General features: G+C 38.5%; 4 protein-coding genes and 1 long non-coding RNA gene across 24 annotated transcripts; 4 read left to right on the forward strand and 1 right to left on the reverse strand.

Moving 5' to 3' along the window:
• Positions 1-5,526: 5,526 nt before the first annotated feature.
• On the reverse strand, positions 5,527-90,922 carry UBAC2 (UBA domain containing 2). Its single transcript, XM_061476308.1, has 9 exons — positions 90,732-90,922; positions 80,801-80,928; positions 76,567-76,686; positions 76,038-76,144; positions 35,683-35,806; positions 33,828-33,875; positions 23,651-23,896; positions 9,073-9,195; positions 5,527-5,938 (listed from the first exon to the last, which is right to left on the reverse strand). The coding sequence occupies exons 1-9, from the start codon at positions 90,760-90,762 to the stop codon at positions 5,831-5,833; spliced, it is 1,035 nt and encodes a 344-aa protein (XP_061332292.1). The 5' UTR covers positions 90,763-90,922; the 3' UTR covers positions 5,527-5,830.
• On the forward strand, positions 44,958-55,544 carry GPR183 (G protein-coupled receptor 183). Its single transcript, XM_061476240.1, has 2 exons — positions 44,958-45,086; positions 52,595-55,544. Exons 1-2 carry the CDS (start codon positions 45,046-45,048, stop codon positions 53,697-53,699), a joined length of 1,146 nt encoding a protein of 381 aa, XP_061332224.1. The 5' UTR covers positions 44,958-45,045; the 3' UTR covers positions 53,700-55,544.
• Positions 70,194-74,890, forward strand: GPR18 (G protein-coupled receptor 18). Its single transcript, XM_061476266.1, has 2 exons — positions 70,194-70,284; positions 73,607-74,890. The coding sequence occupies exon 2, from the start codon at positions 73,651-73,653 to the stop codon at positions 74,614-74,616; it is 966 nt and encodes a 321-aa protein (XP_061332250.1). The 5' UTR covers positions 70,194-70,284; positions 73,607-73,650; the 3' UTR covers positions 74,617-74,890.
• A 204-nt stretch (positions 90,923-91,126) lies between the features above and the next one.
• Positions 91,127-120,653, forward strand: LOC133281102 (uncharacterized). Its single transcript, XR_009747379.1, has 4 exons — positions 91,127-91,198; positions 96,603-96,697; positions 113,816-117,190; positions 120,234-120,653. It is a non-coding gene; the product is annotated as an uncharacterized LOC133281102 (long non-coding RNA).
• A 2,969-nt stretch (positions 120,654-123,622) lies between these two features.
• DOCK9 (dedicator of cytokinesis 9) lies at positions 123,623-237,804 on the forward strand. 20 transcript variants are annotated; one of them, XM_061476292.1, is made up of 55 exons: positions 123,626-123,857; positions 159,796-159,912; positions 163,480-163,569; positions 165,213-165,295; positions 166,423-166,492; positions 170,501-170,596; positions 171,386-171,520; positions 174,172-174,346; positions 175,632-175,699; positions 179,036-179,110; positions 179,207-179,347; positions 179,731-179,931; positions 180,069-180,191; positions 182,568-182,650; positions 183,103-183,225; positions 185,264-185,343; positions 185,425-185,612; positions 185,729-185,794; positions 186,723-186,815; positions 187,094-187,217; positions 187,593-187,714; positions 189,094-189,180; positions 189,818-189,907; positions 192,895-193,010; positions 193,144-193,213; positions 193,313-193,438; positions 193,543-193,614; positions 198,421-198,567; positions 199,248-199,331; positions 199,960-200,071; positions 203,025-203,203; positions 203,932-204,048; positions 204,857-204,977; positions 205,842-205,975; positions 209,019-209,133; positions 210,622-210,688; positions 212,777-212,824; positions 214,735-214,802; positions 218,632-218,747; positions 219,254-219,391; positions 219,683-219,865; positions 220,497-220,610; positions 220,751-220,966; positions 222,495-222,552; positions 223,343-223,449; positions 228,350-228,472; positions 228,879-228,992; positions 229,245-229,250; positions 229,643-229,678; positions 230,494-230,640; positions 232,821-233,031; positions 233,463-233,653; positions 234,582-234,682; positions 234,845-234,983; positions 236,577-237,804. In XM_061476292.1, the coding sequence occupies exons 1-55, from the start codon at positions 123,744-123,746 to the stop codon at positions 236,697-236,699; spliced, it is 6,243 nt and encodes a 2,080-aa protein (XP_061332276.1). In that variant the 5' UTR covers positions 123,626-123,743; the 3' UTR covers positions 236,700-237,804. The 20 variants fall into 20 exon arrangements, with proteins under 20 accessions (XP_061332257.1, XP_061332264.1, XP_061332268.1 ...); XM_061476273.1 differs by lacking the exons at positions 229,245-229,250; positions 229,643-229,678 and adding an exon at positions 206,626-206,799 and having other exon boundaries at positions 123,623-123,857; positions 214,666-214,802; XM_061476272.1 differs by lacking the exons at positions 123,626-123,857; positions 229,245-229,250; positions 229,643-229,678 and adding exons at positions 141,445-142,046; positions 206,626-206,799 and having other exon boundaries at positions 214,666-214,802; positions 219,683-219,869; positions 220,501-220,610.
• Positions 237,805-255,994: the final 18,190 nt, after the last annotated feature.

Raw genomic sequence — 255,994 nt, forward strand, 5'->3', positions numbered from 1 at the left:
GGAGGCGCATTTTGTCTGTAGTCACAGTAACCCTTTCTCTACACTTCATTCATCTGTCTGATGAGAGCTCCTTGCGCAATGCTGCTTCCTTTAACCAGCCGAGCAGCTACGGCCCAGCACCTCGTGCGTTTCCTGCTCCTTGCTTTGTCCCACAGGTGAACCCTCTGAGAACCATTGATCCCCATTTCACTACCGGCTCCACTTGGCTGCCCCTCCTGCTCCCTCTCTGGCACCCCACGCTTGTGAAGCCCTCCCAGCCGCTGCCACGGGTCGGGGGGGACACACTACCATTGGCCTGAATGCAGCCTCCTTGGAGCTGCTGTGCAGAGAAGAGAGGGACAAAGCTGGAAGAGGGAGTTGAAACCCTTCCTTGAGGTCAAAAATAAGCCTGGAAACCTAAATAAAGATACGCAGCTGGTGCTCCCCTCACGTCCACTGTGTTGCAGGAACATGGTGCATTTAGTAAGAAGGGTGGTTGTGAAATGCATGGCAAGCACACGCCAGCACACTGGGATGCAGGATAGCTCTCTGTCTAGAGCTATAGGTGCACAGAATGCAGATCTTTCTTGCTTCACCCTAGTCTGCAGACTATTGCCATGCTGTCTTCTGAGAAGGGAAAACCGAATTTTTATCTAAGGGCGGTGAGTACACTTTCTGTGCTCACAAGACACTACCATACCTATGTATATGGATTATACATATACACAGTGCAAACGGAGATTTTCCTTGCAAACTCATGCTGTGACCCCTGTAACTCAACCCTCCCCTGTGAGCCAAGCCCCTCTAACACAATGTATTACACACACGTATCAGTGGATTTCAGGTTTCTCCTGAACTGCTGCAAAAGGGCTCAGGCAACCAAATGGAGCAGAAAGGTGACAGAACCTCTGCAGAAAACCTGCCTGACAAGCTGCATCTTGATGGCAAATGAGCACCTCAAGCTCACCCAGCACTGTTTTTTCCCTTAGCAGTGGTTCCCAGCTTCTAGGAGGGCACTGGGGGACAACAGCTCCTGGTTGTAGTTACGCATTACCTGTCGGTAAACTCTCTGTGCTGTACAACACACCTCTTCACTCTGTGCTTTAAACTGTCCCCAGTTGAAGCTACTGCACGTTGTGGCATCCACCTCTGTAAGCCAGTTAAAGAACGTCATGTAAAAACGCACACATCTACTTAAAATAAAAGCTTCTGACCACCAAGTAACAAACCCTGGTGATTGTTTGGGCCAGGCGATGTGGGCAACTTTTCAGAGGTGCATGTGTGCCTTTATCAGAGCAAACGCTGAGAAGAGGACAAGCCTTGTGGTGAAAGCACAAGCTCTTGATGCACCTCCTTTACGTGGCACACTTGTGTCCCTGGGAAGGTGGTTTGCTCTTATGGTATGGGGATTTATAAATAACCTTCGTTGGGAAGAGCAGTGGGACCTATGAGGAGCTGCGTCCTTTCTGGAGCAGGTGTCTCTACCACTGGGACGGGGTGCCAGAAGGGGACTCAGGCAACAGAATGGAGTGCAGACCTGTCCTTTGCAGCCCATCCTCTGCTTTGCTCCTTTTCTTGAATCTCTCTGTTTTTGCTCAGTCCAGCTCCCTCAAACCCCTCAAGTCCTCTCCTTCGCTAAACTTAAGTGCAATTTATGGTCCCTACTTATCTCCAGTCAAAAGACCAAGTCCCGCTTTCAGTTCAGCCATGATCCGGGAATTTTTCACCTGTTTTTGAAGTATGTATATTCCTGCTTTCTCCAAAGCTGACATCCAGGTTTAGAGACAGTCCCCTACAAACATGCGTGATCCCACCTAACCTCTCGTTTCCTCTGAAACTCTCCTCTGGAAAAAAATCAAATGACAAACAGCTGAACCACCATTTGTTGAGATTCTCACCAGTGGCACCCATTCATCAGGCTGTACTGTTCCTCTGCTCCCATCATCCGCTTCTTGTCCTCTGTTTGGACTGAAAACTATTGGTAGCACATACCCTCTTTGAGTTCAACTAGGAACGGACTTCCTAAAGTCAAAGCACCCCTTTATAAATACACAGACGAGAAATGTAACCCTACTGAAAATTAAACCCAGTATGTTTTAAGTCAGCATATATATATATAATATGCATATATATAAATACATATAAGTGTTTGTGTGTTTATGTGACTCTCGTAATGAAATAGTGTCTATATTCATTTATATAAAACATTACTATGGCTACACTATTAAAGAATGGTAATCTCATTTAGGTTTTTCTCATGGAAGAACCCACACAAGACATTAATTACACTTATGTATCAAAATCTCCATTAGTTCAAATGAATACTGTGCATTTATTTATCCAGAAAGAGATGCAGTTCCCCTACAACAGAGTTGTAGTTCTGAGTGTTTTCAAATCTGAGTGCCTTTGCAACTGCATATAGACTCCAAATACAGACTGTATGAGATGGGTATCTTTTAACACAGACTTTTAATTTTCTTCAACAAACTTGTCTCTCCACTTAATTTCATAAAAGCATCTTCTCACTTACTCTCTGCATATATACATATGCATACACATATATGCATATACATATACATATACACAGACACACACACAAAAAGGAGAGCCTGTTGCTTTTTGCCCAGTACCTTGCAGTATGTTTTGCTTGCTTGTTCTGTTTCAGACAAAAACATCGAGACCATTTTCTCCATCACATGTTCACAAAGGCAACGACAAGCTCTAGACAGCACAGGCTGGTACCTGAACCAACCCCGTCAATCCCTGTGCTCACTAAGTAGAAGGCAACCTTTAACACTTGGTTCGAGAGAGGAAAATGGTTTCAGTAAATACAGAGGCAACTAAGCAAGAAGTTAAGGCTTGAGAACCTGGTGGCTTATCAGGCAGATTCCACAACTACAAACCTCACTGTGGGTGTACTGTGAAATACCACTCAACTGTCTAGGAAAGTCCCCAGTAAATTTCTCCGATGTCTCAGAAGACAACACTCCCAGTCTAGCAGAGAAATTTTAATAGTAGAAACTACTTCTATTTCAAAATACCAAATCCTGGCTTTACTAAAACCAGTGTGCATTTCCTAGGGACTGCAAATCCCCTCCATGAAAAGTATGCTGTATTCTCTGGATGCCTAAAAAAACCCGTGTCACACAAAATAGGAACTGTGCGATGAGATACTCAAAACGTATTGGACGAACCCTGTGTGGGATGTGAAGAACATGCTCTTTGTGTTCCCAGAAATGGTCCATGCAAGTTTCACCAGTGAGTGGAAACAGAGCTGTTTTTCAGCTCCAGTGTGTGATCCTTTCTTCTGTGGCTCTTGCATGAAACAGGAACTGTGTTCAACAGCATCCGAGACCCCTCCTTTCACCGCTTCTTTTTTTTCTTAATTGGAAATCACAACCCTGGGAGCATTCTGAGCACAAACTGCTGCCCCAGATGTCAAGGGGAGTTTTCAACTGACATCACCAAGACCTGAATTTTACCCCTTATGTTTGACCATGTTTTGTGAAATACCCAGCAAAATGGGGCTTTCCACACACACAACAGTGACATCTGAGTACCCCTTGTACAGGTAACAGCAAGAAAGGATTTAGACTTGGAGAATATCCACTTACATGTCCCAGATGCCACTCAATACATTTTAAAACTCCAAGGAATAAACACACTTTGTGCTTGTCCCTAGAGCAGGGCAATGTCTGAAAGGGCATAGGTCACATCTAATTTACCCTGGGCTAGCTGGACCTTTATTTCCTACAAGCAAAATTTGACTTCTACTAAAGTAATTCACTACTCTTTATTGCTACTTTGGATAAAATATTTGTGAAGGAAATAACCTTCAAAATTAAAACCTGTCTTTGTTTCAAAGCATTTAACTAGTCTGCATATACAAATTATTGTAGGGTTTTTTTAACTTACATTTGGCCTTTGCTCTGTAAGAGCAGGTTTTCACAGTTCTCTGGATACAGAAATGTCTGTAGCCTACACACATACAAAGCCACTCAGCTTCATGCAAACAAAACCTTTTGACTGAAAAGCAGATCCTGCCTAAATAAAGTAAGCATAGCAGCGAGCCAGATCCTGAAGGAAGTCGATCAAAACCCAGGAAAACACACAGTCATTCCAAAATCCCCTTATTTTACCCACTGGAAAATACTAAAAAATACATACAGCACACTGACCTTATTAAAAACTATGTCATGTGCCAAAAGCTGCACAAATTTTATGTCATTTCTGGATAAGGACTTGTATGCCTAAAGGGCTTTTTTTTCAGTTTTACCAGTCAATTAAAAGAGATAAAGAAAGGTACCTCTCTCTCTCTCTCCCTAAATCTTGTCCTGCAGTTTCCTGGTATATTTTCCAGGCCAAGTGAGACTGCAGATCTATACTTTAACACACTCATGTTCATTCTGATTTCCAAAACATCCTTCTCTCTTCTGTATTCTTTTACCTTCTCCCCTTTGTACCTGGTGTTGCCTTCTGTTATGCTTCTGATGACCTGCATCTTATTCTAAATGTCTGTATTAAATATGCCTGTGTGTATATAAATAAACACATATACACACAATATACAAACACAAGTACATACAGAAACATATTAAATGCTTGAGATACATGTGTATACTGGTTTCACAGAGTCACAGTTTGGAATCTTGTATTATTTCAGCTTGGTTTTATAGAGGTGCTCACCTCTCTCCACGCTGAAACTCCTGAGGTGCTAATATTGAGCATTTCTCAGAGTCAAGCCAAGCAAGCTTATTTATCACTCTAAAATTCTAAACCAATATTGTACTGTCTTGGCATATCATCCTGTTACCTTCTGTGTAAGCCTGAATCACCCTTAAGGTTAATATTCCAGTCTGTTATCAACATCAAGTTGCTTCAACAGTGAGGATTTGGCAAATGCAGGGTCATTCGCATCTTTGACAGTAGAAAACTAGAACTATAAATAGAAAAGTTAGCATTTTATCATTTCCCTTTAAGACAGCGTGTAGCCAGCTCAAAAAATGAAACCAGCCCATAGGGACACAGCATACATCCATCGTTACCGAGTCTGTCTGAATTAGACATGGAAGACATTCAAATCATTTCAGTTCTGATCTTATTGTACCATTCAATTAATCTTTATTGCTTCCTATGAGTATCTTCTTCCTGACCTGTATCTGAATAGGAATTCACTCAGTCTGTAAAAGTTTAAATTTACAGCAGTCACTTACCAGACTTGCAATATGCACATGAATTTTCTCTCATCCTACCTGTTTATTATGTGCTGAATGACAACTTTTATTTGAAAAGGAATTAAAGAAATAAAATATTACAAGCATTAATAAAACTTTCCAAAGAATGACATAATAGTCCCATAACCCTTTATGGAGTTGAAATTGTAATGACCTTCAAAGCTCTTATTACTGTAAAATAACATGTAAGCTAGACAAATTAGAAAATGGTAAATGAAGAAAATATTATTTTCCTTGATAGGTAAATCTAGTTGTTGTGGTTGTTGGAGCTTCTTTTCCTAGTCATTAAGCCTGATAACATGTCTAACAAGGATTTACACAAAAAAACCCACCTACTTTCTTTCAAAAATAAATTTAGGTGATATCCAGTAACAATTAGAAACTAACGTTACTTTGAAGAGCACAACCAGACTAGAAACCACCGAGTGATCTGAAGGCTTGGGAACAGTTCATGTCATTCATTAGCACTGCTTTGAATCACCAGTCACGCGGAGCCAGTTTCTCTTCTCCAACGTTTGTGCAGGGACGACCTTCGCGAGTCTGTCCAGCAGGTGGCTTTGATCCTCTTCCAGATGCGTACAAACCCTTCGAGGGAAGTTCCTTCACACGAAAAACCATCAGTGCTGCAGCAGAAAATTAGTGGCTACATTTAAGTCATTATTTGAAGCCCTCAGAGCTTCTAGAGCATCTCCCCTAGAAAATCCCATTTCCATAAGTCGTGCAACCTGGAAAAGAAGTAACATAAGACCACTTTAAAACCAGTTTTATTCACAATGCGTGTGCACTAGTCATGTTAACAGTATCAGAGATTGCTTTTCCATTGATAGGGCTGCTGAGCCTCCCCAGAGAATAAGCAAACACAGCTATGCACTGTCACAAAGATGCATCTGGGACAGCACACTTGAGAACACTGCCACAGAGATGACTGCTTTCTGATACTCCATTCAAAACCAACCATTTGCTGAAAATGCCACACCTGTATTTTCCTAGCTGGTCCATTTTTGAAAGAAGAGTAAAACAGAAAGTATGGCACCACACATCCCAACTACAATCTGACCTTGGGGCTTGCTGCTTTTGGCAAGAACAGGACTTCAAGAATCCAATAGTATGCAAAATATGGAGTTTTATAGCAGATGCGGAAACCTGTCCAGACATCCTTAGCTCTGCTTTCCTTCAAAATACCTACTTCTTCAGAGGCCATTAAAGAACACAAAACTATTCATTCTAGGTGGTTTCTAAAATAAACCTGAAAGCCCTAAAAGAGAGGCAGTAGAATACTTAAACAGGTTCAGTTAAATTCTTGGAAGGATTCTATGTATTCTCAAAACAAACTTAAGTCAATGACACTTGGTGGAAGGATTATCTGGAAAAGGGCACATTAAGACAGTGATTTTGGTAATCAGTAACCACGTGTCCATCCTTCTTTATAATATTGTGTACTTGACACCTCAGCTTTTTGCTCTGCGCTAACAGATATTCAAACTGCCACATGTAAAAAGCAATGTATGCATAACCAAATTTAATTTATGGTTAAACTCCAATCTAAAGTAAACTTAAAAGCGACAGTTCTCAATTAAGTATGACGGAAAGAATCTTCCCGGAGTGCAAGAGCAATGTGCGCTAGTATTGAAAATAATTTAAATACCTTTTAAAATAAAGGTGCCATTAAAAGCAACCTCCCCTTCCTGTAGTACACCCCCCCAGAACTGTCAGCATTTTTAATCTTCCCTGCTTTGGTGGTTTACTGAGAAATATGCTACTGCCAAGTATGCCTGGAGGTGGGGACCCTCCTTTTCTTAACCTCAATACACCATTACAAAACATTTGAAAACTGCTATCTTGGTTGTCAGAATATCAAATACCATACTGATCATTTTTCTGCCTTTCCCCTTTCTCCCCCTTACAACCCAATGTCAGTTTCTCACTTTCTGGCAGAGAGAGAAATTAATTGTTACTTTCAATACCTCTGCAACCAGTTTAACTTCAAACTGGATTTCATTACCTGTAACTAGTTTCTAAAGTCTCCTCTCTCTGATTTTTCATTTAAGATTGGGTTTTTTAATGAGAAAAAGGGCAGGCAGTGCAAGAAAAGCTAACCACAGAAATACATTTCAGGAGAAAGGGTTTTTTTTACAGCAGTTGCCATGAATTCTAACCTTAAGAAGCTGTGGATGGAGTTGCAATGGTCCCATTTACATAAACGTCCAGCCAGTATCAGGGAGAACAGACTGTGACAACAAAAAGCTCTTTTCATCTGAATGTATTTTAACCACAGGAACTGAATCGACTCAAGGAAACAGGTACTGGTAACGGTAATTTAAGGTGCTAAAAAACCCACAAGAAATGCAGAGATTTTTGTATGCACAAGCATTGCAAATACTTGCAAATTTTAATCTGAAGAGCAGAAGAAAACCTTGTATTTCTGCCACTGTAAGACACCTTGTGCAGTTATAAGGACAGTCCTGAGAAATCAAAGGTGCTTATATTACTTTTTTCTCTGCAGGGTAACTAGACAGCATTGCAAATGACAGCAATAAGGTGCGATTTACAACTTCAGTGCATGAGAAAACACAAGTGTATAGTGCTTTCACAAATCTGGGCACAAATGCTTTGGGTGAGAATCCAGCATAAATCACACTAATAACTATTCCATTAGCTCCAGCCCAACAATAAAAGTTCCCATAATCTGATTTGCAATAAAACAAATAAACAATCCAAGGAAGGAGGGAGATCTTTTGGTCCACCCCATACCTGGCACTAAGTAGGCTTTCAGCCCAGCCAAAACTAAGTTTCTGGGTTTTGTTTCAGGCATTCTTTAGTGTGGGGGTTTTATTTTCCTCTTTCCTTTTTTATTTCTGATATTTTTCTTTCCCCCATTTTGGATGTATGCCGACAGCTTTGCAGTTTTGAACATTTTGAACATAATCTAACATTGAATCGAAACTAGAAATCAGATCATAGCAAAGATTTCTGTTTGGGACAAGCTCATTTTAAAGTAACTACAAATGACAGCACGGTGCTACCAAGTGTTGACTTATCTCCTAAAAAAAAAGGGTTATGGGGAAAGAAAAATGTGCCCTTGAAAACTACTCTTGCTCAAGGGTAGCACAGACCTTAGACTATAAAATAGCCAATAGAGCTAACTGCAGATAGGCTACAACCTGGAGAACTTGAGTGCATGCAATAAATCCTGAATATGGAAATAAGACTAATCTTAAATTCTTTAATTTCTCAGTAAATCACCCTCTCTTTTGAGAATAAAACTGTAAAACTATCTACAGAAGTCTAGAAGTCTAAATCTATACAGTAAGTCTAAAAATCTATACTTGATAGAAAAGACAAACTTCTCTGTGGCATCAGTATGTAAAGTCAGTGAACCACATTTCTGAGGGAAACATCCAAATTTTAGACCAAGTGTGCACTGCAGTCCACAGCTAGCATAAAATTCCTATTTCCAAAAAATGGAACTTCAATATGAATGAATTGGAAACCTAAGCTGGAGACCTGAGTGAAGGAAGTGTCTACAAGACAAATAATGACATCTATTTGCCATTCCTCCTTCTTTGAAACATTTCTTTTTAATTAGATTTGAACAGCCAACACTAGTGAAACTGTCTTGTCTTTAAATACAAAACCCGAACAGTTAACACATAAAAGCAGAAACTCCCAAGCTGATCTGTAACTCTGATTTGGATAGTAATGGCAATTTCCTGCCTCTGTATTGTGACTGTTATCTGATACTCTAATTTGTGCTGCTATAGAGAACATTCAAGCAACTGTCTCAGTAGATAATAAAAAGTCAGTAGAGACAACTCCTAACCAGGTTTTCAATGACATTTTATAACAGAAAAGCGTTTACCTGCTCTTCAGAAACCTCAGTAGGTGGAGGCGTCTCTTGTTCAGACGGGCGATGATCTTGGTAATTTGCATTATGTCTATGTCGCAAAGGAGGAAACAGTCTATTCCAGTTAATCATCCCACCCTGAAACCAGACACTGGTGTCAGTCTTTCCAAAAAGAATTACAGGTATTTTAAAACAAAAAGACCATCCATCCCATACAATACAAAAGGCAAAGGTTTGAGTAAATACTTTATTTTAAACAACAAACACTGCTGCAGTCTTTTATGAAGTTAAAATTGGGACTGGTTACTGCTTTACTAGTTATTACAAGCAATCACTGTAAATTAACAGGAGGAGGAAAGGCTGTTTCACACCAACTGTTAAAGATTCGCTTTACTACAGCACTGGCTTTCTGAGGTTAAAGGACCACTTTCTTTTCTGATAGGGATCTGCCTGGCAAGACATGCAACAGCGGGTCCTGCAAGTGCTCTGCAAGACTGTTGATGGAGTTAACTGGAGGAAAAGAGTGCAAGAAACAAGTGGTGGGAAAAAGCAAAAATGGATTCTCAGTGCATCAGCAAAACCACATCAGGAAACTCAGAACAATCCCAACCTTGAGGATATCTTGTGATTTCCATGCGAGTGATTACTCCTGTGACACCAACACTACTGTTTCAGACACACAGGCCACTTCACCTAAGTTCTGTGTATTAAATACCATTGCAAAATCTGGCTGTATTCCAGTGCCAAAACATTTTGTAACTACACAGCAGTAATACAAATGCACAGGAGTAATGGCCGTACTGTGTAAATCACAGAACTGAAACTTTCTTTTAACAACCAAGCTTCAAGTCTTGTAATAATAAGATGTTTAGAATATAAAGTACAAATACTAAAGTACAAGCTTTATAACTGTCCCAAAATAATTAATCCTCATTTTATTAGCTTAAATAATTTTTTAATGGGACTTCGTATCACACTGAAACCACAGGGAAGAAGAACAAACCCCAAATCTCTCTTTTCTGTACAATTTGTTAACACACTTTTTGCAGTTTGGGTTGTCCCTTTTCCCCCTCCCTTGCTCCCCCTGTTACTATGGAGAAGATTCCCCCTCCCTTTCTGTATATATAGGACATGGACTTCCTTCCTTTAGTTGCTCTATTTTGGTTCTATAATGTTGTTTCTCAGAAGACCTTCCTCTTAAGAGAGTTTTATCTTTTCTTCTCTCAGCAAGGGCTCTTCCTGCCTTTACGTACCCCTGGAGCATTACATACTCTCTGTTCAATCACATCATCATCAGCTAAACCGGTTCCTAGACCACAAAAAAAAAAAAAAAAAATTTTTTTTTTTTTTTAAAAAGCAGCATTTATTTAGTGTTCCTGCCCTTTCCTTTGTTTTTTTTTTTCTTTCTCACTAGAGGAGACCCAACCAACCCAGATACCACAGGGGGCACTGCAACAGCACGCTTAAAAGTATATGGGGAGTCACGAGATTTGAAACTCTAGCTTCTGAAGTGTTCCAGCCTCCCATATACCAGAGCACGGTTTTCCCTGTGAAGATGTGGAATAGCTAGGAGTCATCACTGGTTTTAAAGACATAGTTTCCACTGTTAGTAATTCTGAATTTCAAAAATGTTTATGTCTCCATATGTCTATTTTGTGTACTGTATAAAACATCTGCTTAAAAGTCATGAGGTTTTAACCAAAGGATTCTGCATAAGCCTTGCGTTAACCAAACAGTGTAGTGTAGCAAAAAGGAGAATTGGTTTGTAGGTTAAACCTGGAGAGGGATCTTCTACTGACACCACTGCACTACTCTGTGGTCGTGGAAAATCACATGCTCTGTACTTCCCCATCTATAAATTCCCCTAACTCAGAATTATGTTGAGTTTTAATTCATTAACTTTGGCTTTCTGAAAGTCTACAAAGCTCAACAGCTCAGCAAGACCACTGCACTAACGCTGCTTTGCCTGGTTTTACCCTTCTGTAAAGACTTGAGAAGAAAATAATCCTTCCACGGGTCATTCACATTACACTGGTGAACTGAAAAATGCCAACAGGACTATAACATATTCCTTTGAAGCACATGAAGTCATACAGAATAATGTATACAGAATATAAAATCTACAATAAATGTATTAATTTAGCAGTATTCAATGTACCAGAAGATTGAAATAAATCTTCCCAGGTGTGCCCTCAGCTTCAATACTGAGCTGCCTATTCCAGTTTGATTTTGCATCCTGCCTGTCCTGTGCTGTTACCCAGCATTACAAAGAGACTTGTCTACTTCCTTAGCATGCATTTTAAATTAACATACACAGAATCCATTGCTTTCAATTAAAAAAATGCAAATTCTTTACAAAGGCAGCTATTTAGTTTTCAAGGTTTACAGCAGGTATCTTGAAAACTACAGCTGTGGACTGATGGATTCTGGAGTGTTCCATGTGAAGATTGCTAACCCCTTCCCAGAAATACCAGATTTGACAAATTAGATCAAAATAGCTGTGAAAAGCTCTTCTTCCATTGCCCTCAGAATATTTCAATTACCTTGGAGGCTGAGACAAACATAACCCATCAGTTCTTAACTATATTAACAAGGTAAGAATATCCAACACACAACAACAGTAAGTATTAAAGGCTGTGGTATGTGAACATTGATGTTTAGGATTAATCCCAACATCATGGCCCACTTATCTTAGTATCACTTTACAAACTGGACCAAAACCAGGCACACTAGGGTTCTTTATCTCAACTGCAAGAAGACTGTTTCCCCCCCCAGTTATCCTTGATTACATGATGGACATGCACAAAGTCAGGCTCAATAAAGCAGATTCAGAGAACTGCAGCAGGAACTATGGGACTGTGGCCAATCCCACAGAGTAAAGGTAAGGAAAACTAGGAAGTGCAGCTAATGCCTTAGATCCACAGAAGATGGAGATCAAGGCTATGGAATTCCAGTGTGGACTGTGTAAACACTTCCAGACAACTTTAAGTATCACAGCAGGAATACATGAAGATCTCTGACTTTTAAGATGACCCAAACCAAAAAGCTAAAAAAAAATGTTAGTGTTGCAAATTCCAGTTAAAAAATGTGCAGAGATTTCTAAACCAATACTCTGCCTTGTCTCACATAAATTATTTTGCACACCTCCCCTCCATAATTTTATGATGATTTCTGTACGAGTGTTTTCTGATCATGCCAATACACTCTCTGAGAAGTCAGTAAGATTTCACATGAAGATACCTATTCTGATTTATTTAATTGATGCCTCTAAACCATCTCAGAGTCCCTACTAAGAAATCAGCTACCAGTATTTATGCATTTCACAATATATTTGAATCCTGGCACTAGCACCCAACAGCAGAGATGCGCTCGCACCCATCTCCTTACTCTCCACAGAAGCCTGTCTCAGATAATGGAGCTCCCTGGAGTGGCATAAAACGAACTAATAATTAAGTGGTAAGGATGATCAAGGGCCCAGTATGAAGGCTCCTTTCTTGAGCAGTAGCTTCAGTAACAAGCGTCTGCCCGTCTAATCTATTCAGTGGAATCCAGGCAGCTCTTCCGTGATTCTGGTTTGTCAGTTTCTTATGAAAATAAGTTTAATACTAAATGGTCTGAGGGCTGGGACTTAACATGATTCAGAACCAGGTAAGAAGGATGCATCAAACCTCTTATATCCAGACCCAGTTTCCACATCTGGCAGACTGCGGCTATCTGGCACCCAGATTATTTCAGGTGACATTCTTCTTTATCCTGAATCTTAGATGCTGGGGGGCAGCAAGTGCAGGTGCTGCTCCAAGAGGAAAGGCAAGCTGAAAGCCAAGGTTGATGACGAGGCAATCAGAGGCAGTGGCCTCACTGAAATGTGCTGTGCCCCTGTGTCCCCACAGGGTCCAAGTGAGAAGAGCAAAGCAGGTCCACCTGACAGTTACAATAGCCAGCCAAAAGTCCAGATCATCAGGCAGGTGTAAGATCAAGCCTAGAAGTCATGAGCAGGGAAGGAGACACACTGATTGGCACACAAGTATCCACAAAGCTCATCAAAGAGCAAGGGTGTTGATCTGAACTTAAAAGCTTAAACCACAACAAGCCAAGAGGCTGAAGGTTGCATGGACTGGTCCCAGTGGACCAGTGGGATGCTATGAGGGACTTCTATCTCCATTGCCAGCTGTTTTCATGGTGATAATCCAAAACTCTGTTTTTGTAAGTCCTGACTGCTGTACTACTAGAGACAGATAAGCATTAAAAAATTCAGCCTACAGACTATCATTCTAAAAATACTTTACTTTGTACAAATTGGTGGGGGGGCCCTTATTTCTGTCTGCAACATAGTCTTCTACATGTCATCAGGAAAAACACTTGACAAAGACTGCTTCATTCATTATTTGACTAGAAAGGTGACGGGGACACCTAAGGAAGGCCTATAAGCCCTTCCCCCTCCCTAACTTCTAGGCTGCAATTTCTGAACTAAAGAAAAATTCAGTTTCTTTTGGTTTAGCAGTGCAAAGAATGGGTGAATCAGTTTACTGTAAATTCTTTGTTACTGCCTGGTGGGAGACAAACATACCAACAAAACCATTTTATTAGTCTCAGATAAATTGATACTAGAGGTGGATTACAACACTGGTGATGTTGGAACTTCTGTTACAGGAAAACAGAAAACTGGTCACAAGTTTAGGTGACCACAGAATGAGATTTAAGAATAGTCTGGATTAAGGGAATGGGAAAATAGCAGTTCTTCATCACATAAAATGTTGTAAGGAAATGCCATATTGATGACCTACCCTTGAATAGCTGCCAGGGCTTTACATACTGACGTTGGGCTTTGTGAGGTCACATCCTTGATGTCTTCCTTTTTTTTCAATAGTGTCTGGGACAATACATTTACAAGGAAAGGAGTATCCTCCTTTCCTACAGAGTAAGGGATATCCAGAGCTAGCAAATCTCTCTTGACTGTACAGCCTGCTAAAAGCCCAGTTTTGCCATTTCTTTTCACTCTTTTTACTCTCTTCCCTCTCCAGGCAGCTCTAACCTGTTTCCCATATACATACCTGCCACAGCATATTTTGCATTATTCTTAGCCAAAGTTTGGTAATTAAAAATGTTGTATTATGTACAATTAACCAATACTCATTTAAGTAGCTGCCACATCTGCACATATTTTTAACAGATTAATTTAAAAGGAAATGAAAGAAAATGCTTTGGAAAAGTCCTCTTGAAAGTGATGCGTGTGGTTAAGATATTCTGATAATCTTATATCATGTATATGGTTAATGCCAACTTGTCATCTGTTTGCACAAACAGGAAGCACCTCCTGATATCTGTCCTGTTCACCTTTCTTAACATAACAACCGCAGAGAAAGAAAAATGAAAAAGGAAATTGTTTTGCATTTCATCTTTTAAAGTAACATTTTTATAGTTTGCTGCTCTGCATAGGAGCCATTACTTGGCAGAGACATATACAATTTCTTTTTTTTTTATATAAAGCTTCATTTTAAAAGATGACACTTATTTGCTTTCCAGAATTAAATTTTTCTACAAATTACTGACTCCAAAATACATGTTAATGATATAAACAAAGAAAAAACATAGCCATGAATGACATGATACTTGCTTCTCTGAATGCTGTGTAAGAAAGATCAGTGGAAAAGGTGAAGTTTCCAGTAGGCTTATTCAAATGTCTAGCCTGCCTCTTTCTGTGAAGATAAAACCCTTCTGTTGGTTTCTATTTTTGGCTTTGCTTTTGACTTTAATAACTTTCTTTTTTTGAAAGGGAGTAGAAATGTAACAGTATTGGTGTTCTGAGCATCGTCCTTAATGATGGAAAGAATTTTTCACCAAGGAAAGCACTCCAGCAAGTTCTAATGATATTTCAATTTCCTCTGGAAACTTACCCTACAGACAAGTCTCTCTAGCCAAGAGGCTCTGCCTCCAACTATTAGTTGCTGCATCCTGAACTTCGATGCCTGCATTGTCCCATAGGAGCTCATATGTCACAAAAGTTCACATATCCACATGTGGTCTTTTCTGTAGCCTGATCAGTATTTCCTTTGAAATCTAGGAGGAACACCTTCATCTGGCTTCTGAAGCTGCTTGAGAGACAACAGATGGATTTCAGCAAAGCACAATGCCTTCACAGTAACAGAAGCCAGAAATGTTAATGGGCAGGCACATCTGTTCCTTGGAGGTGAAATGGGAATGGCTGTTTCTGCTACTGCGTTCAAGGGAGGTACAGAGAGATGTGAACACTTCCTCGCATACTCCTGCATGCCCAAGCTCTTGCCCTTGTCCACTCCTTGTCACACACAACAGAAAGGGGTGCCATCTGACTCAGACACATGACTGGCTGGCAGTAAGCGAAGAGCTGCACAGGTGCTCTCAAAAACTGGAAACTGCAAGAGTCAGACTCCTCTGCATTTAACCTGTTACAGTAAGCGTAAACATCTACTCTGTACCAAACTGTCCATCACAGTAACAGTCACTTTTGCATAATTCAGACAGAAAGTGATGGATCACTATGCCAAAAAGAAAAAAAGATATTTCATATCAAGCAGAAGTTGGAGGATGTCATTTCCGAGCACTGATGTTATTCGTTGGTCCAAGATTAGGGAAGTGTTGAGCAGGACTCTCAGACTTCATCTGCAATAATAAATGTGGATTTGAATCTTCTCTAGACAGCAGAGACAGGTCTTCAACCGCCTTTTCAAAGCACTTCCTTTTCCAAACTTCTCAGCTTCCCTTGCTTGTGTCAGCTGTTCTTCGCCCAAACTGGACTCTTGCTGGTGCTGTGACATCACAGGCATGGTCACAGCTACATCAGTTGAAAACATGTATCCATGACATCTTATTTGCAGCGGGGCTTGTCACTTCTTCACACAGAAATCTCAGGTATATATTGAAAAGTAAGTTCCCATTATTGCAAATTAATCTTTATAACTGCCTTGTGAGAGGTAAAACTGTTGATCATAATCCCCAGCTGGGTTTTAAAGGAATGACATGATCTGAAGTTGTTCTTATATCTGGCATTCAACACCTTCTGAGTGAGACAACTGGGGTGGAGAAGCATGCCAATGCTGAAGGCAGGTCCACTAGCATAAACACAGAGTCTGTACTCGAGGAAATAACGTTAGCACTGTTTCAGACATTTTACACAAAACAGAGACAGTTCTAATCCTTACTACATGGCTCTTTGGATGCTGACTGGTGACAGTGGACTGTTACTAAGGCATGAGGTTAGACAGACGATCCTCCACCTCTTGTGCACAGAACCTTTTAAAGAGTAATAAGGAATAAGTAGAGAAACAAAAAAGGGAGAAAGTAAGAAACAAAAATGAGAAATCAGAGTTCCAAAATCGTTTTGTTTTGACAAGCTAAGCTAACAAACCAAATTCTCCCCCATACCAGCAGAAACATATAGTTGAGTATATAAAGGGCTAGTCTGTGGTGAGGTAGAGGAAAAAACCAAATTAGCATTCCATTTTGGGATGTAAAGATTCAATTTCTGTCTTAGGTTATAAATACGAGGGGCTTCCATTTGGTGAGATCCCAAAGTCAACATACAAGGTATCATACTTGCAATGCTATCTGGCAAAACTTCTGTATCTATTCTGCCTCTAAAGGCAGTGCACTAATGAACAATCAGTGAAACTTGGCTGCAGTTGTTATGTGCTAATAGCATAGTTCCTGAATACTAAGATGGACCACTTCCTATCTGACCTTCTTGTGTACTACACGTTATGGAAGATGACACTAGGATGAAATGGCCCATCAAGAGTCTCTCAGAGCAGACTGCAAGGACAGCTGAAGCCCTGGAATCTAAAAACTGATCACTCCCCAAACTGGATGCCTTATTTGCCCACGCTCAAAGCTAGAAATTAAGGAACAGGTACAGCTAAAAGGAAACTTGCCTTCTGTAAACAGAAATAGATCAGAGAATTCAATACTCTGGAAATGCTTGGGGAGATTTGTACACCAGGAGCCTTTTTCTGGAGAACTGCCTCAAGTTAAATTGTCAAAGGAAAAGAATATAGAAAAATCATATAGGAGAACAAACATACTCTATTTCTCAAAAAATTACTTGCTTTGAAATAAAAACGGTATTTTGCTTTAGGAAGTTGTCCAACCACCGTTATCAACAACTGCTTCTCCAGGGAAATCAATTACAAATATTAAACTGAATTCAAAGGCTATAACTCAAAAGCTCAATCAGATGGAAAGAGAATTTCATAATCCCAGTCCAAGAAAAAGATGATAGTTCAATGTGTGAGCAGGGTGGTTCTGGGGAGTAGGAGTTAAAGAGACAGCCTTGTGATCGTGACAAGTGGATGTTAATGAGACACATTCAGCTTATTCTAGTGGTCTACTAGTGTCTGTCAGCTTGTGGAATTGCCAATTTCTGTGAAAAAGCCAGAAAAATAAAGTGGTTGTGTGAAGATGAAATTATCATAAACTGTTCATTACCTGGATCAGCAATCTGGAAACTCAACATTTTTAATTTCACACCTGGAATCCATGAAAAAGCTTATTCAGGAAAAGAAAAGAAAAATACCTAAATAGCAGTAGGTTATCAACTGCTGCAAATATATTATTGAAATGAAACAGCAAAAGAACAACGTTCACACATGCCAACATCAGCACTATCTGCAGGTCTTATACTCATCAACCTCTAAGAGTAAAGATCCTGTTTTTAATAAAAACAGGCTTGTTCTCCACACGAAGAAAACTTTATTAAACCATTACAGAGAATCATCCAGATTTTGAAAATGCCAGAAGAGTGCCAAAAAGCAAAGGATGAGTTAAAAGACTCACTGAGGTCTGAAAGAGAAGATAATATTTTCTCTACAAAAATGGAAGTTGTCTGTGATTTCAAAAAAGGCTTGGGGTGAATTCACACAAGTGCATCAGCATGCAGAGGAAAGGAAGAATGAAGGAATCCTGAGTCTAGATTTAGCCACAGTGATTATTGCTGCAGCATACATGTTTCATTCATGGGCTGAAATAAACCCATAAGTACTTACTAGTTAACAGAATTCTTTAAAAATATGATGCCAAATTTTGTACACACACATCTGAGTCTGAGCTCAAAGAAATTTTTAATTCTACCGGTACCCAACATATAGCTGTCTTTGAAGTCTATATAGCAAGGTTGCTAAAGGCAGTTTCTACTGAACTGTGTCACAAAATCCCAAAGTAGCCTTGGGTAACATAGACTACTTGCAATGCAAACCTATTCAGAGAAGATGACTTTGCGTAACTCTTGGCTGAAAAATCTCACCCATTTATTCAGGTACAGTCTGGCAGATCACTTCCTGATGATACATACACCTGTGGAACGACACAATCAAGCTGCTTCCATCAAATGTTCTGGCTGTGAGAGCAAGAGTTTATATGGACCCAGCAATGTATAGGGGTTGCAGAATGCCTTCACAGTTCAAAATCTGTGTTTGAAAGACTTGTTGTTTTAGTCAAACTTATGAAGTTATTCAAGACTTTGTCAAAGTGGTACCTCAGTGCCAGTGGGAGAACTAAAGAATATGCTCAGGTCTGGTTCTTACACTTAAGAGAGCAGAAATGGACTGTCTGAGAGTGTATTTTTTTCTACAACTGTGAATGACAATAACATTCCTGAGGAGGAATTCTTGAGACAGGAAAGTCTTCATGCTAGTAATGTATTTTCTTCCAAGGTCAGGAGTTTAACACTTATGTATAGCCAGAAGGTAAATCAGCAATCTAGCCTCACATTCCTTAGTTGACAAAATGTGAAACTTGCACATTTCTCAGGATATGAGACTCCCCATAATAATAAAGACACTCAGTGTGCCTACCCACAGACCATCTCTCCAGTGTCCCAGGAGAAAGGCATCTAATGAATGAACAATTAGAGGAAGTCACATTGTTACAGGAGAAGTCTGGTCTTTGCAAGCTGTAGAATCCCATATAGAGATGCAGTGTGATATGAATCAAAGGAGAGTCTGGACTCACTGAAAAGTAATGGCAGCTGGAACAGAAGAACAAAAAGACAGGAGGGAACAAACAAAGTGGAGGATAGGGCAGAAAAGAGGTAGTGAAATGAAGGTTTTCATATATGGCTGTAGGTTTAGCACACAGTCTGGACCAACCTGGTGAAGCCCGTTTCTAAGCCAAAAAACTTAAGAGAAATCAAGCAGCAGGCAATACAGTGTCATTAACATGCTCAACATGAATGAAGGAATAAATGCTCTGTGGATATAGAAAGCATTTTTTCAAGATGAAGGGACTGAGGTTCACACACCTGGGCACAAGGATGAGTGCTCAAAGTAGAAGTGGTATTTAGTTGTCAACAAAAGGCATTGGCCACCTTTTCTGCAACTTTCCACCACCTTCCCCATATCCATCTTTAGTGACAACAGTGTTGTCAGTAAAGGCACGGATTCCTCCCTCATCTATTTACACATTAATTATCCGCCAGCCTCCCTCCTAGTTTCTCAATGGGAAGTGAAAGTTGACTCCCTGCTACCACACTAGTACACAGATGCAGCAGTTGCTTCCCTTTTCCCATCAGGGCTTTCATTTGGGTTACAGAAAGATAAACTTCAGAAAAATGCTGGGAAATAGAAAAAGATCATGATATAGAAAAGTCAGAAGAGGAAGACCAAAATGTTCATGGATATTACGATATTCAAAGGATGAAATAGTGCGCAAAGGCCTCAACTACATCTTGTTTGAATCAGAGAAAGGTGAGAGGCATTCATCCCTAAAATCCTATCAGCTTCATGATGAATCAGCAAATGATTACTGGTGGTAAACATAACAGGAGAGAACTTCCCCCAAAGTGAAGAAAGATTTCGTTCAGGAGCAAACACAAAGTATGGGAAACAATGGAGATGAGGAGGAAGAGATGATGAAAATGTGGAGGGAAAATGGCATAGTGAGAAATGATAATGTGAAAGTGATATGTAGGGAAAAAAGAGATCAGATAATGGGAGGGAGGGAATAGGATGAATCATTTGAATTAGGAAAGAGGATAGGCAAGAGTGGGAAAGAAAAGAACTAAGAAACTGAATTTTTAAAAGCAGGAGCAAAATAACAAGCTGGTATTTTCTGACAGAACGAACACATATGGCACACTTTTTATTTATATAATATCTTCTGCTTCAAAAGGCGCATGGAGGAGATGCTCAGTAATTCTCCACCATAATTTGTCAGGATTATCCATGGAAGACAAAACAGAACAGAAAGTTTTGAATATGCACACTACCACCTGTTTAAGGGCTGTATCCACAACAACTAGAAACCAAGACAAAAATAAGTCACCATGTAACCACACTCCCCTGAGAAACTAGCAACATGAGATTTTTTTTTCAGTTTCTAACAACATACTCGGACACAGTAACACTGAAACACTGAAGGTTAAAAAGAGGTATTTCAAGTAATGAAGTTGGTGGTTTATGTTCAAATTCTACCACAAGCTCCTTGAAGAGAGGGCTGTGTGGAGACCTCATAGCAGCCTTCCAGTATCAGAAGGGAGGCTATAGGGATGCTGGAGAGGGACTTTTCATTAGGGACTGTAGTGACAGGACAAGGGGTAACAGGTTTGAACTTAAACAGGGGAAGTTCAGATTGGATATAAGGAGGAAGTTCTTTACTGTGCGGGTGGTGAGGCGCTGGAATGGGCTGTCCAGGGAGGTTGTGAATGCTCCATCCCTGGCAGTGCTCAAGGCCAGGTTGGACGAAGCCTTGAGTGACATGGTTTAGCGTGAGGTGTCCCTGCCCATGGCAGGGGTTTTGGAACTGGATGATCTTAAGGTCCTTTCCAACCCTAACGATTCTATGATTCTGTGATTCTATGACAACCCAAAACTCACACACACAGCTCAGTGCTTCAGGCCCCTTCAGACCAGACCAGAACATTTCAGCTACACAAAGACTGGGAAAGGTAAAGCTCAAAGAGTTGCCAGCAAAGATATTCTGGGGTAGTTGGGGTTTTTTCTGTCTTTTGGGTTTTCTTCTTGTAGGAAACATCCAAAGTGAATTGTGGTTTGGATAAAAAAGCTTAGTGAAGAGCAAGAAAAAAAAAAAAAAGAACCCCCCCCATAAAATCATTTACATTGCAGTATTTTACTGTACCGTAAAACCCTATGAGAAACACTTCCCTCTTTGTTTCTTTCTGTGCTTCCCCCACCCCTCCCCTTTAATTCTTTTCCTTTTCATTTTTTAAAATGTTTACTCATTTTGTGTTGGCTTGTGTAAGTTGTCAGGCTCACATTCTTCAGATTTTCTTGCACAGACTTGAAGTAAAAGCTTACTACATAAAGCATCTATTTAAGAAAGAGGCCTCCTTATGACCAGAACAGAGCGTTCCACACTGTACTTACAAAAGAGCACCGTTAAAACCATGTATGATATTCTTGTGTTCTCCTTCCTTAATGCTACCAAATACACACAGAAACTGCATTGTCTCTTTTCTCATATGAACTTGAGTAAGAGGAACAGGCAGAGCACCTTCTCAAGGGACAGCTAAACAAAACTGTTGCGCTATGGCATGCAGGGAAGTTCACTTCATTCACCAAACAAAATGGATAGCAGGAAAGAAAATGTTAATTTAGCTCACCTCTACAGCATAGTGGGAGTCCAGAAATCTGCTCACCATTCTCCCAGAATAAAATTCAAAGCCATATTTGCTGACTTTTATTATTTCCAGTTTCACAAAAAGAACTCCCTAACAAACTGATCTGCATTTTTATCAGCTTCACTACCACAGGTAAAACTACAATCTCAATTCCATCTGTAAGGTGATCTGTTCAACTCCACTGTCTTCAAATTACAACTTTTAAGACTGAAAAGTCTTAGAAACTTATTTGCTGAAGTACAGCAACCCAAAAAAACCAGGTTTTATTTTTTGTAAATATAATTTTGAGATGGAAATTGTCTGCTTTTCATTTTTACTGCTACATCTCAACACTTGTGAATTATGCTTTTTGTGATTTAGTTGATGGCCAGTAAATTATGTGAGCGAGTCACTAAAAAAAGGCCGGACAAAAGTCTTCGTGACACATCTTTTCTGAGGAGCCTCTCTGGAACATTCATACATTGATCCCATCGCCTTCTGAACACTGGTTTCAGAGATTAGCACTATCAGTTAACTACACGCTGCTCTCAACTTAAAGGCCAAACTTGAAAGTGTTTCAGCAACTTGTAAAGGGAAGCATCTTACTGATATTCACATAATGTTCATTTATTTTGCTTAAACCCCTCCACCTCTAAGAACTCTATTTGAAGTCAAACATGAAAAAGTATTTTCCACTTTCATTGCTCCTAGCCTAAGAAAAGGAAGAGAAAAAAATGTTACCAACTCTTCTTTTATCATTTACTTTTCTGAACTTATTTACCACTTTTTGCAATTAAAGGTATACTATAAAGATTGTCCTTCATAACTGGAAATGGCTTCTTCCTCCTAACTGAAGAAACCTGACTGCAGTCCTTCCAGCACCTTGTAGTCCAACAGAAAGGCTCAAGTACTGAGTAATTTCTAGTTCAATTCTTATGTTAAAACTCATTAACATTCTAATGGGAACAGAGAGAAGTAGATTATGATCTTTCCACCTGAGGAACAATTTCATCAGTCTGAAAAGTTAAGAAATCATGGAAAATGGAATTATGTTATCAGGGACTGGAAAGAAAGATCCATACTCAGTTGCTGGCTTTATGCCATCACACCTCTAATTCTGGCAACACTAACTGTTAACATAGCTATACCTACTTGCACTACAGTACCTCAAACACAACAAGAACCTGCGCACCAGGACAGAGCTGCATTTCAGGCAGAGAAAACTCAGTAAAGACCTCGAATTGCTATGCTGTAATTAAATTATGAGCAATATATGTTCACATAAAGCTATGCAAGGCCTACGTTGACTGCTAGGTTTGATAAAGTAGTAATACATACACTTAAGATACAGGAAAAAGTGACTTAAGACACCTTGTTTTACTGCAAAGTATGTGAATATCTGCATTTACTGGTTTGACTAAACCAGAGAAAATAAAAGGCTCTGCTATTCTATTCAATAAGGAAATAAACCAAGAGTATTAAAAGTGGCAAAGTCAAAATAAACAGAAAGTTGGTTGGCCTTTGTAGGAAAGTTAGAGAATTTAATTTCTGCACCTGCTTAAAAGAAACAAGCCTTGATCAAAGTACACCTGCAAAAAAAAGAGTTCTGTAGACAATTTTCAACCTCTCTGACAAGGTTACTAACAATACAAATACGCAGGAGAGCCAGGAGCATTTTGATTTCCTAACTTTCCTCAATGACTCTTACTAAAGACCCTGAAAGGCAATCACTTTACCCTTCAGCCTCTTTTTTGATGAAAGAATGCCAGAAGTACTGATATCCTTACAGGATTGTCTAACATTCTGCTTACATCTTGTGAAGCATTTTTAACATACACATATAAAACACTAAAATGACTATTAGCAGTACAACAGTGTATGACAGACTGATGGAGGAGAATAAAGAGATACATCCTTTTTAAGAAACAGGAACCACAAAAGATACATGAACCAAAAATGCATTTTTCCGATAACTTAGTACAATCCTTACAGAACATATATCAATACCTGCTGCTGCCTTTGCCTCCTCATTTGGGCAACTTGAGACATCATGATTTGACGATCCAGTAACTCCATTCTCTGCTGCCTCTGGATGTCAACTGTTGCTCCCATTCCCACACGAACTTCATTTGTTGGTTCCGCAGATGAGAAGATTGGTTCAAGAGTCCAAGAAAATATCTTTGCTACCCAGCTGGGCACACAAAGAATTCGATGAACTTTTAATATATTGCTATTGTAACAAATCCCAGAAACCTAAAATGAAAAATGAAACGTTAAAAAAAAAAGAACCAAAATCAAAACAACAACAACAACAAAAAAAAAAAAATCACAAAACCAAAAAGCTTAAATGCACCAAATTTACTTTGCATTTCGCTGCAGATAGCAGTTGGTCTTTCTGTTTCTAAAGCACTCATTATTGCGTTTACCCAGAGTTCTCAGACAAGAATCAGAGAAAGAATAGGGGATTTCTTTACCTCCAACTTCCCCACAACTACAGACTATTACTTTTAAAAATCTGCGTACTGCACTGCCAGTGACTCAGAAAGCTGCTTGGGGTTTTTTGTTTGTTTCAGAATTTGAGCCCAAACCAAGCAACCCTTTCTCAAAAAGGTCAAAATTCAAACAAAATTTTCATTTCTAGTAAAGGAACTTGTCAGGGTATGCCGCATGCTGACCTGAGAAGATTAAGGCTGCCCTTGAGGATGCTGAAGCATTGTAAACACTTCCTAAAAAGCTGACCTCTTTTTGGCTGCTGCCCTCAGCACCCAAGTCTCCCCTTCGAGTAAGAACAAAATCAAACCAGCAGATTTGAAGGTAAATCTAAGAGCATGCACAGACTTATTCCAAAAGGATCCCATCTACCTTCTAGGAGACAAAAAAATATTCAAACCCAGTTCATTAAAAAATGACATCAAAAAAGCCAGAGTTTGTTGCCTTCCTCTTATCCTATCCTATTTACCTCCTTCCTCATAGCAAGAAAAGATTGAGGGGGTTAAGGGCAGTTTAAAACTGTTCTCTCTCATTTTAGAATGGTAGCCTGTGTTTGGTCTTACACCTTTATGACTGACAGCAGTCATAATACGAAAGTAGAATAAAACTGAAATAAAGAAAGTAGTACATTGGCCTACATTGGCCTTTTAACAAAAATTTTCTGTACTCAAAGAAAGGTCCTGACTGGACTCCAGAATGACAGGACACTGGAACAGAAGCCGCTTTGTGACCTCAGAAATTCTTTCCTCAGCTCCAGTGAAACCGTTCCAGGTGACTGTAAGCCCATGACAAAAACTTGTGCACATCAACTGGAAAATAAGAATTAAATTGCCAAAGAGTAAGAGGAGGAAAATTCCTATCACTTCTGCCATTTACCTACTTCTGGTGTGTAGTACTTGAGGTATCTACCTAGCAAGAAGGTCCCTTGGAAGCTAACCAGTAGGTTCCAAGAGGGTTATGTATATAAGCTCTTCACTCATGAAAATGTAGCTTGTAGGGCTACCATATCAGGAATGTAACTTTTTTGGAAGCAAGCATTACTGAACCAGGTTGCAAATATTACGTATACATTTAATCTGATGATTTCTTAGATGCAAAATGCGCAAGCAGCACCAGAACTGACAAATTATCTTCCTTTCTCCCACCTCCTGTTGTTAGGCTGTGGAGTCAGATCTCCCCTTTGGTCCCACATTCCTGGTTGCATAGGTGTTAACCAGGCAGGGAAAACTGCCTGTTACAAAACCAAAATACCTGGTCCAACATCACACCAGCATTCTTCCACTTCTTACAAATGCCCCTCCCAGCTACTGAGCTCTGCTCATTCTTATCAACTACCATACACTGTTGAGGTCTACTGATTTCAAGGTACCTTAAATCTTGAACGGGTTCAAAAAGTCACAGAACAAAACAAAGCAAGTGGTGATAGGAAAATCTGCATCTCCCTGAATGTGTCTGAACACACTAACCACAAACAGAATCAGTCTCTTATCAACTCAAGATAGAAAATACAACAGATAGCAACAGCAAGTCTTTACTGTCAGTACTTCGGGACTTGTTTGCCTCAGAAGGGGAAGTGTACTGCATGCACTCACTAACAGCTGCATCAATAAAAGCATTCTCATATATTTTTAGGTAGAGACAGCTAGTCATAGCATCATAGAATCATGTAAGTTAGAAAAGACCCTTAAGATCATAAAGTCCAACTGTTAAAGTAATGCTGCCAAGTCCACCACTAAACCATGTTCCTAAGCCCCACATCTACACGTCTTTTAAATATCACCAGGGATGGTGACTCCACCACTTCCCTGGGCAGCCTGTTCCAGTACTTGACAACCCTTTTGGGGAAGAAATTTTTCCTAATTTCCAATCTTAATCTCCCCTGGCACAACTTGAAGCCATTGCCTCTTGTCCTATTTGGACAAGATGCCCACCTTGTTACAACCTCCTTTCAGGTAGCTGTAGAGAGCAAGTAATTCCAGAGTATTTTATCAGAAGAAAAGGGTTTATAAGGCTAAAAGTTCATGGACATTGCTAAAATGAAGAACAGTGCTTAGCACGGCATATGAGACACATAGCTCCCATCTGCCTTCCTAGCTTTACTGAGCTCACTGGAGTAGCATGCCTGCTCTATAGTCAATGTACCAGTTGCAGTAGGCTGTCTTCTCTCTCCTTTCTGCTCCTCAACAGCACACTTGTGTCTTGGCCCCTCCTTGTCTTGCCTGAGACAGAAATTCACTGCATAACCCAAGCCTGTGGACTTCCGTCCTCACAAAGCAGGAAGTTGAGAAGTCTGACAATATAAAGTTCACAGTAAAATCTAAAATAAAAAGCACCTGGTGACAGAACAAGACAAAACTGCGGCATTAGCAGAAGTGTATTTTCTACATCTTCTACTGCCAAGAAACTTACTTTGGATCAGTAATTGTTCAGAAAAATGGTGTGAGACAGCAATACTTCGTAAAGTATAAATGGATGGAAGGACAGACTCACTGGTGAAGAGCACCAAGTATACATGACAATCCACCTTCTTGTCTCCATATAGAACCATACAATAGTTAGGGTTGGAAAGGACCTTAAGATCATCTAGTATCAACCCCACACCGTTTAGGATTTCAGGGACACTCCTCTTCCTCTCTCTCCCTTGATTACCTACTCCAATTATAAAACTATTAGATGTAAGTATATGAAACCTTAAATGCTGCGCTCAGTTATAAGAGATTTTCAAGAAGTTTTATCTAGTGAGGAAGAGATACCTATTTGCATATTTTCAATAACTGAGAATGAAGACACTTGTAGTTAAAATGTACCTTGTGATTCAGTCTGGTTTAGTGCCATACACTCATCTTAATGTCAAGTATTTCCAAAGAACTTCCTCTTTAGTTGGTTCATATGCAGAACTTCCTATATAATTTTAAAAACACCCAAGCTTTGACAAAGTATAACATAACTTTTTACACCTTTTTTTCTTACAGACATGTAGTGAATTTCTAGTGTTTAAGAAAGTAAACAAACCTTGTTTATTCAATGAAGATACAATGATCTCATGATATCCCAATTTAGCAGTGTACATCAATCAGATTAAAGGGCTACTTCCCCATACAGATGAATCTCCAGAGCATTTTAGGCTCTGAAGAGTTACCACAGAAAGATGTTGTAGTTGATTACATTCTTAAAATGGAGAATTATTGGCTGGCAACACAAAATGCATTTAGTTATCATAACCTACAACCTCATCCACCATATTGTATGACGCACAATGCTAAGCAGAAAAAATGGAGCACACTGGAAACTGGCACAGGGCAGAAAAACTGCGCTTGCAATTTTTCAGTTTCTTATCTTACTAGTAGTAATCTTGGCTTACTACTGGTCCTTCACATGAAGTTTCCTAACCTCTTCCCTCCACTGTATGAAGCCAAAAACTCCATCCCCTTCCCTCATATCCCTCTGAAGTTGTACATGTTTTAGAAAAAGGAAGCAGCTGTATTTTCTCTTTTGCATTAGGTAAACCTAACACGGAAGCTCTCCAGTATTTTACATGACAAAGACATATGCTCCATTACTGAAGTATCTAAAATCACCGTACTTGATTAAAGCTAAAAAAGGAAATCAAATGGGAAAAACAGTAGACAGACTGGTGCAGACAATGATGTTGAAAATTATTTTGCCTAATGGTTAGAACTTGACTGCAAATACTTGTTTTGAGTAATTTAAGCATATTAATCACATGTATTCAAGACTCTGCTATTTTTCAGAGAGCAACAAATTGAAAGCAAAGAGCTTTTTATACCTATTTTATCTGCTTTATCCTTAGTATGTTCTGAATGCTATAAAACTAGAATCAAAACAAGGGGTTAAAGTTTGTGTCTAGATTCTGTATTTTACCTTGATTAGAGAAACACATTTCTCAAATCAAGAGAGAACGTGTGAAAACCACCCACCAAATAAAACCATTACATATGTTATTTTCAACTTGTACTTATAACCTGCAATATAACACAACAGACTGTAATGCTTGAGTTTCCTTTGTGGAAACAGTCACTAAGAGTATAAACAACCTTTTGTATTAGTTAGCTTGACAGAAAAATAAGATCATAACAATGATAAACGAATTATCTTATATTTCAAGTTGACTGGGCTCATAAATTTCCCAGATACCTTGGATTTTTTTTCCTTCAGGGTCCACCAATGCTATCTTCATTGGTCAGGTGCAATCCTTACCAGATCTCACGCATTCTTTGTGTGCAAGCTGCCATTTCAGCACATATCTTCTTAACTTGTACTTGTGACCTAAGGATAGGTTCCCTCAGGTCTCTGCTAGAGCTCTGTAGGTGACTGTCATTACATAGTTAACCAAACTTCTTTACATAAAAAGTAATGATTGGATTTATCTGCCCCAACATACACATCTATAATTTAAAAGCCTACTTGTGAGCTGGTTATTTAAAGTTGGTTTCAGAGTTAATAGCAAGAAACAGTTAAGATGCAACTCATCCTATGGCAGATTATCTCCAAAGTACAGACACAGCTGAATGATTCCCTCTCTAAACAATGGCAACAACGCAACCATGATGGTGTACATGTACAGGCTAGAAATACATCATAGAAGCTATCTACCTATTACTGAACCAGTTGTAACAGTTTACAAGGTAGACCAAATTTTGGGCACAGAACCTTTCCTCAGATCTGAGGGAGAAACTGAAAACTTAGGAGTGAAATACAAACTGAAAAGTAAAATCCATTTATCTATAGTATCTTGGAAGCCAAAGATAGAAAAGAGAAAGTATGTTATATGACACATTATTGCCCTCTCTCCTCCTTTCCCACTACTTTCTCCTTCTAGAATTGGAAATATCTGCATCTCCCTTGATCTGAAACAATTAAAACTTCCTTCCACCTTAATATTTCCTCTACGCCATATGGATCAACCACTTTCCTCCTCAGATGCTTTAGCTGATGCAGGAGTAAATGTCATCTTAGTTATAATGTGTTTACATGTAGCCATCTAGACATGAGCAAGGTGTCTAAACATCCACCACAGATGGGGTTAAGTCAATACAGTCAGTAGAATGTAGAGACAACTCATCTCAAAATTAAGTTACCTACAGTCACTCAACTGAATATTGACCATTGTCCACATGAAAATACATCAGTTTTGGGTGGGATACAGCCAAATTAACTAGGCTTAGTTAGCTTACATATGGATATCTGCACCTGCCCTAAGGTTAGGAGGCAGGCAGACAATGCTTCTTTCTCATTTCCTAATCTCTGTTATTCTGTTGCTTTTCCATTTCTTATTTCAAGGTATGCACTTTACAACCTATGTCCTGAGCTTCCTGCACTGCCAGCAGGACGAGGTAAGTGATCCTTCCACCTGTCTCAGCATTGATGAGATTGTACCCAGAGTACTTGATCCAGTTCTGCACTCCCTAGCACAGGAAGGACATGGACTTGCTGGAGCAAGTCCAATGCAGGGCCATGAAGATGACTATACAGAGCAGCCCAGCGTATCTTGAGAACAACACTCATGAGATGTTTAATGGGATTTCTTGATGGCGTCAAAGATGCTGGGTAATCAGCTGAAAATGACATTTCAGCTCGCTACACCACTGGTGCATACACTCAGCCTTAGTTAACAACTGGCAGATCCAACCCCAACCACGCACACTGAATTCAAACCCAAAGGTTCAAACACCAGTTGCAGTTAAAGATAAGACACCAGCAGGAAAACTTAAAATGATCTATGTTCTCCCATTTGTTTACATTTTCCTAAAAATTCTGTTTCTTACTACTGGAAATGATAAAAATGTGTTCCCCTTTGATTGTCCAGTGTTTTCACAAAACTAGACTTAAATAAATAGGCAATAAGAGGGCTTCAATGTACTTATAAAACTATTTTAAGTTTAAAAGAAATTGCTAGGCATACCCCATTTTGTGTCATTTTTTCAAGTCAGAAATGACTGTGAAGCAGTCTGTTACCAGGTATTTGCGTGAAAACAAGCTCAAGACAAAAAACAGCAATGACAGCTTTTTTAAAATGACAGCTTTTTTTTTTTTATTGAGTTAGATTTTAGTTTATGCAACAATAATAGTCATAACAGTAACACATCATTTCATTATTTCTTAATACCGTTTCACTTAAATGTCATACTTTTAAGTTTTGCCTTCACTATCACTTTTCATAATTCCAAATTGAAAAGAAGGAATGAGATTTCACTTACTGCAAGTAATTATCTTTATCTACCCTGAACTCCAATTTGAATATTGCTTGGCTATAAATTAACAGCATAGAAAGCAATTAATACATAGCCTTCATATATTTTTTAAAATTATTCAAACTGAGTAGTATTAGACTAACTTTATTCTGTGTCACCAAAGCACTACCACAAGACATTTAACTAGATGTAAGTAGACTTATCTGAATCACCATATATAATTACAGAACGACAAAGGATTCAAAGGATATCATGCTTTGACATCGACTAAAAATCTGCATATGACTAAATGTGGATGCCTGGAGGATGTCCAGACTAACTGGTGGATGAAGGACGCATGGCAGGACATGTTTGTGAACATAACTACATTAGTCAAATGGAAATACATTGTGTGACTTTCATGATGTATCTGCATCTCTAATATGAAGTTTCCTAATTTTATGACATAAGCCCCACCCCCCCAATCATTAAACCAGATCTGGACTGTAAGTAGAAAGTATTGTATATTCTTGGCAGAACACAATAAACTAAATTAGCTCCATAAATTACGGGAGTGACAACATTACAGGTTACTGATTACATTACACTTCTGAACTCCTTTACAGTCTACTTCTTAGAGTCTCTCTTTTTTGTAAATGAGCATCATGTATTTAAACAGCATGTTTTACACAACATACCAGCAACTGAAATTACCAGGCCCATATCGACATACCAAATAATTGAGAGGTACTCTGGTTTGATGTAGAGAGTAAATAAGTTGCCTTTAAGAGTGTATTCCTATGTTGATTCAAAATTAGAGATAATTTGAAAACAAGAAGCTCAAGGCGGTACAATCCTGAGCTTGTCTACACCCTGCCTGGAATACACAGGGAAGTCTAACAGTATTAGCAAAGATGAATAAGGAAATCAGCCTCAGCGCCACATCTTGTACCTGGAAAGTCAGATCCCAGATCCCATTTAGTCTAAGAGTGTTCATTACATGTTAAAATATGCATTGTGATTATTTAAATAAATCTAAACTCAGAACATGGTGAAGAGAAAGTGGAAACTGACAACAACCCAAACATCGTGCTGGCATCACCCGTTTTAATACTGACATAAGCAGAAGCGCAACAAAAGCTGAATTGCAGAACAGAATCATATACAGTCATATGAATGTCTAAGTGATATTCAGAGCTAAAAATATACACAGTGAAATGTCTAACAGGCAATGAACGAGCTGACTTGGTATTCATGCATTTACTCAGGCTTTTTGTACAAATACATGTGAATTACATTCCAAAAGATATAGTACGTTAGAAAATGTCAAGAGCAGTAAGAATTACAAAAATACATAGGCTATTGGCATGATTTAACTTTAATTTGACTATGTATTTCTGTAATTGTACATATATGTATATATACATATATATGGGAAAGAAATGTTTTACTGTAAGGGTGGTGAGACACTGGTACAGGTTGCCCAAAGAGGTGCTGAATACTCCACCCCTGGAAACATTCAGGGTCAGGCTGAACTGGGCTGGACTGAGCAACCTGGTATAGTTGGGGAAGTCCCAGGTCATGGCATGCGAGGGGCTAGGTGATCTTTAAAGGTCCTTTCCAACCCAAACTATTCTATGATCTGTACATTAACAAGTACCTACACTTGCAGTGTTACAAGGTGCCTTTGTAGTGTTTCATATCCCTCTTCAGATTATTTAATATACTGGGAAGCTTTACTCCTTTACCAAGTTTCCTCAAAGGATGACAAACTATCATTTCTAACAGAGCAGGAAAAGAGACTTCTCATTCACAAAAGTCTGACAGATATGCTGTGCAAAAAATGGCTGAAATTCATAACATGAACTTCTTTCCACACTGTAGCAGTTATTACAAAACTGCAAAGTGCAGCTCTTGCTGCAGAAAAGGAAACAAGACTGAAAAGACATCATTGTGCTTGTGACAAATTTGTCATGAATTAAGTCTCTGATGATGACTTAACTCGTGCTGACTGAAGCAATATGAAAACTTCAAATGATAGAGAAAGCTCTATTTAGTCCTATGGACTTATACCTATGGACTTTAGTCCTATGGACTATGCATAACATACTATCAATCTGCAATTAAAAAAATAGGTCATTTATGAGGAAGAATCCTAAGAAAGTTGCACTATACAGCTAAATAAAACCACACAGTAAAAGGGTATTAAGATAGGAATTGCATAATATATTATAAAAAAATATTTGAGCCATTCTTTAAAAGTCTGTATAACAAAATACACATACAGTTCATGCCACCAGGAAAGAGGGAGTTAAAACGCCTTTCCTTTTCTTTTCTTTTCTTTCCTCTCTAGTTAACACCTGTTCAAAAGGAAGGGCTATTAAAAGAGTCAGAAGAGTAACAGGAAGGGTACTGTGTTCAGAGGAAGTCACAGATCCTTAGGCAGGCACAGAGGCTTGAACTGATCTCCATGAGAGAGAAATTCTGGCTTGTTAGCTGCACTGTTTTCACTGGTATTTATGGTACGACCAAACTGCTGAGCAGACTTCACTATTTACTGCTCTGTCACTCCTGTTAGCTATACTGCAAAGCTCATAGAGTATTTTGGAACAGTCAATGTAAACGGTAAGACAGCAAACTACTGAGTTATAGCAGCAATATGTGACGCATCCACAGACATTTTCACTCTGAGCTCACTGCAGATTCAAATTAGTAGGTTCTAAATAGCAAGGGCACAATTTAAGTCCTTCTTCAGATTGCATCAACTTTTCTTTGGAAGCAGTGGCACTTTCAGTGTCTGAAAGTAGATAGTATTTTGGGCTAAGAAATCAGAGCCTGAGCTCCTAATTTCTAAGTTTGTAAAATTTTAAAAGAAGCCGTCGTATCTAACAATCTGGAAGATTCAGTACAATCTGTTTTAGCACTAAGTGGCTTCTGTACTAAGAACAGTGATGGGAAGGAAAAAGACCACACTAATTTTATCTGATTGGTGTGAAGAAAGTGATTTCACACCCTGACTGCTGTTATCACAGTGAGAAACAGCTATGCTACAGATCTGCTAGAAGAACAGCAAAACATGAAAAATCCTCACAGCACAGTTGTTAAAAGCTGCTTTTGGGACTAAAAGCTTGAGACCTTTTGAAAATAAAAAAAAAAAAACACCAAAACAATAAGGTAAGCATTTCTACCCTTTCCTCAATAGTCTCATTTATATTTGTGGGTCTCAAACTATAGCCATGGCAGCAAAACTAATTTTAGTGGGTCAGAGAGCAGTGGCACCCTGCAAATATTAACCAGCTCATTTATTTGTCTGTCAGTTTAACACCAGACAGACAGTGCTTTACACCTTCGGAAGCTAAACACAAAAACCTTCTACTTACCATCACACATAAAAAACATTACTCAGTAATTTCTATTCTTTATGAGCCTAAACATACTGCACTGATTGTACACATGGCAGAGTGTTTTAAGCAGCTCAGGGTTTTTAAAACAGTGAAACTTACCAGTCCACTTAAGGCTAAAATCCAGATGTAGGAACCAGAGGTTAAGAGCTAGAAGACAAGAGCAGTGATTCAGAATTTTGATTTTACAAAGAACTACTCTGTTGCATATTATACAGACTATGGACTTATCATGACAATGGGAGAAGTCAAAGACATTTATCTTGGTGAAAATTCAGTTTAACATTAAAAAAGGATGCATTCCAGAAGTAGCAGAAGTGGAAAAAATCACAGGGATCCAACAATTGTTCTCCTTCTCCAGAACAATACATTTTATTTTCATATAGTATACTAAGTATAACAGGATGTCAGTTATAGGCTGCACAGAAAAACAAGTCTGAAAGATAGACTGATGCAAAGGAAATGACTCAGCAGCAACAGGAGAAATGCTCCAAGCAGGGCAGACAGTGCAAGTGAAGCTCTCAGATGTACAGTTATGGAGAAACTAAGCATAAGCATTAAAATTAAAGAAATAAAGTTCTCACCCAGTGGCATATCTGTCAACATGAAATCACAGAAATAGGCTGGAGTGAATCCTGATGAGCCAACAGGGCAGCCCATTGTTTCTAGTAAAGTATGTGATTAATCACCCGAAGAAGGTTACTACTAACCAGAAAAATGGGCTGAAAACTAGACTGATACTGGTTACTAAAATAGTTCTGCATGATGCAAATTGGATCATGAGAACACCTGCCCTTTAGACTTCTGACTACAGAAAGAGTGACTTGAGATAAGGGCACAGTTTACAAATGATTTTTCCCTTAGCCTCTGTGTGACAGCAGCAACCGTTATATATGCAGCAGGGAAACGTGACTTGTGCTGGAGGTGGTGTGCGTATGAAAGCAAATGGCAAAGGAAATGATGGAGAAGAGCTGAGACAGTACCACGTCTTTCCCAAAGACTGGAATAATAGAGGTACTGATGTGTTTGGAAGAGATGAAAAAAGATTTATGAAAGATCAAGAAAATAAGGTGCTGGCATAGAAGTTGAAGGTATCCAAAGGCTGAACAGCAAGAGGGATGAATGAAATGTACATATGGAGCACAACTCAATATTCTGAAACTGACCATTCATTCTAAAATACTCTCTACCAGACTTCACATAACTATGGTGCTTTCTGTTGCTAGTACTACAGCTATTTATAAGGCCCTGGAATCTATAAAAATGAGTATACTTTCTTGTAAGTTTGCACATCTCCTGTTTCATAATTCAGTGTCTGACATGAGTGTCCATTCATTTCTAGGCTGCTGGAGGTTTTTTTTTGAACAACTACTGCCTTTCTGTATCAATATAGTACCTATATTTTCCATTCATATTTAACATAATACTACATGATATTGCTATGCTCTGTGTTACACTATTATAAATTATCTGTCGCATGGTAATGATTGACATACAAATAATAATTTATATAAAAGTGGAATTCAGTCAAAACCTTTATTATTTACTGACAGTTTTACTGTATTTTATAGCTTTGTTTGTCTCCTCAGATAAGAGGAAAATAAAATTAAGAATATAAGCAAATTAGAAAGGTGAAAGAGACATAAGCCTTAGCATCAGGTTCTGTTTTCATTTATTTTCATCCAGTTAATTTTGTTGACCCCAAGAAAAATAAACTGTAGGACTGCCTATTATGTTTTCCTGCACAAGACAATGAAGACAGAAGGCAATGGAAGAACTGCTCACCACTTCAGTATGTAGAAATGCAACACATGTTCTTCAATACTTCAGTTGATGGGACAGTCACTAGCTAAACATATGTAGAATCATACATGTAGAAGCATCAAAATTCAGAGAGTAACATACAGAAATACAAACTACTACATTGGTAAGAACAATATGCAAGTACATACCATACCTGTAAACCCAATATGTAGACCAGTGTCTTGTTTGTGATGGAAAAGTAGCCTAATACTTGTGTTACCTGCACTCTTGGAATGGAGGAATAAAATGGTACAAACAGTGCAAATACAGGACCCAAGCTGCAAAAAGAGACACAGATGTTTAATGAGAATGCTATCAGCAACAGTAGTGTACAACAATCAAAAGTAATTAATCCTAAGTGCATAATAATCAAAATGTAATACCACCTTGCAAAAGAAAGTTCTTCCTTAGGAACCAATGATTAGGTAACTTGCAACATTGAGAACAACAGATTTATTAGCAAATAAGAAGAACAGGTGACAAAAGCTATCTGATTTCCAAATATTTACAACTGGAGGCAGCAGAGAAGGCAACAAATTTAGTCTAGTAGCAGACTGTTTCTATAAATTACAGCACACAAAAAGAACATCAATGGTCTCCTGCATCAGACGAAACATCTTTAATTCAAACGTACAAATGGTAAGGATTATACCTTGCCCAAAAGGTTATGGAAATCACTTCAAGTATGACATTAAGCTCCTATTATTTACCCAGACTTAAGGTGTTAGAGGATTTCCAATAGACTGCAGTCTGTAAGATGGAAATTTCAACAGTTTGATTTAACTTTCCTTTGCCTATGGCCCTACAAATAACTTTCTTGAGGTCCTCACCATAATCACAGCACAAGATGCATATCAAGTTTTGAAACCATCACTGGAAGCAGTTACAGAGAATTTATGACTCAAGCACCTTTTAAAATGACCAGATAATTAGGTTGAAGTTGTGAACATGAACTAGTGCATTTCGTCCATCTACTCAGATAGAAAGCCTGTGTTCCTCAGGATAAAACACCCAGAAAATGAACCCATGTATTAAAGCTGACAAGAAAGGCCACAGCAGAACCAATGGCAAAGGCATGGACGTAAGAGATTCTAGAAGAAAAGATACTTCCTATGGTAGAGAATGCAAAGGAAAAAAGGTCACTTTGGGTAGACACAACCTGCTCCACTGGTGGAGCTGTGCTGGTGGTGACCTCCAGGCAGCAAGCTGCAGGCAGGGGAGGCTATCAGCAAAGTGCACGTCTCCCCCAGCCAAATCCTTGCTTGCAGTTCCGTGCTATCTTGCATCTGACAGGCATGGGATGCTGCACAGGGTGATTTTTTACTGCTCGCTAGCTTATCAAAACTTTCAAGAGCTGCAGTTTCCACAAGCCACAGTTTACATCAAAGGGATGTTATACTCAGTAGGTATTCTTCAAACTGCACAAACTAGACCCTAAGTAATTTGATGTGTTCACTCAAAAATACATTTCCCTTCTGGAGGAACTACTGATAGGAGTAATACTATGTGAAACAATGGTCTGAATATTAAGACTTACATTTCCTGAACAACAGCTAAATGCAACACCCACAGCTATGAAAAAACCCACCCTTTCAAATATTATTTTTACTCAATAAGCTATGGCTTAAGAGCATTTTGTTATCATTTTGTTACATATTTGAAGTTCAGCTTGCTGAAAAATGTCCTGTCTCAGAACTTAATATGGTTTAATTAAAGAAACATTTTTAGTACCATCTGTTTAACAACAGTCAGATGCACTTTAATGTATAGAAAATGCTAACTCAGGAACTACTAAAAAATATTCACTTTTGCACATAATCCTTCTTACATAAACAATGTAATGTTTGTATGTCAAACATTATATATCTGCATAAATACACACAACATTCTTAAAATTAATTTAAACTACTTAAGTTGTGGGAGTCAATCAGCCCAGCTGTAAGAGTGGAACAGACAATAATAATTCATCAGAAGTGCTTCCACTGTAGACAATATTCACTAAAGTAAATCAGGTTTTATAATTGAAGAGAGAAAAAAAACCCAAAGAAAAAAGATATTTTCCCTTCTTAGAAAAGTAATTTTAAATTATTTATTTCTATGCTTACCAAACAACCTGGAGGACTACCAGAATTGTGGCATGCTTTTCAGGTTTTAGTCCTCCTGTGACAAATAGTGACTCAGACACAAACATTTCACATGCAAGACTGCACTCAATCATAAGATGCGAAAGTACAGAAAGGAATTTCCCCTAATTGCAAGTGCATTTTAAAAGGAGATTAGAGAATTTTGAGAGTTTCCTTATATGCTAATATTCACCATTAACGCCAACAGAGACCACAGAAAGCAGCACCCCAGTCAGAAGAGTGATCTGTGCAATTCAAAATCCAGTGCCTGACATCACTCAGTACCTGACAGTTTAGAGGAGCTAGAGGAAGCCTAGTAATGGACCTTTTCTCTAAACCAGTAAGTTTCTAAGCACATCAGATATGCCTCTAAAGTTATCCCTTTTTGGTTTTTAGACAAGGCTCACATGTATTGTAATAGGTATTACCCAAATATCCATTCAGGAATCTTTTTAAAAACGTCAAACCTAGTGCCCTTCAAAATGCTTTGTGAAACTCATTGGTAGCAGGTGACTTCACTGTGTGAAAATTTATTCCAATTAATATTAAACTTTTGCCCTCAACTTTCATTATATAATTCTGTACTTCTACTTTGAAAATTTCAATTCATCTTTTCTGTTGCCTTCAGAATTTTCTATGCATTACTCATGCCTTGTCTTCAAACATCTATATGGAGATGCAGGTCTGTCACAGAAGTTATCTATGCAACAATATTAGAATATGACTGACATAGTAAGGGACAACAAAAGGATGGCTAAGAAAAATGTGGACCAACTGCCTGGTGGAAAAAGGGACCTAGTGACAGAAGACATGAAAAAAGCCAAAGTACTCAATGCTTTTTCCTACCTCAGTTTTCACTGGTTAGTTTTGCCCTCAGGCCTCCTGGGTCCCTGAGCTTCCTGTGGGACTGGACCAACATCTACTGTAAAAGAGACAGCTAGAAAGCTCTTGAGCCTATCTGGCCACAGAGAAGTCAACAGGGCAGGATGGGATGTACTTCAGGGCACTGAGGATGATGGCCAGCATTGCTACTGAAACATTGTGATGGTCAGGGCAGGTTCCTGATGACTGGAAAAATGCAACTGTCACACCCATCTTCAAGGAGGGCAAGAAGAGGATTCAGGTAGTCACAAGTCTCACCTCTGTTCCTGAGAAAGTTACAGAACAAATCTCCTGGAAGTCACTGCCAGCCACATGATGGACAAGGCGACTGGTAATATCCTGTATGGATTTAGCTAGGGTGACTCTGGCGCTGTGGGCAAGGAATGGGAAGGCAGCAAATGTTGTAACTTGTGGACTTTAGGATGGCATTTGACTCAGCCTCCTCTTGTGTCCTTGGAAGAAAAACCAGGGAGGTATGGACTGGATAAGCAGATCTGACGGAAACTGGCTGCACTGCCAGACTCAAAGGGCTCTGACCAGCAGTACAAAGTCCAAGCAGCAGCCAGTTACTAGCAGCTCCCTTCAGGGATCTACACTATGGCCAACACTATTTGTTGTCTTCATTAACGACCTGGATGATGGGACAGAGTACACCTGCAGCACATTGATGAATGGTATCAAATTGGAGGGAGCAAGACTACATTCCTTGATGAGCTCGTGAAATGGACTGACAGACACCTTACGGAGTTCAACAAGAGCAAATGCGGAGTCTTCCACCTCGGTTGGAACAACCCTGTGCAATAGTACAGGCTGGCTAGAAAACAAATTTGCAGACAAGGAGCTGGAGAATCCTTTGAATGTTAATCAGCAGTTCACCCTTGCAGGAAAGCTCAATTTTAAACAGGGCTGCATTACCAAAAGCATAGTTATCAGGCCAAAAGAAGTGACTACTCAGCACTTCTGAGCCTGAACCTCAACCACTGTCCACTTCTGGGCTCCTTGCTTCAAGAAAGACATTCAAGACTGAGTCCAGCTGGGGTAATGATGGTCCAGTACTGTACTAGGTTGCCTGGAGCTGGAACATCCATCCTCAGAGACACACAGCCCCACATGACACAAAGACATACTTTGAACCTAGTGTCAAACTAGATGACCGACAGAGGTCCTGTCAAACCTAAGCCACCCGATTAGTCTGTGAATAATCAAAGCCTTCTTCCTGAAGCTCATAATCACTGGTGGGATTTCTTTTCCTGTATTTCACTAGACAGGTACAGATATCCGTCCGTGTACTGTAAATAAAAGGACTGGTTCTTAACTCTTTTAGTTATGTTAATTAATTGTTTGGTAACATAGATTCAATGTCTACAAGTGCAAAACACTCTTTTTGAAGGACTACTTCAATTCTCTCTTTCCCTTAATTTTTTTCTTCGGTTGTTTTAATTTTTCCTTTCATTCCTTTTAATCTTCTTTCCTTCACTTTCTCTCCTTTTCCAGAGACCTTTGTCCTGGCCCTTTGCTCATTATACTATGAGAATATCAAGAACATCCTTTCAAGTGCCATGATTAACTCCTATAAAATTGAGATGCCTTGTGCAAAGAAAGGTAATAAACACAAATACTTGTTTTCTCTAAACTGAGTTCATGCCCACTTCATGTTTAGGAAGTTCATTTCAGTCATGTGGGTTAGAAAATAAAATGTTCAAACAAATCATAAAACTCTTAATCCTGAAAGATTAAATTCTAGAGTTTGAATACCCTCTATAGACACCATTTTCATCCCAAAGGTGTCCTGTAATAGCAGGCTCTACAACAGTGTTATTCTCATTTCGAAGAGCATGTTGATTTTCAACATTTGCAATGGAAAAGAAACACAGCAGACCAGATGGGAACATTCTACATCATGTGTAGTAATGATGTTGGTTTTGATAGGGAAAAAAAACCACAAATGTGAAGAAACAATAACCTTGAAAAAATAAACCAGAGATGTAGAAACTACTGGCAGAGAAGAAAGAATCAGGCTGAGTACTTCTCATGAGAGAAACACGCTACTTAAAGTTTAGAAGGGTAAATATTAAATGCAGATTAAAATAAAACATTTTAACATTAGTAAATATATGCAACAAATACACAAAAAATGGTTCTGAAATGTATGAACAAATGGGTAGAAAGCTAAATGTTACTTCTGCAAAAATACCTGCTGCTGTCATTCAAAGTTCTGCGGGACTAAACTTGCAGAAAGAGCCTGTTATTTGATTCAGGATGACTCACTACACTTACTAACTGCGGTGCTGCATTTTTTCTTCATTTAAGTTCCTCATAAAAACATTAATCTGACAAATTGACAACCACGTGGTTTTCTGGTGACCAAAAATATCAGTTATAAAAGCAGCTGCAGAAAATACACAGAACGTAAACTGTGTTTGTAATCTAAGTTACTGAGCTACTTCAGTGCTCTGCATTCCTGCAGGCTCATTGGACACTGCCGTGTTACACTGACAGTGCCAGCCTTCATTCTGAAAATGGTAAACATTCTCAATAACATTCCTTAAAATCAATTAAATCCCCACAGCATGATCACCCTTGATAGGTGGGATTCTCTGGTTGATGGAGCCCAGGACTAAAAGGAACCATCTACTGCACCCAGCCCTTTCACTACACATAAGCAGGACACCCCAGTACCCTGAAGCCTCTCAACAGCAGCAAAAGGATTAGGGTATGTTACCCATATTAATTTATCTAACTGCCAATATTTCACAAGAATGCAGGAAGAAAGTGGAAAAAACAAGACAGAACAAAGTTGTGCATCTTAGGGGAAAGAAAGTTTCCTCCTGTCCATGGATAACTCAGCGGAATTACTGTAACTTTGGGTTCATTAAAATATGAGACCAACCACCCACTTTACAATCACCTAATGAGTCAGACACCTACCTCTCCTAACAAAAAGCTTTAGTTTTTAATACCAAGGCTATCCAACAATATATCCTGTAAACTGCTCAGCTCCATTGTTTCAAGTTTCAAGTTCCTATCCCTTCCCATTGGTGAGCTAATCCAGACCTTTCCTATTCTGTTGCTAGAATCTTTCTTCCAGTTTCAGTTTTAATTCAATCATCAGTAATAAGATGCTAACATACATTAGCTTTTTCTAAAAAGATTAATTAATCCTATCTCCCCTCAAACTCTGTTGTGCAAAGCTGGCTTATGGTACTTGACCATTCCCATTCTACCAGCCTGCTGCAATATAAAATGTAAAATTTCTTCAGTCAGGAATTTACAACATACTGCCTTCAGGCAAACAAGTACTGCAGACCATCAAAGAATCATTTAGTTTATAGCACTATGAAGATGATTTTTCCTTTTTAATTTTAGGCCTCTGTCCTTTATTTAATATATGATTAGCATGCTGCCATTCATGTGAAGGCTGAAGTATGGAGATACAGATGAAACCAATGGAGTGGTATAGGAATGGCTAACCAAATCCTGGTCTACAAATGAGTACAGTATCAGAAGGACAACTATTTATCCTTAACTGCTAAGTTATTAACATTTAGTAGGTGTTACAGACCTAGTTATCCATGCTTACCCACTGACAGTTGCTGCTCTGTAGCAAATGCCTGCAGCAAGTGATTGATGGCGAGAGCTTACCAGGTAGTTTTTTGCTTTCATAACTGATCATATTAACCAAACCAGAGAGGAGCTTTCACCTTTCTAAGAGGCAGGAGCTTTCAGTGAATCCCATACTTTGCTAAATCTGGCATAGAAACTGGAGCTGGGCAGAAGACATATGAAGGCGCAAGGAAACATTGCAAGGACTGATGACAGAGTATTTTGTTGAGGACGTACAGTTTAACAGCTGTACTGAAATTTTAGTGTCCTAAATTAATCTGTGATTAAGTCCTTAATTTATTCTTCTTCATCCAGATTAATGTAATACATTTTATTTGGTCTCTGCAGAGTTACCATGACTGGCTGGTGAGTCATCATTTACTGTTCCTCTAACTCAAGCTGCTTGAGAAATCATGCTTGTCCACAAAAAAAAACATATAGGATTCAGCTACAGGTTAGTTCTTGACATCTGACCTGTCTTCCAGAAAACTAAAGCAGTTTGTTTTGGAAGAAAAGGCAGTTTTGCAGTTAAGAAAGAGCCTGGCTGGATTCATGTGCTGCTTGATCCATCTGTGTAATTCAGAAGTTATTTCTTCCGCTGGGTAAGTAGGTCTCTAGACATGAAACTACAAAGCTAAACCCAGAACTCAGCTAGAGTAGGGACTAAGTAAGCAGACAGAAAATACATCAACACGGCCATCATAACATACTGGTCAAAATATTAACTGCACTTCTCTGAAAGTAACAAATTAGTATATTCCTTGCCTGCCAAAAGCAAAAGAGTAAGCTTTTGTACACAAATGGTAAACCCAAACATACATCACACCTGTTGATACACACCATTTCTTGATTTAAATGTTCAAATCAATCAGATATTGGAGAAACAGCAGCTGTGTAAGAACAGAAAACAAATAGCCAGACGAATAAATAGTGAGTGAAACAATGCAGACTGTATCACTTAGCTTGAGCAATTAACATCACATCATGCTAGGCTGGATTGGTAGCTAATACATCAGTGTGACCCAAAGGGTATAGTCTAGTAATGTATCTTCATCAAAGGCAGGCAATATTTTATCAGATCAGAGCAGGAAACACATACTGGCATTATTTCATACGGGTAAGACTATTTTCAAATAAACACTTCCTTTAATATGAAGCTGTGGTACTAATGTCAGCCACCCTTGAGCGAAGACTACTACATGCTTGCATACCTCAAAATTTCCTATTTCTACTACATTTTTTTGCTGCTGGTCAGGGAACCACATTGCAGTACTGCTTCATGTGTGTATGAAGCAAGTTCCCTGTGCAATTAACCTTCAATCTGTCTTTAATTCTCATTACTTCATTTAAAGAGATTCTACTCTGTGATGAAGCTGAACAGTTAAAAACTAATTCCAAAACAAGACAGGAAAAAGTCCAGAATATGATCAGTAAGTTCACTCAAAGGCTTTCTGAATCTGCTGTTAAAAAATAAATGCCCCATAAAAACTGAGGAGCTGAAATCCCTTCAGATTCCTGCCATCTAGGAGACTCAAGCCATATCCGCCTTGGGAGCTCAGCACAAGAAAAATCAGTGTATAGGGCCAATCAAATGCTCCAAGTTGGCACAAGAGTAGCTCACAAGGCTCTACTTCGTTCTGTACAGCAAAATCATTTTCCATAAGACAAGGTACATGTAGTAAAGTTTAGCTTTGTCATTAGATCTGCATTTAGGCTTTCTAATGAGATGGACACATTAGTCAAGACTGTATCCCTGCACACCTCCAACACTACAATATCAGCAAAAACTTGTGCTGTGAACACAACCCTAATGTTTCCAAAGATGCATTACACCATCTGCATGAGTTGCACATGCCAAAAATAACACCATCATGCCTACTTGCTGGTTCTTTAAAATCAGGCCACTAAATGAGGTGACTTCAAAGATAAAGTCCTTTGCAGCTATGAACTATCAGTATGAGGTTTTGGGGAAAATCCCAGGTAACTCTCAACCACAGCCTCTAACAGCAAGTTACAGGATTTTCCCCTCTATCACTGATCTCCAAAACCCTCTTAACTGACACATAATTTAACTCTTAGATCAATGTCCTTTACTCAGAAACAAGGTTATTCCAAGTAACAACAGGTTACCTCACAGTTTGATATCCCATCCCTTCCTTATTCCCTAGCTTACCATTCTTATCAAGATCATTTTAGGGGAATGAGATTTGTGTTTAAAAAGCTTTTATTTTTAATGTATTTAGCTTTCATGTGTAGTATTATTATCCTTGTTCAAAAGGCATTAAACAGCTTACAAAGGCACAAAGCCTCATTAATCTCTGAAACCAACAGATTTCTTCAACTCCCTCATGTATTTGCAAAGGGCATCTCTGTATAGCCTCATCATTATGATACTAAGTGTTGGGAATGTACATGGGCTGTATGAGACATCTGCTTTTGCACAGCATCTCAGTATGCCTCAGTTTTGAGGTTTTCTTGTGCTGTGTCAGATCTAATCAGTAAGAAGCAGTTTTAAAGCGTGTAGTGATCATACAGCTCTTTGCCACAAACTAAATTTAAGTTATTTTAAAATGCAAACAGCATGTAAACAAAACTTTCACTTGGGGACTTTAGTCCATAAACCTATGGGTAAAGTCCCTTATATGAAAGTCAGTAACATGTAACTTCAGGGAGAAGGCCGGAGGGCTGTTTCCAATTACTCTCTTTGAACTGACTAATTTGTAAAAGGATTAAAAATAGATGCTTTCACATCCCATAAAACAGTAGGCAGCAAATCAACACCAGCATACAAACAAGGGTTTTTTTTTTAAGCACTTGAAAAAACCTACCCCTCCCACTGAAGAGATTCACGTAATCACTCTTGAAAACAATGTGCAAGGGCAAACTTTCGCAGTCAAGCCATCCTGTTAATGCCCTCAGCTGCTCAGAGGATCCAAGAAGCTACAGATATGTAAGTACAGAAAAAAATTAACTTTTACTTTCAATTATTTTTTTACTGAAGTATTTTAATGTAGTAGGAAGGGTAAATGATCTTTGGATGGGAGAGACAAAGCTTGTGGAAGAAAATCTGTAATATTTTATGTTCACATATTAACATGCTGCCAGTTAATTTTAATTTAAAGGATCCACTGACCCACAGCATCAACAAGTTATTTCAAGGCCTTTCTTATAATACAGCCTTTTGATGATCACAGGGAAACATTTGATACTGCACTGGCTTTTAGCAATAGAAATTTAAATTATGCAGAAATAACTACTGTACAAGTACTAAGGGAAGTGCTGCAGTTCTTAAGTCATTCACTGAACCTCACAAATGCTTTAATAGTAGGAGAGAGCCTTAAAACAAATCCATACTCTGACTGTTACTGCTTAGTTTCCTCTTTGTCTATGAAACAGCTTTTATTTTCAGCTCAAGAACTCCTCAGTCACTCTTCTCATGTCTAAACATTGCAACAAAATATTTTAAGAATTCAATGTTTTATGAGCCAATTCCTTTTACCTTCTGACATGCACTGATTTCAGAGTTTTTTAGAAGGAATTCTTTTTCTGAATCATAATCACCAAATATCTTTCTCCTTATTACTGATCCTCATGCCACAAACCTAAGGAAATATTACAAGTGATATGACATTTATACACCTTCCCAATTGAAAAGGAATAATTTTTCCTTTTCTACTGACAAAACAAGATAAACGGTTTAACAGACAACAACTCAACTATCACCTTAAAAAACAGAGATGGCATGCATGCCTTTGAGTACAGAACACATTTTAAGTATGGAATAACATTTTCATGGCTCCTCCTGAAGATACAAGGGAGCTAAATACCTACCTGGCAAAGAGCTCAAATCTCATCCCTTTCTATTTGACAGACCGAAAACTATGTATACATGTGATGAATAATAAATTTAAGATACAGTTCTGAAGTTATAATCCCACAAATTAAAGACTAGCTGTACATGTTCCATATCACCCAGAAAAAAAATAGAAAAAAAACAACCAAAAAACATGTAAGAGGTGTGCGCGTTTTCCAGTACTAAAATATAAATTATCTGACCCTTTCCTCCTTCTGCTTGCAGAAGTATAATTGGCAGTGGCTCAGGTTTTTATTTTGTTTATTTGCTGTATTTTAGGCTCCCTCCTTTCAACATTTAGTATACTTTGGCAAGTAAACTGAAGGGAGATTAATCATCTCAGTATCAGCACAGCTTTTCACATTAACATGCATCTTTGGCGGAGATGATTTATGTCAGATAGCACGCTTTTCATAAAATGCATCACAATTGGAAAAAGAGATCCAACAGATAAGAGCAAGATGTACATTTCAAATTACTTCAACTTCTTTAACCAGTTATGCAGCATTTCAGTTCAACTTCTTCCATTTCACTTGCTGTATTTTCTATTAGTCTTGAGTGCCAAATATAACCGTCATAGAACTTTGCAAAATCTGTAGCAATAGACAAAAGCAGGACCATAAAGATCCCACAGTGTTTGTATATGCATATTCTGTTAAGCACTTAAAGAATATTATAATTCTTCACAGCCATCATTAAGACAATTTCATTCATGAAATGCATACTTGGGATTGACACATGGCTTAACAAATTTGCCTTTAGTATTCCAACATATTTGTGTCTATACCAATAATCACAGAATCATAGAATGGTTTGGGTTGGAAGGGATTCAGACTCAGCAAACGGTTTGGTTTGGATTTGACCATTAAGATCATCTAGCTCCAAACCCCCTGCCACGGGCCGGGACACCTCCCACTAGATCAGGTTGCTCCAAGCCCCATTCAACCTGGCCTTGAACACTTGAAAGAAAGAGTAAAAGCACCTGAGCACCTGCCTGGAAACTATCTCACCAAAATCAGTTGTGGGTTGTGACCCAAGGATTCGGTCTTAAGGTCACCAGGCCTACTCATTGTCATTTAGGACAAAAAATTCAACAGCTTTTGAAAAAAAAAACCTAAATTAACATAATGCACTATGAGTGTTAAAGTATTAGAAAGAAACAGGAAGCTTTAGGACATGCCCGTCTCTTGCCTCAGCTTTTACTACACCACGTGTATTTCCCAAGCTGCCAATACATACACATAGATACAGTTACCTTAGGTGTATCTTTTTTTTATATTAACAAAGCATTCTACTATGCAAATTAACATGAACGCTTTTAAACATATATAACTTAATTGAGTCAAGCTTTTTTTCACAGAGAAAACAATCTACAATGAAGATGACTTGTATGGTAAATTAGAAATTCAAACAGTAAATATTATTGGTCAACAGAAAACAGTGAGGTTTAGAGATTAAGGAAAAAATTAAACCTACATAACCACAGCACTGCATATTTCCCATCTTCTGGAAAATGGCTTTAAAGTCTCTAAAACTTATACAGGGTACACCTATAGAGGACTATAAATCCTCAGGTCAGGCATTGTAGGGAAAGGGAAACCCCTTTCCTGACCATTCCTTTTAAATAATTTACATTCTATGCATATATAAACAGCATTATTCCCCAATACTGTTTGTTAAAGAAATATTGTCCATCTCAAAGGAACTAAACCATACTCTCTGTAGTCAGAAGAGATCTTTCTAATGACCTGATGTGCCTTTCCAAGAATTTAATTAGTATCCCTCCCAAAATAGGTACCGGACAGATGGACCAAGGATTCATCTCTAAAGAATGAAAATTATGAAGAGAGACAGACAAATCACACATTAGATTACAAAACACAGTTAAGGACTTCTACATGTTCCTTGTTCTGCTGAAAACAGATGGTGCTCCTTCAGCAAAAGCAGGAGATGAGAATAAGAAAACTCATTTATAACATACAGAGCAAGCTTTGTATCACTGCTTGCACATAATCCAAACCTGTGTAATCTAAAATGGCAACACTGCAATTGCTGGCTCATAGCCTAAGTCTATGCTTGTTAATAGTTTTATGTATGTAATGTTACAATACTATATATGAAGCTCATCATACATGAGCACCAATATGAAGCAGGATTTTGGATTATGTAGTACTTCCAGACTGGAGTTACCACAAACACCTTTTGCAGTGGGGACATTACTCTGAATTAGGCTCTTGTGTACTGCATTATAGAGGAAAACAAATGAATAATGCCAGTCAAACATTTTCACAGAAAACCAGTCTCCTAAATCAACTTATTTTCTTTCTTTGATGAGATTATGGAATTGGCTTAGAAAGACACCTGCACAGATTTCAGACATGCTAGATTCTGTAAGCAGCTTGACATGGTACTGTGATTTTTTCCCCTGAGTGGATATTTTTAGGTTGGAAAGGACTCAGATTCAGACCCCTGTTGCTGTGAAACACCCAGAAAGCACACAGGACAGATGAAAAGGTGCCTAAGTAACAAATCTCATGAGGTAATTGGCTGAAGAAAACTTTTTTTTCCATTGGTGGTCAGAAAGCAGATACAATGCTAAGACTTGAAAACAGCAAGTGAGAGAACAATACAGAACAAGCTTCACTGGTTGTAAGCCCATGCATAACATTAATTTTAAACTCTCTGAGGCACAGGTCTTCCCAGAGCAATGGCCATGACACTAGACTGGAGACATCCTAGGACACAGTAAACCTGAGAAGTACTCTGGGATCACAGTGAACTAACTTCAGAAGTTCCCAGGGCAATGCCATACAATTCTGTTTCGATAACCAATCAACTGACCAGAAAAAGCAGGTAGTGAGTAAGCTTCCAGGCACACTGATATGAAAAGGCATCTGGAACCCCATTTCGTGTGTGGGACTAAGGTGGGGTTAGAACAGACATCACAGCACTTGTGGTGAGACATTTGAGAAGTTCACCTTGAAATGCCAAACCCATGAGATTGTATAAAGGGGAAAGGCTCAACAAAACCAGCAATTGCAAATTAATTTTGAAGAAATTCAAATCAGACACCCACATTTTTTAACAGAGATGTTGACTGACCAAAACAGTACAAACGGCTAATAAAAACTCCCTTCAGTTCTCCAACTCAAGACCAAACAGCATTTCAGAAAATATGCTTTAAATGAAAAGTTAGTAGAATCCATACACAAATAAATAAAATAACAACATAACTTGGATTATCCAGGAGGTCACATTAAATGAGTAAGTGGCCTGTGTCCTATCATGTATTTGCAGATTCAGGAAACATGAAAACCTGAACACCCTTCTTTACAATACTGATATAAAGACAGGAATCTTAAATACCTCATGCCTTAAAATTTTGCCTCTATGCCAAAAACTGTGGCAATGTTTCCTAAATAATTAAATTGGTAAAGCAAATTAATTCCAAGTATATATTTCAAAACCTCATTAATAAACTCAGAAAGCCACTGGGGAGGGTTATTTAATCCAACAACCTAGAAAAACAAATATTTTGGTATGGATTCTAGAGTGCAGCTTCAGTGGTGCATCTGGATTCAGGACAGTAAATGTCCATGTTTTTGTAAGGTATTCAGGCACACAGCTCATTAAACCCAATGCCAGCTAGTCTGAGATTTGGAGCAATATGGAGGTAACATTCTCCATTTTTGTTCCAAGAATGCAAAACCCACAGAAAGGGGGCAAAATGGGCCTGCTGTTGCTTCTTCAGAAACATTCCGTGGAACATGTCATATGCTGTCTATATAATAAACTGATCACTGAGGATTGCTGCCAAGAAATAAATAGTAACCTGACACAAGGAATAGGATTAAAGAAAAATAATAATCTTGACATACTTAATAGTCTAGACCCCTTTCAGGAAGAAGTTATTTTCTCACCTAGGGCTGACTCCAACAGCAGGCAAAAGAGCCTGCCGACATCCCCTGTCAAGGAGCACAGCTTAGCTGACATGCATACTGCCCTGGAAGGCCTACGAGCTATGGTCCTCCAGCTTGCTTCTTATCTGTGGCCAATCTGTCGTGCCATGGAACTGCTCCCCATTTATATCCACGCTATCACTCTGGATAGACAAACTCGATTACACCTAAGACTCCTTCTCAATACAGCTATGGTTTTATGCAAGGGTGAATATCCTATTTTGAGCAACAAGTTCTAGGTTAATTTATTACGTTAAAGATCTGACTTCATAGTAACATGCATTCTACAACATTCTACTCTTGATGTAAAAAAAAATATATATTTCACTGAAATTACGTAATTTTCCCAGAATCAGAGTTAAACGAGTTTGTACAATAATAGATATTGTACATTTTACAAGCATTTATAGAAAGACCTATGAATGGCTGTGACAATTACGCACATTATCTATGGACCAAAACTATTAAAACTTTACAATGAAAATAAAATTATGCAGTTAATACGCTGTAGCTAGTTACTGCAATAGACCTGTCTGTCATAAATCTTAGATTATTTCTTCCTCACATATGTTTAAGTTTAATTTTACCTAAATTTTAAGGAAGAAACAAGTAGAAGATAGATGTCATGCTGGGAGTGTGAACAAGTAATCAGAAGCATTTAAATAAGAGAAACAAAACAAAATACCTCACTGACTTATCCAGGTGCCTATAGAAACCCATGCCATTTTCTGCAAAACAGCAGTCTGTTACACTTAAGTAAAACAAGAGCCATCCATACACTTCTATAAGGGAAAAGCAAAATCTGGAGAAAAGTACACCAGAACTATTCTCAGGGTAATAACTACTGTATTAACCAATTATCAAACACACTAACACCAAGAAACTGAGAATGATGCAGAAATAACTAATATAAAATTACAGATATTCTTAAATCTGCACTAGGGCTGGACTTGCTATTTACCAGCTTAATTCCATTATTCAAACCACAAAACTCCCACTCCAGACTTGACTTCCAACGCTGAATGGACTTTTTTTCACCTCTCAACACATGGTACATCCTTTATAGGTTTCTAAGAATCAGAACACCATACATCAGTCAGAAATCACCCGTCTTTCCTACTGCCTGTTCAACCACAGCAAACACAGGCTTAATATACTCTCTGGATGCTTCCTTAAACGTATGTAATATAACCCATTTATATTAATATAACTCATTTATGTATTTTAATACACAACATCCACTATCTGCAGTTTTACTGTTTACAGAGGACCTTATTCAGCCCTACTAACCTAGCCAGAAGTCTGATCAGGTTTATAATACTGCATGTGCTGGAGATATATAAATTGTGAACAACCTGAAATAAGCAGGACGACCTCCTCAAAACATGAGAGAAGATACTAGCCTTATAATGCTTTCAAATAAAAGGATAATTAATACTTTCTAAAATGCGTAGCTTAAACCCCTTAAAATGGAGAGGTATTTTCCAGAAAGACTATTTTAAGGTACAACAGGCAATATTGTTACAGTTGTTTGTGAATATCGTGTGTTGAAAGGCAGATCCTCAGAAATAACCTAGACATTTTAGTTAAAGGTACCAGACTTAAAACTCAGGTTACGACAGCTTTTATCTCCAGATAGTATTCTACATTAAAGCAGAAGCAATCTTGTTTTGACTGCTGTTTTGATACATAAATGGTGCCTAAAAGAGGCACCATTTTGCAGAACAGCTGCCTGAGAAGTAATGTTAGATGCCCCATACTTTCTGATATTTATACTTAGACTATGCAATTGTCAGGTAACAACACACCTAAGAAATATTTTGCACGGGAAGCACCATCCAGAGGATGGAGTCTTTCCCATTTCTGAAATTCTGCTGGATCATTTTTAAGTCCCCTAAACCACTGACCCTCTGCAGCTCTTCCACGCTATTTCTGACTGTGTAGGTTAAGCAATTTCTAAAATGTACTAAATTGACAATGTGTAAAATATTTCAGGGGGTTGTCTCTCTTTTGCAGAACCACCGAAGAGTGACTAAAACACTAGTCTTAAGAATTTATGTTACAATATTTGAATTAACTTCCAAAAGCCAATCCTTGAAACCAGTATAAAACAAGCTGAATAATTAAAATGCCAATACAATAACAATGCTGAAGAAATTCAGTTTCTCTAAACAAGTTAAACTGTGACAATGTGAATTGTTAGAAACAAAAGATCCCTAAAAACAAACTGAAATGTATTTAGAAGATTTTGTCTGCTTGTCTGACCCTTGGGAACTTCATATGACCCTTTATCACATGGTTTCTTCAGACACCTTTTTCTCCTGAGATTGCTTTTAACAGTCTCACCTTCCTGACCATCTATAAACTTCACTTTCCAAAAGCATTACATCCCTGGTTTATTATTTTGCCTCCTGTCTGATTTTTTTCAAGAGAGGAGGAATTGGGATCAAAACAGAAGAGCCATCTTTTTCGTTACTTGTTTTTGGAAGAAGGCTTGAAAAGTATTTCGTCATAATGAAGTTTCATTTCCGTTTTCTCCAATCTTGCTTTTGCAACAGAAGTTGGCCATTGTTACGCAGAATAAATTTATCTGCATTTATTACAAAATGATCCCTTTTCTCTTTTTTTTCTTTTTTTTTATGTTAGGTCTACTGAGCTTCCTGGAACAACAGTGGTTACAGAAATGGACACTTTCACAGTTTCTCAGACAAGCAATTCCACTTGTGATTTATATGAGCACAAAGATACTGCACGGATACTACTGTCTGTCTTCTACAGCTCCATCTTAATTCTTGGGGTGCTTGGAAATGCCATTGCCCTCACTGTCATTTTTAAAAACAGAAAGAAGATCAACTCTACAACCCTCTATTCAACAAACCTTGTCTTCTCTGATCTCCTGTTCTGCATTGCCTTGCCCACAAGGATAGCCTACTACGCCCTGGGATTTCACTGGCCATTTGGAGAAGCATTATGTCGAATAACTGCTCTCTTGTTCTACGTCAACACCTATGCAGGTGTAAACTTTATGACATGTTTGAGCATTGACAGGTTTTTTGCTGTTGTCCACCCCTTCCGATACAAGATCAGAAGGATTAAATATGCCAAGGGCATTTGTGTCTTTATCTGGTTTCTTGTATTTAGTCAAACTTTCCCATTACTGATACAACCCATGTCACAGGAAGAAAAAGGAAGGACTACGTGCATGGAATATCCAAACTTTGAAAAAATAGCACATCTACCATTTATACTTCTTGCTGCCTGTTTAGTAGGGTACCTTATTCCCCTGGGGATTATACTATTCTGTTACTCTCAGATTAGCTGCAAACTGTTTCAAACGGCCAAAGAAAATCCACTGACTGAAAAATCAGGGATAAACAAAAAAGCCATCAATACAATCATATTTGTAATTATAGTGTTCATCATCTGCTTTACCCCTTATCATGTTGCAATCATACAACACATGATTAAGAAGCTCCAAAAAGAACCCTCGTGCACTGAAAATAAAATTTTCCAGAAGTCACTCCATTATACCGTGTTTCTGATGAATTTTAACTGCTGCCTAGATCCTTTCATCTATTTCTTTGCATGCAAAGGATACAAGAGAACTGTACTGAAAATACTGAGACAGCAAGTAAGTGTATCAATTTCAAGTGCTGTCAGGTCACATCATGAAGAAAGCTCACGTGACATGGGAGAAACGCAAATGATGGTACTTGCAAAATCTTCCAATGGAAAGCTACCTGAAAAATAAAGTCTGTACTGCAGTGGCGCAAGCTTAAAAAAACAGGGTAAAACCCACTGTCAAAACTGTTAGTGCTCCCTCTACAGCAGCTTAAGTCAGATTCTGTTTCTCAGGATGTCAGGAAATCAAGGAGTGACACTGGACTGAGAAAGAATTGTCACAGGACAGCAGGGAAACTCAGCATTATCATTTCCTAGCTGTATCATTTTGACTGATCTCATTTTTTCCAGGAAATATGCACTCCTGTGAATGCTCAAATTCCATACCGCACACACGTATGTCTGGATGTTACTAACTCAAGCAAAGACTCAATTCACACTTTGGGTGTCTGAGAATGGTTTGAACACAAATAGCTTACAATTCAGACTGACTACAACCAGATCACCTGAAAATTGCAAGAGCTCTACCTGAGCTCCACTTACAGCAGTGGTTTTGTTATCCAAGTCACATAACCAAAGGAAACCAAACTTTGAGATAAAATGGACAATTTCTGTGTACGTTTGACTATCACAAATGCTTAATTTGGAGGTGACACTGATCTTCTAGTATCTGGAGCACTGTCTTACTGGACAATTCACACAGATAACATTGTCAGATGTAATACATGAAAAATTAATGAGCTGTTTGGTTTTCCCCAACACTGAATATCTCCCATATGTTAAATCACTCATCTTTGCAAGGTGTATTATCTCTTTATTCCTTTTCCTTAAGGAGAACATTTCTTTTAGTATGTATTATAAAAAGTCTCTACTCTGGTTGTATATAAGTTATTTATAATCACAAAAGGTAAGTTGAAGCAAGAGACTGTACTATGAAAACTGCTGTTTCAGTTAAAAGAGCAGCGATAAAGGGCTCTTCAGAACTTCTCAAGTCAGACATGGACACAAGACAAACGTTTCAGAAACAGAAATAAATGTTCAGTTGAAGCCAACGAAAAGTAAATGAATGTGTTAACTCTGATGATGTGAGATGGTCACCTCTCAATAAATGAGAATAGCAGGGACTAGCTGGGAAAGAACAAGCTTTCTCATCACTCCTTCATACAGCATATATGGGATCCCTCTGGGCACACTGAAATTGGGCCAAGAAAGACACCAAATGATTTAAACATACCCTGCTGAAATAGCCTCAATACAGGTTGAGTATCCAGGATGCAAGCCCTGGGTTCCTGCTGTCGTGCCCTTCCGTCACGTCTCCGTTTCCTTCCCTGCTTTATTGCTGGCCCTCTTGTCTTTTCTTTTGATTTCTATCTTTATTGAATACGCCTTCACCTGCCAACACAACTTGGTAATTGCACCATGAGGTTGTGATGGAAAGGGAAAATTAAAGAGTGCCTGGTAATTACTGCTAAAAGCTCTGCCAGATGTCAGAATAAATGTTATTTATTGCAGCTGTATCTCTCTGGCATTAAGGCTGTACTGGAAGTCAAACAAACACAGTTACATTTGTCATCTTTGTGACTCCTTCCTTCCTCACGTGTTGACCTCCGCCTACCTGCAAACACGGAAGGGTCATATCTGAACAGCAGTAAGGAAACATTCAATTAACAATTACTTTCTTATGGGAAAGAAAATGCAAAAGACCCTATATTTCATGCCACTTTGTCAAAATCGAGTTTCTAGTTAAAAAAAGACACTATGAAGCTACAGGTAAACAATTTTTAACAGGAGTTAATTCTGTATGCTGTATCAGTTCTGTTCTTGCCAGCTTTTTTAATAAACTATTTTTAAATATTATCTAAGAATTTGTTCCTACCAGACTAAGCAAATGATAACCTCATAAAGCCAAAGATAGATCCTTCATTAATACCTAGAAGCTGTAAAAATAAAAATACATGTATAATTAACATCACAACAGTACATGTTCATTTTATTTTACTAATGTCTGGGTTTTTTTTAAATTTTTGGTATGTGTTTCCTCTAACTGTGATTTCAAAACCTGAAAGGCAAGAAGACTTTTCTACATACATATTACAGCACCACATAATGAAGATATCTATTCTCTTCTAAGAGGAAACAAAGTGAAGATCTGTATTGAAAATCTTTCTCCCCATTTTCTCACATTAGCAATTCTGTTATTTTTAAACTTAGGCATTCCTTCTAAATCACTTCAACATTCTCAAACATCTAACTTTACTTCAAAACAAGGCTCTGCTCTAACAAGCTTTAGAGTGTTGGTCCAGTTAGGTATGAGAAAGGCTATTTTTTCCCCTCATTTTAGTATTTCTCAAATGCTGAATAAACCAATAAAATAAAAGCTTTAAAAGCTAAGATAAGCTCCTGACAGGTGTTCTAAAGCCACAGACAGACAGACAGTGACAATTTATAGCTGTAGCAGCTGATGCTACTGCTTCCCCTCACTAGTCAGCACAGTCTGACAGCTATCAATGAGGGGACTCTTTTATTGTGTGCTTATCTGAAACTGCCCAAAGTAGCAGTGGTGGTTTCAGCTGGCCTAGGACACTGCACTGAAATTGTTTAGATAGCACCTGCCCTGTTTCTTCTCACAGCTGTGCAGTGGGGCTGGTGGCCATCAGCAGAGAGATGGTAACAAGCCGCTCTGCTGGAGCAAGGAAGAGCAGTAATACTGAAAACTTAACAGCTGTTCTCAAACGTCCGGTTTACTTCCAGATGCCCTTTCCATTTATCCTGCTGGCACTCTCTGCCCAGTACTGTTTGTTGGAATAGTTTTACAATGGCAGTTACCTGTAACGGCACACACCAGGTCTCTCTCCTCCTCCATGCTGCACAGGCATGAATAAAGCGGGTATACACATACCTAGTATCTCTTTTCCTCTCCACCACTGAATATATATAATAGATGTGTCTGCCTTGAAAGACATGAGCATGCCATGCCATGCAACGTGTGCCTGAAGCAGTATTAGCTTTGCAGAAGAAAATGAGCTTTTGCTTTGGTAAAACCTTTTGATGCATTCTAGGAAATGCCCCCTTCTAAGTGAAAGGCTGGGAAATGCTCATACAGATCTGGAGCTCACTTCACACTTTTCACATACAAATAAAGCAGCTGACAAGTAGCAGCAGTTTCAAATGGCTTGATCATTATGAGGATCTGACTGGAGTTCTTTGGAGAAACTAGATCTCTTATTTGGAAGGTGAAATCCAGTCGGGATCTTAAAAAACTGTGCTCGTGATGAAACAATAGAGTATCTTCACTCCAAAGTTCAGAGTGTAGGGCTAGGGCAGATGTTAAGAAGACTTCAACTAGACTACATGTCCACTGCTGACATCTCTGGTAGGGAATGTGACAGAGCACATAGAAATAAAAATGATGACGGGGGCCAAATGGTCTATTTTGGCTGCCTCTGTCCAAATCCAGAAAAGAAAGTTGTATAGACAGCTGGTGTGGAACACATGACTAAGTGAAGGTACATCATGTGAAGGATCAAAACACATGCATTTGCAGCAAAAGAGCATTTACTGCTTTCACGTTTTCTTTTGATGCGAATGCAAACTAAGGACTACTACTGCAAGCGCTCAGATGGGTTCCCTCAGCCACCTTGGGCTTAAAGATATTGAAGCCTACCTGAAAGCGGTAACACGCTACCACAAATAACAGGATTCCTGAAGGCAGTTAATGACTTAAACCATCCTTCCATCCTCTTAAAAGGCAACTTCATTAGTATAAAGAAAAAAAAAAGGAGGGGTCTGTATTTTTAAAACAGATGTTGCATTAAAGACTAACGTTGTTCTGAAACTCAGAAGTTTTCAGGTAAGCAGGGAATGAATAGACTCCAAGATAAAAATCAGACAGCCTGCAACATAAGAAAAATAAATAGGGTGCAGCTGAACAGAAAGAGAAGCTTTGCCTTACATGACCAGTTTTGGAGAAACTGAAAAGCAGCAATGTACTCTGTCCCTTCTATGTCCATGTCTGTAGTACAGAGCAGGAGAAGAACTCAAGAAAAACTAAGGTTCATATCTTAGCAATATCCCACTGTGCTGGCACAACACAAAGTCAATGGACATAAAGAATCACTAGAAAAACATCAAATAAATCGGAGTGAATCATTTCCTAATACATTCTTGGCCAAGTTGCAAGCTAAGGCTATGGAACAAAACAACCTCAGGCAAGCTGCAATCCTTTTCTGAATTAAAACGGGAATTACTGCTTGTGTAGGATCCTGCCCCATGACTGCCAAAGTTTCATTACCTCACTCAGATGCATTAAATGAAGAAGAACGGGTTCTCAGTGGGCTCAAAAAATGAGCTCACAGGAATGTGATGAAGTTCAGCAAGCCAAATGCAAAGTCCTGCATCGAAGATTGAATAACCCCACACAACCGTGCAGCCTGGGAACCACCTGGTTAGAAAGCAGGTTGGCAAAAAAATCCAGGTTCCTGGTGAACAAAAGTTAGAGAGGAGTCAGTGTGACCTCACGTCCAAACATATACAGGACCATGTTCAAAAGAACGCTGAGGGAAGCAACCTTTCCTCTCCACTTGTGATATCATACCTGGAGTCCTGTACCCAGTGTTGGGCTTCCCAGTATAAGAAAGATACTGACACACTGGAACGAGTTCAGCAGAGGACCACCAAATATGATGACTGGATTACAGGAGGAGAGGCTGAGAGAGGTGAGATGGTTCAGCCTGTAGAGGGAAGACTGAGGAGTTGTTACTGCTGTCTTCAACTGCCTACTGGGGAGGCATACAGAAAAGATGGCAACACCCAGTAACAGGCACAAGTTGCAGCAAGGAACAATTAAACATCAGGAAGCATTTTTTCATCATGAGCTTAGTCAGACATCGGCAAGGTTGCACAGAAAGCCTACGAAATCTCTATCCTTAGAGATACTTAAAACTTGACTGGACACAGCCCTGATTGGATTGGCACTACCAGGGTTGGACAACACGATCTCCAGAGGCTCCTTTCAATCTGCATCCTTCTACAATTAACAAATTTGGTCAAAACTTGTTAGACAAGAAGCAACATGAAACTCATTGGCCTTGCAGAAAAGTTAGCAAATTATGTAACTTCAAAATCTTCTAGTGTATTGCTCTATTTAAGCCTTTATCAAAATGCTGTCATTAGCATCCTCCTAAAATACAGAAAGGTCAAGACATGGCCTGTATTTCTTTCCAAAAAGCTGAATTCATTTTTCCTCACTGCAAAAATATGAGTTTATCCTCTTCCTCTTTTCTTTTCCTCAGTTGTGACAGATGTTGTGCAAAGGGCTAAACTAAAAAAGCAAGTTTTGCACCTGTTCTGAAGGCAGCAACATTTGTGGTTATCCTAGCCCCTCCAGAAAAGCATACACTGTCTTATACCATGCAGCACCCGAGCTGTGTTCCTCCCTCTAATAAGCTAGGCTTAGCAATTTCATCCTTCCTGTGGCATGTACTTTTTGAGGGAAGTTGTGGTCAGTTAACAGAAGACACTCCGAGGCAGCCTACTTTAAATATAGCGATGCTGAAAACTGATTATTCTCAACTTACTAGCCTACAAAGCAGCCAGATAGTGTTTTACCAGCAGCTGCTGATATGAAGGGGCTAAGAACTTGCTGAAACCTTAACATCACAGCTTCTAAGTGTGGACAGTTACAGCAATTCTGTCTAGAAGTAATAATGTCAGATTATTGTTCCCCGTTGAACAGGAATAGATGAAGCACCCTTGCCAGCTGCTTAAGTCCTGTAGCCAAAGCACCACTTCCACTAAGGTGTAAATAAAACTCCGGGTTTTATTTCTGCAGTGGAAACAGTCCTTAATGATCCCACTGTGGACAATAGGGCTTATGCCTTTATGCCCAGCTCCCTTGCCTCACAGCCTGCTGTTCACCCTGCCAGTCTGTACAGAGACAGCTACGCACTGAAGAAACAGGAAACATTCCTGAATGACCTTTATAAATGTAAAAAAAGAAAGTGTGTTTGATGTCCAAGAGGTACAGAGATGCCCCAGTTCTAGAAATATGAGAGATCAGATGAAACACCAGCAGGCTGATTTTCTGACAAGTGATGTAGGAATCTGGAATGAATTCTGAGAAGAATCCTCAAAAGAGAAGAAGGAAAGCACAAGATGTTATAACAAGATGTTTCACCCACATGGACCTGAATCTTTCACACTTCTGGAAGAGCACACAGCTATCAAAACACTATCTTTATCAAAAGCTGAAAAAAACCTGGTGACCACTGGCTCAAAGAGCCACACTGTGAGGAAAGACAACACCAAATTAACCAAATAAGGATATTAATAATATCCCATTGTGGAAAATGATCATTAACTGAAGGCAAAACAAACAAAACTGGCTGCCTCATCAAGCCATTGATAAAACTCACAGTAACAAGTAAGGGCCAGAAAAGCTCTCCACAAAAAAACAGTTTATTGCTGAGTATCCCCCCCACACCACTTATTTTCTTAAGTGTACACACAAGCAAACACATTAACAAAATGAACAAAGTTTTAAAACACAGAAAGGTATTTTGTCTCACACCACAGAGAAAATCAGTTCACTTAAGAACTGCAAGAGCGTAAGTGTTTCTTCTCAACCGATGTTTCTTCTTGACTGGGTTTCTCACTAGGTTTTACTGGATGTACTTTACCAGTCCTAAAAGCTACGACCAGTTTGGAACACAATGACAAAAAGTAAAGAAGCAGATGTGGGATGACTGCATTGTTAGCTGAGATAGTCTTGAATGAAAGCTGCCTCTCAGATGGAGTGGTGCCATCACAACTAACCCATCTGCATCCTGACCAAACTCTTCGTATCGACAGAAAACTGGAAGAGGTGGCCTCATGTCTGACTGGCTCCGGAATAGAGGAAAACATTTTCAAAAATAGCTCTCGGAAATCATCTCAGGTTTCCTGCTCATGACACACCTGACTTAAGCACTCAAAATCCCATTCAGTAATATGCCAATACGTAAAGTTCCACCAAATGACTAACATCCCTAACCAAAGCAAGAGGGTGATGTGTCATTCTTCATGTCTGGATAATACACCATGGTACTCTCAGCTGTCACTGTTCAGATAAGTTGAACCTTGATGGACAAAAGAATCACCTAGCCCACACAGTCCAAAGCTACCGTATGTCTGGTACACAGACAAGGAAACTCAAGGTCTCTCTCCCTCCAAAGGTATCAGAGAAGGTTCCTGTCTCAGGTAATAGAAATCTGTGACTACAAAACTGGTAACACTTGAGGAGAAAAGGCTATAATCCTGTGGGTGCATGTCTTACCACCACTGTACACTCTCTCAAACTATGCCTACATGCAAGGTGAGCAGTGAGCAAAGCATCATGGATAGGCATACTGCCAAGCATCTCACTGAAGCTACTCCACAAGTCCAGAGGGACGTGGGGGCATACATCCCAGCCTGGATGAAGTGCCTTCTAAGCCTGGACAGGTATAGCCTGGAAACAATCAAACTCATGTTTCTATGAGGGTCAGCTAATCCTTTTACAGTCTTCAAGAATCTGAAGAGTAGAGAGCTGCCTAGCAGTTGTTAAGGATCTTGACACTTTATCTGGTAAGCTGCCATTTGTGAGACACTCTATAGAACCAAGCAAATGGGCAACTTCATTTAAGATGGGTGCTTACTTCAAGAGGCCCTTGAGACACACATAACCTCAGAAGTAGAACCTTATACTGAGAATGGTCCAATTTGTAATGGGGATTGGCTTTTACTCAGTATTGGAATAAATACATTTTCATTCCGCCAACTTCTTGCCTTCATACAGTTGATACATTTGATCAGTAGTCATCCAGGAACCTGATATGCTGTGAGCCTAAATTCAAAGAGTTGTGATTTCAGCTGGTTTTAAACACCATTAGTTTCATAGCCATTCCTACTTCATCCGAGAAATACTTTCTTCACAAAGTGAGCACGTCCTACATGAACTAACAGCTCCTAGAACTTCACCTATTTCATGTTTCTGCTGTTAAGAAAGGGCAAAGAGAGGCACAGCATAGCATCAATCACAGAGAACCATTTGCATGGAGAAGTTTGGCTATGTGATAACTGGGGAGAGGTGGGCACCCCAGGCAAATAACAGCTTCAGCTTTTCCTACCAACTTCTGACATCTGACCCTTCACTGTGGTATGAGCTTCCACATTCTGTCACAGAAACCCTGCTTCTCTCCACCCTCATGCTTCCATATATGTAGCACATCACCCAGTCCACGCTTAAGCAACTCAAGGGCACTCTTCATTATATGATGGGTTGCAGAGAGTCTTCACTCCCAGCTCCCCACTGATTAAAGCACTAAATGATGGTCTTTTATTAGGATCTGTATTTCACATAAAGCTTGGACAGAACAGAGCCAAAGGATGGCAATTTATGATGACCCAGGATGCAAAGTACCTAAGCTATTTTTGACTCATTTATTATGACCTATTTTCATGGTAGAAACAGTAAGTTGGAACTAACTACTAAAATGTGACTTGTATCTGCTGTTCAAGATTTTGAGTGCAATTCTGTAGAAGTCTAGTAATTGGCTATCCCTTGGTCCTCTTCTACAGTAAATATAATTCACTATTTTTTCACTAAGCCATTTTTAAAGTACTTCTGAATTTTCAGTAAATAATAATAAAAAGATTTCTAGTCATAACTTACCTCATTATAATTAGCATATTGTAATGGACACCACAGCATGTCTTCAAAGGCTAAAGACTAGTAAAAAGAGGTTTTAATGTTCATCTTATTCATACAGTTCGGTTTACTTCATAATACTTGAAAAATTAAAATGCTTCCCACAATCTTTTTTTCAAGACACCATTCTCCTTTTGATTCATGGCTGCAACTCTTCTTTTTCTGAAGAGAGCTCTGTAAGTATTCTGAGGCTCAAATCGCTCGGAGGAAATTGTTTAGCTTGTTCATGACAAAACAGAAACAAAATAGAAAGCTGTGGCAGAGAAGTGATTTCTTTGCAAAAATACTTCCCCATTAAGACCACCATATAACCCTTTTTCACAACTACAGGCCAAGGTGTCTGAAGCAAAGTGATGACTAAACAAAATGAGAGTATTCAGTAAGCATAAAATAAAAGCAAAAAGGAAATTTTAAAAGAACGTCAACCAAAGAAACTTGTTATTCTGAAAAGTCCTTCAACTCTGAAAAAGAGGCGTTCTAGTTTTCATTTTACTGAAGCAACCATGTTAAGTTTTTTTCTAACTACACACACTGCCTTCTGTCTCATGCATATTTGTTTTTTAAAGTTTCAATCAGTGCCTACTCAGAAAACCACTGAATTTACTGAATCAACTTCTGTCCATTACTTTTGTAAATCAAGAGGAATTTCTTTAAAGCATCAGTCACTGCAAGACCTCCTTTGTGAAGTTACTCCATTACCCTCCGTTTTGGCCTAGCAGAGCAATCGTACACTCTTTTATTTTGCAAAAAGACATAACAGAAAAAGTACCTCCTCACATTAGTAACATCTCCAACTGCTTCAAAAAATTACCCATCCATTTTTCTTCCTTTTTCCTCTACCCCAATCAAATAATTAACTACCCTACAAATATGAGGAGAAGGAAGAGAGGCAGAGCATCACTGGAATGGAGGCAGTTCATTCTGTGATAGGGAGGGACATTTTACCCATCATATGAAAGGATATCAGATCCTTACAATAAAAATGCTGTAGAATCCATGCTCATAGCAGAACTTCTACAGACAGGAGACAACTGATGCTTCTAGGATGTAATGACTAGTTACAGATTGTTTTTCTTCAGATCAAGTAACATGAGGCACTGCTGACAACAACCCAATTTGGAAACAATAGCCAAAACTCATTTGTACAGAATTGTTTGGTACAGACATCTACAATTAGATGCAGGATTTCCTTTTAAATTCCAAAGGGACTTCCACATCCCTGTCTTCCTTTACTATGGCTGAACACGAGGAACAAACAAGGTTTTCCTACTTCCTGAAGGAGGAAGAGAAGGGCAAAAAACACAAGCTGCCAATAAAGGCAGAAAGAAAACCTAATTTTCTTAGGGTTGATCATCCCCACGTAGACTGAAAATAACTCTCAAGGGTCAACTATTAAGCTAAAAAGGAGGTCCTCTATTCCCACATAGGAAAGAAGGCATTGCTTATTTTCATGAAATAATTCAATCATAAAACTTTTAGAACACAAACACCCACTTCTTCAGAAAAATGAAGTGCTGTGGTGAGAAAATTGTTGATACTGTGTCTTATTTTGATAGAGGCATACCAAACAAATAAAACAACAAAACTGGGAGGTAAGCAGCTTTTAAAACAGAGGGTTGCTTAGTTTTTTATTTTAGATTTTATCCTTGTATTATATCATAAAGCCAGAAGAATGGTAAATGTTGCCTGCAGTCCTTTTCCTCTTTCCCCCACTAGGTGTCTTCTAGTTCTTCACTTTCTCAGGATAAATTGAGACTATACACAGTAAGGAAGTCTTTGCTTACAACTCATTCTCAGAATTGTACTTATTTTTCAAAAAGAAACACAAGGAGAGACCCGTATGATATGCAACTCCTTGAGCAACAACAGAATTCTCAGTTCTACAACCTTATGAATGATCAAAGCTGCCATGCCATATGGCACCTCCCTTCCATAGGAGAGTCCAAGTGGTTTTCACTCTTCATAATCAGTTTTCATGCACAACTGGAAGTGCAGGTGTATAAAGGAATGATGCCATTATATCCATTTTCTGCTGTTCCAAAGATGTGTTGCTATGCTAGCTAAAGATCCGTAGATGGCAGCATTGATGCAGTAATTAAATCTTCAACACAGCAGAGGTCAAAACACATTTCACAAAACTGTTTCTTATCGGGAGCTAAGCCCAATTTTCAAATGTCAGAAATCTTAGCACCAGGCAGTAGAAGCATTGGGCCAGCAACTGTCAGGCAGTAAGCAGAAGCCATATCCAGGATCACTACTAAAAAATACTACATCAAGCACTCACCCAGTAACTATATAGGTTAACCCAGTTTAGGCCCCATCACCTTTAAATAAACTACACCATCTAAACAACAATGAACACTGTGAGCCACAGGTTGCTGGTATAGTTCTTCTGGTTACCTACATATGCTGTCAAATTAGAAAGAAGGCATACAGAGATGTCCAACATTCTGCCGCCTTCACTGCCCTTTTTTTCTCAACCTTGTTCAAAACAAGTTTTACACTCCCTCTCATTTCTGCTGTTTGAGTAAGTGCCATGGATTTGGTGGCCCATATCACCACACACCACAGAGCTCAGTTACAAGCAAATAAAAGCAATGTCCCAGATGTTCTAGGACAAAAATACAAAAATTAAACACAGTGACAGGCAGTACGCTTTGGAGGCAAAGGATGAAAGAGAATGTGAGAAAAGGATGGCAGAGAATACAAGATACGTAAGTCCCAGCTCAGTTTCACTGGCCCATCCTCTTTTAAAGCCATCTTTACCAACATGGTCCCTGCATAAGGAAGACTGCTGCTTGAATTATTGAACTTCAAATCTGCTCTGGCTGATTTTGCTAGGCTTCTTGATGTGATAAAGCTCAGGGTTTTCAGCTCATTTCCCTTAAAGTGCATGTGTCTGTGTGTAAAACACATTTTTCCTGTAGCTGAATAGTCAGTCAGAAAGTATACAGTCCTTTGAGAGGACTCAGCTCTGTACAGTCAGTTTCTCTAACATAATCTACCCATAGCCAGCCTTGCTGTCTTCTTTTGCCAGCTCACAGAACCATCTGGCCTTATCCCAGCATTCAGGTGCACTAAGCATACTCACACCCAAATTCTCCCCCCATTCCCTCCAAGGACAGTACTAAGCCTACACTCTAAGAAACCCTGCCCTGCAGAGTTCCTAATGAACCAGATTCACTGCTGTGTGGCTGGACCTGAGCTGCTTTGTCCCTGTTCGGATTATGCCAGCCCCTTTACCACCCTGAATGCTCCCTCTCACGTCAACTCAGCTCCAGTGCAGTACACCAAGCTTCACAACTTCAATACATTATGTGTTTGTTAATCTGTGCCAGAGACAGGTGGCACAGGCTGAATAACATTAGAAGACTGTCACTTCATAGTAGCAAGCCACCTGCCAGGGCTGGGCAGCACACACAGGAGCACAACACACACCAAAGTGCCCTTGAGTCTGAAGGACAGCACTTTCTCTAATTCAAATGCTTGCACAGCTCACTCTCATTTCAGGTACTTTTGATTACAGGCACACTAAAGCATATGTAGCAATCTTTAATTATTTCATTTCTGGTTACATATACTCAGGCTAGTAACTAAGCAGAAGTTGTTCAAACGCCTCAATTCCAGAGAAGTCAAAATGGTTTTCCCTACTTCTGCACTTGACTTCATCAAAAGAATCTGAGTACAAGCAGCTCCCAGTAAAGACATTTCTCTTGAAATATTAACTCTATTCCTGGGAGGCATACCAAGTTTCAGAACAGTACTCCTACACACTTGAGACTTTTAAGAACAGTTTAATAGTAAAAATATCATGTACCACATACTCTGTAAGGAAAGAGTATTTGAAAAAGCTCTCCTAGAGACTTCCAAACTGGAACAACTAACTCACTGCATAGCTCCTAACACTACATACAGATTTAAAAAAAAAAGAAAAGAAAAAAAAAAAAGAGTATTCAAACAGGTTTCAAACAACCATGAAATATTTGTCATGAGAAATCTGCAGGTTTGGGGAAAGTAAAGCTGCTTCCCAACACATCAGAACACAGACACAGCATTTTGAGAAGTCTACCAAAGGCAATGTGGGTTCATCAACAAACATGGAGCTGTGCTGGTATTTGCCATGAGCTAATATTAGACACATATATTCTGAGATTGCTGCTGCATAACAAAGCACTGCCTCTAGTCCACTATCCCACTCTCAGACACCTCAGAGATGCAACTTTCATCTCAACTGATTTTTGAAGTATTGCTTCTTTCAAAGGCTCATCCTGCTGAACAGATGAACTGCAGGCCAGATACACTGTATATTTTTAGGGTATTTAGTGACAGACAGTGGGTCTGGCTATACAAGAGGAGGAGGTGGAAAAAAAAAAAAAAGAGAAACATGGAATGTCAATTTCAGTACTGATTTTTCCTTTAAAAGAAAAAAATCAGGAACTCCTTCCTCAAACCATATTGAATTCTAACCAAATGAGAAAGCAAAATGTGACAGTGATTAGGACATGCCAGGCCTAGCTAACTAGGCTGTAATTCTCTAAAGCTGCACTGTTTCCCATTCCTTCAGGTCTGCTGCACATAGCATTCACACTCACTCCCAGGTTGAGGAGTGGGTAGAGGAGGGACAGCTATGCCATGACACAGCCTCTGAGTAACACACAAGTGGCAAAACTGGAAACAACTCCAGTACGTTTATGCATTCAGTGCCATGGCAACTTTTAACCAGTAGTCTATTCTTAAACCTTCATTATGGTACAACACAATATGGGAATAAAAAAATGAAGCACAATTTCATCAAGGTTGAGAACAGTAGTCCAAAACCACGTGTGAACTCACCCACAACAGCAAGCTGGTGAGTTAAACAAACTGACACATGGGAGAGTTGCTTCCTGTACCACTGGCGCACAGGACCGTGCAAAAAGCTTCAGCTCTTTCTTTTCAATAGGTTCAAAACATCGAAAGTTCAAAAAGAGAAAGAGAACACAAGCTCAAGCCTGCTTCTTACCAAACTGGAGCCAAGGGTGATCCTTCTCCCCCTCTGCGTGCAGAATTTCTCTGTATCGGCTGGACAAAGCTTATGTTAAATGGTAAAGGGACAGGCAAAAAAGACTTTTCTGCATGAAAGAAAGACCCAGCAGTAAGTTACTCCTGCAAACCAACAGCACAAAGACAATCCTTTCATGCAGTTGCAAGTGATCAAGCTCATGTATTCTAAGGCTTACTGCCAGTTAGTGAAGGCACTGCAACATACCACATGTGAACCCTGCCTTATCCTCAGACATGAAGTACATAGGCTTAGCTTTAACTACTGAAAAATGGCTTTAGCACAACATGACACGAATTACCTTTTTTACTCCAGAAACTTCAAAATAGCAACAAAAGACCCTGGAGGGAACTAAGCATTTATTTCAGTAAAAGCTGGAGCAGTGGAAGTACTCACCCATCTGAGAGAAACCAATGCAACACACTCATCTCTAGCTGATAAAACAGTACAGAAGCAGAAGAAACAAAAATAGAGTCAGGTGCTTCCTATACCAGAAACCGAAGCAAGAGGAGAATGTGGCACAGCAGTGCGGTCCACTGCCTCTCACAAACCACATGTACTGCAACTTTTCACTTGGGTGTTCACATCCAAATGTTTGTTACCCTGCAGCTGCAACCAGCCTGAGCTGCAGGAGGAGCACACACTGCTGGTGGTGCAAACATGTATTTTCAGAACACTGCTCCCAAACAGACCTGCTCCTCCACGCTCAGGGGGAGCCCTCCAGCCTGTCAGCAGCAGAGCAGTTTGGCAGCCTCCTCTCTGCCAGGCAGACTTGTGAAAAACCTGAGTGAAAGCAGAACACAGAATGACATGTACATGCTAGGGCAAACCAGCTGGATGAAGAACCTGCCAGTAAACTCAACAGAGCTGCTGCTATCCACCTGTGCAAACTGTTGAGCTGCAAGTGTGACTTGATTCCAGTTGCACTCCTGAGACACATCCTCCCTTCTAGGGTTAAGGCGTCAGCCACCCTCTTTGGACAAGATGAGACACAGATAAAATGTCACCCTTCCGATCCTCCCCCAGGAAGTCTGCAAGCCAAGAGGCAGTTCACAGCATGCAGCTTTTCTCAGCCTCAACATCTGCCTGGTTTCCATCCAAATCCAGCATTACTTTTGTACTCCCTCTTTAGCTAACGGGGACAGTGGCTATGTACGTGCTTGGATCGGTACGTTTATAACACAGTTCATGTTGGAAGCAACCTCAAGGCTTCTGTACATTATTTTTCTCAAAATACAGTACCCTTGCCTAGGAGGGATCAAAAACCTAGTTATTGTCTTCCAGGAGCCACACACCCTTTTTAAAACCCTTTAAAAATATGCATGTCACTGAATTTCCATATGCTTTCACTAAACTTCAAAACAGTATGAGTGACTCATCCTGCTGAAGCATGCTGCAGAGTTGTTTTGCTAATGATAAAGCCACTGAAGAGTTCTGAACACTGGTTGCTCCTTAATCCTAAAATATTACATCCTTTTCAATAGACTTATATTTCTATTGGATGGTCTGGGTAGGATTTGCAGCTCATTCTATTTAAGGGGTTTCTGAATGATTAAAAAAAGATTAAGTTTGGCATTAGTTTCCCTAAAAGAAAAGAACAAATACATAAAGACATTATTATTCTACACACTGAAAACCATACCGAGGTCCTTCCCTATGATTACGTGACCCATCACACTGACCTATGCAAATAACCACCACACTACCACAAACTCACTCAGCTGAGATGAATTACATAACTCCAGCAGAGAGGGTATTTTCCCCAAAAGCTATCTTTAGCAGTAAGTGAAGATCACCTACCTACCTTACTTTTACAGTAACAAACCTGATCCTGGCTACATCTGAACTGCAGGACTTTGTTGCTTCTGGCAACATGCGCACATCCTGGCAAATTCTTGACTGCATGCCAGGAGGAGAGTGAAACATTACTGTTCCCTTCCTCAGCACACATCTCTCTGTTTCATTTGGGAGGAAGAAAAGGAGGGCACAAAGTTGCCAAACTCTCTGTTACTGTGCTTCAATATCCCAAAGACTGCCAGTCAGAGACCTGGAGCTAGCAAGTGCTCTGCAGGGAATATGGAATGATCTCCTTGCCTGAATGGCTCTTTCAAATGTTGGATTTATTTTTGTTTTGAGTTTACAAAGAGAAAACGTAGGAAATCACTTTCCTTTACCTATTAGCCTTTGTGAATACTATCATCCCACCAAAGATGTCTGTTGCAGTGACACAGTTCAGAGATTTTTCTCCATTTTAAGAATGGCTAAAACCTTTCTTCATACTGCATTTTTCTGCAAAGCTCTTAAAATGGCATGCTATTATTTTATATAGCAAATAACACAGAGAAACATTGCTGTTGTATTAGTAAAATATGGTAAGTACAAGCATAAATGAAGCTGTGTATTCAAGTGAATCAAACTTCTCATTTCAAATGTAGCGAGTTACTGTCACTTTCAGGCTGACTACTATCCAAGGCAATATAAGTAAAATGGGGATTTCCACAAAACACAGACTATGCTCTACAGAAATTACATTTACATTGTGCTGATTAGAAACTTCTGCATAACTAAGATGTGCATTCTTGCGGATATGTTTGCATGTAAATATTAACCAAAAATATGCTTTCCTTACACCACAAACATTTAAAAATGTATTTTAAGAAGATGCATGGTACAACAGCCCAGTTTGGTCACACTGGAAATAATATAAAAGCTTGCCTGTTGAAAGGTACTAGAAATATCAGTTCACAGACATCACATGTATGTGAAATACTCTCTTTTAAGTATGACCAGTGGAAGAGCTTAGAACTGGCTAGACTACGTCATTGTTTCCTGCCTGTGAAGAGGATCTATTTTAGCTAAGTGAAGCTGAGCAGAGAAGAAGTCTAAACCTTCTACAGATTTGGGACTAGGAAAGGAGGATCTCTGAAGAAACTCTGTAGTGCACAAAAGGTCAGTAACAATCCCTTATCCTATGCTAACAAAGTGACTTGGTTGTTTACGTAAATTGCTAAGATGGACTTCTTTCTTCAGAAGCTGAACACGGGTATTAATTCTAGAACTTAGGAGAAGATATTTAATTCTTTAAGGCACTTTCAAAGTATCAGCATTCTATCAATAACATCTGAAGCAAAACCACTGCATTTGGAAAAGCATAGTACCATAAATACTGAACCTTAGGATTTTTAAAATAAATTTTAAAATATACAGCAACTAAAAGCATTGGTACAAGTATGTTATCTCTAAAGGAAAGATGCTTGTTTTCATTAAACTAAAACTAGGAGAAGATCTTGTTGCTTGGTCTCTCTATTCTTCACTGAAAGCCATGTTTTCCTCAAAGAAATGTGAACAAATAGGAGGGTCAGCCAAAGCAAAAAAAGGGGATTGGGAACAGAGATGCACACACAATACTTTAAATGGCATCACCACTGCCTAACTTGCAGTATAAATCTGGAGGAAAAGATTTAATTCTGGTTTTCTTCTGAAAGTCTTGGTTTTCATACACAGCACCTAGATGGGCTTCACAATCCACATTAGACATTCAGGACCTCAGCTACCACTAAAAAATTAAAACATATTGCTAAAACATACAGACAAACATCAGAATTTCATTCAGAATTAGCACAGACATCCAGAAAACAGTTACTCCAGGGGCTCTTCGGCAAGTGCTTTAATCAATATTGGTAAGTAAGTGTTTCCATTATGAAAAACAGCAAATAGGGCAAAACTGTCCACTGAGAGACACCCAAAGATCTACTTGGGCTGACCTGCAATATATCAGCCTGAACTCCACCCAGACAAGTACTGATAAAAAAGCAGGATATCTGCATCCACATATAAATGCAGACAGGTGACTACATGCTTTAAAAAAATCTCATTATTTCTTAGCTACATAAATGTCAAGCTTTAGATTTTTAAAAATTAAAACCTAGAAGAAATACCTAATTGTAACACTGAGAGGCATTTAAACCTGCATAGTTTGGAAGCAACATCTTCACCAACTAAACAAAAAAATCCCCTTTTTGTTACAGTAAGCCATTCTTCGATATATCTCAAAACTGGCATAAACTTGAAATAACCATCAAACAAGGAAAGGAACAACAGATTTTCCTGTTAGAAGTTTATGCCAGATTCAGCTTCCCCTCTTCCAGTCAACACTGGCCTGCTGGTTGTTCAGAAACAACTTCAGGAACTACAAGTCCAAAGGAGAGAAGAACAAAAACAAAACCAAAATTCATGCTGTTTATTAACATTCATCCATAAAAAGTGAATTCTTCTACCTAGCCTATACATGGCTACTCAATTCACCTGCTAAATCAGTCAGGATCTTGAGATAGGTAATCATGCACTTTGTTACACACAATCACTGGCAAGAGAGAACAACAAACAGAACAAAAGATAAAAAAACACTTTAAAATGGATGTGTGTGTGCATGTTAAGCAATATTTGGACAACTTTACGCAACACTAATGGAAGTGGGGCAGTATGCCAGGCAGTATCTCAGCTGTGCTATAAGCATGGGATACAAAATTTTCTTTCAAGCATATGCCATCTACCTTTCAATGTGGTCTGCTATTGCTCTTTAATTCTTTTACATTTACCGCTCTTCACACAATGAGGTATTTTATTCATGCAGATGCCCTCCAAATGTTTTCTTTGTCAGTATTCTATGCATACATTTTCCCATACAAAACAAATTCTGTTACATTTCCTAGAGACCTCATCTGATCAGAAAACACACCTTTTTGTTTTGTACAGCTAAAAAAAAAAAAACAACCTTTGAGATGAAAGTCAGAGTTAGGTACTTGTGTGCATTATTTTTTTTATATATGTGTAAACTGGGGGATTGTAAGAAAATCAGAAGTCCAAACATTGTATTGCAAGGCAAAAGCTAACCTGCAGAAAGATGTAATAGATCATACTGTAGTTAGCTACTCCATGGATAGTCTTTTCAAAAGCAGTTGATGATTGCCAATGTAAAACCAGCATGCTATATTAATAAACACTGGTTCAATCCCCTATATATTCCTATATCACTGAAAAAAGTACCTGATAACACTAAAGTGAAAGCATAAACAATAAGCTTTTTTTTTTTTTTAATGCACTGTCAAGTTTTAGAGATAGAACACACAGGAATTATGCACTCTTCTGCTCTTGAGAACAGTTTTGGTGCCTGATACATGTACAGAACTTACACGGCTGTCGGTCGCAAGTGGGAAGATAAGACAAACAACTAACTCTTTCCTCCTCTTCACGAAGCTGCCACAGGGCTGGGTAAAAGGCCAAACAAGAGGAATCCTTCCATGCAAGGTCATGAAACTGTGACCACAGGAAGAGCCAAGAAAGCAAGGGGGTGTAGGTTAACCAAGGCACCCATGCAAACATCAGGTAAGGTTTGCCATCCTCAAATGGCTCCAGAGTAACCCAGGGGATGATCTCTTTCAGCTCTCATCAACTGAGTCTGCATAATAATGACATTTCAGATGTCCAACTCCAACAATCACGAAGATGAGAGAAGCAACACAACTGTGCTTTGGAGCAGCTGGCTACCAGCCAGCAACTTATCCCTCCACAACAAATACTGTTCACACAGGGTGTGGTCAGAGCCTGCATCACTTCCCATCTTTTTACTTTTTTAAATAGGAAGTCTATCAATACATTAATCTTAGTCATATGTCAGGTGGTTGGTTCTGATGACCTGGGATTAAATACTCTATTAGAAGCTACGTAGCTATTAAGATAGCTTTTTAATGTCTTTAATGAGCAACAGCATGCACCTATTCTTTTGGGAGCTAAGTAGTTCCTACACAGATAAAATGCAAAGTCAGTACTTCACTTTGCATACCCAAATGTCAGTACATGTGATGCTCTCTTATTTCTTTCCATAACTAGTTTTAGTCTTTAATTTTTCAACAGGGACAACTTGAAGGAATACTTTCTTTAGAAAACAGCTCTCTTACCTCAATTACAGTTGTTTCAATTTAATCATTACTTAGAAGCACACTCAAAGTAGCTAATCAATTTTGACTTTTTGATTCCTTATATAACAAATATCTTAAGTAATTAAAATATTTCATTAAAACTTCCATATGAATACTATTTCTCTTCCTTCAGAGCACAATAATGTATTTGTAGTCAGAAAACACAACAAAGCTAGCACATTTTCACAGCTAAACAATACAATCTCATCACTAAACCCCATCCCACAACAATCTTCTTTGTTTTTAAAGAAAGCTTTTATTTGACTAACTCTTCATATTTTATCTATTTGTAGGGTATTTATGGAGGGCAACAACTATTCCTAAATTCAACTGAAATATGAAGCCTGGAAATCACCACCCTGAAGAATACAGGATTGCATCACTGGTCTTTTACAGTTTTGTATTCATAGTGGGATTGTTGGTGAATGCCACTGCACTATGGGTTTTCAGCTGCACTACCAAGAAGAGAACAACTATAACTATATATATGATGAATGTGGCATTACTTGACATAATTTTTACATTTTCCTTGCCTTTTCGGATAATCTACCATGGGAAAGAAATGTGGCCTTTTGGAGATACATTCTGTCGGATTATCAGCGCTTTCACTATATTTTATCCAGCCATTGCTCTGTGGTTACTCACTTTTATAAGTGTAGACAGATTTATGGCTATTGTCCAGCCCAAACATGTCAAAGAACTGAGAAACACAAAAAAAGCCATGCTAGCTTGCACTGGAATCTGGGTAATGACCCTCGCAACGACGTCCCCATTAGTGTTTTTACAGTCTGATCCAGACAAACACTTTAATTTCACCACTTGCATAAAATCGCTGGATATCATCCATTTAAAGGAAGTAAATACATTGAACTTTTCTCGCTTGATTTTTTTCTTTTTGATTCCCTTGTTTATCATGATAGGGTGTTACCTAGTCATTATCTACAATTTCATTCATGGCAAGACTTCCAAACTGAAGCCTAAGGCCAAAGAGAGATCCATAAGAATTATAGTAACTCTGATTGCTCAAGTACTCATCTGCTTTGTACCCTTCCACATTTGCTTTGCCTTCCTGATGTTGCAACATGAAAGTACAACTTACAACCCCTGGGCAGCCTTCACCACCTTCCTCATGAATCTCAGTACGTGCTTGGATGTTATATTGTACTATATTGTTTCTAAACAATTTCAGGCGAGAGTCATCAGTGTAATCCTCTATCGCAATTACCTTCGCAGTGTGCGCAGGAAAAGTTTTCGAACTGGAAGTGTAAGATCACTCAGTAATATGAACAGTGAAATGATATAAAGAGAGATAAAAAAAAAGTCAGGGGACTTTTATAATGTGAACAAGTGATTCTATTTCTGAATTGCAGCATTTTGACTACACTGAAGAATGTTCTATTGCCAGAAGTAACAGATATATTTGTTGCAACTTTTTATATTTGCTCAATTGCTTTTGTAAATCTGAAATTAGTTAAAACCTTGTATAAGTGTTAAACTTTCCAATGCTTTTGTCATCTCAAAAGACTGTGAATATTGCCAGACATAACTATAATAAAGCAGACAATGCTGAAGAATTATGATGCAACACATACTTATTTTTTATATTTGCACAACCAAATGCTCCTGAAACTACTGTATATGCCACTTCTAAAATTAGCTTCATTCTCTCTAGACCAGTGTTAGCATGACTCAAAGAGGAACAGCCTGTTCCTGAAGGGCTGCACCCCATGGAAGGGACCTACAGAGCTGACTACAACCCCCATTCCCCACCCCCTTGTGCTGCTGGCAGGGAGGAGAGAGAGAAATCATGAGTGAAGTTGAGGCCAGGAAGAAGGAAGGGCTGGCTGAAGATGTTTTAAGATTTGGTTTTATTTCTAATTACCCTACTCTGATTTGATTGATAATGAATTAAACTGATTTCACCAAGTCAAGCCTGTTTTTGCTCATGAGGGTAACTGGTGAGTGATCTCTCCCTGTCCTTATCCCAGTGCACAAGCCTTTTGTTACATTTTCTCTCCCCAGTCCAGCTGAGGAGGGCAGTGGTAAGAGTGACTTTGGGGGGCACCGGGCATCCAGCCAGTGTAAACCCACCATGAAGACATACTAAAAACATAGAAGGAAAAGCATCTAATATGGTGTTTAATATTAAAACTCTCACTCCAAGAGCTTTTATTATTACCTCAGAGTGTGCAACACATGGAAACTCAAGTCTGTATGAAGCTCTAAGATTCTACTATAACATGGACATCTAACTTCTATTAAGTGCAAAAATCTCAAATATAGGTCATGCAAAACTGAACCACTAAACACCTTAAAGCTTTAAAAACTTCAGATGCAAACACTAAATGGAATAACATGCTCTAGTACTCCATTTTTGGAATACATACAAACTACCAGTATGAAATGCATACAACTGCATATGTATGCAGTGCAAGCCCAGTCATGCTCCAATCATGCTGACAGTGGAAACGGGGATAAGAGAATGAAAAATTAATCATTATACAAATAAATTATAGATTAATTAACCACAGATCACAACTAGGAAACAAATGTTTGAACACATAATAGCTGCGCCAAGAAACTTCACACTGTCTTCAGAAGAGGATTAAATTTAATTTAAAGGGTTGCATGAAGAAAGTGTTTTGTTTTTTTTTCATTAAAAATTGTGCAAAATAATCCCTTGAAACTATATCTAAAATAATCAATACATTAGGAGCTACTTACAAACCAGAAGGCAAGCTGTTGATGCTGATGCCAAATATATACTGAGTGACTTCTACAAGAAGAAGATCAAACAAAGCAGAGAGCATCCAAGCACCCAGTAAAAAGGACTGGAAAGAAGAACAGTTTAATTATAATTAACTCAAAAGTTTAAAAACAATGTATCTCTAAATAAAAGAAAACCCAAGAAAACCACTACACTAGTTCATATACGACAAATAAAATATTTAGCACAACATAATTCCAGATCTATGTCTAGATACCCAAATGAAGACTTAAAATTTGTTATCAAAATTAAATTCCATGGGTCTGATAACTTTCAACTATAACAGCTGCAAACTTTGATTAGGATAATACTGGAAGATATACCAATATAAATTTATGGAAAACAAATAACCTTTAAAGCCCTTTAACATATATTTTTATGCAAAATGCTAGTAATAAACTGCAACATTAATCCAAGACTGCAAGATTCTAAACAGTGCAGAAAACAGTTTCTGTTAAAAAAAAAAATTAAATAACTGTAACTTACTGAAAATTTTCTGCTGCCATATCTTCTCTCAAATATTCTAAAGTTGTAAATGAGCAGACTGCTGCAGAATGTGTCTTTCAAATCAAGACATATAGTTCTCCCACATACAAGTCTCCAAATCTAAAAGGTTAAAGATCACGATGTTAAGTCTTTCTTCCTTCAAAGAAATTTTTACAGAATCTGTGCTCAGAGAGAATATAATACTGAAATCAGGTAAGAGAAATGCAGTGCATTTAAGGAGGGAAATAAAAAGAGTAGCATGTTATAGAATACAAGAAATCTGCTTAAAGTATTTTCAAGGAAGAGGTTTACCTGTTAAAAATAAATCTACAATTCAAATGAAGTCAAATACATTTATATGTCCATATTTTACATTTACAAATCCATATGGAAATCACAACCCTAGTAAACTGCAGAATTATATAAGAAAAAATATTTTTGAAGCGGCCTCCAGACATCAACTAGTCTAGTCTACTGCTATAAGCAGGTCTAATTAGATCAGCTTGCTTGGGGCCATGTCAAGCTGAGTCTTGAACACCTACTAGGATGGAGATTCCACAGCCTCTCCAGGCAATCTGTGCCAATGTTTGACCACCCCATGGTTTAAAAAACTAAAATCTAACATCTAGGCAGAATTTCCCATATTCCACTTTATGTCCACTACCTCTTGTACTGTCCCAGAGCACCTCCAAGCAGAGTCTGGCTCCAGCTTCTTTAGAGCTTACAATCAGCTACTTGTAGACAGCAAGAAGGTGTCTCCTCTTTGCCTTCTCTTCTTGAGGTTGAGCAGACCCACTTCTCTCAGCCTCCCCTTGTATGTCACATGCTCCAATCTTCTGACTCTCTTGGTGGACCTGCCCCAGTGTGTTCCTATCTTTCTTGTACTGAGGATCTCAGAACCAGACACTTGTGGGACCCCATCTAAAGCACTGTTTGTAGAGTATGCTACTGGCACACTTTTACTAACAGAGTCCAGGAGATGGTTGGCCTTCTTTCGTTGCAAGAGCACACCACTGACTTCTGCTATGCATCAAGATTCACAGGTCCTTCTCTGCAGAGCTTACCCAAGCACTTGTTCCCCCTAGCCTGCACTGTTGCAGCCTGAGGTTGTTCCATCACTGTAGCAGAGACTTTCCAGAACTTTAAGAAGTTCCCATCAGCTCATTTCTTGAGCTTGCCAAGGTCTCTCTGAATAGCAGCTCTGTCTTCCAACATACTGACTATTCCCATGTATTCTGGATCACACACAAACTTAAAGTGCACTTCATCCCATCATCCAGGTCACTAATGAAGACATTAAATAGCACTGGTCCCAGTACTGATCTCTGAGGGGCCCTCCCCTGATTAATACCTGCCAAATGGACTTTGCACTAATGACCATAACTCCATTGAGTCTAGCCACTCTTCCACTCATCTTCTTGTCCAATTATTCAATCTGGTTTTGACTATGTCCAAGGATGGAGATTCCATAACTTCTCTGGGAAAAGTGTTCCTCTGTTCCATCAGTCTTACACTACAGTAAGACTGTATGCCTGTTGCACCACTCCTATCTCATGAGCTAACACACCACATCGCTGTGACCCCAGTGAGATTGTAGCCCTGTAATGACACATCAGCTTTAATTCCTCATATCTGTTTCCTATGTAGTATGCATTAGCATACAGTCACACTGATTTCTCAGAAAATGTATGGGAGTGTTTCACACAATGCTGTCCCATAGGCACTTATTTATATGCATACACTTGAAGTAGATCCTTTTCAGTCCTGTTTTGCCAATTACAAGAGTGCTTCTGTTCACTGTACCCTTTGCTGGCTAACCCAATCCACTGCCTCCTCATTTGGCTGTGGGTTGTCATCTCTCTCCTGTCTTGTTCCTGTCTTAAAGTTCTCACCAGGCTGGCCTGCCTGTTAGCAGGGATGCCTTTGTCCCACTTGGTCAAGTGGATCCCATCACTTCCAAGTAGTCGTCAATCCTCAGAGAGGGTCCAATGGGCACAAAACCCCAAGCCCGGCTGCCAACATCAGCTGTGCAACCAATTCTGACCCACAAGATTTGTCCCTTTCACTTAGCTGGCTGCTCCCAGTCACCTTTGTGTCCTGCATGTGTTGAGAAATGGTTTCTAAAAAGATTTGCTCCATGACTTTCCTAGGGACCAAGGTAAGGCTGACTGGCTTGATGTTACCTGGATCCTCCTTTCTGCCCTTCCCAAAGATGGGTACGATGTTTGCCTTTCTCCAGCCATCAGGTACCTCTACCAATCACCATGGCCTTTCAAAGATGCTGGAGAAAGGTCTCACAATTAAATTTACAGCTCCTCTGGCACCCTCAGAGGTAATCCATCTGGTCCATTAACTTATGTATGTATAGTTGGGTTAAGAGATCCGTAACTCTAATCTCTAAGGCTTCTAAACCTCATTACTCTTTACTTTAGCCAGCTTAAAAAAATATATAGGTCTAATGTAATCGAGATCTTCATTTTACACAGAGCATCTTCACTGCTCTTCAGGGTCCCTTAATGGAGACAAAGATCTTTTCATTTTGGACAGCTCATATTTTGCCTTCCAAACCAAATGTACTCTTCTTCAACTGCAAGCTTTATTTCCAATGCTTTCTAACAGTTTTAACTAGTGTTAATATGCAACACCCAAACTGTCTGTTCAGCCCCTGAAAACAAGAATCCACTCAACTAAATTCATCCCTGTAAATGAATTTATTCTAAATAAATTTTCTTTGCAGTGTTTTCATTTAAATATTAGCATCAGACAGGAGTTAAATGATCTGCTGTCTCTGGTCTCAGAGGTACACAATTATATAATACACAGCCTACTCCAAAGGCTACGACAGCACATGAAACAACAATTTCAAGAAAGAAAACATCCAAACCCACAAATTCTCCAAAGCACCACAATAAAAGTACCACAGCTTCCACAGAAATTCACAAATTTTTATGCTTAAAACACAGTAAAGACAGTTTATTTGAATAAAGCACAGCCACTACTGGCTTTCAGCAGATCAAACAAATAGAGAAGACTTTTCTAACAAAAAGCTGCAAACCAAACAAATAAGCAAACAAACCCCAAACCCACTAGATTTCCATTTAAAACTTTGAATAGTTTCTCAGCTTTTCCTCCCGAAATAGTTGTCTGTAACATTTTTTAAAGGCAGATATTAATTTATGTATTCCTGCTGCACAGCATTACCAAGACACTTGGAAAATATCATCAGTGCTCTTGCAGAGTTGTAATACACGTTATTTTAACAAAGCTCTTGTTCTTGACAAGAAAAATTACAGACAGTGCAACAGCAAAGTGTATCGCTTTTAAGGCTTACAGGCTACAGTTGACATCCTCAAAGACATTAAGTTGACTACATACTTATTTTTTAATGTAACTGTAAAACATATGGAGTGAGATAATTAGAGGCATTTGTTGACCTCTCTGCTGAGCAGTAGACTGCCATTTCCAAAGCTGAAAAAAAAACCACAAAAAGCAACAAATCCCCACAAAACTTATCTAATCACTTCTAAGTGCATTACTTTGACAGTTACAATTTGAGGATTCTTAATCAAGCTAAGAACAAAACTATACAAAATGCACTACCTAGAAGATAAAGGATATCAGTTTGAAGTAGGAATGAGCAAAAAATGCCTAGCAAGATAATTAATTCAGCAGATAACTGAGCATAAGGAGCATGACAAACTCCCCCATAATTTGGAATCATCAAGTTAGAAGCAGCAGTTCTATTCAACAGGAAAATTTTAGTTTTCCATAGCTCACTACAACAGAAGTCACAGAGTGAAAGTTACAGCCAATGTTGTTAAAATAAATCTTATAGAATCAGACTACCTGATCACAATAGCCCTCTTCAGCCTCAAAATCAAAGCATAATGAGATCCTGACATTCATACCAAAATACTTTTATTATTACACAGCTGAAATCACCATTCACAGCAAGCTTCCAAATGCCAGTGGCTGGAAGGAGAAACAATACAAATCAATCATTTCCCAGACAGAAGAAAGAAGTGAAAAGCTATGTTGATTGTTTCGGATCACTTTTTCTCACTTCTTCTGAAAAGCAGCATACTTGGGTAAAATTACAGAGAGGTAAGAACAAGCTGTTCTACAACAGTGAACAAAGGGAAAGAACCAGAGGAGAAACAGAGTGAGGAAGGGGGAATCGCATAGAAGAGCACAGTTTGCAGTCTTTTTCCACACAAAATGAACTGACTCTTACCTGAAAATCCTCTTTTATAGCTTGTAGGTTATATGCAAAGAACTTCTGATAATGTTGGAAGAGCAGAGTCAATAGAATCGAGATGGCACTTGGGACTAGTAGCAGACTCTTCGACAAAGGTGCTTTATCTTAAAGACAAAAACCAAACAAACAAAAAAGCCATTTTAGAGAAATGTCTCTCACATTTAAAAAGTAAAATATTTAAACAATGATTGAAAAATATAATAGCAGTGGTATCACCTGGACTTCTCATCTCAACAGCTTCTCAAGGTCTCAAAAACTTATAGGAAAAACACACCCACAAAAGGAAGTCTTTAGTACTTATAATAATATTTAGTATATTAGTGGCAGTTGAATACTAATCATTTTGTTTTCAATATTCTCTCATGAAATTAATTGTTTGGCTATAATTAAACCTAAGCTCTCTGCCTATAGAGGTCATGCCCTCCTATGCAGCCCTCCTAAGGCCCAATCTTGTTTTGGGAAATGAAACAATCTCTTCTTTTCAAAAGCAAAATACACACACATCTAGTAAAAATAAATACCTTTGTTTCCTTTGCATCAGGGGTTAAGATTAGCTTTTTTTTCTAGAGGCGACGAAAAGCAGGAATCACCTGAACAAATTGACTTTCTCTTCACCACACTTGGATCCATCATTCAAGGAAACATATCTAAGTTAATTTACATGATATTCATCTTCCTTCCATTCATTCATTATCATTATTAACAAAGAAATTAATAAAATTAGGACACCTGTGAAATCAGAACTTCCTTTCCCCTAGTAAATGACTTTTAGAAAGGACACTCTGAAGAAAGCAGCAGAGAACAGAGATATCTGCAGCATGCATTTACTAAAAACTGCCAAGTGGAATACCCAGCAGGAGTGTAAACTGCTGGTGCAGTTGACACAACAAAAACAAACTCCTGCCCAACAGTTCAAGCCAATATAGAAACTCTGAAATATTATTTCTTCCATGATTTTTCTCCTTTTCATACACGCAACCTGAATGCATTTACTTCTTTCCCAAACATTCCAGTTACAGCATGGAATCTACTGATTTTCAGAAGGGTATTATGAAATCCATGGCTTTGTTGTCACTGTTCTTGGATAACAAAAGGAGCAATAAGTCTACTCTAAAAGTACTAATGGGAAGTAAGAAGCAGACCAGAGGAATTAAAAAACTGCATTTAAAAAGTGTAATATAGGGAACATTTAGTACCTATCCAGATATACTGACTACCACAAATGATTTCATCCCCATCTGCTGCACATTTGAAGAATTAACAGCTAGAATAGGAAGATGGTAATAGGCACGATAGCCAAGATTTTAGTAATGGCACAATCCCACTCAAAAATACAGTTCTTACTACATAATTTACACATATTCCTCATCCAACTACCAACCAATGACATCAAGAGCAGCTTTGATGGGCACTGTTAGCTGTTCTCAGCTCACACCACCCTGAAGTCTGCACTCTTCTGATGTTCTGATGATTATATGAAGAAAACATCCCTTCCTACATGAATCCTAACATAAACTTGTACTTAAAACTTTTCTTTCAGTCCACAACCATATGTTTGAGTTCATTATTTACAGACTCACTTACCTTACTACATTTAAGCAATGCCTTGAAGAACTATCCTTTTCCAGAAATTAGGCAGTCACCTGGATTGACATCGGTTGTTGTTACTCTGACAACCATAAGTTATACTTTTATGATTGGATTTTTTGTGAAAGACATATCAAGGAGGTAGAAAGCCTGGCTAATTTTTCTTTTAATGCAAGAAAACTATCCACCTTTCAATTTAATATCCTTCTCGGGATATTTGTTCACTAAAAAAAAAAAAAAAGAAAAGAGCTATAGTCTTTAGATATAAATTTTCTAAGTTATTCATTCCTCTTATTTAGGTGGATGCTTCAAAAAAGTTTGAAGCTATCAGAGTACTGTAGAACACTGGAGTTAAAAATAAGCTAGAGCTGCCTGAAAGTTATTGTGCACATGATGCATACATACGTTCACTGGAAACGTCAGGAAAGGCTCCCTAAGTTAATCTAACTCAGTTAAATTAACATTCCTTCATGTGAAAGGATCAGTTTTATAACGAGACTAAAACAGATATTTGAAAGCACAGACAAAATCAGAACATTAGTAGCAGTCACCACAGTAGATGCTTCTGAGCCAAAATTTTATCAAACTTGTTATTTTATTATCAAATACATTTCTGTTATTTCATGAGTTTAAATAGATTTGCTTCCAGAACACATCAATCCTATAATACTTTTCACATGAGGATCACATTACCACAAAAAATATGAAAAGCAAATCACTAGATTTCCATCTGTGACTATTTCTATACAGGTTTAATATTTAGATTTTATTATAATTTTCATATCATTATTTTTACATTACAGGTAATACTTGAAATACGTTATCTTGTCAAGTTCATTCCTAATTTGAATGCATTCAAAAATAACCAATCAACAGAACTTAATCTGTTTTCTCCAAAAGTGTGAACTCACATTTTTATTATGAACCTCCTTTTAGCTTTCAGCTTAGATGCTTTAAACGTTGTTATAGAGGTAAAGTACTTATTTTTAAGCATGTTATCAAGTGAAAAACCACAGAAGTAACTAACCCATTAATGTGACAGTCAACCCCAGAGAACATCATGTGAGTAACAGAAACTTCTACTCTCAAGTTTCTCCATGTGTCATCATGGTTGATGAGTTTATCCTTATCCAGTAAACTCAAAAAGATAAACTCTTCCAGAGAAATAAGGTACCTCCTGAAATGTTTCTTTCCAAGTGTTTCACTGTACAATGTAGTAGCTTGCTTTACCCCTCTACAGCATATAGATCCTAAGCAAGGGCTGCTGTGAGGTCACCAGTGAAGAAGCAACCCTCCCGCTGCTGTGGAATCCCTCGACCAATAAAACCAAAAATTACTAACAATCACAAATATTGCATAGTCGGACATTCTGACATCCAAGTCAAATTCCTTACTTGGAACATGAAGGTAATATCTAGAAAGAAAAATTCTAGTCCAATGGATTTGCAACTGTGTGCAGGATGGAAATGTATACTACAACCTACTGGGCTATCAGGGCCTGCTGGCAGCAGCAATATAAATGTGCACAAGGAGGGCCTCTATACCACATAAAGAAAACAGAATGAAAGGAGAAACACTCATTTTGACCCTGAAGACTTAAAATATATAAAATACTATCTTCATACCTTGGAATAAATTTGCAATGCACTCCTTAAGTGGCAACTCTTTCAAAGAACAGGCAGAAATAGCACTGGTGCTGCAACACACATACTTGAGCTTTCATCCTTAGATGAAAGATGAACAGAGAAATTTTGTAATAACCAGCTGAATGTGCCCATGCTGTGATGAACGCCAACAAACTAGCTTTCACTACAGATCTTTGCTCCCCCTGGTGCAACAGAGCTCTCCCCAAAACTGCCCTCATAAATTCACAGGCAAGTGTCCCAACCACTTTGTGCTACCACTGCACAATGTGAAGCTGGTCCTAAAATATGACAAGAATGAGAAAACCACCTTGAAGTCATAGAATCACAGAATGGTTTGGGTTGAAATGGACCTCAATGATCGTCTAGTTCCAAACCCCTTGCCACGGGCAGGAACACCTTCCACAAGACCAGGTTGCTCAAAGCCCCATCCAACCTGGCTCACATTCCACCCCTGAACTCATTACAAAGCCCATAAATTCAAGGGAAGATGGCTTTAAAGTGAAAGAGGGTAGATTTGGATTATCTATTAGGTAGAAGCTCTTACTGTGAAGGTGCCGAGACACTGTAACAAGTTGCACAAAGATGCTCTGGCTGCGTCACCCCTGGAAGTGTTCAAGGCCAGGTTGGACAGGGCTTTGAGCAACCTGGTCTAGTGAAAGGTGTCACTGCCCATGGTGTTGGAGCTAGATGATCTTTAAGGTCCCAGCTTAAGTAATTTTATGATTCTTCCACAACCTACTACTATTCTGGCTGACAGTACCACTTTCAAAGTGCAGAATGTTAAGGAAAGGATGCGTCCATCTGTCACAAATGGAGGGGGAGGTTTACAGTAAACTGCTCAGGCAGCTGCAGCTTCAGAATCCACCACTGCACTAAGGAGAAGAATATGAAAGTTGTGGTAGCAGCAACAGCTACAGTTTTTTAAATTATTTCCTGTTCCCTGCCTGCTCACCACTCACAGGTGAAGAAAGATAGCAGATGAACGTGTCAAAACAGGCAGTCAGACCAAGCTATTGTTTCAGAAGGGCTTTTCAGGCCACAACTTCACCCCCCTGGACAGTTATTCCAGGTCTGAGACTCAAGTGTTGACTTGGGAGAGGACCCTGTTGCCAAAGATAGCTGATGAGCAGTAGCTGAAAAGCTCAAATTAGTTCAGCACATTTTTTATGGGGATCTCTACTGAGCTTATACCACAGCTGCAGACAAAACATGCTGTGCAACAGCTTTTTTTAACGTTGTCATCTGCATACTTCCCAAAACCAGCTGCTATGAGGCACATACACCACTTTCAGACATTCAATAAACTGCTGGGGGCTACTGCTACAATGGCATGAAACATGCATGAACCATTTCTTTTAATGCTGATACACAAGATCTGTGAGTCTTTAAAGCCACAACTGACGCACACCTGAATGCACAGTACTTCCCAAATGCACAGTACTTCCCATATGCACTAATGGAATGTGTGTTTTAGGTGGTTGTTTCTCTCGCATGAAGCCATCGTGCAGATATTCACCTACTGCATTCCAAGATCTACCCAAGAACCTGCAGCAGGTTCACCGACAGTGACGTTTCAAAATGACATTTCAAAACAGACTCTTGCTTACTATTTCTGTTTGCTACAGATTAAATGGCAGCATGAAAACCTCCTCCTTGAAAATCTTGTTTGTCCTTCATTGTAATGGTTGATGAAACCAACTACGCAAATTGGAATTTAGTGACAAATTGGAAATTAGTGCTTCCAGTGTGTGCTTTTGGGAGATTGGAGCCATCTTACTAGACCTGAGGAGTAAAAGCTTGTCTGTATTATAACCACATGCTGAGTCCTGAACAGTAGCCAAGAACAAACGACAGCATGCCATGGAGGGAGGATGGTAAGAAATATGGACACACGTAATACTGCTTGAGGAATCTGGAAGACAGCAGAAGACTGTATACAGACCGGTAGGATGGAATTTAACCATATTATGTTTTTATAAAGTTTGCTCAAGTCAGTGTAATTGGAACTAGATGATCTTAAGGTCCTTTGCAACCCTAATTATTCTATGACATGACTGCACCTTTTGGGAAAAACATGCAATACAAGAGGACCCTGCAAAAGCAGTTAAATTCCTGCTTCCTGAAAATCTTATATGAAGTATTCTGCGTCAGGAAAGCAGCTCTTGCTCCTGGTCTAGGCACAGACTCAGGAAGGGGACTGCATTCAGACTGTCACTTCATAGCATACTCTAGTGGTTAACCATCATGATGCCAGCAAGTGAATACAGTAACAGTATCATCGCAGGAACGGATTTTTATCAAATGCTTATAAACTTACTGCAGAAGCTAAGAGGTGAATAATATTAGTATATATATCAAGAAAATTGATAAAGAAACCAACTATTATCATGCTTTAAATCTTTTTCTAAAAGGTGCTGGTAAGCAGTCAAAGCAGTTACCTATACATTTACTGTTTAGAAACCTGCTGGGTTTAGCCTAGGTCACAAACTATAGAAGAATGAGATGCTACAAAAATAAAAGGGAAGGGAAAAAAAAAAGGAAGAAAACTTTGTTTCTAAGAGGAACATTTAAAAAGAAATAGAAAGTGAAACAGGTTGAAGTTAACAAATACACCCACTTGGTTGAGCAGCCTTTTCTTCCTCCCAACCACAGAGCATATTACCACACTACTATTAGTATACACTGCCAGGAATATCAGGTATGGCTACACCACACCACCACACAGAGATCCCCAGCGCTCGCTTGAGATGAGCTAGCTCTGCAACAGCAGCAGAATAGCCACATTTTTGTGGTGTTCAATGCATGGCTAATTGAAGTGATGTGGCTATGCTGCTCCAGGACTCAAGCAAATACTCTGAACCAGGCTGCACTGTGGCATGCTATGTACAAGCTAATTTGTTCTGCCATACAGTACTGTTCTATTGTTATGCACAGAGGTCTGGTATATTCAATACAGACTTGGTTTCTCCTCCAGTCGTACCACAAAGCATAAGCTTACATCCTTTTGTTATTTTCCTGAGGCCCACACACAGCACAGTTCAGTCTTGTAGTTTATGCAAGCAGAGGAGCACAGCGTTCCCTTCTTGCCTTGGGGATCTGTAACAAATTGCCAGCACTGCACTACAAGGTTCACGCAAAGGTGAAAGCGTAAGTTGCATTAGCAGAAATGCTTGCACTCAAGTTCAAAGGACTCTACTCCATACTACTACAAGAAGTAGCTTGTGTGTAGTAGGCAAAATAGTAAAATATTTTCCAGATGTAGGAAGTGGCTTTAAAACGTAGACTCAAATTTTACTATAATAAGCTCTAACAGGCTTCCTAAGGTACTTGTGCAGTATTGCACGTAGCAGAAAAAAATACTAGGAGGGGATATTACAATGTCTGCAGAAAAGTTAGGTGTTGGTCTTACAGTTTTAAGTTGCTGGAAAGGCCTTGGTGTCTTATAACAAAAAGCCTTCTGCATATCATTGCTCCTTGGTGAACAAGCACCAAACACAGCTAAGCAGTATTACAGTAAATCAAACAGCCAGCCCAGCATCAGTCTTCATGCACTCACACTAGCCTCTGCAGAACCACTGAGGTGTTTCAGCAGCATTCTTCATCGGACTCAGGTTGCTGGCAGACTGCAACACAAGAAACCATTCTAGGCCCAACACCACAGCCGACCTCTCAAGCCCTTCCTTCCCTTAAGGCAGGTGCTGCCACATGCTTTCTGAACATGCTGCAATGCTGTTTTACAAGCCAACTCAACCAGGTCAGCGTTTTGCTAAGTCATTTGAGCATGCCTATGCTGTGCTTCCTACTACCCAGAGTAATCGGCCTTATTTTTGCTAGGGCGTTATCAGCTCCTCCAATACTCCAGATTACAGAAATAGTTTCCTTAACAAGGGCAAACTGTCTTTGTCCTTTTAAATGGTATTCTTCCTTGTTTCCCCAACTTCCATATCTCATAGTTGTAATATGTACCAGGTATGTATATTTCTATATCTCTGCATCCAAAACTGTGCGTGTCATGTCCTGAGTAGGTGTGTTATCAACTTCCAACACAGTCATCATCTGCTACACCTAATACTGCCTGCCTGGAATGCAGCACGTCACTCCTAGCAAAGGACCTACTTGTCTGAACCAGCTCATATTCACCCAAGGTTGGACTGTTGCTGGAGGGGGTTGGTTCTATCCACATCTCTTATAACATCACTTTTCAAGAACCTCTCTGCCTATGAACGTGATTTTAAACAGTACCGAACAGAAGAAGTAACACAAAGGATTTATACCAGGACTACCCAACTAGGATATGAAATACCAGAAAAACACTTTATTTAAGAACTCAACTGCAGCGCCCAAAGTCATGAAACATCTCCTTAAAAGGCACATGGACAAGGTCAAGGACTTTGCTACTCAGGTCCAGCTATTCCAGAATTGCTTACAAGCAAGTCTAATTTAAATAGAAGCAATCAAACTTACAAGGCCCAGGGGCAAAACTGAACATGGACACACATGTACCCAACCCTGATGCAACATCACGCACTGCTTCATTAACTGCCTAAACCACCAGATCCTGCACATCTGCACATCCCACAAACCTGCTGCTACTGCAACAGATGCTTCAGGTACAGAGGTAGAAACAAAAGTCTGAAGGCCATCTTACACTGCCAGAGTGTGCACTAAATGAGTGTATGTCACTGCCACCTAAAACTGTGCCTCTACTAGAGTCTGTCAGTGAACCTGAACCAGCCAAGTCTTATTGTGAAAAATCACTGTAGGTCAACAGGTAAGTACACTAAGAGTGATAGGACAAGGGGTAATGGTTTTAAACTGGAAAAGGGTAGATTTAGATTAGATATTGGGGAAAAAATTTTCACTGTAAAGGTGGTGAGACACTGGAACAGGCTGCCCAGAGCAGCTGTGGATGTCGCATCCCTGGAAGTGTTCAAGGCCAGGTTGGATGAGGCTTTGCACAACCTGGTCTAGTGGAAGGTGCTCCCACGGCAGGGGGGTTGAAACAAGATGATCTCTGAGGGTCCTTTCTAACCCAAACCATTCTGTGATTCTATGAGGAAAAAAAGTTAAAACATTTACTTTTTGCAGAATGGCATCTTGTCTAGTTTATTCTCCTAGCACAAATATGTTTCTTATGACTGCAATTTTCCACGCATCCTTCTGATGGACCTATTTTGGGAAAACATTTCAATACTGACTGTCACTTTCCACCCATTCAGCCAAACAAGGTTATTTTCCTTCTTTCTCATAGAATTATATCGACATATGCCACCAAAAAGCTGTTGTTCTATAGTACCTATTGTTGGGGTGAAAAATGAAAAAAAATCAGGAACTGTGACTCAAGTATAGTGCTAGCATCTGCAAAAATACTCCCCCTTCTTTAAATGCCTTACAGAGAACACAGTTACAACTAATACCCCTTCTGAAATGCCAGCTCTATTCATCCCTAGTCAGAGGTGCTTTCACACGCAGTCTGGACTTTTGCGTGAAGCATGCAGTTAAGCAAAGTTTTGACTTATCGTTTGTCCCAGCCTGCTCTGAGGACTGTAGAGCCAAAGTCCACAGTGCAGCTGGTTTGGTTCTTCATCGCCATTTCTAAATGTGGCAGATTTTTTGTCCTGCAAGCAGGCTCAGAAGCAACCCTCCAAGCTTGCCAGGTTTGTTCAGGTAGCACTGGGATATGAAATGATTTACATGTGGTGAATGTAAATCTAAAGTTCAACAGAGCTAGGAATGCATTTGTCCTTAAACCTGTCTGATCAATAAACTGGTTTAAACGATGATTTTCTTTTTTCTTAAAAAAAATGAGTTATAGCTCTCTGATATGTACCTAGGCAGGTAGAGCTGTATCTATATATGTAGATACATTTACCCACAAACACACAGCTCTTTTACCACTAAGAGCTATTTCTCCTGTCCAGTGCATACCTAGTCATGTAGATCTGTATCTGTGTAGACACATACACATACCCACACAAACATGGCAGGAAGCTGTCCTGGGACCACTACGTCCAGGCACAGCCCCTTGAATCACAGAATCATGGAATCAAATAGGTTGGAAAGAAACCTTTAAGATCATCGAGATCAACCTTTACTCCAGGACTGCCAAGTCCAGCACTAAACCATGTCACTGAGGGCCTCATCTACACGGTTTTTGAACTCTTCCAGGGACGGTGATTCCACCACTGCCCTGGGCAGCCTGCTACAATTCCTGACCACTCTCTCGGTGAAGAGATTTTTCCTAATATATAATGTAAACTTCCTCTGGTGCAGCTTGAAGCCGTTATCTCTTGTCCTATCACTTGTTACTTGGGAGAAGAGACCGACCCCCACTTCTTGCCACCAGCCGGGCGGACCACTGAGCGCTGCCCGTAAAGCGGAGCCCTCAGAGGTCTCCTCCTTCTGCAGTACCGCCGGGGGCGGCTCCTCCTAGTGGGACACGCGGTAAACCCCGAGTTTTAAAGTGAAACCGAGGGCAGGCGGCCTGTGACAGGAACGGGGAGAGGCTCTCCCGGGTGAGGCAGCAGCGGCAGCACCGCGCCCAGACTGGGCGCCCCCTCCCCGGCAACTCGACCCCGTCCCCGGCGGAGGGGGCCGGGCCACCCGCCGCGGGGGAGACGCCGACACACCCCTCACCGCCTCCCTCCCCCAGCTCCGTCCTCCCCGGTACTCACAGAGCCCGTTAGAGCCGGTGCTGGTGAACATGGCGGCAAGGCCAGGCCAGGCCCGGCCCAGCCAGGTTCAGCCGCGGCCGGTGCCGCTGGCGGAACCCCCAGAGGCCGGGCAGACCCCGAGGAACCACACCGGGACGGGGACGGAGGCCGCGAGGGGACAAACGCAGCAGTCAGGCGAGCGGACGGCGCCCCCTGCCGGGCCCGCCAGGAGGGGCTCCGCCATCCTCCCGTCGCCTCGTCCCCCCCCCCCCACCCCGCCCGCTCGGCGGGGCCGCTGTCACCTCACCTCAGCGCCGCAGGACGAAGCCTACAAGATCCCATGTAGAGCGTATATATTCCCTTAATTAAGTAAAGGTAAGGCTGGGGCAGCTCGTGTGTGCCAGTCCCTGAGGCGGAGGGAAGGGTGCTTCAAAGCTGAGGTGTAGCTGTGCAGGGATAAAGTATGCTTTACTTGTCATGTATCATAGGTAATTGCTTCTATCCCTATAAATACAGTTTAAATGTGAAATTTGTAGGTACCTAAGGGAAGGCTGACTCTTCATGCTGTGGAAAACTGCGGCACCCAAGGCTCACCCTAATTTTGGGAGTCCGTGAGGTAAGTGCCTGCTTAGGAGCTGCGAGTTCTCATTACAGCTAATGGGAATGTGGTCAATAACAGACAGTAGAGTCTGCAGAGTTTTACATATGATCGCAGAATCATAGAATCGTTTGGGTTGGGAGGGACCTTAAAGGTCATCCAGTAAAGTCATCCAGTTCCAACCCCCTGCCATGGGCAGGGACACATTCCACTAGATCAGGTTGCTCGGAGCCCTGTCCAACCTGGCCTTGGACACTGACAGGGTTGGGGCGGCCACAGCTTCTCTGGGCAACCTGTGCCAGTGCCTCACCACCCTCATGGTGAAGAATTCCTTCCTTATATATAATCTACATCTCCTCTCTTTCAGTTTAAAGCTATGCCCCCTTGTCCTGTCACTACATGCCCTTGTAAAAAGTCTCTCTCCAGATTTCTTGTAGGCCCCTTTTAGGCACTGGAAGGCTGCTCTAAGGTCACCCCTGAGCCTTTTTCAGCCCATCTTTCTCAGGTTGTTTTCATAGCAGAGGTGCTGCAGTCCTCTGACCATTTTCATGGCTGCCTCTGGACTCACGCCAACAGGTCCACATCCCCCTTGTGTTGGGAGTCCCAGAGCTGAATGCAGCACTGCTGGTGGGGTCTCACAAAAGCAGAGGGGGAGAATCACCTCTCTCAACCTGCTGGTCATGCTCATTTTGATGCAAACCAGCACAAGGTTGGCTTTCTGGGCGGTATCAAAAGGTCAAATGATCAAATGAAGGTGTCTATAATGAAACTAATTGCTCCCTAGGCTCCCCCTACTGTACTGAACTGATCACCACCGGCTATGATGGTACATTAGACACCTAGCTCTCTACCAGTGTGGTAGACACCTAACACAAAGTGAGGCAAATTCCCAGTTTCATACAGATGTGGTATAAGACTGAAATTATTCTGGCACCAAATTTTAATGATACTTTCAAGTCCATGTAGAAATCAGTTTACTGAAATAAGTCATGCTAGGCATTTAAAAGGTGATGATGGTTTGCTCCGCATCACAGATGTGAAGGTCAGGAAGAAGCAGGATGAGGTCTGTGTGCTGTGTTTGTGCACTTGATGGAACTGAGGGCCTCAAAGTCACATTTAGGTTACTGCAGGTACAAGATTGGGAGCAAATGTCACTCTGGAACTGGAAAATGTGACTTGTCAGCAGGGTAACAAGTTTTAAACAGACACTCAATAACAAAAAAATTTTAAGCAAGTCATAAATTTCCTAGATTCCGTAATGTTTTTTTAATATACCACAAAAAATAAAATGCCTTTTAATATTTACATTCAACTGCAACTATTACATAGCACTTGTAAATGTGAAGATCCTGAATCTTTGTAACCAAAATCTCTTAACACTTCCAAGGGGACATAAGAAGGCCATATGCTTGGGTCCACAAAGGCTTCAGCAAAGTTTAGGATGTCAGTATGTAATTTTAAAATGTCCAGCTCCCAGCACTGATTTCAGATTTGCGTCACTCACTTGCTTTCCCTGAACACGGCCCGCAGTGGGGCAGCTAGGAATGGGATTCACAGTCACCTCACAGACAGGAGATAGTCTAAACTTGCTAGAAGGGAGAACCAAAGAGATGGTGCATTGGAAATCCTCTCTCCCAAGCTGAGGTTTTTCATCAGCAAAGAATCTCAATTGGATTCACAGCACTAAACCCATCACGTACCATAGCTTGTGCCTTTGGCTATGAACAACTGGTTTACTCTTTGCTGTTAAAGCCCAGCTGAAAGAAGTGATTTGCTACAAAAATTCTTTCTTTCAAATGCAAATGGCTCTGGCTGCTGTTGTTACACATGCAGACTGTCTTGCCAGTATGCTGGATGTGCATAACTGTACATGTCACTGGCAACCCTCATTTATAAGGAAAGGGAAGGTAAATAATGAGGTGCAAAGCTTGTGTAAGCTTGTTCAGTGTGAAACCTCATTGGGAAAAGCTTGGGTGCCTCCTGAAGCCTTAGGATTAATTAATCACCATTTTGACTCACCTCCATTTAAAATAATTAAGCCTTTTTGTGGATCTGGCTTTCATATAGGTGAGGATAAAACCTGAAAATTTTTCAACATTGCCTGCATAATAGGCACAATAGGATTGCTGGTTTAATGCTGAAGATAAAGCTTGCTTTTATTTCTTTTCACAGTCACACAGAAAGGAGTAACAGAACAATCATTAATTTAGAGGTTTAGAGTCCTGATAACCAAGGCCTAGTGTTCTTGTTTTATAAGCTCAGTTTGGAAGATTTCCCTCAATTTATGTCCTACAAGGTAATCGCATTAGAGGGATTCTCCTCTGTACTGTTGAGCAGTGGAATTGGATTGAAGTCAGAACCTCTGAACATACTGGAGATTTATGCATGTATTCTGCTGAATAAGGAGGCATTCAGGCAGACATTTAAGATCTTTTTTGAAAATAGCCTTGTGGACTTGTTATCACTTGTTATTGGCAGATACAGCAAAACTGAATGAGTAGCAATAGTTGGCAAGATTCTCCAAACAACCTACCAAATTACTTGCAGATTTGTCAATACTGTTGGGACATGAGCTGGCTCTGAATTCATTTGCCAATATGTCACTTAAGTCTACAAATATCTTACAGATCCTATGAACCATCTAATGATATCCTTTGTTTAAAAAAAAAATTAAATCATTTTTTTCTGGGATGAGATCAGGTGAGATGCACTATGTGTTTCTGAGAAAACTACATGCCCCATGCTGCTAATCATGGTTTCCCTTACTGATTGAATGGTAGAGGAAAAGCAGATTTTGCCCTCAGATACAGTGACAAGCAGAGAGGTTTTTATATCCCAACACCATCAGCATCAACTGGTAGCCTGTCATAAGTATTACACAAATGATTTGCATTATTTAAATATAGAGTGTTTGTCCACCTTGGAGTTAAATAAAATTATCAGTCCTCATGCTTGCCTTGGAACATATCCCAGAATAGGAATGCTAGCACTTATCTACTAATCCACTCAGAACAAGCTTAGAAGGCTTTGACACTGCTCAAATGTCAGCTTAAATATCTGCATTTGTTTATTACATCTAGTTAATGGGGTCAGTTTGGTATGTTCAAAATAGAGTTATTTAAACTTCCTGCTCAAAGGAAAATCCCAGGAGACTGGAATTTATATTTCTCACTATTTTCTAACATGAGTAAGTTGCTTTCTTCTCTGAACTTGTGATGGTTTTGAACAACCTCTTAATTACTAATTAATCTCAAAATCAGGTGCTCCCCTGACATATTGAATGAAGGAGAGCAGCTGAGTAAACCAGGGTGGAAACATAACACATCGCTTGGGAATTTTCTGGTTTAACTCTGTGCAGGTTAATGATTCTGCAAGTTAATGGCAGGTGGTCTGTCTCTTTGACATCTGGGGTTTCCATAGGATTCATAATAGTACCTGCAGTTACTACAGTTACCTGAAATATTAGCAGATACCTGAAAAGAGGTTAATGTTAAGCTTAATGATTTCAGTTAACTTTTCCCTACAGTTTCGAACCCTTGTCTTCAGTTACTGTGAGGAAGAAAGCCATGCACCATACATGCTCTACAGAAGAGACCTCTGTGGCAGTGCGGCTTGCTGATAGCAGCTTGCAGGGGAGCAGGAGGAAGGGCAGAAGGCAGAGATTCACTGGGCTGAAATCAGACTGATTGGTTCTGTGCCTTTCCAAAATTAGACAGTTTCTCTCACTCCCCCAGAAGCGAATAAAGCTTCATACTGCAGCAGACCTGCTGTCCTCTTAAGCTGCAGTGGGCTCATTTATTACAGACTTGTTTAATTTTTTACTGCAGCTGGGACATACAGAACATTTTCTAGATTAATTCTTTCCATGTGGACCCGGTAGGCTTACAGTTAATGTAAGGAGCAATGGCATGGCTAAAGGAGGAAATTCCAGGCTTTTCTTAAGTTCTGAAGAGTGTGCAAAGGAAGGTAATCTAGTGGGGAAAATGGCAAGAGCACTGGGTTTTATCTGGATTTTTTTCAGTTGATTTTGCATCACACTATTATAAAAAATATGAAGAGTGCTCAAAAGTTTTCCATTTGTTACAGTTCTAGCCATTTCAATGAGATTTTTTTGCAGAACTTTAAATTCCATGATAAACCTGAGCTCCATGTCAATGTCTAGTAATAAAGATATGTGGGTAACTATTGGTTCAATAACTCAAGTCACCAGCTGGTGGCCACCAGCAGCCACCAGCTCACACTCTGCATCTCCATTTGTCTCCATTTTGTCCCAGCAAGTCACCAGAAACATGCTGCATCTGCCACCTTTTGGATTCATGCCATGCCCCTCAAATGTAGGGGAGAGGAGAACAGTGATGAGGTGCATCCAGCATAGATGTATGGAGGAAGCACAAGAAGAGAAGTGCTTGCCTGGACCTATGGGGCAAACTTGCTTTCTTCATGCTGTGTCTTAGTTGAAGATGCTCAGAGGGCTGGAGCACCTCTCCCATGAAGACAGGCTGAGTGAGTTGTGGTTGTTCAGCCTGGAGAAGGCTCCGGGGAGACCTTAGAGCAGCTTCCAGTACCTAAAAGGGATCTACAAGAAATCTGGAGAGGGACATTTTACAAGGGTAGGTAGTGACAGGACAAGGGGGAATGGATTCAAGTTGAAAGAAGGTAGATTTAGATTAGCTACTAGGAAGAAATTCTTTACTGTGAGGGTGGTGAGACACTGGAACAAGTTGCCCAGAGAAATGGTGGCTAGAATCGTTCAAGGTCAGGTTGGACAAGGCTTTGAGCAACCTGGTCTAGTGGAAGGTGTTTCCATGGCAGGGGGGTGGAACTAGATGATCTTTAAGATCCCTTACAATCCAAACCATTCTGTGATTCTATGATTTGTGGACTGAACATGCACACTGACAATTTTACACTGGAAGTCTTAACTATCACTTCTCTTTAAACAGTCAACCATGTAATCCTAAGCACTGACACCACATGCACCCACATTTTGGCATCTCTGTGCTCAGGGGCGGCACCAAACACATGATTAGCAGCTTTGTCTCTAAATACTTGTAAACACTCCCTTAAAGACGTCCTCCTTAAATTCTGTTTCACAAAAGCCAGGCTGTTTATTTCAATGAAGTTTGAGATCATGTGGAAAACAAGAGCATGCATGGTAACATAATCAGAAACTGGATCCTAATGCAAATGTATTAGGGAAACAAGTTTAAGATAGGCAAATTGATTCTTAATTGTTGATTTTTATCTCAGGTTTTACATTTAATGTTCTGTCTTTGTGTTCCATTTGACTTTAGGTGAAACCTCATTCTTGTGAATTAAAAGTACACTGGCTGAGCAGCTGTCATTGGATTTTAGAAACCTCATCTGAAGGGCATTAATTTACTACAAGGTAAATTGGAAAACATAAAAAAGCATTATTAAAATGATGAGATTTAAACATAGTGCTCAGAATACCCAATTAAGGAATCCATTAGGAGGGGAAAATATTATGGGTATCATTGCATAATGCAACATACTTTGCACATTTGTACTCTTCTATGCTTATTAGACATCAAGCACTAGCCATCTATTTCAGACTGAATTTATGTCGAAGAGTACCTTTGTGATCCAGAATATATGATGAATTACCCGTGATAACTTTCAGAGACAGCAGAAAACTTAAGTCTTTAAGAAGCAGAAAACAAGTTGCATTGTTCCATACAGGTTTGGCTGTAGTGAAATAGCCTGTTTGGAAAATCAGATTTTAGAAGATTTTTAGAGGGGTATTCAAGGGATTTTTTTTCTCCCTGATACCTATCCATATTTCTCAGATCTCCTTCTCCTCTTGCTTCACAGCCCTGTTGTATTCCTATCTGTGTATGTCCACACAGTGCAAAGGTTATTAAACACCCATATTTACACTCGGAGGCAAATCTGTGTTTTAAGGCACTACGTGGCCACCCACACCATGATGTTATCAGGCCTGTAGCATAACACTGCTTAGAGATTAAAAAAAAAATAAAAATAGATCTTTAATCAGTTCTTCTCCCCAAATGTCATTATCTTCTTTGTATTTGATTTAAATTTGAGCATGAAGGAATAGTCTCATCTTTTTTTTCCCCTCACTCTAATTACCCATACCAGAGGATGTTTGTGTTCATATAATTTTGGTGAAATACATGACCCTGCAGAGGAACCTGCAAAAAGTTAAAGTATGTTCACCCCAGAAACATACTTGAGTGATATTTGCAATAGAAGTATGTATGCCTCCAGGAAATAAGCATTCCCAGGGTTGCTGGTTTTCCTCCATAAATGTTAGTAACGGCAAAGTTAGGTGCCAAAAATATGTATCATACAAAAGTGTAACATTTTGCCCAGTTGTGACCTTTAAATTGCCATCAGAAAACTGCTTTTCATTATCAGAAAGAGGAACTATTGTAAAAAAAGAAAAATAAATCAGTGTATTAATAAATCACATTTAAATACAGCGGAGTTATCAGAAACACAAAAAGTACAGCTTATTGCAGTTATTCTTGATCCTGTGCTGCATTTTTCCAGTGTGGGCCATTTTCTGTCTACAAGCACCTGCTGGAAACATTTCTAAACCTGAGGATTAGACCTAGTCTAAAACAGAAATATGAAGCTAATTAAATGCAAAAGCCAGCATTCTTACTGTTCCTTTAGTTCCCTTCTCTGCATGAAGGAAGTATTTCTTGTTTTTCTTGCTGAGCACAGTTTAATATAGTTTACTATTGTTTTTAAATACTTTCAGTACTTTATATATTTTGGTTGGGAGCACTACGAAAATCTGTGTTCGTGGAGCTAGTTGCAACAGAAATTGCCACCTGAAATCTGTGGCAAAGAAATCTTCCTTGGCATGAAGATGATGTTCTGGACCTGCCCTCGGCTGCTATTTTGGCTTCCTTGCCTCACCCAGGAGGTGGGATGGTGCCATTTTCTGGTTAGCCAGAATAACAGCAAGGCTGGTTTTACACTGAGCTCTTGGGGAGACTTGCCTGGGGTATTACACCAGAGAAACAAGAGCCAATGTTTTGTTCCACTGTAATTATTGAAACAAACCCCAAAATGCCTGAATAAAGAAGCTTCTGGGGAGCTTTCCATGCTGCCTTCAGCCTGGACAGGTCAGCCTGGGCTCCATGCCCTCATGATCTCAGGTGCCTTGGTGGTTTCTCTCCAACAAATACGACTGCACCCAGGGGAAGTGAGACAGTAAGTGGGAATCCATTGGGAGAGGAGGAACTGGAAGGCCTTATTTGAAGGGGTGTGTAAACCACTACAATAATCTTTTCTATTGTCACACTCACATGCTGGAGCTCTTGCCACAGACTTTTCCGGGGCACGGGCAACCAGCTGCACCAGGCATCTGGAGTCCAGTGACCTCTTACCTGCTCATATAGTGATCTGGGCGTTGTGCTAAAGGTTGCATTAAGGCCATATTTTGCACTTAAGTCAAGAAATAATGATGGAATACTAAATCAGCTCATACTAAAACTCAAGTTTATTAGCTTGTCCCTAAGTTAGGAAGCTTTTTTAAGCAGGAGGAAAATAAGTGAAGTCAATAAACTCCTTCATACACGCAAGATATGCATTTGCTGCAACATTTGTTCCTTAAATACATGTGTGATTTCTGTGTACATATAGTTGTAAGTATATATTTACAACACATCATGTTACACATGTGTCAAAAAAGTATTAGTACAAATATCGGTTTAATTCATGAATACTGGACATTTGGACAGAGCAACCTGATCTAGTGGAAGGTGCCCCTGCCCGTGGTGAGGGGTTGGAACTAGATGAGCCTTAAGGTCCCTTCCGACAGAAGCTGTTCTATGATTTTATGTCACTACTGTTGATTAATTTTATATATGAATGTGTATTGAGAAGAAAGTATTTTCAGCAATTTTTCTAAGGGTTTGATTACAGATTTCAGTGTGGTTAGTGCTTCTACAACAGCATGGTTGGGGTCTCGTTAACAAATCATTTGGACATATTATCCAGTCGATATGAGTGAGAGCTTTGCATGTTTGCATATACAGGAGAAACAGCTTGCAAGCTGAATGCAGCGTCAGTGATCTTCCTGGCAACACATACATTTGGGGGCAAAAATTAGCCTTCAATGTCATACAAACCCCAGAAACTATTTTTATCTGCAGGTTGCTGTGTAAAGAAATAGACAGTATGTCCAGGAAAAGCACCAATCTGTGGCTTAGGTACCTGCATTTGATGCAACACTTAAGATGTGTCAGTACATTACACTGTAGAACAGGAAAGAAAAACACTCCCACTGAAATAGAGCGTGTTGGCCTCAGATGATTTATGGCCTGATTCAAAGCGCCCTGAATTCAACAGCGTGAGTCCTGCTGTTTTTTTCAGCAGGGTTTGGCTCAGATGGGTGCACTTTAAACTTCCAAACCACAGTCAGTACAGCAGTGAGCTAGGCCAGATGGAAAGTGTCCGTCACAGCCAGGATGATTCAGGGAGCAGATGGGCTCTGCAGCCCTCCTGCTTTGTTTTGAGAGGGGAGCGGGAGGACACATAGCTGATGTTGGGTGGGAGGCCGCTGCTGCTCTGAGTGGGTGGTGAAGGCATGAAAGAAGATATTAAGGCAAGGAGAAAAAGAGAGAGGAAGGGAGTGGTCAGAGGGGAAGGCTGGGTGGAATGTGTGGAATTAGCACGGGGTGGAGCAAGAGACTCTGGAAAAACAGAGGCACGCTTGGGGTTATGCAACTTGGCAGGTCTTAAACCTGACACTGACAGAGGAGGAATCCATAAAAAGCTCTGAGGAGATGTGGCAAGGGGATTGACAAGAAAGGTAACACCAATGGCATGGAGCCCAGGTGATCTGTGCATGGTAGAATGAGGACATAAAAGAAAGAAAAAATGAGAGATAATGAGATAAAGAAAAAGAGTAAAAGAAGAGTTGCTGAACTACCCTGAAGAATTCTGTTTGCCTTGTATGTTGTATCCATGGAGTTTCTTTTTCTATAAGTTCATGCAATGAAAGGATTTTCTGAGCTGCACTGTTTCAGGACTAGCATTTCCTGTATCTGGATGTGCTAGTTCACGTGTTCCACACAAGAAGTGCAAAAAGTGTCCTAACTCTATAAAATCCAAATGTTATAGAACCATCTGGGGGACAGTCGGCAGGGGGCAACACACAGCAAAACACTCCAAATGGTGTGCAGGTAAATAACTTCTTGGGAGGTGCTTGTCAATAAATAGTACTTGAGCAAAAAATATTGCACATAAGGAACCACGATGCACACAATTCGTAATCTGTGAGCTAAACTAAGGAGGTGCTGGGAGGCAGCTAAAGAGGTTGGGGTACTCTCCAGAGGAAAAAAAACACCACAGATGAAAAGGTAATTTTGTCTAATATTGGTGCTTTTGTCATGGAAAGTGCTCAATGGAAACCTGAACTGATCATCAGGTGGCTATTTCATAGCAGTCAGAAGTAATGACACATGCAAAAGAGCCCCATTAGCAGCTTCAGCGTACAAGGACGAGCCCTTGCCTGCTACCAACTGAAAATGGGAAGGGATCTAATTGTGCTGTGTTGGAACAAATCCCAGTAGAATTTAAACTTGATCATATAGACTTCGAACTAAAATTTGATGACTCACTAGTGTTTTGGCGATTACTACAAGCACTTTTCAGGAAGTCTCAAAGTTGTTTGCAAGTGAGAAGCTAACACCTTCTAAATCCAGGGAGTACACAACCTGGCTTCTCCCTTCCCTGAAAGAAGCTCAAGGAAGAAAACCAGTAAATGGATCATTTTATTCACTGACATTGCGTAACCACCTATGGTAAGAATTTAGGGTGAGGCCTGAGAAACACTTTATCGAGATGGAAAATTGTAAAAGGTGTGTGTCTTTCATCACATATTTCTTCAGTTTGTCTTGCTGATATAGTAGCAACCAAGATGATCTTCTCAGACATAGCCATAATTAACAAAGTATTGGCCTGGATTAACGATAAGAATGTTTCAGACCTTTAAGAACAGAACCAAGTTCCAAATGGGTAGTAGATTACTCACTGCTGAAAGAAGACCTTCAAGGATTTAATTAGCGTGTGGAAAAAAATCAGGTAACTTTCACAGTGGGCAGAGGGAAAGGTGGAGCTGCAGGATTCTCTCTTTTCCTGGGCTGTCACATCCCGCACGAAAGCTGAATTCATGAGAACCAACAGACAATGCTGTCAAAACCCAGGCGCTAATGCTGTCTTGGCTAGACCGCAGCAATTATGAGCCCTCTGTCAGCACCCTGTCTGGCTTTCCCACGCGTCCGAGGAATGAAGGAGATTTGAATACATTTACAAATAACAATTTAGTCAAGCCAGAAAAAAGAAGTATGTTTGAAAGGAACTCTAGATTTAAGCCTGTCTATTTGAGGCCATAATTAAACCACAGATGTTCCTGTCTCCTACAAAGCTTTATGAACCAATAACTGTACCCTCTTAAATCACAGTGTACAAATGAGCGTCTGGTCTTTTATTCACAGTATGATAAAAAAGGGGTAGTCTGTCTGACAAATCACTTATGTGCCTAGGAATATTTGCTGACATACATACTGCTTTCATAACCAAACTGTCTCCTGACCCAGCAAGGGATTATTTTGCCTCTTTCTTATCATGAGAGTGCTCAAAATTTGATGGAGTGATTTCACATATTCCCACTGCCCAAGCCTGAGGAAGCTGGCTCCTTCTATGGCTCTGCCACAATTTCTTTGCACAGGTATCTAGTTTTTCCATCAGCCATACTGCTTCATGGCAAGAGAGGAGCCTAAATTATGTGGACTCAAGAATGAAAACAGAGGTGCAGCCTCATATGCTCATACCACTTGGATGCACACAACTCTATGGGATCCACCCAAGGGTACTGAAGTAAGTTGGCAAATCTGATGCCCATTTACAAGAAGAGTTGGAAGGAGGATCCAGGCAACTCTAGGCTTGTCAGTCTGACCTCAGTGCTGGGGAAGGTTATGGGGCAGATCTTCTTGAGTGCCATCATAGTACATGTACAGAACAACCAGGTGATCAGTCACAGTCAGCATGGGTTTATGAAAGGCAGGTGCTGCTTGACTGACCTGGTCTTCTTCTATGACAGTGTGGCCTACTTAGTGGATGAGGGTAGGAAAGCTCTACAGAGTGATGTGGAGAGGCTGCATAAATGGGCAGAGGCCAATGGTATGAGCCTCCAGGCTCAGTGCTGGGTCCTGCACTTGAACCACAACAACCCCATGCAACCCTATAGGCTTGGGGAAGAGTGGCTGGAAAGCTGACCAGTGGAAAAGGACGTGGGGGTGCTGATTGGTGGAGCTGAACATGAGCCAGCTTGTGCCCAGGCAGCCAAGAAGGCCAACAGAATCCTGGCCTGTATCAGCAATAGTGTGGCAGCAGGACTGTGGAAATGATCATCACCTGTGCTTGGCACTGGTGAGGCTGCACCTCAAATCCTGTGTTCAGTTCTGGGCCCCTCACTACAAGAGAGACATTGAGGTGCTGGAGCGGGTCCAGAAAAGGGCAATAAAGCTGCTGAAGGGTCTGGAGCACAAGTCTGATGAGGAACAGCTGAGGGAACTGGGGTGTTTAGTCTGGAGAAAAGGAGGCTCAGCGGAGACCTTATCACCCTCTACGAATACCTGAAAGGAGGTTGTTGCAAGGTGGGGGTCAGTCTCTTCCCCAAGTATGAAGGAATAGGACAAGACAAAACAGTCTTAAGTTGTGCCAGAGGAGGTTTAGATTGGCTATGAGGAAAAATGTCTTCTTCAAAAGGGTTGTCAAGCATTGGAACAGGCTGCCCAGGGAAGTGATGGAGTCACCATCCCTGGAGGTACTGTGTTGATGTGGCACTTAGGGACACGCTTTAGTGGTGGACTTGACAGCACTGGGTTAACAGTTGAACTCAATGAGCTTAAAGGTCTTTTCCAAACTAAATGATTCTATGAGTCTATGCTGTGTGACAAAAGTGCCAGGGACCAAATACCTCATACGCCCTCTTCCTATGTCAAGTGACCTTTCCTTAAGGCTTGTCTACATGCAGGAAGTCTTGTGCAATAGGTGTGAGACACAATTAGAGTTTTATAACTACTTATTACCTGCCCTCTGCGTGGACTTTCCTATTTGCAAGAAAAGCTATCTCGAGGTGTAGCGTAACCCAGCTCAAAATAACTTGTGCACATAAAACACCAGAAAGAGACTCCATCACTTGGTACACAGCATCTTTTTAGCACTTGTTTTTTCAGGCTTTTCCTTTATGTAAACATGTTTGGTGGAATTTTTCATAACCTGTGCTCACCAACCAGCAATATTTATTTCTCTCAGATACTTGTGGTCAGTCCTAACTAGAATGTATGCTGGAGCAGTAGAAGAACAGTCTCAGACACATGATTTATAGTCTCACTAGATCACTCATAAACAGAGAAAGAGCTATACAGGGACTGAGAAAAAATGAATTCAAGAGTGACTGAATCAAGATCATGATGTCCATTTTAGGAAGGATTTTGAGGTCTTACATTAACCAAAGATTTGGTATTTGCCCAGATAAAAAAAAAAGGGGGGGGATCAATTCTGCTCGCTCTTTCAAAGGACACTTCCTTAGAGGAGAAACAGTGCAGAAACCACAGACAGCAGTTTTTTTAAGCCTCAAAACCAAGGTGCCAGGAAAAATGCCCTGTATGAAGGGGAATAGAAGCCTAACAGTGAAGTATGTTGGGCATTATGTTAACAAATCAGCTCCTAGTAGTGCTGTGGTATTAAGAAGAATTACAGAGTACTCACTCACCTACTTCATTACATTCACCAATACTATCCCCTTGAGAAGCATGGCCTTATATGAGAGAGATGCTAAGGTGCTGTACTGCTCAGCCCCACACACCCCTGACCAATGAATGTAGTGCTCAGAAGGGACTATTTCTACACACCAGGTCAACAGCTTGGATGACTATATGGGAATTTCTCCTTGTCTGTAAACCCCATGACAAGATTATGTGCTGACTTGACTTATTTCCTTTGTGTTTGACCATTGCTTGTTCAGACAAGTACTCAAAAATTATGCAAAAGGAAAGGTTTGATTCTTCTTTCACATTCCTGTGAAATGAGAGTAAAATGATGTATATACACACACGCATGTATATACACATATCTATTTTACTCATCATGTCTGATAGCCCCGGAGCATGGAATTATTTCTCTGGAGTACATGTACGAGCAAGCTGGTGGTGTGTTTCAGTAACTGCCTTTGCCAGTGTGCCTCAGCACTGGAGAGACTGCAAGATGAAAAGGTAACCTAGGTGTATTACAGCATCCGACAATTCTATTATGAGACTTACTATACTTAGTGGTCTTCTAACCCCAGAGACTGAAATCCAAGTATTTCCTAAGAATCCCTGTGTTGATTTCTCCAAAGGAAAAGCTTTGAGGCCTTGACACTGTAAAGAAAGATTTTTAAAACATGATGCAAGTTTGCCACTTAATTGTCTGTGGAGGCTGACTCCTGTGTTTTGGGAAATGCAATTTGCAGCATCATGTAGAGCCACCTCTGCCCTACTTCACCTATGCAACCACTTCTACCAAAAACCCAATTGTAAAGCATTACTGCTCTTACTTTGTAATAAGCTCTGCTCTCTGATCCAGACTAGCTATGCAATGGATAGAGCAATGGTCCTGTTGTGTTTTCTTGAACTTCTTGAGCAAGACTACTGGTGATCTTAAAGTCTGGGATGTAACTGAGAGTTACCCGGAAGGGCTGGGACTGCTACTGCTGAACCCAGGACACACAGATAGCCAATATGGTGCTTCTCTAGGGAGATCAGAAGGAGTCAGGGGCAGCAGGTCAGAAAGTGATTAACTTTGAGAAATGGATTGCACTTGTATACATTCAGAATAGTGGAAAGTGTACAAAAACTCTTTGCTTAGACTTTATGTTCACATCTGTAGGTATTCTGGGGAGTATCATCTAGTATTGTCTTGGTGTGCACAGCTGACATGCATCTTGTTTGCCCCTTCTTCAACAGAGGTAGAAAGGCAAGAACACTTAGAAACAGTGAAGCAATTCAGATTGAATAAACTGTCAAAAGGATGAGGTATTTTTAAACAAACCCAGCAACCCCAGGTGATAAAATACTGCATGGAATGGAGAGCAGAATTGATCAATGAAAAAGGAAATCAAACTATACAGCAGATCTAACAAAATTGGAGAAAGGTTTCTGCAATGTGTAAGCAAGATTGCTTTCAGCACAGCTGTACTCTCTTCACCTGTCAAAATGGATTTCAGAGTCAAAAGTCTCACAAGTTTCATGGTTATGATTTACAGGAAAAATTGATGCAGATCCTTAGATGGATTAAGTTAATCTAGCTCTATCCATTCATTCCCTTGAACCCAAATCAGTTTGTTGCAGCTAAGGATCTGGCTTCTTCCTCCTCCACAACTGAGCACAGATACAGCTTCCTCTTACCACTTTATATAAAAGAATCTTGTAAAACGTGTGAGCTTCTTTTTACTGTGTTGAAGTTCATTTTGTTTAAGCATGCAGTTCTTTTGCTTGAACACAAATAATATGTGCAGCTATAATTTTCTTTGTAACTAATTTGCCTTCATAGCTGTGGCTGATTAAATAGCTTTGCCTTACTTGGTTGGCAAAGAGGTAAGCACCTTTAAATATATTGTAATTGGGCTTTGATTTTTTTTTGTCTAGCCTTGTTAAAAGCGTAGTTAACACCTTTCTTGGAGCTGACTTCATGAACACACAAATGAAAAACTTCTCTCAGCTGTTTTATAGAGCACAGCTAATTAATGCAGTTAAGTACAACTGAGTTAAGTAGGAGAATCACAGCTTGTAAATAAAGATAAGAAAATTATAAGAGGTGTGACTGATACATGTGTAATTACCTGCTTGGGAGGCAGCCTGATCTGGAAGAACCAGAAGAGATTTGGGAGGCAGGAAATCCTGTGTTGCAGTCCTCATTCCACCCATGACTCCTGCTGCTGTAGGAGAGTTGTCCTGCCTCTCCTTCCCCAAGTGGCAGTCACTCAATGAAAGAGTGACGTACGGATTTATTAATAGAATAGGCAAAGCATCAGAAACACTTCAAGTGTGATTTTGGTACCTGTGAATATCACACAGAGCAGATATTGTCCCATATTAAAATTTTCTTGCACCGTCCTCCATATCCTGTTCAGAAGTGAGGAAATAGAGACTTACCACTTCTCAGTAGTTGCTTCTTGAAACAAATCTGATTTTTGGTACTTAAAGAGTTCTTTAGATTACACAGCAGATTGTTGGAAAGGAGTTATCACAGTAAGGTGCATGACCCTGAAGAGAGTGCTGCCAAAGGGCTGCCGATAGCACAGAATTAAGATTTTGTTTCTCCTTCAGCCAGGAATAAGAAATCAGTGTCAATCCTAAAAAAAAACCCAACAACCACAAAAAAGGGTCAGTTATTGACAATTAATAACCAATAAATCTGATGTTGTAACTCCACATTAATTCAGAATTGTACTCAAACGCAATGTTTAGAAAAGGATCTCAAGTCCTGTTTTGTAACAACTGACTCCTACAATAGGCAGAGGAAACAAAATCTGAAGATGGGGAAATCCGAGAGGAAGTAAACTGGGGGTTGAGTCAACACTGTAACCTTGCAGTCAGAGGGCAGATGTAAAATCCTGCAATGTGCACAGTCTGCTCCAGCGAGTGTTGCTGATCCAGATCCAGATTATTTAGACAGTGGAGATTCTAGTCATCTCAATATTCAAATCCCCCTTTGTGTGAGTCTCCTTACAAACACAGCTGGAACATCCATGTTTTCCCATGTGACACAGCGACTGCCAAATTGTAATTCAGGCTTGTTTATATGGTCTCAGTAAGATATAAGCTGTACATTTGAACTTATTTACCCACCTTGAGACTGCACAAATCACCTTTCTAACCTGTTCGAGTTTAGCATGGGTCTGGTGAGAGGATTCCTGCACAGCTTCCTTCCAGGTTGTTGCCATCAAGGCACAGGCTTTTAGGGCACGGAAAGAGGAGCAAACCCATTTCAGGATCCTCCTAGCATAGTCTGTAAATCCTTTCTCTTTTCAGTGTATTTAATTCAAGAAAGATTCTTACCTCCACTCAATTAATGTAATCAATTTAGGCCAAGTCACCTCCCATACATGCTAGACCATGGCATTGTGGCTTCTCTTGCCTCTATACCTCTGTAACATCCATTCACAAAGAAGCCTTGAATTTCCTGTTGGGGTGGATAGCTACATCTCAGAAACAAATCAGCTGACCTCTTTCATACTTTTCTGTTCTGAGTCATCATTGAGCTGGAAAAAAAACACTATTGTGAAGAAGAGAAACTAAGAATATGTCTGAGGAGGACAGTTGAGCTGCACCTTGGTCCACTAGTGCTGAAGATGTCAGGAAATGCAGAGGATAAGCAGGGATGGTTTTGACCTTCATCTGGAAGGAGAAGTCAGAGAGGTGCCAGTAAAATGTCAAGCTAATGAAAAGTATTTTTCGTTGTTTTGTTCCAAAATTTATTTTGCCTGGGTTCTTGGAAGATAATGACTATAACAATACTACAACTGCAGCAAAATGAAAACCAGCCAGGTCCTATCTTTGTTTCTGCCAAGGAGCTGAAGCGCTTAATGCCTTTGATGCTGTTCCATGAAACCAGGCAGATGAATCATGAAAGAGCAGTACAGAATGTGAAAATGCAAAAATGAATTGAATCATAAAGAAAGCTGTTCTCATCAGAAGGTAGGCAAAGTGGGTAAAACACTGGAGGTGGTTGACTGATCTCAGACTGACTGTTCTGAATAGTTGACTTGGATGAGGCAAGACTCTTTGGATCAAGAACATAACGACTGGAAAGCTGGAAGACTTGGCTTAAATGTTAACAAAACAACTAGACTCTGTGAAACAGAGGAAGTTACCTAGCCCAGCTGGAAAGTACAAGAGGAAGGACAATAGCCTTGCAGAAGTGCCAACACAGAGGTTTCAGAGCTCTCCAACAGAAAAGCCCAGAAGCAGAAAGACAAGCACGGCTCAAATTTTAAATCCTCTGGAAAAATAAAACAATATTAAGGAGCTGTACACATTGTAATAAACAACATGAGCCAATACAATGTCTGGCATTGGGATGGTGTAAAATCTGCACAGGATTACATCACTCTGCAGTAGCATGCCAGCAGTAGCAGGTTGCTCACAGCAGGCTCTGAAGGATGACAGCAGCCCCGCCAGCTCAGAAGAATGCTTTGTACAAGCATGGGCTGCACAGCACACCAGGGGAACGAATGAGTGAGCGAAGCAAGGAGGGAAAGAAGGAAGCATTGTTCAGAGAACAAATGGGATATTTGCCTCAGGTGTGCAAGCCAGCCTGATGCCAAAGGCCACTGGCACTTGGGAAAATCTCCAGCAGTAAAAGGCTGGCAAAGCGAAATTCTGCCAAGTTTAGCTGAGCATTAGTAACGGGTGCACTGTCTTCAGGAGAGTGATCTGGCAGAGACTGGGCAGGACTATGGGATGGTTGCAGGGAATCTGAAGTCCCTCACTGTGAAACAAAGACTGCAAACACTGAAAGGTTTTTGGCCAGAGGCTTAACAGTGTGTCTTTTGTTCTTTGCTGTTTGTTCTGTCTCTAGGTGAACTGGGAGCTGAGCTAGTTGAAGGGAAATGTTCAGTCACCTTAGTAAGACTCTGGCCATGGATTCCTGGAGAGAAGTATTTAACACAACCTCCTGCAGGTGGCTTTGCAAGCATCTGCAAAGCTGGGGGTGGGCAAGAGGGCTGGTATCCAGGGACTGAATCCAAAACCAGTACAAATACAGTATTACCTCTGGCAAGAGCAGAATGCATAGAAACCTGCCATGAGAAAGGTGCCTTTGTCAAGGTGTGTGAGGCTACAGAAACAGAATCCAGGCCCTCAGCATGTGACTGACTGGCCAGGGCTGGGATTGCTGCGGACTTTACAAGATCCCATGTAGTAGTAGCTACTACTTTCATAGTAGCTGGCCACTCGTGGGGACTGTCAGCAAGCAGCTTCTGCATGTAAATGGATAAACTGTACACAGGCCATACCTCCACTATGGTATTTGCATTGCACATCCAAGCTGTGCAGGTGCTGCACTGTGGCTACACTGGTTCTCCATTCTACTGCACTCAGCTGTCCAGACCTGGTCTTCATGCATGCTGTGTAGACAATCCACATGAGATACAAGGCCTTCATTACAATGCCTCTAGGCTTCAAAATCTTTATGAGAGACATGAGTGCAAAGCTCAGCTCACACCATGTTCTTGGTGGTGAAAAATAAGAGGTTTTCATCTAGTTCTGGAATTTTCACTTTCTAGTGAAAGTCAAGGCTTGTCCCTCGGGAAGTATAATACTGTGAGGGGCTGTGAAAACTTAACAGATGCCACTCCGCCCACATCATGTCACCTTTCACTAGTTCTGGACTTTCTGGGGGGGCCTAAAGTATGTTAGTGCAATGAATTTCAACAAAGGCTGCCTTTCTGGTAACTGTTGTCTTGGAGGAAAGAGAAGATCCAGGGTCTTATGACAGCATTTGAGCATGCAGTTTTTGCAATATTTCGCTCAATCCAGCATATCCCCATTTTCAGCTGTATTGAAGTTCCACTCCCTTCCACATCTTGACTTATTTTCTTACACTTTGCCTCACCCCAGAAAAATAGACTACAAGTATATTCTATAAGGGTTTTCAGTTGAGACAGAAGAAAAGCAATTCAAGGCTATTATAATATATTTTATTATATTAAATACATTATATTAAATAGTCAGAAATATTATCATTTGGTACTATTCCCAGAAGGAGAGAAGGGGAAGCTTTAAGAGGTTATCCACTGATAACCTGATGCCAAGCTGAGGCATTTTATGGCAGAGCCTCTAGGAGCACAGGCAGAACTCCATGTGCCCTTCCAGGTTTTGCCAAAAGCCTGAATTTGTAAAGCAGGTGGGAGGACTTTTGACACCTACATACCAGACATTAGTCCTTAGCAAAGACTCTCGTGTCAGAAGCCAGTGCTGCTTCGGGAACATCTCACAATCTTTACTTGGCTATGTTATTCAAGGACAAAACATTAGACAAACATTAGATAACCACCAGGAACAGAACATTTCTGTTAACGTTTCCTCTTAATGGAGAAAAAAGTAGCAGTAACATTTTGAGAAATGACACCCACACGAAGATGACAATCCCCTTTTCTTTGCCAGTGCCACAGATTCTTGCAGCTATGGGATCCTTTACTGTAGGGGATGCCAAATGATGATTCAGTCTGTTCCATGTACTGGTATTGTTCAGGGTGGGAGCGGAAGCCCCAGCTAACACTGTCAGTGAGTTCACATGCACCCCAAGAATGGAATATGTGTGGAGAGTTTTTGAGAAACCCACAGTTGTTGCAAGAAAAGTAAAATAACTTTTTCCTGACCAAATCTGGATACAGATGTGGTCAGCCTGGTTCTGTCCTCACGTTGCCTGAAACAAAATCATTTGTCCCATGAAGTGCTGTTTAAACTCATGCTATCCCAAGTACGACAGCAAACATTCTGAAACAGAGTTATTTTCATTTCTGTGACATGCCCTTGGACTCAGCTGCTGACAGAGTCAAGGACCTGACACCAGCCTGAAGGTGGGCTTTTTCTTTTCCCTTTTTACTATTTTAGTCACCTACAAGTATCTGAGCTGCAAGCCAAAGCAGATGCAATTATCTCAGCTGTCACTGGGAGGGAAGTGGCATTGAAAATAGATAGGATTCAGACCACAGAGCACTTTAAAGATCCAATTGCAACATGCTGATATACAAATAGTGACAAATAGGAAACCACTGCAGCCTTTCAAGCATCAATGCAAAGCTTTCAGAGGGACTACCACCATTGTCAGCTATTTCATTCATACCTCTGAGTAGCATCTTACATAGAGTGTGCTGCAAAAATTCCTCAAAGCTGCATGTTCAGCTTTAATGAGAAAAGGAAATGGTAGGCAGAAATAAAGTAATTGAACTGCCACAGTTATGGCAACCCTAAGAGCAGCTGAATCAATGTGAAAAGTATATTATGGGTGACTTACAAATGGAAGAACATTACTGAGAAGGGCAAGGTTAGAAAATCATCATCAAAACTAGATGTAAAGGTGTAAGCAAAGACTCAGTCACCCTGAAAGAAACTATCTTCACAGAGTTAAGCATATACTTAATTGGACTTCTAAAGCAGCTTACACTTAAACAGTTTTCCAGTATGAGTAGTAGTTGTTCTTATCAAAGCAGATGTTCTCTGACATTTTGTGTCAGCATCCTTTGTACGCAAAGCAATCTGTCTATGGAAACCAGGTTTTTTTTACAAATCGTAGGGCTTTTGATATGTAGAACAATTAAATAAAACATACATTTTGCTACCTTTGTATATTTATAGGTGACTGGTACCCACAGCACATAATCTATAGCTAAGAGAGTGCCTGAATGGCTAACTAATTTTATATTTGCAGATAGAGTATCATTAAGTGAAATTGATTCTGCTAGAATTCTAATACCCTGCACCTAGTGTTACCGAACTGTATAAAATCTGTTAAGAATCCACAGAATTCTATCAGTACAAATACTACCATAGATAATTTTCCTTCCTTTTTTTCCCCTCTCCTTTTGAAAAGTATATAAAATCCATACATCTGATCTAAGGACCTCCAAAGACTTCATGGCAATGATGTTTTGTACATGTGTATTTCTAAGGTAGAAGGTTTATTCCATTCTACATCTCTGAATTAAGAGTACAGTCAAATGCATTTGGAAGTGCCAAAGGAAATTACTACTTGAGAAATGTTCAGATGAAAATCTTGGCTGCAGCTTGAGAGAGAACCTCATACAAGACAGCTGGGGAGGAAAGTAAGGTATCTAAAAGGTGGATACCCATAACCTACCAGTTGCATTATACTTTAGTGCTGCTGGTCAGAAAGAGGCACCTCCAGAGAGCAATTCCTCTCACTCTAAGTTAACTGGCTGAAATAGATCAAATTAACTGCCCTCTGGAGATATGCGTTGCCTTCCTTTTAGTGGGCTTTAGGCAACTATTTAGGTGGTGAGATGCACCCAAACTTCAATTTTGGTGCTGTTTTGAAAACAGAAATGAGCCATTTGAAAACAGAAATGAGCTGTTTGAAAACAGAAATGAGCCATTTAAGCCATTTTCCAAGAGGAAAATATTCACAATGAGAATAATCAGCCATTGGAATAATTTCCCTAGGGAAGCTGTGGATTCCCCAGCATTGGACACTTTCAAGATTCAGCTGGACAGCACTGGGCCATCTAGTTTAGACTGTGCTTCTGCCAAGAAAAGTTGGACCAGATGACCCTTGAGATCCCTTCCAACCTGGTATTCTGCGATTCCATGATTTAGTCCTTCACCATGTTGGAGTTGCACTCAATGCCTTTGGAGGGACCCCTAAAGTTACCGGAAATTTGCAGCAGTACCTCTTTATGACTTAGTGGAAACCCTAACAACCTGACACCCCCTCTAATGTACATCTCCATGCTACTGCTGTAGCCAAAATGATCTCTGTGCTTGAGGAAAGGTGACAGGGGCTGGAAATTCTGGCTGGAAATGACACGCTGCAATGGGAGCGGATGGCAAAGGATAACTGGTGGGAATGGTGTTGCTATAGGGCAGCCCTGGAGCAGTGCTCAAGCCTGTTTTCAGGGAGCTAACCACTAGGTTTCCTTAGCTTCTTTGGCTGCCAGAACAAAACACTCTTTTGAGTGGAAAGGCACAGGCTCAGTTTTCTAGGACACCCGCTTATTCTGCTCCTTAAATCAGTTATTCACCCTTTTCAGTCTAAACCAGTATAGACTTGTGGGAAAGGGAACAGTTAATTTTTGAAGGAGAAAGGACACAGGGCAGTAGTTTTTCACAGGCCTGATTAAAACAAAATTATATTATTTTCTTTTGATGAATTTACTTTTTTAAGCTCATAGTTATAGGCACTATACCTATTTACCTTGGTTCACTGCAGCTTTATAACATCCCGTGTGATACACTTTAAAAAAATGGACTAAATTCAGATTTCAGGTTCATTTTAAGAGCAAGTAAAATGTTTGGATTGCAAAACCTGCCTTTCTGTAGGCTGAATGCATTTCCGTGCTAGCAGCTTCCAGGAAACTCTTGGGTTACAATTACAAGAAGTTAAAACTGCAGCAGCAGAATTGTTAACTGGAAGTCAGAATTTCCTTTCCACCATTCCTCTTCTGTTTGGCCCTAACAGGCCAGCTTAAATACTTTGTTTCTTTTATTTTTCTATTACATTATTTTGGTAATTTTGTGGCTTTTTTTTCCTTTCTGATCCTAACCTCTAATTCTTTGTTCTTAGGTCTGTTTTTTTTTACCTTATACTGGATTATCTACTTAGAGCAGCATTTTCTAACAACCCTTCCCAGTTATAGGACTCTCTCCTTTAAATTTATCACGGATGTGTCCAATTCTTAAAACAGGTTAAAGACATTTTTTTTTGTGTTCTTTTCCAGGCTTCCTAGTTACATGGTCAGTAATACAAAGAAGAATGTAAGCCGGGAAGTCTGTGATAAGAACAATAAAAACAGCATTTGCTCCAAGGAGCAAAACTGAAGCAGACTTCACAAACTACAGGAAGAGAAGGAAAGAAGGTAATGTGTGTATTCAGTTGGACACAGGGATTTTCCCTAAAACAATAATTAAGACAACAAGTAACTATGTATGGAGATAACTAAAGCGTAATAGAAAACCTGAAGAAAGAAATGGAAACGTGATTTAATAAGGCTCAGCAAGCAGTGCATCTGGGGATGATACTGCAAGACAGATGGTATCCTGAACAGATCTGTGCTCTGAAAACTCAGATGACCCCATTTCTTTAGATTACCATGCAAGGAGATGACCCTGAAAAAGTGAGAAAGTACAGGGCTGGAATGCTAGCTGAGTGAGCCCCAGGGACAGAAGACAGTTTGATCCTAGCTGTCTGTTATTTGAACACAGATCTAAAAGAAGATAAGGACAAAGATCCGCTTTTCACTGCCCAACATATTATAGATGTCTTTGCAAAACAAATGCAAAGCTTATTGAAAGCAGTAGCAATTACATGTAGTTGGATTTTACTCACTGTTATTTTAGGATTGAGCAACCATGCTGAGAAATGAAAACAAAAGTTACGTCAGAAGAAATGACACATAAGGCTTTATGTTTACTTACTTATTTTTATATGTATAAAATATAAAAATAACATGTATGTTTATATGGTTGGTTGTATAGGAAATGTGAGGTTTACAGACCATTTGTCACTGCTGCAGCCACTGGAATGGGCCAGCAAATTTGTGGCCCTGTGTCTCCTTACAGCTGCTTTTTATATTTGGAGTATAAACATTGTTGGCTTCTGAAGGATTTATCAGTTTAGAGGACAGCTGTGGAGTGTTTAGGAGAGGACCTAAGGACAACATAGCTTCAAAATAAGTATGTGTTTGGCCACTCCATCTTCTGACACGTTAGATACTTCTACAGAGAAAAGACTTCCAAGAAAGTAGACACCCTTCCAGGGATCTCCTGCAAGTACTTCCTCACTCAACACCACAGGCTTTGAAGGCTTCTTTCTGTGAATTTTTCTTGTCTAACAGAAAAAAGAAGATATGTGAATGGATGAATGGATGGAATATGTACGATTAAAAAAAACATTCAAAACATTACAGGAGACACACTTTTTCCATAAGGAAAAAAAGCCACATGGAAATTCCATGAAAAGTCACATCACTTAACAAGCTCCTGGAAGGCTCTCAGATGTTAGAGTTGCTACAGCTAATACCACACAGAACAGCATAGCTGCAGCTTGCAAATAGACAAAAACCTGATCGTTTTGTTGACAACTTATTTTGTTCACACATGCAGTTAAAATTAAATGTAAGCACTGTCTGGTAGTTTTTGGAAGACAGAAGAATAACATCTAAGCGATAGAAAACCTCTGTAGCAAGCAAGACCAGTTCTGAATGTAAATTTATTTTCCATTTGTGTATTTTTTTTTTTACACAACATAAATACGTACAAAACAGTACATAAGGAAAACCTAGGAAATCATGCTTAATATGACCTTTTCCCCCTTTGTCCTTACAGAGGAAGGCTGTCAAATGCTCATGAGCTTCCCATCCATCATGTTTCATAGGAGAACAGGAGACAGTAGGCATCTTAAGCTGGTCTGTATGGATTCACACAGAGGGATCTTCCTCCAACACTGTTGTGCTTAACAGCGAAGAAAATTCCAGCTGCCCTTTTAAGATATCTGAGTTTTATCTGAGGGCACACTGGTCATATCTGAAAGTTTTAAAATAAACGTCAAAGTCTGTTGTATAGTCCAGGATCAATTACGAAGTATTTATTACTTGGAAAGATGTCTGACTTTTGCCCTTTCATTCTGTAACAGTCACAATCATTTCAGCATTCCGTTTTACAATTTTCTTATTTACAGCACATTCACAAATTCACTCTTGCAGCTGTTCCTCATGTGATTATTTCTAGTAGTTGCATTGTGGTTACCCATACGAATAAGGCTTATTGTTGTGGTATACCATCAGAGGCTACAAATATGCAAAAATTATAAAGGGACAGGAAACTTTCAAACCCTTTAAATAATTTCTTCTGGGTTTGGCCAAGCATTCTTTTGGGGTTTGCCTGGACTTTTGTTTCATTTTGTTTAAAGATTGCCCTGCAGCTATTTCAAAAAGCTTAAAAACTGCTACCACCAATTTACTTTAAATCAGTTAATCACAGGAGAGAAGGCAGTTTCAAAATCTGCCAAACCCTCAGTCAATAGAAATTAGCAATTATGCAGTTATTTTTATTAGCTGCATATTGCATAAAGATGTGAGCATCTGTACTTATTATATTATACAGATTATTTCATGACAGTATATGACATTTATTTGTAGTAGTATAACTGCTATGATTATTTTGAGTGACAGATGAACTGGTAAGGAAGAAAGCATAGTAACCAAAGTTGAGTATTTTTGAATATATATTTATTCTGGAGAAACAAGCTCCTAAATACGTGACTGCAATGGATACCGGACAAGCATGCACTATAAAAAAAACCCCTATTCTGTTTTCCTTTTCTTGTCAACAGCACATAGCAACAACTGTTTCCTAGTACCAGCAAAGATCTCTGCTGCATCAGTTACTCTGCCATGGAGGTTAGAACTATGAGCTTTTGAACTCACATACAGTGTAAACAATCACCACTTGATTGCTTTGCTGAATACAGCTTGTATCCTATTACTTATTTCCCAGCTCATGTCTTGGAACTGATTCTAAATCTAAAACAAGGAACACTTATCCAAATTCTTTGTGTATGAAGAAGTTACCTACTCAGATGAAAAATGTGAGCTATGCCAAGTTAAGGGAATGAGCAGGCAAGTCAATAATGAGGGATTTGTAGTCATAAAGACTACTTTGCATTACAGTGTCTGCAGGAGACCTTGTCAGTACTTTTCATGTGCTAGGTTATGAGCCATTCTCTCCTTGCTGCTCTTAGTTTCAAGTGGCTGGAGAGTCACAAATACAACCACTGCAAGAAATGTATTACTGGCTTGTGTAGTAAGGGATAATAATAAATGTTGTACCTGAACACTGAAGAATTGAGGTACCAGAATAATTCTGTGTTTTTAATGGGAACATCTTTGACAACATCAAGAAAGACTGATTACAGATAAGAAATCCAGGAATCAGCATATGGTCTGGCTTAGCTGGAAATCTCTATCACTACTGAGCAGAAAAATCCTCTTCTAAAGGCTACAACAACCCTTAATGCTGATAATAAAAGAAAGATGTGTCCCATGGTGTGCACTTAAGCAGCTGCTGGTGGTCATGACATGGGGCATCTCTTAAGAGTACACAGCAGTTCATCGAAAACTGTGGAAATAAACAAACATTTTAAATTGTAGAAGTTAAACTCATAATCATTTAATAATCTGAGTAAATTGGTACAAAATCTTATGCATCCATTTTTCTTTTGTTAAATGTAGCCTTCATTACCTCAGTTTAACACAAACTGGCTAAATTGAGCTTAGACAAACCTAAATAACTGAAACCACAATCAGAGCAGCCACTCTGCATCAATTTACTATCATGTTTAAAAATCACACATTCCTTGTATTCCACTGAAAATAGAAGAAAGTGATGTGGCATTCTGCTCACATTACATGACTAATTTCCTAAAAGATGTTACTAATATTCAGTGTTAGTTATAAGAATTTAACCATGAGAAGGAATATTTTCCCAGAAGCCTGATTAATTGACTGATAAACTGAAAGAAGTGTCATAATTGTCTTATGAGTCAGTGGAAAAGGCAGGAAGTGAATTATTCTGCATCCTCCCAAATTTGCATAGGAATTTATTTAAAGGGAACTACAGTTACCCTAGTTGAAGTTTAGCCAGGGCATGAGAGGTAACACCCTTTCTGCTTTTAAGACAAAAAAAAAAACAACAATAAAACAACACAAGCTATATTTATGCCATGCCTCAGTGCAGAAAAAGATTTAGTTGCTTATATTAATCCTGCAATACCTCTGCTGAACATGAGAAGTATAAATGGAAGAATGAACTTTTACAATTGCAGCTGAATGGGTAGAAAGACCACAGAGCATTTACCTGGAACTTCCTCAAGTTTCTATTGGCAAAGTTGCAATGATTAAGCCTAAAACAGTTACACTGAAACTGATGACATCATGCCTCAGAGCAGGTAGTGCATGGAGTTTTATGAACAGTGACATGCTGGAAGTTACTGAGAAACTTCCACTAAATCCTGCTACCCTTCACCACATGATATACCCAGATTTCCAGGTAAGGAATAAAATAATTTCCATTTATGAGCCAGACACACATACACATGTATGCTCCTTCTTACTAATATAATCAAAAGAAACAAGATTGAAGTAATTTATGGTGTATCCACTCAGTGGAAATACACATTTTCGTTAAATAGAAAGTTTCAGGTATTTAAATTTAAAATGAATAAAAGACACCACCTGCTAAAAAGTTATGTCACCTTAAGAGTGCATACTATGGACTTCATGGTGTATATCAGCGTGGTATAATCAAACCAATCTGTAAATGTTTGCATATTCCTGTACATAAACTTTGGCATACTGTTATATTCCACTGAGAAAATAATAAATAAATAAAAAGAACTAAAAGCTGCTATTCAGAAATATCTGTGTGCACTGTTTGCATAATATTAGGAAGGACAGATTAGCTGTGTCCGCGAAAAAGTCAGTCTTGGCCAGATGCAGAAAAAACATTCCATTATTCTTTTCAGGCATTGGGAGAATTTTAAAAGGGATCTCAAATGAACCTACTTCAGCTCATCACTGAATGGGTTACTATGTTTGAAGATGCTAAACAAGCCATCCATTAGTTGGGTTTTTAAAATTATACAGAACTAGTAGCTCCTTTTAAATTAAAATGCTGATAGAATGTTATCAAAATGTAGCGTTTTATGCCTCTGACTTTCAGAGTGCAAAAAAAGGAATGTGCCTTATCTGGATTTTAAGATCCAGTTCCAAGTTATTTATTATCTGTAAAACCTCCATACTGCCTACGTATTTAATTTAATGCTTGAGCACGTCCCCGCCTCCTCTGTTCTTTTAGCACTTATTCCAACCACATCATTTGTTACGATTTGGTGGCCATTGCTCACCTGTTCTCCACTGAACAGATTTGCAGGCCAGAGAGGTTATGATGAGCACCAAGCTTGACCTCCATAACAACATCAGCCAAGAAATTTTATAATGTGAACTTTGCTTTGAGCCCCTAATTTGAGGGATGACTTGGAGCACAAGATTTAGAAAATATATTGAATCCTAATCTAGAATTTGGGAGGAAAGAATTTAGTGGCTCCTCAAGGATATTATACCAAACAACTCCTCCTGTGTCTAAAATAAAAGGATCTTGTGCTTATTTTAAATTAGTATCATTGTAGCTGCAAGTTAGTTGTTCTCACTGTCACCTCACCTGCAGATTAAAGAGACTTAATATTTGAAATTTTCTTCTCTTGCAAATCCTAGTACTTTATGATTAAGCTTTTGTATAAGCTAAAGAGTTGGGTTTTTTTTAGTATCATAGCAAGGCAGATTTTCTTGGCTTTTCCAGTTTATTATTTGTGTTAAAATACAATTCCACTATTTTTGTGATAGGTTGATAAATGCTATATATAACTTTATTACTCATTCTTAATATTCCTTTGCTTCCACATCCAAGATTTGTACCATAAGCATGAATCTTTGAGTTGTTCATAACCACACTATAATGCCTCTATAATTTCACTTGAAAATATTTGTACTTAGATGCCTTTTTACTAATCTGTATTCAAATAAACAATCCAGCAAGATCCATTCTACCTGCCCTGCAAAAAAAAAAAACAGGCTCTGCTTCAGTAGTAATATCTCCCTACAAATCTTTATAGATGCATCTATGATATTAATGATTATTTTACTGTGAGGGTGGTGAGGCACTAGAACAGGCTGCCCAGAGAAGTTGTGGCTGCCCCATCCCTGGCAGTGCTCCAGGCCAGTTTGGACAGGGCTTGGAGCAACCTGGCATAATGGAAGGCGTCCCTGCCCATGACAGGGGTTTGGGACTAGATGATGTTTAAGGTCCCTTTCAACCCAAACCATTTTATGAGTCTATGATTTTATGTTTTCTTTACATAAGTTAATAAAGATTATGAATAGGTTGGGGATACAATGAGGATTCGGTTTAATTTTGCTAAACAGGTCTCACTTCAATGATGATTTTCAAGATAGAATTACTTTTCAGATCTGCTGGGTAATTTTTTTTTTATTCAGATAAATGTATGTTGCAAGTTTCATATAAAAATATTTTTAAAGAGAATATTTGCACTAAACAGAATATGGCATAATGTCTTAAATGAAGATCAATATTATACATTTACCTTTGCCAGGTGAAATGCTAATCCAATTAAACAACATCAAATTCCAACAATTCCAGGAAAACCTGCTGATACTAGAAACTCAGTAAATATTGAATTCCTATATGTGATTTTCATTTACTTTCATGATTTTTCCAAAGGTTCTTGTCATGTTATTTTAGCTCAAATAACCTTTTGGTTTTCATTTCTCATGGCACCAAATCAGTTTCTTGCTTTCATTTCTGGAACAAACATACACAGGTTGATTATTACCATGCATGACTCAGAATTGCGTAAAATTCCAGGACATTACTTAGTTGGTCCTGAAAGTTTAAATGTCTTTTACCTTTACCTGTTGGTATTTAGCACCCTTACTAAGTAATGATTGAATAAAACATTTGCAATTATACCCATGCAGCATTACTACATTATAGAATCATAGAATCGTTAGGGTTGGAAAGGACCTTAAGATCATCTAGTTCCAACCCCCCTGCTGTGGGCAGGGACACCTTACGCTAAATCATATCACCCAAGACCTCATACAACCTGGTCTTGAACACTGCCAGGGATGGAGCATTCACAGCCTCCCTGGGCAACCCATTCCAGTGCCTCACCACCCTAACAGGAAAGGATTTCCTTCTTATATCCAATCTAAACTTTCCCTGCTTAAGTTTATCCAGGTTTCTATTAAATAAATGCTTCTATACATCATCACTGTTACTGAAAAATGTATATGGGAAACCATGCCACTGTCAAATTGTTTTCTTCCTTGATCCTGACATTTAAAAAGAAAATGTATTGCCCTTGTCCTTTAGGCAATGAGCCAAGACTTTTCATTCATGTATTTAGCTATTATTATTCATTCTCATTGTTTGACAAGTGCTAGCTTACCATTTCTGCTTATCAGCTTCCACATTTTTCCTTTCATTTTACACAATATTAATTGTTGCTTTCATGTTCTTTCTTTAACTGAATGCATTCAGCTGAAGAGAAGCTTTGATGATCTTAAGGTCCTTTCCAACCCTAACTATTCTATGATTCTATGATTGTGGTAACATCATCTTATGGGCATCCTATACAGTCTTCCTAAATAAACTACCATTTACCTATTTGGTGTATTTTTCTTACACATACAGAGTTTTTCTTACACATTCAGAGTTTTTTCCAGGCTTGGAAAACTGTCCCTTTTCCAGCAAAGCTGCATAATATATATGGGAAGTATTTATACATAGTAAATACAGTTAAATTGTCCCATTTTACATTCAAGCAACTATAAAATCAGTAGACTAGACAATTATTATTTTTTTTGGCCAGAATTGTCAGAACTCAAAGCACCTGAATGCTCCAAAAATAACATGCGATTTTATTTTAGAAAACGCTAATCTATTATTTATATAAAATGTAGGACGTGTTTACTTGTGGACGTTTGACTCTAGACATATCCTACAGATTAAGAGAAAAAAATAAAATATGACCCTAAGTACCTCATTCTACTTACTCCAGCTACATATTTACATTGCTGTTCATCCAGCTCTGCGTTAGACAATCTGCCTCACCAGTATCTAATTTTCTGATTTATTAGCCTAAACATTGATTCATAAACACACCAGGTCTTGGATTTGTGAAATCAGGAACTCTAGTTACTTTAATGAGCCTGACCAACCCCTGTCCCTGCACATTCTTTCCCAAAGAAAGGTATAAACTAATAGGAACACTCAAATTGTGACAGATGTCTAAAAGAGCCATAGCTCAACATTTAAGTAAATGAAGCTTTGATACGGGTCTGCAAAGTACCCGTTGAAAGATCCTTCATCAAAAAAACCTCCCTCCCCATAAGCAACACATTTGTGCATTTGGACTTCTTATCCTCTGTCATTCTATAAGAATTGCCTTAATTATTTCAAATGTTATTAGTTACACACTTATCTGTGAAGCATCCAAAAAAGCAGGCCTTTTCTCTGGCAGGCGTTTTTTGAGTACACCACCTCAGATACAATCACTTTGTGACCTTTTCTCCACCTGAAAACCACCCCCGCCTTGTCCACAGCACTCAGCTGCTCCCTCCACTAGTGGTAAACTATATTCAGTGTAGGAAAGTGGTTTTGGTTTATACGAAGAGATGCTTAAGAAGGTAAAGGCATACAAGCCCTAACGCTCTCAAATGTTCTTAAGCATTTAAAGGATTTAATCACAGAATCACCTGGGTTGGAAAAGACCTTTAAATCATCAAGTCCAGCCATTCCCCAAGCACTGCCAAGTCCAGCACTAAACCACATCACTGAGGGCCTCATCTACACGGCTTTGAACACTTCCAGGGACAGCGATTCCACCAGTTCCCTGGGCGGCCTGTTCCAATGCCTGAGCACCCTGTCTGTGAAGAATTTTTTCCTAATATCCAGTCTAAACCTCCCGTGGTACAGCTTGAGGCCCTTTCCTCTTGTCTTGTTACTTGAGAGAAGAGACCAGCCACTTCCTTGCTCAATCCTGATTTCAGGTATTTGTAGTGAGAGATAAGGCTCCCCAAAGTAGCCATAAAGTGACTAATGCCTACGCACCTTCGGAGACGGGGATTACAACTAACCAGTCTCTCAGAGGAGATTCACAGCAATTAAAAAAGCTACAGCCAGGTCCACTTTGATGCAACTCTACCTAAACCCAGAAGCCGTTTGTGAGAAGAAAACCGCACAACAGGAAACCCTCTAAACTGAAGCCTCATTAGGATGTACGAGCAGCGCTACGGACACCGAACACACCAACTTTCCACCTTTCTAACTTTCCTACTACACCACGGCACACACAGACGCATGTACGAGTGTGTACGTACAGGTGCAGGTGCAAACACAAGCAGAAGCCGCCGGCACGGAGCCCGGGCAGACGGCACGGCCACCGCCGCTATTCCCGGCCCTCAAAGACAACGGTGGCCACTCCGGCAGCGCTGTGCCACCGACGCTGTTGCTCGGAGCCACGCTCACCGCCACACGCTGGGGTCCGGGGACAAGCACAGCCCCTCACCCCGGGACCCGGCGCCACCACCACCCAGCCACGACTGCCGCCACAGCTACTACCTCTCACCACAACCCGCCCGGCGGGGGGGGGGGGCCTGCCCGGCAAAGGCGGCAACTTCCGGCTCCAACCGACCCCGCCCCTCACCTTGGCCTGCGGGTCCGCGCTAAGCCAATGAGGGAGGGGAGCAGCAGCCGGGCAGGTAACCGGGGGCCCAATCAGAAAGGCGCCGTGGGAACAGGTGGGGGCGGGGCTCCGGGGTGCCGCGCGCGCGGCCCCGCCCCGCTCCGCCCCGCCCCTTTCGGCCCTCTCGCTGCCGCGCCAATCGCCCTCCGCGGCGGCGGCGGCTGCGGTGTGAGGGAGGAGGGGGGCGGTGCGCGCCGGCTCCTCCGGGGGAGGGGCTGCCCGGCGGGAGCGGCACCGGCTGCGGCGCCCGCCGGCGGGGCTCGCGCCCTTCCCGCCTCCCGCCGCCGCGTGAGGGGCCGGCCGTGCCGGGAGAGCAGCGGGCGGCCATGGCCCTGGTGGCACCGGAGACTCGGAAGTTCACGCGGGCCCTGAGCAAGCCCGGAACGGCGGCCGAGTTGCGGCAGAGCGTCTCCGAGGTGGTGCGCGGCTCCGTCCTGCTGGTGAGTGCTGCGGCGGATCGTGAGCGGCCCGGGAGAGGCTCCGTCCGCTTCTGCGGCCTCTTGAGGAGGGCTGGTTCTGGAGGAGGAGGCGGGCCCTTTGATCCCGCCCGGGTTGGGAGGGGGGGGATCTCGGCGACGGCTGCGGGGCGGGTGCGGTGCGGTGCCGGTGCAGCCGCAGGCGGGGTGGGGACGCGCCCAGCGGCAGCGGCGCAGAGAGCGCCATGGGACGCAGCGCCCCGCGGGCACGGTCGGGCGCTCCCGTCCTCCCGCTGCAAACTTGTGTCGGGCGGGAGGCGGTGCGGGGCGGGGGGGCGAGCGGATCTCGCCGGGAAGCGCCCGGCCCCCTCCCCTCGTCCTTCGATCAGGCGAGGGGCCTGCGTGCCTCCCGGCTCCTCCACCTGTAGAGCGGGTGCAGCTCTCGCCCCAGTGCAACTGAAGTGCTTCTGTGCGTGTGAAAACAGCGGTGCAGAAGTGATGTTTCATCTTACTACTGTCCCCACGCTTTACAGCTAAACCACGGGTGTTTTTTTTTGCTGCGTCCTACAGTATGAAAGATGAGTGCTGGCAAGTGTAATAGGGATGTTTGAAGGCTATTTGTCACTGTGCTAGCACATGGCAGTTGATCTTGCCAGTTCACAATCAGGCTTATTAATTTAATTGAAACTGATGAGAGTACATTTGTCTGAAGGTGTTAGACAGTGAATTGAGGCAACTGAGACAGAGGTATGGGTTTTGGCCTGGCTGTGCCCAGGTGATGACATCTTAAACAGCCTCAGCAAGATTCTTCAGAACTTCTCTCTTGGGGCTCTTAATTCATGGTGTGCGATTGTATTCCATGTGGTTTTGTTATCTCCAAGGGGAATGTTTTAGTAAGCGTTTAAACCCTGTGTAAGTAAAGACTTTCTGCTGCTGGAGTTCCTGATGTTGGAAGCTGATCTGTAATTTGTTTTTCACTCTTGCTGTTGCTAAGTATGGGCTTCTCTAACTTTTTTAAACTGCTTGTCAGAAGACTTGTTTGTCTTGTGGTAGTGATGTGTGTGAGAGTAACAAATGCTGTAGCTGTAATTCAGGGCATTTCTGTGTGTATTTAGTCTTCTGTTATATACATTTTGTGTCCCACAGTTCTTTAATAAAACAGTGGCTCTAATGTTAAATTATTCTCTAACTGTGGGATATGGGATATGGAATATACAATAGAAGACTTAATACCCATAGTTCAGGGTCCACCTGAATACTGACAGTTTTCCACAAGACACTAGTGCATATATGTGTAGTGAACATCCAATATATGTTAGCAGTATTCCAGGGATCAAGTGTTTCCTAGGAATATATATATATTTCATATTGAGGGAGCATTAAGGATACATAAAGGATTTATGTATTTTCGTGACATAAATAAGTGTTTCTTTTGCAGTAATTGGCAATTCTGTCCTCTCCCCTTCCACCCGTTAGATGTTTTTCTTCTTAGTTCACTTATGACTAATGTCATTGAGATGAGTTGGAACACATCTGATTCTTGAATTCATGCAGGTTGACCAGAGACACGATAGGATGGTATTCACTAAAAAATCCAGGTATTTTTGCAGAATTTAAAGGAAGTGAAAGAAGTGATGGTGTAAAGTAGTGTACTGTAGTTTGGTTCTGGATAAGGTCTTCCATCACTACTTCAGAAAGCAAAAACTGTGACTTACCATACGTAGTGACTTCAGGTTCATGGCAGGGTTGTGATCCTTCTCTGTTAGCTTGATGCATGGAGTAAAATCCTCATCTCTCTTCCATGCAGACTTGTGCTGAAGTTCACCTTCCTGTTTCAGCCACATTTTGCCCCTGCTGTTACGTCTTTCCTCCGGTCATAAATGCTGTTCATTTTATCACTGCTCACATGCTGTTTATCATGAATGCAAAGGCAAGTGATCACAGGTTTACGTTTACCTTCTTACCATTTCTTCCTCCTTTGAATGTACTGTCAGTCTTTTTTTGAGCATTGTGATGTTTGGAATGAAGGTATCTTTTTAAAGGAAGAGTTTAGATAGGATGGTACTTGGCTGTAAAATACTTAAAAAAAACCCCCATATTTACTTCTATAAGCCTGACCTGTTAGCTGTTGGAGTGTCTGGACTGTAGTATCTGAAAAGCTCTCAGGCTGATCTAGTGGACATAGGATTTTTCCCAGTATTATAATAGTTGTGGAATACTCCAGCCAGATGTATGGCTTTAAAGAAAAGAAGACCCACTTTCTTTCCTGAGCTGCTTCTCAAAGCTCTGATAGAGCATCTCCCCAGGATGTTTTTATCTGGGTCATCAACAAACTGTCTTGCTTAAAACATTGTTCAGCACTGGTAACTAATGGGATCTGTCTGTCATTGCTTGCTCATGAACAGATGCTGAAGTTTTCCAATACTGAAAAAATACTGAAGCTGTTTTCCATTGGCTGGGCTTGAGGTGTAGAATTTTGGGGTAGGAAAGAATGAATTCAAACTAGCAGTTCTTGGTGGGTGATCTGTCCAGCTGCATACAACCAAATATCACTTCTGACTGTACATCTCTGCAGCACAATGTACTGGCTAGTGATGCAGATCATTCAGTCATTACTTGCAGTAGCTGATAAAAGTGAACTGCTAATACCTGTGAAGTGGTACAGATTCTCTAACTTATATTTGTGGCTACTGTTTAACAGCGCCATTTATTTTTTACCATCAACAGTGTATTGCTATACTTCAAAAAACCACCACCACCACCAAAAGTCATTCCCATTAAATGAGGTTTATTAGATCACATTTCTAACTTCAGCTTGTTTTTTCTGCTGTATAAATGTTCTTAGGATCATATGAAAGAGGACTGAAAGCAGCATGCCAGTAGGATGGCATGGTATATCTTACGTTTTTGGGTTGCTCTATATTGCATCTGAAAGTCAGGGGTTTTCAGCCAACTGACAGGCTAAATAGGTTGTCTGAGTAGTAAAAGAAACATTAAGCAGATGTGGTTAGTCAAGCTAGTTTTCATTACAGAATGAAGCAAGCTGTCTTGTGAGCATTTGACATCTCATATGTTCTTTCTGTTAGATTCAGTTTGCTGAACCAACATGTACAGTTTGGTTGGCTGAACTTGAAACTTATTTGGCAATCAGCTTTCTACTGTGGTAAGGCACATAATATATTACCTTGATTATTTGGGTTCAGGTTTTGCCATTTTCTGCTCGAAAGTATCATCTTTGCTGAATGTATAGCCTTGTGCATTGTTGATGTTGTTTTGACTTCAGACCAGCCACGTGAGTTAATGTGATGCCTCTGGCCACCCAAATACATTTCTGTCAGGGGAGGAAGGCTGTGGGGATGACAGTCCTGTTTCTTAAACCAGCAATCCTGCCCAGAGCTGCTTTCAGTGCAACTTTAGTATTACACATAATTGGAAGTGGTCCCTTTAAGTGGTGGTAAGTTACTCAGTGCATGTTGCATACAGATCAGTAGGACTTCAGGAGAGTATGTGTTGTCTTGGTGTGTTAATGATAAATTATCTCAGTGGCAAATCAATACGTTCTATATTAAATTAAGCTGACACTTAAGGATAATAAGCAGTTAAGAGAATATTTGGCATGCCAGATTTGGTTTGCTTCTGCCTAGCTGTCAACAAAACACCCTTATTAAATACACAGTTAATGAAGATGTTTATATGTACCAAATAATGCATTAAAAGTTGTTTCCCCTATGTTGAAATTAACACTGTACAGAAGAAACTTGAGATATAGAAAAACAGCATGAAATCTGAGCGATTCCTAGATTGTTCTGTGCAGTTCTCCTTGATTTGATGTATGAAATAGGTTCAGATATTTGAAGGCTGATCTCATCATAGAATCATAGAATAGTTAGGGTTGGAAAGGACCTTAAGATCATCTAGTTCCAACCCCCTTGCCATGGGCAGGGGCACCTCCCACTAAACCATGTCACCCAAGGCCTTGTCCAGCCTGGTCTTGAACACTGCCAGGGATGGAGCATTCACAACCTCCCTGGGCAACCTATTCCAGTGCCTCAACACCCTAACAGGAAAGAATTTCCTCCTTATATCCAATCTAAACTTCCCCTGTTTAAGTTTTAACCCGTTACCCCTTGTCCTGTCTCTACAGTCCCTAATGAAGAGTACCTCCCCAGCATCCCTATACCCCCCCTTCAGATACTGGAAGGCTGCTATGAGGTCTCCACGCAGCCTTCTCTTCTCCAGGCTGAACAGCCCCAGCTTTCTCAGCCTGTCTTCATACGGGAGGTGCTCCAGTCCCCTGATCATCCTCATGGCCCGTCTCTGGACTTGTTCCAACAGTTCCATGTCCTTTTTATGTTGAGGACACCAGAACTGCATGCAATACTCCAGGTGAGCTCTCACAAGAGCAGAGTAGAGGGGCAGGATCACCTCCTTCGACCTACTGGTCATGCTTCTTTTGATGCAGCCCAGGATTCGGTTGGCTTTCTGGGCTGCAAGCGCACACTGCCTGCTCATGTGCATTTTCTCATCAACCAACACCCCCAAGTCCTTCTCCGCAGGGCTGCTCTGAATCTCTTCTCTGCCCAACCTGTAGCTGTGCCTGGGATTGCTCCGACCCAGGTGTAGGACCTTGCACTTGGCATGGTTAAACCTCATGAGGTTGGCATCAGCCCACCTCACAAGTGTGTCAAGGTCCCTCTGGATGGCATTCCTTCCCTGCAGCGTATCAACTGAACCACACAGCTTGGTGTCATCGGCAAACTTGCTGAGGGCGCACTCAATCCCACTGTCCATGTCAGTGACAAAGATGTTGAACAAGACCGGTCCCAACACCGATCCCTGAGGGACGCCACTCATTACTGGTCTCCAGCCGGACATTGAGCCATTGACCACAACTGTTTGTGTGCTGCCATCCAGCCAGTTCTTTATCCACTGAGTGGTCCATCTATCAAATTGATGTCTCTCCAATTTAGAGACAAGGATGTTGTGTAGGACAGTGTTGAACACTTCACACAAGTCCAGGTAGATGACATCAACTGCTCTACCCCTGTCCATCAGTTCTGTAGCCCCCTCATAGAAGGCCACCAAATTGGTCAGACAGGATTTCCCCTTAGTGAAGCCATGCTGGCTGTCACCAAGCTCCTTGTTGATTTTCATGTGCCTTAGCATGCCTTCCAGAAGAATCTGCTCCGAGATTTGCCAGGCACAGAGGTGAGACTGACTGGTCTGTAATTCCCCGGGTCATCCATTTTCCCCTTCTTGAAAATGGGGGTTATATTTCCCTTTTTCCAGTCATTGGGAACTTCACCTGACTGCCATGATTTCTCAAATATGATGGCCAGCGGCTTTGCAACTTCATTCACCAGCTCCTTCAGGACCCGCGGATGGATTTCATCAGGTCCCATGGACTTGTGCACATTCAGATTTTTAAGATGGTCTCAAACCAGTTCCTCTCCTACAGTGGGCCCAAGGTCTTCATTCTCACAGTCCCTGCGTCTGCCCTCCAAGACTTGGGTGGTGTGGTCAGAGCCTTTGCCAGTGAAGACTGAGGCAAAGAAGTCATTCAGAACCTTATATCTTAATACATATCTTAATACATATCTTAATACATATCTTAATACATATCTTAATACATATCTTAATACATATCTTAATACATATCTTAATACATATCTTAATACATATCTTAATACATATCTTAATACATATCATATCTTGTGTTTTATGTGTTAACTTAAAGTACCTGATAGAGCTCTTGGCTTCAGAAAGTTGCAGAAATTCAGGTTTTCAGATGTGGAGGAAAATCAGTACATCGTAAAGACAGTGCTTGCATCTCCTAATGAGTCTTTGATCTCAAATTCACTTATCTTTTTTCTTTTTGGTTTTTTTTTTTTTTTTTGTTTGTTTTTTTTAAAGAATACTTGATTTTTACACAGTATCATCTTTCCAGTCCTGATCTCTGCTTTCTGTGAATCTCAACTCCATGAAAAAAGATCAATAGGTGCACTCTGTGCTATGTTTTTACAATGTTTTTAACGTAGTTTTTCCATGAGTACAGCTCATGGAAGGATCGTATAGTATTCATTTTGGGCTGGTATTTTCCTTTCTGGTTTGTGTATCCATTCATATGCCCTGTGTACAGAGAGCTTGTGTGCTTTTCTGCAAAGTGGCTTCTCTGTATACAATGAATGGAGTATTTGGAACCTCATTAACTATGAGATTTCTGTTGCAGTGTTTGTGTAGAAGGAGATAGTTGATGGCTTGCTTCAGGAAATTTAGGAATTCAAAAGTGGTATGTACTGCTGAAAGGATGAGGGGGGCTGGGATCTTTTATAGCTGATGGGTACAGAAAAACTGGAAACATGGATAAAGTTGAATTTTCTGTAAATGGAATGTGAAATTGTACGCATAAGGAATTTGGAAGAAGCAAATTGTGATGAATGGATGAGTGAAAGCAGGGATATGAGAACTGGCACTCAAGATTTGAAAGGAAGAATTGTTGCTGACGATGAACGTCATCCTAACACATCTCACCTTGGAGGAACTTGATGCGAATGGTAATGCTTACTCACTCTCTGAACTGTTGAACTTTAGTTGGGGGAAGAAAAAACCTGATACTCAACCCTGAAGAAGTTACTTAGCTTATGGTATGTGCCACTTACCTTTCCTAAAGGAAATAAAAATTGGCAGAGAAAAAGATCTTGTTGATAAAGGTGCTGGTTTTATTTTAGCAAAGTGCATATCAAAACCTTTTTGACTGGATACAAGATACTACTAAGAAAACTAGCTGTTATTTCTGGCAAGTCTGATACTGCTAAGAGGGCTTACTCTGGGTATGATAGACATTTCTGTGGTTCTGAAGATTTGGAGGCTGGACTATAGTACTACAGTTTCTTTTAATAAATACCGTTAAACTTATTTGAATTTTAAATATTCATAAGCTTCTGGTTCAGAAAAGGAATCTGGGGGGTAAAATGCAGAACAGCTGAATTTCTGTGTGAGCAAAATTACATTTAACCATTAAACAACATTAGATAATTTTTATTCGTGGTACCTTATTTATTATTCTCTGGAACTTTTTCTGTCCTGCTAGATAACAATAATTATGTTTAAAATAGAGAAATAAGTACTTTAAAAATAGTTGTTTCTAATACAGCAAATGTCAGGTGTAGGGTGAAGCTGGATTGTTTTTTCAGTGTATGGTGGCAGTAGCTCTCATGCAGCATGGAATAATACCGCAGTATACCTTCTCTTTCCTCTCTTCCCCTGCTCATGCCCTTTAATACTCAATCAGGTTGACATATTTGTATCTCAATGGAAGTAGAACTCCTTACATGTGAATTTAAACTTGAGAATTTCACAACTCCACGGTTGTTTTTTTCCCATATTGAAGATCTTGGGCAATAAACTAAAACTGTATATCCTACGTCAAGTCATTTGGGTATGCTTCATTGTGCTTCTATGAAAATGTTTCAAAAGGGTCTGCAATTACTTATTTTGAAAACTAGACCTCTAATGCCAACTAGTTTTACTGTTGCATAGGTGTAGATGTTCAAGTTACTTTTAAGTATATATGGTTATTGGACTGAGTGGTCACTTGCGAGTAGTGTGTGCCTAAGATTAGATAACCATCAGATATATTCATGTATATGCAAGCTCAACAATTTGTGAATTTGGCAGTTTAACCAGAGATTTGTATTTTTGAAGTAGTTGTAAGATTCTGCCAAATTTATGTGTGTTTCCTTTAAAAAGAGTGATGAAAAATTACTGACAAATCGTTGAAGCAAATAAGGGGAGTTCAGTTTTCCAGATAGCAACAAACTTGATTGTTTCCTCCTGAGAAATGTATTGCCTATATTGCTTTTATTTAAGAACTTCTGTAACTGTTAGAGGTGATTTGGTGCCAGTGGTCCTTTACGGATATAAAGAAAAGGTGTAGAATCTTCAGTGCTGTTGTCCAGGAAGCTCTTATTTAGACCTGAAATTTCTGATTGTGTTTGAAGACCTAACTAGTGCAGTGATCTTAAAAAATATTGTAGATTAAAAATGTACATAAAACTTACTTCCTTAGCTAGTGGCTATTTTTGGTTTTTGAGTGGTCTCAAGGACTTAATTTAGATACTGAAGGCAAAACTTCATTTGGAAGAGGGAAAAGACAAATTCATTCTCCCCCCTCACATCTTAGGTTGTCTGTGTCTGTGAAAAGCATTAATTATGCAAACCAGAAAAGGCATAAAGTTGCACAAGTAGGCCATGTATTACACAATGCCTCTCATGTAAATATTTTTGAAATAAATTTTATCTAAAAATGAGAAGATACTCTAATAATTATGACCATGTAACTTATTTTAGGCCTTCATTTAAAGGACAGATAGGTTTGTGCAGGCATGCTTACATTCTGTCTTAGTCCAGAGGCACTCATGTACTGGAGTATCTTAAATTTAATAATCTATGAAATAGTGGTAGGTAAAAAACCTACCTGGTTAATGTTATGGACAAGATTTCTTGTACCAAGCAAGGGCCAGAATTTAATCGGTTAGATGGACTCTGCTTTGGAAAACAGTTTACTAAGACATCTAAAGGTGCTCAGAAGGTTGAACAGAAGCTCTGAAGGGGGTTTTATAGAGAAAACTGTTCTGGAGCACAAACGTTTCATCAAAGAATTCCAGCATCCATAGCTGAGGTTGTCTTTTGCTACAATCCCATTGTGATCTGTTGATGTGCAGGGGTGGGGGATGTGATTCTTTGTTAGCGTAAGGATGAAGTACTGTGTCTCTTAGAACAGTTTGTCATATTCTCATCTGTGCCCAATGAATCAGATATAAGAGGAGGTACAGGGAATCCGGATATTGTCTTCTGCATTCTCCTGCTATGTCCAGAGATTGCTGCCTGGTTTGGAGACTCTGGCAGTTCAAGTGAGGGAAAAACAAGAAGAAATCAAAAGGCTTGGTTAAACCTTTGTCTGGATCTGGCACCTCGGACTGGTGAAACCACTCCATTCTGAGAAGTGCTTTATTTAAGGTAGTGGTGTTGCCTTGGGGCTGCTGGTAAATACCTGTGATGATGATGATGATTTAAAAAAAAAACCACCCCCCCCCGCCCCCCCCCCAAAAAAACCAAACCAAAACAAAACCAACCAAACAACAGCAGGAGAGCTCTCTCCAGGGGAAGTGGTGCAAAGGGGTGCCATGGTTCTTTTACATAGTCACAGGCTGGCTGAGGCTGGAAGGGGCTTCTAGAGGTCATCTGGTCCAACCTTTCTGTCAAGCAGGGCCACTTGTAACTGGTTGCCTTGGATCATGTCCAGGCAGGTTTTGACTGTCACCAAGGATGGAGACTCCACAGTCTCCTTGGGCAGCCTGTGCCAGTGCTCAGTTATGCTCACAGTGAAAAAGTGTTTCCTGATGTTCAGAGGGAACCTCCTGTGTTTCAGATTGTGCCCATTGCCTCTTGACCTGTCACTGGGCACTAGTGAGCAGAGCCTGGCTGTGTCTTCTTTAAACCCTTCCTTCAAGTATTTGTATACATTGACAAGAGCTCCCTGAGTCTTCTCCAGGCTGAACAGTCCCAGCTCTCTCAGCCTTTTCTCATAGGAGGGATGCTCCAGTCCCTTCAACTTTGTGGCCTATTGCTGGATCCTCTCCAGTACATCCATGGCTCTCTTGTGCTGGGAAGCCTAAAATCAGAGTCTTCTGTGTACTTGTTCTGTGAGGTGTTAGTTTGCTTTTTAAGAACAAAGTAATTTTAGCTCTGTGTGCTGAGGAAGCAAGCGGATCAGTCTGATTCAGACTGGAGTACTTGCTGGTGTCAGTGTAAATTAAGGTCTTATCTGAAAGTCTAGTTTTAAGCCTCTGGGCTCAGGTCAGGCTTTGGTTTGGGGCCCTCTCTGAATAAGAAGGCCTATTCCTATTAAATAAAACAGCTAGAATTTTGTTCTGCTCACCAGCTGAAGGAAGGGATGTCAGGTGGCATAAGAAGGAAATTGCAGCCCCTGGAATTGTTGTGCCAAAAAAGAACATGAAAGTTCTGGATCATTTTTCTATCTTGAGACAATGAGGAGGAAGAAGTAAGTCAGCTGAGGCTGAACATTTCCAAAGACTCTGTGATTCAGATTTTTCAGGCAAGGTTAGCTGTAAAGCAGACCTTGCTTTATTTGTCAGTGCTGTTAGTTCTGGAAGAAATGTCAACTTTGTAACTCTGAGCAAATCAAGGAAGCATGATTTAGGATGTCTTTGTCTTTCTCCTAACTGCTTCTGTAGTACTCTTGAAACATTTCTTTTGGGGATGACACTGAGAAAGAAATCTAAAGCAACAAAACCATTCACTTTTCAAAATGATACCTTGCTCTTCTAAACTTGTTTGAAATTCTCAGGGACAAATGAGTTTGTGCATAAACAATGTTTCAGTCCCTACAAGTTGAAATCGAGTAGTCCCTTTTTAAGTTTCTTCTGCGAAGAAACGTAGTTATTCATGCAGTGGGAATATCAAGTGACCTCACATAAAATTAACTAAGCAATCAAAATATGCTTTAAAACACAACTCTTCTGCAAACCCAAACAAAACAAGAAAAACAAAGTTCCCCCAATGATTACAAAAGAAAAAAAAAAAAAAAGGTTTAAATTTAGTCACAACAAAGTCAAAAAGGAGTAATGCTGATCCAGAGATGCTAGAATACAGGGAAGCCTGTAATTTAGATCCATCAGTGTAAATAAATAATCCTTAGCTGCTGCATTGTGTAATTCTGGGTGCTTTTTGGTACTCGGGTTTAACTATTGACTTAGAAAGAGGTGGCATCTTGACAGATACTGATCTAGGTCTGGAAATTTGAAGCATGGGCTAAACTGCTTTTGTACTTTCAGGTACTATGTGGATGGGAAGGAGTTTGAATTCAGAGATAAGATGTATTTATATTTTTACTACTATAAAACTAATTCCCCAACAAAGAGTGACTGTACATTATACTCAGAATGGATAATGATTGCATTATTTTAAGTAGGGAAAGTATTCTGGTTCCATCAGTGCAGATGGTAACAATTTTTGTGTTACCAAAAGTGAAATATAGTTGATTTCAGGAGCCTGTAATTCAATGTACCTGAGTTTGTAGCCATTTAATTTGGTTTCAGCTTACAAGTCCAGAGCCTCCACTGCCTTTAGATGTTTTGACATTAAGATATATGATCTTCCTACCTTAGTGGTTACCCAATGCACAGTGCTGGTCATATGCTGAAAGGAGTACTGAAACATACATGAATAGGAAAAATAGGAGTTCCACAGAAACTGCTGGGTGTTTCCAGTGGGAGAGGCAAAGGCTGGTAAGATAGCTGTTGGTCTTATTTTAACAGGTTTGTGAAGAAATCAAAGTCAAAAGGAGATGCTGGCTAGCATTGTGCATGTTAACATGGTTTTAAGGTGATGGAAAGGTAGTAACCTGTTCTCCATTTCGATTGCATCACCATTGCTATTTTATGCTCTTTGCTTTTTTATGTTGTATAATGGTCTTTATATCCTTTGGTTTTATAAGTACTGTTCTTCCCACGGGTGCTGGTACTGATGGAGAATCTGCTTGCACTTCTCTTCATGCCTTTCTAGGCTTGTTTATAGGCATGGTTGTAAGTGGCTACAGCCAGGCAACAAAATAGTACAGAACTGAAGCTTTGTGAAAATAAGATTGAAAGTCACCTCATCTAGCCCATTCATCTCTTGCCCTCGTACAGTGATAAGTGGTATTTCAGACCTCTTTCTGCCAGGCATATTTGCACCCACTTGTACTGGCACTAAGAGTTGTGCAATGGAAGTCATCTGATTTAGTAAGTGGTTTAGCTGAAAATCATATTAGTATGTTTGCCTTTAAGGAATGTTCAAGGAGGCTTCACTCTTACTATTTGCTAGTCCAAGAGGGATTTTAAATTCGTGTTGGACCTCAAACGTCAGTGAGTTTAAAAAGAACATTCAGGTTAATGAAAAGATGACACACGTCATAGTTATTTGAAGGATGCTATTCTAGTTTCCTTTCAGAAATTGTCTTGGGATTCTTGCTTGCCAGGCTTGTTATCACCTTGGAGTTGTTTGCCTGGTATTGTATGTGGCCTTAGATGTCTCAGTAGTGTTGCATATTAATTTCTTCCCAGCCACTGCATGCATCATGATCCAGTAAGTTTTTCCTCTCATGAAATATGAGATTTCTAACAGGGAAAAACCAAACAAAACCTTAAAAACCCTGCTGTATACAGTCTTGCTGGTAAAGTTCAGGGACAGTACTTCCAGCATAGTATTTTGGCTGCTAATAGTCTCCCGGAGAAGAAGTTGGAACTTGTTCCTGACTGAACTAGGAACAAAGGAAAGGAGAAGGACCTGAATCAGAATAACCTCTGTAGAGGTATTAAAAGTATGTATGAGCCCTGAATTTTATGCTGGCTTTCCCTGAACACAGTCAGGTTGCTCAAAACCTGGGTTTTAATATATGTATTTTTTTTAGTCTACTGTACTGTTGAGCATTATTTATTCTGGCATGGTTTCATCAGGGTTTCTGAAATTAATATTCTATAATTAGCGACTTCTTCTGTAGCTCTCTTAACCACAACAGAAATTTATTATTATTATTATTATCTTATCAGCTACTTGAAAGCCCAGAATGATCACTTCAACTTCAAAAAGCTGAAAGTTATGTGACCACTAGATGGAGTTCAGTGAGCGTATTTCAATACTAGAGATCAATGTTAGGGCTTGAAATGTAAAACATTTAAAAGGGCTAGCTGTTTTGTTTCTCATGCTTAACGATAAATGTTTATTTGTCCAAGTCAATCTGAACTGAACAACTCTATAAAGTTCTTTGGGTTATTTTTGGTGCTCAAGTTGTACTTCAGTTGAACTTAAGGCACATGCTTTACTGGCAGCACCCAGTGCTCACCTACGGTTGAGAATGTATTGTTACTCATGTAAGAATGGACTTGAAAAGACTGACCTTTCTGCAGCTATCAAGTAGGCAACCTAAAACTATTAGCTAAGATATTTAGCATTTTGTAACTAGCAGGGTTTTAAATTCATGTACATCTCTCCATCAACACATGCATAATACCATGTATGCAAGATGTGGAATAGCATGTCTTGAGTTGCATCATTTACACCTCCTCCTGATTTCTGTAAATGTATGACAGCATAGCAGACACAAACATTCCCTTGTTTGTCAATTTTAAGTCTTGCTCCAATTAGTGTGGGGTTTTCTTTTACTTTTGATATGGTCTTCAATATTAGGGGAATCTTACAAATGATCAATCACCTGTAGTTTTCAGCTTGGTGGTATTTCTGACTTAGTATTTCTAGTGTCACATTTTTGGTGACTTTTTTGTTTTTATCAGATGCAGATCTTTTCTTAGGGCATGGCTGAGTGTGAACGTTCTCAGTCAAAATTACATAGGAATCCGAGCATGCTGTTCTCAAGACGACCTCCTGGAGTAATCATACCAGCTTTCTCCTGAAGAACAGAATTTTCTTGGAGCTTTTCTCTGTCTCTGTGGTTAGTGTATGGCTACCCTGTGTAATGCCACAGAATCATGAAAACGTACAGGTTGAAAGGAGAATCTCTGGAAGTTGCTTGCAGCAATCCCCTTCTCAAAATAGATCTGCTTAGAGCAGGTTGCTCAGAGACTATGCCTGTTTGGTTTTAATGTCCACAGAGATGGAAAACACTTTAACCCCAGTAGCTGACAACCTTCATGGTTAGAAAAAAGAAATAAATCCTTTTATGCAAATGGAATACTCTGTGTCTGTTGCCTCTTTTCCTATGACTCCAAGAAGAGTCTGGCTCTATCCTCTGTTTCCCATGAGGTGGTTGCAAATAGCAGTAAGATCTCCTTTAGCTTTCCCTTAAGGCTGAGCTATCCAAGGTCTCTTAGATTTTTCTCATATCATATGCTGCCGCTCCTAAACCATCATGATGGCTCTCCATTAGACGCAGTGCAATATATCAATATCTGGTTTTGTACTGAAAAGCCTAGTCAGCATGTTCAACTTGGTGCACAACGGGATGTCATCCTTATCCACTCATTCAGACCACATCTGTCTAATTTGACTACAAAAATGCTAAGGAAGACTGTCAGAAGCTTATTTTATTAACATTATTCAATGTCTGTTGCTATCTCCTTGCATGCAGAACCAAGGATCTCATCGCAGAAGGCAGACAGGTTGGTCAGGCATAATTTGTCCTTGATGTCTACTTGGAACTAGCCTCTTATTCTTTATGTGTTGGGAAATGGCTTCCAGGAGGGTTTGCTTCATGATCTACATGGAGATTGGAGTGAATCTGATAAGCCTGTAGTTCCTTATATCCTCCTTCTTGCCATTCTGGAAAGTGGATATGAGGGTAACTCAGAATAATCCATATCCAGACACTCTGCATGAGTTTCAACAATTCAGGTGCTTAAAGGTTTTAAGACAGAGTAAAAGTCACTGTTGTGGCCACAAAGCAGCTTCTAGTCTAGTTCCTTCTTTCTGAAGAAATGTGGGTTCTTGAGGAGAATTACCTGACAAAGCTCTTCTATGAAGTTTGCATGAAGCAATGATTGCAGAAACAGTCATTGCAGTAGGAACCAGTATTTTCTTTTTCCTTTTCTGTAGGAAGTACTAAGTGTTGTATATACACTTCTTTTCCCTCTTGGGGGGCTATTGGATCTTCAGTTCTTTGCTGCAGAATAGCTTTGTCAGGCAGAAGTGAGTACCTTGGCCTTGGTACATTATCATCACATTGTTACAGCACTCCAAAGAGTACTAAGCAATGTTGGTTTTAATCCTTTGGGCTGAGGAGGGTTTAGGCTTGCATCTCCAGCTTTCTCTGCCAGTCTACAGGCAGCTGCCAGATGGAAGGTAGTGCTCCACCTACAAATACTGTCACGTTTTTGTGAAAAGCTGAATTCAGTCAGGATGTGTTAAGATCTGTAAGGAACCAGCTGTTCGCTCCTGTCAAGATGGCAGCAGTTTGGGCATGTTAAATATCGAAGAGAACTTTGTACATAAAAATGTAAGTACCTACTTTAAATGTTTTAAGAGATAAAGGGTATTTTTGTGGCTCATACGCTAGGACCTAGGTGCTTGAATCCTGCCTGAAGTATGCTCTCTTGCAGATATGGGCCTGTGTTTTATGAAATATTTTGCTTTAGTGAGGGCACGTCTGAAGAGAGAGCGCTGATGTTTTGTGGTAACACATTTGATTGCAAGGCCTCCCTAGTTTGATCTATATTCTTTCAACTGTTCAATTTCTGCTTAGGTTTATCTAAGTTCTCATTTTGTTAGTAAGAATTCTATAGCAGCCCCTGAAGATTTTGCATCAATCCAGATAACGATTCCCTAAAGACTTCTACCTTCATAAATGTTAACGAATGTCAAACAGAAGCTTGTAAGCATTCATTAGAACTGTCTGATTTCAAGCACATGTGTTTACTTTGTACTTTCTCATAATATTAATATAAGCATCTGGTCAAGTTCCTCCTCCCTGTGGATTCTTCCCACCCTTCATGTCCCCATATTTATCTCCCAAGCTCTATTTGGAATGCTTTTTATGTTATTATTGTTACCATTGTGTTGATCCAAGTGAGTTTCAGTTGCATTTTCTAAAATGGTACAAAAATTTGAGACTAAAGTGATTTAAGATATAGTTGGAATTAAATTTGCTCTTAATTGGGTTTGAATTAAATGCCTCCCATGGCTACTTCCAGTCTGACTTAGGCTACAATTCTGTCAAGATGTTTGTCTTTTCAAATGAGATCTTTTTGTCTACCTGTTCCTCAACATCCTACCTAGTGCTTTAAAAGTGAGGTCATTCTCTAGGCATTTGAAAGAACTGTCTAGTTAAGTGTCAGTTAACTGCATGATAACTAAAGAAGTGTCAGTTAACTGCATGATAATTTGTTGTAACTACCTTTTTACTCATACTCTCCTAAGACATAAGCTGCTTTTTTTTTCCCCCTTTTGTAGAAACATTTCCTATTATGAAGTTGCTGAAATTGCATGGAAAACTACCTAAACAGTGCTTTCTTTTAATGATCTATTTACTTTTGGTATTTTGTTTGAAACCTGAACTTGGGCAGGTTATGGGGGAATGAAGTGGGCTTCTGTGCTACAAACAGTTAATTTGAATGTATCTTTGGGAGGTGTCTTCCGTGGTAACTCCTATGACTGTTTTCCCCCATGTGTTTGCAAGGATGTCTTTATCCAACATTAGTGAATTGAGCAGAGCATTTCCTTCACTGACCTGCTGCTTGTTTTCAAAGAGGGTAGGAGAAGTAGAGAGATAGAAGGTAGAAAGACATTGCTGTTCAACGTTCATGGTGATGTAAGAAGTATCTTTGCCCTTCAGAGTAGAATTTATGCCACATTTTTCACCATTGCCTTGTTTATTCTGCCCCCCCCCCCCCAGTGCTATCTTGTTTATTCTGCCCCCCCCCCCCCCCCCCCCGTGCTATTTCTTATTAAGAGAACTGTCTTAACACAATTCTATTTCTTACAATATGTGAAATGCGCTAACTGCTGCCTTTGAGAATATGGCACTGGCAGGAACTACTTGGATCACTGTCAAATATTGCTTTTTTTTTTTTAATTTCATTTTTCAAATCAATGTGATGATGTGATGCATGTTGTTATGATGTATTTAGGGTAGAAACTTAATGAGAAGCATACTGAGATTTATTAATTAGCCAAATGTTAGAGAAACATACAAATCTTAAATATTTCTCCTGAATGTCTCATTGTAACATGCAAGTATTTTCTTGAGATAGTTAACTTGCATGGAGGCAAATGTGTAGCTCTCATTAATCTGTTTATTCCCTCCCTTCATGCTTCATGTAGCTTGTTTTAACTCCACTGTGACAATCTTGAGTTTGCAAGTTCACTCTTTCATCCAGTTTTACAATTTAGTAAGTAAATAAGTAAATACATCTCAGTGCTTTCAGTTTAGCAGAAATATAAAACTAACCAGCAGTCTCTGACAAAGTAATTGATACTGTTATGGTGTGGATCAGGACAGCTGCTTTTTTTGCAATTTTTTTGTCTTTAAAAGTAGTTTAAGAAACTTAATACTTCTTCTCAGTGTCAGTTAAAGGTATTTACAACAGATACCAGTATGTTATATGGAGAAGAATCCTGTAGTAATAACTTCAATCACTACAGGTGTGATTCACTATAAAGCCAAGAAATTTATGTATTATAAACTTCAGTCGGTATTTTTGTTCTAGATGTGGATGTTGATCTGAGGTAGATAGTCAGTTGTGTTCTTTTTTCCCCTTTTTAAATGACGATTATTCGCAGTCAAGGACAAGATAAAGTTGGTTTCTGGCAGGTGGGAATTGACTGATCACTTTGCATGTGAGGAAGAAAGGAAAAAGTAAAGACAGCCTTAAGGTCCCTTGTGGTTTGCCTGAACTGCTAATAGCATGCTGATAACACGCAGATTTGATTGAAGTGAGTTTATACAACACGCTGACTTTTTTTCTGTAGCTGCAGTGAGTTAAGAATTTTCCCCTCATATATTGAGCTTTTTGTCTTAAACACTAAAAAGCACATATAGGTCAAGCAAAGAAATGTTTGCCAGTACGAACTCTGTGCTAAGCATTCTGGGAGAGTGCTTTTCTTTCAGCAGATGAGAATTCTTTGTGGCTGGCAGCAGAAACTGCAGCAGTATCTTTGCAGTTTCCTTTCATCTTTCATTATGTTCTGAGGATCTCTGAAATATAGGAGCTCTTTCCCTGACCCCCTGGAATATCTTTTCATCTCTGTTGCGGAGAATAGCACATGCTGAACACCTCCTATCCTCTACTGCTGAGGTATCTTTTGCTTTTCATCATCTGCGGCTGGATTTTTGGCAGTGTTTGGCTTAAGCAAATAGGATTACATTTCAGTAGCTGATGGTTTCTAGTCAACGATCACACTAAATGTCGGACGTAATGAAGATTCTACAAAGAAATATTTCTGTGAAGCCCAGGAAGATTATCCGAGTCGAGCAAAGGAAGAAGGCATTCTACAAATGCAATCAGGGCTGCTAGAAATGCAAAATTCAACAGATTTGGAATGGGTTGCACTACAAGTGTGGTTCTGTTTAAAGGCATTCGTACAGTTTTTGAGAGAAACTGTGGTTATATTTGCAAACAGCAAGGGGAAAACAATGCCCTTGAATACACAGCGTTCAGCTTGCCAAATGAAGATTCAGGAATATTGATTCATTCATCCCTGGTAAATACAAACTTGCTTCATTAACAATTTTGTCTGCTAATTGAAAGCTGAGCTAAAACCAGGATGCTGTGTTTATTTAACATCTATGTACAGCCATGAATATGCCTTGTCCTGATTTTGTAGGATGTTAGTGCATGTATGTGACATGTAATACACGTGTGCATGCAGCTGTAATGTTAAAACTGAGGATTCATACTTGTGATACCATTTAGATTTGTACTGACAGGTCTGAAGAATTTGTGCTTCATGAACAGGATTGTTATGGAAGATAGCCTGCTGTTAGATTTTTCTAAACATGCTTTTGGAATGTATTTGGCACTTGAGTTGAAGAACAACAGATGATTCCGTTATTTGGAAAAACTGAGGAATGCATTGTTGGGAAAACAGTAACACAGGATTTAAGGTTTATTTTTTTCAGATGAATTTGATTACATTTTCCCCCCTTTTTTTCTCTGAAACTGTTCTATTTCTGTTTAACTTGCTGAAAGGGATGCAGGAGCATTCTAGAAGAAAAAAATGGTTAAAGGAAGTAATAACTGTTTTCCGAATCTGCTTTGCTCTTGAAGGCTTTTTTAGGTGTTGCCTGATGCAAAGAAAACAGGCTTTAAAGTGAGAGTGGTATCTTTGAACCCCCCAGGTTAATGACGCATTTGTGCGTCAGATGTATTGCATTTAGGGTTGAGGGGGTGGAATTGCAATACCTAATGTGCACTGCTTGCCTTAGAATTGGGCTAGCTAAGGATTTAAATACTTATTTAAAATCATTTGGGGTTACTTGTTAATTGCTTTGTCACTAGCTAGCTAGTTGGAATAAGAGGGGTGTGGTACACGGAAATAGCTGGACAGCTTTTGACAAGCCTGTAGTGCCTGCTGGCGTACCCACGCTGTGCAACTGCAGTTAGGGGAAGCCTTTAACAATTTCACTAAGCTTTCCTGGCTTTATGATGGTCAGGTCCTTTCTAGCTGAACTCAAATACAAGAAAAAAAGGTGTGTCTATGCATGTATATATATGTACACACACGTGTGTCTGTATATATATATATATGTGCGCACACACACATATATGTATATTTATGTACATGGATACACATACATAAGCTTCCAGGAAAAAAATCGAGAATAAGCTGAACTGTCTTCAGATGCTTAAAATAACTTACAGTATGTATATTACCCATCATGAAGTATTGATTTTTCTTAGTATGTTTGATATTAAAAATAAAATGGTTTCCTCTAGGTATTAGAAGCCTTTTTACGCTGTTAGCCATTTTTAAGTTAGCCTCATACAGATGGTTATTAGACATTTGTTAAACTCTGGACAACGAATACTTTCAATAACTTTGTACTCAATTGGAGTTAAGATTTAACACCTTTACTGGCCTGAAACCCTACATTTAGTTAGATGAGTGAATGAAGAAATACTTTTTTTAAATAGAATTTTTTTTTTTTTCTCTTTGTTTCATGTGGTATTGTTCCACCAATAATTCCTCTGTAATTTAGCCATTTTGGCTTGCAGACTGGCAAGATTTAAGCACAAAGCATGCTTAGTAAGCACTTTACAACTGAGGTTCCACATCTGTCACTTAGGACTTTTTTTTTTTTTTTTCCCCAGTTCCAAGATTTCTAGATGCTTTTAAAGAATGATACTGGGTTGTTTTGTTTTGTTTTTTTTTTTTTTTTTATTTATTTCCTGTCTGGCTTTGTCAGCTCGGTTTAACTAGAAGTAGTGGATCAAGATAAGTTTCTTCCTGGGGTAAATACCTGAAGGTTAGTGTGGGAGAGTGCATGGAGTTGAGGGGCCAGAATGTCTCCTGCTTGGGACTTCATTGAAAGGCTATACTTTTGATAACCAGAGCTGGCACTGGCTGTTGCTGTCTGAGGTTGGGGGAGCAGTTGCTACTGACTCACCCTGAAGAGTGGCAAGCAGGATTCTCTGAAAAGTGGGAAGAGTGGGAAAGATATTGCAGTCCTGGCAACAGTGGCAAGTGATTTTGTGAAACTCTGTGTACACAGAACTATTAAATTACATATTTTTTGTATTGTTTGCTTGAAAAGCTAATTTGGCCACCTATTCCTCCTCTGAAGGGATGGCTTTCAGGAGGAGAAATTACCTTGCTTCTCACTGAGAAGCCATGCAGGCAGGTGAAGACTTACAGGAATCCTCTGAAGAGAAACTGTAGGGTCAAGACCAAAAAGGAGTGGCAGTGTGTCACTTCCCTGTGTTTTCTTTTTCACCTATTTGTCCTCTCTGAAACCCATATTCGAGCTGCAACTTCTTACCTCTGCCTTTTTGGCTGTACCTGCTACGCAGTCTTTTTGGCTATTTTGGATCAGGTATCTCCTGGTACAGAACTGTTGTCAGAGCACCACTGAATTTCAGGGAGCCCTTTAACGCAGAGAATACATTCCGCTTGCAAAGCGGTTCTGAAAACCTGTGAAAACTTCCTGTGATCAGAAGGCTCTTGGGAAGTAACTCTCATGGGAGGAAAAGTCTCCTGAGGAGAAATAAGGAGACAGAAGTAGTTGATTTAGCATACAGTTTTCTTATTTAACCCTGTAATCCAGAGGTCAGGAGGTTATAGCTAAAGTCTGATTAAATATAATTAAAGATTTTGTATTAAGCAGGCCTGCTCTTTTGATTGCTTGAAGGAAAGACAGAATGAAGCCTGGGTGAGAATGTCTTTTTGTAATAACGCAGTTTATTTCTATCCATCTGATGTCATTCAAACTTGCAATGGAGATGCTGTATCTTATCTTTGGGAATGTTTCTAGCCTGTCACATAGACTTTATCTTGCTAGAACACAGGATCTTCTAGGGTCTTTAGGTCCACATAGATAAAAATAAATGTTCTAGTAAAATGTCATGAATTTAGTTTGAGCAGTATTAAATGTTGCTTCAATATTAATGAAAATATGTTTTCCCTAAATGTCCGCTAGGGCATATTTATTCTCTGCAAATACGACAAAACATTCTGTTTAATTTTGTAGTAAATTGAAGAATACAGTTTCAAAATACTAGCTTGTATGCTTAATCGACATTACTTGTTTTGTTTTTCCTATCTTATTAAATTCTCAAAGGGATATTATACATTATTTCTGCTGTGTTGTAGCGTCTTAGAGTTCTTGTGGCCTTTACTTTCACATTAAAATTCCATTGTTTTGGTAATCATTGTATAACCAATGGCTATCAACAGTGAAATGTTACTGAACGGTTTTGAGCCTAAAACAGCTGTTTCAGATGGTAGACAAGGATGGAAAATGAGCAAGGAAGAATGATGTGTAGATGTAAACCAGCATTCTTAAAGCTGTTGATAATAAGCCCCTTGAAGTATTTGAAGGAAAATGTGAGGTGAGTCTGCTAGCAATGCCAGTGGAGGAGCTAGAAAATTGGAAAGTGAGACAAGCTGGACTAAAGGACTCTGACTTTGTTGTTGTTTTTGTTATATTTGTCCAAAAATCGAAAACAACTTGCTTTTTTTCCCAGCTTGCAATGTTTTCTGCTCAGTTTGCTTCTTATGGCCTGTTCAACACTGCTATTTCTGTCATTGAACGTTAGAACCTTGTAGTTTGGTAAATCTAGTTAAGGTAGTTTTGTAGCTGTCATGTGTGCAAGATGTGGCCTAATAATTTTAAGTAGCCATTTGATTTACTGCCTGATGGGAAAAATAGTCTTAATTTGAGTAACTGTTACTTAATTTGTGCTTACACAGTTTCTGAGAAGATATGCAGGACATTTTGAAATAGTGGATGTCCAGCTTTTACTGGGATAGATTTATGTATTTGCTGGAAAAAGAACTACTAACTTTGTATTTTAGTAACTGCAGTTTCTTACTCCATGTCACCTGTGGATTTGACAGCCGTGTCATCATTAGGTGTTACTGAGGTGCTGTGTGACTGCTCTGTGCTGCTGGTGAGTCATTTGGTTTATTAATAAACTGTGAAACTGTGACATCTTTAAGATGGTGCATGCAGGAAGATTGACTAATGACAGCAGTGAGCTATGTCATTCTGGAAATAACTTCACAGGAGACAGACACTCAAGTTCCAAATATTTTGATTTCAGAATAATAAATTATGAGTATGATTGAAAAAAAAGACTTCTGTTGATGTGATGTGTTGAAAATAAACTTTTAAACATTCATTTATTTAAAGCCCCTATATTAAGGCCTGTTCTTGCTGTCTGAATTAACAAATTAATATCAACTTGTTTGTCTACTAAACTTTTCTACTTTAAATAAAGTAGGAATATATAAAAGAGAGAGTTCTAAGGAAGTAATTCTGCTGAGTAAGTGGAATTTATTTTGGCTTTTTTGTTTTTTTTTAACGGGCTTTAACAGCTTATGCAGCAATTCTCTAATGGGGTGCGGATAATTTGCATGGCTTAGTCTGTTATTTCACTCATAACTTGCTTCAGCTGGTAACTGTATTACAAGTGGCTTTTATTCATTAGCAGCTGGATCATTGGACCTCATTAAGCCTCTTAATAAAGAAGAAACAGACATGTATGAGAACAGCATCTAACTGTTGCATAGTTTTTCATGGGTCAGTGGAATGAGAGCAGTTCTTTTATCTCCTTTCATCTTACTGCTTTGGTTGAATAAAAAGCCGGTGTCCTACGTGCTGGCTTGTAGTTTTGGCTAAATTTCCTGATGGTTTCTTATAGACTTTTTTTTGTTTTGACCTTTCATTAGACTCCTTTGGGAAGAATGCGCAAATGTCCATCTCTGGTTTCCCTCTGCCCTCTCAGCAGGGGAAACAGCAGCACAAAATGACCAAACGTGTATTTCCTTTAGCTAATGTACTTCTTGGAAAGATTCATGGGAGAGGAATGTTAGACATAGGTTGGTAGGCACTCAGTGCACTGGCATGCAAATGGTGAGATAAACCACCGTATCTTCAGGGGAAAAAATATTTAAGACTGAGGATAAAATCTGAGGGTAGTTGGTCAAATCAACATGCATAAGTCATTGCTCATCCTTGACAACATAGGTTGGATCAGCACAGAAAGATATCTGACCCCAAAAGTACAGCATTAGGTTGCATACAGATAGAAAACATGTTCCCTTTGAATGCAGCAGCAGGGAATCTTGGGGAAGCTAGGTACCCAGCTTTGAAAGCAAACAGCACAACCTCAAGTAACCAAAAAAACCACTTCCAACAACCAAACAACCCCCTCCCCAAAAAACTTGAAAACCTTACATGATCTTGAGGAATGAGAAGACATCTGTGGTGGAGAAGCTGCATGGGTGGTGCTTTCAAGACTGAACACACAGAAAGGGGGTTAACTTCTCTTCCTGATTAACACTTACTTCCACCTGCTTTAGGAACAGCCCAAAATACTCATCTGAATCACCTACAGGTTCAGGTATCCTATCATGAAATAAAATGCAGTTAAAGTAAAGCTGGGACCCACCTTATAACTCTTGGAATGTTCTTGTTTCTTAGAACTCTATATTGTGAAGTTCAAGACAGGTTTGTGTTCTAGTTTAGAGGCAAACCAAGATGTGCTCTTATTTCAGTTTAAGGACAGAGGTGAATTAACAGTCTCCTCAAGGAGCAAATTGTGCCCTGAAAAAGTCTTCTAAGATTGGTGTTACTCAGTGGGAAGACTCCTGCCTCAGGCTTGCTTGGTGCAGAACTGCTTCAGTTTGAGATATCTTCAGATTTGGGGTTTTGACTTTTTTTTTGTGTTTGGGTTGATGCTTGTGCTGTCCTGTTAGTTTCTGATAATTGTGAGGTATTGTCCAGGCAGGAAAAAAGCCATCTTTACTGTAGTACTGTTCTCACAGTCTGTCAGTTTGCTTGTACGTGTCCTTTCTATAAGGAGATATGTCATAACAATAATTAAATCCCGGAGTAAAAGTGTGGGTTTAATCTTGAAGTCTTTAATCCTGACTAAATAACACTGATTTGGTGTTTTTTTTCCTTCTTCTTTCTTTTCCTGGGACAATAAGGAAGTCAGGTTTTCTCTGATAACAGAAAGATGTCTGCTAAGATGGTATGAAATGAATCAGTCACCAGCTAGTCAAGCAAGTGCAGCTTAATACTTCATAGATAACAGTATGCAAAAGTATGACATACAGTTAATCTGTATTTTGCTTAGCTCTGCTGTGATTTAAAACTTATTTTAGTTTGTATTTGTCACAGACTAAGAGTGTCCAGACTAAGGTACTCTATCTTATCTGACAGATAGCAGTGGCCTAGCTATTCCAGAGCCTGCTTAATTCTTGCTATACCATGGAAAGTCAGTGCTGCCATGAAAATGGGAGCTACCAGCTGGCTGAGCCTTTCTCTTGAACTTGTGAATATATTCTTTCAGGGCAAGCACATATCTGTTGGTCACTTATGAAACTCTGCAGTATTAGGATGTATACCTGCAATGCCGGATCTTCCTTCCATTGACATCTGAGATGTTTTATGCCTTTAATACAGCTGTAAGGCAGGCTGCCAAGTGTAGGAAGGCAGTGCTGTCACTAGAGTATCTTTTACTAATACAGAGGAGAGCAAGACGTATCGGCTTTTAATGGTGCTTGTCAGTCTGCTAAAATGGGCCCGAATTTTCGTATGAGGTACTCCCTTAAAACCCCAGCCCAAACCAAAACCCAACCAAAAACCCCACTCCACAAACCCCCAACAAAACAAAGCATCAAAACCCCTCCATTCACCCATCCTTCTAATTTTTGAAAGTTATTTGTTAAATGCATAAGTCGCCAGGGAATTTAAAGAGCCACAAAGGAGTAAAGGTGTACGGTTTTAGTAAATTGTGATGTCAAATCCTTCTGTTTTCATGTATACAGGACTTGCGAACCTACAGCAAGATTATTCCTTCTTCCCTTCCTACCCCCATTTGCTACAGGTTAAGCAACAGTTCTTTTGCTAGAGCAGCTAAGAGACAAGTTTGATGGTTGTAATTACAGCTGGTAGATTTAGTGAATGCTGATACTGGCCATTCAGTGGGGTTTAGTGATATTGGTGCAGATTGTAAGTGGGCCTTGGAGCAAAAGAAGTGCCATTAAACCAAACTGCTTAGTTTTTTTGCTTGTTCCTACAGCAAAGCTGGTTAGTTATCCTTTCTTCCATCAGAGTTCAGAGGAAATTCTCATATGCTGCCTGTTCTCTTGCTGTTGCTTACTCTTCATTTTGTGGTATTGTGCATTTGAAGCAAGCTTTTGGAGTGAAAAGTGATTTGAAGGAATAAGAGAGTGTATGTTGGGCACTTGTCTTTTGGGCAGCAAAGTTGCTGAATGAATCACTGAGGCATGCTTGGAATACTGAGACCTTTTCTACCTATGTAATTTTGTAATTACATAGGTAATTCCTTAAGGGTACATGGTGCAAGGAGAGACAACTATTTGGCTATTGAAAGTAATATGAAACGTACTGCTGCTAAAAGGACCATGGGACGTCCTTCAAGCCACCGTAAAAAGATGAAATGCATTGTTTCCATAATGACCCGAGTTATTTTGCAGACAGGTCCCTATTTAGTTAGTAATTTCCTGCAATTTTGGGATCCATGTTGGAAATGCAGTCAACTAACTTTTGTACAGGGACCTTCTTTTTGTATATGCATTGTTAACCTGTTGATCTTTATTCAGATAACTGCCTGATTTGATGCAGCAAATTATATCTTTTTTTCTTTAATTAAAGTTAAATGGTTTAAAACTCCAGGTCATGTAACAAGATGGTGAATTTTCGGCCTGTGTTAAGGCTGTGTTTTTTCTTCTTTCAATTTTTGAATGACAATGCATTATTGGCAAAAACTTTAAATATACCTCTATGTTAAAGTAACTTACCTCTTTTGTGTGGTGCCTGGGTAAGCAGTATCACATGTTTCTGTGTTGGTTTTAATTCACAAAAAGAAAAAAAAGTAGTTTTTTTGTGAATTAAATTATTGAGATAATCACTAAGTTCTCAGCAGAAAATAAATGTTGGAAATACACGTCAGTTTAGCAATTCGGGTCTATTTCACACAGGACGTAGCTCCAGAAGTACAGCTTCACACTTTTGTTGCTGTTAAATAAAAGCACCTGCTCTAAAGGTGTATGTGTGTTAACGAAATGCAAGCCACAAATTACATTAACCATTCAGTAGGAAGAAATAACTTCTATATCTTTAAACTGATGTTATAAAAACATAGGCATTTTTTTTGTGTCTCTCGTCATATTTTGAAGAATAGGGAGAATGATGGGGAAAGAAAATCACATTTCTTCTGAATTAAAGTAATCCAGATGCATTCAAGAGAAGTACCTGACCATCATAAACCAATGTTGCAGCTTAAAAGTCGAATTCTTTGTTAAATTAACCAGAGAAATGCTATTTAAAGTGTTTATTAGTGTGAGTGTTTGTAAGTGCCTAATAAGGTGGTGCATTTCTGGCTGCATTTAAGTATAATTGCAGCCCATCTCAATGAAAGAAATTCCTGTTTGGCAGCTGCATCCTCAAGTAATGATACAATTTAGTCTAAACTATTCTGAACTTCCGTTTTCTTCAAACAAAGGGGTCTGGTGCAAAATAAAAGTAAAGTGTAACTAAATGTTCTTGAACTATTGTCTACCTTGATTTACACAGGAAGATCTGGTTTTGTAAATTTGGCTAAACTCCTAGTTTCCTTGTTAACTCTTCATAAAACTTTATAGAGTATGGTTTTCTATATTGTCTGTATATTAAAGAAACTGCTTAAAAAGCAAATGCACTGAACTTGCTTTCCTAAAGACTGAAACTTAGTAAATCATTATTTTATTCTCTGATAGTTAATTTTGTTATTTCTTTCAGTCCACTCATAAGACATATGCTTGCATTGTGGATGGGGTAGGCAAACTCCATCAGATTCAATGTCACGATATTATGCAGAGCAGAGAGAAGGGGAAGAGAAAGGGGTATTAAAACCTTATGTTAGGTCTGAAAGGTAATAAACCTGTGCCTGAATTTATGCCTTTTTAAAAATACTAGCAACTAAAGAAGGGTATTTGTGCTTCTCCGCAACTTGATCTGCTTTCTGCAGATTAAGGTGACTTTCTGTTTTATTATAGAATAGATAAAAATTCATGTCAAGTTAAATTTAGGATGTCATATATATTGAAGTGAGATAATTAACTGTCCAGAGAAATGGAGCAGAGTGGAGAACTGAATGAAGGTGGGGGCTTAGTTTTTGCAGCTGTCTTGTTGCCCTAGTGGACAGGGAGTCTAAAATAGGGATGTGCTTCTTTGGGGAGTTGAATTTTCTGTCAGATGTATTTTTACTTGGTAAATGCAGCCACTGAGGTTTGTGTGCTTTGAGGTTGCAACTCATCAGTGTAAAAAAGAAACAAATGGAAAACCAAAATACCCCTCTCAAAGCCTGGAGGAAACTGCTTATCACAGTTCACTTTTTTTAGGGGGAATTTAGCATACAGCCATATGTTAAAACTACTGCATGGGGGAGCTAGGTTAGTCAAACCTTCAAAATTACCAAAATGTTAGCTAGATTGCTTGCAAAATTGCTTTGTGCTACACTGAAGAATTGTACAGAAATGATCCTGTTCTTGTGAGACCCCACCTGCAGTACTGCATTCAGCTCTGGCATCCCGACACAAGACGGACACGGGCCTGTTGGAGTGAGTCCAGAGGGGCTCACAAAGGTGCTCAGAGGGCTGGAGCACTTCTCCTGTGAAGACAGGCTGAGAGAGCTGAGCTTGTTCAGTGTGGAGAAGGATCAGGGGAGACCTCAGAGCAGCCTTTCAATACCTTAAGGGGGCCTACAGGGGATCTGGAAAGGGACCTTTTACAATGGCATGTAGTGACAGGACAAGGGAGAATGGCTTTAATCTCAAAGAGCAGAGATTTTGATGAGACATTAGGAAAACATTGTTCACTCTAAGGATGTTGAGACACTGGCACAGGTTGTCCAGAGAAGCTGTGGCTGCCATGGGGTTCAGAGCAACCTGGTCTAGTGGAAGATGTGTCCCTCTAGTTGCAGGGGGGTTGAAATTGGATGATCTTTTGAGGTCCCTTCCAACCCAAACCATTCCATGATTCTATAAAAAATTGCTGCCTCTTATTTTGCCAGTGTGTGTGTGCTGAACAGTGTCTGTAAATAATGCTATAGTACGAGAGTAGACTGGATTGTGGAAGCAAACTTGAAGCATGACTTGAGTTTATAAAGACAGGAGTGGAAGGTTCTAACCACCAAGCACTGTGTAGTTTTGAATCAAAATGTGTGAAGATTTTGTTGCGTTGCCTTCTCAGGGTTTGGGTTTTGGTTTTTTAAGAGGGTGATTAGTGATGGACAGTTACAATGCTATAGGGTTCTGAGGAGGGAGGAGTGAGCTGGTAACAGTGAGCATTAATAATGTGCAAGGCAGGAGTGAAGTAACTGGCTCTAGCAAGGAGAAAGGCTGAGGGAGACTGGTAGTTTACTTGAGAGTTAAGTGTTTAAAAGTTGAAGGTATAAGGGGGGGGGTATTTTTGAATTAGTACATTTGTACAGTATATAAGAATTTTACTGTGAAGATAATTTTTTGCTAAACTTTTAATATGAATTTAGCACTAAGATTAAAAAGAGCATCTCCACCCTACTCCCAAAAAAGAGCAACATACCTGTTTGGTGCATTGATCCTCAAGAATGTGCTTGGTTAGTGGCTGGTTGTTGATATTACCTGGATAAGTGATATTAATGGTAAAAAAGTAATGCTTAGGGTTTTATACTGCTAAAGAGGCCACATGTCAGTAAGTGGCTAATTTTTACAATAAAAATATTTTGAAATATTGAAGCCTTGATTTTCTAAATGCTGTGAAAGACTATTGACTGTTTTATATGGTCATTTCAGAAATGCATCTTCTCTTTTGCATTTGACTCATAACCTTAAGGCATTAAAATGGATCCACCTTTTTTTTTTTTTTTTTTTTCCGGAGGAATACAACATGCTTAGGGGCTGGCCTTTGTCTGTCATGCATTCCCAACCATGACAGATTTAGCAAGCTGCAGCTGAGAAGTTAGACTAGTTTGTACTTTCTGCTGCTAGGGAAAAGGCTATTGTTTTCACTGGAGCACTGGGATGTTCATTACTTTGATTCCAAAAAGCATACGGGTTTGCTGCTGCTTGTATTTTCAGTCAAAGAATGCAGGCAAGAACAAACAGAAATCCTAAGAAAGAGCGTGTTGTAGATTCTCTGCAGTGCAAAGATGCAGGTCCTTCTGAAGTGGAAGCGGAGAGTCCGGTGGTAGTGCTGGTAAGAACTGTTTAAACAAGGTGCCTCTTCTCTTTAGTAATTCCAGTTCTGTCTGCCAGTGGAAAACGGCTTTATTTGACACTAGTGAGAAGTTCCAGCGCTTGTGAAGAAGGCGTGTTTAAGATTTAGGTTTGATTCTTTGTGTGTTGTCTGCCTTTTTAATTAAGTTTTGCTGTTCTGTTTTACCAAATCCTTGGTTCTCTCTGGGAGTGACTTTGGAATTTGGTTTTCATACTAGCTGCTTTTCAGTGTCTGTTCTATGTAGCATAGTTGTACAGCTCTTTGAAGCTAGCATGAAAACTATTTGTGCTGTAAAATACATTCTAGCACCTCTATTTTTTTTAACTGCCAGCATATCTTTCAATTAAAATATATTTGAACTCTCCAAAGACTGTGTGTGTAACAGTTAAATTTGACTTAAATGTTCTAAGAACTGTCTAAATAATTCAGGTGTACTGTTAAAGGATCTATTTTTCAATGCCTTCAATGCACATTATTTAGGTATTTAAAGTAGCTTCCAGTGAGGGAAAAGGGAATTATTTCTGTATGTGGGGGAAGTAATCAAATAAGAACTTTTGGGGGGGTTGTTTTTGTTATTGCTACACACTTAGTTCTGTTGGAATTCTAATAGAACAGCGAGAGAACATAATAAGCAAGCTGTAATGAATGCACCAACTCTCTCAAGCTAGGACAATAAACTCTTTTCAAATAACAGAGGAGGATTGTTAAACTAATAACTTTTATATCAGTAGAAGGAAGTACTTTGATAGTTCTTACTAGAACTCCAATTTTACTTAGTAATATCTCATACTTAATTGCTTCATTAGAAGGATGACTGTCTCCTCTTTATTCCTCTGTCTGTGGTTTAAGCTAGTGGGAGCTGGGATCCTCAAATTATGCTTCCCCCCTTTTATTACAGCTTCATCTTATGCATTTAAGAATCAAATTAAACCATTTTGTCTATCTATATTGAGTAATACACATCTGTAACTTTATGGGAATTGTTACTGATTATAACTGAAAGTTTACATTTGCGTTAGTAAAACAGATTTTCTTTTCCTTTACTCTGTTTTCTTTAGTTCTGTTCTATTCAGAGCAGTTGTTAGTAAAATGTGGTTTTGTTCTTTTTTTTTTTTTTTTTCATGGGTGTGTTCTGATTTCTGGTCCAGATTTTCATCAGTACAATATGAGCTAATCTTATGTGTGCTTTCCTGCCTTTGGAATGTTTAACTTTATTTAGAACTGTTTCTATTCCCCCATGAATACTCGGAGAGGATATTAGTGTTTCTGCAGATACTTGGAGTACTGTGGTTGATCAGCAAGCAATGTACTTAAAAACAAACCCAGCTGTAAAACATTACTGTGTTTAACTATAACCATTTATAAAGTACATCCTTATAATTTTCCAGGTGCTACTTCATTTCATGTTCACAGATTAATATACCCCCAGTATCTGCCCTCCCTTTTTTTCATTTTCAGATGAAGAGGGTGTGTGAAAAGGTCAATATTTGAAGGGAAGAACATTTAGGTTCTACATAGGTCACATAAAAAAAAAGTCTTCAGTGTCATTTCAGTTGCTATTTTGGTCTTAATCTGTTACATATATAGACAAGTGTATATATGGCATATAATTATAGACTGTATAATATCCCTTATTGCTTCTGCTTTTGTCTGGTTTATTGAGAAAAAATAGATGAAGGACACTTTCCGTCAAGTGTACTGCCAGGTGCAAAGGAAAAAGTAGGGTGCTATGTTCCGTTTAACACTGACATTTGGGTCCATTTTGATTTCATTCGGTGGTGACGTTGCAGTAGATTTGTAATGCCGCAGTGAAACTAGATACTTTCTCGTTGGTATAGGGTGTGCTGAGGTAATAAGACTGATAGTGTTGCTAGTTGGTGTAACAAGTGTAAACAGCAGAACTTCTTGAAACCTTATAATTGTATTGGATAGCAATCCTCAAAAACTTACTCTAGTAATACTTTTCATCAGCTGTTGCCCAAAACATTTGTTTGCGGGTGGATGTATCCCTTTCGTAAGGGTGTGATTTCCCTAGCACTCAAGACTTCTGAGTTTTCTTTATGGAGATGAGAAAGAATCAGCTGTCAGGACTTGAAGGAAGCAACAGGTTTTTGTGATATTCATTTAGTTCTTTTAAATGTAGTTCACAGTCTACTTAGAGTGTTGAGGGAACTGAGTATTTGTAACTGTAAGCACCCCATGTGATATTAGAACAATGTCGTTTCATGGAGCACTGTGCCTGAGTTAACTTTTCCTGGAGAGGTGATTAGGTTCACAAGAGGAGTCATCTGCTGTTTTCAGTGCCAGTTTGTATTACGTGTGCTCTCTTGTCTTCCTGCGATTTGAATTAGATGTGTCATAACTTTGCTTTTGAGGTTAACAAGAAAGGAGAGCCCATGGAAAAAGCATTTAGATTTTCTACATGATGCCTCAAAACCTTACTTGGGATGAAATGCTGTTGTGCTAGCTGTTGTAGAAGTTACCAAATCAGTATGCATGGTGTCTAGTTGCGTTTTGATGGTCAGAAGCAGTACCTGCTTAGCAAATCAGATGTTTCTGGGAAGCTGGAACTTCTGGAGGCCATCTCTCTGCTTGGACACACACTGGCAGTGTAAAATGTAAGACAGCTGAGCTGCTCCTCTCTCCAGCAGCACATTGCTCAAGTCTGATTCTAGTACTAGAAGCTTTTGTGCTGGTAAGAGGACTTTATAGGACACAGCATGCTACTTTGGTAAAACAAATCACAGAGGAGGCTTGAAATTAAATAAGTGCGACTGCATCCATATTAACAACCTGAGGTAGGTACTAGCAATACAGGTCTTATCAAAATGTTTACGCTTTGAAGAGTGTTCTTGTGTTTAAATGGACCTTCACCATCAACAAAATACTTCTTATAAAGAAAAGCATAATGCTTTGTAATTTAGACTGCATTCACTGGGTTTTGGAAACCTCCATTCTCTTCTGTCACAGCCCCTGAAGGCCTGGGTGAACAATAGAACAACAGTTTTCAGGCTTTCAGGTTAAACTGGAGGGGAAAAAAAAGTTAATTACTGTTTTCTAAAAAAAACCAATGAAACAGTGTGCAAAAAAGCCTGTGTAACTGTCTGCTCCTGGTACGGGTTTGCTCTGTGTCTGTTGCCCCAATAGGGACTTCTGACCTATTTCTGTAAGCATGAGAACAGGTGACTTAATGCATTTCATTCTTTCACATTCTAGTGACTTTAAAGTTTTGGGGTTGTCAGTGAAAGCATATTGTTGCTAAATGTATGCATAATGGTAGGGTTTTTTACATAAGCCTATAGCAGCTTATTTGCTCCCACTGCCCCACAGTTTGCATCACAAAGTTAACCATACCTAAGAAAGGGAATAATGAGTATTGTAATATTGAAGAACAAACTATAGGATAGGTATAATATTTTGAATGGATTTTTAAGTTGATTAAAAAAAATAACCCAACCTGGGCAGTTTATTTTGAGTTTATTGTGATTGTCAGATAATAAGATAAAAGGAGTTGTTACCCATGTTTAGATTAAATAGTCATATTATTTGTCTAAAGTGGGTTGTCTCATGCCAGTGTTGAGAAATGGGTAATACCATATATTCATCAATTTATATTCTCTCTTGCCTGCTAGTGCTTGTAGCTCCATTCTTCTCTTTATGGGCACTTGTTAATTTGCAGGTGCACGCACCTTTTCATAAGGTAAATGATGTTCTGTAACACAAGGCTAACAATACCCACTGTGCTTAACCTGACCATCCTTTGTTTTGTGAGTAGGTAACAGGAAGATAACGTTTATCTTAATTTAAACATACAAGAAAAAATTGACTGTATTATCTTTTTCTGTAATATATAATGTAGACAGTCATTAAACTCCTGACTGAAAATTCCTTTTATCTGATGGCTTTTGACACTGCTTGTCCAAATATATAAACTCTGTTCTGGCAGATTAAAATGGTTAGCGTGTGGGTGTCATGATTGCTGTTTTGAAATGCTTCTTACTTCCGCAAGTTTCCATATCTGTAACACACCAGCAAAACCGAAGTGATGCAGCAGGTACTTTAATGTTTTATCTTCCTATAAATAAGGCACTGGCCAGCTCGAGTGCTAGACCCCATGAAGCCCTATGCTCTTAGCTTTTTCTTAGATACGGAAATAAAAATGTTGTTCTTTGCACGTTAATAGGAAAACTTGAGCCTTGTTTTAAAGACAGACTTTTAGTGCCTCTACACTTGATTTTGCAGTTTTGACTGGGCTGAGTTTTATCTGTATCAGCTAGTCCATAAATCATATTCAATAACACCGTGCCTACCCAGCGTCTTCTCTTTTATATTGCATTAAATAATAGACCGGAAAAATCTTTTTTTTTCTGAAGAAGAGCTTGAGAGAAATTTGCTTCCTTGTGCTCTTGTGGGTTTGGCCAACTGCCAGTATCAGTGTGCTGTTTATTGTTTTCTTTTTTCATATCTGATTCGAACTGATAAAACATCCTGTTCCCTTTGAATCTGACATAATGACTTAAGAAAGAAATGACTAACGCTTTGGAGAAACCTGAGGAGACAAATTCTTCATGAATTTTTACAGAAATTGTATTTCTGCAAATCAGATACTTTACTGATTAAATAGGAAATGGTGTCGTTTTCTGGTACCACTAGCTACCTCTGTGTTCTGTTGACCTAGAGGAAAGGTGTATGTAAAGGACTTCAGTCCCAGAGAGCTTTCGATTCTTTAAAAGCTTCAAACAAAGGAGGATTCTGTTTTAATCTGTGTTTGCAGCATGTAAGCAAAATGTAAGCAAAGCACATTTCTGTTAAGATTCTTTTACTAATTTTATGTTTGCGACTTTAGGATAGAGTTACAGTTTTGTGACTCTAGGGTAGAGTGAACTAAATGGTCCACCCACTTCAGCTACAGATGACTGCATGAATATAAACTTAAGCCTTTTTTGATGGACATTGGTGTAAGTTTTTGGCTTTGTGATAAGGAATGTTCATGAACAAGAGTAGATGTAGCAGCAGCTGTGGTTCAGCTGCTAAGTTCTCAAAATGTGCTGGCGTACAATATACAGTGACCTGAAGAGCCATTCTCCATCTCCTCTGAGGAGAAAGATGACAAGCTCAGCATAAGCATTTTTCACTGTAGCTCCTAGCTCTATTGGTCTGTGCTGAGCCTGTCCAGTGTGATTGTAAATAGTATGCATTTTTGTTGACAAAGCTACATTTCAGTCATCATTTTTTTGTAGATTTGTTTTCAAGATTTTGCTCTTTTGGCCTTTTCAGCTGTTATGCTCTGTTATGTTCTTGCATCTTTCTTAACAGTAAAATTGGTGTGTAATAGATATGAAGGAATCTCAAGTAACTTTTTAATAGCCTGTGAACGAAGCTTGAGAACTTTGGTAATTTTCTCTAACTAAAGCTTTCTCATTCCTTGAAAAAACAGGTATGTTTGATTGACTTCTGGATTAAGAAAATGTTTCCTGTAATGTTTCTCATTAACACTATTAATATACTAATGATTGATAGCAGTTACTGCTAGATATAAAGGTATTTCTTCTGTGTAGTACAGCTGGAACATGAAAGGTTATTAACGTAAATTGTGCAAAGATACATATAAATCAGATATTCTCTGATTACCTGTAATGATGGCCTAATTTGGCCTTGATGCTGCTATTATGTTTAATCTATCTCTCTTGGAAATCAGCATCACTGATCTTAAGAAAATATCAATTGAAAAGTCTCTTGTAATTGCCATGTGTGAAAACAGGAGAAGGTAATTTCATGTCTGATTCTGTGATGCTCAATTTTAGCTGCAGGAAGTACAAGCTAGATCATAACTTCAGTTCTGCATTAGTTTGCGCTCTCGAGGCAATGCTGTCTGATTGAGAGCTCTCTCTAGATGTGCTTTGCCAGCTGATGACTTCACAGAATGCTTGGCAGGGTGAAGGTTTTTCTCTGCCTGATTGTATACAGCCAGCTGTAATGCCTTGACAGTAGTATAGGCGTTAATGTTGAATCAGTGCATAATAACTGAAGAAAACTACTTGAACAATTAAGAGGAAGCAGATGGCCTGTGGGAATTTTTATCAAACAGAGAGGAGGAATGTCAATTAGCCTATTAAAACAAAGCTCAGTCTTAGCTTTGAGCTAAGATTGTTTCAGTCACTGCTTTAATCCCAGATCAGAGCTTTCCGGGCAGTATCAAGCAAAGGTAACCACCAGTGTAAGAGACTACTCATTTCTTTCTATTTTTTTTTTTTTTTTGGCAGTGAGAATACATATGTGATTATTCTGATATGCTCTGACTTAGTATGTTTTGTAAAGCAGTCGTGTCTCTTCCTTCTGAACCAACTAGCATGCTTGTCTCTGTAATTATCAGTTGAACTTATCCAAATGCCTTAGTGTGACATAAAGGCTACATTTTGAGTACTGTATTCTGTCAAGTTTTTAAGAGCAATTTCTGAAAATGAGTCAACAATTGGAACTTTTCCTCAATATATGAGACTTTTTTTTTTATTTTTCCCCTAGGCAAAACCAAAGCTCATAGAACCAATAGACTATGAAAATGTCATCGTGCAGAGGAAAACACAGATTTTGAATGATGCTTTACGTGAGATGCTACTGTTCCCTTATGATGACTTTCAGGTAATTCAATCCCCTCCCCTCTCCCCCCAGCACCCCCCCCCCCCCCTTTTTTGTGTGTGTGTGGTTTTTTTTTGTTTGTTTTTGTTGTAAAAGATTTTTAGCAGTAGTAATCATAAGATGATAACTTCCCATTTCTTTGTTTCTCAACTGTCTTTAACTACAAACCACCACCCCCCTACTCTTTGCCATGAGTCCCTTTACACTGCTCAGTTTATTCTGCTGGGTTACATAAAAAGAAATAGGACAATTTCTTCATTTGTCCAGATTATGAGGTCTGTCTCTGCAACTCAGCAATCTTACTTTATTTTGAAGTAGGTGATCAGTCATTTTTAGACATTCCCACCACTTCCTGACCTAGGAAATAGTGCTGTTTGCTCAAACAAAAAAAAAAAGAATCTGCTTTTTGTCATGCATTAATTTCTAAATTGATTTTCTCCCCATTATTAACAGTGAAGGGTATGAACCTTTTCAAATCAAAGCTGTTACTCTCAGCCACATGTTATCAGCCAAAATTGGGTTTTGGCAAAATACCCATTGTGTAACAGGGTTTTGACTTGATAAAGCCTGACTTAAGCAAAATTTGTTATCATCTTGATGTATTTCTGTAAAATATACGTGTTTATCTAAATAAAGAGTTTATTTAAGTACAGGTGGTTTGACTCTTGTCGTAGATCCAGTTAGAATAATGACCAAACATCTTACAGACTGGAGTTGCTGTAAATAGTGAGGAAAGTCTCTCGCACACATGCCCATACCTGCAGTCAAAGTATCTATCTATATTTGAAAAGTATGCAGATGTCTGAACTGCCTATAAATTACCTACTTCTGTGTCATAGTTGAATACCTTAGAATTATTCTTTAGAAACCTACCTGAAAACTGATTATTTAGCCAAATAGTTGAAGCTAAATTTATGTTTATAATGGGAAAAGTTGGTGATAGTTGGTGTATTTCTACAGAAGGACATATAAAGTCCCATAAAAGGCATATGTTGAGTTTTTCATTAATTCTGTTTGTTCTATTAAAGTATTTACCTGAGTGCACCTGGACTCTGTTTTTAATATAGACTGTGTGGTTCATTTTCACTTATTCTTACAGGAGGAACTACTATTAGCCTTCCCACTCTGAGCTAGAATTTTTGGTTTTGCAAGCTGCAGGTATTTAGAGAGTAGTTTAGGCTTCATGTGTTCTCAGCCACATGTGAAAGCTTGAAGGACTGCAAGTAAGACTTCTTATGAAAGGAAGTTGTACTGCCTGTGAACATTATGTAATTATATTAGTGTTCAAATACTAGATCACTCATGATGATACCCTACACAAGGTGTTGGCTTGTGACTGAAGAGCTATCCCACCCAGATCCCCTTCTACAGTGTCACTCTTCTGTATCACAGATCAAGAGGTATCAAGGATACTTCTGCCAAGTATACTTCTCACCTAATTGACTAGTTCACTTGGGGTCGTTTTGGTGAATAGCTCCGAGTTATCAATGGGGAAGAAACAATGGAGAAGAAGCAAACCTATCAAGAATATCCTCAGGCATTTTGTTTGAGCAGTCTGGGGGATGCCTCTTCTGCAACTCTTAAGCTTATGCCTATATGAACGAAGCTAGTCCATAGTTATCAGTCTGCTCCTTTAAAGGGAATGACTGAATTATGTTTATAAACTGTAATGCCTTTTGTCACCCTTTGTTTGGATTCCATGGTCAGATTTACATAGCAGCTGTCTTTAAAGTGCGTATTACATCAGAGGATTTCCTTCAGGTAGCCATAATTTTGGAATAGTCAGATTTCCTGTTTCTTTATCCCTTTTCACTATAAGACCTGAACGCACTTTCTGGTTTTCCATCTTGGAGTCAGCTGGCATTGGCTCTACTGGACACAGGGGAAGCTTCTAGCAGCTCCTCTCAGAAACCATCGCTTTAGTTCCTTTCCCTACCAAAAACTTGCCACGTAAACCCAATACAATCTTGATAGAACTAAAGGTTGGTTTCGTTGATTCATGTTTGCAGCACTGAGTTCTGTATAAACTGTGACCTGGAAAAAGGCCCACAATAGCCACACATGTATACATTTCTTTTAAATGCTTAAGTACACATTGTGCTAAGACATCCCACTACAAAATATGTGGTTGTCTCTAGGCAGTTCTTTAGTGTCACCTACAAGCATGTTTGCCTTAACGAGAACCCTGCCCATCTTGCTATTACTTTGTCCTAAAGCATGAGGAAGGGGGAGTAACATGACTCAGAAAATCGCATGCCAGATTTTAACATTGGTGAAATACGTTATTTTTTAACATCAGAAGCAGAGCCATTTGCTAAAACTATCAAGAATATGAAAACACCTTCTAACATGAGATAAGTAAAATGGGAAATCTAATTTCAAACAAGTTACGCATTCCCAGATCCTAAGTAATGCTAGGTCTCACTAGCAACCACAGCCTTGTGACAGAAAGACTGGAAATCTTAAACTGCATCCATTACAGTCTGCACTGGTTGTGGACAGATTCACTTTCCTTATTCCATCAGGTTTTGATTAGCAACTACTCCTTGGCTGTGAGATGTGGTGAAATGTCCTTTCTGCTGTGACTTTCTTTGAAGTTTCAGCACTTAGAGATACAATCCTAAATACCTGGTATTTGCTCAGGAAGTAGTATAAATAAAAGAGTCTGCAAACTGTGTGCCTTAGTAGTGCATGTGAATCCTGGCTAGTGTTTAAAGCAGTCTTTCATAGATTGACAGCACAGTAATTTAAAGTTTGGGGGGTTTTGTATTTAATCTTCTTTGAGAGCATGAGACAGTTTGTAGTTCCCGATGCTTCCATAAATCACATGGTAGCTCAAACCCAGAGAGTTGAAACAGTTCAACCAGTGTAGTTGTGAAGAAAGTTTGTAGAGAAGACAGTCCTTCCTGATTTTTCTCTTGGCGTATGATGTACAAATTTAAAGGAGTCTAAGGCTTAATTCAACACTGGTCTGAGAAGCAGAATTTCATGGTCACAGAGAGATTTCCTGCTCTGTGGTAGCCTTTTGATGCCTCTCTGAACTCTGGCATAAGATAGGAATAAGTTCTGACTTGATGGGCTGAAGTGTATGCTTCAGTTGTCTAGGCCTTCTTCATAAATCATCAGTTTAATAGTGCAAGTCCTGTATTTTTCTTGCTGGCTGAGATCTGCAGTTGAATTATTCTTATTATGGTGTGGGTTTATTACTTTTCTTGAGTAATAGCTTTTGTATGTAGTAATAACACTACCTTAATGCATGTCTTCAAAATATTTGAGTTATGTTGTCAGGGTGGAATTATTTTACCAGTATTTTCTTGCCCATGTTAATAAAATAGAGGAAAACACTTTTCTATGGCATCTCTTTCTTACTGATTCCTATCTTGCCCTTGTTGTGAAAGAACATGTTGCTGGCCTTTGAATGAAAGCAAATCCTCATTAGTTCTGAAACAGTGTATTCACAGGATGTTTTCTCCTGAGCTTCTGTCTCAGTTATAGTGATATAACTGATGTTATAATGTCTCATATTTCCTTTAATTTCAAGTTTTGTTAATTGTTTTTGTTATTTTTCAGACAGCATTATTGAAGCGGCAGAGTCGATACGTTCGTTCAACAGTTCCTGAAAACGCAGAGAAGGAAGCTCAAAGCTTATTTGTAACTGAGGTAATACTGGAATAGCACTTGGCTCTGTGTAATAACAATATTACACCTGAATTGTTTTTCTTCTACTTCACTTACCATTTAAGACACAGGGAAAAAAACCCTGAAAAATAATTAAATATTTATTACTATTTACTTGTCAGTGACTTAAAGGGAAAATTCCCTGGAAAACCTAGTGTTTTTTCTATTGGTGGCTGGAAAAGAAGTATTACAGGATAGCTTTGAAGAATTTTGTTTGTGTTAAGAGTTTTGTTTGTTTGGTTTGTTTGTTGGCTTTTACAGATTCTTCTCCCCCACCTTCTTTATGCTTTTGGCTTTTCCAGATGAACATGTGTGATTTCCATACATAATACTAGGAGCAACAGTGAATCTGGAATGAATCATTGTGACTTGTTTTTCCTGATAAAGTGTTTCACCCCAGTTATTAGTTTGTTTGTAATAATCTTGCACGGTTTGCTGGAACAGAGGTATTCTTAACTGTAACACTTGTAGAGGCCAAAATTCATTTTGGCTGCTCAATCTGTATGATATATGTAGAAGAAACATCTTCAAATCTGAAGTTTCTCACAACTACTTTCTTATGTTGGCACTCTCTTGGTTCTGACTATGATGTGTTTAAAATTTTTGTCTTTTTTATATTACCTACTGGTTTTCTACTGACGTGCTTTAAGCTGGTATCTTAAGATCTAAACCAAGTAAATGTCTTGTCATTCCAAGAAGACTGAAGGAGCTCCAAATAGCTGAATATACCTCAAACCTCAGAGTGATTTATCCGCAATGATACATATCCTTAATACCTGACCTAAACAATTCTAAGATAAATATGAAGAAGGTAAACAAGGAGGGAGGAGTGTTGTTGGTAATTCATACAGTTTAATGAGTTTCTGTAGAAACAATAGCTTGGCAAATACTGATTTTTGTATTTTGAAATATAAAGAAAATATTTTGAATTAGTAGATATTATGTTTGTGTACAAGTAAGTCTATTCATGTAACATATAAACTTTTGTACTATATGGTTTCTGGCAGCAGGCGTTGTCAGTTTTATCTTACTTCAGTCAAAGCCAAGATAAATTAGTACTTTTATGTTGTAGCAATACGGGTGAAGTAAAATGGTATTTCCTGTGATCTGGACCAGAGAGTAATGACATAATTGCTTTTCAACAGCTGCAACCGTGCAGTGTGAATTTAAATATTAATTTAATTGCACTAGAGGTATCAATATAAGGGAAAGATCTTTTTAGTTTCTCTGTACCAGTACACATGGAATGGAGTATTTTATTTTGATAAGGTATCTCTGTATGTCATTGCTGAGTTTCTAAAGGCTCAGTCATGTTTTCAGCTTCAGCGAAATGCTACTTCAACTTTTCAGAAAAATGAAGATGGTTAATCCAGATGAGTGTATTCACCATTTTCTGGTTTTATAGTATACACATCTAGCAGATGTTAACATCCTACTGAAATATAACATTTGTTGCAAAAAGCTGTATTGCACTAGACTATTGCAAAAGAAGGGAAGTATACAGAACTTTCAGAGATCGACATTTAACCATTGTAGTTCATAAAAAGCCATATCTCAAGAGGGGTTTTGTGCGTGTAGGGAATGCTCTTCCAAATAATATTGGTATTTGGTTTTCATTAAAACAGTGCATTAAAACCTACAATTCGGACTGGCATGTTGTTAACTATAGATACGAAGATTACTCAGGAGAGTTTCGACAGCTACCAAAGTAAGTACGTTATTTAGTGGTATAATAAAGATTCTGCATTTGTGAAGAAACTTTAACTGTGTTTAATATAAATGTATTTATAACAGAAATGTGTGAATACATGTAATATGTATCTTAAAGTATGTTATATCGGTGTTTAGTAGTCTGTAGAGATGATGAAGATTTTTTGGATAGAATTAATATTAATGAACTTTAAAGTGTAAAATCTTGTTAAACCATTTTCTGGAAAGATACTGTAATAATAAATACTGCCTTATTAATAGAGAGGTCAAACCAAGAAATTGTATGGTTGACAATGTGAAATGTAAACATGAAAACTAAAACAAGCTAATGTTTAGATGAAGCTAAAATGGCGATATCCTGTTTTTGTAGCTTCAAAGGCAGCTTTTGGAACTCCTTCTAGGAGGTTAGGGAATAGAACCTAACTGAGATGGTTAGAGCAAGTGTATGAACTAGTGCAGATTTTCACAGGATGATTCAAAGCAAAGCCTAATTTACATCTTTTACAGACTTTCTAAGCCATCTGCTAGAGAAATCTTTTCCAACATTTTAAAAATTTCATAGTGAGATTATAGAGATTGGACCCTTAACTTGAAATATCTGGGAGCAGATGAATACTCTGAATCCCACAACTCTGGAATATCTGTATCTTCCCTACCTATTCCCCTGCATCTGTCAGTTAAGAAATAGCTTTCTTTCCCTATGAAAAGTGCTGATATACTCACAGGTTTTGTAAAAATCAGTACAAGGTTTTTATTACCAGAACAGAAATCATGATAGTCAGTAGAAATTTAAGTAAACACTTTGTTCTAAAAAGAGCCAATGGTTCCCGGTATGAATTGTTGCTCCTAAGATGCTAGGAGTGCAGTAAATGAGAAGGTAATAGGTTCTCTTGAGATACACAGAAGGACAGTGAGAAGCAGAACAATAGAAAGACTCTGGGCAAATGTGCAAATTAGGAAAATTGCTGGCAAAGAAAGGCATTTCATGAAAAATACATGCTTTTACTCAGTTATTTGTGTGCTTTTTCCCCTTCAATTAAGATAAGAAGTTCTTTTTTTTTTAATAGCTGTAAGGTATTTAACATCACAAAATTTCTAGTATTTTAGAAGCTTTTTCTTTCCTAGTAAAGGGACAAAATCGGAGAAGCTTCCAGTTCATTTATATGAAGTGGATGAAGAAGCAGATAAAGATGAGGTGAGATAACAGTAATTCCTTACTTTCTCTTGCTTTCAGTAAAGAATGTTGGGTAAGGAGAGGTTACAAATTGGGATAAGTTTTGATATCAGTAAGTGAAAACAGAGATTAGCTTGAACAGCAAATACGGTTATTTTACTTCTCTCCTTTCTCCTTGTATTCTTGAGATCTGTCATGTGAGTAGAACAAGTTTTGGCAGATGGTGAAATTGAAGTTTTAGTACTTGATAAAAAATAGCTTTCATAAAATCTGTCATGTTTTACACTGCTTTTGTGTAGATGGGCATATAGATAGAAATGTTTCATGCAGTTTAATCACGAAGATGACTAAAATTGTAGGTCAGTCTGTTCCAGCATGACAGTACACACACTTAAGCATATGTGACAATAGGATACAGTCACAAATTAGCTTGTCACAAATTTGAGTATAGGATAAAAGATCCATCATGGAAACAAAAGGTATAGTAATTGAATAAAACTCTAAGGTATTTTCTTTTTTGTCATTGGCTTAGGGAAACCAGAAATCATAGCCTCAAGCAATTTTCAAGTATGTTTCCAGTGTCAAAGACCTTTTTCAGTAACTGCTTCTGTTATTTTTGTGATTTAATTAATTTTTACCACACCCTGTTTCAAAACGGAGTGTTTGAATGCCAGTGTTTTCTTTTCTTACAAGTACTTGAACTCTTGCATCACAGAAAAGAATTAAAACAAAAAAACAACTTTTTTTTTTGTGTGGTTTTCACCTTTTGACAAGTTACTTTGCTTCTGAGGCACTGCTGCATATGAAATAGAAGTTTGTTACAAGTTTTCCTGGATTAAATGTGGAAAAGTAGTTTAGGGAGTGCATCTGAGTAGGTAGATTCCTGAACAGATAATCTTAGGATACTGTTTCTTCAGCACTATTATTAAACTGCACTGTGATATTCAAACAAATAATTTGACGCATCTGTATCCACATCTTCCTATTTGTAAGATGGGAATAATTCTGATTTCTATTACGCTGAAATTAAAAAGACTTGTCATTACTTAGTGTGACAACAATGTTTTAGAAAGCAGTTAAGCATCAGAAAAGAAGGTGATACGATAGACTAGGATTGGTCTAGGAAAAAGACTTATGGGTAGAGTTAGTTAAACACTGAAAAACTGTAGCTTGCCTATTACCAGGTGCTGTGTGTTTTACTAGGAAGTATAAATGGAGAGGACTTCCTGTTTCCTTCTACCCAGTTTCCTGTTAGAGCAGGCAGGACTGTGATATCTTTCAGAGATACAGTCACTGAAGAAGAGGTTTGCTGCTCTTTGAGGAACTTAAAATATAAGACAAAAGCATGTTAGGAAAAAATGGGAGCTTATTGGGAATAGGGAGCATACATACCACATAAATCCTTTCCTCAAGGGAAGCATTAATGCAAGAGGTCTTTCTTTCAAACATCAACATTTTTGTATGCCAAAAAGCATACATGCAAATCTTACACTAAAAGTTGTTTGGTCTTCATTTTGTTTAGCTTTTATTTCTGGTGGGTTTTTTTGTTTCTTTGGCTTTGTTTGTTGTTTTTGTTTTTTTTTTTGGTAAGAAAGCTGGTTTGTTAAGAGAATGATAGAAAACAAAAAGCTACAAGTGATTAAAAATTGAAGGAAAACCGGATAAAGATTAGTTTAATCTTGCATTGTTAAAAAAGGAGAGAATTACCTTTCCAAACCTAATTGGGGCTATCAGACCATCAGGTTGATGTTTGTAAATGGAATTTTTAACTCAGCCTGGTGTATGGTATCAAGATATGGAATTGTTTTTGTTGAAACAGTCGCTGTTGAAGTAAATTTTGGAGCTGAGTTTGTGGGAAAGATCATTAAAAAAAGTGAAACACAGTGTGCAGCAGTAAAAATAAAAGTGAGGAAATTAACTTAGCAGTTGGAAACAGGAAATATGTTTTCAATGTAAAATTTGTATGTTAACAACTGGGTTCTGGGTTCCTTTGTATTAACAGATGGTCAGCTGGAAATGTTCAGTAGTTTTTTGGCTCTGTAGGCAGGAATTCTGCCTGAGAGAAAGAAACGGTGTAACTAGAGACACTCAAATGGCAATCAGATTTTTTGTTAGAAAACCACATGCAGCTCAACATAGTTGGGAAACAGTTCACTTCCAAGACGTAGGGTTGGGAAAAAGAGCCTTAATAGAGCTAAATCTTAATATTTGTTAACACAGGTAACGAAGGAATTCTTGTCAGGTGATCCTATGTATGGTTTGTGAAACTACAGAAAAGCATTGGTTGTTTCGTGCCAAGTTTTGATGATAACTCATCATCTACTCATCATCTTCCACTCATAAAGGTGGTTCTAAGCCATCCTTTCCTTGGGGATAACTCCCACCAGCAGAGTTGGAGAATCATAGTTGGAAATCCAGTGTGTTAAGTTGCTGTCTGTGTATACTGTATAGGGAAAAATGTTGTCTAGTTAACAGAGCAGGGATGGGGGCTAATGACTTGAAAATGTGAAGCAAGTAGACTGTATTGTTTGGACAGCAAGACTCACTGGGGCATGTGAAAATTTAGTATTTCTGCTCTTGTGCTTCTGGGGCATTATGTCAGATTCTCTGATAGTTGGTGACCATGTCATCCTTACTGGGCCTAACTTCCACAGTATCAAGCTGACTAGAATTTTGTAGGGAACAGATTGTTGCAGCTTTGGCCTTCTGTTTGCAGTTTTTGGAAGTTCACATGTGCATATGAATATGCAAGCTAGACAGACTAAATAGGCTGTAGGTAAACTAAGTAGTAACTTTTTACAGAATGTTCCTTGAATTAGTTCCAGAAACTTATTCATATTATTGAAAAATTTGGTTTTAATGTTCAGTTGTTGAACTAATGACTCTGTCCCCCACCATGTAATCATTTTTTGTTGTATGATCTCTTAATAGCTGAGAAAAGGAGTTATAAAAAGTAGTTGAGGCACTTGAAGAAGTTTTTTGGTTTTGTCTTCGACTGGATACCCAGCTAATTTTGAATGTTTGGATAATAATTCATCAGGAATATTTCTACTCTAGATGGTTGAAAATCTTCCCACATGTTTAATTCATTAAGGGTGTTTTTTGTGTCAAAATGGGTTACATCAACTGAAAACAATGGTAAAGGCAGTTTGGTACTATTCTAAAACATTACTTGAACTGAGGACTTAATGCTTATTCTTTGGCACTTACAAGTTTGACATTTTGTTTAGTTTTGATAGTAGAGTACTGCTTTTTGGTAGTTGTTAACATCCTATGGGTATTGATACAGATACTGAGTTCCACCAGCTTGGCATATGGAAGTGGTATGCCGGCAGTGCCAGTGGGTGTGATGCATGATGCATGCATTGGATCTGCTGTTTGTGAACTTGCCATTACTACCAAGTTTGGTCTTGCTCTCTATAGAAAGCTTTGATTCTGATCTATAAAATGGCAGCTACAATTGAAGAATTCAGGACTTAGTTCTCTGTAACTTCCTAAGTAATGTTGAAATAATGCATATAAAGCAAAACGGTTTGAGAAATCTCGATTGAAATTTTGGATAAGCGTAAGTTTACATTGTTCTTTTTGGTAATAGAAATTGGTAAAAAGTCTTGTACTGGAAGGTTAGAATATATGAAAAAATTAAAGAGTAAATGTAATAAATATTTTGAGTTTTTCCACTTTCTGCTGTTTCAGTGGGATTTATCTTGACTAGTATTCAGCTGTCTAGAAAGTGGATCATTCTGCTAGCCATAGAGAAAGTCTATATAAGTGGCCGGGTTACCTATTAAAGCTTAGATGAAGTCAGTCTCATCCCTGATTTTAAAATAAAATAATCAGAATTGCAAAGCTATAGAATTTCAGCAGGGATAATAGTACATTATTGTCACTAAATTATGAGCATAGCTATTCCGTCTTTTAAAAATGACTTCTGAAAATTTTGGTAAATACAGCAGTTTCACAGTGTGATGCGAAACTACTCTTCTACCTTCCCCCCCCATCTTCCCCCCCATCTTTTTTTATCTGCAGGATGCAGCGTCTCTTGGGTCTCAGAAGGGTGGAATAACAAAACAAGGATGGCTGTACAAAGGCAACATGAATAGTGCAATCAGTGTGACAATGAGAGTAAGTTTAAGCATGTCTTACGTGTGATAAAAACTGAACATTAATATTTACCATACCACTGTGCCTTTGAGAAGTGAATTTTATGTGGATTACTTCTATAAAAAATAATAGTGTGGGATGAGAGAGGGAAGCTTGTATGTAATTTATATTTGTGAGATCTTAGTTTTCTTTTACTCAAATTAAAAAAAGAAAATGTAGCTGGTGGGAGAAGTCCAGTGTTTTAAAGATTATTTTTTTTTTTTAACCTGGACCCTGTTTTGTTATTAATCAAAATAACTTGCCCAGGGAAGTTGTGAATGCCATGTCCCTAGCGGTGTTCAAGGCCAGGTTGGACAGAGCCTTGGGTGACATGGTTTAGTGGGAGGTGTCCCTGCCCATGGCAGGGGGGTTGGAACTTGATGATCTTAAGGTCCTTTCCAACCCTAACTATTCCATGATTCTATGAAAAGGGACTATGTAATATGAGGTTTTATTTGTATTGCTTCTTTACTTAGAAACAAACAAGTTATTTTCATGGTTATCTCAACAAATATCTAATATTGTAGAGTTAGTTTTCAGTGGGTCAAAAATTCATTCACTACAATGTTGCTGCAGGTTTTTAATTTAGTTTTTTCATTTGTTATAACTAATGATTTCTGATTTATTTTCTGAGGATACCGAATAGACTATGTGTAAATAAAAGCTTTTTCTTAAAACGTATTATGTAAATAGCACTTAAAGTTTTTGTAATGTGAAGCTGATTAATACCAGTGTTGTAATTGTTTTTCTTTCCTCCTTTCTTTTCACAAGTCATTTAAAAGAAGATTTTTCCACTTAATCCAACTTGGTGATGGATCCTATAACCTCAATTTCTACAAAGATGAAAAAATATCAAAAGAACCTAAAGGATCAATATTTCTAGACTCATGCATGGGGGTGGTTCAGGTAATTATAATTTTTCTGCCTGTTCTCTGGTTAATTCTGGTTTTGATAGAGAAGGATTTTTTCAAAAAGACAGGTAACTTGTGTCAGACAAGTATCTACTCAGCAGAGGAACAATTAAGACACTGCATTTTGCAGAAACAGTGAATGAGTCTTTAAATGGCAGGAGGCTGAGTTTTAAAAATCTTTCTGAAAAGGAGAGAAATTACTGATTGATTTCAAGTATTTATCAAAAATATCAAACGAAGTATTAAGGCGAACACACGCAAATCCCCAGTCTTAAATCAGGACAGTTAACAACAGCATAAAATTAAAGTTTGTTTCTGTTACATTTTGTGCTTACATGAGCTGTAAAATGTTTTGCATAGCTTCTTGTGTGGGATTTTTGTTGTGGGAATTGTATCAAATTCAGTCACCCTTCCAGATGCTTTCATTTGACCTTTATAACGCTGCTTTTATGTGCTTTTCTTTATTTTAAAAAGTTGAAGGCTTTGGTGAAATGTTTGTCAGTAGCAAGTGCCAAAGAAAAGATTATTTTTCTTTCCTTGTGATTCTGTTGTGTATTTACAGTACAGCATGTAACTCTTCTGTGAGGCATAGCATACCTGGAAAAAACTCCTGGGCTTTAGGGGTTTGTTAACATGGGTACTTTAATGAAAATGTATTTCTTGTGTAATAGTGGGGGTTTCTTTTTAGTATTAAGTTGTTTGAAGATTTATGCAGAGAGATACAACAGCCTTACAGAGGTTTATTTTTTTCCAAATATTGCAATAATGTTTTCAGATACACATTTAATAGATACTTTGCATGGAAGGTCTTTAACTGTAATAAATTCAGTCATATTGCAAGTTCTACATGCAGATTTACACAGATTGTTTCGCCCTAGGTGTACAATTCTGGCTAAGTTTGGTTTGTCTTTTTAGAACAAACCAACAAAAAGTGTTGTAGACTTCGTCTTGCACTTAATATGTCTCTTTCCTTTTGTTCGTCAGCTTCCTTTGCTTTAGTGCCCTTCTCTTTGCTAATATGTACTGTCCATCTTCCGGCCCCTTTTGTTTCCCACTTAGGTAGTGGCTTGTTTCTGGTTCTCAGCCTGTGGCTCTGTTACAGACCATTGTGGGCAGACACTACAACATTAGTTTACATCATCAGAAAACACTGAGATTTTCAGAAGTTACAAATCAAAGAGAGGCACTGCAAGAGAACTGGACGAGAACAAGCCCAGACACCAGTATACACAGGGCAGGCCACCCAGCTGGAAAGCAGCTGGCAGAAAAAGATCTGCAGATCATGGTGGACTCCAAGTTGACCATGAGCCAGTGATGTGCTTGCTGTAAAGAAGGCTAATGATGTCCCAGGCTCCATAAGGCGGTGGTGTCAGCAGGTTGAGGGAGGGGATCCTTCTCCTCTGAACAGCTGTAAAGCACTGGTTGAGGCCACACTGGAGTCCTGTGTCCAGTTCTGGGCACCTCAGTAAGAGGGAGACATGGGCATGCTAGAGAAAGTCCAGCAAAGGGCTATGAGGATGATGGAGGATGGAGCATCATTCCTATGAGGAGGGGCTGGTTTGGCTTTTTTGGGTTGTTTTGTTTTAATACTGAAGCATATTGAGACTTTTCTGCATCACAGAGAAGTGCAGTCACATAATAATATGCAGTGTCTGCATCACATATACAGTCATATATAGTGGCATAATTGCTCTAATTCAGTGATTTGTACAAACTGACAAGTGTGAGTGATATCTACCACCTGTGTCAAGGTTTTATATTGTTGAAAGCTAAAGGTTACTGTTCTTGAGAGTTTTCATTTACTGCCTTAGATCTGGAGTCCATACATTTATTTGTATCCTTCTTACGAAACCCATCTTTGGTAGAAAGCTGACTGTTTTGCCAACGGTAGTTTGTCTGTTAATTGAAAAATCTGAGCTACAGTGAAACTAAAACGTAATTTGGCATTTAACTTAAAACAAACAAAAAAATCCCCTGACCATCAAGTCTGTCTTGTTGTTTATTTTAATGTTTATTTAATGAATTACCATTTTTAAGAATTAAAATTATGATAATATAGAATTTTCATTTAAGGTTTGTGAATTCATTCCCAGACACTTGAGTCAAGCTAGGTAGCATTTAAAGCCTTGATTTAAATTGTGCAAAAAGGATGACAGTAATGGTTGAGGAACATAGGAGGACTTATTCACAACTTCATGCATATTTTAAAGACTGATAGTATCAGGGCATTCAGGGTTGAAGTTGGTTACAATTAACCTTTGGCAGAAAATCCCAGCAAGGAAATGATTCTTACTCAAATGTTAATAGTTTAATGCTTTTCTTAATCAGTAGTTTTTAGCTTCATTTCTCTATGAGTACATGAAGATTTGATATTTGGAAATTAGATATTTTTGTTTTTAAGAATTATTAAAGGCAGAATTAGGATGGGAAACTGAAAAATGTGCTGTTACCTTTCATACTTCCACTTGTTGCAGAGATACAAATAACTTCAAAAGGTGAAATGTCGGAGAGAAAAAAGTGTAATTATAATACACTTTTCAAAATATCAAACTGTATATTTTTGTTAAGAGATCTGCAATACATGTAGCTTTCTTTGAGAATAGACAGTATATAAAGATATTATAAAGATATTTTATTTTCCTACAGAACAATAAAGTCAGACGTTTCGCATTTGAGCTCAAGATGCAAGACAAGAGTAGTTACCTTTTAGCAGCAGATAGTGAACTTGAAATGGAAGAATGGATAAACACTCTGAACAAAATCCTCCAACTTAACTTTGAGGCTGCAATGCAAGAAAAAAGAAATGGAGAGTCTCATGAAGGTAAGCAGGGTTTCTGGCAGTGCTCATAGTTATGTGACAGCATTTACGTGCATGCATTTGAAAAGAAAGGCTTCATAGCAGCTAAATGTTTTTGTTTTCTTTGATCATAAAAATTATAGGCCTTTTCGCTGTCTGTTTGAACTAATTAGAGTTTTGACCTTTTGCCATTAAAATAACACTGTTCTATATTGATTCCCATTGAATTAAGTCCAGAAGATAACGAGACTGATCAGAAGTCTAGAAAATTGAACTCACAATGAAAAATCAGGACTGAGTTTAAGGAAAAGAGAAAATTTATAAGGCACTTGCTTTGAAACATGTAACATGCTGCTCAAAACGGAATAATCTGTTATGTGGTCACTGTAGGTAGAAGAATAAGAAATTGTGGTTGCAATAAGGGGCTTTAAACTTAGATGTAACTCCCTTGACCACAATCTTTTCCCCAAAGTACTGAAATAGATTGTTTGAGTGTTGAGTCTTTTCTGTTGGAGCACTTTAAGAATGGGTACAGCAGCTATCTGTAAGGAATGTGATGTTGGTATAGGTTGGTGGCAAAAGGGTAGTCCAGTATTCCTCTTGTACATTTTTCCTCTTGACAGTGGATGGGGAGGGCAGCTGGTACAAAACCAAGTGTATCCAGAAGAACCTGAGAGATGTTATAGAAGGTTGTTCTGCTTATAAATAGCACAGTGTACCAAAAGGAGTCATTAGAGTTTAAAATGTGATACCACAGTCTTAGGCTAAGATTGCTGGAATTCAACAAGATGTTTGAAACAAAAGCAGATTGGAAAAAGAGAAGCCTGTAGCTCTGTGAAAGACATTTTAGTCAGCGGTCCCCAACTGACCTTAGAACCGTAAGATGCTTATAGCTACCTGAATAGTTGCTTTGTAAGTCCAGTAAATCCAGGAGGGTAGAGCTGGGGACCTAAGGAATAGAGGGAACTTGTTTTGAAATCACGTTACAATGCATAGTGGAAAGAGTAATGTAAATTTGTGCATTGAGTATTCCCTTCCCCCAGAAAGATATCAAAATTAATATTAAAGCTGTTTTTTAGGTAAGATTCAAAATAGCTGCTACTTTACCAATTTATGTAACTGGTTACATCCTCCAAGAAGTCACTGTGTCAGAGTTAAGTGATGGAGTTGTCTACAACCCGTTTATGTTAAGCATTGTCAATTTTTGAGGGGGTAGGGGTTAAAAAAAAAAAAATCAGAAATACTTTTTGCTACAGAGTCTTGTGAGTAGTTTGGGGGGTTTATTTTTTTTAATGTGTTTTTATTTCAGATGATGAACAAAGCAAACTGGAAAGCTCATCAAGTAGTTTTGATAACTACTATCCTGAAATTGCCAAGGTAATATATACTGTAAATATCAACTCAGGATATAAAGTACTGAACATAAGTTAAGATATATGAACTTTCAATAAAGGTAAGGTATTGGCTTCTAGCTACCAGTCAGTTTGTGGCGCTTTGAAAGCTTAGAAGCTTTTTTGTGTATAGATGTGGTTATTGAGCTCCTTCATTTTCTGCTTTTAGAGGCAAACTAGCTACTGTCTTAAAGTTGCTTATATAAATCTTGACATGATGTTTAAAAGCAGCATGGTTTATATTTTATTAGTTTATTGTATTTTGCATCTTTTATATTGTTTTATTGCATGCAGGTAAGTGCTAAAGTATTTCTATAGAAATGTAGTTAATACTAAAGTCAGGTTTTATTGTCAAAGTCCAGCAGAGTTTAATAGCATCTTAATAGAGATGATTCTATCTATTACAATAGCTGACATATCAAAAGATCCAGTCAGAATAGATAGTCAGACTTTTAGCACCCAAATTGGTTGGCTGACTTAATTCTTTCTGTGACTGTTTTGTAATCAATTTAGCACATGTACACAAAAGCTATTATGTGATAATGTAACTTCCAGAATTTGGAAATTAATTGGGATTGTGGTGCATGCAATCAAGTTTTCCTTGTAAGTATGCTGTTTGATGCTTAAAGCTCTTCCACGAGGCTATGAAAATTTATTTCAGAAACAAATGTAAAATTGGATGCTCTTATTGTATGGAATATTTTTCTTTCTTTATAGCCAGAGTTTTGCAATGCTTAGGTTCCATATGACTTCCAGAGGGGAATTTTATTTAGGGCTGCAGCACCTGCATATGGTTTTAGTACTACAACTGCTGCTTCCTGTTTCTGTAACCTTCTGGTCAAGAGGTTGTGGGTCATCTCTTCAAGCTGGGTATTTTTCTAGCATGTTATTTTTCTCAGCTCTTTAAGCACTGGCTTTTTTAATTCCATGGTTAGAACCCATTTAAATTTCTGTTTCCTTCAAAATAACTTTTTTTGTTTTCCCATTCTATTTCATCATTACTAAATACTACCTTTCAAAATAATGTGTTTTTGTAGCCTTTTTTCCTTGTGAAGTACAGGGGAAAAATCTGCCCATTTACATTAGTACACTGTGCCTTTACTTGATTACTTTATATAAATGCTGTTTATGAGGATTTTTTCATCCTCTGTTCTTTCTTGCACTGGCTTTTCAGCTGTAGTTTGGGTTTGGTTCTTTTTTCCCCAGTGGAAGACTTGCAAGTCACTGAGCCTTCTTTTAGAAGAGTTTATAGCTGCTGTATTATTTTTCTTGGTTCTAGAAGGAGATTTTCACAATAGCTGATCTCATATCCGTATGAGGAGAGAGAAATTCCTTCAGGGGTGATTGTAGAGCACCTGACAATAGGGGAAAAAACAGTCTTCCTAGGAAAGGTTTAACCCTTGTTGAGTACATCTCCAGGCCTTCATTTTTCTATCAACCACTGTTAGTTTATAACATAAACTAAATAAGATGGTATTGTGCTCTTCAGTGCACAGATGTGCACACATATATATATCTGTCTGTCCTGCCTGCTTCATGTTTCTTATATCTGTAACTTACTATAACTTAAGTACCAAGAATGACTGCAGGAGTTTTGATGGTCTGTTGGTTGTTTGGGTATTTTGTCAATCTTCAGAGAAAAACAAACTAGACCTCTATCTTGTATAACTATGTGACTGTCATGATAAGCATGCTCACGTACCTCCTTAACCATTATGAGTCCAAGTATTCCTTGAGGTAGGAAAACATGCCTGTTTTTCAGATGAGGAAATGGAATTATAGTCACTGCTGTGCTATAGACAGGGTTGATGACTGCATACATTTTAAGTTCTTGACTTCTGACCGACTGCCCGTGCATATTCTTGTCGTCTCTTTAGCTCATAAACCACTATCTAAAACTATTCAAGATGCTTTAGCTGAAACAGTTTCTGCATTGTTCTTATGACAAGTTCATCTTCCTCTTCCGTTCTTGCCAACGACCATTCCCTTTCTAAAACATGCATGCAACCTTCTTGCCATCTTTAAACTTCTTCACAATTTAGTCCTGTATTTCTCAATCATACTGGCTGTTGAACAAGCAAAGTCTTGTCAATACTCTTACTGGTATCGAGTATCTGGGTCATGTCTTTCACAACAACTCATGGTCTTTTCTCCTGTATTAAAGATAACAAAGTAAAATAAATGAAATCCATTAAGGCATCTGTACTCAAAATCACACCTCAGAAGTTTCTCTTTGTAATACATCCTTTAAGTCAAATAAAATACATTTTTTTTCTTTTAATAATACTATTAACCTAAAATAGAATTTGGAGCTCTTAAGAGTTGATTTTGGTTTGGTTTGTTTTTTTTCTTTTTTTCTTGAGTTATGGGAGTTTCTTTAGCCTCCAGATGTAGAGAGTAGATCACTACCCGCCGATGGTCAATGATGAGAATTTTGGGTTGGTAACTTCTTTTAACGCATACAGGCTGATCCAAAAATAGACAGCTGTCTGTAATGTAATACTTTGTATCCCTGTTTAGCCAGCTACTGCTTTGGGAATGGCAACTCTCCTACCTGGGTAATTTTGGTGCATCTATTATGTCTATTTGTCATGTTCTGTGACTTTAAAAATCATAGAATACTGTTTAAATTCTACTTTTTTCTTTCCAAAAGTAATATGTGTGTAACATCAGTTTTCACATCCTGTTTTGTTCCATTTTACTTTTGGTGTACTATTAATAGGTAGGTGTCAACAGATCACAGGCAGGATCAGTGTACATTCTACTCTGCTAAGTAACTTTTAGGTGTGAGGGGTTTAACTTTTGGAAGTTTCAGGGGTTTCCATCTACCTGCAGAAAAATGCTTCGTTGGCAGTAGAGTTCAAGAAAAGAAAAAGGAAAAAAAAAAAAGAGCTATGATGGTGTTCCTTAATTTAGGTGTCCTGTTGTTTCCTGAGCAATCTCATGGTCTCAGGATAGCTCTGAGCATCAGCCTACATTCATACTTCTTTTAAAGTAATGTTATGAAAGTTACTATTTAAGGAGGCAAAGTGCTATATGAGCTATACTGGAGTGTACCTCCCATAAGCTTGGAAGGTTACATGTCGCTGATGTAAGTTTTTGTATTTCTAGGCTTGGAAATGCTTTTAGAGGAGGGGAGTCTTCTTTCACATTTTACTTGGACCTGATACAGCAATTTAAATTGAGCTGAGTTAGGGAGAGAAGAATGCATGAATCAGAAACATGTAGAGCTTTGAACATCGCAGAAAAAGGAATGAAATTGCAAGTTGCTTTAAAATAGTGTGATACTAAGGGTTGGTTTTTTTTTTCTAATTTTGAACAGAGTACCAGAGAAGCAGAAATCAAGTTGAAAAGTGAAAGCAGGGTAAAACTTTTTGCCTTGGATCCAGATGCGCAGGTTAGAGTTTTTACAAAGAAGCATGTTATTTTATTTTATGTTGATCCTTTTGAGATAAAAAACCCTGACCTAAATTTTTCTTTTCTTTTTTTAAAGAAACTTGATTTTTCTGGTATAGAACCAGAAGTGAAGCCATTTGAAGAAAAATTTGGAAAAAAAATTCTTGTGAAGTGTAATGACTTATCTTTTAATTTGCAAAGCTGTGTTGCAGAAAATGAAGAAGGACCAACAACAAATGTAAATAATTCACCTAATTATTTTTTGTTAACATGATAATGAATGTCTTAATATTGTGTTGGCAATATTCTTAATGGCAGGAATTCCTTGCTGTGATTGAGAAACTTACACTGTGGGCTTTTTTCTGCTCCTTTATAATAAGAATAAGAACCTAAATCCAATGAGAAGTAACTTGGCTACTAATCTTTACATTGTGTTGTAGAAGGTGGAACTTTTCTTTTACTATCTTTTTACATGCTGACAGTAGAGTGATGGACATCTATACTCATCTTCCTTTCATGCACTTGTTATTCATACAAATGTTACTCATCTTCCCTTCATATACTTTTTACAGTAATGTCGGATGCCAGCAATGACACTTGATTCTTCTTTTTAATGTGTAGGTAGAACCTTTCTTTGTCACATTATCATTATTTGATATTAAAAACAACCGGAAGATTTCAGCAGATTTCCATGTTGATTTGAACCATGCCTCAGTAAGGCACATGATACCCAATGCATCTCAACAGATGATGAATGGCAGTGGTGATAGCATACATGGAATTCAAGACATTCATGAAACTGTATTACAATATCCAAAGCAGGTAAGAATGAGTAACCTAAAAAATTAGCAGGATTTTGGATCCAAGTAGAGAGTTTTCCTACATACTTTGGATGGCTTTCTGTTATGTGATGTAAAATGTGTGTGCGTTTTCTTTTTATTTTTCTCTCTTATTTCTAGGGAATATTCTCAGTCACATGTCCTCATACTGACATTTTCCTTGTGGCTAGAATAGAAAAAGTATTACAAGGAAGTATTACACATTGTGCTGAACCATATATGAAAAGTTCAGATTCTTCAAAGGTATGTTACTTTCTGTGATGTATAAAAAGTGCTGAGGTGGGACAGGTTGATTTCACATCACTAAATATCAACCAAAAGCTTAGTTCTTTTTTAGGAAATTCAGATAACTGGATGATTTGACTTGGTAAGTTGTATTATTACTAGTAACTTATCAATTGAAACATTATAGATAAAGTCTAACATATTATTGTGAAATATTTCTCTAGCTTTTTATAATTGTGATGCAATCGCAATTTTTGTAATGGGTTTAAACAAACTGATTTGACAAAAGAGTATTGGAATTCAAAGTATTGGATGTTAATGTGAAAGTTGAGGTGAAAATTGTTGAACAATGAAACATTCAATATATGTCAGAAATTAACTGTATGTTTCTTAGTTAATTTGTCTTATTTACTGTATTATTGTTGCTGACTTCCTTTGTCTTACTTTTTGGTGACCACAGTTTACCATGTTTTCTGCCCTCTTGTGGGTTGTTTTTCCTTCAGAACTATTGAGATCATTAAGCCTCTATTTTTACGTTTAAGATGCTTGCAGATTTGATGTAACTCCAGATCACTTTTGGAAATAAGCCACTGAAACATCCAAAGTTTGCAGGAGTCCAGGATGACATAACATTTTAATGTTTTCTGAAACATATCTAGAAAAAGCTTTGTCACTTGCTGCTTCTTGTTTGTAGCTGAAGAAAGTTTTAATTGTGTTGATTTACAGTTGTACTTAAATAGTTTGACCAGGATAGCAGGAGAAAAGATTTTTGTAAGCAGTGTAACCTACTATAACATTCTTCCTGTTTACAGCTAGTGAAAGGGAAGAAGGAATGGTCAACTTGCAGTCTCTGCAGAGGAGCAGTGTTCTTTCCTACTGATTTAACGCTGGCTAAGATACACATAAAAGAACTGTATTTTTCTCTTGGTCTTAATATAGATCAGACTAGTGATTTGCTTTTCCAGGAATGCTTGAGATTTTTTTTCAGTTATTGTTGGAAAACAGCAGCTTGGTATTTTAGGGGTCTGTTTTCGAAGTATATGCTGACTGTTACTCAGTTAAAACAATCTTGAACTGAGTAACTGATTTTGGTGGTCTTAGGTCTGAGGTACATGGGAAGGTTAAGTAAGCCCAACTGTTCCCAAAGTTGACTCTGAGTGTTAGACTTCTGTCACTCTACACTACAGGAGTAACCAACAGGAACATCCATGGCTATATTAACTTATGCTGTGCATTTCTGGTATTCATTTGCTTATAATTTTATACAGTTGAACACTTAGTTTGATTTTTTTTTTTTTCCTGCTCTTGTTCTTGGGGATTACAATGTATTAAATTGAAACAACACCGTGGTGCAGCTCTTTAGGCCTCCCCGTACAATGAGCAAGTTCCAGTTCCCTAGAGAATTACAACTATGAACAATAAAAAAAAAATAAAAATGGAAGCAGCAAATTCTATAGCCACAAGATCATTTGTTCTCCCCTTAAACATTGATTATGGTGAATTAGTGATCATTACTTGCCAAGGTTCTATGCTTCTGAGTGACATTTCCCCCTTTTTACAGAGAGTTGGCTCAAACAACACACTAATAAACACAGCTCTTCATAATCTCAACAGTATAGATCAGGGATAATATTCAGGCAGGTTTACTCCATGGGGCTTTTTTGCCTCTGGCAAATAATTTTGCTCTGTGTAGGCATATAAGAAAAGCTGATTTCTGGAAAAGAGAAGGCCATTGCTCTGTCAGGAGGTTCTGCTTTAGATCAAGTGATTTCAGCTCTTGTGTTGAACATCTCACAGTAGTGGGTTTCTAGCTATGTTACACATGTTGGTTCTGTGTAATGGAATTGTTTGTTTGCTTGGAAGTTAGCAAAACGAAAAAATTAAAGTTTTAGTGAAAACAGTGTTGCAACATCCATACATGGAATTGTCCCTGTGATATTCATACAACTCGTCTGCGTGTACATATGATACACGTATTGCAAAGTGTTTTACTCTGCAGGAATGTGTTCTGGTACATAGAGTGGGTGGTGAATAGGGAAGCAAGGGAGAAGGGGGCATTTTTATCTGGAGTCACAATTTATGTTTGAATTTTGCTCTTTTGTGTGGGATTTGTATATAATATTTTTTTCTTGCTTAATTAAATATGTATCATCAGGAGTGTTAGATGGGTTTGTGTTTTCAGCCATGAAATGCTGTGAAATCGGCAGGTCCTGCTTAACCTGACATGAATTGTTAAGAGGTATTTTCGTTTCTTTAGCTCACGTACTTAGGTTTAATCTTCTAAAGAAGATTTTTCCAGTTCATATCAGCGTCAACATGTGGGGTTTTCCATCTGTACTAATGGTACAAAAAAGGTAGCTTTTAAAATGTGGCTATTTCTTATGTTCCTTTCAGGTTGCACAGAAAGTTTTGAAGAACGCTAAGCAGGCATGCCAGAGATTAGGTCAATATAGGATGCCTTTTGCCTGGGCAGCTAGGTAAGGACAGATCTTGCCAAGCTGTATTTTTTCCTGACTTTTCTTTAACATTATTTTCTGCTTCTCACTTTTTGTAAAACTTCACGTGCTGTTTAAATTATTTCTTGTTTTACTTTCAATTAACCAAAGATTTCTGACAATCAAATTTATACTTCAGCTCGGTAATAGGGGAAAAAAGTTATAAACATTAATTGTATTCTTATTCAAACAATTGAATATTGCCAACTGTTTTCTATTGTCAGTATTTTTCATTTTACTATGAATGAAATGGTTCACACTTGATTTGTTATACCAAGCTATTTATATGTTAAAACTCACCTTACAATGACAAGAGTACTAAATGCCTAATATGAAGGATGATGCAGAATGTTCTAATTTGTAGTAAAGAAATTTTCTCAAGTTAATTTCAACACTTTCATAAACTCAGCTGAAAGGAACATTTTCACTTTCAGGACACTGTTTAAAGATGTCTCAGGAACCCTTGACAAAAATGCAAGATTTTCTCCTCTCTTCAGACAAGACAGTAATAAACTTTCAAATGAAGACATGCTGAAATTGTTAGCAGATTTCAGGAAGTAAGTCAAATTTCCCCACTTTAAAAACCAGAACCCTAACAACTCACCTTTTTTGTTACGGTCTTGAACTGGAGCATCTGGTGTTTCGATGGATGTATTTGTATGTTTTTCACTTCAAATATAGAAGTAGTATAAATACTACCAAGACCTCCATTCAAGTTCTGAATCTTTTTTTTGCAGTGTTTGGTGGCTATAAGCAGGACTGAAGTATTATGCCATGTATAACATGTAATAAGCATCATATCCTGAAGTAGCCCTATGTTAGGAGTTATGCTTGCACAATACACTCTTCTGGTTCTCAAAGGAAAACAAGTGTGAACATCATATGTTCACTGACCTTGGACAGAAAATGCTAGCTCTCAGGGAAAGGGATTAAGCCAGTATCCAGTCCACCTTCCTTGGGAGTGCATGTGGCTCGGGGTGCTTAAATAACATTGGTTATTCATTCTTACAAAGTATTCCTAAACACTGCAGCAGTTTGTGTGCAAGGCTTAAGAATCTCCTACTGACAGGTGATCCTATTAACAAATAGTTTTAGTACCCTTTCTTATTAAATAGGATATTGTTGTGGTTTAATGCAGTCAGTAACCCATGCAGCCCACTCGCTCACTCCCCCGCTTTCTCCCCCCCCAGCCCTGCTCCCGGAGGGATGGGGAGGAGCAGCGGGGTGGTCGGGTACAAGTCCATGGCCACGTCCATCATGCCCTGCTGGCGGAGTAACTAAAACCATCAGTGTTATCAGTGCTGTTCCCAAGCCGAAAGTCAAAAACACAGTGCTGCCCCGGCTACTAAGAAGGAGAAAAAATGGCTGCTACTGCTGAACCCAGGACAGTAATAAAATTATGGAGCAGTCTTTGCTGCTTTGCAAAGATATTTCCAATTCTGTTCTAGTACAGTTAGCTGGAGTTTTATTAATATGAATAATTACTAATCGCAAAAAGCCTGGGCTATAGTTTATTTTATTCATGCTTACCAAATCTGACAGGAGATGAGGTTTGTAGCAGGCATTTTAATTCCATTTTAGCAAGCTGGTTAAAGTTTCATTGGAGTTTACATAGCATTGAAATTGCTGTGTACTGATACTCCTTGCCATAAACAGTATTATTGAAATTGAAACTAGTCTAGTAAATTAGCTTGCAACATCACTTTACTTTGTGAATTAAGGAAATGCTTTTGGTTATTTCAGCATCCTGCTTGTGGAATCATGTAGAGTATGTCACAGGAATTTTATTAATAGATTGTAATGTCTAAGGCTTAGCTATTGAAATGAGAATCTAAAGTCCAACTAGAAAAAGTTGTTTGCTTCACAGCATGAGATTGCATTTTGGGAAAATACTGCATCCACTTCCTCTGTAATAATTTAAAAAAATTATGCTCCTGACTATCATTACTAATAAAATGTTCTGCATGCGTGTTTTAAAATGGAAAATACTCCTACTTCAAATTATACTTCTGAATTAGCTTCATGATAACATCTAACAAATGTCATTGAAGGGTAGTTAATAGTAAATTTTTTTCAGGGTGAGTTACTACTTTAGAAAAAGGACGAGGTAGGAAAAAAAATTACTGAGTAGAAGACACATTTTGTTAACTTTCTGCTTTCTCTCCCCTTCTGCTCGTCTCCTAAGTTTACCCCATTACCATACAAGCTTATCACTGGCCATTGAGATTTTAAAAAGCTTTATTTATATGTCCCCTCTTTGCTGCAAATTATAATGAGTTATTACGTGCTAACGTACTTATCTTTAACAAAGTTTTCCATTTTGATTTAAAGAAAAACATGATGCTTTTTCTTAACCTTTTCCACACTTGTTAATAAAGCCTTCCCCATTTTTTTTTTTCTCATAATTTAAAGAAGAAAAGCTGTGAATCTAAGCAAAAAGTCAGACCAGATCAGTCATCCACCCCCAAACTACCTTTCCTCTCATATTCCTATTTCAGGATATTACTTTTGCTTCTGTTTCCTATTTCTCTTTCCTCTGGCATCTGATAGTTTTGCATTTGGCCTGACTGTGAGATTTTTTTTCCCTTCCTATAGACCTGAAAAGATGGCCAAACTTCCTGTTATTTTAGGAAACCTGGATGTTACTATTGATAATGTGTCACCAGATTTTCCAAGTGAGTATTAGTAAACACTGTTAAATAAGACATTCAGGCTTTTTCTCTTCAGTTTTTTATTGGGTTTTTATGTATTTTCAGATTATGTTAACTCATCATACATTCCCATGAAACAGTTTGAAAGCAGTACCAAGACACTAATAACTTTTGAAATAGAGGAATTTGTTCCTTGTATACCTAAACATACTCAGCCTTTCACCATCTACAACAATCATCTTTATGTTTATCCAAAGTACTTGAAATATGACAGTCAAAAGTCCTTTGCAAAGGTGAGTAGAGGAAAACTGTATGTTCATGTTTCTCAGGCTTAGTTAAGATTGTTTATATTTCTGTGATGATCCACACAATTAACTGTTTGGGGTTTTGTTTTTTAATAATGCTTTAGGCTAGAAATATTGCAGTATGCATTGAGTTCAAGGATTCTGATGAAGAGGATTCTTTGCCTTTAAAGGTCAGTCTTTTGATTTTTGTGACTGATAAAATAGTGAACAGTTAACTAAGTAACGCAGTAGTATTGGATTAATTTATCTAGTTTGGGATGGCACCGTTCTGTCCTCCTTTTGCATTTGGCATATGAGTAACTTCTAGATAACTTGCTTAGTTTTGATATGACAGATTTCTGAAGAACTCTTAGAGCATTTAATTTCCTGGTATCAACGAAAATTCCAAAAATAAACATGTTGCAAACAAGGGTGGCTTATGCCTACTCCACAGGAGGAATTCTTTAAAATTACTATTTTAAAGCTTCAGATCAACTGCACAGTCGAGCTCTGTGTTTGTTCATGAGCTACCACAGTGTAGAAGAGGTGTCTGGAAGAAGAGAAATAGAAAAATACATAGGAAATCTGAGGTGAAATCATAGCGTCAGCATTACTGCACAGCAGGTAGTCCACAGATCATGTGAGCCCCTGTCTGTGCAAAGGAGCCAAGTTAAATATTTTTCCAGTATTTGAAGAGGGCCTAAAAGGATGCCATGGAGGGACTCTTCATCAGGAATTGTAGCAATAGGACAAGGGGTGATGGGTTAAAACTTAAACAGGGGAGTTCAGGTTGGACATAAGGAAGAAGTTCTTTACTCTAAGGGTGGTGAGACACTGGAATGGGTTGCCCAAGGAAGTTGTGAATGCTCCATCTCTGGCGATGTTCAAGTCCAGGTTCGACAGAACCTTGGGTGACATGCTTTAGTGTGAGGTGTCCCTGCCCATGACAGGGGGGGTCGAAATAGATGATCTTAAGGTCCTTTCCAACCCTAACGATTCTATGATTCTATAAACAGAAGGTTAATATTTCAAATTCTAGGTGAAGTAGATTCTAAGCTAAGAGTGGAAAATGTTCACAGGGTTTTTTTTTGTTCTTTCTTTCTTTTTTTTGGCTATTAGTGTATCTATGGTAGGCCAGGTGGACCAGTATTTACTAGAAGTGCATTTGCTGCTGTTCTGCATCACCATCAAAATCCAGAGTTTTATGATGAGGTAAGCTACCTTTCTAAGGTAATATTCACTGATTTAGGTATTATGTAAGTTTCAAAAATACAGTAAAAAATTTGAAGATTGCAAAGTTCTTGATCATGATTTCAGTTAAATCAGCTTCCCTTTTCACTGAAGTATGTTTGTAAGTTTTGTGTATATAATTCTTGATTTTGCTTCAAATAACACATACTCTGGAATTGCTTTTTAAGTGTGAAATCAGTAAAGCATGTCAGTGCTCTTGCTAAAGAGTTCTACAAAGGTTGTGATTCTTTGACTTTCAGATTAAAATAGAATTGCCCACTCAGTTACATGAAAAGCACCATTTGTTGTTCACCTTTTACCATGTCAGCTGTGATAATTCAAGCAAAGGGAGTACAAAGAAGAAAGATATTGTTGAAATACAAGGTGGGTACACTAATGATTTACTTTCAGTAATTACTGGGGAGATTTTGAGGTATTCTTATACAGTAACCCGTGATTTTTGTGATCCAAATGATGCTTTCTAATTACATTATAGTGACTGATTTCATGAATTATTTATTTTAATTCAGATGTTTCAAATGTTGTTTTAAAATGGTTATCAAATATATGGTTTTTTTTCAAGCATGGTGACAATTTATTTGCCTTTGTAATGATTTCTAATTGTTTGAGTTCAAATCATCTGACCTTTACAGTAATGTTTTCTGGCTTATGAATTACATATCAGAAGTAAGACTTTTATAAGGGTTTATGTCCAGATTCATAACACACTTAAAACTACTTGCCTTTCATGTTCTGTAGTTGGGTATTCTTGGCTCCCTCTAATAAAGGATGGAAGAGTGGTGACCAATGAGCAAAACATCCCAGTGTCGGCAAATCTTCCATCAGGCTATCTTAGTTATCAAGAAGTGGGGGTTGGAAAGGTATGTTATATAAAATTAATATTAAAAAAAAAAAAGCTGTGGAGAGAAGGTTTGAATGTAATTCCCCAGTCTTATAAGATTTAAGTAATTTTCTAGTAGAGTTTTTTTTCTTTTATAGTTGAACTGGAGTTCTTTGCAAAACTGACATCTGATTTAAAGGAAACAAGCAAACACAAGCAGAAATGGGAGACAAAACTTATGATTAAATTCTGACTTTGACAAGAATTTGAATCAACCTATCTGAATATAGTTTTTCATTTAGATTTTTTAAGTACTTACTTCTGTTATTATTTAACTGATGTGCTTGGGAAATGTTTAATTTTTTCTAGTAATAATTAACTAGAAGTAACAGTAATTTTAGAGTATATTAAACTATTTTTCAGTTTATGAAGATTTGCAAATAATCTGAAGTCCTGTACTAAATTTTTTTTAGCATTTCATGCTGTCTCCTTTCAGTAAGTCCTTTATTCCTGAAAAAGTCTTATTCTCACATCTTGATTTTTGTGATCCTTATATTTCACGAGTGAAATTTATGGTTGTACTTTTCAAAGCAGAAAGCTTGCAAAGTTGTAGCAATAAAAATGATACCAAGGAGGATACAAAATGTAAAATGTGATAGGCAATTTGACTAAGAGAATGAAATGCAGAGATGAAATTGACTCATTTTGGAGGAAGAGGCCTAAAACCAGCAGCAAGAGGTGCTGCTCTCCTCCTGTTCTACCACCATTTCTTTTTTGAACTCTGATGTAAGCTTTCCAACCATCGTCTCCTTCACATCTCATCTTTTCACATTGTAGGTGTATTCTTTATGCCTCTGCTGTTTGTCTCTGCTCATGCCCATGGGTAGAAGGTTAGGACCAATATGACTAGTTTTAGATCTAGCAGTAAAATCTCTCCCTAACTGGTCAGGATAGACAGCTGAGTGTTCCCATTCTTAGTTCTTTGGATATGGGATGGGAAGGAAGCACTGGCTGCTACCTGTTGGTAACCTCTGTTAAGGTTTAAACTCCATCAGTACGTCAGTATCTGTGGAAATTTTTTTTTTTTTTTCAGAAAACTAGTAGATACTTCTCTCTAGTCAGATGTTTCTTTGCAGTTGTAGGTGAAACACGAAATCTGTGACTTATAGAAAAGCAGTTTTGTTAGCCAGTGAGGAAGCCTCTGTGGGACTTACAAAAAAAACATTTTAAGCTTCATAAGTACTTTTGATAATATTGCCTGCATAATTTTCCTTTTTTTATGACTTTATTCATTGCACACATTTCTTCAACCTGTTTAAGAAAAATATAAAAATTGTTGTTTGTGATACTATAAACAAATTGTTTTGCTCTAGTATACTGCTACATTATTTTACTTTTCCTCTGCATATGTGTGTGCAGCATTCTGGTCCTGAAATTAAATGGGTAGATGGAGGCAAACAACTGTTGAAAATATCCACGCATCTGGTGTCAACTGTATATACACAGGTGGGTTATGAAACAAATTAAATTAGAGAAGGTTTTAGGAATAATGTATGTGTGTTATATGTATATAGACTATCTGAGAAGTTTCTTAAAGTCAGTATATTGATCTCTTACTTCTTTGTCTCTTGGATACCCTGCATGGTATCTCTTACATCAGCTGTGAAAAGCAACAGATCTTACATGGAAGCTATTAAAAATGTGAGCCTTTTGTCTACCATTGTCATCCATTCCAGTCTGAATTTCACTGTCAGATGAGAGGTCGTAGTTGTCTGAAGGCTATCTACCGATATGTCTACAAAGCAATGAGTCCTGTTATAGCTACTTATAAAATATATATTATAATTGGTTGGGATAATGAATGTTAAGTATGCTACTTTCCGCTTGTCAGTTGGTTTGGAACAAATATAGGTGGTGCTTTGTATTCAGAAATCACGGGAGATTTCTTATGTGCATTAAAAAAATAAACATTACATGTAGACTAACAGTCTTTGGAATAGTGAACTTCAGTTATTTTTGAAAATTGAATCTGTGGACACCTATATGAATTTCTACATATAAGTATTTTTAATGTGTTCTGCTTTGGCTTATGGATAGCAATGTTGGATATCATTTAATTTGTTGTTCTTTTTGTCTTTGACAGGACCAACACTTGCATAATTTTTTTCAGTACTGTCAGAAAACTGAGTCTGGAGCTCGTGCACTAGGAACTGATCTTGTAAAATATCTTAAGGTATAAAATGGCAATTACTAACAGATAATTTATTTATTTATACTTTTGCAAAGCCTTAGAGCTTCAGACATTTTCTTGATCTCATTAATGGAATAATCAGTACAAGAAAGAACAAAAAGATACTTCCTAGCTTAGATAAATTTACAATTGCAGTGTAAGAGGAAACCACGAGGAAATAATGAGACAGCATTGGTCAGCCTTAGGAGTGGTAATTTTGAAACGCTGATGGCTTAGTTTGTCAAAATAACCAAATTGAGCTGCATAGGGGAATAGCAAGGAATGATGACTCCTGATTTTCAAAAATGTTTCTTAGGAGGTCATAATTGTCATGTCTACAGTTTTCGTTCAGGATTAGATCAATAGAGTGCATGGTTTCCATAGCAATTTTGTCTTAACCAAGTAGGCTGTATTTTTCATGTGAAGCTGAAAATTCAGTCACCTTAAAATCTATGTAAGGTATCACAAGTAACTGTTTTTCTTGGGCACAACAGAATTTATAGTTGTAATTGAATACCATCAGCTAATAAAACTGGACTGTGTACTCAGGACATTTAAGTAAGAACTTGGCTATTAAATGTGGCACACTTCTAAACTGGACTTGCTTTGGGACCCAGGTTATGTCAGAACCATGGCTCTGAGTCTTCTTCCTTGCACCGAGATTTCTGTGATCAACTTTGATACAAAGCAGGGCACATTACATTAGCAGCAGAATAATGAATAAGTCTATTTGGAAATAGGGTGTTGGTTTTTTTTATTATTACCATTTTTTACTGACAGACCTGTTTCTCCATCTTCTATTTGTCCTTATCATTCTGAAATTTTGCAATCCTAAAACATGCTGGCAAAGCATATGACAATCATGCACCCCCTTAGAAGGGGTTCTGGCTATTGTAGCCTTACATCAAAAGGGTAAAACAAAGAACAAATAATTTTGTAGCTAAACTTCATCATCCCCCATGGTTATTTAGAATGTGTCAGTAGAGATGCCTCTCACTTGGGTTTCTGCTACTGACATTCTTGTTTTGAGATGTCATTTCTCTGCGTTTCTCACTTGAACTGTTTCAAGTTCCATGATGATTTTTTTTTAGATCTGGAGCTATCTGATTTCCACTGCTTTCTGCTGCAGTAATTGTACCAGACAGTCCCCACTTAGATGACACTATCACTAAGCCTGGTAGTGTTTGGCTTTAGAAGTCAGCACTGTGCAGCACTGAGGTCCTGCTGAAGCGAGAAACAGCTTATGTGCAGAATACCTCCCTGATACCACACTTGCAAATACTGGCATCGTTATACTTTTCAAAATGGTCTTTCTGTGTATGTGAGAACCTCTTTACCTGTTGCTTCCTACTGTTTGTACTAGATTAACACATCATATTGTCTTTATTGCCTTGCTTCATGGTAACAGAAAACAAATGCTTTCTTCTATGTCAACTACAACTTATGGCTATTTTCAGTTGCATTTGGCTGAATTCCTGTCTAGCTTGGTCTCACAGGGGCCCAAATACTTTTTACTACTCCTGTGTTGAGAGGTTGCCTTCTGTGTGTCAGCTTGTACCTACCTGTGCCAGATTTGGCAGCCTGAGAGCTAAATGCTCCTTAAAGAGCATGTTTTAGCTCACTGAAGACAGTTTGCTGCAGGAAATGTTTATGATACAATAACGCATTTAAATACTTAGGATTTAATTTTCTTCACAAAGTCAGTGCGCTACTGGTAGAGTAACTTGGTTGCTGAACTTCTCTTCTTTCTGCTCTTGCTCTCCCTAACAGGATTTTGTGAAAGCACCATCTGACACTTCTAATTAAAGGTTTTCTGAGACTCACCTGATTATGCTCTCCTTCGTGTTTCATGAGTCCAAACATCACTTAGCATCTCATAAGTTGAGGAATCTGCTTGTAGTTACTTCCATTGCTGCCTGAGAGATCAAAGGGCACAGCTACTTCTGGCAGTCTGAGTGTAATTGAATACTCAAAGGCATCAGAAGTTGGGTCACAGGTCCACTTCAGAGTCCTACTTCAAACAGCACCTTTACCAAAAAAATGTTTGCATCCTGGGAAGAAGTGTGAGCTGAAGTTCCACTTGCATGTTTACCCAATGCTCTGATATTCCAGGCTTATAGCAAAGATGCTGTAGCTTATGACTGATGTTTCCAAGAAGAATCACAGATCATGTAGGAAGGAAGACTATTTAGAGTTCTGAATAATGTAAATAATGTGCATACAGGCAAACACTTAAGCACAAGACAGCTACCTAAAACTAAATGGAAGTGTTTGAAATTTGTTGTCTATATGCATGTTCAGCAAATAGACACTTTTTTTGTCCAAATTCCTCTAGCTTCAGGGGATTTTATGGCATAAAACAATGTAGGATGAGGTGCCTTACACTGCCTTTTATGTCAAGGTGGTTATGTCTGTAAAATCTTTTGCATGTGGTGGAATGCAAAGGCATTTCATGAAGAAGCCAAGTGGTTAGTAATACACTGTCTCCAATTTCCATCAGTAGGTAGGTAGGGATTTTAGTTCATTCTGGTTTTTAACATATTAGTTTGTTGTTTTGCAGTAACTACTGTAACTGGTATTGCACTTATCAAATGTAATCAACCTGTATGTTTTTGTGGAACTTCTGTTTGCTAAATGTCTGCATTGGTGGAGAAAATAGCAAACTGTACCAGAGTGTCAGCGTCTAGTTGCTGTGGTGTACACATTACTTAGAATGCATTTCAATGGAAAAGTACAAATAACTACTTCTAAAATGCTTTGAACAAAACTTAATTTTTATCCCTAAGTTACCCAAATGTAGAAAATATTTACCATATATTTATGTCGGAAACTATTCTCAGTTGTTTCCTGTGCAGGATTTCTTCAGGAAGCAGCGCGAGCAGTGTGTAAGTCTTTTTGGAAAAAGACTTGCCCTAAATTTTATCATTGCAGAACTTGTGATTTAAATGCCATTGTTTTAAGGGAATAACAGTATTACTGCTTTCTTTTAGAGCCTTCATGCTATGGAAGGCCATGTGATGATAGCTTTCCTGCCAACTGTTCTAAACCAGTTGTTTCGAGTTCTCACTAGAGCAACTCAAGAGGAAGTTGCAGTCAATGTGACAAGGTAAATAATTTTAAGTGCTTTGTAGAGTTTAAGTGGTGGCTGGGTTATCACACAAATCTATAACTGAGTAGCATTTTTGCTACTGCTATCATAGCCTTTTTGTAGGCTTATTTGGTTTCTGACTTCTGTTTAGGGTCATTATCCATATTGTTGCTCAGTGTCATGAAGAAGGCTTGGATAGCTACTTGAGATCTTATGTCAAGGTAGGTAAAAGTAATTGAAATGTTTCCTTTTTCTGTTTCTCTAAAAAGAGCAAATTTGGTTGCATCTGTTTAATTTCAATTCTGGTTTTCCTCCCTAAGTATGGTTATAAAGCTGAACCCTATGTTGCTTCTGAATATAAGACAGTACATGAAGAACTGACAAAGTCCATGACAACAATTTTAAAGCCATCTGCTGACTTTCTTACAAGCAACAAGCTACTTAAGGTATATATTGAACCATACTTTTTATTTTATATACTTACATGATCATAACTGAAGAATAACTGCATTGAAATAGTAGTTGAATGAATGTTTTCTTTTCTCTGCAGTATTCATGGTTTTTCTTTGAAGTTCTGATAAAATCAATGGCTCAGCATTTGATAGAAAACTCTAAAGTGAAGGTATGTCAACTTTAGCAAAAAGTCGTTATTCTAAACAAAATTTGCATAGTCTCTGCTTTCTCTAATTGCATATTAGAAGAAAAAGTTCTTTATACACATGGATATGATTTATATATAATAACTTGATTTGTAAGAAAGTGGAGGAAAGATCAAAGCAGCAGGAGAAATCAATTGAAATAGTAGATAGGAAAACTAGAGGGGTAGATTCAACATTACTGTAAAAGGTTAGAAACCCCTTAAAATCCATACAGCAGAGCTGTCTGTGTAAATCTGCAGATTCTAGTGAGATCTCTTAATAGTTATGGTACAGTGAGGCTGGAAGCAATAGATAACACTGGACTTTGATGTAAGCATTACACAGAAATATGTGGCTTTTTCCTGAGCAGCACAATAGCTTTGATATAAAATGACTCTGAGAACAGTGAATTGCACACTCTGTAGAAATGGGAGGAATTCTAATTAATTAATTTTAAACAATCAGAATTCAATAAAGAAAAAAATGTGTTACACACAACTATTCTTCCCGTTCCTCTGGAGTGCAGGAGAAGCTCAGTTAGTTTGTCAGGCTCCCCATATAGTACCAAAATCAGTTGTGTATTTTAAGCCAAACCTCCCCCCCCACCTCAGTCTGCCCAGCTGTGTTCTATTCTGACTTTGTTTTCTGTGAGTAGCTAAAATAAGCAAAGAATGTCTGACTCCATCCTGTTATTTTGCATTTGAAGAGGGGAGCTCGTGAAGGGCAGGTGTGAGGGGAGTTTGTGAGGGGTGCTTGTGGGTGGAGGTCATGATGGGAGCTTGTGAGGGGTAGGTGTGAGGGGTGCTCATGAGGGTCTGGTGTGAAAAGAGCAGGTGCCAGGGGCAGGTGTGAGGGGAGAGGAGGGATGGGCATGAGGATTGAGGGGGGCCATGGGCCATGAGGGTGGCCATGAGGGGAGATCTTAAGGGGAGATGAGGGGTGTGGCTGTGAGGGGTAGGGGAAGCAGCTATACAGAGTAGGCCACTATGGGAGGTAGATGAAGGATGGCTGTGAGTGGAGATCATGAGGGGAGATGAGGTGTGACAATGAGCGACTCTGAGTGGAGGACATGAAGGACAGCCATGAGAGATCAGTTTGCCCTTAGCGATACAGGTTATTGGTGGACTTGGCAGTCCTGGTTTAACGGTTGGACTTGATGATCTTGGAGGTCTTTTCCAACCTAGTTAATTCAATGTTTCTCATTCTGTGATTCAAACTTTTGCTTGTAGTGTCATGAGATTCTAGTTGTTGTGTTGACGTTTCATATAAGGAAAAGGATTTGTCTCCATTTAAATGCAGAGTCACAGAATGGTCTGGGTGGGGAGGGATCTTAAAGCTCATTTAGTTCCAACCCCCTGCCATGGGCAGGGACACATTCCACTAGACCAGGTTGCTCAAAGCCCCGTCCAGCCTGGCCTTGGACACTGCCAGGGATGGGACAGCCACAGTTTCTCTGGGCAACCTGTGCCAGTGCCTCACCACCCTCACAGTAAAGAACTTCTACCTAGTATCTAATCTAAACCCGTCTTTCAGTCTAAAGCGGTTCATACCATCTGTTCAAATAATTCAGGAGTTTTAAACTTAAATGTCTGTTATCGATCTGATGTTCCTTGAGCAAAGAGTTTGCACTTCTGGTCACTCTGTGAACAGAGTGTTTCTTATTTCACACCATTATTTTGGTCTTCTTTTAATCAGTTATTATTGAAAAACACTGAAAGGATTTCTGTTGGTTCTAGTACTTACCAGACATTTCTGGCAGTACTTTTTATTTTGCAGTATTCAGTTCTCTGAGAAGGATACAGTTTTTCTAATTACAGAATGTGGTGCTTCTGGGCAAGGTTCACATTGTGTATGTGGAACTTTTGTAGCTTGAGGAAGTTTTCTATTGGATTTGGTAGGTGATGCTCTGAAAACAACAGCATGCTGGTTTTGCTTGGCTAAAGAAAGTTTATATAATTTTTCTGATTTTAACAAACTTACAGAAGTCCTCACAAATTAGGAAACAGTGTATTGGTTTAAAAAAAAAAACTTCAAAGAAACCGCTAACTTGCTGTCATGCAAACCCATTTCCTTAATTTAATTATTACTTCCTTACAATAGGAATTGTATTTTTAAATTGAGATCAGAAGATGGATTAAAAAAGCACAGTAGAATATGATATTTTCAAAGCATGAATCTGTAAGCAAACAAAAAACTAATGCAGTTTACTTTTCAGAATAACTCCACCAGTGTTCATGTTTTCAGTATCCTTGCCAATGTAATCTACATCTCTTGTTTAGTATGGCATACTACCATTGGGGAACATTCACATTATTACTAGCTCTTAATATATATTTTTTTCCATTTTTTTATAGTTATTTCTTTCCTCTACAAGTGCTCTGCTGACTCATTTGCTCAGAGCTACTGTGTCTTTACTGACCCATGTAATTCTAATAATAAATTAATATTTGGAAAGCCCCAGCAAGGAACAAGACTTTCATTTTAGGGAAAAGGAAGTTGGTAAGGGAATGATGTGTCAGTTACAGGTGCCTGAGACTGATTTTATTACCTGATGTTACAGAATTACGGTGTGAATTGGGGTAGGCATACCCATGATTATTACTCAGTAAGACCTCTGTCTCTTTATGTGTAGGTGACCTAAGTAACTATAAGGGAAGGCACTGATTATTTTCTTTTTTCAGTGGTAAGAACCAGTAGCTGAATTCCAATGGCCTCAGGTTTGCTGTACTTGAAAGACTAAGCAATTCATTTTGTGATTTACTGTATGCTATAAATTACATGCTATGGTCTTTTGTGGTCTTCTGAGATAGATTCCTAAGGGCTGTTGTAAGTATGCCTGGGTTTTTCGTTAAAATGCACCAAAAGATGTAGGCAGGAGACAAATCAGTGTATGTTTATATTTCTGAAGATTAGTCTAGGAATTATGACCTTATTTAAGTGGCATTGTGCATCCATTTGTAGCAGCAAATTTTGTCTATTATTTGGGGTTACATGATCATATAAACTTTGCAAGATATGGTAATTTTAAGTAATCTTTCCGCCATACAAAATTTTTTAGGTAGATTAAAAATTTATATAATTTCATTTAAATAGCATAGTTGTAAACACACATTTTGTAGAAAGTACCAATTGGGAGCTTCAGGTTAATATTTTTTGCATCTTCAAAAGCAACTCCCAAATACGAGAAATTCTTTTAACAGGCACCTTTAGATTCTAGTACTTTGCTGCATATCACCTTGAATTGCTGGTTTTTGTCATTCTTCCCTGCAATAACATGAAGTAAGTATCAGAGCTTACAAACTACTGGAGTGATTTTTGTTGTTGCCTCCACATTTCATGTTAAAAAAGACATCTCCAGTTTTAGAACTAACCTCGTTGTCATCTTACTTGAGACATGAAAGAAATATGAGCAGGGCTTACCTCTTGTTTGCATGTATCCTTGTTCCTAAGCATAGCTTCTTGGTCTACAAGCCTTTTTAATATCAAATAAAGTGTTTTGCTAGCTTTTTTCTGTCTTACTGGGTGAAGTAGTAAATGGAACATGCATTCAAGCATTTCCTACATAGGATATGTAATTAGAAGACAATTTTCTGGGTGCAGCAAAATTATTTCTATAGCAAGAATTTTGTAATATTTAAAAAGTATTTAATTACTGTCCAACAAAGACTTAAGTTACAAGAATATGACAGGACACTGACTGGCATACCCACCAAGAGATTGTTATGTCACTAATGACATACTAATGACATGTGTTGATATTTATACAGGGATCTTTTTCAGTCTTAATATCTATTTTTTGAAAAATAGAGCTAGCAATTTTGGAGCACAGTTCAAACACAAAGAGAGCAAATCATGTAATCATAGATTTATGCAAGGTCTTGACAATGACTTGTTCTGCCTAGGAATACTGCATTCAGTGCTGTTAAAAAAATTATTAAGTAACAAAGTATTCAGAGAACTTGGATGTTCTGATTTTCAGTTTTCAGAAAGAAAAGACATAGTGACTGTACAGTTGAAACAGTTCTTGTCAGTATCAAGTTGTTGAGCTTCACATCACCTGTCATTTTGTCGTTCAGACAAAAACCAGAATCTTTATTAAAGATTGTAAGTTATAGATAAATGTAAGAGGCTCTTAAGTGCCAAAAAGCTGAAGATAATATAGATGGTGAGTGGAAAGGAAAAATTGTGAATCTTCTAAGCCAATTGGTGAACTATGAAAAAGCAAGGGAAAACAGTTCTAATTGTGGCAAATTAAAACCATAGAAAGTAAGATTCTGAACCTTGGGTTTTGGGGTGGTTGATTTTTTTTTTTTTTTTTTTTTTTTGTTAAGACAGATCATAGAGTCTGATAATGCAGTTACTATATGTGATCTAGATGGTATCTGCTTTGGAAAGGAAAATAGGTTATATGGAAGGATTCCCTTTTATTCATAGCTTCTGTCATTAAGTTTACTGCAGTCTAGAAAAATAATGCATTACACTTAGCTTTTATACATATGTTTTTGTATAGTATCCAAAGGCTGCTTTGCTTGAATTTTGGTTACAGATGTCAGTGCCTGTAGTAATATTGTCTTTTAACCCAATGCTCTTTTTCCCCCTTCAGTCTATAAAGTTTAGGAAAATCTTGTATTTAAAGGAAATGTTACTTTAAATGACAAATGAGAAAAATTGAAAACTTTCTTTGTCTCCCCTTTCCCTGTCAGGGTATCTGTGTCTAATCTAAATGAAATTTTCTCATCTATTTTAGTGTTATAAACCATATTAAATAATGTATCTGAATTTGTTTCTAGCTGTTGCGAAACCAGAGATTTTCAGCTTCCTTCCACCATGCAGTTGAAACAGTTGTTAATATGCTGATGCCACACATCACTCAGAAGTACAGAGACAATCCAGAGGCTTCAAAGAATGCAAACCATAGCCTTGCTACCTTTATAAAAGTAGGTACAAAAGCAACTTAGTCCCTCTGGTTACTTTTTTCAATCATACAGCTTCTTCATGGATTTTAAAGAATCTTAAACCCAACTCATATAAAACTGAATACACATAATTCTTTCTAAATATAATTCTATGTCCAAGTTAAAATGCACTAAATTATAATTTGCATCTTCTATAATCAAGAAGACCATTGTTCAGAAGTTTGATAGTTTTAAAAATGAGCTTATATTTTATCAGAAAGTGTATTTTGGGGTATTTTTCTTTAGAATTATCATCTAGGTTATCTTCTGGAGTAGTGGTTTATTTGCATATATTTTATATAGACAGACTTGCAGTGTCTTTCCTTTTTAAGCCAATAAGATCCAGTAGGAAGAAAAAAGGATGGGAAATATTTTCTTTTAAGAAGCTACTAGTGGTATGTCATTTTTGTTTCTGTCAAGATAGAGGCATTTTCATGAAAATGCTTTTCATTTGCAATTTTACATTCTGCTGTCTTCAGGGAAAATTTTGTATTTGTATATGTATAAATTTATTTAGCTTCCTTGTTTTATTGTTTATTATATTCAAACTGAAATACCAATAACGTGTTTAGAAGATAAACTTACTGAATACAAAAATATAATTACTGAGCACTGCAACAGTACTAAATCGATTGTATCTTGGTTTTGCTTGGTTTTCTCAGAGGTGTTTTACTTTTATGGATAGAGGCTTTGTTTTCAAGCAGATCAATAACTACATCAGCTGCTTTGCCCCAGGAGATCCAAAGGTACTTAGTGTTTTTAAACAAACTATTTTTAGGACTTGCCTCTTGATGCATGCAGATAGAGTACTGCATTAAGTCTTCAGACTTCTTCCCAGTTACGTTAGAAATCCCTGTACTGTGCCTAGACTGTGGGGTTTTTCCATCAAATCACTTTTCATATTTTGGTTTCCATCTTCAGGCGCAACTTTACCATCCTAGACTGTGTGTACTGTGAAAGGGGGGAGGGTGTGCAATGCTAAGCAGAAATTTTACACATGAATGTGAGAAAGCCTAAAGTTGGAAGAGTTGATATCTGCTAAATTTCTGTACATTTACTGTAGTGGTGAAAGCATGTACCAGGTATTCAAAGACTTTCTTCTGTGGGTTCAAACTTTCCTTTTAGCATCCTAGTAAATTTAAATAACTTCAGACAATGGGAATAGTAAATAGAATTATATTGAGTTATATTGAGTTGTCAAGTATGAACTGTGCTGGAATTATTTTATACTGACATGTCGAACTTTGAGAGTTCTGTATCCCTCATACTGCAAGGCTGAAGGAAATCACCCTTTTGTGTTAAAAAGCTGGTTTTAGTGTGTTATTCCAATCACTGCATAAGATATTTGATTTATACCTTAAATTCTTTTTGCAGACTCTTTTCGAATTCAAATTTGAATTTCTCCGTGTAGTCTGTAATCATGAGCACTATATACCTTTGAATCTACCAATGCCATTTGGAAAAGGCAGAGTTCAGAGATACCAAGGTAAATTCTTCTGTAGTAGTATATAGTACATATCTTAATTGTCACCTTTTTATTATTATACATGTAGATATTGTAACTTCAGGTCTGTGAGATGTTGGAAAGCTTGAAATTGTTAAATTGAAACCTAAAGTTGTAATCATTTCATTTAAACTAAAAGGAATAGTTTAGGTAGCAATCTAGCCAAAGAATCTAGTCATTGAAAGATGCGTTGAACTACATCCTTGACTCCGCCTCCCTTTTCTGCTATGATTGTTTGATTTTTTTCATGAGTTAGCTTTTAATTCACTAGCTGCAGAAGCCTGCAACACTCCCATAGGTGTCCAGTTTGAGGTTTGGTGTGGTTTTTACTACTTCTTTCATATACCTGTTCCAATGAAAAGGGACTTCAGGAGGTCTGTAGTGCAACCTCCTGCTCAGGTCACATCAGGCCTTCCCTTCCCCAGCTAGAACAAGCTCAGTTCCCTCAGTTTCTCCTGACAGGACGTGTGCTCCAACCCTGTAACTACCTTGGTGGTCCTTTGCTGAGCTCCTTTAACAGAAGTTAGTCAATCATGGTTTACCCTGGGCAAATCTATCCTGGCTGTTCATGGTCACACTCTTCCTCTTGTTGAAAAACGGCTTCCAAGAAGACTTGCTCCAAGGACCAAAGTGAAGCCTGTAGTTCCCTGAATTCTTCTTGCCCTTTTTTGAAGATATGTGCAATGTCTACCTTCAGTCATCACAGGGTCCCAATTATGGGACCCTAACCCTGATCTCTGTGGCCTGACAAAGGTGAAAGTGAGTGGTCTTCCAATGTTATCAGATAGCACTCTCAGTATCTCATCTGGTGCTGTGGATTTGCATGACTGGAGGTCTTGCAAGAGATCTTTTTTTTTTATTCTTTTTTTCCCCACTGGAGCTCAGTCAGGAATGCCCTCTTTAGCCCAGCTGGGCTCCTGGTACCTCTAGCTTTGTGCCAAAACAAATAATATATTAACTATTGCATTTGTGGCTCTGCAGACCTTAATTTCTTCCAGGCATTGAACTATAGCAGACATCAGTGAGCAGAGATGAGGAAAGAGCTTTTAGAGGTGCAAGTAAACGTGCCTAACATTTCTAGTGTTGTAGATTGTTATTTTTTTCTAAATATTTATTCAGTAGACTGCTGGCTTAGTGAAGTTGGGTATAACTAATTAATGCTTTCACCATGGTGGTAGAACAAGATTTGGGACTAAGAGCTGGACAGCTGCATAGAACTTGTTTCTGTCTGTCTTTTTCAGCCTTTGGGAGTGTCTTTAATAATTGTGGCATTAAGTGTCTTTGATTCACTGCATGAATATTTCTGTAGAAAAGGAACTATGAGTTGAAAAGAGCAAAACTAGAGAAAATAATGTTTCTGATTACACAGTAAAGAACAGTTTAAAATGCTCCTCCCTGGTGAACTAGGAGTTCAGCCAGAAAAGGAAACCTTTATCAGGAGTGTTTCTGGCTCGTTTTGCTGTCTCAAGCAAAAGAGATTTTGGATCAAGTGGTTGGCTCTTAAGTGCATCCTGTAGAATGTCTGTACTGTCTTATCTATTTTTCTTTCTGATTTAATGGATTCCCTTGCTGCAAGAGTTCTTTGAAAAATGGAAGTGCTTTGAGATTAGCATCTGTTTTTTGAGTACTGTATTAGACAATGACAGCGAATGAGAAACTCTTGAATACCTCTTCAGCCTAAATCTGAAACTCATATGCATTCTAATAAATAAGGCCTTCAAGCTGAAGTTGCTCTTAAGCTGTCATATATCCAGTACATAAATGAGCTGTATTATGTTATTACACAAAACCAGACTTCTAAAGGGGAGCAGTTTGACTTTGTTGTGTCAAATATGCTGGGGTTTTGTGTGTGTCTACATAATATTTAAATACTGTATGGGCCTTAGTAAAGATTTACGGTTAATTACAGTCAGAACCACTTTATAAAATAAAATTATATTGCAGTGGTTTAAACACAAATGTTAAAATATTCTTTAATTACAACTTTATTGCAATTAATGCTGAATATATAAATATTCGTGAGCCTGCGGGGAGCTGAGGGGGAGGGCAGGGGGAGGGCAAGAAAGGGGGGGGAAGTGAGCGAACGAATTACCTGACTGGGTTTAAACCACGACACTGCAAAATACAGTATTGTTTAATTGTGGCAAAGTTGCCGACTATATTATAATGCAGATCAAATTTGCATAGATTCATGTAAGTTATCTTGTTTAAATATTAATGTGTACTTTTGTGTTCTGATATATTGAGAAGAAATGGCTTAATCTGGACACCTGTGTTGCAAACGCAGTTGCTTCGTTCACACTTCTATATACTGCAAGGTTTTGGGGGCAGTTTTCTTAAAGAATATCAATTAACAAAGATCACAGCTTTATAGTCTATATTCACAACAGATACATGTGTAAGATAACCAAGAAGGAACCTAAAACTGCAGTACAGAATCTAAAACTTCTTAATCCATGTTTCACTTGCAGTCCTTCAAATTTACTAACCTGTGACTGAACCACAGACTGAAATTTAAATTTTATTTCCGTCATACAACTAAATTCCTGAAAGATGGCCAGTGCAAAACCTTTATTCACTGAGTGTGTTTTCAGTGCCTGAATATAGATATAAAATTTGAATTTGGAGCTATTAAGATGCTGATCCAGGAAAATTTCAAAGGAACACTTTTGAGTATTGGGCAGTGTTTAAAATAATTTTAATACTTTTTAATACTTATAATTTTCTCCAACATCTTCTGATTGACTATACATACATCATCATTGTCTGTTTAGTAAATGCATCATTACAGTGAATTGGGCTAGGCATATATGAATAACTGTGATTAGATATTATAGTCAGTAATGTTGGAAACATTTTACTTCAGCCTTAAGTTAACTGATAAATTGATTTAAATAATACCATTCCTTACATTGAACTTATACTTTACTTCCAGACCTTCACCTGGACTATTCATTAACTGATGAGTTCTGTAAAAATCACTTCTTAGTGGGACTGCTTCTAAGGGAGGTGGGCAATGCATTACAAGAGTTCAGAGACGTGCGGCAGATTGCTATTAGTGTGCTCAAGAATTTGATGATAAAACATTCTTTTGATGATAGATATGCCTCCAGGGTAAGTGGATTGCTGTGCTATTTCTGTGCAGACTGTGATGAAAATAAATATGAAAATTGTATCAAAATCAATTTGCAAATCACATATTTTTACCAAAAGAAAGCACAAAGCACCTGTGAACATAATTACATGTATTTATTACATTTTAGCACAATGTAATCTTAACTGCTGTTCTTAAAGTGATCAGAGTTTTACAAATTTTTTTAGATCTTTTGTTTTCATTAAACACTAGGTCTTGATGAAAGGACAGCTGCCAAATATTATCTATTATTCATAAAATGAGTATAAGAAACCTAGAAGTCATGGTAGTAAATGTTGAGTAATTATTTATTTTTTTTTTTCTTGACCTTTTTTAACATGAGTTGTACTGTGGAGAAGCCATAAAATTTCAATGGAAGATATCATTAATTTATCAAGCTAACTTAATATTAATTTACTTGGTTAGCCTTAACTAAAATCACATTAATTTTTGGCTAAAATCACATTAATTTAGAGGGTTTTTTTCTGCATTATGTTGAAACGTAATTTACTGACCTTTTGTATATTAGACTGAAATACAGTGATGATCACTGCTTTTGCTATTTGTGAACATATTGAATGTGGGATCTGGTTTGGCGAATATTTATTAAATACTCTTTTTTTTTGTAATTTGGGATTGAATAGCTTTAAAAAAATCATGAGTAAAAAATAAATCTGTAACTGTTAATGAACTGTTAAACTCTGTTTAGAGCCACCAAGCGAGAATAGCCACTATGTATTTGCCGCTCTTTGGGCTGCTCATAGAAAATGTTCAGCGGATCAATGTTAAAGATGTGTGTCCGTTTCCTGTTAACCCTTCCAGCAATGTAAGTGACCATTTCTGTTTGATAGCTTGAATTATTTTCATTCTAACTTATGGGCAATGTGTGTATGAAGCACTGCATACTTTTGTCAAACAGAGTTTCATAAGCTTCAGAATTCTGTGAGGTTTTTTTCCCTGCTTTTTCTGAGCTTAAAAGCTTAGTTAACCTTTATGGTTTTGGTTGCAGTTTCTCTTGTCCAGCTAAGTTATGCCTAACATGATAATCAGCTAGTTTGGTTCTACATACAGGTTCCAGTGTCCTTATTGATTTCTGCTTAAACCTCTGAAGATTTCTGGAGAGCGCTAGGGCACATAGATTGCCACAGCATCATTCTGATGCCACATGGTTATACTGCTATGTAACATTGTGCTTTTTTGGCATCTCTGGTGCATGTGCCGCTGTTTCAGTACAAACTGTAGACCTCACAGGACTGGATCCACTGCATCTTTTTGAGTGCTAAGAAGAGCAGACAAAGAAGCTGAAGAAACAGTGTATTTAAAATAAAAAATATCAGTTGTTTCTGCAATTTAACGGCCTTCCATTTGTATCCGTTACCCATTTTTGATACAATTTCTGTGAGAGGAGTTTTCATTAAATTGTCTGGTTTTTACTCAAAAATTACTCATCCCTTGAGTCTGCCTACCAGTTTGTGTCAACAGTTACCTCTATTCTTGTAGATCTTTGTGTATTTAATAGAAATCCAAGTTTAAGAAAGAAATGTGTTTCAAATGCTGCTCTAGAAAATTAAGCATGTCACTAAGTCCATAATGTTGGAAAACAGTAATCACATTTTCCTCTCTTTTCCAAACAGAGTGCAAAGGACGAAGCCCTTAATTTGCCAACTGCAAGTCAGCTAGTAACACCGCAAAAATCAGGGAACACATTGGATAACAACCTTCCTAAGGATCTATTTGGTGTTATCTCTGGCATTGGTAAGCACTTAAAAATAAAATAATTTAAACAAGGAACTAGTTTCCTCTTTCACTTGTTACCAGAAATAATTGTTCTCCAATTTTGATTGCTTTCACGTATATACTTGAATATTACTGATGCTTTCATCAGCAGAATCCTAATGCAATCAGCTGTTCAATGTGGGTCAGAATTGTTGGTCTGCGCACGAAATCTTTCATTTGAGAATTTTTTGATTTTGCTTTTGTATTTGAAACTAAAGCTATTTCCTGGAAAATGCTGCTTTTTCCCCTTTCAAAGGTGATATTTCCTGTCTTGCTGCAGAGAAATGGGAGACAAGACTAGCCTTAAGTAATCTGTGGCAGAAGTGTCATAAATCCACATTTTTATACATGATGTTAGAGACTACCTCTAAGTGGAGTGCTGCTGCTGCACATGTGTGGGCATCCTCCTGTCTCTTGTTTTAGTGTGTTTTACTATTTCTGCTGTTTGCTGTGATTACTTGTGTCACTTACTAGTCAGAAAAAAAAAAATACTAAAAATGGGGAAGGGATTTTTTTTTTAAATACACATGCTTTGTCATGTAAGTGTGTATTGCTACATCTGGCTTTTACGTCTATGTGTATGTATTTGTACAGAAGTCTGTGTGTATATATGCAGTTGGGTTTTTTGTCAGAGATAGGCACTAAATTAAGTGGATTAAGTGTATACATACATACTTTGCTGAAACTGTAGAATAAGTTTGTCTTCCTTACAAGTAAATGGAATTAATTATTTGCCTTCTTAAAAAATATATACATATATGGTGGCTTTAGAAGTCCAACTAAAAAATGGTGTTACTTTTTTCAGTATATGTATTGTTTCAGATTTTTATATTGTTTTTGTAGCTTCCCCATACACTGCATCAATGCCAAATGTTAATAGTGTGAGAAGTGCCGACTCAAGAGGCTCTCTTATAAGTACAGACTCAGGAAACAGTCTCCCAGACAGACAAAGCGACAAGAGCAATTCTCTTGACAAGGTAAAAAAACAACAGACCAAAACAAAAAAAAAACAAAGTGCATTCCTGAAACTTTATCTTAATTCTCATTGGAGTTAATTTCCCTAATCTCCATTGGGAATGAGCTTTCTAGAGTAACTGTAGAGCAGTATTTTACATAAGTTATTCTTTTGCAAAATTATTATAGTATGAACTCTTTTTGCATTGCATTTAAGCTGTTTTGCAGAAAATACAAGATTTTCAATGTAGAGACATATTGAGCAGTTGGGGGTTTTGTCAGAGAAAGGCACTAGATTGAGTGTATTGAGTTGCACTGGGGAGAGTTGAATTCCAGTTAGGATAGCTGGTTTGGTTTCGTGGAGACCTTTACTCCATCCTGTTCTATACACACTATGTGTAACTTTTTTAAGATGTTGAAAAAAGAGTTGCTGTGCTTTCTCTGGGTAATTTATTTTGTGTTAGTTTAACTTTTCTAAATCATTTCAAAGCTGTTCACATTTCAAAGCTGTTACAAATTAGGAGCTCTGGCTGCAGTAGCTATGAGGTATTCAGTCATGTCTTTCTAGAGCTTGATGTTGATACTGATCACATTTAATTTTCTTAGATCTTGTTGTGCAAGTCACAACATGTTAACTTTTTCCCCTTGACTCTGACATGCCTTCGTGTGGCAGAGAGAGAAGCTTCTCAGAAGGCACTCTGCTCATGCTATGCGCCCTAATGGAGAAGAAGAAGAAAATTCTCACCCTGCAAAGAAAAACCGTGTTACTATGGATTTTTCACTTCTGACAATTCCAGCTTTGCCAGAGAACATTTTGCATGCTGCTTTCTCTCTTCAGTTACAAGAAGTATTTGGTTTTTGTGCTTGGCATAGTTAAGCTGCTTAGTGAAGTGTGTGATCAGTAGTTTTGCCACTTCTTTGCAACAGTTGAATCTCAAGCCAAATATGTACAATGTAACCATGTCAAATACCTTTAAATGACAAACCTGGAATGGTTCTTTCACATGATTTAATTTCAGCACAAAAATTCAATCAGCTTAAGTAGCAGCAGAATTTGAGTCTTAGGGTCTTTAGTATAAATAGAACTAGAAAATCTTCTTTGACATTGACAGAATAAATAAAGCAATATTTTATACATACACTGTTGCTAAATGGCAATGCTGTCATCTATTCCTTAGTTGTCATGTTGTTAATAACTAATGTGTAGTGTTTTTACCAAATAAAAGGGTTTTCAAAGGCATCATCATCCTTTGAAAATTCTACTCTGGTCTGCTGATTTTGGCAGTACAGGATTTATGTTTTGCATGCTGTTAATATTTTCCTTTTCCTTAATACTTAATCCTGGCTTCTTATTTGTTGCTTCTCAAACTTTCTGGTAGATCGGTTGCTGAGTGCACGTTATCTTTGAGTTTTTGCTCATTGCTTGATATCACACTGAAAAGCCATGTTTTTGTTATAATTTTTTGTCAGAATAACCTGTAAACTATACTTGTAGAATCAAAATTGGCTAGAAGTATATCCGTTTCTATTTTAATATGTGCATATTTTATAGGTTTTTGACATAATTTTAAACTAAGCTTGAGGGTAGCTATAGTCCTGGTTTTATCCATGTATATGCTCAACTATTTTGGAGAGTGTATTAGCTAGCACTCTGGACAGTATCTGAAAGTCTAGGAAACGCAAATTCTGGTTCTACTCTGCCACCCTTTCATTGCCTGCTCTATTTCAGTATCCATAAAGCTGTATAGTAGCACCTCTTTGTTCACCAGAGATATGTCAAAGGTAACAGTTTGCGAGGTCATTAGAATCTGCAATAATCAGGCTTATATAGATGTCTGTCTCCCAAATTACGGTAAGTTCTTGCTAGGTTCTTGAGGTACTGGCACTTCTCATTTTGTTTGTGAAACCAAGTGCTTTTCTCCCTGGAGACTACTTTTTAATTCTGATATGAAGGATTTCTTCTAAAACTTCTATGTGTCCTTAAAATGGTCATGGAGCCAATATGATCCAGCATTCTTGCAGAAACCAAAGTTGCATTGACTTGGCGGAAGACTTGCAAAAAACGTCTGGTTCATTTTCCATTTCCTTAAGTAGCCTCATACTGGAAGTGAGAATCAGGCACTAAAAAGAGCATAATTTATGCTTTAAGCAAACTTTTATATAGTATATCTGTGAAAGCCTCAGACTGAGGATTTTGTAACACCTGACTGTGTGGAAATTACTCTTTTGCAGATAAAGAGGAGTCTCTGCCTGAAGTTCAAGGATTTGGGGTTTTTTTTTGCTTGTTTGTGTGTTTATTTTGTTGTTTTTTTTTTTCGTGGCACACATTTTTGAAAGATCAGTTATGAGTTGTTGTTTTTCTTTTTGAACAGACTTCAGTATTGAGCATTGCTGATTAACTTCCCACACATGTAGGACTTGTATAAGCGAATCAGGGAGAAGGATTTAAAAAAAAAAAACCCAAACAACAAAACAACAACTTAATTTAGTTATTAGTTATTTTGAGGCAAGGGCAAGTTACTTATCTGTAGTTAATCTTCCAGAATGCAGATTCTTACCATTCATGTGTATTTTCCTTTTGGTTCTTACGTCTTTAGATGGAAAGAATTTTGTAGAGGCAGGTCTGTCTCCAGTTCAGCATAAAGTCTCTTCAAAAGCCAAGGAGCATATGTGTATCATCTAACAGTAGCATTTATTTTTAAAGTATTTCATCTAAGCAGAAGAGGCATGCCTGATCTCTACAATGTGGTATCTATGTATAATTAACTTGATTATTAATCATCATTAGGTGACTTTTCCTCTTACTCCTCCCTCGGGGGGGTGGGGGGTGGGGTGGGGAAGAATCATACAAAGGAGGAAATAAAAATAAACAGAGGTAAAGAGGCCTGATTTGGTATACTTCATGTGTGTAATGTGTGTTTTAGTGACCTGTCTCTACATGAAACATTTTTGTCTCCATTCTGAGATCCTTTTTCTGTTGCAGGAATTAATAAAGCAATTTAAAATGTTATAGTTTTTTATCAGTTTAAAAACTCTTCAACCAAAATATATCTCTTTTCTTGTCAGAATCATCAGAGCAGCACTTTAGGAAGTTCTGTAGTTCGATATGACAAACTTGACCAAGCAGAGATCAAAAGTCTGCTTATGTGTTTCCTTCATATTTTGAGAAGTATGTCAGAAGGTATGTAATTCCACCTATTTTTTTCAAAATTTTGAAATCACGTATTGGATTTATGCCTGTGATTTTAATACTTTTTCAAAATCAGCAGAATTTGGGGGGTTTAGGTGCCATGTTGTTCTGCGTTTTACAAATGTGTGATTGATCAAATTAAACTTGAATGAAACCTTGTAAGCATTAAATACGTATTATTTCTTCAAAGTGTGAGGCTAACTAAAGGACTTGTTAAGAAACTGAGTATTTGTGTTTGACTGTACAGTCTGGTCTGGAAAATGGAGGTGAACAATAGTTCATTGGTCACTAGAATAGTCTTGGACTAGTCCATTCCTTCCATTCTTTCCGTTCCCTGTATGACAGGAAACCAAATTACTTGATCTCTGTGTGTATTTCCGTTTCTGGAATGGGGATATTAATGCTTCTTCATTCTCCTGGGATATTTGTGAGATGATCCATACTATCCTGAAGAAGGTTTACTATGATCATAGAACTCAATCATCATTATCCATGATCAATATCTTAAAAAGAGGGCAGATCTCTTTTGGTGAAAGCATTGAACTTTTCAGTTTGTGCTAAACATATCAGAAGTAGTTAATTTGTTTCTGTGCCTATTTTGATAATAATTTCTAAATATCAAGTTTATGTGGTACTTTAATTTATTACCCCAATTTATCAAGAATGAGAATTGAAAGGTTCATTTAATATCCAGTCACACCATTACATTTTCATGTAATTACATCAATATTACTTTATGTATTTTAATTGCAAAGAATAATGAAATAAAAAATATAATTTTCACTATTTTACACTTTGGAATATATAAAAATTGGTAAGAATTTCTAGGAAATCCAAGTTAAAATTTACATAAGCACAGTGGAGGTTTTTTGGTCTCAATACTCCTGGAAAAGAACAAGTGTCAAATCAACTTTGCCACACATCTTTGTAATAATTTTGAATTTGTTAGCCAATTTTGAACATTTTTGGTGAAAGAGGCTAGGTTTTGGCTGTGTAAATACAAACTTTGTAAGAAATAGTCGCTCTTGAAATCTGTGCAAGTAAAGAAAGTCTGAAACCTGCACTGAAAATGCATCCGTAGTAAAACATTGTAAATGAAAAAGAAGAAATAATAAATTCTAATTTTAAAAGATGTTGAGACCTATCTATAAAGCAAGTTATAGGACTAACACTGTATTCTGTAGTTTTACAGGTTTAGAACATTGGAATCTCTACTGACTACACAATTATTACTAACTGAAATATGAAATTGTATGGGAATATTATGGATTAATTGAAAGCTTTTTTTAGAAACTCATTTGAAGAATTGATATGTTCATTCGTATAATGAGCTTCAAGAAAAATTTTAAATTAATAATTACCTGTGCCCCACAAGCCATTTTTAGATTATCTGAATCCTCATTATCTGAAAACTAAGAACTTAAGATTTTTGTGTGCTTGCTGCCTTTGTCTTGTTTGTAATATTTTTCATTTTCCTAGATGCATTGTTTACATATTGGAACAAGGCTACAAAATCTGAACTGATGGACTTTTTCACGATTACAGAGTAAGAGTTTTGTTGAGCTTGTCATAAAATCACACATTTCATTATATTGTTAAAAACATGAGTTGGGATATAAATGTGTATTATATACATTTTTATTTATTTGTTTGAAAAAATCATGCCATCTTGGTCTGTTTAGCAGTCCTCAACTTGAGATGCACAATTGCATGTCTGTCCGATTGCATGATAGTTTCTGGAATTAGGCTAAACAGAAGTGATCTTGGGAAGTTCCTAAACAGTGAGTAGTGCTCAGAATATTGCTATGCTCGTAGAATAGAAGAGGAACCAACTGTCTTCTTCCCTGTTTGCATCAAAAAGCATCTGGTAACGTGAACTGGATGAAATTATATGGTTGCCTATCAAAATTAGTTGAATTGTGTAACTTCAGAACCAAAGGGATGTGGACCGTCCTCTTAGCATTCCCCTTGTGTCCTCTGCCATTCTGTAAAAAAGATATGGGATGAGTCCAATATTTGTTATCAATGGCAGCACTCCATCCCTTGCACATTTAACTTGTTTCTTCATGGAAATCGACTAGTACATAAGTAAAAAGTGATGAAGGCACTGCTTGCTTAAAGTTGTGCACTACAGAAGCCCTTAATGCTTACTTTGCTTGTTTATAGAATCATAGAATAGTTAGGGTTGGAAAGGACCTTAAGATCATCTAGTTCCAACCTGCCTGCCATGGGCAGGGCCACCACACACTAAATCATGTCCCCCAGGGCTCTGTCCAACCTAGCCTCAAACACCACCAGGGATGGTGTATTCACAACTTCCTTGGGCAACCTATTCAAGTGCCTGACCACCCTCATCACAGTAAAGCACCTCTTCCTTATATCTAATCTAAACTTCCCCTGTTTAAGTTTGAACCCTTTACCCCTTGTTCTGCCACTACAGTCCCTAATGAAGAGTACCTCCCCAGCACCCCTATAGGGCCCCTTCAGATACTGGAAGGCTGCTATGAGGTCTCCGCGCAGCCTTCTCTTCTCCAGGCTGAACAGCCCCAACTTTCTCAGTGCCTTCATATGGGAGGTGCTCCAGCTGCCTGATCATTCTTGTGGCCCTCCTCTGGACTTGTTCCAACAGTTCCATGTCCTTTTTATGTTGAGGACACCAGAACTGTACACAGTACTCCAAGTGAGGTCTCACGAGAACAGAGCAGAGGGGCACACTTCTTTTGATGCAGCCCAGGATACGGTTGGCTTTCTGGGCTGTGAGCACGCACTGCCAGCTCGCATTCAGTTTCTCAACAACCAACACCCCCAAAGGCCTTCTCTGCAGGGCTGCTCTGACTTTCTTCTCTGCCCAACCTGTAGCTGGGCCTGGGATTGTCCTGATCCAGGTGTAGGACCTTGCATTTGGCTTGGTTAAACTTCATCAGGTTGTCATTGGGCCACCTCACAAGCATGTCAGGGTCTCTCTGGTTTCAGTCGTTTCCTTTGTTTCTATAGTAGAAGCTCAATCAATGTGATATCAGTTGTTAATTGTGTTATGGACTGTTCTACTCAAGGTCTATTTTAGGAATATATTGTAGATAGTATTTTAACTCATCCTTTGAGTACATCTGGCATGATACTGATTGTACCAGAGATAGAACTGAACACGTAAATGAGCCTACATAGTACACTTTCTAAAGCCTGAGCTGTAAAGTGTACAGCATCAGTGAGGAACAGTATTTTGCCATTAGATACTTACTTAAGGGCCAGATAGGATTGGTTTGTGATCAAATCAGTAATCTCAAATTACTAATTATCAAAGAAGACTTACATCACAAAAGCAATATATGGAATAAAAACTAAGATTTCTATATCGTTACTGCAGTGGATGATCTCACATTTCCTTAAACAACAGCAGGAACAAGACTCATAAAAGCCTAGAGTACTTTCTGGAAGTATTTTGTCAATTCAGTTAACCTGATTTCAAAAGAGCTATATTTAGTTTTTCTTGGCTTGGGGACTGGAAGGGAATTTTAAAGGTGGGAGAAATAAAGAAGTTTTATGATGTAAGAGTTTAAAGGTAAATAATAGTTGAATAATTCCAATGTGCATAAATGTTAAGGAAATGCTTCTCTGACTTGTGTGTTCTCTGCAGAGTATGCTTACACCAGTTCCAGTACATGGGAAAACGATACATAGCCAGGTACTGTGTGGAATTTAAATTTCACTGTCTTGTTCACTAAGAATAGTAGTGTGTACTGTATGCCTTGAATCTCTTATTACAAATACATTGCATGAGTAGAACAGTTATTGTGAAATGATACCTAACAGTTTGAAGTGACTGGTTACTATATAACAAATCTGTATCCTGTCTGAAAGGCTGGTACGTGTTTAAGAATGGTGTGTGTTGTGTATATTATCAATTACTTGAAAATCCACCCATTAAATACTATCTTTTACAGCACTTTTTTCCTTGCAATAGGAAGAAATTTTATTATTTGTTTTGTTTATTCACTTGGCCATAAAATAATGTCCATTGAAACGTTTTAGAAACTTTATATATAGTGTTTTTACTGAAAGGTGACTGGTGAACATTCCAATGCTGCTGGTTTTCATTTTGAAGTTCAAAGTACCATTAGATAAGTGTATATTCCCAAGGCTGTTCAGGAGAAAATCTATGGGAGTCGGAAACATGCACTAAATTATTTGAGTATCATTGCTTTAATGTGGTTTTTAATGCAAAGTAGTTTTTTTAAAGAGTAAGATACAGCAACTTGCTTAGGCCTTACACTGTGGCTGATATAATAATACTGTTATAATTAAACTTGTGAGGTTGAAATACTGGCTCTCTTGAACTCAGTGAGAAAGTCGCTGACTTCAGGTAGTAAAGCATTCTAACTAAAATGTTCACTGTTTTGTTAGTAATTTAAATTTAATAGCATTAAATAATATATACATATTAATATAAATATAATAAAGTAATGTAATAATTAATACCGCTTTGTACAAACAACAGACTTGACTATCTCCTTCAAGATTTTTCAGGAAAAAAAATTTCTTCTCTGTTTACATACCCCAAAGGAAAAATTAAAGGCCAAAATAAATCTGACTTTCTTAAGGTTTTGATTGTAGCCTTTGCGTTTAAATGTACTTCAAACTCTGGACTTACAGGAGTCTATAACTTTCAGACTTTTTGTAAAAATTCTTCAAACTAGTTTGTAGAGCAGACTACAACAGTTTCTTTTTTAGTTACCGATCACCTAGTTTGTGTACTTCACATTACACTGAATAAAAAGCTATAGAAATCATCTGGTGTTCTGCAGAGATTTTCTGCATTTTCCTGGTAAATGTAGCTTTCTGGTCTTTCACATTGTCATTACTGTGAAGTGTATCACAATCAATGCATGTATTTTTAAAATACTCTAATGAGAGAGAATGAAAGGGAACAGGGAATTCTGTAATTCAAGCACTGGTTTTCATTTTTCATCAGCTCTGGTGGTGGTACTCAATAGGAAGTTAGCCTGTACTGATTGCTAACACAGATCACTTTTCTGTTTTCTTCACTGGGTTGCTGCAAGTTTAACAAAGTATATGGCTCTTCTCCCTTCCTGCTTGGGTAAGATGTACATAATACCTCAGTTAATTCCTGCACTCCTGTTGCATGTCTGCTTTCTAATTTTACCACTGTGTGTCCTAACTTTTTTCTCGAATTTTTACAATCAAAATAGAGGATTTGGTTCTGAGTCCTGAATATTTTCAGAATATTTATGTCCTCAAATACTTATGTTTTCAAAAGCTCTGAAGTAAATTTAGTATTTCAAGAGCAACTGCTTGTCTGCTTTTGCTTTCATGCTTTGAAGTTTCCAGAAAGAGTTTGCTGTGATGCTTTTTTAAGCTACCTATTTTTGTTTTATAAATAAAACACTAAATAGGTTGCATTATAGTTCTTTCTCTAAAATTGCTTATGCTTAACTAACACTTCCTGTCTTGCTGCAGTTTGACATGTCTAACTTTTGCTTCTATCCCATTTCACCCATCTTGCAGGAACCAGGAGGGGTTGGGATCCATAGTTCATGATCGAAAATCTCAGACATTGCCTGTTTCCCGTAACAGAACAGGGATGATGCATGCCAGATTACAGCAGCTGAGCAGCCTGGATAACTCTCTCACTTTTAACCACAGTAAGTCTCATGACATGGTAACATTCATCATCCCTAACCAGTACCACAACACCAGAGACAGGTCCCAGAGCGACACCAGTGCACTTTGATGACTTTTATTGTTCTAGGTCAAAGGAATAACTGGATGGTCTCTTCCTTGCCGTGTGATAGAGCATTCAGTGCTGACTGATGCCATAACATGGAGCATGGTTAACTAAAGCATATTTTAAAATTGTATTTTTTTGTTGTTGTTGGTTTGGTTTTTGTTGTTTTTTTTTTTTAATTACATGCACCTCAACTTTGTGCTGCGCATACTTAGAAAATTCACTTATCTTTTTTTATTTGCTTTAGTAAGCTTTACTTTTACCTCCTATTTGGTCTTAAAAATGATCGGTGTAAAATCATATTCACTCTGACCGTATCTCCATGTTTTGACATCCTCTAAGGAGAAATAAGTTTCTTAGAATTTCTGCAGAGTTTGTGAAGCCCATGATTTGGTTTGTCTGGAAGTGAAAAAGCGTCCAATAATGAAGTGATTTTTCTGTTTTCAGTGTGAGAAAGATATCAAGTATTCTTGGGATTTCTGTAGACAATGGTAAGATTTAATCAGGTTGAAGTCAGCTTGTATAAGACTGCTGTATTGAAAACTAAATCTGCTTCTGGCCTATCTTTTTAAACATGCTGCTCTTAAATTGCAAAATATACTGTATGCCAATTATTCTGAAGCACCATTTTTCAATTTTGAGCTTCAAAACCCAATGAAACTGGTTGACTAATCCAGTAAAACACGACACTGATACCGAAAAGAATTATGTGCAGTAAAGCCATTATTTAACTGTATGTTCACTGTGTCCATCCTTTTATTTCCCAAAGCATATCTAACTATCCATTAAAATCTTTTAGCTCATTATCTGTAATAAAAAGCAACTATTAGCCTAATGGCACCAGACTCACCACATAGTGCAGTGAAAAACCAAAAAAAAAAAAAAAAAATCCCACCAAACCTCTTTGTTTATAAGTGCATTCTCATGCTGTTAAATAGAAGAAATGCAACTCTTTGAATTTAAGAATGTCAGAAAACTTTATAACTGTGCAAATTACAGCACAGTAATCTGTCTGCTACTGCTGCATCATGATAATTTCTAGATGTTTTTTGATAGCAAACGAAACAGCTTTTACGCTATATGACAACATTTTCAGTAAGTTAAAATACTTTGTAGATGAAGACTGAATGTAAAAAAACAAATCTCTGGGAAATAAATAACACTGCTATTCCTAGGCCCTCTGCGAAGAGATTTCATACTTTCAGAACTTCACAAAGTTTACTGACTTTTAGAAACAGTGAGCTGAAAGATTTTAATAAATGCATGCTTCTGTAAAAATAAACTTTCTATTCTTTCCCACCTGAAGGAAACGAATAAAGGAAGGTGTCTCATTCAGATAACTTTGCATAAAGTGATAATAGGGTGGTTGTTTTTAATGTTGGGAATTTAATAAGTATCAGAATATTACAGCTTGTATTGACCAAGGTTTTACAAAGTGAAATTATGTTTCTGTAAAAACCATGTCAAATGTGAAATTGAATTTTATATCTTTGGTCTTGTTGTCTAATTTTTAGTTTTGTTTAGTTGTCAGTCTGCCTGTATCTTGGATCCAGAGTTGTTTTCAGAGCTTGAATAAAACTTGTAGGCATCGTCACTGGGATACATACAGGAAGGATGTAACTGGTGGAAACAGTTGCTTTACGTACTTTTAAAATCATGATTCTTTGTAATAATGTAACTTGTAAATGTAAGGTTTCTCCCTTTCTAAACATTTGAACAAGGAATAGAATTGAAGTCATAGTGTAAGTGATATTTCATGTCTGAGGAATTTTTTGTGCCTAAGTATGAAAATAATAGGCCCTTTGTTCAAATTTCTAAAGCATCTCAATACAAACTACAAGAATGTGGATTTATGTGTATTGCTTGGGTGGGAGGAGAGGAGGATGCTCAGTTGAATAGTGACATGCAAATGTAGTAAAATACAAGAGATATACCCTGATCTGTAATAGCTGTATATGATCATTGTCAAGCTTTAGTCAGTCATTAGATATTATCTCATTTTCAGTGTTCCTAAATAGTTCTAAATTCAGTTACTCTGTGGTAGTGTGACTATGTGGGGGCACAATCATGTGTGTGTCCAGGCAGATGTCCATATTATATGGGGTAATTTTCGTTCCATAGCTTTCTTTTAAGTTAGATGTGAAAAATAGATTCCAATATGTTAGTTACACATGAAGAATACAAAATCATTTTCTCTAGAATAGTAGTGAATTGAACAAGAATAGTTTTTTATTATGTGCTTGGGAAAAGCACTCCTAAATCAGTCTTTTAACTCAATGGAAATGAGTGTTCCTTTACGCTTACATCCTGCGCAAAACTTCTAGCTCCAGTAATAATGCAGAGTAATCCATATTACCTCTTTGTTTGTTTGTTTTAAATTATTTATGTGAAGAAAAAAAAAATTGAACTCTGTGGAATTCTGTCCATTGACTACAGTTTTTACTTGTTCTTTAAAGGAGGTGTGAAGTTTTATTATAAATACCATGTCCTCTGTACTCAACACATTTCTAAAAATACTTGTCATCTTTTGGTATCTTTAATGTTATTGAAACCATGAGCTAACTTAAGGATTTCAGGCTACCCAAAGGTGATTTTTATGAAGAAGGATTTTTCTTTTAATTTCTTTAAGGAAAAGAACACTTTGAGTAAAAGAGAATATTTTTCAAACAGCTGCTGTTTGCTTTCAAATGCCAGTTGTTCCTCTTTGTCACTAGAGAGGTGAAGATGTAGCTGGATTGAAACCACAAATAAAGTAAATGGGAGGAGGAAGAGGTGGACGCAGAGAGAACACACACACACGCGCACACACACACAAAAAAACAAGGAACAATAAGTATATAGAAAGAATGTATAAATCCAAAGAAACTGGTGGTTATGGGTATGCGTGCATAGTTCAGCCAGGGAAGCAAGGAAGTGCAGAAGAAAGTGGCCAGGTGTCATTATGAAAGAATATATAGTTTCTTCTGTTCTTTTCTTGGTCTGTACAAGACCAAGGTCATGCTTGTCATTGATTTAGTAATGCCAGGTTGACTGTAAAACTAAAATACATACACAATCAAGACCAAATTTTTATGAAGCAGCTAGGGCACATTTGTCAGTCTGGTTCTTAAATATTAATGTTAGGGAATATAAATGGCATATCCTGCTTCAGTACAGCTTATAATACGTTTTTAAAATTATTTAAATACAGTATGGAGCTAGAAGCAATACAATGTTTTTACTAAATATGGAGTTATTGCATGCTATTCTACAGAGCACAAATAATTATTTGGGTCTTCAGCTGCATATGCGTACATGATTATATTCCTTCAATTCTTAGTGTTTTGTATTTTTACAATGGTGGGCTTATGACTGACTTTGAGATTCTTATAACATTGCTAAATTACCAACACACATTTTTAGCTGTAACTCCATTCTACTGCAATTCTTATTTTAAGATTATTATGTGTGTGTATAACCTGTACCTTTATATCTATATACACATATATGTGAACATCAGACATTTACTGTTTAAACTGCTATTTAATGCTTCTATTGTTGAAATTAGTACTTAATATATTTTATGATCTTTTGCAAATTATATTAGAATAATTATATGCACTTATGAATTCTTTTTCTATATTGAGTACTAACTTCTCTCAGGCTTTTTACGTCTTAATTTTTCCCTAGTTTGGCAAGTCTTTTGGAAATAAGAAACATCTAAATTAGTATATTCAGCACTTACACTTCATTTGGAATTTCTGTAGGCTATGGCCATTCAGATGCAGATGTTCTTCACCAGTCTTTACTTGAAGCAAATATTGCCACTGAAGTTTGCCTTACAATTCTGGATACTCTGTCATTATTCACAATGGCTTTTAAGGTTTGTTCTTCTCTTACTGTTAATATCTCCCATAATTATCTTTTAGGAAAAAACTCAAATATTTTTAAAATTATAATTATATTTTATAGTCTAGTAATACAGCATTGTATTTTTAGCACTTCTAGCATTGTGCTTCATTATTGTGTCATGTAAAAGCTGTTACCCTTTTGCAGCAAATGTTTTGGCTTCAGTTACTCATTGCACACAGGCTTCTTACTGATCAGCAGTAATCTCTGTAGAACTTTGACCTCCTGCAAGCATTTGTATCTTCATACACAGAGCTTGAAACTGTACTGAGTTCCGGTCTGCAAGTCAACATTATCAGAATGTTTTTTAAAGGAGGACTGCCTCCTTCAGTTTTTTAATCTTGGTCATACTGTGCAGATTGTTTATTGTTGTTGTTACCACTTCTATTAAATACTTTCTTCTTTTGGATGATCTGTATGTTCTTAGAATAGTATAAATGTATCGCTGTACAAAACTACATTCTCTCTTTCAATTTAAAGAATCAACTACTGACTGATCATGGGCATAATCCACTGATGAAGAAAGTATTTGATGTATACCTCTGCTTCCTTCAAAAGAATCAGTCTGAAACAGCACTGAAAAATGTCTTCATTGCATTAAGGGCACTTATTTTTAAGGTAGGAAGTTTAAAAATAGTTAATCTTCAAATATTTATCCATTTCTTTAGTCAACAATACTTTATGCAAAAAATTAAGAACTAAAATACCAAATTAGTATTGGTTATTGAGGACTGATCTGATCCCAGCAGTGTCCTTTGAATTGCTGTAAAAGTCGTATTGTCTTGCAAACTACTATGTCTATTTTTTCCACAGTTTGGGAATATTAATATATTTGTATTTTTTCTTGATATCCTTATAAAGAACTGAAGCTAGTTTTAATAAATAATTTCTTTTCTACTTTTTCCTCAGTTTCCTTCTACATTTTATGAAGGTAGAGCTGATATGTGTTCTGCACTGTGCTATGAAATTCTGAAATACTGTAATTCCAAACTGAGTTCGATTCGAACTGAAGCATCACAGCTACTGTACTTCTTAATGAGAAATAATTTTGATTACACAGGGAAGAAGTCTTTTGTTAGGACACATCTGCAAGTTAGTATACTTCTTTTATTTTTCTCTTTTGTTTTTAAATATTATATTTGTGGATGTGCAGATGCAAAGCCCTGTCCAATTTTGTGTTCAAGACTGATACTATTCTAAGAGTAAAAAGATGGCAATAAAAGCATGTTCAGTACAAGGAAATACAAACAATTTCATGGCCCTATGTTTCATAGGAAATAATTTTTATTTGTCCGTAGCAGATGTTCTGTTTTGTAGGTGTTAATTGTTAACTGGCATACCCTGTTGCATCTGAAAAAGGAAAAGAATGCAGTCACAATCAAGTTAAAGTCTAAAATAAATCAAATACATAGAAAATTGTGTCTTCTGGCAAAGCTGGAAACAATAGTTTTCTAGTTTTATGACCTCTGGCTAATTCACTTGGCAGTCAGTCTTTAGAGCAGAGAATGCATGTGCATTAAATTTACACAAGCCTGTTTTTTCTTGCCTACGTTATTGTACAAGTAACTTTGAAAAAAAAAAAAAAAAACAAACGAAACAAATATAATTGACCTGAAGGGAGTCATCTTTCAGTTAAAATTCCAGTTCGTTTGCATTTACTTCATAGGTGCATCACAAGGTATTTTGTTAAATATGCACTAACAAGATACTTGTTTATGTCAAGGTCGTTATTTCAGTAAGCCAGTTGATTGCGGATGTTGTTGGAATTGGAGGAACTAGATTTCAGCAGTCCCTTTCCATCATCAACAATTGTGCCAATAATGACAGAATTATAAAGGTCTGGTTTTATTCTTCTTTCCATACTGTAAAAGGATGCTTGAAAACTCCATCATAGCATCTTTTGCAATTATGTTTCAACTTTTTATTATTCAAATAATAGAAAAAGATAGTAATTAACCTGACTTCTCTGTGTTTTAGCACACTACATTCCCCTCTGACGTTAAGGATTTAACAAAACGTATTCGTACAGTACTGATGGCTACAGCTCAGATGAAGGAGCATGAGAATGATCCAGAAATGCTTGTAGACCTCCAGTACAGTTTGGCAAAGTCTTATGCTAGTACACCTGAACTAAGGAAGACATGGTTAGACAGCATGGCAAGGATCCATGTTAAAAATGGAGATCTGTCAGAGGTAAGAGAAAAAGTCACACTAGTTTTAGCTTTGTAAAAGCTTCAGCTTATCTTTCTTGAAATTGAATGTACTGTATGTAGTTGTTAGTGTGTAATATAATAACCACTTTTAATAATTTTTTAATTGTTAGTAGATTAGTTTGAATGGCTGATAAGTTTATGTCACACTGTTTAGTAATATAAAGTATATGTTTAACAACTGTAGCTGACACAGTGCTAAACCAGGAACGCTCAATGCAAATCATGGAAGACACAGACCTTCTACTTAGAAATATCTTTGTTATCAGTTGCTGAAACACTTAGAGCCACTCCTTGAATTTCTCTCCAGTTGCCTTTCAGAATCAGCTTGATTCTGTCCCAGCTTATTAAAAAACTCCTTGTGCTCTTAAAATTGAGAAATCACAATTTTTTTTTGTTTGGAAAAAAGTTATCTGATTTCACTGTGCTGTTAAAATATTTCTTTCTAGCAAAAACAAGAGTTGGGAGTGGGGATTTTTATGTCTTGATGTAAATATTTTGTCAGCATACAGAATGCATTTTGTCTCTTTCTGAAACTTTGCTCCATCTGAAAGTAGATCAAGTTACAAGACATCACTGAATTTCGTAAACATGTCTGTTAAACTTAGAATCATGTAACTGAGTAAATATCTTCAAGAAATAGTAGCTGCTATCTTACTCATGTCTTAGTACTAGAATTCTTTTCTAGTATTTTTTATCCAAAATACTCTGTTACTAGCTTGTATTTTGAAGGAAGCAACTTCCATTCTCTCAGAAGAAAAGCTCTTGTAGTCCTTTTCCTTTTCAGGTCTGGTTTGTTGCTTGTTTGCTTTTGGTTGTTTTTTTTTCTTTTAAATTTGACTCTCTGACTGCAACTAGATGAGGACCACTGGAAATCACCAAGCCCAACCCCATAGAAAGTATGAATTAGAGAGAATTTCTAACATGCACTTACCTTTTCCCTTCACCTCCATTTTCTGAAATTCTGCAACCTCCATATGTAAACTGTTCAACTGAGAATTACAGTTAGAATTAACACTTTGCTGTAAGCCTAAAACTTTTTAGTAAAGGAAGAATCTTGAATCTTTATTTTTTGTCCTTTCTGTGGAGAAAAATGATCAATATCAATTTCATGAAGCATCTCAAATACTTGAAAACTGTGCTGTCCCTCTTCTCTTTCTTCTGTTTTCTGGACTACGGCAACCAAATTCCTTCAAATTCCATTCACTGGTGAAACTTCTCCTTTTTTTTCTCTTGCTGCTTTCAAATGGTAATTCATGATCCATGGTCATTCAGGTTGTGTAGTGCTGTCCATGCTACACAATGCTCTGGTAAAGAGTGAGTGCTCTTGCACAGGTACTGTTTTGCATAAATGAGGTGGAGAATTCTTAAACCAGTCATAGGACATCTCCTGCAAAGCAGCAAAAAGGAAAACCAAAGAAATTATCTCAGCCTGTGGCTCTTACATACCTTAGGTTTAGTACTTCCATTATAATTGTAACTTACAAGATTGTTACATATTTCTGTTTTAGGCAGCAATGTGCTATGTCCACGTAGCAGCACTGGTTGCAGAATACCTCACACGAAAAGGTATGATTTTGAAATCTTCCTATAATGTTTATATTTTTTTCAATATAGTTTAGGATAAGCAATAGTTTCCCTGAGAAAGTTGTAGGCATTTCATTGCTGTGAAGGAAAAAATTCTGACCTAACCAGATAGTATACTCATGTATTTAAGAGTATACTTGCATATCTAAGAGGCAACATTTCAGATAAAGGGGAAGTAAAATTTTTAGGAAAGGAAAAAAACCCGCTAATTTTACACCAGAGCTTTGAACAGCTGAAGTCAGACCCTTGCCAAAGCAAACTCACCAGTGAATATTCTTGTTCCACAAATAATCTCTCACTGCATTTAGGAAAATCTGTCATTTCCAGAGAAGTCAAAATAAATTCATAGAAATTTTTAAATGCTGAGTCAGTGATAATAGTGTCATATAAAAGTTACTTCTTCTCAGTAATATAGAGAGTCAGGCTTCTACCTTTGGTATTTCCAGGAGAAAGAAAAATGCATTTGAGGTAATCATTCAATAAAACCTTTGGTGGTCAGACTCACATCTGAGCAGAAAGGATCTTTTTAGGAATGAGCTAGGAAACAAACATGTGCTTCTATAGTATTTAAATGTTACAAAAATACTGAAAATAAGTGTGAAATAAATATGTGCTTTTGTCGTATTTACTGGTTGCTCTTGAGGCTTTAATTAATACGTGTAATGTTAAGTATTTTTAAATATGTCTTCTGCTTTATCCAGCATCACAAAATGGCCTAACATTATCCTGGTGGAGAAAAAATAACTTACCTGTTTTGCTTTTTCTATGACAGGGATGTTTAGGCAAGGTTGTACTGCTTTCAGAGTAATCACGCCTAATATTGATGAAGAGGCTTCAATGATGGAGGATGTTGGAATGCAAGATGTTCACTTCAATGAAGTAAGTAAGCGTAAGAGTGCTAGAAGTGATGCACATTGACGTTTTTTCCAAGTTTTGTGTTTCAATCTGGAGGCTGGCTAATGTGATGGATATTACAATTATTTTCTTAGCTGTTCTTCTAATCCTAAAACTGAAATAAAATACTTCTGTGAGTTGTCTTGGCTTTAGAGAATTTATTATATATATTTATATTAAATAAAGCAGTAGCGCATCTGTCAACACCACTACTGGAGTAAAAGTAAGCAAAATCTTCAAACTTAAACAGGGGATATTTAGGCTAGATATAAGGAAGAAATTCTTTACTGTGACAGTGGTGAGGTACTGGAACAGGTTGCCCAAGGAAGTTGTGGCTGCCCCATCCCTGGCAGTGTTCCAGGCCAGGTTGGACAGGGCCTTGAGCAACCTTGTCTAGTGTGAGGTGTCCCTGCCTATGGCACGGGGGTTGGAACTAAATGATCTTTAAGGTCCTTTCCAACCCAAACCATTTGTGATTCTGTAATTTCAAAAATAAGATTATAAGCTAGTTGACAGGATGGACACTAATGTGGCTTATTAGCATATTAGCAAGATGGGGTTTTTTGTTTGTTTGGGTGTTTTGTTTTTTTTGGGAGTTGGTTTGTTTTGGTTTTTTTTTTCCCCTAAACTGACTTTGATTTAGAATGTTACTACACCAGCAGTCATGAAAATGTGTTTAGTGGTTTCTTATTGCTTTCTGGTTTCCTTAAGCAAATCCGCCATAACAATGGAAATAGTTTAACCGACACCAGACTTACATCAGTGTTGATTTTTTTCTGGCTTAAGTTTCTCTCCTTGTGTCTTCAGTGATCCATCTGTGCTCTACAGTAAATTTTACTATTAAGAAGCCTATGTAAAAAGAAAATGAATAATCTTTTTCCTGAAGAGCTATATCTGCACTATATATTAGGATAGGTGGTAGAGGGAGGGACAGACTGCCTGTTTATATATACATATATGTACAATATATATATATTTTGTTTTAGTTTGTATACGGCGAAGGTGTATGACTATTATTTGACTCTGCAAATTGTGGCTATGCTAACAGATTTAGGAGGAACAGATGAAAAACTTAGGGATTTCAGCCTGGGTTTAGGCCTAGTGTACCTGTGTTTTACTCCTAAGTTATGGTTGTGCTTTGCTCTGTAGTTTTGAGGCAAAATTTGTTGACTTGCCTTTTTCTGGGAAGGCAGGAATTGAAATTAACTTGAAATGATGAAATTCTGTGGTTTTGCTTTCCAGGGACACTCAATACCAGATTGCTTTGTTTGTTTGTTTTAATTTATGTGCTGTAGTCTTTAAACCACTGATTTTCCTGATCCAGCATGAAATTTATCATGTTACTCAAAATGAAATGTAAGCTGCTGGAAGTGAGCCAAGAGTTGGGTTACTAGTGACTACTGCTGATGGAAACTTTAGTTAGAAATGCTTGTCAGTATCTACCTGACAAGCCATTTGACAGATGTAAATTCTTTTTATTTTTTAAATTGAAAAATTTTAAAAAATATTCTTTTTCTCATTAGTCAGTGCCTGCAAAAAGAATATACTGCTGTCGTGGTTTAAACCCAGTCAGGTAACTCGTTCGCTCACTTCCAGTGAGTGGTGCCGAGCTGACAACAATCGAGGTCCGTGTCCGTCTCCCCCCCCCCCGCACCGGGGCTCTCCCCTTCCCCGCTCCCGGAGGAACGGGGAGGAGGATCGAGAGAGTGCAACTCCTACGGGTTGAGACAAGAACAGTCCAGCAACAAATCACCACCGCTACTATCAGTTAAAACAATGATAAGGGAAAATAACAAGGGAAGAGAATACGATACCACCGGCCAAGAAACGAGTTCCACCCGGAAGCCCCTGTCCTTCCGGGTAACTCCCAGTTACCCCCCACCCCGGGCATGATGTGCTGTGGTATGGAATACCTCCCCGGCTAGCCCGGGTCAGGCGCCCCGTCTCTGCTTCCTCACAGCTTCCCCTCCTCCCTGGCAGAGCATGAGCCTCACAGAGTCCTTGGTCAGGGTAAACATCACTTAGCAACAACCGACAACATCGGCTTCACCAACACTGTTCTCAAACTAGAAGTCAAAACACAGCACTGCACCAGTTAACACAAAGGAAAAAACATGACTGCTACTGCTGAACCCAGGACAACTGCTTTTTCTGGGACATTGAACGCCACACAAATTTATTTCCATTTCTCAGTATTTCTATGGAATGGAATTAAGCCAAGGGTGAAATTACAAGTCTGTGGAGCCTGCAAAAGCATCAAACCTTGCCAAATTTAGTTTTTCTCTGCATGCAACCCTTTTTAAACTTAACCATGTAGTACTCTGACTCACTGAGTATTGAAAAAAGTTACTGTTTCTCAGATAACTTCCTACAGTTTGCCCCAAGAAGAGTAATAATAGGGAAGAACTGTGTGGTTTTTAGTAGACTAAAAATCATGGATAAATTTGGGTGAGTAGTATTTTACAAAAGTACTTCAGAGCAAGGAAGTCTAGTTGTTTCATGAGTAGAAACATATTCATATATGGATTGTTTCCTCAGTGTGTTCTTATGTGAGCAAAACTGTACTAGTCTAAAAAAAGAGAAAATCTTTTTTTTTTTTTTTAAAAGTTACTGCGTGCATTTCAGTTAAAGTTGTTTGCCCAGACGGTCTTTTGAGCAACACAACTCAAAAAAAACCAACAAACTTCTGAGTGTTAGAAATAGGAAGGTAAAAGGCTGGAATATGGTATCCTTTTCGTGCTAGACTTTGCTGTAAGCATTCCATCAGTGAGAGATCTGGGCTACGGCTAACAGGCCTGTGGCAGGTGCCAGTTTCCATGCAAATGAAGGTTGGAAACAATTCAGATTTTTTGGTTTTTTTTCCCCAAATAAGTTATGCCAGAATACAGCTACATCACAGATACTGAGTCAATTTCTACCTCCCTGTTTTGGGTTTCTTTTTCTTTTTTTTTTTTTGGCCTCTTATTTAGCTATGACTTTCCATGGGAGGATTTTCTCTAACTTGCAGATTGGTAAATGAAAGCACTTCAAAGGTCACATGATATTGTAAGTGATCAACATCCAGTGTAATTCAATATATCAAAGCATTTTATGAAAAGCAGAAATAGGTACTTACCCAAACACATAAGATGCCTGAAGTATGGTGGTTACAAATGAAACTCTGATTGGGTATATGGGGAAAAAACCCTTTTCCTGTGAGAACAGATAAACACTGAGAAAAGCGACCAAGAAGTGTTGTGTCCTTTTCCTCCCTCCTATCATCTCTTCACACATCTTTTGCTTTTTATGTATTTTTCCTGTATGCAAGCAAAATTCTGCTGCTTTGCTGTATTTGGATTCCCTCTGGTGTCTGAGTTAAGACTCTTGACATAAAACAGTGTTTGTGGATAGTCTTGAGGGCCAGCAGTGACACTGGTCTTTCTGTTGTCACCACCTAATCATTGAGGGTGGTGATACTGTGGAGTCTATACAGCCCAATAATGACTGGGGGAAAGGAAGAGATGTTTTGGGAACCATTGCAGCACATGGATAAGGGTAGCATTTTTCAGTCTATTTTTGCAGTCAGTATTAAAGTAGACTTTTCTTAGTGATCTCTTCATGCTATCTCAGTCCCCTACCAAAGGGAGGAGGGCAATAGAATAGCACTGGATCCCTTCTAAGGATAAAATGTTATTTCCAACTTCTGGCTTCACCACTACAATGCAAGAATGGAACCAGAAGGTCTCAAGGAGTAGAAATGTCATGTCTTCTGACACTCCTCAGACTTGGATTCTCTTGGAGGTTCTTGGAGCTCCAGACATGATTGAAGAGGACAGATTTATGATAGGGTTTGTGGAAGCAAATGAGCTTCTTCACAGAAATTCTTTTGCACTCAAACCATGACCAAGTATATGATAGCTTTCTCACAGGAGCTATAAGCTTTCCATGGTATCTGTAAAATTGTTTGTTGTAAATGAGTTAATGGACTTAGCCAAGTAATTTCAGATTTATGAAAACCAGAGCAAGCTATTGTTATCTTAGTTTTGTTGTGCTGACTGAAGCAGAAGAAATCAAATGCATGGAAAATAAAGAATTATGACAAACTGAAGGGACTTTATAGTTACAATGTAACTGCTCTAATGCAGAATTCATGCTTCCATTCTAACATACCGAAAATCATAGTTCTTATTTAACCTTAAATGACTGTTTTTTGGAAATAAGGATATTAGACTCAAACCTGACAAATCCAAGGTGGTTTCTTGCTTGTGATTCTGTTTTGAGCCTTTCAGGACTTTTCAGCTTCTCTCGCTTTATAGTTTAATTCTGGACCAAGTGTTCCAGATTCCACAGTTACATCTTAGTAGCTACTCTGAATACAGATTTGGTATTGTATCCTTTTGTTTTATCGTTAATGTCATTTGATAGTTTCCTTCAGAACTGTTAGTCAAGCATTCGTATAGCTATCTTTTTAAAATAATGTTCTTTGTGCAAAACCCAAAAAAAACCAAAAAACCAAAAAACAAACCACAACCCAAGGAAACAAACTTTGAGGGAAAAAAAAAAACCAAAACCCAAAAAAAAACCAACCAAAAAAAACCAAACAAACAAACAAAAAAAAAAACAAAAACAAAACAACCAACCTGTTACAAAGTAAGACAGGGGTCTCAAGTTAAGACCCAGGGTCCTCACACAGGTGTCATTTGTAGACCTAAGAGGTCAGAAGTATCTACACAAAAAATGCTGTTTGTGGTAAATATAAAGAATATGAATGCAAACTCAGTCCATTCTGTTTTGTTTTGAGGCAAGATCTCCCTTTTCATTAGAAAGAACGTTAGCTATAATTATTTGCTGTGCTTTCCGTGAGTACTCAGTACTTTTTCTTTTTCAAATGTGTATCCAAATCTAGGATGTGCTGATGGAATTGTTGGAGCAGTGTGCTGATGGACTCTGGAAGGCAGAACGCTACGAACTCATTGCTGACATATATAAACTTATAATTCCTATTTATGAAAAACGGAGAGATTTTGAGGTAGTAAATTCATCATAAGTAAATTCAAGTGAGGAAAAAAAAGTCCTGATTTTTCTCATCTTACCTGCATGACGCATTGGACATCACAGAACGAAAATATTTAAATTGTAAATGAAATATGAACATGTTGAAATTTTTGTTTTAATTTAAAATAATTTAATATTTTTCCTTAAATAATTAAAAATCAATAGTGTATTATTCCACACAAGTTCTATGTTATTGTATATATTATTATATATTAATTTATATTATTCTATACAGTAGGTTTGTATGCAAAACTTATTACTAGTGTTCAATGAAATAATGGGTTTAGTTATTATTAACTACAAGGACGTAAGTTATTGTTGTTTTAAGATAGGAAAGTTCTAGTTTATTCCTTTACCCCATGACTGTTTCTTATTTTTAGAGGCTTGCTCATTTATATGACACTCTTCATCGAGCATACAGTAAAGTAACGGAAGTTATGCATACAGGCAGGAGACTGCTGGGAACTTATTTCAGGGTAGCATTCTTTGGACAGGTGAGTTTTGTTTAAGTTTCATTTGTAAAATAAATTCTTACTGGGTAGAGCAGACAATGTTTACTATTTCATCATCTGTATTGACACCATGACATAAAAAGTACAAGAAATGTGTTCTGTAAGAAATAATTAAACACCATCTTTAATTCATTTTAAAACATGCATCAATACCAGTACAGTTTCTTTCTTATTTTTCTCAGTAAAGTTTTTGCCTTTTTTTCCTTTTTTTTTTCTTTGATTTACTACCTTAAGGCAGCGGTAAGTTTTCTATAATGTCAGTTCTTAGCAATGTATTGACTTAATGTCTGTAGTGCTACAGTGTGGTTTGCAAGGCTGCTTCTTAGATTGGTATGCGTTAATGGCCATTGCGATTCAAAAAACAACATCAAGTTCCATTAGAGAACAAATCACTCTTTTTCTATGCATCAGTATTGCATGCTTCGAACAAAAGTTCTGGCTCTGTATTGAACAGCTTCACATCCTCTTAATATGTGTCTAGAATGCATATGTATGGTACCACGCAGTATCAAGTATTACACTTTCTACATGCATAGCCCAGTTGCTTATTGTTCAGCTGAGCATGGAGAATTGTAAAATGCTCTAAGCAGTATAACTTTACATGTATTCTGTTGTTTTTTATAACTTTATAGCAATACCAGTTTACAGACAGTGAAACAGATGTTGAGGTAATTACAGTAACTGCTTAAAAAGCAAGCAATGCAGTAAAAACTACTGCATTTCACTTTAGTTTGATGTGGGTATTTTTGTCAATCTAGCCTGTGTTTATACATGATATGTTGTGCTTTTCTATTTTGTCTGTTCTGTTTATGACAAAAATATTTGTTTTCTGGTTTCAAACATGAACTCTGACATGGCTTGTTGTTTTAAACCAATGACCTGTTTCACTTCCCATGTACTCTATTTTGCTTTTAGTTACGGTTTTAAAACAAATGCTTTATGTAATAAAAATAAAGAAGTATATGCCAATCTAGTACAACATAAAATTAAGATAATTACAATTAAATTTCATTTTATATAATTTTTAATTACTACATAAAGAAAATTTTTGGAGTATTTTTATGTTAGCTATTGCCAAAATACTCACTTGTGAATCAGATAGTCCTGTTAGACAACAAGATTTCTGTTTTGGCAAGTGAAACAGTGCTGAAAATTCACTTTTGAATAAAAGTGAAGAAAATTTATCTCGAAGGCTTGGCACACCATAAAATTACAACAAAAATTTAAAATTTTAACTGTGTTTCCATTATCTTTCACTCATTCTGTAGTAGACAAGTACATTTTTCTGTTTGTTGTTTTGTCTGGGGTTTTATCCTCTTAGGAAACCTTTCTTTTACTTAGATTTTAATTTCTCTTTATTTATGTTTGCTTGAATTCTGATGTTAAATGTTTATATTTGCTTTGAACCACACACATTATGTTCATCTGAATCATTGTGCTATGTGTTTTTTTCCCAAGATTTTGATTACTTTGTTTTTTACAGGGATTCTTTGAGGATGAAGATGGAAAGGAATATATCTACAAAGAGCCCAAACTCACGCCTCTTTCAGAAATTTCCCAAAGACTTCAAAAACTCTACTCTGACAAATTTGGATCTGAAAATGTCAAAATGATTCAGGATTCTGGCAAAGTATGATCTTTATTCACTCCAAAAATTCTAATACATTACTTCACTAATCCACTTGAAATACTGTGGGTTCACTGTCTGTTATTTGACACATAAATATATGTGTTTAAAAACTCTACTGGTTGAAGGACATGAGAGAACTATTATCTCATAATATGTTTACTTTTAAGAACAAACAAAAAGCTTCAAAACCATAGTGTTACCTCTCAAAATAATAATTGCATCTTGGAACAAATTTGGATTATGATCATATTCTGTGTTACCTTTATTTCTTGCCAGTTCTTTCAGTCATTCTTTGGAAGTTTTTTCCCTTTTTTGCCCCTCAATAGCAGTGTCCAAACTTTCTTCTGAAGTCAGAAACAGGCACCTTTTCTGAGGAAAGTAGCAAAAGTAAATAACATTTTAATTCTGTATCAGTTGTTCTTATCCTTTGCTGTCTGTGAGCCTGTTCAATTTTATAAATGCTTAAGCTGTAGAAAAAATATGCTCACACAGAGTCATCTGGTTAAATCTATATTTGTCATAGGAAATGCTTTCCCTTGTAATTGAAGGCTCCAAAACTGGTGAACTGAAGAGGGCTACAGTGTCCTGTATGCTGAGAAGAGCAAATACTGCACAAGATGCATTCATGTATTCCTTTTGTTCCCTTCGCCAGGCAATTTTTATCTTTTAGTTGGCTTCAGACTTTATGGTGATCTTTTCTTATAATTTCCTGTCTTCTGTTCCTCGATTCCACCAGTAAGATCACGAAGTTCTGAGCTTCTTGACCTGAAAGTGCAGCAATGGTGGGCTTTTCAGTACTGGAACTTTAAAAGAAGAGGAGGATGTAGGCAAGGGCTAGATTTCATGCTGTGGATGGCGAGGGATTTATATTGCAGTACCAGTTTTTCACAGGTCTTTCAGTTTACTGATTTTTTTACAGTTAATTATAATGCATTTGTCAAAATCACCACTTAAGTTCCAATCTAATCAACTTAAAAAAAAAAAACCTGATTAAAAAATAATTAAGCAGCATGTTTCAATATAAAAAGGATAACAGCAGGGAGACCTTAGCTGTGTTCCCACTTTACTCCAGGGCTTACCTGATGACTTCATGTGTGTATTATTCTTCACTATGAGGTGGTGAGGCACTGGAGCAGGTTGCCCAGAGAAGTTGTGGCTGTCCCATCCCTGGCAGCGTTCAAGGCTAGGCTGGATGGGGCTTCAAGCAACCTGGTCTAGTGGATGGTGTCCCTGCCCATGGCAGGGGCATTGGATGATCCCTATGATCACTTCCAACCCAAACCATTCCATCAGCCTATTTGTACTGTTTTTCCCACTTAGTTTATACAAGTGAAATAGCTCAGAGACCGGCAGAGATAATGTGAATGTTTGACATGGGACTAAAATGGTAGGCAACAACTTTCAGAAAGATGCACAGGTTTAGGGTGCCTTCTTTATCCCATGGTTGGGGGAATTCACAAAATAAAAAAAAATCCTTAGTCCATTTAGGCACCGTGTTTGGTGAAAACTTAGGAGGCCTTATCTGTTGGTACTGGAGACAGTTGCTCCTTTTACCAAATAAAAGATCTAGTTCATGAGGCCCTCACCCATCCAGTCCTAGAAGCAAAATGAACTGAATAGTGAAGCCTTCAATTTGCTCTGCTCTCACCACTGTATTCTCTGGGACCTTGACAGGGTGTCAGAATTGAGACAGGCAGGTTGGGAGCAGTGCCTTCTGGAGGTGGTATCTGAACTATATATGATGTAGGGTTTTATTTTTAATTATTAATGTTTTTTTATCACTAGCAATTTTACATCTCCAGTCTACAATTGTATCAGCTTTGTGGAAGACAAGATATTTATTTATGAGTTTTCTCTACCTGTGCCTTCCAGTATTAATCATGGGTATAAGTTGGTAATACGTTTTTGTTTGCGGTTCTGCATACAGCAGTTATCAATGAGTATTTAAATAAAATAACTAAAAAAACCCCACAGTATATTGTAAAACTTCATTTTATGTTCCTTCCTTCTGAATAGTTAGAAACTGAGAGCAGATAAGCCCTGTGAGAGCATTCATGTTTCTTGTGTTTTCAATAATGTGTTGAGACCAAATTTAATTTCCAAAAGTTGTGTAACTTCAATTAAATCCACTTTATTCACAATTTCAGCTATTTGCTTATTTTTTGTTACCATTTCTAAAGGTAAATCCTAAGGATTTAGATTCAAAATATGCATATATTCAAGTTACACATGTAATTCCATACTTCGAAGAAAAAGAGCTGCAAGAAAGAAAAACAGATTTTGAAAGGACTCATAACATTCGTCGCTTTATGTTTGAGATGCCTTTCACTCAAGCTGGTAAAAGACAAGGAGGAGTAGAAGAACAGTGTAAAAGACGGACTATTTTAACAGGTACTGATTGAATGCAAATTTCCTTTAAAAGTAAACTTATTTTGGGGGGGGAGGGTTATACTTAATCCTTGATATTAATTTTTTCTATATGTTGTGTATTTTGTCAGAAAAAATCCTTTAGTATATTTCACACGACTGTTGGAGGTGACAGTTGCAAAGTATACTAAAATACTGTTAGACAAAACAACCTTTTAAAATCAGTAGTTATTAGCAGTAATGTTGGTGATCCTTCTTTGCTTTAATCCATGTAAAGCTATGCATATTTACATTTTCAATATTTTGTTTCCCTGTACATTTGGTAGTATTTCTGTTATATAATATGTTATTAAATTGGGCAACTGATTACTTCTAAATGAGAATTTAGCATAAAATTCTATCAAAACACACCTTATTGAAATACTTTAACTATATGAAACTTTTTCCATCCATAGCTATACATTGTTTCCCGTATGTGAAGAAGCGCATTCCAGTAATGTACCAGCACCACACTGATTTAAACCCAATTGAAGTAGCCATTGATGAAATGAGTAAAAAAGTTGCAGAACTGAGGCAGCTTTGCTCTTCAGCTGAAGTAGATATGATCAAATTGCAGCTGAAGCTACAAGGAAGTGTCAGTGTTCAGGTAAGACCATATGCTTTGCCATCCAGCTTGAAATTCCACTTGCTTCTGTCCTTCAACAAGTGTATAAGTAGCGTTTTATCATTTGTTTCTATTCTGTATATTCAAGAATGTCCTAGATTAGAAATATTATCACTGTTTGCAGCTATTTTCAGAATAGAAAAAGCAACAAAAGTGTTTCAGGTAAATACGGATCATGGACAACTACATGAAAGGATTAAGATTCATCCCTGGAATTTATGGTGGTCTGAGTCACACCAGGTTTTGGTTTATAGTTGAAACTACTATATGAGAATGAATGAGCACATTTTGCCTAGGTCTTTCACAGTAGGTTCAACATGGTCATTACTTCTTTTGTATTTTGGTAAGATCCCTATGGAGGTGAAGAAGTGACAAAATATTGGAGTGGGGTATTAGCAGAAAATCTCACTGTCAGACATTTTTGTTTTGCCTAAGGCTAGCAAGAACTGAATGTGTTAAAAAGAAAAATCAATCAAAAATCATAAAGGTTCAGCAAAATAAAGTATATGAAGCAGTTGTAGCATATACAAATCAGTATGGTAAGAGTCTTAATTAACAAGTGGTAGGACAAGAGGTAATGGCCCCAAGCTGCGCCAGGGGCAGTTTAGACTGGATATTAGAAAAAAATTTCTTCACTGAAAAGGTGCTCAGGCATTGGAGCAGCCTGCCTAGGGCAGTGGTGGAATCACTGTCGCTGGAAGTGTTCACCGCCCATGCAGATGAGGGCATCAGTGGCATGGTTTAATGCTCTTACATTCCAACTCCAGCAGTTATCTTCTGAAATAAGTCTAGCTTTTTTGAAATCCATGTGTTGTCCTAAGACAAACAAATTAGACACCTGTAGTAGGTCTTATTGCTAAGACAAAATGTCAGAGAACTGACTTTATTTTGTAATTCTTCTTCTTTTTAGGTTAATGCTGGTCCATTAGCGTATGCAAGAGCTTTCTTAGATGATACAAACACCAAAAGATACCCAGACAATAAAGTAAAGCTACTAAAGGAAGTTTTTAGGTATGTTCTTTTGGAGGGGGAATGACTTTATCAAGACTTAAAGAATTACTTTAACACTTTAGTATTCTGACTGCCTTAAAAACATGCTGTAAGCTGGTATTTTGAATTAACCTTTTGGATTTTATATTCCTGATTGAGATCCTCTTTTATTATCTAAACCAGGCAATTTGTTGAAGCTTGTGGGCACGCTCTGGGTGTAAATGAACGACTTATAAAGGAAGATCAATTGGAATATCAAGAAGAAATGAAGGCCAACTACAGAGAAATGGCGAAAGAACTTTCTGAAATAATGCATGAACAAGTATGTGCTGAAATTAATTTTACATACCAGCATTTAAAATGTAGCTGTAATGTGAACCCACTGGTAAAAGCATATACAATGCTTTATGCAAAAGGGTCGTTTCAGGTTTTTTGTATTTTTTTCTAGTGGAGTGTAAGCATATCATGGAATTGTGGAACTTAATTTTTTTTTCTGTTGGTGAATTTTCTGCAGATGCTTGATTAAGAAAGTAATTCTGGTTGGCACCAGCCTTTTTCTTTATAGGAGAGGAAGACTACAGTAAAGACAAAACATTTAATGACATGAATATATATGAATTTCATATGTGTAGTTACAGGGGTCTCTATTGAGTGACCCAAAGACCTTAGTCTATACTTCCTGGTAACTAAGGGGGATTTAATCTGCAAAGAGCCCTTTTTCTTTATATTTTGGAGGTATGAGCATTTACTTCTGCAACAGAGAGTTAACTATCTTCCAGGAGGTATTCCAACATGTTTCACTATAGGCAAGCTGGACATATAGGAGAAGGAAAAACAGAACACTTATGGAGTGAGATGTAGGACCTTGCATCTGGGATCTATGGTAGAAATGTTTCCTGACTTCAAAGGCAAGGAAATTATTTCCAGGAGGACAGGAAGAGCTGAAGATTCATGCTTGATCCCTGCCTTCTTGATGTTTTTATTTATCTCAATCACTTCAGGTTCCTTTTCTTTCCTCCACTCTTATTTGTATAATATTTTTCGTAGAGCGGCTCATGATTCTTAACTGTCAAAACTTGTATTTCTTGCCTACAGGAAATATCATGTGGTGTTATTGGGGTATATTTTTTTTTCCAAATTAGATTGATTGCTCCTCTCATGGCTCAGAATCATGAGGCTATTCGCTGAAATCTGTAAAAATGTTACCTTTATGTGCTTGCCTGTTGCTGTATTTGGAAAAATAGCTTCTCACAATGCTTGTTCTAATGCCATTGAAGAAACTATTTGCTGTCTTATAAGAGCATGGGTTGTGAATAACTGCAAAATTTTTGTTATGGAAAATACAGAAAAGAATCTAAATTTTTTTTTCTTTTTTTCCTCCTCTGCTGCTTGCCAATATGATCAGATGGGATGGTAATTAGTTTTGTTTATTTCTGCTTTTAGTTTGTCTGAGCTTTGTAATATTCCTTTTTCCCCAGAATTTCTAATCTTAGCATCAGTAAACTTATAGCTGTTAAGAATTAAGTCTTTTTTGGTGCTCTGGTAGGTTTTCATACGAAATGCTGAAATCATACCTCTAAGTTTAAAAAAAAGGAGGGGCAAAAACCAAGCTTGTTGTCATTGTTGAAACTCTTGAAAGTTAACACAAGAAATGAAAGAAGCTATCCAAGCTTCCTCTGCAGAGGACAGTATAATACCTAAATTAGAACTGATATTGGAGAAATAACTAATGGCCTCCTAAATGTAGTAGAGGATGGCTGAAAAGAGTAACCATCCTCAGAAAGATGTCCCCTGCTCGTGAGAACATGCTGGAAAGTTGAGTGGGTGAGAAGCAAGTTACAGAATTGGCTAGCTGTTTTATAAATGTTTGTGTCATTTTGTAATATTTTGGTAAATACATGTTTTCCATTTTAAGATTACTCCTGTTGAAGAAAAGGCCAGCGTTATGCCGAATTCGCTACACATTTTCAACGCCATAAGTGGAACTCCAACAAGCACAACAGTTCATGGGATGCCCAGTTCTTCTTCAGTTGCATGATTGTTTTGTAAAGGAAAGTATTTCTTTTTTAAAGTATGTGGATTTGCTTCTTTGGTGTGCGAACTCGGGATGATTTTGAAGCTAAATGTTCGGCACGTGCAAGCTGTATAATCCATACGAATGTCTGAGCACACTTAGCAAATAGCAGTTACTGGTAATAATCTTTTAGAGTAAGGGAGACACACATACATATTTTTAAATCTTGCTGGTAACATTTAAAAGTATTCACAATGTCATTGCAGAAGTGTGTGTTGGAAAACTGTAAAGTTGAAGTTAATTTCTCTTTTGCATTAGAAAGTATTATCAAGATGAATTGCACATTACAAAAAAAGTGTTGTGGGATGTAATTTTGCAGACGTAACGTTCAGGTGTTCTTTTTGTGTATGGCACATAGAGATTGATTCCAAGTACAAGAACTATTTTGAGGCTAGACAGAGACACTAGGTTTTTTGGGTTTAATGGAACTGACAGTAGTTTTTGTACCATTTGGCAAATTGTTGTGCTTTATTTTATACCTTGTTGCATTTTGGAGGTATGTGAGCTTAGATCTTATTAAACAACTAAATACAACCAAAGGTCTGTATTAATGAACACTGACTTATACTAAAATATCAATAGTAGTAAATTGTTATGTACATATTGTTTGTTAATACAGTCCATACAGTCTGTACATAAATGTATTACATTTCTAAGCATTTTTTAATATCCATACCAGCTGTTATCCTTCTGCTTTCAGTTTATTGTGAAAATCCTCTCATTCCAAGCATATGCAGACTTCACAGTTCATTTATTCCTGTATATAAATAAGTGCAATATAAAGATGTATACAGTCTTTGCTATGTTAGGTTTATATGCAGTTATTAAAAGAAGAAAACTTTTTTGCCAAAGCAATGGAATATGAAATTGGTGGTCATGGTTACTGTGGTAAATGGTGGTATAATTTAAAGCTTTCTCCATGTTCTTATTCTTTTAAGACATTAATTTAGTAATTTTATATTTGGGGGAAATAAAGGTTTTTAATTTTATTTAACTGGAAGCACTGTTCTGCTGTAATTAAACATTCCGTACTGCATCTATATTAAAAGGAAAAAGGTAGTTACTTTTCTCACTGTGTGCTCTGGTTTTTATTTTAGATGTGTCCCTGGAAGCTTGGTAAGAAAAAAAAACAAACTGGCTTTTTGCAGCTCAAGTATGAGATAAGATGCAGACACTTCTAGGGTTTATTTCGTATTCCTTGTCAATTAAGGGAATTTAGGTTATTAGTTAAGACATTGGTTTTGGATCCCTCACATTTGACTCAAATTACATGTTACAATAGCTAAAAATTGTTACTAACCAGTACAGTTAATATTTGGAAGTCTTTGAAACTTTACATCACATGACAGTAGAAATCATGTTTTCCTTATGATCTTCTGGAAGGTAGGTCTGTGGAGAGGGACCTGGGCTGTCCCTCTCCCTGTGCTCTTGTGACCAAGAAAGCCAATGGCATCCTGGGTCAGCAGGTCCAAGGAGGTGATCCTCCCTCTCTACTCAGCCTCGGTGAGGCCACGCCTGGAGTACCGTGTCCAGTTCTGGGCTCCCCAGTACAACAGAGAAATGGAGCTCCAATAGCAAGTCCAGCAAAGGCTACTAGAATGATTAAGGGTCTGGATCATCTCTTACATAAGGAAATGCTGAGCTGGGCCTGTTCAGCCTGCGGAAGAAAAGGCTCAGGGATCTGATCAATATGTATAAGTACCTGAAGGGAGGGTGTCAAGAAGATGGGGCCAGACTTTTCTTGGTGGTGCCAGGCAACAGAACTAGAGGCAATGAGCATAAACTAGAACACAGGAAGTTCCACCTGAACGTGAGGAACTTCTTTACTGTAAGGACGACCTAGCATTGAAAGAGTTGCCCAGAGAGGTTGTGGAGTCTCCTTCCAAGAGCCATCTGGACACAATCCTGAGGAATGGGCTCTGGATAACCCTGCCTGAGCAGGAAGGTTGGACTTGGTGAGCCCCGGTGATCTCTTCCAACCTCAACCATTCTGTGAATCTGTGATGTAGTTTACTGTCATTTTCTGTAGGTAGCATGAAACTCACCTGTTGCCATTACTCATCGAAGGTTTTTCTAGAACAGCTCATCCTGGCAGTGGAAGGCTGGATAACTCTTCTTTTTCCTATTATATTTCTAGAAAAAAAAAATCCTGTTTGTGTAAAATCCTTTTCCTTGGGGGAGGGGGAACAAACAAAAACAACAACAAACCAAACCCAACAACAAAAGAAACTAACCAAAAATCAAACAGACAAATTCTTCCAAGGAGTGAACCCACAATGCTGTGTTAAAAGAACTCCCTTTTCTCCCCTCTACCCTATATCCTTTTACTTTTTTGTTCATTTTTGGAAACAGGTGTAAAAATACTTTGTTATCTACCAATGTAGTCAGTTTCAAGGTATTTCATTTTTACAAAAAGATATCCTCTAAAGTTGTTAATAAATATATTAATAGAAATTGCAGCCATCATGGTGACTTCTTGCAATCCCCCCATTTTTTCTAACTTGCCCTTTGCCCTGGGAGCAGAACTGACAGTTTCCTACAGCTGTACACTACCTCTTCCACAGAGACCTCAATTTGACAAAATTGTATGTGCTCACCAACCTGTAAATGTAGTATGTATTTGTAATTCAGTATGTTATCTATGTGTGTTTATATACACCTAAAGAACTGTTAACTGTTTTCTTGCTAAAAGTTGGCCTATGAAAAATAGTGAAATGTAGTTGACAGTTAATGATTATCATGTGTTTAAACCTCCAGATATTTTGTTTATAATCTGAGATGATGCATTTTTGTGAGAACGCACACCCTCTAGTGTACTGTTTTGATTTTACATATGCTAAGATTATAATTATTGGGGTTTACCTCTGAATAGTTCATTCTCTACCAGCCTCCGTTTTCTGCTGTTACTTCTGCAACATGTAAATTAAGGATCTAATATGGGTTATTTATTTTATTTACAAAGACTTGGGCTTTGTAGTGGTTTTGGCTGGAATAAAGTTCCTTTTCTTCGCAGTAGGTGGCACGGGGCTATGCTTTGGATTCGTGCTGGAAAGTGTTGATAACCCGGGCATGTTTTGGCTGTTGCTGAGCAGTGCTTGCACAGTGTCAAGGCCTCTTGTGTTTCTCACACCACCCCACCAGCAAGCAGGCTGGGGCAGGGAGGGGGATGACACGCACAAGGAGTTAAACCACAACAGTCCTTTTTGACTTGCTGTGCAGTGTAGCACTTGTGTTTTGCCTGGGAGGACTATGAAAGCACTGGCCTTGAGCCTAATCTGGTATTTGCGCCCTGCACGGTTGCTGTCACTGTAGTTAAGGATTTATCTCATGAAGACAGTTAACCATTGCAAGTATTTTTAAAGTAATACTTAATGAAGTGGAAGGATTTCAAATAAAGCTGTATGAAAATACCTGGTCTAGTAAGTCAAGTAAGTGTGTTTTCTAATACCCACTTTCATCTGTTTGTTTTCTTTGTGGGAAGACTCCAGTGAACAGAAGATGTTTAAGTCACTGTCTCTCAGAAGGCTATCTGTTGAAGTTTGGCAAGACTGGAGTGCTATGTTTTTTGTGAACTGCTCAGATGAGGGGTCCTGGTGTTTCTTGGGCTAAGGGTAAAAAAATGGAAACTTTGGACAGATAATGGCTGATTTCAATTCTCTCTCCGATATTTATAGAAGTGACCATTTTAACACCTTTAACATATTTTGATGGTGGCTTTTTCCTTTCTCTGAAGTATTATATTGAATTTATAATAAGTTATTTAAAAGCCATTTAGATTCTAAATATCTTTTGGTCTTGACACATTTAATTTATTATGGTGATTAGGCAGTGTTTCCCTTTCAAGCCAATTGTAGTAGATATTAGGGTTTGGTTTTTTTTATCGCATTTTCTGTTTGAGGAGGAGTTCTATAATTTCTGCTCTCGATGCACAACTTGCAGTACTTTCTTGGTTCTTTTTGAACTTTGTCTTTCTCTGTCCATAAGATTCATTGATACTGGATAATGAAAGCACATGTAGCTTCTTGGGATGGTGGATTTTGTAACTAGTGCTCTATAATCTTTTTATGTTTGTCACTGTGATATCAGACTCCCCAAAAATGTGAACATTTGACTTGACAAATTAAGATAGGGGACATGAAAATAGTGAACAAAATTGACAGAACTGCAAGTGAGATCTTTAATACAGGCCCATGCCCTGGAATAAATATTCTTTTAAACTGGTTAGGTTTCCATTTAATGTTTGAAGAATTGGCATAAGGTTCAACCAGCTTTACACAGACAGAATTTTCAAATTAATGAAGTGAGACGTCAGATTTTTTTTCAAATATATGAGGAAAAACAGATGTCTTCCACTCTAGAACAGTTACCAGACCATATACAAAAAAATGCTGGTAACAACTGAATAAGTGCTTTCAAGGTGGCTTTTAATGTTTGAAAAATGGGATCTGAAGCCTGGAAGGAGTCTGAACAGATTTTGCTGTCGTCAACGCTGTCAGCACAACTACCAGGAGACCTGAAACTTCTGATTGAGCTGTTGAGTAATGTGATTTTTTTCAACGGCATGATCTGTAAATGGAAGAGACAAGAAGTACCCAGGGACATACAGACAACTGTAGGAAAAGGCCCTTAGTTGAGCAGAACTGTCCAATTCATCGCTCGTTCTATAGCTGAAAACTCCGTGAATGTTGCTTCAGGAGATACAAGTCCACAGCTACATTTCGTTTAATAAATCTGTAGCAGCCACCTTAACCATAGGAATCAATAACAAGGCATGTAAGGGTGACAAACGCCTTTTATAATACATCTAATGAACTGAAAGAATTATCAACATCACTATTTAGACTCTTAAAAGGCCTGTGACGTGAAAGAACATCTCTGTTCCTCCAGCAGCAATCTGCTGAGGGTTTTGGGGTTTTTCCAGATTGCTTGAAACAATTTTCTCATCATCACTGGTGATGAATTCTAGTTCTGCACCCATAATTTGAAACAGGAGAATATTTTCTCATCACAGTGCATATAAATGCATAACAAAGCCTTGAAACAATTTATCTAAATATAGGGCAGGTGACATCCTACACTAAAACTGTTGCCTGTTTTGGAGGCACCGATAACTCCAAACCACAGGAACAGAAGAAGAAATGAAGGAACGCACCGTCTGGTAAAGCCTGAGGCAGCAACATGTTGGCTGAGAGCTGTGTTGTTAAAGCTCAGGACTGGATGATTAACTTGCTGTGCACATCTGCAGGGGAAGATGACTCACAGCCAGTAGTAAAATACGCTTATCACAATAAGCTTGTAGAAAACCACTGTAGCTAACAATACACAGCCAGCTTGGATTATAGGTTACTGTAATTAAATAATTGCCACACTGGATTTTGGTGCTTGTCTAGGAGCCAATGATCAAAACTTGAAAATGTTTGTTACCAACTGGCAGAGGTAACCCTACAATTAATTTTACATTTTATTCCAAAAGAAGTGAATCTGTTTAGCTTGGTAATTAAATACATGGGTGGCAACCAGAAGCTTTAAAAAGAAAGTTGACTGGATGGTGCAAAGCTATGACAGCAAGAGAGGAAATACTTCTGCTTTGTGACAAACTGAGGATAGTAATGAAATACACTTATAAATCGAATATTTAAGTGTTAAAAAGAGGAAATGGAAATCAAAGTACAGACAATTGCTAAGGAATTTAGGATGTGGATTGGAAAAATTTGCCTCAGGCCGATGAAGATATTAAGGCATTTTGCCAAAATACTTGCTAGCTGCAATAACCTCATTACTAGCAGGTGGTCAAAGGTTAAATTGTGTGGGTATGTTCAGACTGGTTACGTTCTATTGTTAGAAACAGTAACTAAAACCTAGTGTGTGGTGTCCCTGCTTATGGCAGCACGTAAGAGTTGACCAAAAGGTGCTGGCCTGCTAATATTCCTTCAAAAGAAATGTCTGAGCACAGGAATTTGGGAATAATGTTCACGTTGTCCCATTACTCAGAGAAAGCATGTGGGATGGTGATCTGCTGGTTGCCATGGTGCTGGTGTGAAACACCTCACTGGGAGGTCTATTAACAGAGAACTAGAATAGGCTTACACGGAAAAGAGGTCTGGTCAAACAGCTATCCTCCTTTGCAGACTATAAATTTAGAGACTATTTTGTAGTTCATTGACTGTGTGCAGTAGGAAATTAATGTGACAAAATTCAACTCAAGACCAGAAGGAAATGGAAGGCAGTATTTGTTTTAAACAAAACAAATCTCAGTCACTCACGTTGACTCATAGATTGCACCCAATCCTATTCTCATACCCATATGCTCATGAGCACCAAGAAGCCCATGTCCAAGCAGCCAGGCCAGGCAGGCTGAGATCCCCATGAAAGACAAGGAATGGTGGCTTTTGACTAAACACCATGTCATGGTGGGTCTTCTTTTGCAGTCAAAAACTTCTTCAGTGTGCTGGTTTTGGCTGGGATAATTTTCTTCACAGTAGCTGGTATGGGCCTATGTCCTGGATTTGTGCTGAACACAATGTTGATAACACAGGGATATTTTAGCTGTTGCTGAGCAGTGCCTGCAAGAGTCAGGCCTTTTCTGCCTCTCACCCCACCCCACCAGTGAGCAGGCTGGGGGTGCACAAGAGGCTGGGAGGGGGACACAGCCAGGACAGCTGACGCCAACTGACCCAAGGGATATTCCATACCATATGGTGTCGTGGTGAGCATATAGAGCTGGAGTGAGAGTGGTTGTCCAGGGCAGCAGTTACTCAGGGACTGGCTGGGTGTCAGTCAGGTGGTGGTGAGCAATTAGGCTTTTGGCAGCAGTGGGGTTTTGGGGTTTGGGTTTTTTGTTATTTACTTTTTGGGGGTGGGGAGATGGATTATTTTGGCTTGGTTTCTGTTTTAATTAATAAACTATCTTTACCTCAACCCACAAGTTACCACACTTTTACCCTTCTGTTTCTCTCCCCCATCATACTGGGTGCAGGATGAGTAAGCAGCTGTGTGGGGCTGAGCTACTGGCCAGGGTTAAACCATAACAGTCACCCCAGTATTTATATCCTTCAGCTATTACAATCTGATTTTCCATCATAATCTTATTTACCTCTCTCCCCCCACCATACACCCCCCCCCCCCCCGAAGATGTGGGAATGGTTGCTACCTGTTGTGTTTCCTCATTGGGCTATCTTCATGGCTACAGCCTTTCTTCCTGCTGGGATAACAAGCCATGGACTGGCATATAACGTGTGCTGCAACCCGCTGTCATCCTCCTGTTGCTGGACCTAGGGTCTTCTGCTGACAACTCATCCTGCTGTGGCATTATTGAGCTTAGGCCTCCTGGTCTTGATGTAAACACCATGTCCCTCAGTATTCACCAATTTAACTGCTGTTAATCACATCCTTGGTTATCAATCCATGCTCTTCCTTCAATCCTTGCTTCTTCTCATGCTTCCATATAAATTATTCTCACTCGTATTCCATTCAAGCCATTCTTAACGTTTCTGTTTCAGCACCCTTCAGCACCACAAGTTAGTTCAATATGAGTCAGCCATTATAAATGAGAGTGTGGCCAGATGCTCAAATGCAGCCTGGCAAAGGCTATGAGAAAAACAAATGGAGCTGCTCCCTAGAAGACTTCCAAAAGTATTGGTGTCACAGTGGTACTACTCAACATTTTCACTGGTATTCCAGAAACATGTTTTCAAAAAACTGCCAATTTAAATTGTATGAAAACAAAGGTCGATCTCTTGATTTGATTTGCTCCAAACTAGGACTTTTAAACGTAGTATGCTGGTGTTATCACCTACGAAGTCATACTTACAGGAACAAGAAATGGTGGTTCTACCCCCTACCCTACGGTGAAACCACTATGAAACTACTCTGCTGTTGGGTAGATACAGAGGCTAAGGTTTTAAAACGCTGACATGAAGAATTTATGCAAGATTCAGAAAAAAACTAGGTTTGAGGAACAGAGGAAATTCTTATATGGTAGGAGATCTGGGGGAGAGTGTTTCAACTTACCAAGTAGAAAATTGAGAAGGGTGTAAAATACAAAGGGATAGTGGGTGCTGCAAGGCTTTTTTAATGTGGCTAAGGATGATATAACAGAGATTGAATGCTGAAGCCCGGCAAATTCATTAATCAGGCTCTCAATTCAGATCAGGCTGTTAATCCCCATTAACCACTACATTGAACATTACCAATAGTGCTGAATTCCAAAGGTCTGGGTGCCTTCTGTCTGATATTCTTCACAGTAAGGGGATGTTATCTGTTTAATTACTTTTTTCAGGCATAGGTAACCTGTGGTACAAAGCCCAAGCTCTGTGCATTAGTTCAGAGCAAATGGTCCTTGTTAGGTCTGAATGCTGTAGCCAGAATTTGAAAAAGTAGGAAATCACCAGAAACTTGGAGAGGGACTTTTTACAAGGGACAGGGACAAGAGGAAGTGACTTTAAACTGAAAACAGAGAGATTTAGGTTAGATATTAGGAAGAAGTTCTTCACTCTGAGGGTGATGAGGCACTGGCATAGGTTGCCCAGAGGAGCTGTGGCTGCTTCTTCCCTGGCAGTGTTCAAGGCCAGGTTGGACCTGGTCTAATGGAAGGTGCCCCTGGCCATGGCACGGGGGTTGGAACTGGATGAGCTTTAAGGTCCCTTCCAGCACAAACCATTCTGTGATTCTATGATACAAGAAAGGAAAATCTTGAGTTAAGTTACAGTGTCATCCAGCTTTGTGACCTTCCTTCAGGCCTAGCTCCTCCCTTACTGAAATCTTGATTCTTGAGAGCATCTTCACTGTGGGAGAACTGAACCACTAAATTAAAAAATGATTGTATTTTATCATCTTTATTTCTTCTGTATGTCCTCATTACAAAATATGTCAGATGGCTGTAAAAAAAAACCCAAAACATATAGCTACAACAATAGAAATTAAATAGCAGGTTAAATAGTGTCTCTCAATTCATATGATTCCAACTTCACCCTGATAGAAAATGCAGCAACACCTGTTAGGAGGATGTGGCAATGGTTTCATAATGTACAACCGTATTGCATAACAGCCAGAGTGAAAAATACATGTTTGATCTTGAGAATGGAAGAGATAAGCCAAGTGCAGTATATCCTTTCTGCCGGGACTGACCTTTCAACCTGACTTTTGTGCTAGTTAATTTCAGCTGTTGGACTGCTGAGATACTGCTGGTGCTTGGTTCCGTCTGTACAATAGCGTACCCTAGATAAGGTCTCCCTTGAGGGATTCTGCTCACCGGTTTTTGTCCTCATCAGTCCTTCTGCAAGCCCCAGTCTCTGAACACTCTTCTTTGGTTGTCCTCCTTTTTCTTCAGGTCCAGTAGCCTTGTTCTGGCCAAAAAAATAATAGTTGACTTCCCTGAAAATAAGCCATTTAGCCAAAGCCCTGCGCCGTGTTCAGCTCCTCTTTTGTTTGTTTTCTGAGCCTGAACGTTCACTGCTGCTGTGACGGGTGCTTTTAGAAGATACTGGATTTCTTCTGTAGTAGGCCACGATTGCCCTGTGAAATGTCTGTGGTCTCAGCTGAGTGCAATGAAACACCTTTTCTGGAAGGTTTTGCAGGGCTCCAGGGAAGCCCAGCAAGGGTTACTGGTTGGAGTAACCCTTCAAGTCTTGGGCAGGTACCCACCATCAGCTGTTCTCAAGTTAACCATAGAGGAAAACTCAGTGTGAATATTAACGAAACCAGCTATAGCAGAGAGGCCTCGTTGTGAGTCCGTGTTATCTGATAACAGAAAGAAAAGGAAGTTGTTCTAATGGGACACAAAACCAGGAACAGCTTGTTGTCTCCAGAACTGTAAATGAATGAATGTGGGAGCGAGACAATGGCACCTTGTTCTTAGACCATGTTTCCTTTTAAAACATGTCCTCAAAAAGATAATAAAAATAATCTTTTTCAACATGAGGATGAATATATTTGTGGATACCTCTTATTGGGACACACCAATAAGTATCAGCAAGGTGGCAACAAATAGGCAACTTGATTTTATTAGAAAGGAGGTCACAAAGTACAAAGCTACCCCATACATGCACGCTAATGAAACAGGTATCCCCGTTTCCTAAAGAGAGGATGCAGATAAATCTTTTCTGCTTGGAGGGACTTGATTTTTCACTATAAACAAAAGACAGGCATTACTGCAGCAGTAGTAATACTTGGTAAAGAAAGCATTTCTGATCAGTATTACCTTCTTGAAAAGGAGGGTTAATAGTGTAGTAAAAATTGGTATTAATAAAGAACTGCTTTCTAATAACAGTATACAAGCTTAACTTATATGCTTTTAAGTTACATACATAAGTTTAACTCCAGTCTTGAAAAGATAAATGTGGGCTCCGTTCTAGTACTTCCTTCATCTGAAGCATCTGCAATTCTAGAGGGATAAGCCTGGGTTAACTTCTGACGCACAGACTGATTCTCAACCACTCCAGTTCAAGTGATTTGTGCAGCTTATGCTGCATTCGTTCGCTGGAAGATGATTTTATAGCCTGATACTAAAATGTTCAAATGTCTTATGGACTTTCCATAATAATGAGCGCTTCCATTTTAGGCTATTTCCTTATAGAGCTTTTACCTGTAACTAGGAGTGTTTAAAAGAGCTTTGCTTTCAACCAGACATAATTGCTTCGTTATGTAAGAGAGCAGTATATTGCAGGCTAATCTCTTCTGCATCAATTTCCAAACAAACACAAAAAATTGAGCAATTCATTCTGCTTGCATGCCCATTCCTTTTTAGGTTTTGTTTTTTTTTTTCCTTTCTTTTCAACATAGATGGCTGCTCTGCATTGGTTTTGCATCCTGAGGGCCTGTTTCCGTTATAGAGAACTTTTTTTTGCATAGACAGTGTACCTGTCATAGAGGTTGAACAATCTGAAATCTTTTCAAAGAAAGATTTTCCTGTAGCATGCGTGTGGGATCACAGGACTTAAAATGTGCTGACTCCATGTTCTCATTATAAGAAGACTTAGACAATTCTGTATGCAAGGTATCATCTATATTATACAGCATTTTTAGGGTAAAGAAGTAGAAAATTATCTGTGTGAAAATCTGATCAATATCTGCAAAAGTTTATAACTTCTGTTTCTATGAACAGAAAAAAATAGGTTATTCACTGAAGTTTCAGTGGGCGAATAGACCCCTCACTACAAGAGAGGCATTGAGTTGCTGGAGTGGGTCCAGAAAAGGGCAACAAAGCTGGTGAAGGGTCTGGAGCACAAGCTTCATGAGGAGCAGCTGAAGGAACCGGGGATTTTTAGTCTGGAGAAAAGGAGGCTCAGGGGGAATCTTATCACCCTCTACAACTACCTGAAAGGAGGATGGAAAGTGGAAGTGGTTGGTCTCTTCTCCCACGTAACAAGCGTTAGGACAAGAGGTAATGGCCTCAAGCTGCACCAGGGGAGGTTTAGACTGGATATTAAGGAAAATTTCTTCATCAAAAGGGTGGTCAGGCATTGGAGGCATTCTCTCTTGAGAGGAGGAAGCAAAGAAGACTAAAAGTCCCACTGATGGAAAAGGACCCATCTCCTAGCATTTACTGCTCTTTAAAACATTAGTTCAGATGCAGGTATCAAAGATGTTTTCTGTCTAGAGCTGCTAGAAAGCGGGTCTTTTCATTCACTCTTTGCAGGATAGCTTTCAGTACTGAAATTGCACGCAATTTAATTACAGAATTAAAGTCTCTGCATTCTGATGCTACTTCTCTGATGAGGACAGTGCTAGGAGGCTATAGACAATCTTTCTTGTCTTTCTTTATGTCTTCTCAACTGTCTTTCATTCAGTTGTTGAGATGTCCAGGACAGAGATTGTTGCTTCTGACAAATCAAATGTGTTTCAACACATAGGAGTAATGCGTACTTAAAGAAACAGCTGGGTGTATTCCAATAAGGAGTGTATCCAGAGCAGGAAAAAGTCCTGCCATTTGGAGCGGGCACCTGTTAAGCTCCCAGGCTTTGCTTTTGGTCTGACCTGAAGCTATTCTAGGTGCCCTATGTTCCTACAGGGTGCATTTGAGAGTCTGTGCTTTTCCTCCCAATTCACACTCCAAAGTTTCCCCACAACCTTGTGTTAAGAAATCATTTAATCTGACTATAGTTAAAGTTATCTGTAGGTAGAGGTTGCAGAGTCTGTTGGTACTTTCTGGACCCTGAAAACTGTGTCCCCATGAAAACTATTGTTAAAATACCTAAAATGATCCCGTTTCACTTCATCTTCAGGAGCGTGAATCTTCCTGGTAAAATTCTTCATGATTTTCTACAAAACTTTTCCTTGTCATTAGGTAGGTTCCGTGTAATTCTGGTTCCTCTTGAAGGCTGTCTCCTGTTTCTTGGAAAACTCATTATGATGAGGGAAGCAGCGAGTAACCCAGCAGGACAACCTGACACGCAGGACTAGTTTATTTATGTGCTGTAGTTTCAGTTTATGAAACATGTTATGTAATTTCAGGTGGTTTATATACATGGCATTGTAACCCTACCTTTGTATTGAATGCATTGTACTCGGATGGCTTTGCAAGAAGCAAAAAGCTGTTGCTGGTTTGTTTCTGATGTCGATTTTTGGTGAGGTTTTGTGGTTTGGGTTTTTTTTCTTTATTTTCAAATTCTCCCCCTCCCTTAAGGGGAAAATGGGTTCAGCTATTAGCAGGAAGTGTAAGCAGATCCAAGTAATAGCAAATACTGAGCTTTCCAAGCATAGGAAGGGAAGGGGGCACCCCTGTTTTAAAAGCTGACAGAACAAAGTGATTGAGTTGTCTTGTGTTGCTTACGGGGAATCAAACACCCAAGAGAGTGCCAAGAACAAGAAAATGAGAACAGAACTGCACAGGCCAATAACAACATCTCTTTTCTTTTTTAATTTGGACAAGTATTAAAAAATCAGGAGGCCAGATGATAGAGAAGGGTAGAGGTGCTACTGGAAAAGGCCAAAGAGAAGCAGAGAGGTGGGTAAGCCCTTAGGAATGCTGCAGTGTGTCTGTGATGCTTCTGTTGCTTCACAGGTGAATCTGTATTGTCCAGTGCCATCTCGGTATTTCTTGCTGCCATAGACCAAACTCCATTTTGCAGGAGCTGGGGTCCAGATGAAGGTCTAAAAGTGCAAATGGCAGAGCAGGAAGGGTGAAAGGGATTTCTAGGCTGGGGATGCTTCACAATGGAAGATGGTGGGGAGGGTTTGGGGTGGGTGTTCACAGATAATGAAGGACCTGGCAGGTCTCAAATGAATTTCATTGAGGCTGTAGCAACAAGAGGTTCTCTTTTAAGCACCACTTACCCAGATTAGCAAGCTAGAGACGATCCTGCTCCTCTCTTCAGGCCCTGCTCCCCTTCAGTATGGGATCCCCACCACCTCTTCTAGCCCTTTCCTCCATTACACTGTCCCTTCCACCCAAACTTCCCTCCCACTGACCTCTTTAAACACAGTATGCTGCCATAATCCAAATGAGCCTCGGATGCTTGGATCTTTCCGTAGTCACAAAACTGACCAAGATTTCTAAGATTAAATATGAAAATTGACTTTCTACTGACTTCACAAGAGAGTAGTGAAATAAATTAATCTATTGAAATTTATTTACATATTAAATTCTGTCAGATAATGCTGCTAAAGTTTTCATTTGATCTGAATGAGATACAGTAGAACTATAGGCAATACAAAGAAGGAAGCTTTGTAAACTATGGTGAAAACATCACACTTTAGTTCCTAAATACTGGGTCAGTTTAACTCCAGCCTTTAAACATGTGCTTGAGCCAAAGCAGAGATTGGTCAAGAGATGACACTTGAACATGCATTGTGCAGTCAACAACGTGATTCATTTTGTAGGGCTGGTTGCACAAGCTGACAAGATAATCCAGCCAGCCCTAGCAGCTGCTGTGCTGCTGACACTCAGAGGTACTGTCCTTAGGAGAAAAGTAAGTGCAGTTAAATATAAAGTTAAGTACAATTTGTCTGAAAACATAGAATCATAGAATAGTTAGGGTTGGAAAGGACCTTGAGATCACCTAGTTCCAACCCACCTGCCGTGGGCAGGGTACACAATGCAACAAAAAGCTAAAAGATTCACTCGAAATGTCAGGTCTCACAACATGAATCTGAAGTTTCTGAATGGGAATATCAATGTGGAGGTACAAAGAAAACAAATTATTGCTGGAATGGTTAGGTGGTTTCAATATGCTTTGAACAACATTCAGCAAACTTGCTGCATTGCCCTTAGAGAGGGTGATGTTGTGGGTCAGGTAAATTCAAATGTAATATGAAGAAAGGCAGAGGTATGTAATTCAAAATAAAACTTCCACCACCCAATGAAAGGCCTGATTCTTTATTTATACCTTTGCTGTTATCTTTTCTTCTTTAATAAGGTTATGTGTTTCGAAGGTGTGTGTTTCTCTGCAGTAGAAAGGAATACATAAAGTCTTTGAATTCTGTCCTACTTCCCCTACCAGCTGCCCTTAATACTTACACTAACTCTTCTGTTTGTCTACCCCACATACTTGCTGGGAGCGCCCTTCCTTGGCAGGCAAGAATCTCCCAGCCTCAGAGATGGATTGCACAAGGTCTGACAGTAACTCATCACCAAAACTAGGATTCCTATGTGTGTTCCTGTTCCCCCAGTCTCATGGCCTGATGCACTGCACAGGTATAACACAATGTGTGCACTCTGTATTTGACTGTGACGCATAGTACAAAGGTTAAGGCTGAAGGCTGGACTCACCAAGGCACTTCAAGGCTGGAAGGGAAAGTCTGATCTCTAAGTCCAAGATCAAGATTTCTAACAACTTCTTGCAACTGTCAGCTAACGCTGGTTTCCATACAGACCTGTGCTTCCAGAACTGAAGTTTCCTGTTAAATCAAGGCTTTGCTCTAAACACTGTCCCTTCAGATTCCCCAAGGGAGAAACTGTGGAGGAAAAGAGCAGCAAAGGTGTTGCCATGATGGAGATGATAGATACAAAGAGGAATTGGACAACCCCAGCTCAGTGGGGACATTCTTTGTTTCTCCTGATGGATTGCATCTACTTTTGATAGATGTCTGTGTGAGGCTTCTTTCCCTTGCTGGTAATTCACCCTGTGCTCTCCTTGTCAATAAAAATACAAGTGAATGTAGCTGGCTCTACAGAGAATACAGTGTTATAGAGTAAACAAACTGGAAATAAAACACTCTGAATTATTGACCTCAAGTTATGTTTTCGAGCAAAATAAAAAATCCAAGCCCACTTTTTGGCAGAAGTAACTTCACCATATACTGTGTACCATTAACTGATTAGTTCTACCTCTGCTATGTTATCTGCAGGCTCCGCTAAAGGAACCAAAGGTTTTTGGCATCAGTCTGGGGCAGCTCCACATAAATACAGTTGATGTAATTACTTTATTTATGTGCAAGTCTCTGTTCTAGCTCCTGCTTCCCCCTCCACCCACACCTTCAGTGTGTGCACAGATAGACCTGCCAGAGAATCCAAGTCCCTCCTGGGCCACAGAGCACGAACTCTTTCCCTTTTTCTGGGGAGGAATACCTGTCAGATGCTGCAGAGCTGGGCTGGCAGGCTGGGTTGGTAGGAAACTCCCCTTTCTCTGCACATCCCCAGTCTGGTTTAGCAAACTTCTGAAGTAGCAAATCTATATGTTTTGGGACCAAAGTTGATCTTTGCATGGAAATAGAGCAACTCAAATACCAAACCTGGTGTCACTATGGAAATGAACAGTACCTGGCAGCTGCATTATTGGTGACTGAATGCAGCTGAACTGCTGCAGACCCCTTCTCAGAGACCCCTGGTACCACCTCCATCTCTTCCAGACCATCCCACCAGTCATTTGCTCCACAGGCAAACCATGTCTTCAAGAAACAAAACAAGACACATTGCAATGAGAAAGGTCACAGCAAACAAATCCTGTTTTCTTTGTTATTTGAGCATTCACAGATTTAGTGGGATGTTTAAGTTCCATCAGAAAGTGCAGCTTGTCTCTGGAAGCCTTTTGTATACACCAGTCAATTCACTAACCACCTTTTTCCTCAGATTCCCTATCTGGAAGGTGGGGATAAACTTTTCTTGGAAGGATGTATTGTCTTGGGAGAGGTAGTTACTGGAAATCACTAGTATTAGTGTTTAGCTTCTACCATCGTGAAAGCCAAATAAGTTGTAGTTATAGAGAAAAATGCATTAATCTTTATTCTTAACGGAATTAATGCACTACCTAAATCAATTTTCAGCATCCCACCCAATACTGGCTATTCTGCAACAAACTGCACACTGTTGCAGTTTCTATGCTTGTAATTTTTCTAACCTAAAATACTGAGTCAAAAAATTTCATTAAGATTTATAAAATACACATATTCTAAACAAATAGTAATTTGTCTACAAGTTCCTAAAGATACTTCCATCTTAATTCAGGCTACTATCCTTAAATAACAAATAGTTGTTATCAGCTATTTTATATTATGGGTTGATGTCACCAGTGTCTCTGAAATGATCATGTTCTTCCTACCTACAAAAGACAAGGAAACAATCCTACTGACTTCCCTACGTTAAGTGAGTGATGTTTTGTGGCATTTAACTAATAACAGAGCAAGGTACCCAGCAATTAAATTTTCCACCATACAGCCTAACAGTTGGTGCTAGGATATGGTCTTGGTGTCGTGGTTTAAGCCCAGCTGGCAACCCAGAACCATGCAGTCTCTCTCTCACTCCCCCCACCTTTTCTTCCCCCTGCTCCTGGAGGGATGGGAAGGAGAATTGAAAGAATGTAACTCCCACAGGTTAAGAACAGCCCAGTAACTAAGGTATAACACAAACCACTGCTGCTACCACCAATAATAACAATGATAAGGGAAATAACAAGGGAAGAGAATACAATTGCTCACCACCCGCCAACCAATACCCTGCCCGACCCGAGCAGTGATCTAGCCCTTCCGGGTAACTGCCCCAGTTTATATACTGGGCATGATGTGCTGTGGTATGGAATATCTCTTTGGCTAGTTTGGGGTCAGGTGTCCTGTCTCTGCTTCCTCCCAGCTTCCCCTCCTCCCTGGCAGAGCATGAGACTCAGAAAGTCCTTGGTCAGAGTAAACATTACTGAGCAACAACTAAAAACATGGGTGTTATCAGCGCTGTTCCCAGGCCAAAAGTCAAAAACACAGCACTGCACCAGCTACTAAGAAGGAGAAAAATGACTGCTACTGCTGAACCCAGGACAGTTGGAATAATGTGATGGTTTAAACTGCACAGTTTACAGAAATCACATACTAATGTACTTTCTAATCACCAGCTGTGGTTTATACTTAAGTATTTGAAGTTATGTTATGTTGCCCAAGTTCTCAATTGTACCTTGAAAATGCACTTGAGTGAGTTCAGAGCTTTGTAAAAGAAAGCAGAATTACACCTTCATCTTCACTCACTGAATATTTGACAACCCTGTTGTGCTCTGAACTCTCCTAGAAATTGAGCCTCTCTAGGAAACTCAAGGCCTCTGAGAACAAATTCTGTCCCTCCAATGACTACAGCCACAAAATAGTCCCGCAGAGGTCAATCTCATGGCATGGGCTTACTGAATGAAAGCAGATTCCAATCCATTGCAGAGCAGCTCTGAAGCAATTGTGTAGACTTTTATCACTCTCTGTAGGGGTAATTAAAGCATTGGTACTCAGTAGGGTAAATTCCTTACTAGTATTGCTAGGAGATTTCTGGGTTTGGGTTTTTTTCATTTGTGGTTTAAGATAGATCTTGACTATTGAAAGACAGCACGAGTGGAAGCCAGGATGACCCAAGTAGCCCATTTATCTCAAGTTGCTAGGAAAATAAGTGAGTTTTATCTTGATTTCTGCTTCCCATTGTACACCTATAGGAAAAAACATCAGAGGCCTATTCTTTATTTCCACCAAATGCATGGGGAAACAAAGCATAGAAAATGTGCTTGGGAGCAACTTGGAATTCCCATTCAACACTGTTGTTTGTGCAAGAGGAAGAGACTGAATGTTCAGGGAAGAAATGTCACCTTTAATTTCCTATTTTAACAGCTCAGAAATGGTAGTAGTATCTTAATTATTTCTGCACATGGATGAGCTGTCAGTGACTTCAGGATTCTTTGCTGCATTACAGACTCCTTGTTTTGCTGAAGTAATCATAATAGAGAAACGCAACACTGCCTGTGCTGTGTGGCCATATATCTCACAGAGCAGTAATATATGACTGGCATTAGCTGTGGCAGTGCAGCTTATACAGCAAGATTTGTGTTTCTTACAGGAGTATGTGCTATAAATACAGCTATGACCACCAACTTGTTCTTCACCTTAAGAATTTATTCATAAATTTTAACAGTCGAGAGTATGGGTAACTACTGAAGAGGTCCTTTGAGCACATTTCTCCCATATAGACACAGTTTAAGAAATCCAGGTTCTTCTATAACTATACATCTCAGGTCAGAGCAGCCTTCTTTAGCGCCCGAAGTGCTGACAACAGATATTCCACATTGCGATATATTGCAATGCCTGTTACGATTTGTACCTCAGAAGAAATCAACCTGTTTGACAGCTAGGTAATTGTGAAGCGCACGCTGTGGGAGATGCCATTGGATTGATTGCATAAAACGTAGGCCAGTGTAACAACATCAGAAAGCCCTGAAAAAGGATTTTATTCTTCTTTTTCCTGGCAATACCTACTAATATTTTGCTGTTTCCATTACCTGAGTACATTCAAGTCTTGCTATTGTGCAGCTTCCTGTATCTGCTTTTCTTGCTGGCCTTGTACTCTGGCCATTCTCATGCTAAACTTCTCATCCATTTCTTTCATCCATGCAGTTCAGTAAGGTGCATGCAAGAAACATACATCGTGTTGTATGGATCAGCATTCTCCCAGCTTGCCCTGTAGTTTGGAGGCACACATGGCATGCAGGAGAGACGGAAGTGACAAGCAAAGTGGACTACAGAAACATAGACTCACATAAAGGTTTGGGTTGGAAGGGACCTTAAAGCTCACCCAGTTCCATCCCCCCCCCCATGGGCAGGAGCACCTTCCACCAGACCAGGTTGCTCCAAGCCCCATCCAGCCTGGCCTTGAACACTGCCAGGGATGGGCCAGCCACAGTTCCTCTGGGCACCTTCTCAGAAGCGCTGGTTCACGTTACACACAGGTCGATCATCATTCGAAAGCAAGTGTCAGGTGGCCAGCTTGTGCTTTCTCTTCTGTTTGGCAGCAACAGTCGGGAAAAGCTCGAAAGGAGGAAAGGAGGCAGAAAGCCACCCTCTATACACCATGCAGCCAGCTTACTCTGTAA

Source organism: Pezoporus flaviventris, unplaced genomic scaffold, assembly GCF_033815535.1.
Source record: "Pezoporus flaviventris isolate CSIRO_AGI_PZ_B2104156 unplaced genomic scaffold, CSIRO_AGI_Pfla_v1 ptg000095l, whole genome shotgun sequence".
Lineage (NCBI taxonomy): Eukaryota > Metazoa > Chordata > Aves > Psittaciformes > Psittacidae > Pezoporus > Pezoporus flaviventris.

Coding starts and splice junctions, on each gene's coding strand:
- UBAC2 (XM_061476308.1), bottom strand. CDS start 90,762: ATGTTCACCAGCACCGGCTCTAACGGGCTCT. Junction 76,145..76,566: donor ATGGCAGCAGAAAATTTTCA/GTAAGTTACAGT, acceptor TCTTCTTTCCAG/TCCTTTTTACTGGGTGCTTG. Junction 35,807..76,037: donor AACAGCTTGCCTTCTGGTTT/GTAAGTAGCTCC, acceptor CTCTTTTTGCAG/CTTGGGTCCTGTATTTGCAC.
- GPR183 (XM_061476240.1), top strand. CDS start 45,046: ATGCCCTCAGCTGCTCAGAGGATCCAAGAAGCTACAGATAT. Junction 45,087..52,594: donor ATCCAAGAAGCTACAGATAT/GTAAGTACAGAA, acceptor TTTTTATGTTAG/GTCTACTGAGCTTCCTGGAA.
- DOCK9 (XM_061476272.1), top strand. CDS start 141,885: ATGGGTTGCACTACAAGTGTGGTTCTGTTTAAAGGCATTCGTACAGTT. Junction 159,913..163,479: donor TCCCTTATGATGACTTTCAG/GTAATTCAATCC, acceptor GTTATTTTTCAG/ACAGCATTATTGAAGCGGCA. Junction 234,984..236,576: donor CTGAAATAATGCATGAACAA/GTATGTGCTGAA, acceptor TTCCATTTTAAG/ATTACTCCTGTTGAAGAAAA.
- GPR18 (XM_061476266.1), top strand. CDS start 73,651: ATGAAGCCTGGAAATCACCACCCTGAAGAATACAGGATTGCATCACTG.